This window comes from Bufo gargarizans, chromosome 1, assembly GCF_014858855.1.
Source record: "Bufo gargarizans isolate SCDJY-AF-19 chromosome 1, ASM1485885v1, whole genome shotgun sequence".
In the NCBI taxonomy this organism is placed as follows: Eukaryota; Metazoa; Chordata; class Amphibia; order Anura; family Bufonidae; genus Bufo; species Bufo gargarizans.
Window position 1 is genome coordinate 702,196,958 of NC_058080.1, and position 243,793 is coordinate 702,440,750.

At 44.2% G+C, this 243,793-nt stretch overlaps 2 protein-coding genes across 6 annotated transcripts; both read left to right on the forward strand.

Moving 5' to 3' along the window:
- The first annotated feature begins 45,668 nt into the window (after nt 1-45,668).
- LOC122936785 (mitochondrial amidoxime-reducing component 1-like) lies at nt 45,669-58,538 on the forward strand. Of its 3 annotated transcripts, none has more exons than XM_044292615.1 (2): nt 45,669-45,689; nt 56,131-58,538. In XM_044292615.1, exon 2 carries the CDS (start codon nt 56,210-56,212, stop codon nt 57,239-57,241), a length of 1,032 nt encoding a protein of 343 aa, XP_044148550.1. In that variant the 5' UTR covers nt 45,669-45,689; nt 56,131-56,209; the 3' UTR covers nt 57,242-58,538. The 3 variants fall into 3 exon arrangements, with proteins under 3 accessions (XP_044148550.1, XP_044148548.1, XP_044148549.1); XM_044292613.1 differs by lacking the exon at nt 45,669-45,689 and adding an exon at nt 47,330-47,436; XM_044292614.1 differs by lacking the exon at nt 45,669-45,689 and adding an exon at nt 47,616-47,766.
- A 20,943-nt stretch (nt 58,539-79,481) lies between these two features.
- LOC122924813 (phospholipid-transporting ATPase ID-like) lies at nt 79,482-235,886 on the forward strand. Of its 3 annotated transcripts, none has more exons than XM_044276263.1 (28): nt 79,482-79,514; nt 122,098-122,177; nt 162,242-162,300; nt 189,163-189,276; nt 194,299-194,397; nt 195,529-195,590; nt 196,601-196,673; nt 198,252-198,322; nt 199,322-199,404; nt 199,704-199,862; nt 199,940-200,028; nt 201,267-201,463; nt 202,453-202,661; nt 203,369-203,412; nt 204,136-204,301; nt 219,078-219,266; nt 220,175-220,290; nt 220,756-220,920; nt 222,570-222,681; nt 223,333-223,438; nt 223,519-223,672; nt 227,658-227,841; nt 230,470-230,693; nt 231,250-231,333; nt 231,573-231,818; nt 233,165-233,303; nt 233,450-233,580; nt 235,233-235,886. In XM_044276263.1, exons 2-28 carry the CDS (start codon nt 122,135-122,137, stop codon nt 235,446-235,448), a joined length of 3,534 nt encoding a protein of 1,177 aa, XP_044132198.1. In that variant the 5' UTR covers nt 79,482-79,514; nt 122,098-122,134; the 3' UTR covers nt 235,449-235,886. The 3 variants fall into 3 exon arrangements, with proteins under 3 accessions (XP_044132198.1, XP_044132197.1, XP_044132199.1); XM_044276262.1 differs by lacking the exon at nt 79,482-79,514 and adding an exon at nt 96,762-96,879; XM_044276264.1 differs by lacking the exons at nt 79,482-79,514; nt 122,098-122,177; nt 162,242-162,300; nt 189,163-189,276 and having other exon boundaries at nt 194,319-194,397; nt 198,256-198,322.
- Nucleotides 235,887-243,793: the final 7,907 nt, after the last annotated feature.

The window sequence follows — 243,793 nt, forward strand, 5'->3', positions numbered from 1 at the left end:
TTATTTATTTATTTCTTTCTGTTTTGTGGCCGCATCTGTTCCGTTATGCCACAAAACCTATATCCGTATGGTTTCCGTATGCGATCTCCGATCCGTTTTTGTGCGGATCGCAAACGGAAACAGGAAGGCGTACAATGAAAAACAGAGGTGTTACGCGCAACAATACGCCCCAAAGAAGCTCCTGTACTTCTTGGGGCGTAGGGCGTTTTACAGCGCGTACGAAACGCTCAGGTGAGAACCGTACCCATAGTGAAACATTAACGCTCAGGTGAGAACCGTACCCATAGTGAAACATTGGTTTTTGCTTGTTGAGCGTTTTACAGCGCGTAGGAACGCACTCTAAAACGCTCGGGTGTGAACCTAGCCTAAGCTAGAGAATGACCCCATGATTTACCATATGAACTTATCTCAATGTGGTGAAGCTATAGTACATAGAGTATATGATATGTACAGTACATGCTTGGAACCCTGTCAATCAAGGAGAGGGGGGAGTGTGTAGAGCACAGGGGGTGTTACAAAGCAGTGCTCTAAGGGTTCAGCCCCGCCTCCTGGTGCTCAAACCTGCTCATTTGAATATTAATAAAAATATAGACATCTCTACAGCTGTTTAACATACAGACAAAAAGGTCAGCAGATTTGTACCTATGACACCGGCTGACCTGTTACATGTGCACTTGGCAGCTGAAGGTATCTGTGTTGGTCCCGTGTTCAGATGTGCCCGCATTGCCCAAAAAATAAATAAAGTTTTAATATATGTAAATGAGTCTCTAGGAGCAAAGGGGGCGTTGGTGTTACACCTAGAGGCTCTGCAACTGCCACTCCCTCTGCACTTTGAGTGGGTCAGTTGTGATCACATTTACACTGCCTGGCCCTTGACAGTGACCATAGTCTGATATATTTGCTGTCATGCAGCTGCTGTTCTGTCACACTGTCGCCCACAGCGATCGATTTCTCTCTAATCACACAGAAAATGTCCAGGTAAGAATTCACAGTCACAGGTCTTTATTAATATACATCGGGAAAGGCATTAATGATATAATAGAAGCACAGGGCCTGTGTACAGTAACTGTATAGCGCCTCCTGTGTCTGACAGTAGTAGAGCATTCGGTCTTCATCCTGTACATCTCAGCACAGGATTGGGCACGTCCTGTCAGGTGATTCGTCGCCTGCATTTCTTCCAGTTGTCACCTTAGGCTACTTTCACGCCTGCTTTGTTGTTTTCCGGTATTTGGATCCTTCAGAGGATCTCAATACTGGAAAAAACATTTCCGTTTAGTCCTCATGCATTCTGTACGAAAAGAGATCTGTTCAGGATGCATCAGGAGTCCCTCCGTTCCATCAGCATTCTGTTTTGTGACCGGACACGAAACTGCTGCAAACTGCGGTTTTGTGTCCAGTCATAAAAACAGATCCGGCACTGAAAACGATGAAGGCCTCATGCACACAAACGTATTTTGTTTCCATGTCCGTTCAATTTTTTTTGTGTATACAGAACCTTTAATTTCAATGGGTCCACAAAAAAAAATGGAAGTTACTCCGTGTGCATTCTGTTTCCGTATGTCCGTTCCGCAAAAAAAATAGAACATGTCCTAAAATTGTCCGCATTACGGACAAGGATAGTACTGTTCTATTAGGGGCCAGCCTGTTCCGTTCCACAAAATACGGAATGCACACGGACGTCATATGGTCGCCTGCATGAGCTCTAAGTCAATTGTGACTGATCCGTTTTTTTAGGACCCTAAAAAAACGGATCCGCCACCCATTGACTTTCAATGTATTTAGTGACCGATCCGTTTTTTTTTCTGTTTTGATTTCACACAACCGCATCCTAACGGAACGGATGCATCCTGACGTGCGCGGATCCGTTTAATTTCAGTAGTGAGATCTCAATACCGGAATTAACAACGCAAGTGTGAAAGTAGCCTTAGGCCCCTTTCACACAAGTCTGACGCATTAGGTCCGGATGCGTTCAGTGAAACTCACACCATTTTGCAAGCAAGTTCAGTCAGTTTTGTCTGCGATTGCGTTCAGTTTTTTTCCCCTCGGGTGCAATGCGTTTTTAACACGCGTGATAAAAAACTGAAGGGTTACAAACAACATCTCTTAGCAACCATCAGTGAAAAACACATTGCATCCGCACTTGTTTCCGGATGCAATGCGTTTTTCACTGAAGCCCCATTCACTTCTATGGGGCCAGGGCTGCGTGAAAAAGGCAGAATATAGAACATGCTGCGTGGAAAAAAACGCTCATGTACACAGAGCCATTGAAATAAATGGGTCAGGATTCAGTGCGGATGCTATGCGTTCACATCACACATTGCACCTGCGTGAAAAACTTGCTCGTGTGAAAGGGGCCTTAGAATGCCAGAGCCTGATGCAACAAAAATATGAGACACACAAGAAGATAGATACACATGACATGGTACAGTCCTGATCAAAAGTTTAAGACCACTTGAAAAATGGCAAAAAATCCTATTTAGCATGGCTGGATCTTAACAAGGTTCCAAGTAGAGCTTCAACATGCAACAAGAAGAAATGGGAGTGAGACAAAACATTTTTTGAGCATTAAAAATGTTTTGTCTCGAATAAACTGAAACAGGCTGTTTTTCAGCTGATCAAAAGTTTAGGACCACACCTCCAAAAAAAAAACTAACCCCCCCCCCCCTTCCCAAAACAGAAATCCAACTTCCAAACATGAACTCAGTAATGAGTAGCTCCGCCGTTATTGTTTATCACTTCCAAAATTCGCTTCGGCATGCTTGATGCAAGCGTTTCCATGAGGTGAGTGGGAACATTTATCCAAGAGGTGAAGACGGCTGCACGAAGGCCATCTACTGTCTGGAACTGTTGTCCATTTTTGTAAACGTCCCTTGCCATCCATCCCCAAAGGTTCTCAATTGGATTTAGATCAGGGGAACACGCAGGATGGGCCAAAAGAGTGATGTTATTCTCCTGGAAGAAGTCCCTTGTCCTGCGGGCATTGTGTACTGTAGCGTTGTCCTGTTGAAAAACCCAGTCGTTACCACACAGACGAGGGCCCTCAGTCATGAGGAATGCTCTCTGCAACATCTGGACATAGCCAGCGGCCGTTTGACGCCCCTGCACTTCCTGAAGCTCCATTGTTCCACTGAAGGTAAAAGCACCCCAGACCATTATGTCGCCCCCTCCACTGTGGCGCGTAGAAAACATCTCAGGTGGGATCTGCTTGTCATGCCAGTAACGTTGGAAACCATCAGGACCATCAAGGTTACATTTTTTCTCATTAGTGAATAAAACTTTCTTCCACCTTTGAATGTCCCATGTTTGGTGCTCTCTTGCAAAGTCCAAACGAGCAGTTCTGTGGCGTTCAAGGAGACGAGGTCTTTGAAGACGTTTTTTGTTTTTGAAGCCCTTCAGTCTCAGATGCCAGTCTGATGGTTATGGGGCTGCAGTCAGCACCAGTAAGGGCCTTAATTTGGGTCGAGGATGTCCAGTGTCTTGACGGACAGCCAATTGGATCCTCCGGCTCAGTGCTGATGACATTTTTTTGGGTCTTCCACTTGACTTTTTTGTTCCAAAACCCTCAGGATCATTTAAGAAATTCTCACCTCAGCAGTGATGGAGCACTGGGAGAGACCCTGCTTATGCAGTTCAACAACCCGACCACGTTCAAAAAGGGAGAGTTTTTTTGCCTTTACCATCACAACGTGTGACTACCTGACAGAAAATGACAATGAATCCACATCTTTGCACAGATTTGGCCTTTTAAAGGCATGTGGTCCTAAAATTTGGATCAGCTGAAAAACAGCCTGTTTCAGTTTAATCATTATTTTCAATTAATTGAATGCTCAAAAAATGTTTTGTCTCACTCCCATTTCTTCTTGCTGCATGTTGAAGCTCTACTTGGAACCTTGTTAAGATCCAGCCATGCTAAATATGATTTTTTGCCATTTTTCAAGTGGTCTTAAACTTTTGATCAGGACTGTACATAGGATTAATCAATTTATATGATGGATAGATACCCATGACTGATTATTAGACATAATTGATAGTCATAATTCATAGATACACTTGATTCATATGTACAGTCGTGGTCAAAAGTTTTGAGAATGACACAAATATTAGTTTTCACAAAGTTTGCTGCTAAACTGCTTTTAGATCTTTGTTTCAGTTGTTTCTGTGTTGTAGTGAAATATAATTACACGCACTTCATACGTTTCAAAGGCTTTTATCGACAATTACATGACATTTATGCAAAGAGTCAGTATTTGCAGTGTTGGCCCTTCTTTTTCAGGACCTCTGCAATTCGACTGGGCATGCTCTCAATCAACTTCTGGGCCAATTCCTGACTGATAGCAACCCATTCTTTCATAATCACTTCTTGGAGTTTGTCAAAATTAGTGGGTTTTTGTTTGTCCACCCGCCTCTTAAGGATCGACCACAAGTTCTCAATGGGATTAAGATCTGGGGAGTTTAAAGGGACTCTGTCACCACTTTCTAACCCCCACTTTTAAAACTATAGTTCTGTCCATGGAGCCCCTGTGATTACAATGGTGTTGTTATATGCGAAATCTGCAGGCTCGTTTTGATAAAAAAAAACTTTTATCTAACCTGTCAATCATGAGGATAAGGTGCCCAGGGTGTTTCTCCTGGTCTGAACATGCCAACCGCCGCCGGTGCCCAGCTCCTCCTCTGCCTTGAATTAGCGCCGCCTGAATGTGAAGAAATACGCCTCCGGCTCTCCCTCAGTCCCCCCTCCTTCTTTTCTAAGATCCCGCGCGTGCGGCAGTGTTCGCGTTATCGGGAGGTTGAGCGAAGTGCGCATGCGCACTTCACTCAATGAGGCTGAATCGAAAAGTCCGCACGGGCGCATCAGGCACAGGCCTGTGCGCACGCGCAAAATTTTAGAAAAGGAGGGGGGACTGAAGGAGAGCCGGAGGCGTATTTCTTCACATTCAGGCGGCGCTGAAAGGATCAGAGGAGGAGCTGGGCACCACCAACGGCGGCGGCGGGCGGCATGTTCAGACCCGGAGAAACGCCCTGGGCACCTTATCTACATGACTGACAGGTTAGATAAAAGTTTTTTTTATCAAAACGAGCCTGCAGATTTCGCATATAACAACACCATTGTAATCACAGGGGCTCCATGGACAGAACTATAGTTTTAAAAGTGGGGGTTAGAAAGTGGTGACAGAGTCCCTTTAAAGGCCATGGACCCAAAATGTTAACGTTTTGGTCCCCGAGCCACTTAGTTATCACTTTTGCCTTATGGCACGGAGCTCCATCGTGCTGGAAAATGCATTGTTCTTCACCAAACTGTTGTTGGATTGTTGGAAGAAGTTGCTGTTGGAGGGTGTTTTGGTACCATTCTTTATTTATGGCTATGTTTTTGCGCAAAATTGTGAGTGAGCCCACTCCCTTGGATGAGAAGCAACCCCACACATGAATGGTCTCAGGATGCTTTACTGTTGACATGACACAGGACTGATGGTAGCGCTCACCTTTTCTTCTCCGGACAAGCCTTTTTCCTGATGCCCCAAACAATCGGAAAGAGGCTTCATCGGAGAATATGACTTTGCCCCAGTCCTCGGCAGTCCATTCACCATATTTTCTGCAGAAGATCAATCTGTCCCTGATGTTTTTTTTTTGGAGAAAAGTGGCTTCTTTGCTGCCCTTCTTGACACCAGGCCATCTTCCAAAAGTCTTCGCCTCACTGTGCGTGCAGATGCGTTCACACCTGCCTGCTGCCATTCCTGAGCAAGCTCTGCACTGATGGCACTCCGATCCCGCAGCTGAATCCTCTTTAGGAGACGATCCTGGCGCTTGCTGGACTTTCTTGTACGCCCTGAAGCCTTCTTAGCAAGAATTGAACCTCTTTCCTTGAAGTTCTTGATGATCCTATAAATTGTTGATTGAGGTGCAATCTTAGTAGCCACAATATCCTTGCCTGTGAAGCCATTTTTATGCACCGCAATGATGGCTGCACGCGTTTTTTTGCAGGTCACCATGGTTAACAATGGAAGAACAATGATTTCAAGCATCACCCTCCTTTTAACAGGTCAAGTCTGCCATTTTAACCCAATCAGCCTGACATAATGATCTCCAGCCTTGTGCTCGTCAACATTCTCACCTGAGTTAACAAGACGATTACTGAAATGATCTCAGCAGGTCCTTTAATGACAGCAATGAAATGCAGTGGAAAGGTTTTTTTTGGGGATTAAGTTAATTTTCATGGCAAAGAAGGACTATGCAATTCATCTGATCACTCTTCATAACATTCTGGAGTATATGCAAATTGCTATTATAAAAACTTAAAGGGAACCTGTCACCAGGATTTTGTGTATAGAGCTGAGGACATGGGCTGCTAGATGGCCGCTGGCACATCCGCAATACCCAGTCCCCATAGCTCTGTGTGCTTTTATTGTGTAAAAAAAAATGATTTGATACATATGCAAATTAACCTGAGATGAGCCCTGTATGTGAGATGAGTCAGGGACAGGACTCATCTCAAGTTAATTTGCATATGTATCAAATCGTTTTTTTTTTACCAAATAAAAGCACACAGAGCTATGGGGCCTGGGTATTGCGGATGTGCTAGCGGCCATCTAGCAGCCCATGTCCTCAGCTCTATACACAAAATCCTGGTGACAGGTTCCCTTTAAGCAGCAACTGTTCCAATTTCCAATATTTATGTAATTCTCAAAACTTTTGGCCACGACTGTACACATGATTGATGGGGATGAGCGAATATCATATTTTGAAGTTCGGGTTGTGGTATAATCTGAATTGCGTTATGGATTCCGTTACCACGGACCATAACGCAATTCCATAACGGAACGCCTTTAGGCCGAATGCACATGGCCGGCATGAAGCACACTGCGTCATAGCAACCAATGGCGACGCGCGCTCCTGCTGTCAGCAGGATGCCTAGGCCGGGATACCACGGACCGCTCACGGCCGTGTTCGTTCGGCCTTAGAGGCATTCCGCTATTCATTCCGTCATAATAGAAGTCTGTGCTGCATAACGGATCCGTCCGGTTTACGTTATACAGAAGAGGACTCTATCATAACAGAAATTGGATGGATCCGTTTTGCAGCAGCATAGACTTCTATTCTGGCGGAATGAATAAGGGAATACCTCTAAAGGCGTTCCATCATGGAATTGCGTTATGGTCCGTGGTAACGGAATCCATAATGCAATTCTGATTATACCACAACCCGAACTTCAAAATATGAAATTCGCTCATTCCTAATGATTGATTATTACACATGATTCACAGATGCACTTGATCTAAAGGTACACATGATTTATTATTACAAGATTGATAGTCATGATTCATAAATACACATGATGGACACAGATGACTGATTAATAGATATAGATTGAGAAATAGATAAGATAGACTTGGCAGTTCTTCCCGACCTCCCTGGTCTCGGGCACATAGTTATGTCGCTGCCAGACTTTTCTGCCCACAGCTGCTCTGCCTGGGTCCTGTTGGTTGGACACGTTGAAATCCAGCATGGCCGATCCCTCTGCCACCAGTGGAGATGGGTGACCCCCTATACTTTAGGTTGTTAGGGTACTTTCACACTTACGTTGTTTGATTCTGGCAGTCAGTTCCATTGCCTGAACTGCCTGATCAGGCAAACGCATGTCATCTTTTCTGACTGATCAGGCATTTGGATCAGTCTGAAAAATGCCTGATCAGTCAGAAATATGCATTGCAATACCGGATCCGTTTTTCCGGTGTCATCAGGCAACACGGATCCGGTATTTATTTATTTTTCTCATTTTTAAAGGTCTGCGCATGGAAAAAAATGCCGGATCCAGCATTTAGGCAAGTCTTCAGGTTTTTTCGCCGGAGATAAAACTGTAGCATGCTACGGTTTTCTCTTTTGCCTGATCAGTCAAAATGACTGAACTGAAGACATCCTGATGCATCCTGAACGGATTACTGTCCATTCCGAATGCATGGGGATAGTTATTTTCCGGTATAGAGCCCCGGTGACGGGACTTCACGCCGGAAAAGAAAAAAGCAGAAATCTGCTCATTCAGATGAGGTTTTTTTTATGTGTATGGACATCAGGTAAGTACCAGGTAGAGGCAAAGATTATTAACTGCAATATTATAACAAAAGCAGCCCTATCACCATGTCAGTTCATGGTCAGCCTGTGAATATGGCGCAGGACTGGTAGTGGATTACATCTGATCTGTGTGTGGTTCAGAACGTGCCCCCTACTATGTGAAGTTATCCCACAAATTACACCCCTCCTCTATGATGCCCTAGGCAACTGCCTCTTCTACCTCTAGCCCAACTCTGAAAAAAAAAATGGTTATAATTTTAATTAAACATTTAGGAGAAGGACTCAAGGAATTAGGGGTAAAAGCTACTAAAAATAACGTTTCCATACAACAAATAGACGCTAGAGGTCAGTGTTCCAGGAGCTGACGAGCCATAGGATGCACATCGCTGAGATGAGGGCGGTTAGGAAGCGGTTAAACTGTGGCCAGTTTCGTCCACCGGGCGCTAGATGGCGCCAGACGCCCCCCGCCACCTTGTCTCGCTGACTCTTTGTGTCCCCTGTCGCTATAGAGAGTTCCTGACATGCGCCGTGTGTGCCGGGCAGGAATTAGTGCAGGTAGGTAGGTGAACCCGGTGTGGGGATGATGCCGTGCTCTGTGCCTGCCCGCCGTCACTGCGGAGGAATACTGCTGCCTCATCCTGCGCGGAGGGATTCATGGGACATTCTCACTCCCTGCTCATTATAGCACTTTTTTTCCATGTAATTTTTATATTTTACTGTATGGAAATGAGTTTGTCATCACTTACTGACTATCCAGGATTACCTGCATTTAAAAAATAATTAGACTCATTATTTTAGATTCATTTCAATTTTTTAGATCAATTATTTTCCACATTACATTACCGATGGGTGTACATTTATTTTAATCATTTAGGGGGGAGATTTATCATAGCTGGTGCAAGGGAAAACTGGCTGTTGCCCATAGCAACCAATCAGATTCCACCTTTTATTTTCCAAAGGAGCTGTGAAAGGTGGAATCTGATTGGTTGCTATCGGCAACTGAGCCAGTTTTCCCTTACACCAGTTTTGATAAATCTCCCCCTTAGTTTATAATTTAATATACGTTTCTTGGATTGAATTGGTTTGAATCAAAGTCGACCTGAATTTTCCAAAAAATGCAGGATAAAACCGAATCCAAAATGTTGGCGATTTGATTCAGGAAAATTTCTCAAAATGGCATCATCCATTTTTCAGACCAGAAGATGGGAAAGTTGAAGAAGGAGGATCATATGTGTATGGACACTTTCAGGCATTGGGCGAAAAAAGGGAACATTTTTGGGTTATTCGAGGAAAAAAAAGGCATAAAATATCCTACAGTGCAGTGTGTTATTAAAGGGGTATAATGCCGCCCCCCCCCCCCTCCACCCCAAATGCCCGGGCCCCTCACACACGTTATACTTACCCCGCTCCCCTGTGCCCACGCAGCTTCTGATGCCTGCACGGCCGCCCCCGCATCTCCCGGTCACGCAGAGCAAAACATCAATAGCAGGCCGCGACGAGAACGAGCCTCCCTAGCATACAGGTGTATACACTTGGCAGACTTGGGGTCTTCTTTAGACCGCCAGCTGTCATGGCACCCCACTATATAGTCACTATAGACCACTGCATTAAAGTGGTCACACAGCTGGGATCAGAGTAATCTCTGATCCTGCCCCATACAGCTGACATCCCCGCCGATAGTTTGGCGGCAGCTCTCGTGCCTGCACCATCCCCGCAGCATACACTTGCCATGCTTGGTGCTAACTAAGTAGTGCCGTCCATGAATAGTGCGTGGAGGATTTAGAATTTTTTTCTTCTTTATGTTTTTTTGTTGGAGTTTTCTGAATATTTAATGACATTTTATTTATTTAAAGCCCATCTGTCATCTATGACTGACCTGTTCCATGTGCGCTTGGCAGCTGAAGGCATCTGTGTTGGTCCCATGTTCCTATGTGCCCGCATTGCTGAGAAAAATGTTTTAATATATGCAAATCAACCTTTAGGAGCAATGGGGGCGTTGCCGTTACTCCTAGAGGCTCAGCTCTTTCTGTCCCTGCTGCGCCCTCTGCACTTTGATTGACAGGCCAGGTGGGATCATGTTTACACTACCTGCCAAAATGCAGAGAGCGCGGCAGTTGCAGAGAGAGCGGAGCCTCTAGGTGTAACTATATGAAAATTGGCATATCTTTCCCAAGGCGTTGCCTGGCTTGGCATACTCCACACCTGCTCTCCGTAAAGAGTAAAAGTATCTCCCAGGCCACGCATATATATTGCCCAGAAACGTAGATATACCATACTAGTCTCTCTGTCTCTCATTCAACTGAAACGAATCACATAAAATTCGGCTTAGCTACTGAACTTTTTAGGAAATTCTGAACCGCTAGAATCGATTTGCTCATCCTTAGTGCAGACATGTGCGCCTCATAAGTTTGTCTGCCTATGGTAAAAGAAGAGGACATTTATGGCATTTCCACAGGAGAGGTGCAGAGTCTGCCTCTAGGACCAGCTCCTATCTCCAGAATGGAGCCCCATCACGCCTGGATGGAAATGGGAGAAATGGCTGAGCATGCACAGATGACTCCATTCACTTCAATAGCACTTCAAAATATAGCAGTTAGCATTTATCACTGTGGGATAAATAATGCATGGTCTCTGTAATAGAAATAGTACCCACTCAGAGGTCCCCCAAGGCCTCTCAGCAAAAAAAAAAAAAAAAAAGGCCAATTCTGTCTGCTTTGTTCTGATAAAGGGATTTTGTCCTAAAAGAGCTATTATCCTAGCATAGCTAGGAAGCCTGTTTCTGGAAATAGGGGTGGGTCCCTCAGGTATTTTTGGCATATCTAGGAGCAACAGAGATATTGCCATTACACCTAGAAGCTCTGCTCTCTCTGCAACCGCTGTGCCGTCTGCACTTTGATTGACAGGACCAGGCAGAGTAAATGTCATCACACCTGACCCTGTCAATCAAAGTGGAGAGGAGATGACAGCAGAGCCTCTAGGTGTAACGGCAACGCCCCTGTTGCTCCTAGAGGCTCATTTGCATATTTTAAAACGTCATTATTTCTCAGAAATGCGGGCACATACACTACTCACAAAAAGTTAGGGCTTTTGGGTGAAATTTATGGAAAACGTAAAAGTAATTACACCTGCTCACCGCTGCGCATGCGATGGCGAGCAGGTAAACAATGATGAGGAGCCAGCGCTGGCACGGCGTGCGCCTTCTCTTCGAACAGCTGATCGGCGGAGGTGCCAGACCACTGCTGGTCTGATATTGATGACCTATCGTGAGACAACCCCTTTAAGCGCCTTGTTAGAGAACAGCAAGTTGTGCAAAAAGTACTAAAACATTGAACAGCTGGACATGTGCATTCAAAAGCTTAGAGAAGGTCACATTAAGTTCCCCTGTAAAGGTTAGGCTACTTTCACACTAGCGGCAGGACAGATCCGACAGGCTGTTAACCCTGTCGGATCCGTCCTGCCGCTATTTCACCGGACCACCGCTCCGTCCCCATTGACTATAATAGGGATTGGGGCGGAGCTCCGGCGCAGCGCGGCAGTGCAGAGCGAAAGGCCGCCGGACTAAAAGTACTGCATGTCCGACTTTTTAGTCCGGCGGCCTCTCACCGCGAACTGCCGTGCTGTGCCGGAGCTCCGCCCCCCGTCCCCATTATAGTCAACGGCGAAATAAAGGCAGGACGGATCCGACAGGGTGAACAGCCTGTCGGATCCGTCCTGCCGCTAGTGTGAAAGTAGCCTTAGAGGGCAAATTAGAGTAGTGTATGAACCTGGGACCAACACAGATGCCTTCAGCTGCCAAGTGCACATGTAAGGCTACTTTCACACTAGCGTTCGGGCGGATCCGTTCTGAACGGATCCGCTCATATTAATGCAGACGGAGGCTCCGTTCAGTACGGATCCGTCTGCATTAATAACTTTAAAAAAATTCGCAAGTGCGCAAGTGCGAAAGTAGCCTGCGCGGATCCGTTCAGACTTTCAATGTAAAGTCAATGGGGGACGGATCCGCTTGAAGATTGAGCCACATTGTGGCATCTTCAAACGGATCCGTCCCCATTGACTTACATTGAAAGTCTGGACGGATCCGCACGGATCCGCACGCCTCCGAACGGCCAGGCGGACACCCGAACGCTGCAAGCAGCGTTCAGCTGTCCGCCTTGTCGGGTATATAAAGCAAATGCTTTATATCAATATAAAAAAAAAAAATTATCGGGTCAAAAGAAAAATTATGCAAACTATATTGACCCGTTAGATGGACATAAACATCTTAAAGAGTTCAATCAAGAACCTGATTATTTTGTGCAATCAGTAAAACAGGGTACAAGCGTCTATGCAAAAATATAAATGGTTTATTATACAATAGGTTACAATACAAACGAAAATGAATCAACATAAATTTCAATAATATACAATGATATGCAGTACCCAGAATTCACCACTATATGATACCAACAAAACACTACTCAACCAACACAAGAATAGTATGCAATACAGCTTTAAATCTGTGAGAGATATACAATCAATGGATTATGCGGAAAACTCAATCAAGAAGATGACAGGTACAAGCCCTTGCTCTGCCCAAAAATGATGACCAATCTTTCAGATAATGGTAGTATTGCAACAAAACTTATAAATTATTGGCTTGATATAAAACTAGGGAATTCAAAGATTCCCAACAAAGAGTTTCTCCAATATTATCCCCTTCTTTCAGTTATATGCATCGTAACTGAAATCAGAGAAAATACGGATGTAGCAACTAACGTTACACGTCCGCAAATGAGCGGGTATCTGGCTAAGTATCAAGCCAATTAGTTTAGATCAATACTACATAAAACAAAATATACATTACCCAAGGGTCAAGTGATGTGCAGAGTCTTGGGGCAGCCAGCTCTCAAGAGTTTTTCCCGATAATCCAAATGATTCTCCAGAGATCTATAATCCAAATGTTTGTTTCTTTTTCTTTTTTTTCTCCTCCCTCTTCTTTCTGGTAACTGGTTTCTTAACCCAAAACTTATCAGATGAACACGTCCTCCGAGTTTGGAACTTACCAATCATTGTTGGAGGGGTGTGTGCATTGATAAGGAGCATGGCGTCATAATACTACCCAGAATGCAATTTTGCTACTGATGTAGTATTAACCGCTTATATCTAGATGGCACTGTTGTATAAGCAATAAGCATCATACCATTAAGGGTTAACTCATACATGCCTAATATTTTCACTACTTCACACCTCTGACATCTGGGGCCTTGTCTCAGGGCTGAGGGACAAACTTTGATACATGAATATATACTTTGAGGAACATCTAGACCATTCTCACACTTTGGAATTCATGTTCAGATAGGAAAAACAATAAAGCCTCAGAATCTGCAGGTGCGATGTATCTTCTAACTTTCTAAATGTATAATATATTGTAACAATAACACCAGTTTTGAACAGTACAGTAATCTTCTCATGGACTTACTTCGGCCTACATGAAAATCCATACAAAACAGTGAATATATAAATCAACATTGCTCTTAAAGGCAATGAATACCCATTATAACTAAAATAAGTAAGTATAACTGTTTAAACTTATGAAAAAGCACAACAAAATCCCCCTTCATTACAATGTAATCCAATAGAGAAGTTGGGTTATATTGGAATGTCACAAAGGGCTTTTCATTCAGAGTCTTCAGAAACATTAGTTCTTGTTTAAACTGTTCGTGACTCTCATGAAGATTTATTGAATGAGTCAATAACTTTGAGTGTAAGTCGGCGGTAACGACAGTATCCTCTACAACGGAATATAAGTCCGATAAATGTTTTTTTTCTGATCCTCCATCTCTGCATGAATACTCATTAGGTTCCTTTTCAGTGAACCGATCTCAAGTTCCAATGTCTTAATGGAGATGAAATTAACAGCTGATACACCGGTGGCAATGACAGTGCCCACTACGGCAAAGATTATAGCGGCTGTAATTGCAGAAATAAACCGCTTTGGTCGTCGACTTGTTGAAAACTGTTCTCTGGTCATGGTTTTCCTTGTCTGTTCCAGGATCTGTGTAACTCTTTCTTGGGAATAGCCGATGTGCATTTGATACCAAATCTTTATCTCCGGAGATGAAATCTCAGAAATGTTGAACTGTCTCTCGACGAAGACACGTGGGTCCAAACTGACGTAGATCTTTTGGGATAGAATCCTCTTATTCGTCAAGATGAATCCCGTGGTATCCTGTAGCATGATCCCAGATGAAGGGCCTGGTACAGCAATCGGCTCGGCCTGGAACTCCTTCCCCAAGATCAGGACGATGTAGATAACGGCAACAACCCTCCGTGCCATTTTGCACCTGTAATATATTGTATGACAAATATAAGTACATACATCTTCCACTTTTTATTACTCCTGCAAGAAAAGAGTTAATACTACCATACATCTTTGATTTGGCATCGTTTCTTTTCTTGGACAGAGCAAGTTCTCGATACAAAAGTGAGTCAAGAGATAATTAGTTACAGAGGAAAATACATGAGGATAGGTTAGTTCATTTGTATGTTCATACTATACCAATCCTGGGTTTCCGTCTTTAGCTGGAACCTTGTTATCTCTTTACTCTTCATCATCCGGCAGTCCTTCCATTTGGCGAAGTTGTGACCTAGGATGACAAACACGTAATTGATTAATGTGCACCCATTTCTCTATAAATTCATCCCCCTTTGGAATTTTGATCTTGTAGACCACAGGTGACAATTTGTCAGTGACGACATAGGGTCCCTTCCAGGAAGGCAGGAACTTCCTTTCCTTCACCTGATCCCGGGCGAAGTTATAGAGATAAACCTGATCGGAAATTTGGTACTCCTTTTGAGTAGTCTTCAGATCATAGTAGGTTTTGGCGCTTACTGCTGCTTTCTCCAGATTCTTCTGGGCAAATGCAAAAGCATGTTGAAGGTGCTTACGTAGATTCTCTATGTACTGATGGGCTGTTGAAGCATTTATCAAATTTTGGTCTGTTGTCCGGTAGAGTAAATGCTGGGGTAACACCATCTTCCTTCCTGTGATCATTTCGAAGGGAGAAAGTTTGGTTGCTGTGCTTGGAGTGGCTCTTATGGCCATGAGAACCAGAGGCAACTTTACATCCCAGTCCTTACCGGATTCATTAACAAATTTCTTTAGAATGTTGACAATTGTTTGGTTGTAGCGTTCCACTCCACCACTAGAGGCTGGCCGGTAAGCTATATGTAGCTTCCTTTTTACTCCTAGTATCTCCCACGTTTTTGTCATCACCTCACTAGTGAAATGACTTCCGCGATCGGACTCGATGCATTGGGGAAGACCGAACCTGGAAAACACGTGGTTAATGAGTAGAGACGCACACACACTTGAACTGCAAGTCTTGCAAGGCAAACATTCTACCCATTTTGTGAATAGACAGGTCACGGTTAACATATATCTGTTGCCTTTTGATGAAGTTGTTACTGGTCCAATAAAGTCAATCTGGATATCTGACCATGGCATGGACATCCCCCTTTTCATCAGCGGTGCCCGATGAGTGGGTGCTTGCGGCTGGAATTGAGGGCATATTAAACATCCTTGACAATATGTGCGAACGTCCTGCAACATATGAGGCCAATAAGCGTAATCCCGTAATAATTCATACGTTAACTTCTCACCTCGATGACCAGCCGTTGGGGCGTCATGGGCGTGTTGTAACATCAAACCTCGGTATGTTGTGGGTACTACCCATTGTGAGATACCATTCTTTGAGGTTCTTACCAACAATCCATCCTGTAACGAGAATTGGGACTTACCCTTCATCAAAATTCGTAACTCTTCTTTGCCTGCACAGTCTTCCATAGTGATGGGACAATTCTGTGGATCTTCAATGTGTTTGTAAAACATGCCGATAACTGGATCCCCCTTCTGACTCGCGATAAGGTCCTCACTTGGGGAATCTTGGCTCCATTGGGCCACATTGGCTTCGGTTTCCTTTTGGGCCTGTCTTCTTGTCATTGCATCCACTTGGATAGTTCCCATGAGGTCATCCACGTCCAAAACTTCTCCATTAATGGCTGCTTGTTTAGCGAGGGAATCTGCCAAATCATTCCCCTCCTTATCCATACCTGGAGATTTTGAGTGACCTCTTACCTTTTTCCAATAAATGGTGAGATCATGGGTGGTAACCATCGCGTCGATCTTACAGAACATTTTACCATGCTTGACAGGCTTATTGTTACTTCTTGCCATATTAGACCTTTTCCATCCAGGGAAGTACTCCACGAAGCTACTGTGAACATAATTAGAATCTGTGATTATAACAAACTCTTTAAGACCAGAATCAATAGCCATTTGTACAGCTTTATACACAGCGGTGAGCTCCGCGAACTGGCTACTTTTGGAACCAATTTTATATCCGATGGACATGTCTGGGAATGTGTTATTCCATACGATTCCGATACCTGCAACCAATGTGCGCTCAGTTCCTATATCGGTATGGAAAGAACAGCCGTCAACATATACACATGGTAAGGATTTGCAGTATTCCTCTTCATAAGACTTATATGGAGATGAAGATTGCTCTTCCAGGAAATCATTTTGTGGTAATTCACCTTCATGTCCTGAATTGGAACAATCATGCAGTTCGGCTAATCCTTGAGCAACTGGATTCTTATTATTTTGTTTGTACCTGATTTCCAATGGCCATCCCATTAAGGACATTGTCCAGGCGGTTATCCTGCTGTTTGATAAATTCCCATCCTTGATTCTATCACTCTGCAAATATTGCAGGGGTTGGTGTGCGGTTTCCACAATGATCTTTTCGCCCTGGATAAAACTCCTGAAATATTGCAAAGCCCACACAGTTGACAGTAATGCTTTTTCACAGTCATTGAACTTTACCTCAACCGGTGATAAGGACTTGCTGGCATAGGCAATGATCTTGTTTAGGTTGTCCTGTTTTTGGAAAAGGACTGCACTCACGCTTTTGTTGGTGAAGCCTGTTTCAATGTAAAAGGGTTTTCCACCTTCTGGATAGGCAAGGCATGGGGCCTGGATAAGTCTGGTTTTGAGCTCATTCACAGCTTGCTCGTGACATTCACTCCATTTCCATTCTACTCCTTTCTTCAGCAACTGCAAAAGAGGTTTTGTAATCTCGGCATAATTATCTATGAACTTACGTGAATAGTTCATCATGCCCAGGAAGGATCTCAACTCCTTGGTATTTGTAGGTGACTTTGTGTTGATCACTGCTTCCACTTTCTTCTTCTGTGGGTTAATTCCATCGGCAGTGATTTCGTGACCTAAAAATTTGACTTTGGTACGACACCATTGAGCCTTCTGTAAAGAAAGTTTTACACCAGCGTTTCTTAGTTGGGTTAGTACATGCCTCAGTTCCGCAATATGCTCCTCAAAAGTTGTACTTTTGATTAGGATGTCATCCACATAGGATAAGGTACCCCGTTCAGTGGCATCAGGCATTGCCTTATGCATGAACACAGCAAACTCATGACCCGCATTTATGTACCCGAAAGGTAATCGGGTCCATGCATATTGTTGCTTTCCAAATGTAAAGGCCAGTTTGTATTGATCCCTCTCATCCACTTTAATTGTCCAATATCCTTGCGCACAATCCAGAGCAGTGAAAATTTTGGATCCCTGTATTTGCGCTAAACTCTGGTCAATATATGGTACGGGCCATCCGGACATGTATACACGTTTGTTTAACTGCCTTAGGTCCGAACAGAGCCGGAATTGACCATTGGGTTTGAGAATCCCAAGCACAGGATGGTTGAAGGAGCTGTGCACTGGACGGATGATCCCCCGCTTCTCCAAGTTTTTGACGATTTCCGATAGCGACTCATATGCCGCCAGCGGAAGTCGGTACTGTTTAACATATACAGGGGGTGCATTGGGATCCGTTTGGATTCTTGCAACGTGTAGGTTAGTTTCCCCACAGTCGTAAGAATCCTTAGCAAACATGTCCTGGAATTCGGCGAAGAGCCCCTTTAGCTGTTGACGCTCCGACTCCTCAGAACATGCATCAGCCACAGAGATTTGCTCTTCCACCCGTTCCTGAAATTCTGGAAAGATTTCAGGTTGACTTAACTCGTAAGCTTCTTCAAGCTCACTAGTTAAATCATTGTGAGTATTGCGTACCTTATCCTTTCCTGGTTGGCATGACTCGTACTCCTTCTCATCAATCTCATGGTTGAAAATCAATGATGATTCTTCAATGTGGCATGTACCTTCTTCAGAGCTGAAAGGATAAACAGAGTGGATATTAAATAACCCCTCAGGTGTTGAGGAAAATTGTTGCTCCACTACCTGTTCTTCTGTCAGGTATTCATCAGGAATCAGTCCAATAACATCATTTTGGAAACCAAAAGTGTAATACTCCGAATCCATAGCCAGACCAATGATAGTGTCTTTTTGCAGAGATATACTATGGGGAGCCATGTTATGAATTACCATATGCAATGGATCCTGATGGATGTTTATCATGGGAGTTGGCTTTACCTTCAGGCCGAGTTGCTGCATCCGGTTGGACAAACAGATCAAAGCATCTGCATTCTTCAGTCTTTGTCCCTTCTTTATTTGAATGGGAAGAAGAAATGGTTTACATCCTTCAGGGATTTTAACCTCGTCTGCAACCATGATACTCACGGCATAGGGCATCTGTTGTCCCCATCTCAAGGCTTGCTCCTCATCCTGGAATCCCTCCGGGTTCCCAGGTAATCTGGACCATAGAGTATTGTTGACCAGATCAATCTGCACGGCAAATCGGTGTAGAAGGTCATTACCTATGTACAGCTGGTACCGTGGTTCATTCAACACAATGAATAAATGTTCTGTGGTTTTATCTCCTATGGAAATAGACAAAAGACATCTTGCAAACACATTATGACTCTGGGAATCTCCATCCAGATCATGAACCCATTGATCCTGTGGAGAGGAAACTTTAATCATTTTAGGATTAGCGATCTGTTTCAACAGACTAAGGCTCATGTAACTGGCTTCGGATTTCAGATCCATCTTGGCGTATTTCACCCGGGCCATATTGTTCACCTGTACGGGAATCAATAAGTTATCATTAATCTTCTCAATCCGTACCATGGATTGAGTATGCCTGGTCAGGTCCGCGACTTCGGAACTTCTCCCTTTAAGAGAAATAGTTAATGCATCCCCATCCAGGGTTACCTTTTCAATTCTGTCCTTCTGGATGGTTATGGTATGTGCGGCACTGCTGACGGCTTCCTCGGGTTTACCATTTTTCAGGATTGTGACATCCGGTGTTTGATTGTTCCTAAAATGAACTTCAACAGAGTTAAACCTTTCCTCAATCACATGACAATTACGTTGGGATTGTGCATTGCAAGAGTACTCATAGGCAATGGGTGCCTTCACCTGAGTCCAGACGGCTTCATTGATGAAATCTACTATGGAACTCAATCTTCTCAGGAGGTCAATTCCTATGATCAGCCGATCATAGGGAAGGTCCACGATCAGAGTGGGATGTCTAATTATCTTCTTACCAATTTTGAATTTTAACCATGATGTACCTTTTACCTGCAAAGCGTCTCCGCCGACACTTATCAAAGAGCCATCAAACGATTTCAGTTTCGGCTTCTTTGCTGTCACCTCTAATACTTGTTGGAAGTAACTATATGACAATATAGTGGCTTGTGATCCTGTGTCAAGTAAACCCCTGATTGGTCCGATAAGTTCATCTTGGAGATAGGAATCAAGAAAATATCGGCCTTCTATCTGAAACAAATCACATAAAAAATTAGGGTGATCACTTATTTGACATTTGTTAAGGATTTGACCTTTCTGCAGCGTCGCGACCTCTGATGAATTCTTGGAATTCCTGATGCTCGCGGCGGCGGCAGCAGCCCCCACCTTTGGAGAACACTGGATCACATCACAGCTTACAGACGGCAGCTCGCAGGTGGACGCTGAGATGATAGGATCACTCACTGGAGAAGACACATTAGTGCAGGAATCATCATGATTAGACTGTAATATAGATAACATGTTAGACATCTCCCCCTTGGCCTCAATTTTAGGGACAAGAACACTGCAAGGCAAAGTAGGATTAGAAATCACATTAGATTCTTTTACAACCATCTCAGTAGCCTTGCACCGGCCTGGGCTCTGACCCTGCCCTGCCTGCATTATGGGGCTGAGCTGGGTCCTGCAGTTGCCCCTAAAAAAGACTCAGGCTGTTTTCCAGTTGACACCTGGGACATTTTACTAACGATCTCCTGTAATTTGGCCACTTGATCTGCCAACTGATCCAAACGATTGTTTGGTTTGCGCACAGTTTGGACCTCTGGTGTGCCCTTATTAGAAGTGGGTGACCGACTTCTAGGTGAGGTAGGGGATTCAGGCCTATTTTCCTTCTGTTGTCTGGGCCTGTTGTTCCAGCGCCTGTATCCCCCCTGGGGACCCCTATTGTAATATTGGGGACGGTAGTTAAACCTGCCAGCACTGGAGTTATCCCCCTCTGGCCCATTGGGGCTCTGAGGTCTTGTTTGCTTGGGTCCTACCTGTTGTCGCTGTGTTTGTTGGACAGGTCCTGTAGACTGAGGGTACTTACGTGGCTGCGTTTCAAATTTGAAGCTAGGGTTTACCTTAGCTTCTGCTATGCTTTGTTCTGGGGACTTTTTATATCTCCTCTCACCTGTAGCATGGCATTCACTGATGTTATACAGTGAGGTGGCAGCCGTCACCAACCTGTCCAAGGGAGCTTTGAGATCAAGGTCTCTGGCCAAGCTAAGTTTAATTTGCATGGGCATTGCATCATAAAACAGCTGTTTGAACTCCTCAGACTCCCAGTTTGGGGATCTATACGCCAACCCATAGGCATTTTTAAGGATAGGGAGGAATTCACGGGGACTCTGATTGGGTCTACATGTAAGTTTATAGATATCACGTTTTGCAGCAGTAACAGTACGGTAAGGTCCAAATTCTAATTTGACCTCATGCAAAACATCCTGCCAATCCTGAATTCCCCTCTCCCTAAATGAAATAAAGTAGTGGCGATATTTACCATCAAATGCCCATGGTAGGAATCTGATCCTGTCCGCATCAGAATACAATTTTAAAGAATCCATGGTGGACTGGTACAGTTCTAAGTGATTGGCAATTTCAGGAGAACCCTTTTTAGAGAATTTGGGCACAGTGACATTTAAAAACTTAATAATACTCGAGGAGTTCTGATCCTTTTCTGAACACTGAGTATTTTTCTTTCTAGAGACCACCTCAGTATATGTTGGTCGTCTGAAACTCTCATCCACCTGATGGGCAATCTTATGCCTGCGTGGTAGGGAATGGATCACACGCTTTCCCACATCACTGTCACAATCACTCATGCTCCGCTCACTTCCATCAGACCCACTTGGCACAGGTGACTTAACCCTAACATTCCTCCCCAGAGGAGGACGTGGAGGGGCACTTCTGCGGCCTTTTGCGTCGCTAGCGCCTAGTAAGGCGGTTACAGCTTGACACGCCTGACTGAAATGGGTTAAGACCTCCTGTGTAATCATGCCATCACCCTCAGGGGGCTTAAGGTCTCGGATGGATTGCGCTTTAAGAGCATGTGATGATGACATATCTACATTTTGGGGTGTGAGAATTGGAGGGTCTGGATATCCCTCATGATCAGACATATCACCTTGAACATCAGCTACAGTTTGGCTTAGTTCATTTGTTTGCTGCAGACTGCTATAACGGATGTGCAGCTCCTCTGCCTCACTTTTTAATTTGTGATAGGCAGCATGGCTGTGATCGAGCTCACATTTTAAGTCCTCGATCGATGCATTTGAAGATTCTAATCTTTCTTCCATATGGGATATATATGCTTTCATTTTTGTTATATGCATATGTCTACTCTCTGAGAAAATGCTGACCTCTAATAATGCATACAAAATTGATGGCAACATCTTTAAGAGGTGTTGGTTTTTACCTGCGGTATTTCTAAGCACATCAAGATAAGTTAGTTGTCTCCTGACTGTGCCAAGTGGCGTCCATACATCCACACATTCTCTCTTGGCTTCTGCCTGCAACTCACTTATCCATGCAGCCACATCATGATCCAAATCTAAATGTGAATTTACATATTCAACAACGTTATGGATTAACTGCTCCGGGCTGGATGGACAATCTCCTGTTGCAACATCACAACCGGCTTCACTACCGGCTGCACTCATTTTCTTACAATAAAGTTCTACACAGATCTATGAATAATCTGGTTAGCCAAGAAACGTATGGAACGGTTTACTATTTGCACAAATAATCAAAGAATTAACTCGTTCTCGCTGGGGCCTCCATTTTATGTCGGGTATATAAAGCAAATGCTTTATATCAATATAAAAAAAAAAAATTATCAGTCAAAAGAAAAATTATGCAAACTATATTGACCCGTTAGATGGACATAAACATCTTAAAGAGTTCAATCAAGAACCTGATTATTTTGTGCAATCAGTAAAACAGGGTACAAGCGTCTATGCAAAAATATAAATGGTTTATTATACAATAGGTTACAATACAAACGAAAATGAATCAACATAAATTTCAATAATATACAATGATATGCAGTACCCAGAATTCACCACTATATGATACCAACAAAACACTACTCAACCAACACAAGAATAGTATGCAATACAGCTTTAAATCTGTGAGAGATATACAATCAATGGATTATGCGGAAAACTCAATCAAGAAGATGACAGGTACAAGCCCTTGCTCTGCCCAAAAATGATGACCAATCTTTCAGATAATGGTAGTATTGCAACAAAACTTATAAATTATTGGCTTGATATAAAACTAGGGAATTCAAAGATTCCCAACAAAGAGTTTCTCCAATATTATCCCCTTGTTTCAGTTATATGCATCGTAACTGAAATCAGAGAAAATACGGATGTAGCAACTAACGTTACACGTCCGCAAATGAGCGGGTATCTGGCTAAGTATCAAGCCAATTAGTTTAGATCAATACTACATAAAACAAAATATACATTACCCAAGGGTCAAGTGATGTGCAGAGTCTTGGGGCAGCCAGCTCTCAAGAGTTTTTCCCGATAATCCAAATGATTCTCCAGAGATCTATAATCCAAATGTTTGTTTCTTTTTCTTTTTTTTCTCCTCCCTCTTCTTTCTGGTAACTGGTTTCTTAACCCAAAACTTATCAGATGAACACGTCCTCCGAGTTTGGAACTTACCAATCATTGTTGGAGGGGTGTGTGCATTGATAAGGAGCATGGCGTCATAATACTACCCAGAATGCAATTTTGCTACTGATGTAGTATTAACCGCTTATATCTAGATGGCACTGTTGTATAAGCAATAAGCATCATACCATTAAGGGTTAACTCATACATGCCTAATATTTTCACTACTTCACACCTCTGACATCTGGGGCCTTGTCTCAGGGCTGAGGGACAAACTTTGATACATGAATATATACTTTGAGGAACATCTAGACCATTCTCACACTTTGGAATTCATGTTCAGATAGGAAAAACAATAAAGCCTCAGAATCTGCAGGTGCGATGTATCTTCTAACTTTCTAAATGTATAATATATTGTAACAATAACACCAGTTTTGAACAGTACAGTAATCTTCTCATGGACTTACTTCGGCCTACATGAAAATCCATACAAAACAGTGAATATATAAATCAACATTGCTCTTAAAGGCAATGAATACCCATTATAACTAAAATAAGTAAGTATAACTGTTTAAACTTATGAAAAAGCACAACAGCCTGTCCGTGCGGAGGCGAGCGGAGCGGAGGCTGAACGCCGCCAGACTGATGCAGTCTGAGCGGATCCGCCTCCATTCAGACTGCATCAGGGCTGGACGGCTGCGTTCGGGTCCGCTCGTGAGCTCCTTCAAACGGAGCTCACGAACGGAAACCCGAACGCTAGTGTGAAAGTAGCCTAAGGCTACTTTCACATAACAGAATGATCCAGCAAGGATCAGGGAATCTGCATGCAAACGGACAGCATTTGTAGACGGATGCGGATCAGTCTCACAAATGCATTGCAAGAACGGATCCGTCTCTCCGTTTGTTATACAAACGGATCCGTTTCTATATTTTTTCCAAATTTTTACCGTTCTGCGCATGCGCAGACCGGAAGGACGTATCTGGCATTCCGGTATTTTTAATGCCGGATCCGGCACTAATACATTTCAATGTAACTTTAAATGGATCCGGCAACTGATCCGGAATTGTGGACGGAGAGAATACCGCAGCATGCTGCTGTATTTCCTTTATCCAAAACGCCGTTCAGTGACTGAACTGAAGACATCCTGATGCATCCTGGACGGATTTCTCTCCATTCAGAATGCATTCGGATAAAACTGATCAGTTCTTTTCTGGTATAGAGCCCCTAGGACGGAACTCTGTGCCGGAAAAGAAAAACGCTAGTGTGAAAGTACCCTAACAGGTCAGCCACTTTTAGGGCTCATGCACACAACCGTGCCGTCTTTTGCGGTCCGCAAATTGCGGATGCCGCCCATGTGCCTTCCGCAATTTTCAGAACAGAACAGGAGGCCCATTATAGAGATGCCTATTCTTGTCCACAAAACGGACAAGAATAGGACATATCTCATAATTTTTGCGGGGTCACGGAACGGAGCAACGGATACGGACAGCACACAGAGTGCTGTCCGCATCTTTTGCGGACCCATTGAAATGAATGGTTCCGTATACGGACCTTATACGGAATCAAAATACGGTCCGTATACATTCGTATGCATGAGCCCTTCTAGGCACAAAACTGCTGTCAGATGCCCTTTAAATTAATTCTCTTCAGCTTGAAATATCAGTGATTGTTCCATATGTAATGCAGATTCATCTCCCTCACAGCGCATCAGGGAGCGCTTCGCTGCTTGCGTCCGTCTTGGGATCATTCGCACGTTGGTAAGCTTTGAATTATTTTTCTCCCTTTAGATTATTACAGAAAGACATGAATATGGACAAAATAATCATATTCAGATGGCGCCGCTCTGTACCTATGAATAAATCGGAAAGTGGATGGAAAAGCGATGTATAGACAAATTGTACGGCGCTGTAAACGTATTTAAGTATATAATATTGTAATGATGGCAGAATAAAAAAAGAACAGGAACTATAAGTCTGGTATGTAAACCGAATTATATTTCTCTTGGGTCGTGGTTCTCTGCTTGCATTGTAATGAATGGAGGTTTTCATCCTGGTTGCCTGGTTATGAATGAAAGGAGCACATTTACAGCAGTGAACTAAATCGTATCCATGGCGTCTGAAACCTCCATTGTTTCCACTGCCAGCTGTATTTAGAGAAGTGGGGGGAAAAAAATTATATTAAAGGGCAATCTTTTTTTTTTCTTTATGTAATAATGTTTTAATATATGCAAATGAGCCTCTAGGAGCAACAGGGGCGTTGCCGTTACACCTAGAGGCTCTGCTGTGATGACATTTACTCTGCCTGGTCCTGTCAATCAAAGTGCAGACGGCACAGCAGTTGCAGAGAGAGCAGAGCATCTAGGTGTAATGGCAACATCTCTGTTGCTCCTAGATATGCCACAAATACCTGAGGGACCCACCCCTATTTCCAGAAACAGGCTTCCTAGCATAGCTAGGATAATAGCTCTTTTAGGACAAAATTCCTTTATCAGAACAAAGCAGACAGCATTGGTTTTTTTTTAGCTGAGAGGCCTTGGGGGACCTCTGAGTGGGTACGATTTCTATTTTGGAGACCATGCATTATTTATCCCATAGTGATAAATGCTAACTGCTATATTTTGAAGTAAATGGAGATAGCTGCGCATGCTCAGCCATTTCTCCCATTTCCATCCGGGCATGGGCTGGTGCTAGAGGCAGAATCTGCACCTAGTAGACATTGGCCTCTCCTGTGGAAAAGCCATAAATGTCCTCTCTTTTTACCATAGGCAGACAAACTTATGAGGCGCACATGTCTGCACTAAGTCTGAGCAAATCGATTCTAGCGGTTCAGAATTTGTCCCGAATTTCCCAAAAATTCCAGTAGCTAACCCAAATTTTTTTTTATTTGTTTCAGTTGAATGAGAGACTAGTATGTTATATCTAGGTTTCTGGGCAATATATATGCGTGGCCTGGGGGATACTTTTTCTCTTTACGGAGAGCAAGTTGTACAAGTGTGGAGTATGCTAAGCCAGGCAACGCCTTGGGAAAGATATCAAATTTTCATATAATTTTCCCAGAAACCCAGAGAAGCATTGACTGGCTTACAATACACCTCAAGCATACTCTTTTTTTCCATACTGCATTTGGTTTTTATGGTGTTTTTTTTTTCCTGTAGAACTGTGTGAACACTGACCCAGATTTGCTAATTCTGTAGATAGTGTAAGCTCAGGCCAAGTTCACACTTCCATTATTTGGTCAGTTATTTCCATTAGTTATTGTGAGCCAAAAAAAGGAGTGGAGCCTCCACAGAGATCAGGTGTAATGTAAAGATTTCCTCCTGTTTTTGTTTTTGACCCGCACCTGTTTTTGGCTCACAATAACTGATGGAAATAACTGACCAAATAACAGAAGTGTGGACTCAGCCTTAGGGCTCATGCACACGACGGTATGTATTTTGCAGTCCGCAAAAATACGGATGATGTTCATTCCGTATTTTGCGGACCGGAACAGCTGGTCCCTAATAGAACAGTCCTATCTTTGTCCGTAATGCGGACAATAATAGGACATGTAAATTTTTTTTGCAGAATGGACATACGGAAACAGAATGCACACGGAGTAACTTCCATTTTTATTTGCGGACTTATTGAAATTAATAGTTCCACATACGGAATGGACACTGAAAGAAAATACGTTTGTGTGCATGAGCCCTTAGACGGGCACCAGATTTATCACAGGCTGGATGATTAATGTGGTGCAGGGACAGACAGTTTTCACTGACTCTATACCAATTATTGGTCGGCTGAGGCCTCATGCACATGGCCGTTTGTTTGGGTCTGCATCCGAGCCGCCGTTCACTTCAATGGGTCCACAAAAGATGCGGACAGCACTCCATGTGCTGTCTGCATCCGTTGCTCCGTTCCGTGGCCCCACAAAAAAATATAACATGTCCTATTCTTGTCCGTTTTGCCATTTTTTTTTTACTTATTGAGGAGATGTAAAACCTCCACATGCTGAGTTTTTAAACCAATGCCAAAAAGCGCCACATAGGGAAAAAAACACTTGTGTAGTTGTGCGTCCTGTGTTTGAGATTTTCCATAGACCTATGGTCGCAAAAACCACACCAACATTGCAGGTGCAAAAAAAACATCACTTGAAACACAAAAGTGCAAAATAATTCCATTAAAAACCTATGTGTGAACTGTGAATCTTGATGGTTGTTAATGTTGTTATAATTATTTGTGTACCAGCCCAGCCCATCTCCGTCCTCCCATTGCCACCTATGATCTGTTAGTTTTGGTGATGGGACCCATGGACAGGACTCCCGCATGTTAAAACCAGCCTAAGGCCCCATTCCGTTGGCCACATTCTGAAATCCTAAACGTAGGAAGAGATAAATGAAAGCTACAGAAGGGGTTAAACAACGGATCTTTTCCAGTACAACTGAAGAAATGCAAAAAATTGTCAGTGCTCCGTGCGCACTAATGAGAGTCCTTCATTTATTCACAAATGGAAAGCTTCATCATATCAGCCGACCCACCGATATCGTGAAGGTTCCTCTCTGAAGTGGACGGAAAACCGACAGTGGAGTGTACATATAGGTAAGTAGGAAAAATAAAAAATTTATAAAATTCCTTTTATCCGGCATCTGATAATCTGTCCATTTTTTTTTGTTGTCCCCCAGCAAAGTACTGTGATATAGTTTGTGGAATTATACATACCAGAAGTGGAAGATGGAGCCGAGAACCAGTGAGGAATTTCCTCTGCTTAAAGAAGCACAAAATGTTATTCTCTGACTTGTTAGAAAGGTGCAAGATGTAAACTGTAGTGATTATAGGGCTGTCACGATACCAAAATTTTGATTTGATTTCGATACCATAAAAAAGTATTGCAATACTTGATACCACGCGAAAAAAAGAAAACACCAAAAAAGCCGAGTGCAGCCCATAATAAAACAGTTCTACCCTATTTTTTAGGGGGAGGCGAATCGCGCGGTTTTTATTTTTTTTTCTGCTACAGCGCTCACCGCATAAAAGATATTTTTAAAATATTTAAATAGAATACTCTTTCTCGGGCGTGGCGATATGTAATAGGTTAATTTTTTTATTGTTTATATATTTTATATGTAAAATTGGAAAAGGGGCGATTTAAACTTTTTTTTTTTTTTTTTTACTTTATTTTTTTACTTACTAACTATTAGCCCCCTTAGGGGCTAGATTCTGGGATCTTTTGATCCCTTGTCCTATTTACCCCAATAGAGCTCTATCAGGGTGAATAGGACTTCACACTGTCCCTGCTGTCCTGTGCACACAGCAGCAGGGAGCTTACCATGGCAGCAAGGGCTTCAGTAGCGTCCTGACTGCCATGGTAACCGATCAGAGCCCTGCGATTACACTGCTGGGGCTCTGATCACAACTGTCATTACACCACCAATGAGGAGGAGGGGAGAGGACCCTGTGGCCACTGTGCCACCAATGATTATAATGGTTATAATACTGGGGGGATAGGGGCGCACTGTGCCACCAATGATTATACTTTATAATACTGGGGATGGGGGCGCACTATGCCACCAATGATTATACTTTATAATACTGGGGATGGGGGGGCGCACTGTGCCACCAATGAATATAATTAACACATGAATTGAATTGTAGGCAGTGGGAGCCGGGAGCAGTATCACATACCCGATACCCGCCCGCTATGACATGGCGCTGCGATCCCCAGCAATTAACCCCTCAGGTGCAGCACCTGAGGGGTTAATTGCTGGGGATCGCAGCGCCCTGTCATAGAGGGTGGGTGCTGGGTATGTGATACCGCTGCCTACACTTAAATTAATGTGTTATTTATATTCATTGGTGGCGCAGTGGCCACCGCCCCTCCCCTCCTCCTCCCTGCTGAGGAGAACATGGCGCGCACTGAGAGCAGTCCATGCTATGTTCTCTAACAGATACTAGGCAGCGCAGCCTGGTATCGTTAAATAGTAAGACCCGGTATCGTATCGATACAGGTCTAAAAGTATTGATTGGGTATCGAAACGTCGATACCCGGTGCAACTCTAGTAGTGAAGGTAATTTTCTTATCAGTAACTGTATTTGTGAGTTATAACCTCCCTTCTGATCCTCAGCTGTGTCATGTGTCCAACATTCTGATCTCCAACAGACACAGCATCATGTGTGCGTCAGTTAGAGATCAGAGTGTTGGTCACATGACATAGCTAAGGATCAGAAGGGAGGTTATAACTCACAAACACAGTCACTGATAAGAAAATTACCTTCACTACAGTTTACATCGTGCACCTTCCTAACAGGCCAGAGAATAACATTTTTGTTGGACTGCCTCTTTAACTCCTTAAAAAGAACCTGTCATCAACTTTATGGTGCCCATTCTAATGGCAGAATAAAGTAGAGACAGGTGAGTTCATTTCAGCGGTCTGTCATTTAAAAGTCAAAAGTAAGTGGTTGCCGAGAACCAACATAACAACATAACAATCATTGCAGACTGGGCCTGGAAAAGAGTCCTGGCCACCTGAGAAGAGTCCTGGTTATTCATGAATTCCTGCTCTCCTGCCACCTGCTGATGACTGACAGGCTTCTACCTAGTTTTCTCCCTTTCTCTCTAGGAGACACCTGCCAATCATCAGCAGATGGATGGGAGAGCAGAAGATTAGGAATAACCAGGACTCTTCTCAGGTAGATTTACTTTTAGCTCATGAGGGACACACCGCTGAAATCAGCATTTCCGTCACTAATTTATGCTGCCCTCAGTGAGGTCAGCATAAAGTTGATGACAGGTTCACTTTAATGACCACCCAGCATCTTTTGACAACTGGTTGTGCGTTCACCTAGCCTGCAGTAACCAGGAGCGGGTCGGATGGGTCACTGTCAGAGAAAGCTGGAGACCCAGCGGCAGCCATTTTCCATGCTGTATGCACTCAGTGAGTGCCATGTAGTGAATAGAGGACACAGAAATGCCGCTTCTGCTGGACCTGGTGTCTTCTGGCATAGCAAAGCTGCTGGGTCTAAGCAGAGCTCTGCCAGTGAAAGCAATGAAACGTGTCCAGTCATTAAAGAGGTTGTCCAAGAGCAAAAACTAAATTCTGGGTATAAAATTAAATTAAAATAAAAAACTCACTTCTTCAAAGCACCGAGCCAGTCAGTGGTCTCAGCGGTGATACATCAGAAATCACACATGACTGCTGAGCCTTAGGGCTCATGCACATGAACGTATTTTCTTTCTGTGTCCGTTTTGTTTTTGTGCGAACCAATCGAAATGAATAGTTTAGCATACGGTCTGCAAAAAAAACTGAAGTTACTCCATGTGCATTCCGTTTCCGTATGTCCGTTCCGCAACAAAATAGAACATGGATAGGACTGTTCCATTAGGGGCCAGCTGTTCCCTTCCGCAAAATACGGAATGCACATGGATGTCATCCATATTTTTGGAGGATCCGTATTTTGCAGACCGCAAAATACATACGGTTGTGTGCATGAGCCCTTAGTGCTCAGGTGCCATCCCTGCACAGGTCACTGATTGATTGGGCCGCATCAGTGACGTGAATGTTGACAGTATGTCAGACTTGTGGTCCAGACGTGGTGGAGCGCAGTGTAGGACCTGGAACATTTAGAACAGGTTTTTTTGTTTTCTCATTTTACACTGTGCCTATGGAATTTAACTTCCACTCTTGGACAACTCCTTTAAGGCCTATTCAGACCTGGTCGTTAAAAGGGTTTGTTCACCCCTGGAGACCTTTTATACAGCCCCCAGCATGGCTGTGCCAGCGGGGAATCTTAATTACCTGATAGCCGCCACTGAGTTCCATCTCCATCGCTCCCCCTCAGACACCACAGGTCTCGCGTCTTCTCAAGATCCCATTTGTTACTGGTCATGTGGCGGCTGCAGCCAGTGATTGACTGCAGCAGTGACTGTCAACCATACGTCATGTCACTGAGTCACGTGATGCATGGCTGACAAGTCACTGCGGTGGCCAGACATTGGCTGCAGAAGCCACATGACCTGCATCAAACCAGATGATGATGTGTGGAAGACCCGAGACCTGTGGTGCCCAAGGGGGTGCAATGGAATCGGAGCTCAGCATCAGCGATCAGGTAACTATGATTCCTACTGCTGATCTGCAGAAAAAAACAGGAAATGAGGGACAGACTGGGAACTTAAAGTTGGCTCTGGAAAAAATACTAAAAGTGGCCAGTTTTGTGGTTTGGTCCAAATTGATGGGGGGCAGGGCCAGCAATACCATATTGTGGCACACTATACCACCCCAACAGAGCCAAATACCACAGTCCATCACAAAATACTGCCAGCAGCAAAAAATACATCCCCAAAAACTTCCACTGGCCGGCCCCCTGGGCATCGGCCCACCGGGAAATTTCCCTGTAAGGTCTATGGCCAATCAGCCCCTGAACAACGTCTTTAAGGGTTGAAAGAACAACTTCATTACAGTACAGTCTGCAACTTCCATCACTCCCAGCAAGCACACTTGCTTGGCAGTTCTCAGAACTCCAATAGCAGTGAATGTAGCATGCTGGGAGTCATAGTTTCACAACAGCTGGTGAGACTTGTGAACATTATTTTGTGTTCCTGGTCTTTCTGGAGAGTTTCTGCCCCTACAAGTGAGGTCTGTGTACCTGTCTACAACTGCCCAGTAATTCAGAATCCCTGTTAGTGCAGTTCTTAATTTTTCCATTGATGCCAACTTAAAGGAATTTTATGGTAATTTACGGATACGTGTTGGTGATTGTGTGTACGTACCGCAGTAATCCGTGTTTGCTTCCTTGTTACAATAAATGAATAAATCCTCTTTCTTCTCTTCTTATCTTTCCATAACAGATACCGTGGAGCCGGCCATTGTCGTCTCATTGTCAGAGGCGTCCTCTGACCTGGGATCATCTCCTGGAAAGGTGAGCGTGCTCTGGTACTACATTGTATGTTTGCAGGGCCATGGGCAGGCGGACATAACAGAGGGATTGTGTTTTGAATGCCTGTGTCATTTCCTGCCCTCTCAGAGCATGGTCACACTGCCAACCTGGCCTGGCACTGCTCATTTCAAGAAGCTATTCTAGGAAATGATCCTAAAATTCTTGGTGTAGTAAACCTTATGCCAGAACTATATCATGCTTTGTAATTATCACTTTTAATGCCGCAGTGTTTCTTTCGCAGTGTTTCTTTGATGAACTCAATATGGAGGTACGAGGGTGAGAATTATCCGCACGCTGGCTGTAGAATTTTTTTTAATCAACTTTCAGAAAAGACAAATACATCATTTTTCAACATAATCTCCCTGCTTTTCAATACTTTGTCCATCTGTCAATAAGCTTTTGTACTCCCTCATTAAAGAATGTTTTAGGCTGAGCTGTGAGCCACGAATGCACCGCTGTCTTCACCTCTTCATCAGACGTGAATCTTCGTCCTCGTAGGGCCTCTTTCTGGGGACCAAATAGGTGACAGTCCGATGAGGTGTGCAAGCTCAATGCTGTCATTAGTCATGGAGGGGCGTCCGGCTTCTTCTTCATGGCTGGCACTTGTGCGTCCTTCCTTGAACTTCTCTCTCCATTTACACACTTCTTCACAAGAAAACACCTCCTCCATACTGTGCACAAAGTCTTCGATAAAAATAGGCACCAGACACCCCCCCAGAACCATAAAAAAATGCACGCCATTGTTTCTCAAACCACAGTCACAAATGAACTGATGTAACACATTCAAACCTGCACAGCAGTGATTAAAATAAATTCTGCAGCCACCCTTGTACTTAGTAAAAAAAATCCACAAGGGATAGGTTATGCTGTAAAAACTGAATACTTAGGCTAGGGCTACTTGTTTTTGGCCCAACCTCCGGCATGTCCAGCAACTTGCGGGTTGCAAGGCGACCACATTGTATTTCATTATGCAGTGATGTTCCATCACAGTACTGCGATCTTTGGCCTTGCAGTGCACTGTGTGGCCAGAGTTGCCGTGTAGCCCTAGCCTAAAAGCAGCTTTTATGTTACATACTTTAAAAATTCTGTGCCATTGTCTTGTTATTTAAGGGGTTATCTAACTTTGAGTGCCTTTTGGCCAGATCCCCCGCTTGTATCGCCAGGCCTGCTTGCAGGGTTCAAGCTCCTTTGGTCCCCTGTTGCTGCTGCCACGCTCCACTCCCGGCTTGTAAACATCTGGTTCGACGGGGGCGATGTGTGCTGCTGCAGCCAGTGACTGGCTGCAGTGGGGATTTTTCCTTCATGCGTCACCTAACCCATTGACATGATGTATGGAGGACATGTCACAGCTACAGGCAGTCATTGGCTACAGTGGCACACGTGACTTCTGTCAGACCAGATGTTGACAAACCTGATGGCAGCAGGGGAGTGAATGAACCGAACCCTTTGGAGGAGAGCAGGTAAGTATGCTTCCCCGCAACGAAGGAGGTTCTGGCCAAAAGAGGTATAACCCCTTTAATAACAAGACATTGGCATAGTATTTTGGCAAATTGTATTTTATGTTAACAGAGAAGGATCGGAAGGCAAATGCTTAATTAAGTTACTCATTAATTCTAAAGCAAGCGATTTTCTAAGTGCTTAGAGCGTTGAGAGATGGTCTAGTTCCGGGATGACTTTTTACACTTCTGTCAATTCATTTTTATTTTCTATTTTATAGGTAGCCTCGTCATGCCTTCTTGTGTTGTTAAGGGGTGTGTTTGCACATGGAAGTCCAGAGATTCAGGCATCATCCTTCACGTCTTCCCAAACGACCCAACTATCATAAGATTATGGTTACAGCAAACAGGTCAAGATGGTGAAGACTTGGAAGCATTGGTCAAAAAGGTCATCAGAGGAAAGAAGTCTGATACCTACCGCATGTGCTCCATGCATTTTACTGATGATTGTTACATGTACGATGGCGCTCGTCGTACCCTGAAAAAAAATTCCATACCAACCATATTTCCCCCTCCATCTGTCATCCCTGTGGTAGCGACAGAAGAAGAAGAAGGGCCAAAGAGGAAAAAAAGAAAAATATCACAGACCTCTATGTGTGGCACAAACCAAAGTGAACCTTTGTTATATCATACTGTCCAAATAAGAGAGGATGAAACAATGCTTCTTGATAACCCACCTTCTACCACTCCAGAGCGGTGGATGGTAGTGGTTGATCAAGGTACCAATACAGATTCTGTGAATCATGATAGATTTGGATCAGGGGGGCTGACACCAAAGCCTGGGAGAAAACATGCTCAAACGCAGACATCAGTACTAATGTTCAAACAAAAAACTAAGACTCGTCCAGAAAATGGTCAATCGCCACCAAGGTGCTATAGAAGCCTGAGGGATGAAAGATACTCAAAACATGTTGGTAAAGTCGATTCTATCTTTCATGAATCTGACTACGAGGAGGAGGAAGAGGAATCTTTCTACGTTGAAAGCGACGAAGAAGCAGAGGATCAAGGCCAAAATGGAGACTTCAAATGTGTCTACGAAGGTTCCAAGAGCCCAGTACGTGACAAAAAGTTTATAGTGTTCGAAAGTTGCCTCAATAAACTCCTTGCAATGATCCAATGCCAGGCACAAACTCATTGTGAGGATCGGGTAACACATGTTCGCAAGAGCTTTATGGGCTCCTCCGTAATCGTAGAGGTGAAATGTGCAAGTGGCCACAGCAAAACTATATGGGAGAGCCAGCCGAGACCAGGCAAACAGCCATTAGGAGATGTTTTGGCCTCCGCTGCTATCTTCTACAGTGGATCCAGTTTCCTCAAGATTCTTAAAATGGTGAAATTGTTGAATTTAAAATTCATCGGAAAATCCACCTATTACAAAAACCAGGCCACCTATTTGTTTCCAGCCTTAAATTGTCACTGGCTTCTAGAACAGCAGTCTGTTATTACCCGTCTAAAGGATAAACCTGTGTGCCTGGCAGGGGATTGCCACGCCGAGCGCCCTGGCCCCCTGGCTAAGTATTGTACCTATACCATGATGGACGCTGAGACTAAAAAGGTTATTGGTTTTCACATAGAGCAACTACTCCCCACATTATCTCAAGCTCATACTGAAAATATAGCATTTCAGAAAGCACTGAACTGCATCTTAGTAAAAGGGGTTAACGTGAAAATAGTAACCACCAATCGACACGTCAGAATTCGAAAAATTATAAAGGACAATTATGCCAATATTGTTCACCGTTTTGACCCATGGCACCTGGCGAGATCCATAAGTAATAAAATCCTTGTCCAGTCCAAGAAAAAACACTGTGACATCCTCTCGCATTGGGTGTCGCCAATCAAATCACACTTATGGTGGTGTGTCAAGACCTGCAACGAAAACCGAGAAGAATTATTGGACCGGTGGAATGCATTACAGCACCACGTTCTTAATGTTCACGAATGGTATTCCAGTTCGGATTACTGGAAGTGCCAGCACAATGTACCTCGGTCTGATAACTCCAAACCTACTAGGTGGCTTTCTAAGGGTTCCTTGGCCTACCGTAGACTTAGAGAAATAGTACTTAGCCCTTCTTTGCAGAAAGACTTGAAACGCGTAACGTTCTTCTGCCATGCAGACGCCCTGGAGGTCCTCCACACTTTATGTCACAAATACCGACCTAGGCGGCTTCATTTTTCAATGAACGAAATGGTGGCCAGGACACAACTGGCAGCATTGGACCATAACCGAAATGTACAAAGAGTTCAAGCTGTCCTAAAGAAAGCAACGACCGTTGGCACGCCTGGACATTGTGCCAGATTTTCCCGTAGGACACAGTTAGTGAAAGCACTTTATGAGCCCAAAGGCCAGGACTTCATTTTTGAATTGCTGAGAGACGTCGTCACTTTGGTGCGCAGAAACAATAAGATGGAGCTAAATTCGGTTTGTCCTCCATCGAGAGACCGGAAACCTCCAGACTTAGACAACACTTAAGCAACACGTTGTGTTTCATGGTGAATCATTAATGTCACCTTTTTGTAATGTTTTGTAAGAAGGTTGTTTTTGTACTTGAAGGTCTAAGACTTTCCCATTGCCTCGACCGGATATTTAATACAAAAATTATGAAAAATACTGGTTCATGTTCCTGTCTCAGTCACTCAGTGCTACGTGTATCTGCCCCCTCAGGTGGTGTTTTGCTGTATCGAGGGTTATTTAGCCTTTTTTAAACTGTTTACAAAAAATAAAATAATACTAATAATTTGCACTGCTTCCTATGGTTATGGTTGTGACAGACACCTCTTTTAGCATATCTTCAAAATTCTGCAGCCCACCAGCAAAAACCAGAGCATGGTGTGTATACAAGTCTTTACCTGAGGCGTCCTGATTACTATACTCACCAGTTCTGTCTAAAATTCTGTACTGATTAATTTCATATTCGGAGATTCAGAGCTGAATTTTTCAGATACTTATCCCCTTCTCCCCTCACACACCAACGAGATAATGATAATGTTTTGTGACATATGGGTTTAACTGGTTCTTATGCCATATGGGGGGGGGGGGGACACACACATCAGGACAGCCACAGCCAGGATGAGATCCATACAGTCTGCCATATTGTCCATCAGGAAAGCATACAATGACGTGTGCTTAGATACAGCAATGCAGTATAACATAATACATTTAGATAAGGCAGTGCCGTATAATACACAATAGGTTTAGATACGGTAGTGCAGTAACACATGATAGTCTCAGACGTACCAGATCAGCTGCACAGTATGGCCTCATTCAGACACCCGCAACGTGGGCGTATGTTAGCATGCATATTACAGACTGAAACCCCCTGGCCTGGCTATGGATCTAGTGAACTGTGGAACATCATGGATCCCTGTGATGCTATTAGTTAAGGTCATTAGACCTTAATCCGGGTCAGGATTATGGCTAGTCGGACTGGACTGTAGATACAATGGGGCTCATTTACTTACATTGCTAAGCCAGTTTTTGGTGTTGTGACTTTTTAAATGTCTATGTGACTATTTTGTTGCACAGGAGTTTTTACGCCGTCCTCGCCAACCGGGTGTGACTGGCACCGAGCCACCGGCCCTAGAAAATTTAGGGTCTATTCACACGTCAGTGTGTGTTGTGCTGATCCGCAAAACACGGACACCGGCAATGTGCGTTCCGCATTTTGCGGACCGCATATCGCCAGCACTTAATATAAAATGCCTAATCTTGTCTGCAATTGCGTACGAGAATAGGACATGTTCTATTTTTTTTCGGGAACGGAATTGCGGACCCGGATATGCAGATCCGCAATTCCGAATCCGGGCAACACATCGTGCGGCCCCATAGAAATGAATGGGTCTGCAATTCCGCTAAAAATGCGGAACAGAATTGCGGACGTGTGAATGGACCCTTACTAACATTTACAGCTGTAAGGCCCCTTACACACGAGCGAGTTTTTCGCGTGGGAGACAATGCGTGACGTGAACGCATAGCACCCCCACTGAATCCTGACCCATTCATTTCAATGGGTCTGTGTACACATTTTCACGCATCAGTTCTGCGTTGCGTGGAAAACGCAGCATGTTCTATTTTCTGCGTTTTTCACGCAGCCCTGGCCCCATAGAAGTGAATGGGGCTTCAGTGAAAAACGCATTGCATCCGGAAAGCAGGTGCGGATACAAGGCATTTTTCACTAATGGTTGCTAGGAGATGTTTTTAAACCTTTAGTTTTTTATCACGCGCGTGAAAAACGCATCAAAATGCATTGCACCTGCGCGGAAAAAACAACGCAATCGCAGACAAAACTGACTGAAATTGCTTGCAAAATGGTGCGAGTTTCACCTAACGTATCCGGACCTAATCTGTCACGCTCGTGTGAAAGAGGCCTAAAAAAAGGGGGGGGAGAACTACTCCAGGCGCACAGACTACCTTAGATGTGCCTCATCATAAGGCCTCATGCACACGACCGTATGTATTTTGCGGTCTGCAAAAAACATATCCGCAAAAAGTACGGATGATGTCCGTGTGCATTCCGCATTTTGCAGAACGGAGCAGCTGGCCCCTGATAGAAGAGTCCTATCCTTGTCCGTAATGCGGACAATAATAGGACGTTTTATTTTTTTTGCGGAACGGAAATACGGAAACAGAATGCACACGGAGTAACTTCCGTTTCTTTTTGCGGACCCATTGAAATGAATGGTTCCGTATACGGTCCACAAAAAAAACCAGAACAGACACGGAAAGAATAGACGTTCGTGTGCATGAGGCCTAAATCAGAGACCAGCGTAAAAAGCTGGTCTTTAATAAATGACCCCCAACAGAAGCAACAGCTCTGCATGATATCATATGATCAGATACGCCAATTGAGGCCCATTTACTAAGCTCGCTTTTTTCTCTGTCATTTTCTGTCCTGGAATGATATTTAAATTTTTTGGGGATGTTACAAGGCTTAGAAGTTTAGAAGCAAATCTTGAAATTTTTCAGAAATTTTCAAAAACCAAATTTTTAGGGACCAGTTCAGGTCTGAAGTCACTTTGCGAGGCTTACATAATAGAAACCACCCCATTCTATAAACTACCCCCCTCAAGGTATTCAAAACTGATTTTTACAAATGTTGTTAACCCTTTAGGTGTTCCACAAGAATTAATGGAAAATAGAGATACAATTTAAAAATTTCACTTTTTGGCATATTTTCCATTTTAATATTTTTATTCCAGTTACAAAGCAAGGGTAAACAGCCAAACCAAACTCAATATTTATGGCCCTGATTCTGTAGTTTACAGAAACACCACATATGTGGTCGTAAACCACTGTATGGGCACACGGCAGGGCGCAGAAGGAAAGGAATGCCATACGGTTTTTGGAAGGCAGGTTTTGCTGGACTGTTTTTTTTGACACCATGTCCCATTTGAAGCCCCCCCGATGCACCCCTAGAGTAGAAACTCCATAAAAGTGACCCCATCTAAGAAACTACATCCCTCAAGGTATTCAAAACTGATTTCACAAACGTCGTTAACCCTTTAGGTGTTCCACAAGAGTTATTGGCAAATGGAGATGACATTTCAGAATTTCAATTTTTTGGCAAATTTTCAATTTTAATCAATTTTTTCCAGTAACAAAGCAAGGGTTAACAGCCAAACAAAACTCAATATTTATGGCCCTGATTCTGTAGTTTACAGAAACACCCTATGTGTGGTCGTAAACCGATGTACGGGCACACGGCAGGGCGCAGAACGAAAGGAATGCCATAGGGTTTTTGGAAGGCAGATTTTGCTGGACTGGTTTTTTTTGACACCATGTCCCATTTGAAGCCCCCCTGATGCACCCCTAGAGTAGAAACTCCAAAAAAGTGACCCCATTTTAGAAACTACGGGATACGGTGGCAGTTTTGTTGGTACTAGTTTAGGGTACATATGATTTTTGGTTGCTCTATATTACACTTTTTGTGAGGCAAGGTAACAAGAAATAGCTGTTTTGGCATCGTTTTTATTTTTTGTTATTTACAACAATCATCTGACAGGTTAGATCATGTGATATTTTTATAGACCAGGTTGTCACGGACGCGGCGATACCTAATATGTTATACTTTTTTTATTTATGTAACTTTTACACAATATCATTTTTGAAACAAAAAAAATTATGTTTTAGTGTCTCGATATTCTGAGCCATATTTTCTTTATTTTTTGGGCGATTGTCTCAGGTAGGGGCTCATTTTTTGCGGGATGAGGTGAAGGTGTCTTTCAGAACCTCCTCCTTGAGCTTTCTTTGTTTTGGTTTTCAGTTCCTCATCTCGTTGGCCTCTCTCAGCTGTCATGTAGTTGGACTGATTGCATCCCTTTAAATTCCTCCCCATAATGCATTAGTGTGCGATTTATACAACTTCCTGGAGTGTGTGTGCATGCTGATCCTATTTCCCAGTCTTCTACAAGATAAGTGTTGTACATTCATTTGTGATTTTCTGTTTGCTGGATCCCAGGTGACCCTGACTCCCTCCGTGTCTAGTGTAGGGAGCCGGTGGTCGTGTCCCCTCACTATTGTAGGGTGTTCAGGTGTTATATAGTCGAGGTACGAGGATATGCGATCATCCACTATTGGGGTGTTCGCATAGGCTGAGCAGTCAGGGAGAGTGCCAGGTCTTATGCAGGGGTCTCCCTTTTGTTCCTTAGTTTTGGATCCAGTGAGTCATATATTCATTTTACATTGTCTTGTTTCCTGTACACCTTCCGTGACATTATAAACCGCCAAAACCGTCTCAAGCATGGATCCGGTTTCACTTTTGACTGAACGCTTTCAGGGTCTTTCATTGGAGGTAGCTGATCTCCGTAAGACTCTTTCTCAGTTTCTTGTGACCGGTTCAGCTTGCGTTCATGGAGTTTGTTCTGAGCCTAAGATCTCGCTCCCGGATACGTTCTCCGGGGGTAGTGAGAATTTTGTGCGTTTCAGAGAGGCTTGCAAACTCAATTTTCGCCTTCTTCCCCATTCCTCTGGTGATGAGGAACGGAGGGTGGGGATCATTATATCGCTGCTCAGGGGTAACGCTCAGTCGTGGGCCTTTTCACTGCCGGTGGGGGCACGGCCCCTCCGTTCAGTGGATGAAATCTTTTTAGCCCTGGGTCAGATATATGATGATCCGGATCGTGTTGCTTTGGCTGAGTCTAGACTACGTCTGTTATGCCAGGGTAAACAATCCGCCGAGATATACTGCTCAGAATTTCGGAGATGGGCAGCTGATACTGGTTGGAATGATGCTGCACTCCGAAGTCAATTTTGCCATGGTATTTCAGAGGGATTGAAAGATGCATTTGCCTTTCATGAGAGGCCTATCTCCTTGGACTCTGCTATGTCTCAGGCCGTTCGTATTGACAGGCGTCTTAGAGAGAGAGGAGAGATCTCTCCTTCCTGTCATACTCAGTCCCCGGACAGTGCAGCGGTCTCATTCTGTGCGCAGGGGTCTCAGTCGCTGTCAGCCCCTTCTGAGCAGGAGCCCATGCAGCTGGGGTTGATTGCCTCTGACAATAGAAGTTTCAGCCCGCATGGGAAGGTTTGTTTTTGTTGTGGAGGTATAAATCATTTGGCAAATGTTTGTCCCTCTAGGAGATTCAGGCAGTTTTCTGGGAGTAATAAAGAAACAAAAAGGAAAAAAATCTTTTAAAAATGTTCCATCTGTTACTATTGGCAGGGTTGAGGCGGAAATTGAAGGTTTTCCGTTTGCTTGTAGTTCCCGTTTTGTCCTGCCTGCCAGGGTGGCGCTAGAGAGCAAGAACATTTTTTGTGAGATTTTTGTAGATAGTGGAGCAGCTGTCAATCTCATTGATAATCATTTTGCGATAACTCATGGTTTCCAGGTATGCACTTTGGGAAAGGATATTCCTGTTTTTGCTATTGATTCCGCTCCACTTTCTCAGAAATCATTAAAGGGCATAGTTCACAATATTCGTTTAATTGTGAGTGATGCTCATGTTGAGGATGTATCATTTTTCGTCCTTAGCGGATTACCTACTCCTCTTGTGTTGGGGCTACCCTGGCTCACTAAACATAACCCCACCATTGATTGGCAAGCGAGGCAAATAAATGGTTGGAGTGACTTTTGCAGAGAGAATTGCCTCACGACATCTGTTTCTGAGGTTTCTACTAAGACTGTACCACCTTTTCTCTCTGACTTTTCAGATGTCTTCTCTGAGAGTGGAGTTCAGGATTTGCCCCCGCACAGGGAGTACGATTGCCCTATTAATCTCATCCCAGGCACCAAGCTGCCTAAATCTTGTTTATACAATCTTTCCCTACCTGAAAGGGTCGCTATGCGTGCTTATATCTCTGAGAGTCTGAGAAAAGGACACATACGACCCTCGAAGTCACCTGTTGCCGCTGTTTTTTTCTTTGTTAAGAAAAAAGATGGTTCTTTAAGACCTTGTCTGGATTTCAGGGAGCTGAACAGTATCACTATTCGTGACTCTTATCCGCTTCCTCTGATCCCGGACCTGTTTAACCAGATTGTTGGGGCTAAAGTCTTTTCCAAATTAGATCTAAGAGGGGCATACAACCTGGTCAGGGTCAGAGAAGGAGACGAATGGAAGACGGCCTTCAATACCCCTGAGGGCCATTTTGAGAATTTGGTTATGCCTTTTGGTTTGACGAAAGCCCCAGCCCTTTTTCAGCATTTCGTGAACAGCATTTTTTATCATTTAATGGGAAAATTTGTATTAGTGTATTTGGATGACATTTTGATTTTTTCTCCTGATTTCAAAACTCATAAGGAACACTTACGTCAGGTCTTGCTCATCCTGCGGGAGAATAAATTATACGCGAAACTGGAAAAATGTGTGTTTGCGGTTCCAGAAATTCAATTTCTGGGGTTTCTTCTCTCCGCTTCTGGTTTTCGCATGGACCCGAGAAGGTCCGCGCTGTGCTTGAGTGGGAGCTTCCTGAGAATCAGAAGGCGCTGATGCGTTTTTTGGGCTTTGCCAATTATTACAGGAAGTTTATTTTGAATTATTCCTCTATTGTTAAACCACTCACTGATATGACCAGAAAGGGGGTAGATTTTTCTTCCTGGTCGGTAGAGGCGCGTAAGGCCTTTTCTAATATCAAGGAGAGTTTTGCTTCCGCTCCCATCTTGGTACAACCTGATATTTCTCTACCCTTCATAGTTGAGGTTGATGCTTCTGAGGTGGGTGTGGGTGCGGTCTTGTCTCAGGGTTCCTCTCCTGCCAAATGGCGACCGTGTGCCTTTTTCTCGAAGAAACTCTCCTCCGCAGAGAGAAATTACGATGTGGGAGATAGGGAATTGTTGGCCATCAAGTTGGCTTTTGAGGAATGGCGCCATTGGCTAGAGGGAGCCAGACACCCTATTACCGTGTTTACTGATCATAAAAATCTGGCCTACTTGGAGTCAGCCAAGCGTCTGAACCCGAGACAGGCCAGATGGTCTTTGTTCTTTTCAAGGTTTAATTTTGTTGTCACGTTCCGCCCTGGGGTTAAGAATGTGAAGGGAGGTGGGAATTTTGAAGACCCGGGTCTCATTTTGGCTGAAGGTGTGGTGGTCTCTGTCTTTTTCCTGAATTGGAGGCAGAGGTGCAGGCAGCCCAGTCAGAAGCTCCTGATCTTTGTCCTCCTGGGAGGTTGTTTGTGCCTCTCGCTTTAAGACACAAGATTTTTAAGGAACACCACGATACGGTCCTTGCTGGGCACCCGGGGGCAAGAGCCACAGTGGATCTCACCGCTCGGAGATTCTGGTGGCCTGCGCTTCGTAAGTCGGTTGAGGGTTTTGTGGCAGCCTGCGAGACTTGCAAAGTCCCTCATTCACGGCCTTCAGTTCCTCTCCTTCCCTTACCCATTCCTTCCCGTCCTTAGACACATCTGTCCATGGACTTCATAACGGACCTGCCTCGTTCCTCGGGGAAGACTGTGATTCTGGTGGTGGACCTTTTTAGCAAAATGGTGCATTTCATCCCTTTTCCTGGTTTGCCCAATGCTAAGACGCTGGCGCAGGCATTTATTGATCACATTGTCAAATTGCATGGTATTCCTTCAGACATAGTCTCTGATAGGGGCACGCAGTTTGTTTCCAGATTCTGGAAGGCTTTCTGTTCTCGCTTGGGGGTTTGGTTGTCATTCTCTTCTGCTTTCCACCCGCAGTCGAATGGCCAGACAGAGCGCGTCAATCAGAATCTGGAGACATATCTGCGCTGTTTTGTGGCGGAGAATCAGGAGGATTGGTGTTCTTTTTTGTCCCTTGCTGAGTTTGCTTTAAATAACCGTCGTCAGGAGTCCTCTGATAAGTCACCATTTTTTGGTGCATATGGGTTTCATCCGCAGTTTGGGACTTTCTCGGGAGAGGGGTCTTCTGGTTTACCTGATAGGGACAGATTCTCCTTGTCTTTGTCATCTATTTGGCAAAAGATTCAGGATAATCTAAAGAGCATGAGTGAGAGATATAAGCGTGTGGCAGATAAGAGACGTGTGCCTGGTCCGGACCTGAATGTTGGTGATCTGGTGTGGTTGTCTACCAAGAATATCAAATTGAAGGTTCCCTCCTGGAAGTTGGGTCCTAAGTTTATTGGGCCTTACAAAATCCTGTCTGTCATCAATCCTGTTGCCTACCGTCTTGATCTTCCTCAGACTTGGAAGATCCATAATGTTTTTCATAAGTCCTTATTAAAACCTTATGTTCAACCCATTGTACCCTCGCCTTTGCCTCCTCCTCCGATTATGATTGATGGGAATCTTGAATTTCAGGTCTCTAGGATTGTGGATTCTCGTGTTGTCCGCGGTTCTCTCCAGTACCTCGTTCATTGGGAGGGTTATGGTCCTGAGGAGAGGATGTGGGTCCCAGTGACGGACATTAAGGCCACTCGTCTCATCAGGGCTTTCCATAGGTCCCATCCTGAGAAGGTGGGCTCTGAGTGTCCGGAGTCCACTCGTAGAGGGAGGGGTACTGTCACAACCAGACATCTGAGAAACTCTGACAGATGCCTTTCAGAACCTCCTCCTCGAGCTTTCTTTGTTTTGGTTTTCAGTTCCTCATCTCGTTAGCCTCTCTCAGCTGTCATGTAGTTGGACTGATTGCATCCCTTTAAATTCCTCCCCATAATGCATTAGTGTGCGGTTTATACAACTTCCTGGAGTGTGTGTGCATGCTGATCCTATTTCCCAGTCTTCTACAAGATAAGTGTTGTATATTCATTTTCTGTTTGCTGGATCCCAGGTGACCCTGACTCCCTCCGTGTCTAGTGTAGGGAGCCGGTGGTCGTGTCCCCTCACTATTGTAGGGTGTTCAGGTGTTATATAGTCGAGGTACGAGGATATGCGATCATCCACCATTGGGGTGTTCGCATAGGCTGAGCAGTCAGGGAGAGTGCCAGGTCTTATGCAGGGGTCTCCCTTTTGTTCCTTAGTTTTGGATCCAGTGAGTCATATATTCATTTTATATTGTCTTGTTTCCTGTACACCTTCCGTGACAGAAGGTTAGATTGGTACTATTTTGGTGGGCAAATGCCTTTTTGATCGCTTGCTGTTGTACTTTTTGTGATGTATGGTGACAAAAAAATTGTTTATTTAGCACAGTTTTTATTTTGTATTGTGTTCATCTGAGGGGTTAGGTCATGTGATATATTTATAGAGCCGGTCTTTACGGACGCGGCGATACCTAATATGTATTTTATTTTATTTTTCCCTATTTTTTACTATTTTTTTAACTTTATTTGGGGAAAATGACGTTTTTGTTTATTTTTTATTGAAACTTAAATTTTTTTGGGGGGGGAAAACTTTTGTTTTTCAACTTCTTTTTTTACTTTATTTTTTGTCCCACTTTGGGACTTCAACTTTTGGGGGTTTAATCCCTTTTACAATGCATTCCAATACTTCTGTATTGGAATTCATTGGCTGTATGTGTATGAGTAATACTGTGTGTATTACTCATACAGCTTCCGGCCTGTGAGATCCAGGGGGCTGGATCTCACAGGCTCGTCACCGGAAGGCAGCGCCATGCCTTCCTTAGACATCGCGCTGCCTTCCATGCCATCGGGTCCCCCCTACAGCCGCATGGGGACCCGATGGCACCGCTGCCCGCCGGATAAGGTAAAAGCCGCAAACCGCAGGTATGAATTGCCGATCGCCGACACGGGGGGGGGGGGGGTCCGGCGTTGTGACAGGATGCCCGCTGAATGATTTCAGCGGACATCCTGTTGCGATTAACCCCTGCCCGCGCGATTTAAAGTTAGGACGTACCGGTACGCCCTGAGTCCTTAATGGGTTAAGGCAAGGGCTATACGACGACATTTGTTGTGCAACATATTTTACATATTTTATAATGCTAGTCTATGCTGAGGAAAAAGGTCAAAGATTACAATTTGGAACACATCTGAAAAAGTGCCGCAAAAAATGATACCCATGTGGACGGTGCAGCACTGCAGGGCTCTGGGCACAGTGCACTTTGCTCTACACTACAGCTTAAGGTCTCTTTTACACGACCGTATGGCTTTTTCAGTGTTTTTCGGGCAGTTTTTTCCAGATCCGTTGTTCCGTTTTTTGTTTCCGTTGTATTTCTGTTTCTGTTTCGCTTTTCCGTTCCGGCATATACAGTATGCAGTAATTACATCGAAAAAAATTGGGCTAAGCATAACATTTTCAATAGATGGTTCCGCAAAAACGGAATGCATTTCTGTATGTGTTAAGTTTTTTTTTTGCAGACCCATTGACTTGAATGGAGCCACGGAACGTGATTTGCGGACAATAATAGGACAAGACTCAAAATGTAGCGGAACGGAAATGCAGACATACGGAAACGGAATGCTCACAGAGTATATTCAGGGTTTTTTGCGGACCCATTGAAATGAATGGTTCCGCATACGGACTGTATACAGAACGCAAAAAACGTTTGTGTGAACGAGCCCTCTTTCACAGTAGCGTTTTTTTTTTCGTTTTGCGGACCTCTCCCTGCGTCGGCATCTTCACTGCGGTCCGACAGTCACTGCGCCTGCGCCGAATATAGAAGCGCATGGCGCAGTGCTGGAATTCGAGATGGAGCGAGGTTGGCTGTCAATCAAGAGGAGCTGGCGCGCTGGAGGGACGCGGTGGGCGGCAGAAATAGTGAGTAGACGGAGCCTCTAGGTGCTGAAAAGACGCCCCCATAGCACCTAGAGGCTCATTTGCATATCAATAAAAGTATGTTTTTAAGCTTAACGGCAGCAGACAAAGGTGATACAAGAGCACTGTTAGGTAGTGCAGATCGCTAGTGTCAGTCAGCGAAAAATCTCAAAATCTGGTGGTAGAAACCCTTTAAAGATGTGAAAATGTCACCTGAATTTAACTCTGCATTTCTTTTATTTAAGTATGCCACCGTTTTCGTGTAATTTTAACTTTTATTATATGCAAATGAGCCTCGGGCAGCGTTGCACCTGCACCTAGGGGCTCTGTTCGCCCACCTCATTTCCACACCCTTCAGTCTCAATCGACAGGGCCAGGCAAGCATTGGTTCTCCTGCTGGCCCCGTTTGCCGTGTAAATCTCACGCCTGCGCCGGCCCGTCCCGTTCAGTATCCTGCGCAGGCGCAGTGAGAAAGCCTGTTTAATAGCGAAAATTGGGGTGACTGAAACCCTTTAAAATGGTGCATTAAAAACTATAACTTGCAAAAAATAAGACCTCGTACAAGTACATTGCTCTTGGAATGCATATTTTTTTTTTTTATGTGCGTGATCACTAAGGGGTTAAGAATCCAGACTCTGCCTCCTGGGCAGTGAATAGTTAGAAATCGCAGAGGGGCTGAGCCAAGAGCTTTCCCGTCCCTGGGCCCCAGGAAGGAAGCTTTGCAGAGCAGCGCTTCAGAGTTCTGTGCAGCCGCAGAAGGTGAGTGTTCAGCTGGAAATGCCAGGACTAAGGGCTTCACTGCACATCTAGCTGGAGAACTAGTTTAGGAGTTTCCTACCCCTTTAAAAGAGCAGAGCAGGCCCGAGGCACCCGTTGTGCAAGAGTGAAAGGTCCTATCCAGCTGGGATTGTCAGCAGAGGTGCAGGATCTGGTGCTCCTGGGGGTGCAGCGCGCCCTGGAGGGGATCGGGGATCTTATTGTATTCTGATGTTTGCAGACTGAACACCTGCGCTGCTAATGAAGGGGCTGCAGGCCTCGTCCTTGGAACAGGAACTTTAGGGCTCTTGCACACGAGCGGATCCCGTGCGGGTAAGGCTACTTTCACACTCGCGTTTGGTGCGGATCCGTCACGGATCTGCAAAAACTTATCTGTTACAATAATACAACTGTCTGCATCCGTTCAGAACGGATCCGTTTGTATTATCTTTAACATAGCCAAGGCGGATCCGTTACAATAATACAACCGCATGCATCCGTCATGAACGGATACGTTTATAGGTTGGGGCAAAAAAAGTTGGAAAACTTCCCAATTAGTCCCCAAAAATCTGAATAGTCGAATGAGGTGCAAAAGCCTCCAAAACAGGCCCGATTTCAGTGGTAAATGTGACAAAAAATAATGTCTAGAATGGCATTTTTATTTTATTTTTTTTTTAGACTAAAAACAGGCGCAAACACTACAGTAAATGTGCCGCAGTGAGTTGTTGGAAAAGCCACATGTCTCCCGAACGGCAGCGTATGGCGGGTTATCACCTTGCTTGGTTCATGGTTCACCTCCAGGATTATAGTCGCGTTACACAATCACCGCAGGAGTTTATTACTTAAAGGGACATTGAGCCTAGGAGGAAAAAATGAGCAAAAGGGATCAGAAACCCCGAGCTATGTGTCGGCATAAATAGTCCTGCGTAGGAGCTTCGAAAAATGAAAGGTGGAATCGGATTGGTTGCTATGGGCAACTAAGCCATTTTTTTCCTTTAAGCCAGCTTTGATAAATCTCCCTCTTGTCTTCATATGTTCAAAGTAAAATACAGCATCATGCCAAGGACCAGTGCGTGGGTTCTGCGACGGACGCCTGGAATCCACCTTCCATTCTTCTCAGTGGGACGCTGTGCTGCCGTTCGTGTGGCTGGTGGTTAAAGGCCATGACTGTGCCAAGGAACGACATGTCCTTTCTTGGCACGGTGCCTAGACAGACGCCGCTGGAAGCCACGGAGGATGTCCATTCGCGGTGTAGCTCCATTCACCTGTGAGCTGCCCCACGGCACTAAAATTGAAAAAAAAGATGGCAGAAATCCGGGCAGATTCTGCTGCGGAATACACGGCAGATTTTGGCAGTGTCTAAATCCGCTGTGTGAACGTACGGGTGATTCATCTACTTTGGCAGGAAGGACGTGGATTTCTACAAGTCCCAATAGGACAGTCTCGGAAATGTCTGCACCACAATCTGCTGCGGATATATTTTATTTTACATGTAGTTTCCTATTGGGGATTCACCTGGATTTCCCCATCTGTAGACAGATCTGGCCTCCCTGCCATGTCCACTGTTTCCTAACATGCTTTGTGTTTCAATTCGTCCCCGTTTCTTAAACCATCTGCTTGCTGTCAGTGGATGGAAACAATCTCGTTGACATCTGGAAAAGCAGAACCGCTGCACAGATCTTACACTTCTCACAGATTGTTACTCCGGTGCAGAGACGGCTTGGACCCCAGACTGATACATTTTATCTGCACTGATACATTGTAGCAAACATTCAGACAGGAGCGAAATTTGTGCCGTTTATGTATTTAGCTATAACAATCTATCTGCTATGAGAAGTAATAGATCTATTTTTAGCCTCTAATATATGCCTCTACTCACTGACAGCAAGCAGAAATGTTGAAAATGGTGAGGAACTGAAACGCAAAGTACATGATAAAATTGCAGAACTGTGCATTAGGCCTCATGCACACGACCGTATTTTGTTTCCGTGTTTGATCAGTTTTTTTTTTTTTGCGGATAGGATGCGGACCCATTCATTTCAATAGGTCCGCAAAAACACGGACAGCACACCAGTATGTCCGTTTCGTTGCTTTGCAAAAAAATTGTGTATGTCGTATTTTTTTCTAGTTTGCGGACAAGGATAGGCATTTATTACAATGGATCCGCAAAAAAAACCTGATGCCATACGGTCATGTGCATGTAGCCTAAGGGCTCTTTCACACTTGCGTTGTCCGGATCCGGCGTGTACTCCACTTGCCGGAATTACACGCCGGATCCGGAAAAACGCAAGTGAACAAAGCATTTGAAGACGGATCCGTCTTCAAAATGCGTTCAGTGTTACTATGGCAGCCAGGACGCTATTAAAGTCCTGGTTGCCATAGTAGGAGCGGGGATCGGGGGAGCAGTATACTTACAGTCCGTGCGGCTCCCGGGGCGCTCCAGAATGACGTCAGAGCGCCCCATGCGCATGGATGACGTGCCATGCGATCACGTCATCCATGCGCGTGGGGCGCCCTGATGTCACTCTGAAGCGCCCCGGGAGCCGCACGGACGGTAAGTATGCTGCTCCCCCGCTCCCCACTACACTTTACCATGGCTGCCAGGACTTTAGCATCCCAGCAGCCATGGTAACCATTCAGAAAAAGCTAAACGTCGGATCCGGTAATGCGCCGAAACGACGTTTAGCTTAAGGCCGGATACGGATTAATGCCTTTCAATGGGCATTAATTCCGGATCCGGTCTTGCGGCAAGTCTTCAGGATTTTTGGCCGGACCAAAAAGCGCAGCATGCTGCGGTATTTTCTCCGGCCAAAAAACGTTCCGTTCCTGAACTGAAGACATCCTGATGCATCCTGAACGGATTTCTCTCCATTCAGAATGCATTAGGATAAAACTGATCAGGATTCTTCGACGACGACGGAACTCTATGCCGGAACAAAAGAACACAGGTGTGAAAGAGCCCTAAGGCTACATGCACAACACCGTATGTTTTTTGCAGATGACGTCCCATATGGCATCCGTTTTTTTTTTTGGTTTTTTTTTCGGATCAGTTTCTTTTGCGGATCCATTGTAATAATGCCTATCCTTGTCCGCAAACTAGAAAAAAAATAGGACATGCACAATTTTTTTTGCGGAGCAACGGAACGGACATACTGATGCGGACAGCACACGGTGTGCTGTCCGTGTTTTTTGCGGACCCATTGAAATGAATGGGTCTGCATCCTATCCGCAAAAAAAACGGATCAGACACTGAAACAAAATACGGTCGTGTGCATGAGGCCTTATAGATACACTTCTAGCTATAGGAGTTATCTGGTTTGGACAAATTCTATCTAAAAAGTTCAGTGTGATGGAGGCAGGGGCGGACATATACTCAAGCTGTGCAAAGGGGCCCATAGGTAGGAGGCCTGCTGCCACCTTCAGGCCACATGCACGCCATGCATATTAAGTACTGATTTTTTGCATGGATTTTCGTTAAGGGCTCATGCACACGGCTGTTGGCCGGCCCTGCCCGTTTGGCAGGTCCGCAATCCAGAAGGTCAGTGCGGAATTGGGTGCTTCCATGGGGTTCCTCTCCTTGCCTCCGCACCACGGATGTTGCCCGTGCAATTTGCGGTCCCCAATGCACGGAACGGCCAACCAACGGTACAGTATCTGCTAAGATGACATTTTCAAAATCTCATTTGCACAGTGCGGAAATTTTCAGATCCACAGCATGTCAATTGATCGTGCAGAATGCGCAGTGTGAGACTGCCGTGTGCATGTGCCCTATAGGAGAGTTCACACTTAGGTTTTTAGCGGCTTTTTTGTGTGTATTTTTTATTTATTTTTTTGCAGTAAAAATGCTAGCTCCAGATGTAAGCTCTAAGATGAAAGTCCATAGGAAATATGTAATGCAGGACATGTGTTTTTTTTTTATGGGGCAAAAAACTCCGGTTCAAACAGTTGCTTAGAAAGCTCCACTAAAAAATGCCATAAAAAGCACATGGAAAAAAAAAATCTGCAGTTTCTATGGCTTTTTTTTTTTTTGTGGAAAAAATGCCAGACAGAATTAATGTATATTAATGCTCACGGCTATTCCTCGGCTGTTCCGTGCATTGGGGACTGCAATTTGCGGTCCCCAATGCACAGACAATATCCGTGCTGATTCCGCAGACGGATTCAGACCCATTCAACTTGAATGGGTCTGTGATCCGTCCCCACCGCAAAAAAATAGAATATGGGTCCAAATCTGTGATGCGGGGTGCACAGGGCTGGTGCCCGTAAATTGCAAATCCGCTGTTTGCGGTCCGCAATATGGACACGGCCGGCCAATGGCTGCGTGCATGAGGCCTACGGCAGGGATGTCCAACCTGCAACACTACAACTCCCAGTATGCCTGGACAGCCTACAGTTATTAGGGCATGCTGGGAGTTGTAGTTTTGCACCAGCTGGGGGGCCGCAGGTTGAGCATCCCTGGTATAAGGGATCATCCAGTTTATTAGATTACATGCAATGGGCCAAGGTAATGAATTCCATGTCTCTCTGTTACTGGTGCATTGTAACGGCCCCTTTACACCGGAGAACGCACTGACTGCACCATGTTACCCAATATAGTGCCGCTGCCAAAAGGTGAAGGTCACATGTGGTACGATATCCCTGCACAACAGATACTTTCCAGACATGTGCACCAGGTGCAAGCCAAGAGGAAGGAGGGAAATCAAATCCTGCGTCCTGGCTGATGACTGTCAGATGAATCCCTGCCTTGGTCTGGGACCTTCTCTGGGCGTCCACGTCTCTCATTTGGCACAAACCACCGTCCAAGTCTTGTCTATGGCCGCACTCTGCAACCAGGAGGCTACAACTGATTCTTCCTAGACCTATGACTGGAAAAACTGAAAAGGCACTGGCCAGATTATAGACAAAGATACAGTGCACTCAAAAAGTCTTCAGACCCTTTCACTTTTCTCACATTTTTTGTTGCTTTGTGCCAAAAAGAAAAAAAGTTCAAGTTTTTCCCCATCATAATGAGAAAGTGAGAACAGAACATGAAAACTCTTTTTTTTTAACTAATTTATTGAAAATGAAAAATAAAAATTGACATCAGTATTCAGACCTTTTACTCAGGAGTTGTGGTCCCTTTACACGGGGCGACGATCTAGCAGATTGTTGGAAAGGAAGCGTTCCTTCCCAGCAATCTGCTGATCGCTAGTGGAGGAGACCGCTGCATTTACATGCAGTGATCTCCTCCAGGGTACGGGGAGGAGCAGTGGCGTGCCTAGAGTGTATGGCACCTGGGGCAGGTCCTTTCTCTGGCACCCCCCCCAAATACTTGACCACATACCTGTTACACCCAGGGACATCTCCTGTCATGAAGACCTTCTCTTTCCTCTTCTCCTCCGTTAGCCATGACAAATTCTTTTAGCCGCATCTCGTCTCTACAGAGTTTGTAACACAGACATGTTAGGTTTCTGGATTTCTCAGTTTTTCCATCCACCTCCCCCTCCTGGTGTCCCCACAGTGTCATCCTGCTGCCACCCCCAATACTGTGCCCGTTGTGCCCCCCAATGCCCCAGGTACTATACTGCTGAACAAATAGTGACCCCAGTAGACATAATTGGGGTCATTTATCAAACTGGTGTAACGTAGAACTGGATTTCCAAAAGAGCTGTCAAAAATTAAAGGGTAACTGTCATATTTTCATCCAAAAATCTATTTTAGCATATGTTACTGCTGCAGCAGCATTATGCATAAAGTCGTCTTTAGTTTCTTCACATACCACTGTTTTCCTTGAGTTTCCCCTTAGGCTGTTTTGAATCCTACATTATGAGAATCTTCTCAGTTCTCTGAGGCCAAAACTGCTTTCCCTCAGGTCACATGCACACTTGCTGTAGCCAGCAGCTCCCTGCCAGCCAATCAGATTGGATTACTGAGAAACACACCTCCTCACTCTGAAGCCTAATGCAGGCATGCAGTGTGAAGGACCGCCCCTCAGTCTTCCTATCCGGAGACAGATGAGCCATAGCAACGGTCTTTTAAGGGAGCAGTCGAAAGGGACAGGAGACATTAATGAAAGCTGTTATTATAAGGTAATTACAGATCTTTTGGCAATCATTGACAGACTAACTCAGGTATACATGCCTGCTCTAATAAACTAGCAAATAAATAAAAATATGACAGTTATCCTTTAATGGTAGAATCTGATTGGTTGCTATGGGTAACTAAGCCAGTTCTACTTTACACCAGTTTGATAAATTACCCCAAATGTCCCTATAGTGTCCACAGCAGCTATAATGTCCCCTAGTGTGCCACCAGTAATAACACCCTATATTGTGCTCCAGGTAATAATCCCTGTATAGTGTCCCCAGAAATAATAGAATTGCCCCTACAGTGCCTCCACAATAACAATGCCCCCACACTGCCCCCATAGTAATTTGCCCCCCCCCCCCACACAGTAATTTCCCCCACACTGACCCCATACCGTAACCCCCCCCACACACTGCCCCATACAGTAGTTTCCCCCACATTGCCCCATATAGTAATTTGCCCCCACATAGTAATCCCTCCCATAATTATTTGCCCCACATAGTAATCCCTCCCATAATTATTTGCCCCACATAGTAATCCCTCCCATAATTATTTGCCCCCACACTGTATCCCACCATAATATTCCTCCCTCATGTCGTCCCCCAAAGTTGGCACATAAAATAAAAGCTAAATACTTCCCTGCGCTTGCAGAGGTGAGGAAGGCGCGCACACTTCACTGTGCTGCTGCGTCCCGTCACAGGTGCGCGTGATTACGTCATCGCACACGCCTGCGCCAGGATTTCACTACTGCATAGGCCTCAGGCCTACTAGGCCTAAAGCCTATGGCGGTGATCGGCAGCGGGGCAGGGAACAATGCGCTCCTGTGCCCCCACGCAGTATGTGGGCGTCAGCGCTCAAGCAATGAGCGCTTCCATCTGTATTGATGGAAGCGCTCATTGCTTTTGTCACCCCCCCCTGAGAGCCGGCACCCGGGGAGAACTGCCCCCCCCCCCAAGCACGCCACTGGGGAGGAGTGATTGCTAATGCCATCACTTGTCCCCATACTGTCTCGTAGTGATGGACGAACATCAGCCGGGATGTAACGCATTCGCAGTTGGCCCCATTGACTTTAATGATAAAAAGGGGGATTGCGCTGCAGGAGAAGATTCTTTTCTTTTTCTTTCTCTTATATTCGTAATACTCTTCAGTTAAACGGACCACATACAATCGATCACTCTCAACAATGGCATGGAAACCTGAAATGTAGTAACAAGACGCACTATGGTGTAGTATATTCTGGACACCTATCGCACCAAGTGAGTGCAGTATACTCGCAAGACTCCACTTGCAAAATGCATAGATAGAAACCTTGTGTGTATCTTCAACAGGAGAGCTTTATTCGTGGAGCGGGCGTGGACCAGGAGCCGTAAGTTCACCTTCAGCAGATCTTTATCCAAACCGCGATCCCACCAACAGAGCACCACTTCAAGAAGATATCACCCAACTCACACTGACTTTAATTGACTTTAATGGCAGGCGAACCTGAAAAACCTTCAGGTCATATTTGCAGGCACCAAATACTTACTAGAAGTGCACAAGCACAAAGAGTCCCACAACATGGACAGTGATATACAAGAGGGGGGTCATTGGCAAAAATTCCCACAAAAAATATGTATTTTAATCAGGGGCCATTTTTATGCGTCTTAACCCCTTAAGGACTCAGGGCGTACCGGTACGTCCTAAGTTTAAATCGCAATTGCGGCGGGGGTTAATTGTGACAGGATGCCGGCTGAAATCATTTAGCCGGCATCCTGTCACATTCCTGGGGGGGTATTCGTGAAAACTCATATCCGACTGTATATTCTAACACAGAGGCGTTCCCATAGTGATGGGGACGCTTCAAGTTAGAATATACTGAGAACTGTGTACATCTGTTCCGCGGCACCCACAAAAAAATTGAACATGTCCTATTCTTGTCCGTATTACGGACAAGAATAGGACTGTTCTATTATGGGCTGGACATTCCGTTCTGCAAAATACGTAAAACACACCGCCGGTATTCGTGTTTTGTAGATACGCAATTTGCGGACTGCATAAATGGCTACGACCGTGGGCAAGAGCCCTAAATGTGTCTCTTCAGGAACTTTCATGCTCACTGTGCTGATTGGAGTACTGTATTATTAATTGTATGGTATTTTGTAATCATAATTGTATGGTCATGCTGTGGTCCTATTTTGGCACTATACGGTGGTATTATTTAGGTACTCTTACTAGTTTCACTTGAATGGGCTTGAGCTGCACATAGGACATCTGACAAATGAATGTGACGTCACTGGCCTAGGAAATAGGCAATGGAGCTCCGGTGAACGCTGATTGGTAGAGGTGCCACTGCCAAGTTTTGGAACCCCACCAGTCAGATATTGATGACCTATCCTGAGGATAAGTCATCCAATAAGAGTCCCAGAAATCCCCATTAATTTACAGAAGATTGCTTAAAATTCATATATTGTAACACGCTGTTGGCTAGAAGAGCAGGACTAGGTCAGGAACTCCAGATTGTAAGCAGAAAGTTTCCATTCCAGTATAGAGCTTAGAATTCTTATTCATGACTGCATTTTGATGTTATATTTGGTTTTCTATGGTAGGACACTAACATAAACTTATTTGTATCCCAATATTTTCTTGTTCTAGGTTTTGAGCAGCCACGTGACCCACATCAAGGGGACCTGAACTGTAGACACTTTATTGTCTCCAATAATTAATCAAGAAAATGTCGAGCTCCTCATCTTTGAACATCTCTGGAGCCATACAGTCAGTGGCTGAGATCTTCCAACGCCATCGTTTGCCTCTGCTCTGTGCAGCCGGGGTTGGAGTCACAGCAGTTGCTTCTTGGATGTGGTGGAGACGAAAATGTGGGGAACATGTGGAGCTGAGAAAAGTAGGTACAGTCTCCCAGCTTCTTATACACCCCATCAAGTCATGTCAAGCCATCTCTGTGCAAGAAGCAGAGTGTCTGGAGCTGGGGTTGAGACATGAAGAACTTTGGGATCGGCACTGGCTGGTGGTGACTGAGGAAGGTCAGATGGTGACTGGTCGGCAGGAGCCACGAATTGTGCTTATATCTGTGACTGGCTGTGGAGACTCTCTCTGCCTTGAAGCCCCAGGGATGGAGAAGATAATGGTCCCAGTAGTACAGCCCAAGAGTAACAAAATTTTGGATTGCCGAGTATTTAGCTGTGACATCCAGGGTCGGGACTGTGGAGATGAGGTGTCTCGTTGGCTGACTTCCTATTTTCAGAGTAGTGGACCCTACCGCTTGGTGCATTTTGAGCCTGATATGATGAAGCCACGGAAGTCCAAGAATGCAGAGAGACCTTTCCGGGAGAAAGATATCGTTGCCTATCCCGATGCCAGTCCCATCATGCTGCTGTCTGAAACATCACTGGAAGAACTCAACAGACGACTAGAAGAACCTGTCTCACTGGCAAATTTTCGACCTTGCATTGTTGTGTCTGGGTGTGAGGCGTTTTCAGAGGATGGTTGGGATGATGTAAAGGTGGGCACCGCAAGACTGAAGAGGGTCATGGCATGTGGTCGATGTATCTTGACCACAGTGAATCCAAAAACTGGAGTTTTGACCCGGCAAGAACCACTGGATACACTGAGAACCTTCCGACTGAGTGATGAGTCCTTGAGCCACCTCTACAAAAAAGCACCCCTCTTTGGCCAATATTATGGGGTTGACAAAATTGGAAAGTTAAGAGTTGGAGATCCAGTGTATCAAGTGGTCCGTCAGGGATAGAAACTATTCTGGTATTCCCCGGCTGACAATCCATATGGCCACTGTGACATCTTCAACAGGAGTTGTCACTCAACACTATAGTCCTGAATGGCAAATCTTCCTTGACATGGGAAGAGGGATGCATGACTACACAATTGGGCCTCATGCATACGTCCATATCCATTTTGTGGTCTGTAAATTGCAGATCTGACGTCTTGCATCCACATTTCTTGTGGACCCTTTGACTTTAATGGGGCTGTGGTCTGCATTTTGCAGACCCGTATAGGACATGTTCTATCTTTTTGTTGTATGGACATACGGATGTGGAAAGCAAAATGCGAACCGCTGACCCATTAAAAACAATGGGTCCGCAAATTAAATTGAGGAGGGCACGCGCTAGTGTCCATAGGGCCTTATGCCGGTTTGCCATTCAGGAGTGTTGACCATATTGGTTATTGCCCAGTTTTTGGAAAAACTCGTAGTTAAAAAAAATATATAAAAATGTCCCCTCATGTGCCTGGCGCTCCACATGAAATATACTTACCCCGGGCGCCGCTCCTGGTCCCCGCACTGCCACTGCTGCTTCTCCCTGCACACGGATGAAAACATCCGCTGTCGGGGGGAGCAGCCAATGGGGGACGGGGGAAGAGCCTCCCTAGCAACGCTGGTGACGCTAGGAAGGCTCGTCCCTGCCTGCCATTGGCTCCTTCCCCCCCGACACCGGATGTTTTCATCCGTGTGCAGGGATAAGCAGCAGCGGCGGTGCAGGGACCAGGGTAAGTATATTCCATGTGGGGTGCCTGGCACATGAGGGGACATTTTTATACTCTTGGAGAACCCCTTTAATGACAAGATAATGACTCAAACAGCGCCACATCAATCCGAAGGATATGTCTGGTATTGCACCCCATTGAAGCTGCGACGCCACACACAACCTGTAGACAAGTGTGGCCCAGTTTCAGAAAACAACTGTATTATTATTATTTTTTTCTAATCATTTATAACTTATTTTAATTTGTAGTCTAGTTAATTGTGGTTGATTTAACCCTGCATCTGCCAGGTGTTGGCACTGGTTGTACCCCTCATGTAGCCGGATCCCTATATTGTATGGTCCCTGGGTTATCAGTAACAGTGATTGAAATATTTACTTTCTGATGCTAAACTGGAAATATAGATTAACTGGATTACAATACAATATCTCATGATTTACTGTGATCACATTGCAGAAGACTGCACAGTATCTTCATCATCGTCCACAATCATGGGGGACGGGCCTCTGTACCAATCCTTGGATAATAAATATACATGTGTACACGCATGGCTGTCATGGTCTCCGCTTTCATTTTATCATCATGTATTAGGGCAAGAAACGGCTTGAACATGGGTTACCATTATGTAGCAGCCTGGGGGACAACCTCCACTCCTGGTGAGGTGCAGTGAGTGATCACTATCATCCTTAGGGCTCATGCACACGACCGTATGCATTTTGCAGTCTGCAAAAAATATGGATGACATCCGTGTGCATTCCATATTTTGCGGAACGGAACAGCTGGCCCTTCATAGAACTGTACTATCCTTGTCCGTAATGCGGACAATAATAGGACATGTTCTATTTTTTTTTTTTCTGCGGAACGGAAATACGGACATGCACAGGGAGTAACTTCTGTTTTTTTTTGTGGACCCATTGAATTGAAGTCCGCAAAAAAAACGGAACAGACATGGAAAGAAAATACGTTTGTGTGCGTGAGCCCTTACCAACATTTAGGCCTCATGCACAAGAACGTATATTCTTTCTGTGTCCATTCCGTTTTTTTTGCAGACCGTATACGGAATCATTCATTTCAATAGGTCCGCAAAAAAAAACAGAAGTAACTCAATCAGCATTCCGTTTCCGTATGTCCGTATTTCCGTTCCGCAAAAAAATAGAACATGTCCTATTATTGTCTGCATTACGGACAAGGATATTATTGTTCTATCAGGGGCCAGCTGTTCTGTTCCGCAAAATATGGAATGCACACGGACGTCAGGCGTATTTTTTGCGGATCTGTTTTTTTTGCAGACCGCAAAATACATACGGTTCGTGTGCATGAGGCCTTAGGTTGGTAAAATAGGGGCATCCAAATCCATGCCCCTGCAAACGCCCCCAACGTCACACCGGAGTTATCGTTGGCGCTACTCATTTTTGACCAGGACAACCCGAGTTTGTCGGGACTGTCTCTAAAAACTAAGAACAGTCCCTGCAAATTGAGGACACTTGCAACTATGTCCTACGGGTGGTGTCACATTAGAGTTCCTTGGACCCACCAGAGGACGTGATATTACGGGTCCAGCTTTCATCTATACAGAACATGTGAACATACTATTTTAATTTCCTTGTAATGTTGATTATTATCATGGTAAAAAATTTCAGGTGCAAGGACATTGCACCTTTTTGTGTGGGATAACAATATGGGAGCTTTTGGATAGAATATGGGTTTTCTGATATATGGTTGGTGTTGCTTATATTTTTTTTGCTGCATATTCTGCCAGTTTTAATTTCACTAGGTGGTGGGGGCCTCAACTTATTTTGCTAAGGGACCCTATGAATTATAGTTACCCCCGAACAAACAATAGTATATACATGCATTGAGGGAGAGCTATTAAAACTGGTGTAAAGGAAAATTGGCTTAGTTGCCCGTAGCAACCAATCAGATTTCAGTTTATTTTCCAAAGGAGCTCTGAAAAATGAAAGGTGGCATCTGATTGGTTGCTATGGGCAACTAAGTCAGTTTTCCTTTACACCTTTTTTGATAAATCTCCCCCATTGACTTCACACACACACACACACACACACACACACACACATTGCCACTGTGGGAAGGAAGAAAAAAAAAATTCCATGAGTATTCCATGTAATACTCACCTTTCACCAGTAGATGGCAGACAGCACTACATACAGTCTGTAAATGCAGAGGGAGAAGTTTAGTCCCTTAGATGTCATGGTCACTAGTGACTGTGACACCAGGTCATGGGGTGCCACCGTGCCAAAGGTAAGCTTTAGCCCTTGGGGGTCTAGCAATGATTTGGGGGGGTCCAACAGACTGCAAATAACAATGGTGGAATTGCTGCCCATTCACCTTAAAAATGAATCTCAAACATAAATTGTTTCGCTGACAACTGTGCTAACCGTGACAACCTGTCCTGCGAGAACAAGGTCTTATATGTCTATATTAACAGAAAAGTAAAAAAAAAAAGTCTAGTATTATGGAAAGCAATACGAAATATGATTAAAGTAAAAATACTGGGCACTCACTCTATATGTGAAACCATGCAATTTATTGAACATATAGGTATTGACATATAAAACATATAGAATTAATAATGACCTTGGAGATATTTCCTACCGAAGATAGAAAATAGCAAAGAGCCATAACAACATCCAAACGGTGAAGAGAACGCTCCCCAGGATGAGAGGGGTTAGGACAGAGGGACGGAAGGACAATCTCCTCATTAATGTGGAATGAGGACACCACCTTAGGGAGAAAGGAAGGGACCGGACGAAGAACCACCTTATCCTGATGAAACACCAAGAAAGGGGATCTGCAAGAGAGCGCAGCAAGTTCAGAAACTCTGCGAATAGAAGTAATCGCCACAAGAAAGGCGATCTTAAACGAGACAAAGGAAAGAGAAATATGCTGTAAAGGCTCAAAGGGAGAGGCCTGAAGAGCGTCCAGAACAATGTTCAAGTCCCACGGTTCAACAGGAGGACAAAAAGGCGGAATGCGGTGAGCGACCCCCCTGCAGAAATGTTCTCACTTGGCGGCGAGAAGCCAGGGTTTTTTGGAAAAGAACAGGGCCGAAATCTGACCCTTGAGAGAGGCCAGCCGAAGGACAAGACTCTGGTAATAGAAAGGTAGAGAGGGTGAAGTCTTCCAGGTATGATGATAAATTCTGGAAGACTGGGGCTTGCATGCGTGGAGCATAGTCTGGATAACAGACTCCGAGAGACCACGGAACCTCAGTACCGCGGCCTCAACAGCCATGCCGTTAAACGCAGCTGATGTAAACTCGGGTGGAGTAGCAGACCTTGGGAAAGGAGGTCGGGACTTAGAGGGAGACGCCACGGCGCGTCTGCAAGTAGGAACAGAAGATCCACGTGGCCAGTCCGGGGCCACCAGAATCGCCGGAACCCGGGCCAACTTCAGGAACTTGAGAACCCTGGGAAGGAGCAGAATGGGAGGAAAGAGGTACAAGAGACTGAACTGGGACCAAGGAAGGACCAGAGCATCCGAGGCCAGCGCCTGAGGGTCCCGGGACCTCGCGAAGTAACGCGGTACTTTGTGGTTGAGACGGGAGGCGAAAAGGTCTATGTCTGGCGTGCCCCAACGCTGACAGATTTGAAGAAACACATCTGGGTGAAGGGACCACTCGCCCGGGTCGGGGCTTTGGCGACTGAGTGAGTCTGCTGTCCAATTGTCGACCCCCAGGAATGTGGACTGCGGAGAGGACCGGAACAAAGGACTCGCTGAAGTATGCTTGAAGCCTCTTCCATGACCCTCACACTTCTGGTGCCCCCCTGATGTTTCAGGTACGCCACTGCAGTGGAGTTGTCTGTCTGGATTCGGACCGGAGAGAAGGTGTGTCCAATGAGAGAGAGACAGAAAAATCGCCCTGAGCTCCAAAATATTGATGTGCAGGGAGGATTCCGCTGCTGACCACAGGCCCTGAGCAGAGAGGGACCCAAAGAAGGCTCCCCACCCCGTCAGGCTGGCGTCCATGGAGATCACCCGCCAACGAGGGGGGAGAAAGGACTTGTCCAGCGATAGGGTGCGTGGTAGAAGCCACCAGCACAACTCCTTGCAGATGAGATGGGGAAGACGAACCAGACGGTCAAGGCCCAGCTGGGACTTGTCCCAGCTGAAGAGGCCTGGAATGGAATTGCGCAAAGGGAATTGCCTCAAAAGAGGCAACCATCCGGCCCAAAACCCGCATGCACGTCCGAAGAGGTAGAGGGGACGGCTTGCAAAGGCGAACCACTGCATCTCGGAGAGCCACCACTTTGTCCTGGGGAAGAAACACTTGACAGAGGCGAGTGTCTAAGGTCATGCCCAGGAAATCCATTCTCTGGCAGGGAACCAGGGTGGAGTTGGGATAGTTGACCAACCATCCGAACTGAGACAGGACAGACAGGGTGATACGGAGGCTGGCCAGGTTGTCCTCCAGGGACGGAGCCTTCACCAACAGGTCGTCCAGGTAGGGAATCCCTGCCATCCCCCGAGTGCGGAGGAGAGCGATAGGAGGGGCCAGGACCTTTGTGAAGACCCTCGGGGCGGACGATAAGCCGAAGGGCAGAGCCACAAACTGGAAATGCAGAGAACCCACCGCGAAGCGAAGGAACCGCTGATGGGCCACGACAATGGGAATATAGAGGTATGTGTCCTGTATGTCGATGGACGACAGAAATTCGCCCTCCTCCAGGGAGGCAATCACCGACCTGAGCGACTCCATGTGGAAGTGCCGGGTCCGAACAAGGCGGTTGAGCGCCTTCAGATTCAGGATAGGGCGGGGGGAGCCGTCCTTCTTGAGGACTGTAAAAAGATTTGAATAAAATCCCTGAAAGTGTTCCGAATCGGGGACTGGAACGATCACTCCGAGGGATTGAAGGGAATGAATGGCCTGGAAAAAATCTGCCGCCTTTACGGGAGACTTGGGGGGACGCAACATGAAAAACCGACCCGAAGGATCTGGGGCTTTGAAGGCTTGGGGCAGGAATGCCAGGCAGGCCTGTCCGAGCGGGAGGAAGAGTCCCGAAAGGAGCGAAAATTTTAGGACCTTGAAGCCGCCAAGGGAGGGCGACGGCGACGAGGGTGGTTCTGGGGGAGGGTGAAGCTTTTTCCTCCCGTGGCCTCTGAAATAATTTCCACTAGCTCCCAAACAGCTTTTTACCCTGAAAAGGGAGAGAGATCAGCGCCTTTTTGGAAGCCGCATCTGCCGCCCATGAACGGAGCCAGACAGTACGGCGGATGGCCACAGAGTTAGCAGCCGCCCTGCTAGACCGGCGAGCAGATTCCAGGGAGACATCACATAGGTATCGGGAAGCCTCACCTGGAGCACAATCCAGCAGCAAACGGATGAGCTGCTTGGCCCAGACCACTCAGGCTTTGGCGACCCAGGAGGCGGCAAAAGCAGGCTGAACAGCGGAGCCTGCCGCTACAAAAAAGGCCTTAGCCAAGAAATCAATCTTCTTGTCAGCGGGATCCGACAAGGAAGCCGCATGAGCCAAGAGAAGGGTGGTGGCCTTTGGCCAAACGGACCACCTGAGGATCAACCAGGGGTGGGACTGACCAGAGGTTCACAGACTCTGCACTGAAAGGAAACAGAGCGTCCGAACCCTTAGAGGTCTGCAGGCGCCTATCAGGTTGATGCCACTCCTTGCCCAGGAGTGTGTTGAGGTCCAGGTGGTTAGGAAAACCCAACACGGAACGCTTGGAAAGGCGGAAGGACACAGAATCCTGAGAAGAGGAGGGAGTACCCTCCTGCAGATGGAGAGTGTCTCAAACCACCTTAATGAAGTCCTGCATGGCCTCAGATAAAGTAGAACTCTCTGATACAGAGGTGTCCCCAGGAGCGGCAGAAAACGAAACCTCGTCTGCCTCAGACTTGTCCAGGGAGTGACCAGAGGACGCCGAGGAAGAGCGGGACCCGGCTGAGATCACTCAAGGTCTTTTATGGGACCTGGTGTCAGAGCAGGGGCGAGCCCCTTCAGCAACATGGTAACTGCGAGGGGGAGAGACTGCCGCAATTTGAGCAGGCAAGCGGTCCAGAAATGCACCATGGACTGGGACAGGCTGGCAGGGTCGGCTATGGCCTGGGACAGTGAGGCGGCCCAATCAGGAGGGACCGCCACCGCAGGGGGGGCCAGGGCGTCAGTAGGGGGCATTGGAGCAGAGCACTGCGCGCAGAGCAAGTAAGGTAGCGGGGAAGGAAAAGCCTTATTGCACTTAGAGCAAGCATAAGAAATAGCCACCCCAATAGGCACCCAGGCTTTAGGGTCCGTACTAGTAGAGGACATAATGGCAAAAAGAGACCAACTACAGAAAAGAAGTGTCTAGCCAGAGACCTACCAGGCCCCCAGGTGCTCTGCCCCACGATGCGCAGAAGCAGCGAAGGGAGAACAGGAACACTCCAAATGGCGATCAGCCCCTGAGCTGCAAGATGGAGCCTCTTCTTCTTCTCAGCAGCAGAAGATACCGCCCCTCCACAGGAAAAAAACACGCTTAGCCGTGATAGGAGCTAAGCAGGAGGTCCCTCCCAGTGAGAGGAGGAGTCGGGCTGAAGCCTGGGAATAAAAAAGTGGCGGGGCTAAATTGCGGCCTAGCAGGAGGAAAAGCCTGGGATTAAATAAGTTGAAGCGGCCGGATTGGAGCTCCGGCAGCCGCACACAGGAACGGGAGGGGGCTGGAAAGATGCAGACCCCAGCGGAGGGAGCCCTGACGCCCCATGAGATCACCAGAAAGAGGAGGAACCGACCAGAAGGCAGGATTGCAGGCCCTTATGTGCAGCTACATGCGTCCCTGAATGGAAGAGTCCCCTTCAGTGACTACACCAGGAGCCCCATGAACAGACGCCCTGGCCGAGGTAGTAAGGGATCAGTGGCCCAGAGGGGAGAGAGCTGTACTTACCCTCTGACGTCTTCAGGCGCAGTTGGGTCACCCCATCAGCAGACTCAACACGGGCCCCGTGGGAATGCTGGCAAGCCACTCCGAAGGCAGTAATGGGGACTGGGTGATCAGCGGTACCGAAGTACGCGCCCGCAGGGGGTGCAACTAAAGTGGCAGCCCACGATGGAGCACCCACCTACAGCAGGAGAAAATCCTGCATAAAGAAGAAAAAAACATGAAGATAAAATAAAATAACAAAATAGCAGCAAGACCTGCAGGGGAAAAAAAAGCAGGTCATGTCTGCCTCCTATAGACACTAGAAAAAAAAAAACTGGTTTGCTCCTGCATCTGCAGTGGGTATAGCCCAGATAGTGGCAGCTGGGCAAATACACATGGTGCTGGGTCCCCCAATACATTCAAGAGAAAAAGGAACTTATACTCACCTAACCAATCCCCCAGGTGGTGCAGATCTGACGGTGCCAGTAATTATGCTTTGGGCAGATTTAGAGGCGTGGCCTAGTATAAAAGAAAATGCAGTGTTGTGCGCCGCACATATTGTCCCTCTTTTGCGTTTTTTTTTTTTTTAAGTTGGGAGGTATACGTATAGCCTACAGCAGCTATTTCCGGCGTTCCCATAAAGAATGGATGGAGCAGCAATGCGCATGATCGGCTAGCAGCTCCATTCATTTCAGTGTACAGGGAACCCATTCCCATGATAGATACGGGTCCTAGTGGTCGGACCCACCAATCTAATAGCTATCCCCTATTCTGTGAACTTGTTATAACAGATGTCCTTATTAAGGAAAAGTATGTGAACCCCTATAAGCTCAGTTAATGGAAGGGCTTCACACAGCCCTTTGTCAGGCCCACTAGCAGTCATGAGACTGTACGCAACTTATTGATATATTAGTTATAAAAACCCGAATATTCTACATCAGCTCACATGCAAAAAAAAAGGACGGATTTATTGATCCAGTGATGAACCAATATTTCACATGACATCGAAAACTGAGCTCAAGAATAATATGAATAGAAACCCACAAATTTTGATGCTTGGTGATGTGTATTGTCTGATTATTAGGTTAATTTTTTTTTTTTTGCATAACTATCGGGTGTGCAAAATCTCCTCTTCCACATGGTTGTAACTGCTAATAATGTATTAATACTTTGATCAGACACCATTGCTGACCGCATGGCTGTATCACTTTTATGCAATTGCTATGGAACCATTATCGGTTCCTGAAGTACTGCTAATGGCCACCAGATGTCACTGGATACTAAGGCAGACTGAAAGGTCATATACCAGGCATGCTCAACCTGTGGCCCTCCAGCTGTTGCAAAACTACAACTCCCAGCATTCTCGGACAGCCTACAGCTATCAGCCTACAGCAGGGCATTGTGGGAGTTGTAGTTTTACAACAGCTGGAGGGCCGCAGGTTGAGCATCCCTGTTATATACAGTATTAGGCCTCATGCACACGACCGTATCTTACTGTCCACAAACTACGGATCCGCAAAATATGGATTCTGGCCGTGTGCACCCTGCATTGCACCTATTATACAAGTGACTATTCTTGTCTACAAAATGAACACAAATAGGACATGTTTAATAATTTACAGAACGGCTGCATGGATACGGACAGCACACAGATGTGTCAATTTTGTGCATGGAAGTGAATGCGGTTTCAAAAATCTGCTCCAATTGCAACAGACATTTTCCACATAGAAAAATGAACAGTCTGCGAATTACCAAATCTGCCACATTTTCATTCTGTTGTGGATTTGTTGCAAATATTCACTACAGATTTCATCGCTTCCAGTGCAGCTGGGGTTAAATCGTCAGCAAAATCCACATGTAACACATGCAGATTCACCTCGTATTAATGGCCAGATCCCCTACCCTAGCAGCACATGTTAAAAGGGTTTTCCGACATACAAATACTGATGACCTATCCTCTGGCTACCTGATCAGTAGGGGTCCCTGTAGTACCCCAAAGTGGGCACTACCATTTCAACACCTAGCTACTGTCTTTAATGTCTATCAATGAATGTCATCTTTGTGCATTACATTTCAGGTCTTCTCATTTTAGTGCCTTAATATTATTGTGCAACAGTTAATCTACTGAATTTCATATATGTCCAGCAGGTGGCAGTGTATCTGGCAGAAATCTAAAGTCAGAATGCAACTTATCATTCCATTCTGCCCCCACACACCTTTTGGGGAGAAGTGGGCTAGTCCTGCTTCCCACCAAGGGAAGGGTTGCAGGGAGCAGGTAGTTAGTTGAGAGTTGGAAGGAGACCAGACAACATGGCGCAGTGAGGGTGGATTTAAAGGGATGCAATCATTGCAACTACATGACAGCTGAGAGAGGCTAACGAGATGAGAAAATGAAAGCAAAACAAAAGGAACCTCAAGGAGGAGGTTCTGAAGGACGTCTGTCAGAGCTTCTCAGATGTCTGGTGGTGACAGTACCCCTCCTTCTACGAGTGGACTCCGGACACTCAGCGCCCACCTTCTCAGGATGGGACCTATGGAAAGCCCTGATGAGACGAGTGGCCTTAATGTCCGTCGCTGGGACCCACATCCTCTCCTCAGGACCATAACCTTCCCAATGAACAAGGTACTGGAGAGAACCGCAGACAACACGAGAATCCACAATCCTAGAGACCTGAAATTCAAGATTACCATCAACCACAATCGGAGGAGGAGGCAAAGACGAAGGTACAATGGGTTGGACATAAGGTTTTAATAAGGACTTATGAAAAACATTATGGATCTTCCAAGTCTGAGGAAGATCAAGACGGTAGGCAACAGGATTGATGACGGACAAGATTTTGTAAGGCCCGATAAACTTAGGACCCAACTTCCAGGAGGGAACCTTCAATTTGATATTCTTAGTAGACAACCACCAACCAGATCACCAACATTCAGGTCCGGACCAGGCACACGTCTCTTATCCGCCACACGCTTATATCTCTCACTCATGCTCTTTAGATTATCCTGAATCTTTTGCCAAATAGATGACAAAGACGAGGAGAATCTGTCCTCATCAGGTAAACCAGAAGACCCCTCTCCAGAGAATGTCCCAAACTGCGGATGAAACCCTATGCACCAAAAAATGGTGACTTATCAGAGGACTCCTGACGACGGTTATTTAAAGCAAACTCAGCAAGGGACAAAAAAGAACACCAATCCTCCTGATTCTCCGCCACAAAACAGCGCAGATATGTCTCCAGATTCTAATTGACGCGCTCTGTCTGACCATTCGACTGCGGGTGGAAAGCAGAAGAGAATGACAACCGAACCCCCAAGCGAGAACAGAAAGCCTTCCAGAATCTGAAAACAAACTGTGTGCCCCTATCAGAGACTATGTCTGAAGGGATACCATGCAATTTGACAATGTGATCAATAAATGCCTGCGCCAGCGTCTTAGCATTGGGCAAGCCAGGAAAAGGAATGAAATGCACCATTTTGCTAAAACGGTCCACCACCACCAGAATCACAGTCTTCCCCGAGGAACGAGGCAGGTCCGTAATGAAGTCCATGGACAGATGTGTCCAAGGACGGGAAGGAATGGGTAACGGAAGGAGAGGACCTGATGGCCGTGAATGAGGGACTTTGGCACGAGCGCAGGTCTCGCAGGCTGCCACAAAACCCTCAAGCGACTTACGAAGCGCCGGCCACCAGAATCTCAGAGCGATGAGATCAACTGTGGCTCTTGCCCCCGGGTGCCCAGCAAGGACAGTATTGTGGTGTTCCTTAAAAATCTTGTGTCTTAAAGCGAGAGGCACAAACAACCTCCCAGGAGGACAAAGATCAGGAGCCTCTGACTGGGCTACCTGAACCTCTGCCTCCAATTCAGGATAAAGAGCAGAGACCACCACACCTGTGACAGGGCATGCACCTTCACATTCTTAACCCCAGGGCGGAACGTGACAACAAAATTAAACCTTGAAAAGAACAAAGACCATCTGGCCTGTCTCGGGTTCAGACGCTTGGCTGACTCCAAGTAGGCCAGATTTTTATGGTCGGTAAACACGGTAATAGGGTGTCTGGCTCCCTCTAGCCAATGGCGCCACTCCTGAAAAGCCAACTTGATGGCCAACAACTCCCTATCTCCCACATCGTAATTTCTCTCTGCGGAGGAGAGTTTCTTCGAGAAAAAGGCACACGGTCGCCATTTGGCAGGAGAGGGACCCTGAGACAAGAACGCACCCACACCCACCTCAGAAGCATCAACCTCAACTATGAAGGGTAGAGAAATATCAGGTTGTACCAAGATGGGAGCGGAAGCAAAACTCTCCTTGATATTAGAAAAGGCCTTACGCGCCTCTACCGACCAGGAGGAAAAATCTACCCCCTTTCTAGTCATATCAGTGAGTGGTTTAACAACAGAGGAATAATTCAAAATAAACTTCCTGTAATAATTGGCAAAGCCCAAAAAACGCATCAGCGCCTTCTGATTCTCAGGAAGCTCCCACTCAAGCACTGCGCGGACCTTCTCGAGGTCCATGCGAAAACCAGAAGCGGAGAGAAGAAACCCCAGAAATTGAATTTCTGGAACCGCAAACACACATTTTTCCAGTTTAGTGTACAATTTATTCTCCCGCAGGATGAGCAAGATCTGACGTACGGTAAGTGTTCCTTATGAGTTTTGAAATCAGGAGAAAAAATCAAAATGTCATCTAGATACACTAATACAAATTTCCCGATTAAATGATAAAAAATGCTGTTCACAAAATGCTGAAAGACGGCTGGAGCATTCATCAAACCAAAAGGCATAACCAAATTCTCAAAATGGCCCTCAGGGGTATTGAAGGCCGTCTTCGATTCGTCTCCTTCTCTGACCCTGACCAGGTTGTATGCCCCTCTTAGATCCAACTTGGAAAAAACTTTAGCCCCAACAATCTGGTTAAACAGGTCCTGGATCAGAGGAAGCGGATAAGGGTCACGAATTGTGATACTGTTCAGCTCCCTGAAATCCAGACATGGTCTTAAAGTACCATCTTTTTTCTTAACAAAGAAAAAACCAGCGGCAACAGGTGACTTCGAGGGTCGTATGTGTCCCTTTCTCAGACTCTCAGAGATATAAGCACGCATAGCGACCCTTTCAGGTTGGGAGAGATTGTATAAACGAGATTTAGGCAGCTTGGCGCCTGGGGTGAGATTAATAGGGCAATCGTACTCCCTGTGCGAGGGCAAGTCCTGAACACCACTCTCAGAAAACACATCCGAAAATTCAGAGAGAAAAGATGGTACAGTCTTAGTAGAAACCTCAGAAACAGATGTTGTGAGGCAATTCTCTCTGCAAAAGTCACTCCAACCATTTATTTGCCTCGCTTGCCAATCAATGGTGGGGTTATGTTTAGTGAGCCAGGGTAGCCCCAACACTAGAGGAGTAGGCAACCCGCTTAGGACGAAACATGACACATCCTCAACATGAGTATCACTCACAATCAAATGAATATTGTGAACTATACCCTTTAACGATTTCTGAGAAAGTGGAACGGAATCAATAGCAAAAACAGGTATATCCTTTCCCAAAGTGCATACCTGGAAACCATGTGTTATAGCAAATTGATTATCAATGAGATTGACAGCTGCTCCACTATCTACAAAAATCTCACAAAAAATGTTCTTGCTCTCTAGCACCACCCTGGCAGGTAGGACAAAACGGGAACTACAAGCAAATGGAAAACCTTCAATTTCCGCATCAACCTTGCCAATAGTAACAGATGGAACGTTTTTAGAGGATTTTTTTCTTTTTGTTACTTTATTACTCTAAAAAAACTGCCTGAATCTCCTAGAGGGACAAACATTTGCCAAATGATTTATACCCCCACAACAGAAACAAACCTTCCCATGAGGGCTGAATCTTCTATTGTCAGAGGCAATCAAACCCAGCTGCATGGGCTCCTGCTCAGAAGAGACTGAGAGCGACTGAGACCCCTGTGCACTGAATGAGACCGCCGCACTGTCCTTGGACTGAGTATGACAGGAAGGAGTGATCTCTCCTCTCTCTCTAAGACGCCTGTCAATACAAACGGCCCGAGACATGGCAGAGTCCAAGGAGGTAGGTCTCTCATGAAAGGCAAATGCATCTTTCAATCCCTCTGAAAGACCATGGCAAAATTGACTTCGGAGTGCAGCATCATTCCAACCAGTATCAGCTGCCCATCTCCGAAATTCTGAGCAGTATATCTCTGCAGATTGTTTACCCTGACATAAAAGACGTAGTCTAGACTCAGCCAGAGCAATACGATCCAGATCATCATATATCTGACCCAGGGCTAAAAAGAATTCATCCACTGAACGGAGGGGCCGTGCCCCCACCGGCAGCGGAAAGGCCCAGGACTGAGCATTATCCCTGAGCAGCGATATGATGATCCCCACCCTCCGCTCCTCATCACCAGAGGAATGCGGAAGTAGGCGAAAATAGAGTTTGCAAGCCTCTCTAAAACGAACAAAATTCTCACTACCCCCGGAGAACGTATCCGGAAGCGAGATTTTAGGCTCAGAACAAATTCCATGAACGCAAGCAGAAACGGTCACCTCAAACTGAGAGACAGTTTTCCGGAGATCTTCTACCTCCAGTGATAGACCCTGCATGCGGTCAATCAAGGTTGAAACCGGATTCATGCTTAAGACGGTTTTGGCGGTTTATAATGTCATGGAAGGTGTACAGAAAACTAGAAGACACAAAATGAAGATCCGACTGACTGGATCCAAAACTAAGGAACAAAAGGGAGAGCCCTGCATCAGACCTGGCTCTCTCCCTAACTGCTCAGGCTATGCGAAAATCCCAATGGTAGATGATCGCATATCCTCGTACCTCGACTATATAACACCTGAACACCCTATGATAGTGAGGGGACACGACCACCGGCTCTCTACACTTGATACGGAGGGAGTCAGGGTCATCTGGGATCCAGCAAACAGGAAAACACAAATGAATGAACAAAAACTTATCTGTAGAAGACTCAGTAGTAGCAGTAGCATGCACACACTCCAGGAAGTAATATAAACCGCAAAGTGATGCAGTATGGGAAGGGATTTAAAGGGATGCAATCAGTGCAACTACATGACAGCTGAGAGAGGCTAACGAGATGAGAAAATTAAAGCAAAACAAAAGGAACCTCAAGGAGGAGGTTCTGAAGGACGTCTGTCAGAGCTTCTCAGATGTCTGGTGGTGACAATGACATAAGTTTATTGCAAGTTTATTCAAGTAAAACCATTAAACTTCACCAAGTCTAGACTCTACTTATTCCACCAACTACAACTCCTTTGTTGCTACGGAGCCTAACCCCTGGGAGCGACAGTATCCAGGTAGGAGCACCGTGACATAAACTATTAGGGCCACAACATACCACTCGGCATTCCTAACACTGGGACCCAATCGCCCTGGGGGGCCTCCTCTTGCATACGACCCCGCCGATCAGCTGTTTAGTAAGGGAGCTGCACTCCTTTGAGCCCCGCTGCCTTCTCCATGCTGAGCAAGCACAGCACCGTAAATTGTATAGCGGCTGTGCTTGGTGTTGCACTCAATGGGGCTGAACTGCGCCTAGGCCACGTGATCGATGATTGTTTAGTCATTGGCCTAGGAAAAACTGAGAAGGCTGGGGTGCTACAGTGAGCGCCAGTGCCTCCTTGAACAGCTGATCGGTGGGGGTCCCGGGTGTCGGACCCCCACCAATCAGATACTGACATCCGGGACCCCACCGATCAGCTGCTTTGAGAAGGCACCAGTGCTCCTGTGAGCGTCGCGGCCATCTCTGTGGTCACCAAACACAGCGCCATCCATTGTATAGCGATTGTGCTGGTATCGTAGCTCAGGCCCATTCACTTCTATGGGGCTGATTCGCGCCTAGGCCAAGTGATCGATGAACGCCAGAGGAAAGGTCATCAGTATTAAAGTCCTGGCAAACCCCTTTAATGTAGGCTGCTATTTGTACCACAAGATTTGTGGCCTTTAGGAGAGAAATGTCCGATTTATAGATGATATTTGATTTGAAAGTAGCCTAAAGGAAGTAAGACATAGTCGCCTGCCATTATTATCACTTTTATTGAACTGTCTGTGGATAAAATTACTAAATGGCCAGGTTTTGTAACATTCTTCTTTGTATCTAAGCTGTAGATTTGCATACATGTACAGCAGCACAGAGTATTTCAGGAAGCGCGTGTGCTGTGCTTAGCTTGAGCTATTGTCCTTTACCGCCGCAGATCATTCTAGATACATCAGGCTGCTCGCAGTAATGGATTTCCGGTGAGGACTTTGCCTCATGCACTTTGCCCTCATATTACGTTCTCTTAGCAGCCGACGGTCATTATCAGTTACACATAGCAACACAGCCACCTGTGTGCCAACCTGTTTTGTCTGTGCCAACACTTACTGGAGAATGATGGCACCTTCAGGGAATTAGCTCTCGCTTGTAAATGGACTGACCCAATAATAACTTTGTATTAGGAAATTGCTTAGAGTGCAATTGCATAATATGCCAACATAACGAGAACAAATTACCTTTGATAGTAGATTCACTGTACTGTGCCCTGAGCTCCAGTTTTGGAGGTGGGGTGGCACAGACATTAGGGAGTAGAGGTGTCATGGAGGGGGTACTTGTTTGTACAAGGTTTAGGTAGGTAGTGTAAGAAGGTACAAGGAATCATCGTGGATGATATATTGTGATTGGGTAGGGGAAGGGTAGATTGAAAGAGGTTTATGAGATATTGTATCTTTATAAACCAGAGTGTAGGGTGTTGGAGGGGTGGGGTGGGTGGGATGGCGCTCGTTGCCTCTGGAGCCAGTGGGTATAGAACAGTAAGGATACGTAGGATTATGCGGATGCATAATAGTATATTGAATACAACTGGGTCATGACACCCCGGGTACTAATGTAGAATGTCCGTGGGTTGGCTGATAGAACAAAAAGGAGCATCGTATTCGACTTAGTTTGCAGACATCTGCCAGCAATTGTGGCCCTCTTAGAAACCCACACTACGCTGGAAAAACGGAATGTCATGAGAAAGAAATGGGCGCAATATGAATACCACTCCTGTTTTACAGCCAACTCACGGGGAGTGAGTGTTTATATCCATAGGAAAATGGACTTTACCCCACTTGATTACAGGATAGATAGGGAGGGAGGATATATCTTCTTACACGCCCGATGGAATGAGATTACATGTATTTTAGCCTTTATATACATCCCACCTCCCTTTGCGCTATATGTTATCTCATGTCTAGCTGATTTTGCAAGCTGTAAGAATAAGTGCCCGATCATAGCTATGGGGGACTTTAATAATGTGATGGATCCAGAGCTAGACAGATTTTCTGTATCAGCTGGGGCGAAGATGGGAGAACACACTCTTTTACACAAAGCATCCCAGGAAATGGCATTAATTAATATATGGCGTCATTTATATGGGGAAAGGAGGGTGTTCTCGTGTTATAGCCGCTCAGGTGAAGCAACGTCACGGATTGTCATTGCTTTCGCAAGCCCTGACTTTATAGATAGGATTGAACTAATTAAATATGAACTTTGTGGGATATCGGATCACTCTCCTGTTCTTCTCGTGGTTAGGCCTCATGCAGACGACCGTTATTTTGGTCCGCATCCGAGCCGCAGTTTTTGCGGCTTAGATGCGGACCCATTCACTTCAATGGGGCCGCAAAAGATGTGGACAACACTCCGTGTGCTGTCCGCATCTTAATGGCTGTCAATGCCGTTCCGCAAATTGCGGAAGGCACACGGACACCATCCGTATTTTGCGGATCTGCAATTTGCGGATCGCAAAACACACAACGATCGTGTGCATGTAGCCTCAAGGAGAAGAATTTAGTGCAGAAGATAAGGAGATTCAGGCTGAATCCGCATTGGATAGGCCTGATTGGAGAACAGGAGAGGGTTCGTTATGAGATAATGGGATTCTGGAACTACAGTATAGCACCAATTCAGCACAGATACACTCTGTATGGGATGCACTAAAAGCATTAATACGGGGAGTAAATTTTGGACGAATAAAGAGAAAAAAAGCAATGTTTATTAAAACAGAAAAACTGCTGGAAGATAGGTTAAGAATGCTAGAAGGAGAGGTTTGTCGGAATAGAACTAAAGAAAATCAGCAACAATTAAGTAAAGTTCAGGAGGAATATAAAAACTATTTAATTAATAAAGCCCAACAGAAGAAACCTTTTTGTTGGCCTGAAATATTTTTGCTAATCTGTAAAACCTGGTCAACTGCTGGCATCTATAGCCCAGAATCAAAAAGGTAATAATAAAATGAAAAGTATTAGATTGAGAAATGGCGATATAATAACTGATGTCAAGGGAATAGAGAGAGAATTTGCGGACTATTTTTCAGCATTATGTAGATCTGATTTCCGAGGGAGTCAGGAAGAACTGGATCTATTTATAGCAAAATGAGTCATTCCAGCTTTAACGGAGAAGGAAAAGATTCCCTTGAACGCACCAATTCAGTTGTGCGAATTACATGAGGCCATTAGATCCATCCGTGGAAACTCTTCCCCCGGTTCCGACGGACTTCCCTTTGAGATATACAGGAGATACAGGGAGGTTGTCTTCCCGTGCCTTCTGCAGGTCTTGAATGAATCAGGCAGCCTACCGATGTCATTAGCAGAGGCTATTATCACTCTTATTCCCCCAAAAAGATAAGGATGAAAAGGAGACAAATTCATATCGCCCAATATCACTTTTCAATACAGATTTTAAAATATGTGCAAAATTATTTGCGATTCGTCTTAAAAAAAAGTGATAAAATTATCCACCCAGATCAAACAGGATTTATTCCCAAAAGACACGCCCATACTAATATTCGGAGAGCTATGACTAATATCCAAGTGGGTGAGGACCGCTCCGTCCTGTCATTAGATGCTGCTAAAGTGGAGTGGAATCACCTCTGGAGAGTTATGGCCAAGATGAATCTGGGAGGAAACTTTATCAAATGGATACAGCTATTATATAGTCGCCCGACAGCGAGATTAAGTATTGATGGAGTTTGGTCTGCCCCTTTGGCCCAATGCACACGGCCGTGTTCCGCGGCCGAGAGCGGTCCGTGGTATGCCAGGCTGGCCTCCTGTTCAGAGCAGGAGCGCACGGCGTCATTGGTTGCTATGACGCCGTGCGCTTCATACCGCCGCTGCTGTACAGTAATACACTTGTATAGATCATACGAGTGTATTACTGTAGTGCAGCGGCGGCATGAAGCGCACGGCGTCATAGCAACCAATGACGCCGTGCGCTCCTGCTCTGAACAGGAGGCCAGCCTGGCATACCACGGGCCGCTCTCGGCCGCGGAACACGGCCGTGTGCATTCGGCCTTTTGAATTACATCGGGGCACTAGACAAAGTTGTCCCCTTTCCCCCCTTCTCTTCGCAATTTTCCTGGAACCTGTCGCTTGCAAAATAAGGCAGGATAAGAACATCCTGGGATTTGGGCTTAAGGGCCCCGAGCATAAAACAAGCCTATACGCAGATGATGTCCTGATCTTCTTACGAGATGGAGGAGCAGCTATACCATATGTTATGAAGGTAATTAATGAATTTGGTTATTTTTCAGGTTTTGAAATTAACTGGACAAAATCAGTACTACTTCCTCTAAAACAGCGGAATAATAACATACCAGAAAGCAGCAGAGTATTGACGGCCGCGGTACAGATAGATTACCTGGGGGTAAAGATTACTGATGCATTACAGGATTTCAATAAGCTAAACTTAAAGGGGCTGTCTCATCATGGACAATTAGGGCATATCGCTAGGATATGCCCCCATTGTCTTATAGGTGCGGGTCCCACCGCCGGGACCCGCACCTATATCGAGAACAGAGCCCCGCAAGTAAAGAAGGTCGCAGTGCGCATGCGCAGCCGCCCTCCATTCATTTTCTATAAGCTGGCGAAAATAGCCCAGCACTGGCTTGGCTATTTCTGTCGTCGCTATAGAAATGAATGGGAGCGGGCGCCGCGCATGCGCGGTTTGCTCCCATTCACTTCAATAGGGAGCCGGCTTGGTGGTGGCCGGACCGGAGTCCTCCAGCCACCACCTTGCGGGGCTCCGTTCTTGATGTAGGTGCGGGTACCAGTGGTGGGACCCGCACCTATAAGACAATGGGGGTATATACTAGCGATATGCCCCCATTGCCTATGATGAGACAACCCCTTTAACCCCCCCTGTAAGATAAAATCAAAAGTAAAATCAGAGTCTGGCAGAAGTTTACTCTTGGTCAAACAGAGAGAATAGCGATAAATAAAATGGTCTTACTCCCGCAAATTCCTGTATATTATTACTGCATGCCCGATTTGGTTTAAAGACTCGTTTAACCACGTGGAAAGTTTATTTAACAATCTGATATGGGGAAGAAAAAGAGTCCGGATCAAGTAGAGGTTCCTGTGGCTGTCAGAAGAGATGTGGGGAATATCCCTCCCGTACATACAGGGTTACTATATGGCTGCACAAATCCAATGGTGTCTGGGGTGGGGGGAGGACAACCTCGTTCACTATCTTATAAAGGATTATAGAGGTGTCCAACGATATATTCAGCATATTAGAAACGGGGTACCTTGGTATTGGTGGGAAACAATGCCCTATAAGTAGAATGCTACAGCTGGTATGGTATAAAAAGGTATTAGGGATTTCACATGCTTTACATTATACACCACTTTGGCACAATTGCAATATAAAGGAATTTACGACACTAGATTATTCATTTTCGGAAAATGAATTTGGTTAATTCTGGATATATTAGATCTTTTAAGGAATTATGTCCTGATACACAATTAGACACTTTATCCTGGTATAGATACACACAATTAAAGAATGCTTTTGTAAGTATAAAGAATAAGACACTTACTAGAATAGTAGATCATAATTTTAAGGATTTTTGTTACAATTGTAAGGAAATGAAAGTCACTTTATCACAGGTATATAAAAATATTAAGACTGGATTGGGTAATTTATTGAAATTTAAGAGTGAAAAGAAGTGGGAATCAGAGATTGGGAGCGACGCTATTATTAATTGGGTGGCGGTATATAAAATATAAACCGGGTTATCATTTCCGCTAATTTTAGATTTATTTAAGTTAAAATAGTTCACCGGTTATACTATAGCCCGCTACAGCTTTCAAGGATATATGGGGACACGGATTCTAGGTGCCCCAAGTGTCAAACTGAACAAGCTGATTTTATTCATATCATCTGGAGCTGTTCGAAAATTCAGCAATACTGGGTTAAGATCTTTGAGGTCTTGGCTGGGAAACTAGATTACAAACCCGTAATGGGAACTAAACTCGCTGTATTGGGACATCTCTCTATAGATGACCTAACAAGAAAGATTGCATAACTTGGCTGAAAGCTTTGTTACTCGCTAGAGTGATAATTGCTAGAAAATGGGGGTCTACCGAATCCCCCACTTTGGTAGAGTGGAGAAATTTAATAAACAAGATAAGAAATTATGAAAAGGTGTTATGCTCAACTAAAAAACAGATGTCACAATGGGAAAAGGTATGGGTAAATAGGACGTAATTCCATGGTTTGGTGGACCTAGACGTGAAGGATTCAGATGGCATACCTTGCTAGTTCGTCTGTGATCTTGTAGGGACTCCTGCTGGCTCCGGGGGCAACGAGAGGCAATATGGGACTAGGGTGGGATGGGTGGATAAATGGATTATATGCATACGTATAATTTGTAATGTGCTTTCCCCTGTATGCTAAATTTTAAGATGTTGGAATATGAAGGGATTAATGGGAAAATGATTGTTTATATCATGTTTTGTAAGAAAGAAAGAAAGAAAAAAAAAATATAGTATTACCAGCTTAGGCCTCTTGCACACAAGTGTTCTGTGACCGTGGCCGTATTGCAGCCCGCATATGGCGTGTCCGCAATACACAGGCACTGGCCCGTGTGCACTCCGAGTCACAGATGCAGACCCATTCATGTGAGAGGCGGAACGGAAGCACGGATCGGAACCCCACGGAAGCACTACGGAGTGACTCTGCACCGCAAAAAAATAGAACTTGTTCTATTTTTTTGCCGTGCGGACGGATCACGGACCCTTTCAAGTTGAATGGGTCTCGATCCGGCCCGGCCGCTGCAAATTGCGGTCCCCAATGCACGAAACGGATGCACATCGTTTGTGTGCAAGAGGCCTTAGGATTCAGAAGTTTACCTACAGTATATTGCAGGTAATGATGGGATATCTGATCTTAGTGGACTGAGAACCAGTCTAACGTGTGTATTGTGTTCACCCCAGGCTTGTAGTTACCTGGGAGAGACAACACAAATCTCATAACTGCACAGACATTAGTAAAGTGGTCCATAGCAGGATGTGTTCTGGAGGCGACTGTGTCTCCCCTCTATCTGGCCTGACCCCCCTCCCCAACTACAGGTGTCAGATAACACCTGCTGTAAAAGTCACAGTCCAAAGGGCGACTTCCTTTATTTGCTCAGTCCTACCCTGCCCCATCTCCTGCCTGTCACCTGCTGCTGCTGTCTCCTTGTGTCCCCTGATCTACGGGCAGCCCCCCCAAATTCCTTACCTGTCTACATTCTCCCATACACAGTGACGGAGGGATATTGCTGACCCCCCCCCCCCCCCCCCCTTGAGAGATTTGTGACCCTCTTGGAGCCCAATCTACAAGACAAAGGTAAGCACCTGTTCTCATATAATTCAGCTGCTTTGAGAGTAAACCCTCTGGACTGAAGAGCTTACATTTTACTGACTACCTGTGATTGTGATGTATCGTGAATGGAAGGTGTGCTGTGTTTAAAATTGGATTTGGCATAAGAGGGCTGTGTATGGACGCTGTGGTGGTGTGGGCAGGGACAGCTCAGTAATTTCTTGTCATTAAAGTGCATTTCAATTAATATCAAGAAGGAAAATATAACAGTATGAAATGTGTCTGGTCACTCACGTGGCACGTCATCGAGAGAGGATACAGTACACAAGTATGTACCTGCCATGCATTAGGATTTTTAACTGATGGGCAATTTTGTATTTGATAGAGATGATCGAGTAAATATTTCTGAGTTACATGGGAAAGATATTACCTAAAAATACTACAATAAATCTCTTTGTTTTACTTTGAATGTCCCTCCCATCATGCCTCACGAATGAGCTCAGATTTCATATTTTCTCATTGTCGCCCCCTGATGAGTAATGTATGTTGTATAATCTGCTGAAACAAGTGCAGGAAGGAAAGTTACAGCTGCTCTTTGCACTTCTCCCTCATAAATGTGGTTGTAACTAAGTCCATATAGCCATTGTCCTGAGACAGTAATACTAATAATATAATTACTATAATACTGCCCCCCTATGTACAAGAATATAACTACTATAATACTGCTCCGTATGTACAAGAATATAACTACTATAATACTGCCTCCTATGTACAAGAATATAACTACTATAATACTGCCTCCTATGTACAAGAATATAACTACTATAATACTGCCTCCTATGTACAAGAATATAACTACTATAATACTGCCTCCTAGGTACAAGAATATAACTACTATAATACTGCCTCCTAGGTACAAGAATATAACTACTATAATACTGCCTCCTAGGTACAAGAATTAACTACTATAATTCTGCTCCTATGTACAAGAATATACTACTATATACTGCTCCTATGTACAAGAATATAACTACTATAATACTGCTCCTATGTACAAGAATATAACTACTATAATACTGCCTCCTATGTACAAGAATATATCTACTATAATACTGCTCCTATGTACAAGAATATACTACTATAATACTGCTCCTATGTACAAGAATATAGCTACTATAATACTGCCTCCTATGTACAAGAATATAACTACTATAATACTGCTCCTATGTACAAGAATATAACTACTATAATACTGCTCCTATGTACAAGAATATAGCTACTATAATACTGCTCCTATGTACAAGAATATAACTACTATAATACTGCTCCTATGTACAAGAATATAACTACTATAATACTGCCCCTATGTACAAGAATATAACTACTATAATACTGCTCCTATGTACAAGAATATAACTACTATAATACTGCTCCTATGTACAAGAATATAACTACTATAATACTGCTCCTATGTACAAGAATATAACTACTATAATACTGCTCCTATGTACAAGAATATAACTACTATAATACTGCCTCCTATCTACAAGAATATAACTACTATAATACTGCCTCCTATGTACTAGAAAATAACTACTATAATACTGCTCCTATGTACAAGAATTTACTATAATACTGCTCCTATGTACAAGAATATAACTACTATAATACTGCCTCCTATGTACAAGAATATAACTACTATAATACTGCTCCTATGTACAAGAATATAACTACTATAATACTGCTCCTATGTACAATAATATAACTACTATAATACTGCCTCCTATGTACAAGAAAATAACTACTATAATACTGCTCCTATGTAGAAGAATATAACTACTATAATACTGCCTTCTATGTAGAAGAATATAACTACTATAATACTGCTCCTATATACAATAATATAACTACTATAATACTGCCTCCTATGTACAAGAATATAACTACTATAATACTGCTCCTATGTACAAGAATATAACTACTATAATACTGCTCCTATGTACAATAATATAACTACTATAATACTGCCTCCTATGTACAAGAATATAACTACTATAATACTGCTCCTATGTACAAGAATATAACTACTATAATACTGCTCCTATGTACAAGAATATAACTACTATAATACTGCTCCTATGTACAAGAATATAACTACTATAATACTGCTCCTATGTACAAGAATTTACTATAATACTGCTCCTATGTACAAGAATATAACTACTATAATACTGCCTCCTATGTACAAGAATATAACTACTATAATACTGCCCCCTATGTACAAGAATATAACTACTATAATACTGCTCCCTATGTACAAGAATATAACTACTATAATACTGCTCCTATGTACAAGAATATAACTACTATAATACTGCCTCCTATGTACAAGAATATAACTACTATAATACTGCCTCCTATGTACAAGAATATAACTACTATAATACTGCCTCCTATGTACTAGAATATAACTACTATAATACTGCTCCTATGTACAAGAATTTACTATAATACTGCTCCTATGTACAAGAATATAACTACTATAATACTGCCTCCTATGTACAAGAATATAACTACTATAATACTGCTCCTATGTACAAGAATATAACTACTATAATACTGCTCCTATGTACAAGAATATAACTACTATAATACTGCCTCCTATGTACAAGAATATAACTACTATAATACTGCTCCTATGTACAAGAATATAACTACTATAATACTGCCTCTATGTACAAGAATATAACTACTATAATACTGCCTCCTATGTACAAGAATATAACTACTATAATACTGCCTCCTATGTACAAGAATATAACTACTATAATACTGCCTCCTATGTACAAGAATATAACTACTATAATACTGCCTCCTAGGTACAAGAATATAACTACTATAATACTGCCTCCTATGTACAAGAATATAACTACTATAATACTGCCTCCTATGTACAAGAATATAACTACTATAATACTGCTCCTATGTACAAGAATATAACTACTATAATACTGCTCCTATGTACAAGAATATAACTACTATAATACTGCCTCCTATGTACAAGAATATAACTACTATAATACTGCTCCTATGTACAAGAATATAACTACTATAATACTGCTCCTATGTACAAGAATATAACTACTATAATACTGCCTCCTATGTACAAGAATATAACTACTATAATACTGCTCCTATGTACAAGAATATAACTACTATAATACTGCTCCTATGTACAAGAATATAACTACTATAATACTGCCTCCTATGTACAAGAATATAACTACTATAATACTGCCTCCTAGGTACAAGAATATAACTACTATAATACTGCCTCCTAGGTACAAGAATATAACTACTATAATACTGCCTCCTAGGTACAAGAATATAACTACTATAATTCTGCTCCTATGTACAAGAATATAACTACTATAATCCTGCTCCTATGTACAAGAATATAACTACTATAATACTGCTGCTATGTACAAGAATATAACTACTATAATACTGCCTCCTATGTACAAGAATATAACTACTATAATACTGCTCCTATGTACAAGAATATAACTACTATAATACTGCTCCTATGTACAAGAATATAACTACTATAATACTGCTCCTATGTACAAGAATATAACTACTATAATACTGCCTCCTATGTACAAGAATATAACTACTATAATACTGCTCCTATGTACAAGAATATAACTACTATAATACTGCCTCCTAGGTACAAGAATATAACTACTATAATACTGCTCCTATGTACAAGAATATAACTACTATAATACTGCCTCCTATGTACAAGAATATAACTACTATAATACTGCTCCTATGTACAAGAATATAACTACTATAATACTGCTCCTATGTACAAGAATATACTACTATAATACTGCTCCTATGTACAAGAATATATCTACTATAATACTGCTCCTATGTACAAGAATATACTACTATAATACTGCCTCCTATGTACAAGAATATAGACTACTATAATACTGCTCCTATGTACAAGAATATAACTACTATAATACTGCTCCTATGTACAAGAATATAACTACTATAATACTGCCTCCTATGTACAAGAATATAACTACTATAATACTGCCTTCTATGTACAAGAATATAGCTACTATAATACTGCCTCCTATGTACAAGAATATATCTACTATAATACTGCTCCTATGTACAAGAATATAACTACTATAATACTGCCCCCCTATGTACAAGAATATAACTACTATAATACTGCTCCCTATGTACAAGAATATAACTACTATAATACTGCTCCTATGTACAAGAATATAACTACTATAATACTGCTCCTATGTACAAGAATATAACTACTATAATACTGCCTCCTATGTACAAGAATATAACTACTATAATACTGCCTCCTATCTACAAGAATATAACTACTATAATACTGCCTCCTATGTACTAGAAAATAACTACTATAATACTGCTCCTATGTACAAGAATTTACTATAATACTGCTCCTATGTACAAGAATATAACTACTATAATACTGCCTCCTATGTACAAGAATATAACTACTATAATACTGCTCCTATGTACAAGAATATAACTACTATAATACTGCTCCTATGTACAATAATATAACTACTATAATACTGCCTCCTATGTACAAGAAAATAACTACTATAATACTGCTCCTATGTACAAGAATATAACTACTATAATACTGCCTTCTATGTAGAAGAATATAACTACTATAATACTGCTCCTATATACAATAATATAACTACTATAATACTGCCTCCTATGTACAAGAATATAACTACTATAATCCTGCTCCTATGTACAAGAATATAACTACTATAATACTGCTGCTATGTACAATAATATAACTACTATAATACTGCCTCCTATGTACAAGAATATAACTACTATAATACTGCTCCTATGTACAAGAATATAACTACTATAATACTGCTCCTATGTACAAGAATATAACTACTATAATACTGCTCCTATGTACAAGAATTTACTATAATACTGCTCCTATGTACAAGAATTTAACTACTATAATACTGCCTCCTATGTACAAGAATATAACCATTATAATACTGCTCCTATGTACAAGAATATAATTACTATTCTGAGAGGCCTAAATTTACCCCAGATAACCTCCCAAGAAGGCGATACCTTATTAGAGCCAGTCACTGAACTTGAAGTGAAAACCCTACTAACCTCTATGCCCTCGGGTAAAAGCCCTGGCCCGGATGGATTCCCAGTGGGCTATTATAAAAAATTCCCAGATATACTGATACCCCATCTGGTAACGTGGTGCAATGCACTACTGAATGGGGAAACCCTACATAAGCAATCATTGGAGGCCACGGTTACCATACTCCCAAAACCTGGGAAAGATCCCCTTCTCTGCGGTAGCTATAGGCCAATCTCGTTACTTAACGTAGATATAAAAATATGGGCCAAACTCCTAGCGACGCGGCTGGGTCGCCTGCTCCCCAAACGTATCCACCCCGACCAATCTGGTTTTGTTCCAGGGAGGGAGGGGAACCACAATTCCTGTAGATTGATCACTGCAATACAGTGGGCCAAAAAGAAAAACCTCCCCTTGGCGCTGCTCAGTGTAGATGCGGAGAAGGCCTTCGACCGGGTGAGCTGGGACTTTATGAGGAGGACACTGTTGAGGTTTGGAATCCCGACAAGATTCCAGGAGGCAGTCATGTTGTTATACAAGGGTCCGAGTGCAAGAATTAGGGTCAATGGCACATTGTCCCCATCCTTCCCTATTTGCAACGGGACACGTCAGGGCTGCCCCCTATCTCCTGCCTTATATATACTGGTCATGGAGACCCTCCTTCAGGCCATTAGGGAACACGTAAATATTCGTGGAGTGAAAACTGAAAATAACGGTGCGGAATATATTAATGTGGCTTATGCCGACGATCTACTGATCATGGTCTCCAAACCGGTCGAGGCCTTCCCGCATCTTTTGGAACTGTTTGAAGAGTATGGTAGGCTATCAAACTACAAAATGAACTATACCAAGTCAGAAGCCTTAAATGTTAATGCTCCGGCGAGCTCCATAGCCATTTTGAAAACCACTACGCCCTTTAAATGGCAAACCTCATGTGTCTCCTATCTGGGGGTTAAGATCTCCGCGTCCACTGAAGATCTATTTCGGCTTAACTATACTCCCCTAATAGCAGAGGTCCAAAAACTGCTTCAATCGCTACGCCTCCCTTATTCCTCTTGGATGGGAAGAAAAAACATCCTAAAAGCGTTTGTCCTTCCAAAAATTATGTACGTATTACAGATGTTGCCAATATTTTTACCTAACTCGTACTTTACAAAGATCCGCAGGCTGTTTGCGACTTTCCTGTGGGGTGGTAAGAAGGCTAGGTCCCCTCATCAGAGGTTGATACTGGGGCGTGGTCATGGAGGTATAGCACTGCCAGATGTCCAGACATATTACAGGGCCATACACCTGAAGAGGTGGTTGCAGCTCCACTCCCCTGCCTACCACACATTGGGTACGGAATTGGAACTAGTACAGCTTACCCAACAGCAGAAAGCAGCTCTATGGGGTCAATCAAACGCATCACTCCATTCTCACGTGCTCCTAAAGGGCACCAGTCTGGTCACTAAACAGCTCAACAAGGCTCATGGGCTTCTACAGAACCCTCCCGGTGCGATGCCAGCAGACCTTATACCACACGCTATCCAACCTCCAGGGGCTCAGGCCTCACAGATTTGGCACAGATTAAGAGGTTTCTCCACAGCCGAATTTATAGGGAAAGTAAACGGCACCCTGTCGGAGCAACACCCCCTTAGCCTGGCTTGGAATGCAGCTAACTTCCTAGACCTAATAACTATACAATCTGCTGGGAAACAGCTACTCACTCAGAAACCATGTGTAATGACTTTGACATGGTTTGAGAAGTTAGCAAACCCCCCCTCCCCTCAACGCAAATTGATATCTAACATATATATGGCCTTGACCTCACTTCAACGTCGCATAACTCCACAATATGTACACACCTGGGTCAATGAACTTAAGACTACTTTCTCGGAGACGGATATTCTCCGCATGCACGCGCACTCGCATGGCTTCTCCCGCTGTGTGAAGATCCAAGAGCATTCATATAAGGTTCTCACGCAGTGGTACCTTACCCCCAAACAACTATTTCTTAGTGGCTTGAGTGATCACGACAAGTGTTGGAGATGTGGGGAGGAAGGTGGCACTCTTCTTCACATTTTCTGGTCCTGCCCTAAAATAAGAGGATATTGGGATAACGTCTCTCAGATCATTAACGAAATTCTAAACATTAACCTGACATTAACCCCTCAACTGGTTCTTTTATGGCTCCCAACAAAGGACCTATCGCCGTCAAAGAACAAGCTTAGTACACACCTGCTCCAGGCTGCACGCTTACTTATCCCCCAAAAGTGGCTGAGTTTAAATCCCCCCACTATCTCTCAGTGGTTAAGCAAACTGGACCATATACATCGTATGGAGGAGCTAGCGGGTTGGGAACTTAGGACACACGAGAAGCACAAGCAGTTATGGGCCCCCTGGGTTGCATATAGGCATGCGAATGGTACTTCAGCATCTTAGCGATTTTTGACTGACAACGACCTTGAGAAAGCTCCATAGTTGTGACCGACACATTAGCGAGAACAGAAGAAGCTAACTGTCTTCCTCTCTTTGGAATCATCAAAGGTACCTCAACAGCCTTAGACCGTATCTGTCCAGTTCTAAGGACATATTGCACACCCCCCCTCCCCCCTTCTCCCTCCCCCTACTCCCCCCCTAACCCCCCCCCCTAACCCTCCCTCCTCATCGGTTCGTTTTGACCTTACCTACCTCAGGTTACACTTTAATTGTCAATTGCTGACCTTTACTGACCTAGTTATGTAAAAATGCATATAATGTCTAATGTCTATGCACCTGTCAATTGCGACTTTGATTGCATGTAACAATCCTGACTTATGCACCAATGTATGTTGTGCTCTTTCTTTGCTGCTTTTCAATAAAAAGACAATTGACAAAGAATATAATTACTATAATACTGCTCCTATGTATAAGGATATAACTACTATAATACTGCCTTCTATGTACAAGAATATAACTACTATAATTTTGCTCCTATATACAAGAATTTAACTACTATAATACTACCTCCTATGTACAAGAATATAACTACTATAATACTGCTCCTATGTACAAGAATATAACTACTATAATACTGCTCCTATGTACAAGAATATAACTACTATAATACTGCTCCAATATACAAGAATTTAACTACTATAAAACTACCTCCTATGTACAAGAATATAACTACTATAATACTGCTCCTATGTACAAGAATTTACTATAATACTGCTCCTATGTACAAGAATTTAACTACTATAATACTGCCTCCTATGTACAAGAATATAACTATTATAATACTGCTCCTATGTACAAGAATATAATTACTATAATACTGCTCCTATGTATAAGGATATAACTACTATAATACTGCCTTCTATGTACAAGAACATAACTACTATAATACTGCTCCTATGTACAAGAATATAACTACTATAATACTGCCTTCTATGTACAAGAATATAACTACTATAATACTGCTCCTATGTACAAGAATATAATTAGTATAATACTGCCTCCTATGTACAAGAATATAACTACTATAATACTGCCTCCTATGTACAAGAATATAACTACTATAATACTGCCTCCTATGTACAAGAATATAACTACTATAATACTGCCCCTATGTACAAGAATATAACTACTATAATACTGCTCCTATGTACAAGAATATAACTGCTATAATACTGCTCCTATGTACAAGAATATAACTACTATAATACTGCCCCTATGTACAAGAATATAACTACTATAATACTGCCTCTTATGTACAAGAATATAACTACTATAATACTGCCTTCTATGTACAAGAATATAACTACTATAATACTGCTCCTATGTACAAGAATATAACTACTATAATACTGCCTTCTATGTACAAGAATATAACTAGTATAATACTGCTCCTATGTACAAGAATATAACTAGTATAATACTGCTCCTATGTACAAAAATATAACTAGTATAATATACTAGAATACAGCTACAAATATCTTGATTACAAAGTGGCCGCTATAAGAGAAGTCTTTGTAACTTTATGGGGCTTCCCAGGAAATTGTAGTTGTAAATTTACTATGATTTTATAGGAAGGAAACTTCTCAGCTATAAGTTGTCAGGTGAAATGTAATGAGTGATGCCATCTGAGGTTAAACCTCAATCAGCAGCTGGCTGTGAAATAATGAAATGTTGAGTGGTGTCTGAGTGTATTGCTATAGTGGTCTTATTGACATACCCCTGATGTGCCAACGTACGACATCATGGATAGAGGTTATAGGCCTGGTGTTGGGCAGGGTTAGGGCAACTTACCAAATCATTGCCTCAGGTGATGAAAAGTAAAGCCACAACCCACCATGACATACCTGTGGAGATATACGTCACTATCAACCCATTCAGTTGAGTGATCTCCATTCTCATGGTTGGTGGAGGTCCCAGAGATTGGTCCCTCACTGATCAGATACTTATCGCCAATTCTGTGGATAGGTGATACCTTGTTATGGTTGGACACCCCCTTTGAATTTATGATTAAGAGATTGTTGCTGCTCTTTTTGTATATTTTTGACTCACTCACTGATACACTGAAACAGTTCCCCTGCTTTGTGAGCAGATCTCGGTCAAGGGCGGATTTCAGCTTCTGAATGAAACCAAGAATGCTTGCAGAACTTTTCATCCTACAAACCAGAGACCCCCTTAAAGAGTCATTAAACCTAGAAATTAGAACAAAATTTTGAGAGAAGTCAATATTTCACCGGCTGATGTGGCGGGGCTTTGCCAAAAGTGCAAGGATAAGGCCTCGTTCACATTTCCATTTTTCACTGACGTGTGCTGTATGCATTTTCCACCGATGTACCCTTTGATTTTAATGTGCCGGTTCACATATCAGTATTTTATTTTACTGACGATGGTCAGTTAAAAAAATCACAGAGACGTGCACTACTGGTCCGTGATGCAGACCAAATACATCTTAACCCCTTCAGGACCCTGGGATTTTCCATTTTTGCGTTTTCGTTTTTCACTCCCTGCCTTCCCATAGTCCTAACTTTTTTATTTTTCCATTCACATAGCCTTATGAGGGCTTATTTTTTGCGGGAGAAGTTGTACTTTCTAATGGCACCATTTACGGTTTCATACCATGAAGTAGGGAGCGGTAAAAAAAATTCCAAATGGGGTAGAATTGGGAAATACTGCAATTCTGATAAAGGTTTTTATTTTTATACTTTTACACTGTACAGTATGCGGTAAAATTGACCTGTTATCTTCATTCTTCAGGTCAGTACGGTTCCAACGATACCACACTTGAATATTTTTTTTGGGTGTTTTAATACTGAAAAAAAAATTAAAACCTTTGAGGACATTTTTGTTTTTTATAACCATATTCTGATGCCTATGTGGGGGCTCATTTTTTGCAGGGCGTTCAGTTCTTTTCAGTGATACCAATTTTAAGTGTGTGTGCGATTTTTTAATCACTTTTTATAAAAAAATTATTGGGTAGTTGAAGTGACAAAAAATGGAAAGTTTTTATTTTTTTTCTCGCTACGCCATGTGCCTTAAGCCATTAATATTGTTATATTTTAATAGTATGGGCATTTTTGCACGTGGCGATGCCCATGATGTTTATTTATTTTTTTGTTAAGTATTTTTATTTTAAGGAAAGGGGGGTGATTTGAACTTTTATAAATTTTTTATTTTTTTTATATTTGTAAAAACTTTTTTTATGTCACCTTGGGTGACAATAACTGGCAATCATTCGATTGCCCATAGTATTCAGTGATGGCTAAATAGCCATCATTGAAGACTTCATTTGCACTATATCAATACAAGGCTGCCACCTAGTGGCCTGTATTGATATATACATCTAATTGACTAAAGTCGGCTTGGGGCTTCGCTCAATTAGATCGAGGTAACAGGTCCCCTGCAAATAAAAACACGGGCGCAACACGGATGGCATCCATGTCTAGTCAGTTTTTCACCGTCCATTGATAGGAGATGCTCCAATGCCTGAGCATTGTCTATGGAATACGGATGACACACGGAGGGCAAAAAACGGACACACAGACATCTTCATGCATGTACTGTAACACGGACTGATTTTTTTTCATGGCCGGCCGTCAAACGGACACGGAAATGTGAACAAGGCCTTAGCTTGTCTGATCCTCATTGCAGGCAGAAATGTCGGGGGAGGTTTCTGATACAGCAAACTCCCACCAAGTTAGTGACAAAACAGTTATTGACCGGTGCACCTGAGGGGTCAAATGACCAGGATCAGAGTTATCTGGTATTATAGCGCCATTACCAGCAGTGTATGCGCCTGATCCATACAGCCCTCGGGCACCTCAGGCGTACATTCATGTCATGGTTTGTGAAGGGGTCAATACACGTAGCAGGTTGTGCCAAACTTACCATGCTGTGTGCACCATTTTAAGAAATGTGGCGCACTATTCAGTGTTTTGGCTCACTCATCTGATGACCCTGTATCGCTGAGCAGAAGCACAACTCTCCCCCCACCCAGCAACACAAGTGTGTAAGGAAGACGCCGCTTATAACCTCGTCTTCTCCTTCTCTGGGTTTACATAAGGACCTGCGGCTGAAGAAGAACTTTCCGGTGTTCCTCAGGTCCAGCCGCGTCATAGGCTCATAGGGGTATATTTATCATAACTGGTGTAATGAAAACTAGCTTTGTTGCCGATAGCAACCAATCAGATTCAACCTTTCATTTTTCAGAGCTCCTTTAGAAAATGAAAGGTGGAATCTGATTGGTTGCTATGGGCAACTAAGCCAGTTTTCCTTTACCAGTTTTTATAAATCTCGCACTTTGTGTTTCCATTGAACATTTTCAAGATGTCTGCGAACAAAGACATTTAACTCTATATGTACTGCTGAAAACCCATCTTTGTATAAGAGCTCATGCACACGATTGTATGTATTTTGCGGTCCGCAAAAAACAGATCTGCAAAAAATACAGATGACATCCGTGTGATATTCCATATTTTCCGGAACGGAACAGCTGGCCCTTCATAGAACAGTACTATCCTTGTCTGTAATGCGGACAATAATAGGACATGTTCTATTTGTTTGCGGAACGGAAATACGGACGTAAGGAAACGGAATGTAAACGGAGTAACTTCTTTTTTTTTTTGCGGACCCATTGAAGTGAATGCAGGCTGCAGTAAATACTCAGGTTCTTATCCTGGATCAATCATTATTACTCAGGGTTTCAATTAGGCCTCTTGCACACGATTGTATGTATTTTGAGGTCTGCAAAAACCGAATCCGCAAAAAATACAGAGGACATCCATGTGCATTCCGTATTTTGCTGAACGGAATAGTTGGGCCTTCATAGAAGGCTTCTTGCACACAAACGTTTTTTTCCCTTTTCCGTTCCGTTTTTGCATGTTCTGTTTGCGGTTCGTATGCGGAACCATTCACTTTAATGGGTCTGCAAAAACAACGGAAGGTACTCATTCCGTTTCTATATTTCCGTTCTGTTCAAAGATAGAACATGTCCTATTATTGCCCGCAAACCGCGTTCCGTGGCTCTATTTAAGTCAATGGGTCTGCAAAAAAAAACTGAATGCATACGAAATGCATTGAAAAAGTCGCAAGACATGGCGATTGCGGTGTTTTTTTGTGACATTTGGACAAATTTTGTGACATTTGATATGTAGTGGGGCGTCAGTGATATAGGAGATATGTACAGTCAGGTCCTTAAATATTGGGACACCGACACAATTCTAACATTTTTGGCGCTATACACCACCACAATGGATTTGAAATGAAACAAACAAGATGTGCTTTACCTGCAGACTGTCAGCTTAATTTGAGGGTATTTACATCCAAATCAGGTGAACGGTGTAGGAATTACAACAGTTTGCATATGTGCCTCCCACTTGTTAAGGGACCAAAAGTAATGGGACAATTGGCTTCTCCGCTGTTCCATGGCCGGGTGTGTGTTATTCCCTCATTATCCCAATTACAATGAGCAGATAAAAGGTCCAGGGTTCAAGTGTGCTATTTGCATTTGGAATCTGTTGCTGTCAACTCTCAAGATGAGATCCAAAAAGCTGTCACTATCAGTGAAGCAAGCCATCATTAGGCTGAAAAAACAAAACAAACCCATCAGAGAGATAACAAAAACATTAGGCGCGGCCAAAACAAGATGTAAACCATTGGTGAGCCTCAAAAACAGGAAGGCCAGATTAGAGTTTGCCAAACGACATCTAAAAAAGCCTTCACAGTTCTGGAACAACATCCTATGGACAGATGAGACCAAGATCAACTTGTACCAGAGTGATGGAAAGAGAAGAGTATGGAGAAGGAAAGGAACTGCTCATGATACTAAGCATACCATCTCATCAGTGAAGCATGGTGGTGGTAGTGTCATGGCGTGGGCATGTATGGCTGCCAATGGAACTGGTTCTCTTGTATTTATTGATGATGTGACTGCTGACAAAAGCAGCAGGATGAATTCTGAAGTGTATCGGGCAATATTATCTGCTCATATTCAGCCAAATGCTTCAGAACTCATTGGACGGCGCTTCACAGTGCAGATGGACAATGACCCAAAGCATACTGCAAAAGCAACCAAAGAGTTTTTTAAGGGAAAGAAGTGGAATGTTATGCAATGGCCAAGTCAATCACCTGACCTGAATCCGATTGAGCATTTCACTTGCTGAAGACAAAACTGAAGGGAAAATGCCCCAAGAACAAGCAGGAACTGAAGACAGTTGCAGTAGAGGCTTGGAAGAGCATCACCAAGGATGAAACCCAGCGTCTGGTGATGTCTATGCGTTCCAGACTTCAGGCTGTAATTGACTGCAAAGGATTTGCAACCAAGTATTAAAAAGTGAAAATTTGATTTATGATTATTATGTCCCATTACTTTTGGTCCCTTAACAAGTGGGAGGCACATATGCAAACTGTTGTAATTCCTGCACCGTTCACCTGATTAAAAAAGTTTTTACAAATATAAAAAAAAATAATAATAAAAGTTCAAATCACCCCCCTTTACTTAAAATAAAAATACTTAACAAAAAAAAAAACATCATGGGCCACGTGCAAAAATGCCCATACTATTAAAATATAACAATATTAATATCTCAAATTAAAGCCTACAGTCTGCAGTTAAATCACATCTTGTTTGTTTCATTTCAAATCCATTGTGGTGGTGTATAGAGCCAAAAATGTTAGAATTGTGTCGTTGTCCCAATATTTATGGACCTCACTGTAGTGGGGCGTCAGTGATATAGGAGACATGTAGTGGGGTGTCAGTGATATGGGAGACATGTAGTGGGGCGTCAGTGATATAGGAGATATGTAGTGGGGTGTCAGTGATATAGGAGATATGAAGTGGGGCGTCAGTGATATAGGAGACATGTAGTGGGGCATTAGTGATATGGGAGACATGTAGTGGGGCGTCAGTGATATAGGAGATATGAAGTGGGGCGTCAGTGATATAGGAGACATGTAGTGGGGCATTAGTGATATGGGAGACATGTCGTGGGGTGTCAGTGATATCGGAGACATGTAGTGGGGCGTCAGTGATATAGGAGATATGTAGAGGGGCGTCAGTGATATAGGAGATATGTAGTGGGGCGTCAGTGATATAGGAGATATGTAGAGGGGCGTCAGTGATATAGGAGATATGTAGTGGGGCGTCAGTGATATAGGAGATATGTAGTGGGGTGTCAGTGATATCGGAGACATGTAGTGGGGCGTCAGTGATATAGGAGATATGTAGTGGGGTGTCAGTGATATAGGAGACATGTAGTGGGGCGTCAGTGATATAGGAGACATGTAGTGAGGTGTCAGTGATATAGGAGATATGTAGTGGGGCGTCAGTGATATAGGAGAAATGTAGTGGGGCGTCAGTGATATAGGAGACATGTAGTGGGGCGTCAGTGATATAGGAGATATGTAGTGGGGTGTCAGTGATATAGGAGATATGTAGTGGGGTGTCAGTGATATAGGAGACATGTAGTGGGGCGTCAGTGATATAGGAGACATGTAGTGGGGTGTCAGTGATATAGGAGACATGTAGTGGGGCGTCAGTGATATAGGAGACATGTAGTGGGGTGTCAGTGATATAGGAGACATGTAGTGGGGCGTCAGTGATATAGGAGATATGTAGTGGGGCGTCAGTGATATAGGAGATATGAAGTGGGGCATTAATGATATGGGAGACATGTAGTGGGGCGTCAGTGATATAGGAGATATGTAGTGGGGCGTCAGTGATATAGGAGATATGTAGTGGGGCGTCAGTGATATAGGAGATATGTAGTGGGGCGTCAGTGATATGGGAGATATGTAGTGGGGCGTCAGTGATATAGGAGACATGTAGTGGGGCGTCAGTGATATAGGAGACATGTAGTGGGGCGTCAGTGATATAGGAGACATGTAGTGGGGCGTCAGTGATATAGGAGATATGTAGTGGGGTGTCAGTGGTATAGGAGATATGTAGTGGGGTGTCAGTGATATAAGAGACATGTAGTAGGGTGTCAGTGATATAGGAGACATGTAGTGGGGTGTCAGTGATATAGGAGATAGTAGATATGTAGTGGGGCGTCAGTGATATAGGAGACATATAGTGGGGTGTCAGTGATAGAGGAGACATGTAGTGGGGCGTCAGTGATATAGGAGATATGTAGTGGGGTGTCAGTGATATAGGAGATATGTAGTGGGGCGTCAGTGATATAGGAGACATGTAATGAGGTGTCAGTGATATAGGAGATATATAGTGGGGCGTCAGTGATATAGGAGACATGTAGTGGGGTGTCAGTGACATAGGAGACATGTAGTAGGGTGTCAGTGATATAGGAGACATGTAGTGGGGTGTCAGTGATATAGGAGACATGTAGTAGGGTGTCAGTGATATAGGAGACATGTAGTGGGGTGTCAGTGATATAGGAGACATGTAGTGGGGCGTCAGTGATATAGGAGACATGTAGTGGGGTGTCAGTGATATAGGAGACATGTAGTGGGGCGTCAGTGATATAGGAGACATGTAGTGGGGTGTCAGTGATATAGGAGATATGTAGTGGGGCGTCAGTGATATAGGAGACATGTAGTGGGGTGTCAGTGTAACATTGTCAGGGGTGTAATTTTTGGGGTGCTAGAGATATATGAGGTCTTGTGGTGCTCCTGAGGTAGAATGTGCACATTCTGTTATAAGCAATACACAGGGCTTCAATGTGGCGCTGGGGACTGGGTTGCCAGGTTGTGTCTTTTGGGCATGCTGGGGCACACCCTGCTGTGAGCAGTATTTCTGGGGCTGCTCTCAGTGGGCAGGAGGGGTGCATAGTGAGAGGATGCCAGTAATGCAGGACCTGTGTGTGGTGTGTGTTACACAGAGGATTTACAGTGTTCCCGAGTTGTCAGGACTATGCAGAGTTAGAGGGTGTCAGTGATATAGGAGACATGTAGTAGGGTGTCAGTGATATAGGAGATATGTAGTAGGGTGTCAGTGATATAGGAGATATGTAGTGGGGTGTCAGTGATATAGGAGATATGTAGTGGGGTGTCAGTGATATAGGAGATATGTAGTGGGGTGTCAGTGATATAGGAGATATGTAGTGGGGTGTCAGTGATATAGGAGATATGTAGTGGGGTGTCAGTGATATAGGAGACATGTAGTGGGGTGTCAGTGATATAGGAGACATGTAGTGGGGTGTCAGTGTAACATTGTCAGGGGTGTAATTTTGGGGTGCTAGAGATATATGAGGTCTTGTGGTGCTCCTGAGGTAGAATGTGCACATTCTGTTATTAGCAATACACAGGGCTTCAATGTGGTGCTGGGGTTGCCAGGTTGTGTCTTTTGGGCATGCTGGGGCACACCCTGCTGTGTGCAGTATTTCTGGGGCTGCACTCAGTGGGCAGGAGGGGGGCATAGTGAGAGGGTGCCAGTAATGCAGGACCTGTGTGTGGTGTGTGTTACACAGAGGATTTACAGTGTTCCCGAGTTGTCAGGACTATGCAGAGTTAGAGGGTGTCAGGAAGTGTGTGTCCTTAGGTGGGTGCGTTTGAGGGGTGTCAGGCAGAGGTGTGGGGGCAGGCTTCTTGCTGGGGCTGCTCCCTCAGTGGGAAGGACTGTGTGCAGTGGTGTAACTTCCTCAGCCTGTTTACTGAGAGTGCAGCTCAGCCCTTCACACATCAGCCTGTATCTGCAGGAAGCAGCTCAGCCCGGACTGTCTCCAGCCCTCACTGAGGAGGACCATGGGGTGCCCGGAGACAGCCTGAAGCCCCCAGGTAAGGAGCCTCCCCTGTGGGAGCTCTGCATTTCAGGGGCTCAGTCCCATTCCTGGTGGGGGTGATAATACACGTGTTGCTGTGTACAGCATGGCACAGTGTTCATACATTGTCCTGCTGTGAGGTATGCTTCATGGTATCATCTGTGGTTGTGTGAGGAGGACACCAAGTAGCTGAGCTCAGTTTGTACTAATTCTTTGCCCTAAAAGTTGCATCTTCAGACTTACAGGCTGTTGCTTCATACGTGTGTCACACGTGTAGAAATGTGTCCCTGAGATGAGTATTTAGGGACGGCGTTGGTTTATATGTGAAATACGCCCATAGGCACCTACCTCATCCGTATGAAGGACAGTAAAGGTAGGTTGCCTGAGACATGTGAGCCCGTCTTGTGCCCTGGTATAGGGAAAGGACTGCACCAGTTTTGTTGTGTTTTTTTCCAAGACATTAAAATTTTTATTTTGTTCCAATTTTACATGTGAAACATGAACGCAGCTTACCAAAAATCACTTCTAGGAAAATGTCCTTTACAAAACCGCATGGATTTGGATACAGTTTTGTGGCCAATCCATTACATTCTGCAGGGACCTTTAAACTCACCTTTAAACTGATTGGTGGGTACAGTGCAAAAGTGTCCTCCTGCCTCCTGAATATTGTTCATTATCTTTTATCTTACACTTAAAGGGGTTGTCTGGGTTCAGAGCTGAATCTGACATGAGCATCGGAGCAGTTTCAAGAGTTCTGGTGACGAACCGGGCTCTCCATGGGGCTACCAGGAAGCCCGGTACTGATGACCGGGCTTTAGCGCTGCCCTAGCCAGTAAAACGGCTACGGCAGCGCTAAAACACGCCCATCAGAGCCAGTGATGTCACTGAACACACTGCCGGGCGGAAGCCTCCACCCTGGCAGTGTGTTATTGTAAACAAAAGAGCCCTTGCCCTGCATGATTTAGCGCAGCGCAAAGGGGAGCATCGGAGCATGAACTGCTCCGATACTCAAGTCAGGGGGGATGCCTGGGTGAAAATGGAGGTATGTCCGGGTTCAACTTTGAACCCAGACAACCCCTTTAAAGGCCATCTGTCAGCAGAGTTGTACCTATGAAGTTTTAATACAGGATATGCAGATGAGCATCTAGGAGCAAAGGGGGCGTTACCATTGCTCCTAGAGGCTTAGCTTTCTCTGCAACTGCTGCGTCCTCTGCACTTTGATTGACAGGGCCAAATGTGATCACGTTTACACTGCCTGGCCTTCTCAATTAATGGGGAAAGGACGTGGCCGTTGCAGAGAGACCAGAGCCTCTAGGTCAGGGGTCAGCAAACTTCAGCACTCCAGCTGTTGTGAAACTACAATTCACAGCCACGTCGTGGCCTGCTAGTGGCTGCCACCACCCATCCCACGTTGCCGGATGTTTTGAATTGCGCAACAGGGAGATGCAGCGGCGGCCATGCGGGGTGCAGGAGCTACGCGGGTGCCAGAGAGCGTGGTAAGTATAATCCATATGAGGGCACCGGCATTGGGGGGCTTGTTACACGTTGGATAACCCCTTTAACCGTGATTTCCAAGTAAGAAAAGGTCCATCATATCGGACTGCGCAGTGTGGACTCTTTCAGAGGTCATTATAGAAGAGATCCCATTGATGTCTTATGGAGATTATGGGATTATGGCGATCTGTACTGTATATAACATATAAGATTTACCACATTAAACAGACTCCACTTCATGTTCAGTTCAGCCTTCTTTACATTTTTCTGCCCCTAAAAGAAGCTGATGACTTATCCCTGGTTATAGCAGATGTCCTGGAAGGTGGCTGCTTCATATTTTACCAACACTGCTAGATGATGCCGAAATAGTATCTTCAGACCGATGGTGGAAATGACAACCGCTGTATCTTCAGGCCTCTTGCACACGACCGTATGTATTTTGCAGGCCCAAAAACGGATCTGCACAAAATACGGATTACAGGCAGACGTCTATGTGAAGTGAAGTTTTTCTGCTGTGGTTTTATCTCTGGTGACGTCAATCTTCACTTGACTGTGAATGAAATTCTATATTCCCATTTGACTTTGTCTCCTGTACAGAATACAGACTGCTGCAGCTGTGCCTGTATTCTGCTGGCAGCCACATATAGGGACATGGGAAAATGATCAGCCCTGTTTTATTATCAGATCACTCCTGCTCATACTGTAAGTCCCAATGAGTCTGATAATAGATGTATAATAGGGAATTGCTTTCTAGGCAGTTGTGCAATATAGATGTTATAGACCTTGTGGTTACTTTGTAGCACTGTGTGTCCTGCAGTATATACACATTTCTTATATTCCGCCCTCCGTCCTGTGCTGTGGTGTTAGGTCAGCCCCAGTGACACACGTGGTGTCTTGTGAATGAGTCATTGCACGACATGTCAGTGCAGGATCACTTTGGAGAGTTGAATTCTTGACTTGTGTCCACACCCAATGTCTCGTTTCACTTTTTCATGCCTCTTTGTCCAAGATTTGAATAGTTATTAGTAATGATCACTGCAATTTACCCCATAGGGTCTTTTTATCTGAAGTAAGATTCTCCAAAAATACAAGACCCTCTCATATCACAGCATGGATTTAGTAAGTAGATTTTCCATTCAGGAGTCAGGGACAGCTGAGTGACAATCTCCACCAAAGCCATCATGTTACCCATATTCGTAGCTACTCAGCTTTCCAAGAAATGTATTCTTATCGGTCTAAATACAATTTACCCCTAAGGGTCTTTTTATCTGAAGTAAGATTGTCCAACAATACAAGACCCTCTCATATCACAGCATGGATTTAGTACGTAGATTTTCCATGGTGTCCCAATCGACAACTAACAAACCCTTTATACTAATTCCTATAATAATGACAGACAACCAACTGTGGATAAATAAGGCCGCGGTCTTTATTAAAATCTGGGGGTTAACCAATAAATATTACCACAATAAATTAATCATACTGAGTTTTAAATTAAATAAATAAATAACAATCCCTTAAGTTAATATCCGTCCACCCAAAAGGCTGGGCGACTAACCCCCCCCCCCATATTCCAAAGGCCGCGACACAAAATTGGGAGGGCGGGCGGGGGATGCTTCCTTCTTGCTTGCAGCTTCTAACAGCCCGGACCAGGTGAGTGACCGACCTTAAATACGATTCCCTTCCCGCCACAGCACCTCCTGGCCAATCCTTGCTTCAGGCTAAAAATAGCCTAAGCCCAGCAACCGGACAGCAACCCTTCTCGGCCAATCACCTGCCGTCCAGTTGCCAGCTTACCTGAGGAGAAAAAACAAGGAGAGAAAAGAGAAGGGGGGGGGGGGGGGGGAGAAAAACATGGCCATAATCCTAAAACGTGTCTCAGTGACACCATGAGGGGCAAGCGCCAATTTCCGCCTTGCCCCTATCATTCAGGAGTCAGGGACAGCTGCCAATCTCCATGAAAGCCATCAGGTTACCCATATTGGTAGCTACTCAACTTTCCAAGAAATGCATTCTTATCTGTCTAAATACTTGGGTAGAGAACATTCATTACTGATGGCCTGACCCCACCATGACCGCGAGGATAGCACAGGAAGTGACAGATACATCTAGCTGGCTGCTGATTGGCTGCTCACATTTAACTTCCTGGTAGAGTATTAGAGAACATCCCAGGAGCCTGGAGGAGATCACTTGTATTATAGGCATACTTGCTTGAGGGAATGCACTAGGGTTGGGCCTAACGTATCCTCATGGACACAGCACTGTAAAATAGAATGGAAGTACCACTGCGTAGGTATTATATGGCCCTAGGGTAGTCAAGTTATAACTAGGGTTAGTTTTGAGTGGTTGGTAGAGATGAAAAAATTTCTTGAAATTAGTTTTGGCTCAGATCGATTCGGTCATCAGATTTGTTTTGGGCTGAATAAATTTGACCCAAATTGAAAGTGCCCCAATTTCCCTGAAAATCTGTGTATAACACTCGGACTGTATCCAACCCCTTTTAAGATGTTTAATGCTAAGGCAGCATTAATAATGTCAGAGTGACAGCAACATATATGGCTAGGGGTGAACAAATGGTAGCCGGTGGTAGCAAAAGCCTTTTGTACTTTTTAAAATCATAAATGGTCCAAACATTATTCCTTTTAGGGGAGTAGAAACGGGTTTGGTGTTAATTGAAGAAAATTTATATCATCCTGGAAAGTCAAAAAGCAGTAACATTTTACAAAAACCATCTAAGAATTATCCCTTTTTTGGGAGTAGTTTCAGATTTTTTATACTGTGCAGGGTCAGGTTTCCAGCAGCAGCAGTATAGTATGGAACATAATGAATAAGGCCTCATGCACACAGCCATATCCGTTTTTGAAGTCAGCAAAACATGTATACCAGCCGTGGGCATCCAATATTTTCCCTTCCGCAGGTCCCGCAGTATGTTTCAAATGCTTATTCTTGCCTGCAAAATGGACAAGTATAGGACATGTTCTATTTTCTTTGCAGGGCTGTGGAATGGACGTTTGGATGCGGATAGCACACTATGTGCTGTCCACATCTTTTTCGGCCCCATTGAAATGAATGGGTCCGCAAAGATGCGTATTGCGGACCGAAACTACAGTCATGTGCATGAAGCCTAAGGTAGGAGATATGTAGCTTTGTAGGGGTAGTAGTAGTATCTGGAGCAGCAGCACAGTATGGAACATGATGGACAAAGCAAGAGATGTATGGCTGTGTAGGGTTAGTGGGCTGATACACTTTAATAAAAAAAAAGTGGAGTACTGTAGCAGTGTAGCACTCACTGCAAATGGCTAGCAACCTCCCGTCAATGACACACTCACTACACTGACCCTGTCCTGTCCCTGGGTAAAACCTCTCTCTGTCAGTTAAAGGGGTTATTCCAGAGTATAAACTGCCCCCCTATACGCCCCCACCCTCCCACTGAATATACTTACCTGGCTCCCCGCTTCTTGCGCTGCTCTTGGTCCCCGGACAACCGCTGCTGCTTTTCTCCGCGCGCGGATGAAAAAATCCGGTGTCGGGGGGTGCAGCCAATGGCAGATGGGGACAAGCCTCCCTAGCATTGCGGGTGTCGGGGGCACGGTGTATGGGGGGCAGTTTATACTCTCGGATAACCCCTTTAAGGCTAGTCCTTTTTATTTCTCATTCCTTTTGGATCCACTTCTGGCTTTGACTCCAAAAACCGCATCAAAAACTGCAGTGGCGTTTGTCCGAATCACTGATAATTGGCTATCAGGGGTGGACTGGGAATTTAAAGTGGCTCTGAAAGCTAACTAAAAGTGGCCCGATGTAAGTGGGTCCAAATTGACAGAAGGCAGGGCCAACACAAGTAGGCGGGGCAACACAAGTAGGCGGGGCCAGCACGACCATAGTACAACCCCTGCAGAACCACATATCACAGTTCATCACAAACTAATGCCCCAACAGCGCAAAATACCTCCCCAGAAGCTGCCCCTCTGTGGTCAGGAGGGCATCTGTGGCCGCCAACCAGGTACATAAGTAGTTGACGCTCCCAGCATTAATTAACTTTGGGAGCGTCAGCTCATGACTTACCCGAGGAGGACTCAGGTGGGACCCTGGGCATTGGCCCAGTGCTCATGGCCCGAGCAAGCAAGTTATTTCCTGAAAAAGTGGGGATAAGTGGCCCAGTTAGCTTTAGGAGCGGGGTCCCCTGGAGACTTAGAGCTGGGGCAGACAGATTTTGGTTATAGCTCCAAAGAAAACAAAGTTCATTTATCCAAAAAGTTTCCTTTACGTAAGAGGAGTTCTAGATACAGATAATGTTTTTTTTCTAGACGTCGCGATGCGTGCTGGGAAATGGTACTGATATGGCTGACATGTCTGTGGATGAGCTGCGGACAGCTGCTATCTGTATGGGAGACACAATCAGAGCCTCACGTAATATACGGTATATATATAGCATATCTTCCCGGCTTTTCATAGTGAAATAGAAATCATAGTTTTTTTTGAGCAACTGCTTAAATAAAAACTGCCTAATAAAATAGAATTACGGTAACCAGTCCCATGAGCCCTGGGATTCAGGTTGGGGTGGATTCAGTACGTACAGTATTTGAGTAGTCGGAGGAATCCAACCCAGACAAATGGAGAACATACAAAAGTCCTTGCAGATGTTTCCTCTACTCAGATCTGAACTCAGGACCCCAGTGATCTGTCTGCACACATATGGTACGTTTTCTTATGAGGAAATGTCCTTTAAGCAATTTCACAATCCACTCCGCACGGTCTCCTTTATTGTGCGGTGGCTCGGTAGCTTCCATTGTATATTAGGCTGAACCTGCCAACTCCTCACAGATGTGCCAGCCTGCTCCCTGCCCACGACATGTCACCATTCCTGGGTGTACAGTAAGACGGCAGTCAATCCAGGGCGTAGTTCTCATATTGTCTCATGCTCAGAGACGGAAAGTGCCAAGAGTTTAGTGAAAGCAGACAGATGTTTTCCAGTAAAAACCAGGGAAACAGACACAAAAAGAGACAAAGTAAAAATAGCAGAAGAGTCAGCGAGAGAAGAATTGCGAGCTCGGCTCTGGGGGATGGCGCCGCCGCAGGGAAAGCAAACAATTACAGGGGGGCATTGATACCAGCGGGTGTACTTATAGTGCCTGCGGCCACCCAAGACTGTTCTCATATAGAGTGAAGTGGTGCATGCTGGGAATGTAAGGTGTGACATTGTCATTAGTGTATGTGTGCATGTCTATTACAGTCGGTAGAGGGAAGTAAGCACTGAGACCTGTCATCTTGGGCCTGCGCCGTCTCCCGGTCTCGGCGCTTGCACAGTGAATCTTCTGCTGCTCTCCAAGCAGAGCTGAGACCAGGAGACACAGCAAAGGCACGCGACAACGGGTCTCAGAGCTTGCTAAGTGGGAAACTGCGCTGCTTGGAGAGCAGCAAAAGATGGGACACATGCGCAGGCATAAGAAGACTGAGGTAGACAAGAAGTCTAGACCTGTCAATCCAGGAGAAGGGGAAAGGGACTAAAGCTCAAAGGATGTAACCATCTGGTGATCCAAGAGCTCTTATCAAACTGATAAAAATCCATGGATTACTTAAAGGGGTTGTCTGAGTTAATAAAAAATATATATAGCACTGTAAATCTTATGGGCAGCAATATATATATATATATATATATATATATATATCTGAGCTAATCAAGTTTTAGGCAAACAAAATTCTATTTCCCCATTTCCCTGGTTCTCTTCTGGCCCTTTGTTTACCCGCAATAACAACAATCTCTGCCCCTGCTCTGCAAAGGGAGTGAATAAGTCTGCCCTGGGTGACATGTCTGACTGCTGGGAGACTCAGCAGCATGTTGTATGTGTAGGACTACAAGTCCCAGCTGTACAATGACACTGCTGATGCACGCAGGATCTTCTCTCTACCTGTTCTTGTGCAATGCTCTGCAGAACTCCTTTGTCAGCTTCTGAGCCGCGCATTCGCCTCCTCACTGCTTGCAGCTACTCAGTAAAGCCTTCAGCCCTGAGTCTGTGCTCCTGAAGGGCACAATCTTTCCTGAAGTATCCAGTGGGAGGGAGACACAGGGCAGACAGCAGCAGCTCAGCCAGTGCAGAGGGCGTGGCCAGCACTGTGACGTCTTGTGTACAGACTCATATCTGCTCTCTCAGGCTTGTGCATGAAACATAATCAGAGCAGGGAGAGAAGCTGACATCACAGGTCATGTGACCTTCAGTGAGATCTGAGAAAGAAGCAACTACAGATGCAGTAAGTGCATGGTAAAGCTGTTACATATTTGATTAGTTAGAAACATACAAAGAACAAAAAAATAACTCAGACAACCCCTTTAAATGAGTGTTTATGAGTTCAGGAGATCAGAGATAAGGCTACACATGAGCTGTCAGATGATGGGAGTAAACAGAAAGTTATTTAACCCCTGTAGCTCCAAAAACTGCTGAAAATGTTTAATAAAAAACAGATTGCAAAAAAAATGATTTTAGCCTAAAATGAGTAGAACGCAATAATAATAAAAAAATAGCCCCCGAAGGTGTTCATAGACTGTTGTCTGTTTTTCGGTTTTAGCATGCTACAGTTAAAGAGGACCTGTCACCTCTCCTGACATGCCTGTTTTAGTAGCTACGTGTATTCTGCATGTAATAACACTTCTGGAGCATCTATTATTATGGCTCTATGTTGTGCCTTTCCTTTATTATTTCTACTAGAAGTTATGAATGAATTGCTAGCAGTCTGCAGTAAGGGTACAGAGGGGTGGTAACCAGTTGGGGTGTGTCCCTGAACACTCTGACAATGGCAGCACTGATTGGATAGAGTGAGTCTGTGCAGGTACCCACCCCCCGACTGGTTACCTCCCCTCTGTACCCTTACTGCAGACTGCTAGCAATTTATTTATAACTTCTAGCAGGAGTAATAAAGGTATGGCACAACATAGAGCCATAATAATAGATGCTCCAGAATTGTTATTACATGGGCGATGCATGAAGCTATTAAAGGCATGTCAGGAGAGGTGACAGGTCCTCTTTAACATCCTATTGATTGAAATGCGTAAGTGACTGTATGGTGAATTGAGGTCTTGTTTATTATTGCTACAAGAAAAGCATTGAAGATTTTACACAACCATGTGGCAGATTTCTGTTACTGCCCTATGAGGGAGGTGGGAGAAAAAACTTCAGTCGAATGACTGCTCTGCTGACATGTCAAGTACTGTCCAAGGCTGGCTTAAGGGGTTGTGTCACTTCAGTAAGTTGCATTTATCATGTAGAGAAAGTTAATACAAGGCACTTACTAATGTATTGTGATTGTCCATATTGTCTCCTTTGCTGGCTGGATTCATTTTAACATCACATTATACACTGCTTGTTTCCATGGTTGCAGACCACCCTGGAATCCATCAGTGGTGGTCGCGCTTCCACACTACAGGAAAAAGTGTCAGCCTCTCTGGTGGCCGGGACAGTGGTGGTGTACATAGGCTAGTGCTTTTTCCTATCTTGTGCAAGCACGACCACCACTGATGGATTGCAGGGTGGTCTGTAACCATGGAAACGAGCAGTGTATAATGTTATAGAAAAATGATGCCAGCCAGCAGAGGAAGAAATATGGATACTAACAATACATTAGTAAGCGCCTTGTGTTAACTTTTTCTACATGATAAATGCCACTTACTGAAGTGAGACAACCAGGTAAGTGGCTCTCACCTCTCCTGATATTTCTATTTTAGTAAATAGTTATATTCCCAATGTAATTGGAGCATCTTTTCTGCTGTAGCTCTATTATTCCTACTAGAAGTTTGTAAATGAGTTATAACTGGGTGTTATAATATGAAAATAGAGGAATGGCATCACAGAATTATAAGAATAGTTACTAAATCAGACAAGTCAGGAGAGGTGCAGGTCCTCTTTAAAGGGGTTCTCCACATCAGCCAATCCCAAATGTGGCAGATCACAATGTGTACCCTTATTGGCACTCCTAGCAATCTGTGGGGAAACCTGGCAGTAATTCAATTTTCCTGTAGCGCCACCACAGGGAAGATAAAGCATTACATTCCAATAGGTAATGCGGGTACGGGACAGGTCCAGAGTAAGGCCTCTTGCCCACGACCGTATGGCTTTTTCAGTATTTTGCGGTCCGCAAAAAATACGGATGAGGTCCGTGTGCATTCTGTTTTTTGTGAAACGGCTGGCCCCTGATAGAACAGTCCTATCCTTGTCCGTTATGCAGACAATAATAGGACATGTTTTATCTTTAAACGGAACTGAAATACGGAAACTGGAAAAAAACGCTTGTGTGCATGAGGCCTAAGAGAAATGTTTTGTAACAGGTCCCTGCCCTGGCTAAGAGAGGAGGATCCTGAACAGAGGAACTCTCAAATAGGGTGTATAAATATTGGGTATTCAAACTGGAAAAGCCCTTACAGCCTTGTTCAGAGCATGGACAAGCATGCCTCACATGCCACAGTGTCACGTCACCGGACCACTATCAAGTATCGCTTTGATCTCCACACCTGACCACATCTGTTGTCCATAAGTATGAGCTCCTGCAGGGCTGGAGCTGGGGGTGGGGAAATATTTTCGGAAAAGCCTCTGCATCCTTCCCCCCCACACTCAGTCACCTCTGCTTATCTTTGACATGATACATTTAGGTGGCATTCCCCTTTAAATACATCCAGGAAATATGTTTGTCAACTTGAAGAGGATAACGGGTGAAGCAGTTACCCCGATGTAGTCTATGGTCTGGAGGAAACAATTTGTGAATTTGGTGGAACTGTACTAAATGAGAACGGAACGCATTTTGGAGCGCTCCGTTCTGTTCAGTTACGTTTTGTCCCAATTAACAATGAATGGGGACAAAACTGAAGCGTTTTTTATCCTCTATTGAGACCCTATGACGGATCTCAATACCGGAAAATATTAACGCTAGTGGGAAAGTAGCCTTAGTTCCTGATCCATGTAAAGTTATAGACATCAATTAGGAATAAGTCGCCATTTTGGAGGGTTATATTCTAATATTTTGTAGCAAGGCTGCTTGATTGACTCCAACGTGGCGAGTTTTCCATGGTTGTCTGTCCCTGAAAATAAGCTGACTTCTGGGCGCTCTGTTGGCTATATGGTTCAATAAATTATAGTGATAATATTTTCATGACCATAGTGTGGTAATATTAGTTGTGCACTCTATGGTGGCATTATTTGTGTCCTGTAAGAAGTCTTTATTTGGGCTGTTTTCGGACATATTATTTGGGCGCTGCATGGTAGTATTATTGGACACTCTCTATGGCAGTATTATTTTACCTGCTGTATGAAGGTATTATTGTGACACTATATGCTGTTATTATAGGGCGCTGTATGGTGGTATTAGGGTACTTTCACACTAGCGTTTTTCTTTTCCGGTGTTGAGTTCCATCCTAGGGGCTCAAATCCGGAAAAAAATGATCAGTTTTATCCTAATGCATTCTAAATGGAGAGCATTCCGTTCAGGATGCATCAGTTCAGTCCCTCTTACGTTTTTTGGCCGGAGAAAATACCGCAGCATGCTGCAGTTTTCTCTCTTTATTATTATTCGGCATCCATGATTAGATAGACCATCTCAGCAGACAGAATCACACTTGATAGGCTTAGATACGCCAGCTTATTAGATCGTATCACGCATGATATGTTTAGATACACTAACCCATCAGGCTGTATTACAAGATTCAGGTCTAGGGTCTAAGGCTATCATTTGTTATACTGCCTGATAAGCCAATGTATCTAAGCATTAGCTATTTGATACTTTACATACTGATCAGTTTAGATTTATAATAGCTCATCAACATGTTACTCTTGGATACTGTAACTCATCAGGCAATATCACCCATGATAAGCTTAGATACTCCAAGTCTTTAGACAGTATCACACAGAGGCGGCTCTAGACTTTGTGAGGCCTTAGGCGAAACTCGAACATGAGGCCCCCACGAACACAAGATATGCAAGCGATAATAAAGATCAACTACAAATGAAAACACTTGGTATAGTATCCTTAGACCTCATGCACACGACCGTTGTTTGCTTCCGCGTCCGTTCCGCCGATTTTAGCATTTCAGGTGCGGACCCATTCATTTCTATGGAGCCGTTGAAAATGCGGATAGTGCACCCTTTGCCATCCACGTCCGTGATCTGTGGTTCCAGTCCGTCCCAAAAATATAACCTGTCCTATTATTTCCGCGGAAAACGGTTTGCGGACCCTTTGAAGTCAATTGGACTGCTAAAAAACGCGGAGGCACACAAGATTGTCATCCGCGTCCGCGTCTGTTTTATTCCTATTATTTGCATGGCAAACCTGTCTTAGAATTTTTTTTACATTCCTTTATGTCTGGTGGTCCTCCAAAAATAAAGGAAGACACACGGAAATGGAAACAGATCACGGAACAACGGAACCCCATTTTGCGGAACAGAACACAACAACGGTCGTGTGCATGAGGCCTTAGTCTGTCTATTAAATGTGCAATATATTTGTCAGCTTTGTTTTAAGGGAAAATAAATACTCTCAAAACACATGTTTAATATGGCATTTACTATGTAAACAATTTTAAGAATAAATCACCTTTCTTTGTATAAACATGCAAACAGTAAGGCTGGTTTCACACGGGCGTTGCGGGAAAAAGTGCGGGTGCGTTGTGGGAACATGCGCAATTTTTCCGCGCGAGTGCAAAACATTGTAATGCGTTTTGCACGCGCGTGAGAGAAATAAGCATGTTTGGTACCCAAACCCGAACTTCTTCACAGAAGTTCAGGTTTGGGATCGGGGTTGTGTAGATTGTATTATTTTCCCTTATAACATGGTTATAAGGGAAAATAATAGAATTCTTAATACAGAATGCATAGTACAATAGCGCTGGAGGGGTTAAAAAAAATAAAAAAGAATTTAACTCACCTTAATCCAATTGCTCGCGCAGCCCGGCTTCTCTTCTTTGCTGTGTACAGGAAAAGGACCTGTGGTGATGTCACTCCAGTAACCACATGGTCCATCACATGATCTTTTACCATGGTGATGGATCATGTGATGGACCATGTGATGACCGGAGTGACATCACCACAGGTCCTTTTCCTGTACACAGCAAAGAAGAAGACAGAAGAGATGCCGGCTGTGCGAGCAAGTGGATTAAGGTGAGTTAAAAAAAAAAATTAACCCCTCCAGCGCTATTGTACTATGCATTCCGTATTAAGAATTCTATTATTTTCCCTTATAACCAGGTTATAAGGGAAAATAATAAAGATCGGGTCCCCATCCCGATCGTCTCCTAGCAACCGTGCGTGAAAATCGCACTTGCTTGCGGATGCTTGCAATTTTCACACAGCCCCATTCACTTCTATGGGGCCTGCGTTGCGTGAGAAACGCACAAAATAGAGCTTGCTGCGATTTTCACGCAACGCATGTGAACGCAAGTGATGCGTGAAAATCACTGCTCATGTGAACAGCCCCATAGAAATGAATGGGTCCTGATTCAGTGCGGGTGCAATACGTTCAACTCACGCATTGCACCCGCGCGGAAAACTCGCCCGTGTGAAAGGGGCCTAAAACATAGAAAAATGTAACACAGCATACTGCCTCAACAGTGCATGGAACAGAACAGGTACAAAGTGCAACATTTTTCAAATACCATAAATAAATAACTCAGTTTCTCCCCTACATCTTATCCTCTATCCACAGGATAGGAGATGAGATGTCTGATCGGGGGGGTGGGGGGGGGGGGGGGCACAGCAGCCAGCAGGCAACTGCGCTGTTTTTGACTGTTGTGCTGCTGTGGCCCGACCAGGAGTGGGCACTGGGCAGGGCGGCAGTAGTGAGACACACACACACCTTGGGCTTATATTTACTGGTCGGGCACCACTGTCTGTCTGTGGGTGGCAGTCAGACACGGACTGAGGTGAGGGCCCTGGCTCCTTCTTCTTCTCCCCTGCGTGGCTGCCCAGCGTTGGCAACGTTCAGAAGACGTGCCTGTGTGGCGGCACGCTCCGAGCCCCAGCAGCCACTGCTCTCTTAAAGAGGCAGAGAGGGGCTCAGAGCGGCCGCGGGCCCCGGGCCCCGCTGCAGCTCTTCCATTAGTCCGCTTAGGTCACCCGCCGGCCGCGGAAGCCAAATAATTGTACTTGCGGCGGTGTCGAGTGGGAGCCAGAGCGAGGCCCCCACCAGCACGAGGCCTTAGGTGGCGGCCTATGGCCCCTTTTTACACGGTCGAGTTTTCCGCGCGGGTGCAATGCGTGAGTTGAACGCATTGCACCCGCACTGAATCCGGACCTATTCATTTCTATGAATAAGTGATGCAGTGATTTTCACGCATCACTTGTGCGTTGCGTGAAAATCGCAGCAAGCTCTATTTTGTGCGTTTTTCACACAATGCAGGCCCCATAGAAGTGAATGAATGGGTCTGCGTTAAAATCGCAAGCATCCGCAACCAAGTGCTAGGAGACGATCGGGATGGAGACCCGATCATTATTATTTTCCCTTATAACATGGTTATAAGGGAAAATAATAGCATTCTTAATACAGAATGCATAGTACAATAGGACTGGAGGGGTAAAAAATTTTTTAACTCACCTTAATCCACTTGATCGCGCAGCCCAGCTTCTCTTCTGTCTTCTTTCTTCAGGACCTGGATAAAGGACCTGTGATGACGTCACTGCGCTCATCACATGGTCCGTCACATGATCCATCACCATGGTAAAAGATCATGTGATGGACCATGTGATGAGCGCAGTGACGTCACCACAGGTCCTTTACCCAGGTCCTGAAGAAAGAAGACAGAAGAGAAGCCGGGCTGCGCGATCAAGTGGATTAAGGTGAGTTACATTTTTATTTTATTTTTTTAACCCCTCCAGCCCTATTGTACTATGCATTCTGTATTAAGAATGCTATTATTTTCCCTTATAACCATGTTATAAGGGAAAATAACACAATCTACACAGCACCTAACCCAAACCCGAGCTTCTGTAAAGAAGTTCGGGTTTGGGTACCAAACATGCCGATTTTTCTCACGCGCGTGCAAACGCATTACAATGTTTTGCACTCGTGCGGAAAAATCGCGCATTTTCCCGCAACGCACACGCATCTTATCCGGGCAAAAAACATGACGCCCGTGTGAAAAAGACCTAAGTGGCCTAATGGAAGAGCCGCCTCTGGTATCACACATAACGTGTTAAGGTACACTAGCTCAGCTGATGGTTTAGATACACCTGCCGATCAGACAGCATCCTGTGTGATAAGACCTAGGCTCTGCATAAGGGCCCATTCACACGTCCGCAAAATGGGCCCGCATCCGTTCCTCAATTTTGCGGAATGAGTGCAGACCCATTCATTTTCAATGGGGCCGCAAAAGATGTCCGCATCCGCACTTCCGTAACGCAGCCCTGCAAAAATAATAGAACATGTCCTATTCTTGTCCACAGCCACGGACAAGAAAAGGCATTTCCATTATAGTGCCGGCCATATGCAGTCCACAAAATGCAGAACGCACATGGCCGGTGTCCGTGTTTTGCGCATCCGCTATTTGCGGAGCGCAAAACAGTTGCGGATGTGTGAATGGACCCTTAAAGCAGTATTCCCATCTCAGACAATGGGGGCATATTGCTAGGATATGCCCCATTGTCTGATAGGTGCGGGTCCGCACCGATCTTGTAAGTGCCGGAAAAGTCTCAGAGGGCGTGCCGCGCAAGTCCGGCTGCCCTCCATCCATTTAGCCACTGGCTCAGCTATTTCCGTCGGCCCCATAGAAATGAATGGGAGTGGTGGCCGCGTAAGCGTGTGCTCTCCCATTCACTTCTATGGGGAGAGTGCTTGGTGGTGGTGGCCGGACCCGAGGTCCTCTGGCCACCACCTTTCCCGCTCTGTTCTTGGTGTAGGTGCAGGTCTCAGCGGTGGGACCCGTTCCTATCAGACAATGGGGACATATTCTAGCAATATGGGAGATGGGAATACCCCTTTAAGTATGACCCATTACATACTTTAGATACTCCTGCTTCTCAGACCAGATCACACAGCACACGCTTAGGCCTCATGCACACGACCGTATGTATTTTGCGGTCCGCAAAAAATGGATCCTGAAAAAATACAGATGACGTCCGCGTGCATTCCGTATTTTGCGGAACGGAACAGCCGGCCCCTAATAGAACAGTCCTATCCTTGTCCGTAATGCGGACAAAAATAGAGCATGTTCTATTTTTTTGCAGAATGGACATACGAAAACAGAAAGCACATGCAGTACCTTCCGTTTTTTTTGCGGACTCATTGAAATGAATAGTTCCACAAACGGTTTGCAAAAAAAAAAGGGCCGGACACGGAAACAAAATACGTTTGTGTGCATGAGCCCTTAGATTCAGTATCCCAGCTCAACCGACAGTATCACTCATGATAGGCTTAGATACACTGGCTCTGCAGTATAATGTGTTGTAGTTCATTACCATTACATGATGAGGAGAGTAGTGGTTGAACATTCCTCTAGGAATACATTACTGTCAGGGGTGCACCTAGCCTTTCTGCTGGCTGAGGAGTAAACTGAAACGGCGCCTCTTCCCCCCATGCCAATCTCTTAACCTAACCCTTTTGCCACAATGAAAGCGCTCATTGCCCATGGCCCTTTGGCTGCCCGCCTTTTGCCCCTTCCTGGTGCTACCTGGCCTCATTGGTGGTGCACCCCTGATTACACAGGCTGCCCCCAGAGTTTATGTGCACAGTTCCCACACCACTCGTTTTGTGCCAGGACGGGTTAATCTAGAGTCTGCGTCTGTGTATAATCCAGAAAGTAAACACGTAAGTGGCCTCAGCCATCAGCCAGACTTGCCGCATATGAAGCATGTTCAGTCTTGGCAGCAGTTCAGGGTGATCCCTGCTCACATGGGTTTAGTCTGCTCAAACAGCGGCCATGGGTCCTGCTGGGGGCTGGAGATTATGTAAGTCTTGTAGGTTTTGCTTCTACTTACTGTCTACTATAGCAGGAACAAGCTGTAATGGTCACATATGGTGCAGATTAAAGAGCAGCTCCATTCAGAAGTGAAATTCCTGGATGTTCAGAGCTGCAGGGCAGCAGTAAATAGTAGTTACATGTTATTTACTCACTTATATAGCGCTGACATATTCTGCAGCGCTTTACAGACATTATCATGACTTGCAGTGGAGCTCACAATCTAAGCTTCCTATCAGTATGGCTTTGGAGTGTGGGAGGAAACCCCCGCAACAGAGGAAACCCCCGCAAACAGGGAGAACATACAAACTCCATACAGATGTTGTCTTTGGTTGGATTCCGAATTCAGGACCCCAGTGAAACCACTAAACCACTATGCTGCCATATTATTGTACATACAGTAGGGGACAGTATTATAGCAGTTATATTCTTGTATATAGGAGGCAGTATTATAGTAGTTACAGTATATTCTTGTACATAGGAGCAGTATTATAGTAGTTATATTCTTGTATATAGGAGGCAGTATTATAGTAGTTATATTCTTGTACATAGGAGGCAGTATTATACTAGTTATATTCTCGTACATAGGAGGCAGTATTATAGTAGCTATATTCTTGTACATAGGAGCAGTATTATACTAGTTATATTCTCGTACATAGGAGCAGTATTATAGTAGCTATATTCTTGTACATAGGAGCAGTATTATACTAGTTATATTCTTGTACATAGGAGCAGTATTATAGTAGTTATATTCTTGTACATAGGAGCAGTATTATTATTATTATTAATTATTAAAGCGCCATTCATTCCATAGCACTGCACATAAGATAAGGGGTGCACATACATAATACAGACAATTGCACTAATCATAAACAAGATGAGTTACAAACTGGTACAGAAGGAAAGAGGGCCCTGCCCGTGAGGGCTTACAATCTACATGGTATTATACTAGTTATATTCTCGTACATAGGAGGCAGTATTATAGCAGTTATATTCTTGTACATAGGAGGCAGTATTATAGTAGTTATATTCTTGTACATAGGAGCAGTATTATAGTAGTTACAGTATATTCTTGTACATAGTAGCCGTATTATAGTAGTTATATTCTCCCACATTTGAGCAGTATTATAGTAGTTATATTCTCGTACATAGGAGGCAGTGTTATAGTAGTTATATTCTTGTACATAGGAGGCAGTATTATAGTAGTTATATTCTTGTATATAGGAGCAGTATTATATTAGTTACAGTATATTCTTGTACATAGGAGCAGTATTATACTAGTTATATTCTCGTACATAGGAGGCAGTATTATAGTAGTTATATTCTTGTAAATAGGAGGCAGTATTACAGTAGTTATATTCTTGTACATAGGAGCAGTATTATAGTAGTTACAGTATATTCTTGTACATAGGAGCAGTATTATACTAGATATATTCTCGTACATAGGAGGCAGTGTTATAGTAGTTATATTCTTGTACATAGGAGGCAGTATTACAGTAGTTATGTTCTTGTACATAGGAGCAGTATTATAGTAGTTACAGTATATTCTTGTACATAGGAGGCAGTATTACAGTCGTTATATTCTTGTACATAGGAGCAGTATTATAGTAGTTACAGTATATTCTTGTACATAGGAGCAGTATTATAGTAGTTATATTCTCGTACATAGGAGCAGTATTATAGTAGTTATATTCTTGTACATAGGAGGCAGTATTATAGTAGTTATATTCTTGTACATAGGAGGCAGTATTATAGTAGTTATATCCTTGTACATAGGAGCAGTATTACAGTAGTTATATTCTCGTACATAGGAGCAGTATTATGGTAGTTATGTTCTTGTACATAGGAGCAGTATTATAGTAGTTATATTCTTGTACATAGGAGGCAGTATTATAGTAGTTATATTCTTGTACATAGGAGCAGTATTATGGTAGTTATGTTCTTGTACATAGGAGCAGTATTATAGTAGTTATATTCTTGTACATAGGAGGCAGTATTATAGTAGTTATATTCTTGTACATAGGAGCAGTATTATAGTAGTTATATTCTTGTACATAGGAGCAGTATTATAGTAGTTATATTCTTGTACATAGGAGCAGTATTATAGTAGTTATATTCTTGTACATAGGAGGCAGTATTATAGTAGTTATATTCTTGTACATAGGAGCAGTATTATGGTAGTTATGTTCTTGTACATAGGAGCAGTATTATAGTAGTTATATTCTTGTACATAGGAGGCAGTATTATAGTAGTTATATTCTTGTACATAGGAGCAGTATTATAGTAGTTATATTCTTGTACATAGGAGGCAGTATTATAGTAGTTATATTCTTGTACATAGGAGGCAGTATTATAGTCAGAGGTCGCACTACATTTTTTCCAGAGGAGTAAAAATATTCCTTCGACCATTTTTAAAGATTATTTTTACCCAAGGAGGAGTACGAAATTTGCAGTAATTTAAATACATAATGTAGCGGCCTACACTTGCTCACATCTGCGTTTGGAGCCTCTGTCTAAAGAACGGACAAAAAAGCCTTGTATGCAGCACTTTTTTGGTCTGGTAAAAAGACAGATTTGTGAATGGATACTGAATGGACTCCATCATAGTCGGGGGGGGGGGGGGGGGGTGTCTGTTCAGCTTCTTCCTTGTCAGTTAGGCCGGGTTCACATCACATTTGTGCCATATATTTAATGTACACACAAAAAACGTATATACATTAACAGACGCCTCAGACAGAGGCCATACTGTGGCATCTGTCACCATAGAATTCCATTGTAAAAATAAATAAAAATAAGGTCGAAAAAATACATCTGTCCATCCAGTTCAGCCTGTTATCCTGCAAGCTGATCCAGAGGAAGGCAAAAAACAAAAACATGTGAGGTATAAGCCAATTTTCCCCACTTAAGGGGAAAAAAAATTCTTCCCTACTCCAATCAGGCAATCAGAATAAGGTCTCCTGCACACGAACGTGTTTGTTCCGTTCCAATGCACAGGCATCTGTCCTTTCCGCAAAATCATAGAGCAAGTTCTATCTTTTTGTGGAATGGAGGTATGGAATGGAACCCCACAGAAGCACTCCGTAGTGCTTCTGTAGTGTTCTGTTCCGTGCTTCCGTTCCGCATCTCCGTATTTGCAGACCCATTCGAGTCAATGTGTAATGCACACGGAATGGTGCCCGTGTATTGCGGATCTGCATATGCGGTCCGCAATACTGCAACAGGACACCTACAGTCGTGTGCAGGAGGCCTAACTCCCTGGATCAACGACCCCTCTCTAGTAGCTATATCCTGTAATATTATTACGCTCCAGAAATACATCCAGGCCCCTCTTGAACTCCTTTATTGTACTCACCATCACCACCTCCTCAGGCAGAGAGCTCCATAGTCTCACTGCTCTTACCGTAAAGAATCCTTTTCTATGTTTGTGTACAAACCTTCTTTCCTCCAGACGCAGAGGATGTCCCCTCGTCACAGTCACAGTCCTGGGGATAAATAGATGATGGGAGAGATCTCTGTACTGACCCCTGATATATTTATACATAGTAATTAGATCTCCTCTCAGTCGTCTTTTTTCTAAAGTGAAAAGTGAATAACCCTAATTTTGATAATCTTCCCGGTACTGTAGTCGCCCCATTCCAGTTATTACTTTAGTTGCCCTCCTCTGGACCCTCTCCAGCTCTGCTATGTCTGCCTTGTTCACAGGAGCCCAGAACTCCATGTGTGGTCTGACTAGTGATTTGTAAAGTCGTAGGACTATGTTCTCATCACAGGCATCTATGCCCCTTTTGATGCAACCCATTATTTTATTGGCCTTGGCAGCAGCTGCCTGACACTGGTTTCTACAGCTTGCTGTTAACTAAAATTCCTAGGTCCTTTTCCATGTCAGTGTTACCGAGTGTTTTACCATTTAGTATGTACGGGTGACTTGCATTATTCCTTCCCATGTGCATAACCTTACATTTGTCAGTGTTAAACCTCATCTGCCACTTATCTGCCCAAGCCTCCAATCTATCCAGATCCATCTGTAACAGTATACTGTCCTTTTTCGTGTTAATTACTTTACACAGTTTAGTGTCATCTGCAAGACTGCCGAGAAATGTAAACCTTTGCCCCTAACCTAGCTTTTCGCATCTAACTTAAAAAAACACAAAGACACCTTCTTTTGTTGGGTGAGAGTTGGTCACAGCTTTAGTTAACTATTGATTTTCAACACCAACTTTTCGATCTCCAAAACATATATCAAAAACACGGAGTAACAAGAAGCAGTATGCCCCACGGAATCCCTCCGTGGGCAAGTCCGCCTTCCTCTCCATCTCCTTTTATTTGCACTGACCTCCGCTGGGACTTCTGCTGATAGTGATCTGAAAACAACATGGAAAAACGTAACAATATCCTGAAACCAGGGAGGGTGGGTGGGAAGCTGCTTCAGGTGCCGGAGAAAGAGACAGGGCAAAAGGCTACTGCCCTTTTAATAACACTGGCCAAAACCACTAACTGCGGCCAATCAGAGCTATGGGGGGATACTGGGGGGTGTTATACAGCTCACCCTGTCTTACATAGATAGCTACTCATGCTTAATTAACCTCATACTCCCCATACTTCTTAGCAGTCAAAGACGCCGTCGTTTATCCTTGGCGTCAAATAAAATTGATATTTTACTGTGCAAGCGTTCTACAAGATCATTAATAAATATATTGAAGAGAATAGGGCCCAATACTGACCCTGAGGTACCCCACTAGTGACAGTGACCCAATGGTGATGACAGTACTGGCATCTGTTGTGTATGTTTATCGTATGACAAAAACCCAGCCTTATGTGCCCGATCCAGCACTTCCGTTATTTTCGGAGTTCAGCTCCATTAGATAAGCCGAACAACAGAAATAAATAGTGGTGATGTGAACGGGGCCTAAGAGGTGGGGATCTATGCAGGGACCATTACTGGTCTAAATAACATCAAGCTATTATAGCTGAAGTTATAAAGTCCAGTCCAATATGGCGGATCTTCCCTGTACTTTACCACTTGGCTATAGTAGCCTGTCTGCATTCACTACATACTGCACCATATACATGTGTGTGATGTATGTGGGGCGGCGTGTGATGTGCGTGGGGGAGCATGTGATGTATACATGTGTGTGATGTATGTAGTGCAGGATGTGATGTATACATGTGTGTTGTATACATGTTACGTTACACGCTGCTGTCACCTTGTTCTGTGTCCATCTTCATCTTCCGAGCACAGTCTTTAGCTCCACCGCCGCCAGGGTCCTTGGACAGCGCGCCCGGCACTCCATATTCAAGCATCCCCCTCCTCATTCCAGCTCCCGCCGGCTTCCCCTGATGCAGGACCTGTATCGCTCCTGCGCCCGCCCAAACTAACCAATAGCAAAGCTCCATGCTGTCCGGAGCTTTGCTATTGGTTACTGCAGGCACAGGCAGCATCGCTGCGCTGCCCGTTCACAGCGCACCCTACGCTGATGGAAAGCAGGGAAAAGTCTAAGGCGTATTGGAACGTCTTAGACTTTTTCCAGGGAGTAAAATGGCCTGAACAGGTGTCTATGACGCTTGTACAGTCGTTATTGCGACCTCTGAATATAGTAGATCTATTCTTGTACATAGAAGGCAGTATTGTACTAGGTAAGCAAGATACGCCACCTTCTATAGGGTACAGATCCGACACAGGATGGTGTGGGACTAAAACAAGGCAAGAGCAAAAACAACGGAAGTCCCAGACACGAAAGTAGAATAATTAATGGAACTTTACAACATCTTCACAGTACAGACTGACACACAGGAAAACCACATTTACACGTTTCAGACTCCTGGCGGGTCATTAGTCATAATGCATTGCATCATCATTCTAGTAGTGAACTAGGGAGCATTTCTCAGTGTTCTGTCTATTTTAAGTGTTTGGTCTAATGTATCAATCGTTTGTAACAACCACGGCTTTCTATAGCAGTTCCTATCAGCTTATGCTGTCCTCTCATGACTCTGTCATAAAATATCTTTCTCATTTTGTGGAACTTGCACATTATTTTTTGCAGCATGTTGCCAGTGCCTTAAAGGGAGCCTGTTACCATGAAAATGCAATGTAAGGGTGGGTTCACACCAGCGTTAGGGATTCCGTTATGGCTTTCCGTTATAACATGGATCCGACATAGGATATAACCATGTTATAACGGAAAGCCCTAACGGAATCCCTAACGCTGGTGTGAACCCACCCTTAGCTACAGGCAGTATGTTATAGAGCAGGAGGAGATGAGCAGATTGATGTATAGATTTGTGTGAAAAGGTTCAGTTAGGCCCCTTTCACACGAGCGAGTTTTCTGCGCGAGTGCAATGCGTGAGCGTGAACGCACTTGCACCCGCACTGAATCCTGACCCATTCATTTCAATGGGTCTGTGTACATGAGCGTTTTTTTTTCACGCATCAGTTCTGCGTTGCATAAAAAACGCAGCATGTTCTATATTCTGCATTTCTAATGCAGCCCTGGCCCCATAGAAGTGTAATGGGGCTTCAGTGAAAACCACATTGCATTGCATCCGGAAGTAAGTGCGGGTGCGATGCGTTTTTCACTGATGGTTGCTAGGGGATGTTGTTTGTAAACCTTCAGTTTTTTTATTACGTGCCTTAAAAATGCATCAAAACGCATTGTACCCGCGCGGAAAAAACTGAACACAATCGCAGACAAAACTGAATTGACTGAACTTGCTTGCAAATTGTTGCGAGTTTCACTGTAACGCATCCGGACTTGTGTGAAAGAGGCTTAAAACGTGTATTTCGTTCATTTAAATTCCTGCTCATTCTGGCTGTGAAGTCCAGGAGGCGGTCCTATCAGTGATTGACAGCCTTCCCTCTATGACTGTGAATACACAGATAGCTGTCAATCACTGATAGGACCGCCTCCTGGACTTTACAGGCCAGAATGAGCAGGAATAGTAAATGGATAAAATACAAGTTTTATTAAATCTTTTCCCATGAGACTATATATCAATCATGCTCAGCTCCTCCTGCTCTATAACAGGCCGTCTGCAGCTCAGACACCATGTTCAACATGACAGGTGCCCTTCAAGGCAGGAGTCCGATGTATTCATGAGATGCAGGCTCCATCCACCACTGATTAACAGCTTTCTGCCTGTTGCACTGGGTAGAGAGGAAGCTGTCAATCAGCAGCAGATGTCGGACAGGGCAGCCTGTATCTCATAATACAGCAGATTTCTCCCGCACAGAACTGGCATCACACTGCAAGAAATAGACTGCAAGCTCCTCAACAATAAAAGATATTCACACATAAGGGACGCGGCACATCAGCATCAGTGCGTTGGCAGGCTCCCTTTAAATTGAGTTCTAAATGTTCCTATGATCTCTTAGCAAATGTTATAAATGAGATGAATAATCTGACATTTGCAGACTGATTGGTTTGTGAGATTTGCTGATCAAAGTTGATGTTGTGATATATGGAACAGCACGTCTGGGATCTTGGTCCAGTGGAATACCACCTACTATACTTGTCTTTGTTAGACATCATGTTTTATGGTTCTGAACAGACGTCCTCCCTGTTCTATCGCTCACCATGTTCAAGAACTCTTCTTGCTGTCAGTAAATGGGAACACTTAAAGGGGGTTGTCTCACTTCAGCAAATAGCATTTATCATGTGGAGAAACTTATTACAAGGCACTTACTAATGTATTGTGATTGTCCATATTGCTTCCTTTGCTGGCTGGATTAATTTTTCCATCACATTATACACTGCACGTTTCCATGGTTACGGCCACCCTGCAATCCATCAGCGGTGGCCTGTGCTTGTACACTATAGGAAAAAGCACCAGCCTATGTCAGCTCCCATGGTCCCTGCCACCAGAGAGGCCGGCAATTTTTCCTACAGTGTGCAAACACGACCACCGCTGCTGGATTGCAGGGTGGTCATAACTCCTGGATACGAACTGTGTATAATGTGATGGAAAAATGAATCCAGCCAGCAAAGGAAGCAATATGGACAATCACAATACATTAGTAAGTGGCTTGTTTTAACTTTCTCTACATGATAAATGCTGTTTGCTGAAGTAGTTTTGACTAGGGCTGCACAGAAATTTTATTCAAGAGACATATCACATGAGCAAAGATCACAGCATCACATTCATTTTCATTAGGCTACTATTCACACGACCAAATGAATGAGTCCGCATTGCGGACCCATCCATTTCAAGGCGGCAATAGATGCGGAGAGCATACCGTGTTTTACGGAATGCACGCAGCCGGTATCCGTGTTTTGTAGATCCACAAAACACCACGGCCATGTGAATGTAGCCTTACTTTGAACCAATAATAATCATGACGAGCGTGATGGCATTGGTTACCCACAGGTTGCCCCAGCCCCGGCATGCAAGAAATCCAGCAACTGCGATCTTTGTCATGCGGCCAAAGTCACTGTGCGTCCCTAGCCCCTATGAGCTGAGAACTTCAGCACTGGTTTGTTACAATGTATCATTGCAGGTAAAATGTATCAGTCTGCAGTCCAGGCTGTTTAGCTCCATTCTGTTTGAAAAAAATCCTCAAATTAGCAGCCTAGAGGTGAAGGGCTTTGTAACTCGGTCTGTATTGCAGGTCGTGTGGGGGTAGTTATTGTAAACGCCATGTTTCTTTGTCCCACGCATGTTCGTGGACCTCTCTCTTTTTCCACTGACATTGGCTGTAATGTCGCCCATCGGGGAATTAATGGAATCTGTTGAGCTGTGAGATAATTTATTTTCCGTCAGGCGGTGAGAACGTGTCTTTCACCTGCAGCGCTGGTAACATTGTGTCACTGTGTCTCTCTCTAGGAGTTCCATGGGATTGTAGCCGGAGTCAGAGCCGGGAATGCCTCTGTTCGGGATAAACTGTGGGAGGGAGAAAGAAGAAGGTAAGTACATTGCTGGAAGGCTTCTCATTTCCTGTACAGGAATGTTATCAAAGGGCAAACTCTGGGACGTGGCTGATAACATAGGACAATAGAGTCAGAAATAGCCAGAGGCAACCATTAACTGCAAGAAAGCAGATTACTGTGCTTAGTAGGAACGTCAGGTCACTGTTGAGGACATCGGCTGGCCAGCACTGGTGACCAGTGGCGTAGCGTGGGTTGCCAGCACCCGGGGCAAGCCAAAAATTGCGCCCCCCCCTACCCCGGGCACGCCCCTTTTAACAGATACTGTAGTAGATTACTAGCAGTCCTATGTAACACCACAGATAACAGTGATAACTCTCCGTGTACAGATAATGTAGTAGATTCACCTGCAGTCCTATGTAACACCACCGATAACACAGTGATAACTCTGAGTACAGATAATGTAGTAGATGTTACTTGTAGTCCTATGTAACACCAGAGATAACACAGTGATAACTCTCTGAGTACAGATAATGTAGTGGATGTCACCTGCAGTCCTATGTAACACCACAGATAACACAGTGATAACTCTCTGAGTACAGATAATGTAGTAGATGGGTGTGAGGCCCCAGAATTCAGAACACGCACAGTGTGACCTGAAGTCTGGGGCCAGGATGTGGCAGGGTGGGCCAAATTCTCAATCCACCCCCCAACCCTACCGTGAAACAGATATGTGGATGGACATTATTATTACAGTAGAATAAATACCGCACATACCTGTTACATCCAGTGACGTCTCCTGTGATGTAGACTTTTCTCTACGTCTTCATTCAGAGATAAGACCGCCATGACACCTTCATTCAGCCGCTTCTCGTCTCTGCAGAGTTTCACAGCAAAAAATTTAGGTTCCTCACTTTAACATCATCCTCTCCTTCCTGCCCCCCAATACTGTGCTAGAGCCAGACAGATAGTCCCCCATTCCCCATAATATTATCATAATCATTAATATAATGGCCCCCTCTTTGTTATTAATATAATGGCCCCCTCTTCATCATTAATATAATGGCCCCTCTTTATTATTGAAGAGGGTCCATTATATTAATAATAAAGAGGGGCCATTATATTATTAACAAGGAGGGGGCCAATATGTTGGAATTGGGACCCCCTGTGAAGGTGAATTATTTTTTTAAAAATATATTTTACAGCATATCTGGCCCGTTGTAATTTTTTTCTAGGTCTTGGACAACTCCTTTAAATTAAATTCCTGTAAAGCCAAATTCACAGTGCCAGATAGTGTTCCAGATCGAATAGTTTTAAACAGTGTCCAAAAAAACACCTCTTGCACGTAGCATCCGGATAAATCAGAGAAAGGCCTATTGCCCATGAACGTAAGGGCTCCATGCCCGTGCTGCGAACTGCAAATTGCGGACCTTGCGGCTGCCACATGCCGATCACGACCGCATTTACTTGATTGGGGTCCGCGATCCGTCTGTTCTGCAAAAAGATAGAACAAGTTCTATCTTTTTGCGCAACGGAAGCACGGAACGGAATGCACACGGCTGGTTACCCATGTATTGCGGAACTGCGGTCCGCAGCACGGGCACGAAGCCTTTACGTTCGTGGGCAAGAGGCCCAAGTCATAGGATTTCTGAGACCCGTGACAAAATGTTTCCTCCCTGATGATCAGATTGCTTATCGGTGGTGTAGGATAGTGAAGGGGTTATAAGTAACAGCTCTAGTGGTGGTGATCAGAATGCTCATTGCTAAAAGCAATACACCTATATTAGCAGATTTCTGGTGCAGATTGCAGCGCAAAGGTCTATCACTCAAAGACGGTATAATTTGATAACCTTTTAACTTTTTTTCTGCAACTTTGGTCGTGGTCGTGGGCAGGGAAGGGGATAGGGATGGTCCGCCAGGCCCGTCTCATTTACTATTTTCTATGATTGGTTTATGCGTCTGGAATAGTGAAGGGGTTATAACCAACAGCTCTAGTGTTGGTGATCAGAATGCTCATTGCTAATGTGTCTGGTGGTCCGGGATAGTGGAGGAGTTGTAACCGACATTTCTAGTGAAGGGATTCTTGGTGGACTAAGGTACCCATAGGCCTCTTTCACACGGGCGTCATGTTTTTTGCCTGGATAAGAGGCGGATGCGTTGCGGGAAAATGCTTGATTTTTCCGCGCGAGTGCAAAACATTGTCATGCGTTTTGCACTCGCGTGAGAAAAATCGGCATGTTTAATACCCAAACCCGAACTTCTTCACAGAAGTTCGGGTTTGGGTTAGGTGCTGGGTAGATTGTATTATTTTCCCTTATAACATGGTTATAAGGGAAAATAATAGCATTCTGAATACAGAATGCATAGTACAATAGCGCTGAAGGGGTTAAAAATAAATAATAATTTAACTCACCTTAATCCACTTGCTCGTGCAGCCCGGCATCTCTTCTGTCTGTCTTCTGTGCTGTGTGCAGGAAAAGAACCTGTGGTGACGTCACTCCGGTCATCACATGGTCCGTCACCATGGTAAAAGATCATGTGATGGACCATGTGATGGCCGGAGTGACGTCACCACAGGTCCTTTTCCTGCACACAGCAAAAAAGAAGACAGAAGAGATGACGGCTGCGCGAGCAAGTGGATTAGGGTGAGTTAACATATATATTATTTTTTTTAACCCCTCCAGCGCTATTGTACTATGCATTCTGTATTAAGAATGCTATTATTTTCCATTATAATCATGTTATAAGGGAAAATAATAATGATCAGGTCTCCATCCCGATCGTCTCCTAGCAACCGTGCGTGAAAATCGCACCGCATCCGCACTTGCTTGCGGATGCTTGCAATTTTCACGCAGCCCCATTCACTTCTATGGGGCCTGCGTTGCGTGATAAACGCACAATATAGAGCATGCTGCGATTTTCACGCAAACGCACAAGTGATGCGTGAAAATCACCGCTCATCTGCACAGCCCCATAGAAATGAATGGGTCCGGATTCAGTGCGGGTGCAATGCGTTCACCTCACACATTGCACCCGCGCGGAAAACTCGCCCGTGTGAAAGGGGCCTAAGGGTGCATGCTAACATTGCTTTTGGTCTATGATACTAACACCCATAGTGTCTATAGTAGTGAAATGAATAATGCAAACACTAGTGGTCTAGGGTAATTAAACGGTTATAGTTTACTTCCTTGGTGGTTTAGAGTATTGAAGGGGCAATGCTAATTTCTCTGCTCTTGAATGAAGAGGTTAATGGCAAAGGTCCTAGTGATTTTGTGAAATGAAGGGTTCATTGTCTGGTGGTCTGCAAGGAAGGGGTTAATATTTCTTAGCAGTCTCCATTCTATATCTGTGTATAGACTAGGTTGCTGTCTGTCCTTGGTTTGGTATTGAGGAGTGGCTTGGCAAATATTGGATCTCAGATTATCAACTCCTGTTGGCGCTTACATCATATGTATAATATTACTGTATTTCATCATTCTGTGTCATTATTAATGACATCAACTTTTGGAAACCTGAGCAAAAATCTGCCTAGAGAAGAGCTCTAGGACAACAGCCGTGATTAGCAGACCAGGCAAGGACAGGCAGAATTATATTACTTACTGCATATTCTTGTACATAAGAGGCAGTGTTATAGTAGTTATATTCTTGTACATAGGAGGCAGTATTATAGCAGTTATATTCTTGTACATAGGAGCAGTATGATAGTAGTTACATTCTTGTACAGAGGAGGCAGTATTATAGTAGTTATATTCTTGTACATAGGAGCAGTATTATAGTAGTTATATTCTTGTACATAGGAGGCAGTATTATAGTAGTTATATTCTTGTACATAGGAGGCAGTATTATAGTAGTTATATTCTTGTACATAGGAGCAGTATTATAGTAGTTATATTCTTGTACATAGGAGGCAGTATTATAGTAGTTATATTCTTGTACATAGGAGCCGTATTATAGCAGTTATATTCTTGTACATAGGAGGCAGTATTATAGCAGTTATATTCTTGTACATAGGAGCAGTATTATAGTAGTTATATTCTTGTACATAGGAGGCAGTATTATAGTAGTTATATTCTTGTACATAGGTGCCGTATTATAGTAGTTATATTCTTGTACATAGGAGGCAGTATTATAGTAGTTATATTTTTGTACATAGGGGCAGTATTATAGTAGTTATATTGTTGTACATAGGAGCAGTATTATAGTAGTTATATTGTTGTACATAGGAGGCAGTATTATAGTAGTTATATTCTTAACCAAATCTCTTTTTATTGGTCATGTCATGAAAAAGATACAGGCAAGTTGAATAATGGTACAATTGACAATGCACATCATATAAGGCGTAACATAACAAATGCCGATAATGCACATTACAGTAATCCTGTGCCACGGTCTGTATCCTCGTTAAGAGGTAAGTATGACATCTCTATCCACACAATTAGACATCTGCAACTTGAATCCAATAGAGATCTAATATAACAGTAAAACATATAAAAACAAATAAAAACATGAAGACAAGGGTAAGAAGGGAAAAAAAAAAAAAAAAAAAAAAAAAGGGGGGGGGGGGGGGGGGGACCGCTCTAGCTGTCAGGAAACCTGAATTTCTTCCAAGGAAGCCACACCTTAAGGAACTTTGTTCGAGTGTGGGTCTCCCAGTGTGCCAGCTCTTCAAATCTATAAAGTTGGTCCACTTTTTCCAGCCAACTCGAAATAGTGGGAGGCAGAGTCTGCTTCCACAGCAAGGGGACTAAAAGCCTAGCGGCGGTAAGCAATATAGTAGGTAAATCTGATTTGGTTGGGGTAAATGAAGAGTTGGGGCACCAGAGTAGGATCAGCTTTTGATCCAAAAATACAGAAGTGGAGCAGATTTTGTTAATTAAAATCTCCACTTGGCTCCAGAAGGGACGTATACTAACGCAATCCCACCAAACATGTGAAAGAGAACCGATGCCCGCCCCGCACCTCCAGCAGACCTCAGGGATTTCCGGGTTGAGCCTATGAAGAAACTCAGGAGTCTTGTACCATCTGGTCAGCAACTTGTACGAGTTCTCCTGAATTTTAATGCATCGGCTAAAACCATGAGAGTGGGCCAAAATAAAAGCTCTCTCTGGTTCTGACAATTTGAGGGATAGTTCCTTCTCCCATGAGCTCAGGAAATGAGAGTCAGAGCAAGTAAAGGATAGTAGTTCCTTATACATCGTGGAAAAGGGTCTGCTGGAGGGCCGGGCCGACATCAGCTTCTGCTCCAACCAAGTGGGGGAGGCCAGATGAGACGTTTGTAGTTGCAGGATTCCTATGTCTCTCTTAAAACTATGGAGATGCAAGAAAGCTACTGATTTAACTCTAGGTAATTCAAGGATCCCTTTCCAATCCAACCCACCCTCTGCTGACACCACATCTTGTAGCTTATGATTCTTGAGCAGTGCCCAAACCCCTGTGACCCCAAGTGTTTCGGGGTGAATATAACTTTGTAATAGATATAATGGGAGCTCAGGACTAGGGAAGTGAAGCGTCTTTGAACTGTAAAGCTTAGACCAGGTGAATAGCACCCCTCTCCATAGTAAAGGCAGTTTAGAAGCTGTGGGGGAACATGGGCGGACACCCCACAGAATTAATTTCTCATTATCAGTGAGTAGCTTTCGTTCCAATTGTGAGCAGATGGTCATAGGCTTTCCTGAGAGGAGGCTCACTCCTCTGCACATAAGGTTAGCTTTGTAGTACAAGTGGACATCAGGTAACCCAAACCCTCCAAACCTCTTTTCCCTTGTTAAAATGGCGTAGGCCACCCTGGGGGACCGGCCTCTCCAAAGAAAGAGGGACATCATCCGGCGTACTTCCGTGAAGAATGACTGCGGTACCCAAATCGGTAGAGTCTGCAGAAGGTACAGGAACCTAGGGAGTATATAGGTTTTTAAATAATTCTTCCTCCCAATCCAAGAGATGAAAGGCATTTTTAGTGAATGGAGTTGTGTTTTAACAGTTTGAAGTAAAGAAAGGTAGTTGGAGGGAAATAATTCCTTAGGGTCTGCAGTTACCTTGATACCTAAAAAAGGTATTTCTTTAGAGGCCCACTTAAAAGGAGTAGAATCCTTTAAAAGCTGCACTATGTTTCCAGAACAGGACACATTAAGAGCTATGGATTTGGAATAATTGACTTTAAAATTGGAGATGAACCCAAAATCTTCAAAAATGGTAAGCAGTTTGGGGAAGGATACCCTAGGATTTGAAGTCATCACCAAAAGATCATCAGCAAAAGCCGCCGTAATATGGTCTTGAGACCCAATGGTGATTCCCTCAATCTCAGGTGACTGACGGATTTTACTCAGCAGAGTCTCCATCACCAAAACAAAGAGAGTCGGGGAGAGTGGGCACCCCTGACGTGTACCATTGGAAATGCCGAATGTTGGGGATAAGGTCCCATTGACTTTGACCCTGGCAGAAGGGGCTAGGTATAATGAGAGAATGGCAGAGATGAATTGTTCTGGTATACCAAACTTCGACAATGTCCTGGCCATAAAAGCCCAGCTCACCCTGTCAAACGCTTTTTCTGCGTCGGTGCTCAGTAATGCTACCGGCAGCCCTTTAGTTTGCGCCCAGGACATCAAGTGCAGCAAACGAACTGTATTCTCATTGCCCCGTCTGCCAGGGACAAAGCCAACCTGCTCACCGTGTACTATGTCAGGAAGCAGTAGCTGAAGGCGTTGGGACAATATCTTCGCCCACCACTTAACATCCACATTCAATAGGGAGATGGGACGGTAGCTACCACATTCCAGAGGGTCTTTATTTTCCTTATGAAGGATGGTGACATGGGCCATTAAGGATTGTGGAGGCAAAGACCCCCCGTTTAGTAAATAATTGCAAAGGGATTTAAAATGTGGGAGCAGTATATCCTTAAAAGTTTTATAATACGAGATGTTCAGGCCGTCAGGACCAGGGCTCTTCCCTGAGGGGATGGATGATAGAACTTTAAGTATCTCGTCGTCTGTAATTGGAGAGGTGAGCTGGGAAGCTTGCGTGGGGCTTATGGAGGGGAGATCGAGCGTTTTAAGGAATTGATCAGTCGCAGCCGCTATAGACTCCGGAGTGGCTTGGTTCGGAGGTGGTAGATTATATAGATTAGAGTAGAAGGCGCAAAACGCCTTTGCTATTTCGGGTGTAGTCTTGTGCACTTTACCCGCCGCATCCCTAATTCCCGGGATAAAGGAACTTGCTTGTTGCTGTTTACAGAGCGCCGACATCAGCTTATTTCCCTGATCTCCATGGGCATAGGACCTGAACTTAGACCGAAATAGTAACTTGGCCGAGGTAGCGTTCAATAGGTTTTTAAGGTCATTCCTAGCTTTGTATAATTCCTCTGCCACTTGGGAAGCTTGGGACTGTTTGTGGGTGAGCTCCAGAGCTGTGATACGGGACATTAACAGGTTCTGAGCCTGGGCTCGCTTTTTCTTCACATAAGAGCCAAGAGCAATCAATTCACCCCTAATCACGGCCTTATGTGTCTCCCATACAATGGGGATAGACGGGGGGGATGGGCCAGATGTATTGATCTTGAAAAACTCAGACAGTGAGGCTGAAAGTTTGGATACGTGGTCAGGGTCTTGAATGAGTGTATCATTTAGTCGCCATGTCCAGTCTTTCTTTGGGAGGCCGGTCAACGAGAGGGTTAGGAAGATTGGGGCATGATCTGAGAGTACAATGCTCCCTACTCTAGCACTGGAGACTAATGGGGCGTGGGCGCCTGAAAGGAAAAGATAGTCTATCCTGTGGTAGGAATTTTTTGCATGAGAATAAAATGAGTAATCCCTCCCTGAAGGGTGCAATGTGCGCCACATGTCCAGTACCCCCAGTCTCTTCAAGGAAACCTTAAAGGGGTTGTCCCACTTTGCTTTTTTAATCTTATCAGCAGTAGATGTCCTGATAACTTCCTGGTTCTCAGGCAGTTGAGTGAAGGCCACGCCTCCTCATGACTCACCCTGCGTGCTCGTTCATGTGTATGAGGTCATCCACATGGAGCCGTATGTGAGGTCCCGCCCCCCCCCCAGTATAATAAACATTGAGTGCGGCCCCCCCCCCCCCAGTATAATATACATTTAGTGCGCCCCCCCCCCCCAGTATAATATACATTCAGTGCGGCCGCCCCCCCCCCAGTATAATATACATTCAGTGCGGCCACCCCCCCCCCAGTATAATATACATTCAGTGCGGCCACCCCCCCCCCAGTATAATATACATTCAGTGCGGCCACCCCCCCCCCCAGTATAATATACATTCAGTGCGGCCACCCCCCCCAGTATAATATACATTCAGTGCGGCCACCCCCCCCCCAGTATAATATACATTCAGTGCGGACCCCCCCAGTATAATATACATTGGTGGCGCAGTGGGAAGTGCCAATGAGGGTTAAAAAAATAAATAAAAAATTAACTCACCTCCTCCAATTGTTCGCGCAGCTGCCGGTCTCCTGTTCTATCTTTAGGACCTGTGAAAGGACCTTTGGTGACATCACTGTGGTCATCACATGGTACATCATATGATCCATCACCATGGTAATGGACCATGTGATTAGCTCAGTGACGTCACCAAAGGTCCTTTCACAGGTCCTAAAGATAGAACAGGAGACCGGCAGCTGCGCGAACAATTGGAGGAGGTGAGTTAATTTTTTATTTATTTTTTTAACCCTCATTGGCACTTCCCACTGCGCCACCAATGTATATTATACTGGGGGGGTCCGCACTGAATGTATATTATACTGGGGGGGGGGTGGCCGCACTGAATGTATATTATACTGGGGGGGGTGGCCGCACTGAATGTATATTATACTGGGGGGGGGGGGGGTGGCCGCACTGAATGTATATTATACTGGGGGGGGGGGGGGGGTGGCCGCACTGAATGTATATTATACTGGGGGGGGGGGGGCGCACTGCGCCACCAATGTTAATACAAATGCAGGAGGTGGGTGCCGGAGTGAAATAGCCGGCACCCGACCTCTATGATAGGGGGCTGCGATCAGCGGCAGTTAACCCCTAAGGTCCCGCTCCCTGTCATAGAGGTCGGGTGCCGGCTATTTGATTCCGGCACCCGCCTGCTGTATTTGCGCATGCGCGGGCGTGCGCGTACTTGTAGGAATGGAGAGGCGGCCCGAGTACTTGTTCAGCCGTTGTGCGCAGGCGCGGCACAGCGATGCGGCCGGACGAAAGAGGCCGTATCCATGGGATACAGAAAACAACAAAGGAATCGCTTTACATGATTTTTTGAATGAAAGGTAGCTTTTGGATAATAACATGGATAGGAAGATATGTTGTGTGGGGGTAAATAGATTAGATAAAACCTATTTTATGAAGTGGGACAACCCCTTTAAGGCGCCTCAGAAGCCTGTGAGTAACAGACGACCTGCCTGATGAGGAATCTAAAGAGGGCTCCAAGGCTACATTAAAATCCCCGCCTAGCACCAGCAATCCCTCAGTAAAGGAGCTCAACTGTCTAAGGGTCCGAACGAGCCATGGGACCTGACCCCTATTGGGGGCGTAGATATTCGCCAGTGTGACAGAGGTGTCAGCAATGAGGCCCTTTACAAACAGAAAGCGCCCCTCGGAGTCTGCAGAGGTCGCCTTCTGAGTAAATGGAATGCTTTTGTGTATTGCAATGCTGACCCCTCTGCTGGCTGACGAATGAGTGCTATGGTACCACTGGGAGAATTTAGCGGATGGCAACTTCGGAATCTTCCCTGTTTTAAAGTGCGTTTCCTGAAAATAAGCTATAGAAGTTTTTTCCTTTAGCAGGAGTGATAATACCTGAGATCTCTTACATGGCTCGTTCAGACCCCGGACATTCAGTGATGAGATAACAAAGGAAGTCATGGTGACCTATTACAGAGTGAAGAGAAAAGCATTAACCATTGGAAGCACACAACCAAGATACATGTGATTAAACCTGACTGAGCGAGGAGGGAGAACAAGAGGGAAAGGACAGACAGACAAATACAGTGGGGAGGCAATTGAACAAAAAAGTAAAAGAAAAACACATGCCACATAAAGAGTCCCACGGAACACCTGACATGTAGTGGATCCATTTGCATCGCGGCAACCAGCCGGGATCCATCAGGGGGGGGCTCCCATAGGACAGCTGAGAGCCGCTGAAAGCTTTCAGAGGGGGGTCAACCATCATATGGTGAAGAACCGGAGAACCCCAAGTCTAGACCCAATGGGGTGAGGTAACTATGCGGGTGATAGGATCACATCCAGGACAACCTCAAGGCGATTTGCAAGTGCTAAAGATCACTCTTATAGCATCGGCGTCCTCTGTAGTGAATAAGAACCCCAAAAACTGCAAGGGGTAATAAAAATAAACTCAAAACACAGGAATCTCCTTCTGCTATGCAGATTGAACTCGGAGAAGCAGGGGCACAGCCCTGCAATGTAAGGCACAACTCAGCTACTGTGCAGGACAAGGGAGAGAGTCCTTAAAGAGACAACAAAATATGGCGAAACAGCAACCTCAGGTAATCTGCCGATCTCTCTTGGCCCTTCCAGCTTTTCCAGGGGACACTTCCGTCCAGGCATCCAATTTCGGTGGAACGGGCAAAGGGTTGCCTTGATCCGCGGGCATCCAGGATGGGATCTCTATGGGAGCCAGTCCCAGCGGGCCCCAGATAGATTGCAGGTCGGCCGGCTTGCGTACAGTAAGCTGTTTGCCATTTTTCATTATGGCCAGGCCGAAAGGGTACAGCCACTTAAACTGAGTGGCTGATGCTCTCAAAGCGTCCAGTAATGGCCGGAGGAGGCGCCGCTTCCCCAGCGTTGTAGGCGCAAGGTCCTGGAAGAACATAAGGGGGGCATCGCCATACCTCAGATTTTCGGCCTCTCTACCGCTTCTCAAGATGTCGGCCGTGTCGATAAAGCTGAGCAGGCCGCAGATCACGTCGCGCGGCGGCTCCGTGGGTTTAGGCCTTGGGCGCAGTGCTCGGTGGATGCGCTCCACCACTATGGTCGCTGCTCTTTCCGGGCCCAGCAGCTGCGTGAAGATTTCAACCGCCACCTTGCGGAGGGCCTCTGCTGCAATGGACTCAGGCAGGCCTCTAATCCGTAGGTTCTTGCGTCGGCTCCGATTTTCTTGATCCTCTATACGGAGGTGGGCCTCATTTATTAAGTCTTGATGCCACTGCAGGGCTTGACAGGTCTTGCCTTCATGCTGAAAGATGGCGTCCTGGGCAGTTTCGAGCGCCATTACTCTGTGGCCAAGGCCGCGGAGATCTTCCTTTATGTCGCCTAAATCTCTTTTCAGAGGGGCTAACGCGGCGTCCAGAAGCTCTTTGAGCACTTCATTAGAGAGATGCGTGCGCCGCCGTGGGAGTCGGCACTCCGAGGCCTCCGATGCGCTGCCCGCTTCGGACGGCTCCTCTGCATCTGAGGGCTGAGGCGCTCGCGGCGCCATCTTGGGAGTATCACTGGCGTGCTGCTTCGCCTGCTTTTTTAGATATTTCTCCATGTCCGGCTGCTTGGAGCGAGCAGGAGTCTATTCCAGGAGATCCCTGCTATGATCTCTGCCAAGTTTCCCCATTAGGTGTGCAGTATTATAGCGTCTTAAGGGGTTAATGCTCCAGTGTGTGAGAGGAGCTCAGGAAGCTGCTGCCATTCAGCTTCACATCCAGGCTCCGCCCCATAGTAGTTATATTCTTGTACATAGGAGCAGTATTATAGTAGTTATATTCTTGTACATAGGAGGCAGTATTATAGTAGTTATATTCTTGTACATAGGAGCAGTATTATAGTAGTTATATTCTTTTACAGAAGTGCAGTATTATAGTAGTTATATTCTTTTACAGAAGTGCAGTATTATAGTAGTTATATTCTTGTACATAGGAGCAGTATTATAGTAGTTATATTCTTGTACATAGGAGGCAGTATTATGGGTCCGCGATCCCTCCTTTCCGCAAAAAGATAGAGCATGGTCTATCTTTTTGCGGTGCGGAGGCACGGAACGGAACCCCAGGAAGCACTCCGTAGTGCTTCCGTAGTGTTCCGTTCCGCACCGTTCCGCATCTCCGGATTTGCGGACCCATTGAAGTGAATGGGTCCACATCTGTGATGCGGAATGCACACGGAACGGTGCCTGTGTATTGCGGATCCGCAAATGCGGTCCGCAATACGGCAACAGGCAGCACACGTTCGTGTGAACGAGCCCTAGGGGTGCTAAAGACATGCACCCAAAACACTTCAGAGAGATGTAAGGCCTGGTTTGTACTTACCATTTTGTAACTGCTTTTTAATGGAGAAGAAATAAAACTGAATGGATTTTACCAACACCGGTGGCTGGAAATCGTTTACATTTGTTGCTGTGTGAGTGCAGTGCTGCACTATCTGTGCCCCGGAGGTCCGAGCAGAAGCTGGCGTTTGCAACTACAGCAGTATTATAGTAATTATATTCTTGTACATAGGAGCAGTATTATAGTAGTTATATTCTTGTACATAGGAGGCAGTATTACAGTAGTTATATTCTTGTACATAGGAGGCAGTATTATAGTAATTATAATCTTATACATAGGAGCAGTATTATAGTAGTTATATTCTTGTACATAGGAGGCAGTATTATAGTAGTTATATTCTTGTACATAGGATCAGTATTATAGTAAATTCTTGTACATAGAAGGCAGTATTATAGTAGTTATATTCTTGTACATAGGAGGCAGTATTATGGGTCCGCGATCCCTCCTTTCCGCAAAAAGATAGAGCATGGTCTATCTTTTTGCGGTGCGGAGGCACGGAACGGAACCCCAGGAAGCACTCCTGGCAGCCTGGAGCAGGTGAGTGGTCAAACATCTTTTTGAGGGAGAGAAAGAGGGAGTTGGGAGCCACAGGAGCACAAGAGTAGGGGGTACATCTACGGTGAGATGTGTTATCTTCTGAATAGTGGATAAAACCCCTTCCCAGAATGGACGGATCTTTGGACAAACCCAAAAAATGTGAGACAGAGTGCCTGTGTCTTCCATACACCTCCAGCATTTGGCATCCTGTCTCATACCTCTTATAAACATTTGCTTCGGAGTCAGATACCACTGGGTAAGGACTTTGTATGTGTGTTCCTGTATCCTGGTGCACCTTGAGAAACCATGGGAATGCGTATGGATGCGCATGATGTCGGTTTCATTCAGCTCCACCTCCAGTTCAGCAGCCCAGTGCCTCAGATATTGCTATAATAGTTATATTCTTGTACATAGGAGCAGTATTATAGTAGTTATATTCTTGTACATAGAAGGCAGTATTATAGTAGTTATATTCTTGTACATAGGAGGCAGTACTATAGTAGTTATATTCTTGTACATAGGAGGCAGTATTATAGTAGTTATATTCTTGTACATAGGGGACAGTATTATAGTACTTATATTTTTGTATATAGGAGCAGTATTATAGTAGTTATATTCTTGTATATAGGAGCAGTATTATAGTAGTTATATTCTTGTACATAGGGGACAGTATTATAGTAGTTATATTTTTGTATATAGGAGCAGTATTATAGTAGTTATATTCTTGTATATAGGAGCAGTATTATAGTAGTTATATTATTGTACATAGGGGGCAGTATTATAGTAGTTATATTCTTGTATATAGGAGCCGTATTATAGTAGTTATATTCTTGTACATAGGAGCAGTATTATAGTAGTTATATTCTTGTACATAGGAGCAGTATTATAGTAGTTATATTCTTGTACATAGGAGCAGTATTATAGTAGTTATATTCTTGTACATAGGACAGTATTATAGTAGTTATATTCTTGTACATAGGAGGCAGTATTATAGTAGTTATATTCCTGTACATAGGAGCAGTATTATAGTAGTTATATTCTTGTACATAGGAGCAGTATTATAGTAGTTATATTCTTGTACATAGGAGCAGTATTATAGTAGTTATATTCTTGTACATAGGAGCAGTATTATAGTAGTTATATTCTTTGAAAATTTTATTTTTATTGAAAAGAATATTAAAAGATACATACTACAACATCATGCAGTAACATAGACAAAGTGATTGATAGCGTACATTGTTTAGAATATACATGACAGCATGACAGACTATGGATATGGGCCTGAGCAGAATTCTGTATATAAATAACAGGACAGTAATGATATCCATTGTTCAGATACAGACAAAATAACCATATCTCATTGTACAAGTATTATGTAACAGTTACATATGTACCCTTCAAATGTACAAAGATCTTGTAGCATGACTAGTGAACATAATGTTGCAAAAAATAGAGGAAAAAAGGGAGAGGAAGGATACGGGAAGGAGGACAAGGAATAGGAGGGAGGGAAGGAGGGAAGGAAAATGAGGGAGAACCAAAAACAATAATCCATCCATGACACTTGTTCTTATGCAGCATATCAGAAATATAAAGTGCACAGTGAAATTAATCATAATCACAGGTATTATTTGTCAGAGACTCAAACGTGTTCTAGAATGCATAACAATAATGCGCAAATATACCAAATGTATCACCACTAGAAGGCCCGTGTGCCTCATTCCTAAACAAGAGCCAGGGTGTCCAAAGCTTAACATATTTATTGTGATTTCTGTCCTCCCAGCTCGCCAATTCCTCCATGCGACAGATATGATCTACCTTATTCAGCCATGCCTCCACAGAGGGGGGTTCCGTGCTCAGCCAGTGCTGCGGGATGAGCAATCTCGCGGCCTGGAGTAATTGAGTGGTTAAGCATCTTTTTGAGGGAGAGAAAGAGGGAGTTGAGTATAGTAGTTATATTCTTGTACATAGGAGGCAGTATTATAGTAGTTATATTCTTGTACATAGGAGCAGTATTACAGTAGTTATATTCTTGTACATAGGAGGCAGTATTATAGTAGTTATATTCTTGTACATAGGAGGCAGTATTATAGTAGTTATATTCCTGTACATAGGAGCAGTATTATAGTAGTTATATTCTTGTACATAGGAGGCAGTATTATAGTAGTTATATTCTTGTACATAGGAGCAGTATTATAGTAGTTATTTTCTTGTACATAGGAGCAGTATTATAGTAGTTATTTTCTTGTACATAGGAGGCAGTATTATAGTAGTTATGTTCTTGTACATAGGAGCAGTATTATAGTAGTTATATTCTTGTACATAGGAGCAGTATTATAGTAGTTATATTCTTGTACATAGAGGACAGTATTATAGTAGTTATATTCTTGTACACAGGAGGCAGTATTATTGTAGTAATATTCTTGTACATAGGAGCAGTATTATAGTAGTTATATTCTTGTACATAGGAGCAGTATTATAGTAGCTATATTCTTGTACATAGGAGCAGTATTATAGTAGTTATATTCTTGTACATAGGAGGCAGTATTATAGTAGGTATATTCTTGTACATAGGAGCAGTATTATAGTAGTTATATTCTTGTACATAGGAGCAGTATTATAGTAGGTATATTCTTGTACATAGGACGCAGTATTATAGTAGTTATATTCTTGTACATAGGGGCAGTATTATAGTAGTTATATTCTTGTACATAGGAGCAGTATTATAGTAGTTATATTCTTGTACATAGGAGCAGTATTATAGTAGTTATATTCTTATACATAAGGGCAGTATTGTAGTAGTTATATTCTTATACATAATGTGCAGTGTTATAGTAGTTTTCCCTAGATTACCTTTCTTTAGCTTGGACTGCTGTTGCTTGCAGTTAATAATGCTATATCAGGGCTTGCAGATAATGCATTTTTTAGGATCATCTTCTACTCGGCTCAGTTTCGTCAGACGGACACCAAAGCGGAATGGAGACGGATCGGAGGCAAACTGAGGCATTCTGAGCGGAATCTTTTCCATTCAGAATGCATTAGGGCAAAACTGATCCGTTTTGGACGGCTTGTAAGAGCCCTGAACGGATCTCACAAACGGAAAGCCAAAACGCCAGTGTGGAAGTAGCCTTACTAACTTTCCCCTGCAATAAAATCAAAACCTCTTATCTGGAGCACTTCCTGTTTAAATTGCTTCTGTTTATTCATCTCCATATTACATTTGTATGTGTGTTTCCGGAAAAATTCCCTGCTCTTTTCCCACTGGAGTCACTCCTGGATCTACATTTATAGCCCTGAGACTGAGAATGGAAATATCCCAAAAATAGTGGAGAATTAGAAAGAACAACCTGTCCTGCCAAACCTAACAGTTCATGCAGCCAGCACAAAGGGTTAATGAGGCCAAGCCTCATATGAAATCCCCTTTATTTTCCATCAATATTCCCCCTTGTGGTGCCAGGCTATGTACTGAATACACCTTTAAAGGGGCAGCCACAATGGTACAATAGTTTTACATGATAGTCTCACTTTAGGAGACTTTTTAAGAGCTGTCGCCCCAAAACCAGATATGAGACTACACAGCTCAATACTCTGCATAGTGGCCGTGCCTGGTTACTGCAGCGCTGCTGGTTGTGGCCTACAGCTCGTTAAAGCAGCTGATTGGTGACCAATAGTTAAGTGGGAAATGCCATGACTGATGTGAAAAATCAAAATCAGACATCATATATTCCTAATAAAGCTAGAACCAGCCCTGTACCTCACATGGATCCAGAGATCTCTCCATTCATTGCTTTGCTTGATTTATATCAAGCTGGCAGCTGAGGAAGAGTGTCCTTTCTGCTGTAGCTCAGGGAGTGGGGTGTCCTTTGTGCTCCAGCGCAGGGGGCATGCCATTTCTTATGGGGTGTGCCCTTTATGTTGCAGCTCTCTCCCTATCACAGCCCATAGGAGTGTCTTTTCTGCTGCAGCTCTCTTCCTATTACAGCTCAGGGGGGCATGTCCTTTATGCTGCAGCTCTCTCCCTATCACAGCCAAGGGGTGTGTCCTTTCTGCTGCAGCTCTCTGCCTGTAACTGTCACAGCTTTTTAACAACAGATACAGCTAGTGGCAGTTGATGAATGGTACTGAGCATGTGCAGCCATACTCATCCTGCTCCGTAGGTGGACGTGTGCATTACTATACAGATAGGGGGCACCATTCTAATGACGTAAAGACATTATCTCACTGGAGAATTTTTGTAACTGAAATTAAATTACAGGAGTAACGAGTTCTTCATGCTAAATTAGATCAGAATGACATTTAATGATGCCACAACTCTTTTAGGTCATGTAAAATCCCTTTAATCACTGTGCCTGAATAATGAAAACTTCTTCAACTTCCTTATATTTTGTGTTAAAGTTTGCATTTCTATTCCTCGACAATTTTAAGATCTCTGCTTACTGTCAGTGAACTGGGAACAGTCATTTATTACGCATCCAGAGTCTGAAAACCCTTTCAAATGTAATATTTCTCACTGCTGTAAGTTTGTTGCAATGTACCCAGTGTATACATTTCTTTTCTTATATAAATACTAATACTACAAAATACTGGAGGCACAAATTCCCAACTCAGCTTCAAAATGTATTGATTTGCATGAAAACCCATACGAAACATATCAGTGGAACACTTCAATAAAAGTGGAATATGATACAAAGATAAATAGCAGAAGAACAAGAACTAGTAAACCCGCCAGTGATGCATGCCTTCCTGCCCACATTTGTACCTATAATTGTATATAGTATTATTGACCAGGCTTTATAATAGGTGTAGTTTTTGTCCTCAAACATAAAAATGCAGCCACATGAAAAAGCATCCTAAACTCTAATTGTGAGAGGTACATACCTTATGGAAATAAAAGGGTGAGGAACAAGAAAAAAATCTGTGTGAAAAAATAGAAATGTAAACAAATGACAAAAAGAAAGCATTTAAATTATTTAAAACAGGAGTGTAACGAGGAAGCATTGAAAAACTATAAGGCTGGGTTCACACGGGTGTTGCTGGTGACGTGCGGGAACAGAGGCGGGTGCGTTGCGGGAAAATGCACGATTTTTCCCCGCGCGTGCAAAATGTTTTAATGCGTTTTGCACACGCGTGAGAAAAATCTGCATGTTTGGTACCCAGACCCGGACTTCTTCACAGAAGTTCGGGTTTGGGTTCAGTATTCTGTAAATTTTATTATTTTCCCTTATAACATGGTTATAAGGGAAAATAATAGCATTCTTTAACACAGAATGCTTAGTAGAAGGTCAATTGAGGGTTAAAAAATAAATAAAAAAATTAACTCACCTCCTCCAATTGATCGCGTAGCTTCCAGTCTCTTGTTCTTTCTTCAGGACCTGTCAAAGGATCTGTGGTGACGTCACTGAGCTCATCACATGGTCCATCACCATGGTGATGGATCATGTGATGTATCATGTGTTGAGCACAGTGATGTCACCACAGGTCCTTTGACAGGTCCTGAAGAAAGAACAAGAGACTGGAAGCTACGCGATCAATTGGAGGAGGTGAGTTAATTTTTTATTTTTTTTTTAATCCTCAATTGACCTTCTACTAAGCTCTCTGTATTAAAGAATACTATTATTTTCCTTTATAACCATGTTATAAGGGAAAATAATACAGTGAATAGACCTTCATCCTAGCAACCATGTGTGAAAATCGCACCACATCCGCACTTGCTTGGGTCCGGATTCAGTGCGGGTGCAATGCGTTCACCTCACGCATTGCACCCGCGCGGAAAACTCGCCCGTGTGAAATGGGCCTAAGGGAAAAATAAAATATGTAAAATATGTAAAAGACAGATAAAAGCAGCCAAACTAGAGATAAAAACTTATTGCCAAATGTTCTTCAATTATATGCAGAGTGTAAAATTAAATTCCCTATTAAAAGTGCCCTGTCTGACCCAGATAGAAGTACAGCGGCGTCTTAAAAAGATTAAAATAGACAAATCACCGGGACCAGATGGCATACAACCCCATGTCCTAAGGAAATTAAATAATTTGATAGACAGACTCTTATTTCTGATATTTAAAGATTCTACACTAACAGGGTCTGGTCCACAGGATTGGCGCATAGCAAGTGTGGTGCCAAAATGCAAAAAGGGGTCAGAAACAGAGCCCGTAAACTAAAGGCCGGTAGGTTTAACATCTGTCGTGGGTAAACGATTTGACTTTTTTCTAAGAGATGCTATCTTGGAGTACCTCAATGAAAATAAGCATATAATGCCATATTAGCATGGCTTCATGAGGGATTGCTAATGTCAAACTAATTTAATCAGTTTCTATGAGGAGGTTCTAGACTTGACCGCAGCAAATCAATGGATGTCGTATATCTGGACTTCTCCAAAGCATTTGACACTGTACTGCATAAAACGTTTGTATATAAAATAAGAATGCTTGGACTGGGGGAAAGTGTATGTATGTGGGTAAATAACTGGCTGAGTGATAGAAAACAGAGGGTGGTTATTAATGGTGCACACTCAGATTGGGTCACTGTCACTAGTGGGGTACCTCAGGGGTCAGTTCTGGGCCCTATCCTCTTCAATTTATTTATTAATGATCTTGTAGAAGGCTTGCACAGTAAAATATCAATTTTTGCAGATGACACTAAACTGTGTAAAGTAATTAACACGGAAGAGGACAGTATACTGTGTGTATATACAGTACAGACCAAAAGTTTGGACACACCTTCTCATTCAAAGAGTTTTCTTTATTTTCATGACTAAGAAAATTGTAGATTCACACTGAAGGCATCAAAACTATGAATTAACACATGTGGAATTATATACATAACAAAAAAAGTGTGAAACAACTGAACATATGTCATATTCTAGGTTCTTCAAAGTAGCCACCTTTTGCTTTGATTACTGCTTTGCACACTCTTGGCATTCTCTTGATGAGCTTCAAGAGGTAGTCACCTGAAATGGTCTTCCAACAGTCTTGAAGGAGTTTCCAGAGATGCTTAGCACTTGTTGGCCCTTTTGCCTTCACTCTGCGGTCCAGCTCACCCCAAACCATCTCGATTGGGTTCAGGTCCGGTGACTGTGGAGGCCAGGTCATCTGGCGCAGCACCCCATCACTCTCCTTCATGGTCAAATAGCCCTTACACAGCCTGGAGGTGTGTTTAGGGTCATTGTCCTGTTGAAAAAAAAATGATGGTCCAACTAAACGCAAACCGGATGGAATAGCATGCCGCTGCAAGATGCTGTGGTAGCCATGCTGGTTCAGTATGCCTTCAATTTTGAATAAATCCCCAACAGTGTCACCAGTAAAGCACCCCCACACCATCACACCTCCTCCTCCATGCTTCACGGTGGGAACCAGGCATGTAGAGTCCATCCGTTCACCTTTTCTGCGTCGCACAATGACACGGTGGTTGGAACCAAAGATCTCAAATTTGGACTCATCAGACCAAAGCACAGATTCCCACTGGTCTAATGTCCATTCCTTGTGTTCTTTAGCCCAAACAAGTCTCTTCTGCTTGTTGCCTGTCCTTAGCAGTGGTTTCCTAGCAGATATTCTACCATGAAGGCCTGATTCACACAGTCTCCTCTTAACAGTTGTTCTAGAGATGTGTCTGCTGCTAGAACTCTGTGTGGCATTGACCTGGTCTCTAATCTGAGCTGCTGTTAACCTGCGATTTCTGAGGCTGGTGACTCGGATGAACTTATCCGCAGCAGCAGAGGTGACTCTTGGTCTTCCTTTCCTGGGGCGGTCCGCATGTGAGCCAGTTTCTTTGTAGCGCTTGATGGTTTTTGTGACTGCACGTGGGGACACTTTGAAAGTTTTCCCAATTTTTAGGACTGACTGACCTTCATTTCTTAAAGTAATGATGGCCACTCGTTTTTCTTTACTTATCTGCTTTTTTCTTGCCATAATACAAATTCTAACAGTCTATTCAGTAGGACTATCAGCTGTGTATCCACCTGACTTCTCCACAACGCAACTGATGGACCCAACCCCATTTATAAGGCAAGAAATCCCACTTATTAAACCTGACAGGGCACACCTGTGAAGTGAAAACCATCTCAGGTGACTACCTCTTGAAGCTCATCAAGAGAATGCCAAGAGTGTGCAAAGCAGTAATCAAAGCAAAAGGTGGCTACTTTGAAGAACCTAGAATATGACATATTTTCAGTTGTTTCACAGTTTTTTGTTATGTATATAGTTCCACATGTGTTAATTCATAGTTTTGATGCCTTCAGTGTGAATCTACAATTTTCATAGTCATGATAATAAAGAAAACTCTTTGAATGAGAAGGTGTGTCCAAACTGTTGGTCTGTACTGTGTATATATATGTATATGTATATATATATATATATATATATATATACAGTATATATATGTATTTGTGGTCAGGGCGACGGTCCCTGGACGAAGGAGCTAGCGCCGACCTCTGGCTGGTGAATGCCGGAAGCCTGTAACGAGGATAGGCCTAAAAGGGGGCCTATCCTTAAGGAAGAGCTAAGAAAAGGGGAGGGAGGGGTACCTGGCTGCACGTCCCGTCCCTTGCACTCCGTGGGATTTATAGCCAAGGGGCGGGGCCTATGCCCCTCCCACAAATACAGGCTGCACGGCAGCCTTATCTACATATACACACGACAGAGGACAATATACTGCTACAGATGGATCTAATAGATTAGAGGCTTGGGTAGAGAAGTGGCAGATGAGGTTTAACACTGACAAATGTAAGATTATGCACATGGGAAGGAATAATGCAAGTCACTTGTACATACTAAATGGTAAAACACTGGGTAACACTGACATGGAAAAGGATCTAGGAATTCTAGTTGACAGTAAACTTAACTGTAGAATCCAGTGTCAGGCAGCTGCTGCCAACGCCAGTTACATTATGGGCTGCATCAAAAGAGACTTGTGAGGAGTGCAGTGGTAGTCCCTTATTGTCTACACCAGGTTAAGGGCTCATGCACACGAACATATTTTCTTTCTGTGTCCGTTCCGTTTTCCGCAAGAAAAACTGAAGTTACTCTGTTTGCATTCCGTTTCCGTATGTCAGTTCCACAAAATAATAGAACAGATCCTATTATTGTCCGCATTACAGACAAGGATAGTACAGTTCTATTAGGGGCCAGCTGTTCGGTTCTACAAAATACAGAATGCTAATGGATGTCATCCATATTTTTTGCGGATCCGTTTTTTGTGGACTGCAAAATACCTAAGGTCGTGTGCATGAGCCCTAAGAGAGAGAGAAGCCACACCGGAGTATAACAGAGCTGAAAACTTTACGTGTGAACTTTTTCAGCAAGTAGTAGCGGTACAGATGTCTTAGTATAGTCTTTCTACACAAGTCGAATGTATAGAAACACATGCAAACTGGTAACGCAATGTTGTCAACGGTGACGTCTCTTTCTTGTTTTTGTTAATACTGTATGTCTTGTCCACAATAAAGGCACTTCTTGTTAGGCTACTTTCACACTCGCGTTTTGGCTTTCCGTTTGTGAGATTTGTCATGGGCTCTCACAGGCGGTCCAAAACGGATCAGTTTTGCCGTAATGCATTCTGAATGGAAAAGGATCTGCTCGGAATGCATCAGTTTGCCTCCGATCAGTCACCATTCCGCTCTGTAGGCGTACATCAAAATGCTGCCTGCAGCGTTTTTCTGTCCGCTATGTGGTGCGGAGCAAGACTGATCCGTCCTGGCACACAATGTAAGTCAATGGGGACGGATCCGATTTCTCTGACACAATAGAAAACGGATCCGTCTCCATTGACTTTCAATGGTGTTCATGACGAATCCGTCATGGCTATAGAAAACATAATACAACCGGATCCGTTCATGATGGATGCATGCGGTTGTATTATGGTAATGGAGGAGTTTTTGCAGATCCATGAGATTCGCAAAAAAACGCTAATGTGAAAGTAGCCTTAGCTAGTCCCCTTGTATGCACAGTCACACAGTACTTAACTTTAGGATATCACACTTGAGCTCTCTTGGCAGAGGGTGTCTCTCCTGCAGCGATGCTTGTTAAGTGTGCACTCTTAGGCCGAATGCACACGGCCCTGTTCCGCGGCCGAGAGAGGTCCGTGGTATGCCGGTGTGGATTCCTGTTCAGAGCAGGAGCGCACGGCGTCATTGGTTGCTATGACGCCGTGCGCTTCATGCCGCCGCTGGACTACAGTAATACCCTCGTATAGTGTATTACTGTAGTGCAGCGGCGACATGAAGCGCACGGCGTTATAGCAACCAATGACGCCGTGCGCTCCTGATCTGAACAGGAATCCACACCGGCATACCACGGACCGCTCTCGGCGCGGAACACGGCCGTGTGCATTCGGCCTTATGCCCATGCACGGCCTTCTAGGAAACAAGTCTGCACCTCTGTACGTGCAGGATGCACTCATTTGGATCTCGGGGCCGGATTTTGATCAAATCATGGTTTTTTTCTAAAGATAATATCTACATATGTCCACAAGTATAATTGGACCCTTTCTCAGAAACCGTCAACCAATAAAAACTAAAATAGAAAGTATTGATCCCAAATAAAATATATTACAAATTGTATTCCAGTGAAAATACAAATCCAAATAACCAGTATTGCTGAAAAAAGGAGGAAAAAAAGGAAGGCAAATATGCGGGGTATATGTGACGCCAGGGTGTACTCTGTACGGAGGAATTTTTTTTTTCCTCCTTTTTTTAGCAATACTGATTTTATGTACCGGTATTTTATTTTCATTGGAATCATGTACTAATAAAATGTATTAGATATTTTATCTGGGATCAATACTTTCTATTTTAGTTTTTCTGCTAAAGATGCCTAAGGCTGGACTCACACATATTAGTGGAAAAGTATAAGCAGTGGCAGATAAGTAGATCTTCTCTCCTCCTCCTGCTTTGGCTTCAGATCTTGCACATTTTTGTGCTGTGGAGCGATTCATACAGCAGTTTTGTTATAGTGTTTATTGCACAGTTTTTTCACTGATTTTATTGCAATTTTTGGTGCATTTTTCTTCTTTAAAAAAAAAAAACAATTAAACTCCATGGCTTTGGCGCAATTACGATTCAACACCAGAAAGACGACATAATTTATGAAAAAAAAAAGTATTGGAATTATACAGTAACAAGTGGCACCCCTGTGTCAGTAGGACATGGTCAGGGTGACATTTCAGGCTCTAGATGTAAGCAGAAATGTTCTATTCAATGACAGCAAGTCCCAGTGTGGCAGTGTACAAAGGGTATATTGGAAAATTGCATAAATTTTTTTCATCATATGATTCAACTTTATGTACATAAAAGTATAAATGTTCTGTGTACGAATTTCCAGAAGTCTCAGCAATCCTCTGCCTACACTTATTCCATTTTAAAGGGATATTTTCAAAGTCTGTCGATTGGGTGGGGACAGAGATGTGTAGGTTCAGGATGAGCCGTGTGGGTACAAAAGTGCAAAAAGTTAAGCGTCATATGCATTTTACCCTCCAAAGAGCATGTTTACGATGTTTGCTTTCAGTCAATAGGACTGTAAAATAATGGAGAAAAAATGTTAAGATGTGACACAGGAACCGCGTGTACAGTATGAGTATAAATACAGGCTTATTACACTTCATTCAGTAGGATAGCCCATTAATATAGGATTAGTGGGGGTCTGACTCTGGAATCCTACCGATCAGCAGTTCCAAGGGGCTGCAGTGCTCGTCTCTTCATAGTATTCCAGGCACAGCAGGGTCATCAGAAGTCACGTTTTATTAATTTTTTTGGGGAGGTAAAAAATGCAAAAAACTGTGAATCGCCCATTCAGATTTTTTTTCCCAGTACACTGTTCAGAAAACGTGGTAACTACTTTCATATTTTAATAGTACAGAAATTTTTGGACGTGGCAATGCTAATTATCTTTAAACACTTTTCTTCACTTTTTATTTTTTACACCTATTTTAAGTCCCCTTAGGGGACTAACATGCGATCATCTTATTGCTTCTCCCATATACTTCAGTAGTTTAGCATTGCAGTCTATGGGAGAATCACTGTATTCTGTGTTCCCTATGACAGGTCTTGCTATGACAGGCCTCGGAGCCTTCAGAAGGCCCAAGGCTGCCAAAGCACATGAATAGTTTTTGCAGTCTCAACATCGGGAGCCGTTTGGTCCCTGGGATTACAGTGCTTCCGGGAAGAGACTGCTTAGATGCTGTGGTTGCAATTGTCCATGGCATCTGAGGGGTTAAACGTTTGTGATTGGCGTTATTGCTGATCACGGGTGTCTGCTGTGTCTATGGCGACCGCTTAGCTCCTGAGCAGGTGACAACCTTAAAGCCCTATTATTTGCGACATTTTGAAGCCAGGGTTCTGGAGTGCAGGACCTGATAAATTCCTCCTTTAAATCAGGACAAATTGCAGGGGAAAAAACCAAGTGAAAACTGAACGTCTTCATGAGGAGAATGCCGTGCAGCAGCTGGCTTCTATCTTGTCCCGTATAATAACTGACCCGTGACAACCTTTTATATCTTGTGAGTTATGCTCTGTACAAGGCGCAGGACTCCGCAGTCATCACCAAACATGGTCTTGGGAGAAAAGTCTACGTTGAATGGGACTAAACCAAAAGCCAGTCTGACGTTTAGGTTTAAAAAGAGAAGGCAGAGACCTCTGTGAGTTCTGCCATGGAATACCTGGAGGATTTGACAGTGTCAAACTCCGTTGTGTGAATTCAGCCATAGTGTGTTTCAGTTCCTGGCGTTTTTTTATGGCATTTTTTGTATGCTTGATGGTAGTTGTGGTGTCTTTGATGGTAGGTGCTTGCCAGGGTGCAAATTCAGGAGAACAGATGTAAGGTCTGGCGGAGGGTGGAGACAATGACCAACTCCATTGTTTGCAAAAAATAAAGTCTTTCTTAAATTGATGATAGGAGTAGTAGTATATACAGCAGCAAAAGGCACAGTATATCACAGTATCTCCTCCCAATATATGTGTATAAGCAGCAACAATGATGGTAATAGTAATGCCCCCTGATTCTCATGCACATGAGCGTAGCCTGTTTTGCAGGCTCCGCAAAACATGGATACCGGCCATGCATGTTCCGCATTTTGCGGAATGGAATATCTTGCCCACTATAGAGCAGTCCTATCCTTGTCCGTAACATGGACAAGAATAGGACATGTTATATTTTTTTGCGGATGCAACGTAAAGGACTTACAAATGCAGACAATGAAGTAGAGTGATGCAGAGTTTAGAACAAGTTGGCCAGTGTGTCTCAAATTGTGGTTGGCGCCGGAGGTAATATACCCTCTCCACAGCAGTAAAGTCTTTCTGCCATAAACAAGCTAATACCTTGCTGTTATCTTGCACAACCTTTATGGTCCTGGATCTTATAAGGCAGTGTTCCTCAACTCCAGTCCTGAGGGCCCACCTCTCAGTCATGATTTGAGAATATCCCACAGAACAAATACCTGTGGTATGGCCTGATGCATCAACACTATATATACATAACAAAAAAAGTGTGAAACAACTGAACATATGTCATATTCTAGGTTCTTCAAAGTAGCCACCTTTTGCTTTGATTACTGCTTTGCACACTCTTGGCATTCTCTTGATGAGCTTCAAGAGGTAGTCACCTGAAATGGTCTTCCAACAGTCTTGAAGGAGTTCCCAGAGATGCTTAGCACTTGTTGGCCCTTTTGCCTTCACTCTGCGGTCCAGCTCACCCCAAACCATCTCGATTGGGTTCAGGTCCGGTGACTGTGGAGGCCAGGTCATCTGGCGCAGCACCCCATCACTCTCCTTCATGGTCAAATAGCCCTTACACAGCCTGGAGGTGTGTTTAGGGTCATTGTCCTGTTGAAAAAAAAATGATGGTCCAACTAAACGCAAACCGGATGGAATAGCATGCCGCTGCAAGATGCTGTGGTAGCCATGCTGGTTCAGTATGCCTTCAATTTTGAATAAATCCCCAACAGTGTCACCAGTAAAGCACCCCCACACCATCACACCTCCTCCTCCATGCTTCACGGTGGGAACCAGGCATGTAGAGTCCATCCGTTCACCTTTTCTGCGTCGCACAATGACACGGTGGTTGGAACCAAAGATCTCAAATTTGGACTCATCAGACCAAAGCACAGATTCCCACTGGTCTAATGTCCATTCCTTGTGTTCTTTAGCCCAAACAAGTCTCTTCTGCTTGTTGCCTGTCCTTAGCAGTGGTTTCCTAGCAGATATTCTACCATGAAGGCCTGATTCACACAGTCTCCTCTTAACAGTTGTTCTAGAGATGTGTCTGCTGCTAGAACTCTGTGTGGCATTGACCTGGTCTCTAATCTGAGCTGCTGTTAACCTGCGATTTCTGAGGCTGGTGACTCGGATGAACTTATCCGCAGCAGCAGAGGTGACTCTTGGTCTTCCTTTCCTGGGGCGGTCCGCATGTGAGCCAGTTTCTTTGTAGCGCTTGATGGTTTTTGTGACTGCACGTGGGGACACTTTGAAAGTTTTCCCAATTTTTAGGACTGACTGACCTTCATTTCTTAAAGTAATGATGGCCACTCGTTTTTCTTTACTTATCTGCTTTTTTCTTGCCATAATACAAATTCTAACAGTCTATTCAGTAGGACTATCAGCTGTGTATCCACCTGACTTCTCCACAACGCAACTGATGGACCCAACCCCATTTATAAGGCAAGAAATCCCACTTATTAAACCTGACAGGGCACACCTGTGAAGTGAAAACCATCTCAGGTGACTACCTCTTGAAGCTCATCAAGAGAATGCCAAGAGTGTGCAAAGCAGTAATCAAAGCAAAAGGTGGCTACTTTGAAGAACCTAGAATATGACATATTTTCAGTTGTTTCACAGTTTTTTGTTATGTATATAGTTCCACATGTGTTAATTCATAGTTTTGATGCCTTCAGTGTGAATCTACAATTTTCATAGTCATGATAATAAAGAAAACTCTTTGAATGAGAAGGTGTGTCCAAACTGTTGGTCTGTACTGTGTATATATATGTATATGTATATATATATATATATATATATATATACAGTATATATATGTATTTGTGGTCAGGGCGACGGTCCCTGGACGAAGGAGCTAGCGCCGACCTCTGGCTGGTGAATGCCGGAAGCCTGTAACGAGGATAGGCCTAAAAGGGGGCCTATCCTTAAGGAAGAGCTAAGAAAAGGGGAGGGAGGGGTACCTGGCTGCACGTCCCGTCCCTTGCACTCCGTGGGATTTATAGCCAAGGGGCGGGGCCTATGCCCCTCCCACAAATACAGGCTGCACGGCAGCCTTATCTACATATACACACGACAGAGGACAATATACTGCTACAGATGGATCTAATAGATTAGAGGCTTGGGTAGAGAAGTGGCAGATGAGGTTTAACACTGACAAATGTAAGATTATGCACATGGGAAGGAATAATGCAAGTCACTTGTACATACTAAATGGTAAAACACTGGGTAACACTGACATGGAAAAGGATCTAGGAATTCTAGTTGACAGTAAACTTAACTGTAGAATCCAGTGTCAGGCAGCTGCTGCCAACGCCAGTTACATTATGGGCTGCATCAAAAGAGACTTGTGAGGAGTGCAGTGGTAGTCCCTTATTGTCTACACCAGGTTAAGGGCTCATGCACACGAACATATTTTCTTTCTGTGTCCGTTCCGTTTTCCGCAAGAAAAACTGAAGTTACTCTGTTTGCATTCCGTTTCCGTATGTCAGTTCCACAAAATAATAGAACAGATCCTATTATTGTCCGCATTACAGACAAGGATAGTACAGTTCTATTAGGGGCCAGCTGTTCGGTTCTACAAAATACAGAATGCTAATGGATGTCATCCATATTTTTTGCGGATCCGTTTTTTGTGGACTGCAAAATACCTAAGGTCGTGTGCATGAGCCCTAAGAGAGAGAGAAGCCACACCGGAGTATAACAGAGCTGAAAACTTTACGTGTGAACTTTTTCAGCAAGTAGTAGCGGTACAGATGTCTTAGTATAGTCTTTCTACACAAGTCGAATGTATAGAAACACATGCAAACTGGTAACGCAATGTTGTCAACGGTGACGTCTCTTTCTTGTTTTTGTTAATACTGTATGTCTTGTCCACAATAAAGGCACTTCTTGTTAGGCTACTTTCACACTCGCGTTTTGGCTTTCCGTTTGTGAGATTTGTCATGGGCTCTCACAGGCGGTCCAAAACGGATCAGTTTTGCCGTAATGCATTCTGAATGGAAAAGGATCTGCTCGGAATGCATCAGTTTGCCTCCGATCAGTCACCATTCCGCTCTGTAGGCGTACATCAAAATGCTGCCTGCAGCGTTTTTCTGTCCGCTATGTGGTGCGGAGCAAGACTGATCCGTCCTGGCACACAATGTAAGTCAATGGGGACGGATCCGATTTCTCTGACACAATAGAAAACGGATCCGTCTCCATTGACTTTCAATGGTGTTCATGACGAATCCGTCATGGCTATAGAAAACATAATACAACCGGATCCGTTCATGATGGATGCATGCGGTTGTATTATGGTAATGGAGGAGTTTTTGCAGATCCATGAGATTCGCAAAAAAACGCTAATGTGAAAGTAGCCTTAGCTAGTCCCCTTGTATGCACAGTCACACAGTACTTAACTTTAGGATATCACACTTGAGCTCTCTTGGCAGAGGGTGTCTCTCCTGCAGCGATGCTTGTTAAGTGTGCACTCTTAGGCCGAATGCACACGGCCCTGTTCCGCGGCCGAGAGAGGTCCGTGGTATGCCGGTGTGGATTCCTGTTCAGAGCAGGAGCGCACGGCGTCATTGGTTGCTATGACGCCGTGCGCTTCATGCCGCCGCTGGACTACAGTAATACCCTCGTATAGTGTATTACTGTAGTGCAGCGGCGACATGAAGCGCACGGCGTTATAGCAACCAATGACGCCGTGCGCTCCTGATCTGAACAGGAATCCACACCGGCATACCACGGACCGCTCTCGGCGCGGAACACGGCCGTGTGCATTCGGCCTTATGCCCATGCACGGCCTTCTAGGAAACAAGTCTGCACCTCTGTACGTGCAGGATGCACTCATTTGGATCTCGGGGCCGGATTTTGATCAAATCATGGTTTTTTTCTAAAGATAATATCTACATATGTCCACAAGTATAATTGGACCCTTTCTCAGAAACCGTCAACCAATAAAAACTAAAATAGAAAGTATTGATCCCAAATAAAATATATTACAAATTGTATTCCAGTGAAAATACAAATCCAAATAACCAGTATTGCTGAAAAAAGGAGGAAAAAAAGGAAGGCAAATATGCGGGGTATATGTGACGCCAGGGTGTACTCTGTACGGAGGAATTTTTTTTTTCCTCCTTTTTTTAGCAATACTGATTTTATGTACCGGTATTTTATTTTCATTGGAATCATGTACTAATAAAATGTATTAGATATTTTATCTGGGATCAATACTTTCTATTTTAGTTTTTCTGCTAAAGATGCCTAAGGCTGGACTCACACATATTAGTGGAAAAGTATAAGCAGTGGCAGATAAGTAGATCTTCTCTCCTCCTCCTGCTTTGGCTTCAGATCTTGCACATTTTTGTGCTGTGGAGCGATTCATACAGCAGTTTTGTTATAGTGTTTATTGCACAGTTTTTTCACTGATTTTATTGCAATTTTTGGTGCATTTTTCTTCTTTAAAAAAAAAAAACAATTAAACTCCATGGCTTTGGCGCAATTACGATTCAACACCAGAAAGACGACATAATTTATGAAAAAAAAAAGTATTGGAATTATACAGTAACAAGTGGCACCCCTGTGTCAGTAGGACATGGTCAGGGTGACATTTCAGGCTCTAGATGTAAGCAGAAATGTTCTATTCAATGACAGCAAGTCCCAGTGTGGCAGTGTACAAAGGGTATATTGCATACATTTTTTTCATCATATGATTCAACTTTATGTACATAAAAGTATAAATGTTCTGTGTACGAATTTCCAGAAGTCTCAGCAATCCTCTGCCTACACTTATTTCATTTTAAAAGGATATTTTCAAAGTCTGTCGATTGGGTGGGGACAGAGATGTGTAGGTTCAGGATGAGCCGTGTGGGTACAAAAGTGCAAAAAGTTAAGCGTCATATGCATTTTACCCTCCAAAGAGCATGTTTATGATGTTTGCTTTCAGTCAATAGGACTGTAAGATAATGGAGAAAAAATGTTAAGATGTGACACAGGAACCGCGTGTACAGTAAGAGTATAAATACAGGCTTATTACACTTCATTCAGTAGGATAGCCCATTAATATAGGATTAGTGGGGGTCTGACTCTGGAATCCTACCGATCAGCAGTTCCAAGGGGCTGCAGTGCTCGTCTCTTCATAGTATTCCAGGCACAGCTGATCAGCAGGGTCATCAGAAGTCACTTTTTATTCATTTTTTTGGGGAGGTAAAAAATGCAAAAAAACTGTGAATCGCCCATTCAGATTTTTTTCCCAGTACAATGTTCAGAAAACGTGGTAAATACTTTCATATTTTAATAGTACAGAAATTTTGGGACGTGGCAATGCTAATTATCTTTAAACACTTTTTTCTTCACTTTTTTTTTTTTTACACTTTTTTTAAGTCCCCTTAGGGGACTAACATGCGATCATCTTATTGCTTCTCCCCTATACTTCAGTAGTTTAGCATTGCAGTCTATGGGAGAATCACTGTATTCTGTGTTCCCTATGACAGGTCTTGCTATGACAGGCCTCGGAGCCTTCAGAAGGCCCAAGGCTGCCAAAGCACATGAATAGTTTTTGCAGTCTCAACATCGGGAGCCGTTTGGTCCCTGGGATTACAGTGCTCCCGGGAAGAGACTGCTTAGATGCTGTGGTTGCAATTGTCCATGGCATCTGAGGGGTTAAACGTTTGTGATTGGTGTTATTGCTGATCACGGGTGTCTGCTGTGTCTATGGCGACCGCTCAGCTCCTGAGCAGGTGACAACCTTAAAGCCCTATTATTTGTGACATTTTGAAGCCAGGGTTCTGGAGTGCAGGACCTGATAAATTCCTCCTTTAAATCAGGACAAATTGCAGGAAAAAAAACAAAGTGAAAACTGAACGTCTTCATCTCTAAGCTTAAGCTGAGGAGAATGCCGTGCAGCAGCTGGCTTCTATCTTGTCCTGTATAATAACTGACCCGACAACCTTTTATATCTTGTGAGTTATGCTCTGTACAAGGCGCAGGGCTCCGCAGTCATCACCAAACATGGTCTTGGGAGAAAAGTCTACGTTGAATGGGACTAAACCAAAAGCCAGTCTGACGTTTAGGTTTAAAAAGAGAAGGCAGAGACCTCTGTGAGTTCTGCCATGGAATACCTGGAGGATTTGACAGTGTCAAACTCCGTTGTGTGAATTCAGCCATAGTGTGTTTCAGTTCCTGGCGTTTTTTAATGGCATTTTTTGTATGCTTAGCGTATTTTTTTTCTAGGAACCGTATGTGCCACTCCTGTAATGTCACTTGCTCTGTAGAGCCGTATGTGCATTGACCTAGAGAGGATGGGAGGAGTGGTAGTGGCTATGATGGTGGCAATCTTCACCCTGGCTCTCCCTGGGCCATGTACAGTGAATGAAGGGTGCACCCTTTCTTCCTCTCAGGCACTCCTGACTTTCTGGGATTCCTGCCTGATGGTAGTTGTGGTGTCTTTGATGGTAGGTGCTTGCCAGGGTGCAAATTCAGGAGAACAGATGTAAGGTCTGGCGGAGGGTGGAGACAATGACCAACTCCATTGTTTGCAAAAAATAAAGTCTTTCTTAAATTGATGATAGGAGTAGTAGTATATACAGCAGCAAAAGGCACAGTATATCACAGTATCTCCTCCCAATATATGTGTATGGGGAGCAACAATGATGGTAATAGTAATGCCCCCTGATTCTCATGCACATGAGCGTAGCCTGTTTTGCAGGCTCCGCAAAACATGGATACCGGCCATGCACGTTCCACATTTTGCGGAATGGAATATCCTGCCCACTATAGAGCAGTCCTATCCTTGTCCGTAACATGGACAAGAATAGGACATGTTATATTTTTTTGTGGATGCAACGTAAAGGACATACAAATGCAGACAATGAAGTAGAGTGATGCAGAGTTTAGAACAAGTTGGCCAGTGTGTCTCAAATTGTGGTTGGCGCCGGAGGTAATATACCCTCTCCACAGCAGTAAAGTCTTTCTGCCATAAACAAGCTAATACCTTGCTGTTATCTTGCACAACCTTTATGGTCCTGGATCTTATAAGGCAGTGTTCCTCAACTCCAGTCCTGAGGGCCCACCTCTCAGTCATGATTTGAGAATATCCCACAGAACAAATACCTGTGGTATGTCCTGATGCATCAACACTAATTATATCACCTGCTCAATACTAAGGAAATCCTGAAAACATGACCGTCAGGTGGGCCCTGAGGACTGGAGTTGAGGAACGCTGTTCTAAGATGTCGGGTCTCTTTCATCAGGGATACAAAGGTGCTTCTTTGGCAGTTGTAGTCTCAGAGAGAAAGGTTCCTAGGATTCGGGCCTAGTCTTCAGGAGCCTACACTTGTAGACCTTGTCTGTAGCTCTGCTAAGACTCCACTAACTAACCTGGGGGTGGACATCTGGAGCTGGTATTTTTCACCTAAAAAACACAGAAAAAAAAATGCATCACCGAAAAGCCTGAAAAAACGTATGTTCAAGTGCTTATGCTTCAAAATTGAAAAGTGAAAGCATAAGTGGGTTTGGTCTCCCATTAAACAATAGACTAGGTGGAGGGAGAAGAAATGGTGCAGAACTGTGCTGTAAATCTACATTTGCATAAAGGAATCATAAAAAACAGCAAAAACATTTTTAACCTTTCAGAGTTTTAATAGATTTAGTGCCAATCTTGCCACTACACTTTGGCTGGTGAAAAATATGCCATTATTGGTGTCTGTATATCAATTGGGTCTATACATGGGTTAAAATTTAGGACACATCATATTTCAGCTATAAAGTGGTGTAAACAGTTTAATAAAAGTGGGCTAATATCTCCTAAATTAGAGATATTGGAACAAAACACAAATCCAATGGAGAAAGGCTAGGAGATGGGAGTTGTTAAGGCCTGAGAGGACATTCAGATTTAATGCAGCTTTTGATGTGACTGGAGTATAAGACGTGATGTAATTTTAAGTAATGCAGAAATTGGTATAGAATGCCCTTTATTACTTCAAACGTATTTAAAACTGAAAACACAGTCACATTCCATTGATCCCTATAAGGGGTGTTCAGACGACCACGTCATGTATTGCGGATCCACAAAACATGGATGCCGCCCGCGTGCCTTCCGAAACAGAATAGGCGAGCCATTATAGAAATGCCTATTATTGTCTGTGATTGCGGACAAGAATAGGACATGCTCTATATTTTTTGCGGGGCCACAGAAGGGAACAACAGGCTGTTCTCCGTCTGCAGCACTTATCACAGGTGAGCAGTAATGTCTGGAGATGATGGGTGGCATGTCTTGGTAGGTGGGTAATTTTGTGACCTAGCACACATTCCTGTTTAATGTAATACTGGATATGTCTGCAAAAGCCTTCTTGTTGATCACACCCAATGGTCCTCATTTTATCAAAACTGCCTATGTAAATGATAGTCTTGAAGTCGAGGGGGCATTCATGTGTCCAGTAGTGAAGGAAATCCTCTCAATCAAACGCTAAGCGGAGGTAAAGGGGGCGGTGCGCGCTTGACTTCAGGCGAGAAAGCCGCTGCCCCCTTACATAGCGAGGCCAGTTGAATAAAAGTCTTTTTTTCAGACTTTTGGCGCATTGTACAGAAAAGACACAGACACCTTTATAATCATGCTACAGGCTGCAGTAAGGTACTGCTGGCGGTTTAATATGCATTTTCTAGGTGACAGGTTCCCTTTCAATATATACACAACAAAGACTTCTAAAGGAGCGGTGAATGGATAACGCAGCAAACGGAGAGTGAGATGAATGAAATTGCCTGGAAGTGGAAAAAATGTGTAGAATGGAAGAATGAACGCTGACAGTTATTTCGATCAGTTAGGCCTCATGCACACGACCGTGCTGTTTTTTGCTGAACATAACGGGCAGCCCATTGTAGACATGCCTATTCCTGTCCGCAAAACTGACAAGAATAGGACATGCTATATTTTTTTTGCGGGGCCTCGGAACGGAGCAACGGGTGCAGACAGCACACAGAGTGCTGTCCGCATGTATTGCGGCCCCATTGAAGTGAATGGGTCCGCACCCGAGCCGCAAAAACTGCAGCTCGGATGCGGACCAGAACTACGGTCGTGTGCATGAGGCCTTATTGTGAGCCAAAACCAGGTGCGGGCCAAAAACACAGAACAGGTGCAAATGAAATCATTACATCTGATCTCTGAGGAGGTTTCACCACTGGTTTTGGATCACAATAAGGCCTCATGCACACGACCCTTGTTCTGGTCCGCATCCGAGCCGCCTTTTTTGTGGCTTGGGTGCGGACCAATTAACTTCAATGGGGCCGCAAAAGATGCGGACAGCACTCCGCTGTCCGCATCCGTTGCTCCGTTCCGTAGCCCCGCAAAAAAAATATAACATGTCCTATTCTTGTCCATTTTTCAGACAAGAATAGGCATTTCTACAATGGGCCGCCCGTTCCATTCCGCAAATAGCGGAAGGCACACGGGCGTCTTCCGTGTTTTGCAGACCGCAAAAAACTGAACGGTCGTGTGCATGATGGAAATAACTGACCAAATATCTGAAGTGTGAACTCAGCCTCACCTGTGGATATTGATGTGAGGACATATCCAGACGCTCTGTGACACTGGATAAACGGATCTCAGGGAGGCGGCGCAGGTCTGTGCGCCAACTTCAAATGCCTGGGGCATGTGTGAGGGACAGGGGACAAGCGTGTGAGATGCTGACTCTCTGAGCGCAAGTCGGACCAAGGGATAATAGGAGATGTTTAGGCGATTGGGAGATGAATTGCAGGGAAGGGATTGAGAGGGGAAAATAACAGAATGGGAAATGTGATCAATGGAGCACTATAGTGATAGTAAATGGTAGCTGGGCTTATAGATGGTGTGAGACATGATAAGGATAGGCGACTATGCCTGTGTATGGACACGGGAGTGTATGTGTAATGTACTGTGCATTGTGAGCACACGACAGCACGTGATTCCCGTCAGCCATGGACTAAACACGATTGTGGGCAGCCAGGTATAACCTGGTGAACCGAGATGAGTATCTGGAATTGTCCATATATACAAAAACAAAAATAATAAAAAATGTGATAAAAAGTCTCTTTCTTTTCTCTCTTCCTTCTCTCTCTCTTCCCCTTTCTATTATCGGGGTTGGGTAACTCCCTTAATGACAGTGATATCGATTAGAAGCAGGTATTTTCCAGACTTTCATTGAGTCCATGTGGTTCCAATCTTTGTAATTTGTATATCCAGAACATCTCCCGTTTTCTTAATCTCTAGAATTTATCTGGGAGGGATTCCTGGGTTTTCTCAATTGGTGTCAAGGAGAGAGATGCGCAATTACAGTTGTGGGTTTGCAGGAAATGCCTAGATACTCCGTGCTTCCTGTGTGTTCATTCTTTCTCTTAGAGATAATGTGGTTCGTCCAATATACCGTAAGCCACGCGTACATTCATCGAGATAAATGAGATATGATGATGAACAATTCAGAAAGCATTCGCCGGCGGTGTTACTGATAAACTGTCTTCTTCTAGGGGTGGTATATCGACAGAACTTGCATAAACGTTCTCCACATCGGAAGAGTTATGTTCCCCCTTGGTCTTGTTCTGCAGCTTGCTTGGGGTGATGAGGGTTATAGTATTATAAATCATTATCATGCCATGCGCTCCTGCGAAACCAGCAGTGTCCATAACAGGGAATCATATGCTCATACACGGAGCACGATTCCGGCACAGGACACGCTCGTCTGAAAGAGCTCTAAGCCGGTAACTTAATTTTCATTGGTCACATTGCCTATCTGCAAGTGAATGGGGCTGGGCTGCAGTACCAAGCTTATCCATTATCCAATGTATAGAGCTGTGCTTGTTAAAGGCTATGCACACCTTCGGAGGAATTTTATTTTTTTTAATGATTGCATTTTACTCATTTTGGGCTAAAAATCATTTTTTCAATTGGTCTTTATTAAAAATGTTGAGCTGTTCTGCCTCGAAGGGTTAACTGTTTCTCTAGCTGTGTGAATCTTTTAACCTTCACTTTGTGCTGTCATCTAATAACTCTTATCTATAATTTACTTAAAGGGCATAACCGCTTATTTAAGCCACATTCTTATCAGTAAGATAAGAACTGAGCTATAATGAGTGTTTATAAGGTCATAGAGCAGAGATAAGGAGTCCATCCGATTAGCTGGCTGACGGAGCAGAGAGAAAATTCAGATCCCTCTATTAGAGCATCTCAGCCCTACTACAGAGAAAAGGACTCCATATTTGTACTAAAGACCAAGTTAAAAAATGATTTCTAGCTTAAAGTTAGTACAAAGCAATAATACATTTTTTTTGCCTCAAATAGTGTACATAGCCTTTAAGCTGTGAGGAGGCCTTGGCACTTGTCTGAAGGCCCCTCAAACAGCTGATTGGAGGGGTGACAGTGAGTCGGACCCCCACTGATCTGATATTGGGGATCTATCCTGAGAATAGGCCATCAAGATGGAACTCTCGGAAAACCCCTATAAAAATGTTGCAAATACTGCATTGAAGTGAAGCATTACATTATGGCCATTGAAATCTATGCGCTTACTGTGTAATGTATGGAAACGTGGTGCCCTCAGGACAGAAACAATCTTATGTGTTCTGAATGGGGGACCCCATTCTATTAACTTAGAATTTCCTAATAGGGTACTGTATTTGAAAATAGATTTTCCAAACTAGACAGCCCCTTTAAGAAAATCTCATTTTCTTTTCAGCGGATTATGGTTGATACTCTATTCTAGGCGATCTGTCACTCGCCCTCCGGGCCCCCGATTATTTTTACTAAGTCTCTATTTTTATACCTGTCTGATTATTGTTATTGTAGTGTTGTTATGAGGCCCTGGCGCTCGGCCACCTTTGTTCTAATCTTCGGCCTGAGATGTCTGTATGTCATCATGAGTGCGGTCTATTTATAACGAGTTTATGACATGTACAGATCCCCATCGCATCATCCTCATTAAATGTACTCTCGTTTTTGGTGTAATTTGTCATATTTTGCTTAGTAAAATCCCGCCATTGTGTAGCCCTGCGTTTTATAGAAAATAAGGCCCTCTGCTTGTTTTGTTTTATTTCAGTTCAAAGCTATGGGGCACATTTAGTAAGACCGGCGGCGTTTTAGCGCAAAATCAGTTGGTAAATGAGACTTAAAAAATAAGAGTCTGAATCTACTTTTTTACTCCTGAGAACAGGCGCAGGCACTGTAGTAAATGTGCTCCCCTGCCTTCTAAAGATCAGAGTGTTTGTAATTACAGTCTTGTCTTTCGGACCGGCCCTCAATGCTCCTGTGTCCAGGGGTCTCCTGTGCTTGTGGTTGCCCTCAGTAGGACACAGCGATGGGTCCACGGTCCGGACGGACACATTGTTTGACTGGTTCCCATTGTTCCCTTGTGTTTAGACTTCTGCTTTTTGATGGCTATCGCCGTGAACTTTTTACACTTCCATTTTTGTAATAATTGTTTTGTGTCGAGGGTTGCTTGGCGAAGTTATGAGTTATGTGAGAAGGGAAAAGCGTTCTTCAGAAGAAATGAAAACTACAGCGTAAAGGGAAGAAGTGGCTCCAGACTGTGCGCTGCGTCACGGGGTGAATAGTGCATCACACGTCCTGTGTATCCTCCACACCCCGGGGGTCCCAGCTTAGAGGCTTCACGTCTCATTTTTAAACAAAGTTTAACGTATACATTAGAAGTACATGAAAAAAAAAAACATATAGAAATGTATGCAAATTTATGGTTAACTTTATGGGTTTTTTCATGCATACATTTAACGGATGTGCATATGTTTCAATATGTTTGTTTCCAATAAAAACTAGTGTCAGTTTGGGTGACAAGTGTGCTTACATTGCTTATGGATTACATGTGCCAGTGCCTGAGTTCTGTACTTCTGCTTTGGATGTGACTGGAGCATAATACATAGCTATGTGGGCACCATTGTTACTCCTAACCCTCATGGATGGTAATGTTAGTGTTAGTTATTTTATAGGAAGCTGTTGGGCTGTGATTAAGTTCCGCCAGTAGCTTTTAATTAAAGAAAACAGCCTCATGTTCTGAATTCTTACAGTAGCTAAGCACCAGCTGCGGTATAATCCTCCCCCGGAGAGAGAGACGGGTGGACATCATAGGACACGGTTATAAGCTCGCCACCTCCCAGCCTGATAGTGGAGACAATCACCCAGAGGCCGACCTCTTTACGTATTGAAGAAAACCGTATAATACCACATATAGAAACTCCAGCGAATCTGGCATACCCCACAGGTCTCAACCTCATGATGTGAATCACATCTTTTCCATGCAGTGGCCAAAATGACTATAAAAACAATAGTAAAAACGTATTCTAAATCTGTGCTGTCAGTGACTGGACTGAGACTTAATAAGCCCCTGCGCTTGCAGTGGATCCGCCAAAGTTATGAAAAGGTGCCGGCCTCTACATACCTTCGGTGGATCCGGTGCCGGTCTAAATGTAAGCCAGCTTCCTTGCTGTCTTAGGGTGCTTTCACACTTGCGGCAGAGGATTCCGGCAGGCAGTTCCGTCGCATGTTGCGGTTTTATCTCCGTCCTGAAAAGGCGAAAAAAGACTGAACTGAAGACATCCTGATGCATCCTGAACGGATCGCTCTCCTTTCAGAATGCATTAGGATAAAACCGATCAGTTCTTTTCCGGTATTGAGCCCCTAGGACGGAACTCCATGCCGGAAAAGAATTAACACAAGTGTGAAAGTACCCTTACATTTAGACCATTTTCTACACCTAAAACAGGCGTAGAAAATGGTAAATGAGATTGGCCTCCTGGCCCGCCGTCCCCTTCCCTGCCCACGCCATGCCCACTTTTTTATACCTGGCGTGAGCAAGTAAAAGTCGCAGATTGCGGCACAAATAACCTTTGCGCTGCAATCTGCCCGAGAAATACGCTTAATAGAGGTGTATTTCTGATCGTAAATGACCCCCATTCACTCACAGCAAGCAGAGATTTAAAGAAGATAACTGAAATGTGAATTATATTAAAAAGTTGCAGACCTTTTCTTGTAGAATGATATGAAACTGGAAATTGCTTAGATATTGGTAAAATGGGCGACCATTTCAGATGGTTTTATTGCTATTTAAATAAAAGGGGTTTGTAATAGTTTTGTCTTCCTCAATACAGAGAAAGAGAGGCGACTGCGAGCAAACGACCGCGAATTCAACCTCAAATTCAAGTATGCGGTGAGTTTAAGATCTGAGAATTGTTTTTGGGGGAGCAAAGCACTCAAACATGGTTACAAACTGAGTGCAGTGGGGGTTATTTACTAAAGACTGGCGTTTCATACACTGGCCTTGGTAAAAACCCTGCTGGCGAAAGATCCGACCAATTTATTAAGAGGTGCACGCCTCCTAATGTGCGGCAGAACAGAAATGTAATGCAACCTGCACCACTCTTCTGTCGGGCCGCCTCCTCTCACCTGCACCACTCTTCTGTCGGGCCGCCTCCTCTCACCTGCACCAATCTTCTGTCGGGCCGCCTCCTCTCACCTGCACCAATCTTCTGTCGGGCCGCCTCCTCTCACCTGCACCAATCTTCTGTCGGGCCGCCTCCTCTCACCTGCACCAATCTTCTGTCGGGCCGCCTCCTCTCACCTGCACCACTCTTCTGTCGGGCCGCCTCCTCTCACCTGCACCAATCTTCTGTCGGGCCGCCTCCTCTCACCTGCACCCAGCCTACTTCTTGGAAAAATGGCAAGGTTGTCTGAAAAAGCTTAAGAGTTGCAAATGTTATCTTAAAACAGCACTTCTGGCAAAATTTGGGATATTTCTAACCCAAAATATTGGCATAGAGCGCTAGTACATGACCCCAATTATTTAATCAAATTGTCTAAGTAAGTGCACACCTGGACCAGCCAGTGTAAAACTGCGTCAAATTTATCTCAGTGACCGATGCTGGATGAGAAATCTGGCGCACCTTTAGACTGCCTAGTCTAAGAGGCAATGGTATGAGGATAATATTTGAAGTCACTTTTTTTGAAGTGTCTGCTTTTTTTTTTAAATACAGAACACTGGGCGTGGCGCCAACCTCATAACAAAGGACACAAACAATTAGTTTCAAAGCCTACGCCAGTCAAAACGTTAAAACAGTCAAAATCTCTTCATTTTTCTGGCACAAAGCCTTTCTTACATTACCCCCTAAATCTTTATCACCTATTAGGTGGCTTACTTTGTGCCAGAATCGTATGTCTGAATTTTGGCTCATCTCAAGTCACGCCCCCTTTGTAAGCCACGCCCCTTTGGTTGACGCAAAAAAAAAGCAAATAAAAAACAAAACGGTTTATAAATTCTGTCTCATTTGCAGTACTTAATCTACCCCATTGTTTACGTGTTTTGCACGTTTTACGTCTACTGGGGTTTATTTACTAAAACTGATGTGTCACACACAAGTCTAAGGCTGGTTTCACACGGGCGTTGCGGGAAAAGATGCGGGTGCGTTGCGGGAACATGCACGATTTTTCCGCGCGAGTGGAAAGCGTTTTAATGCGTTTTGCACGCGCGGGAGAAATATCGCCATGTTTGGTACCCAGACCCGAACCCGGACTTTTTCACAGAAGTTCGGGTTTGTGTTCAGTATTCTGTAAATTTTATTATTTTCCCTTATAACATGGTTATAAGGGAAAATAATAGCATTCTTTAAAGGGAACCTGTCACCGGGATTTTGGGTATAGAGCTGAGGACATGGGCTGCTAGATGGCCGCTAGCACATCCGCAATACCCAGGCCCCATAGCTCTGTGTGCTTTAATTGTGTCAAAAAAACGATTTAATACATATGCAAATTAACCTGAGATGAGTCCTGTATGTGAGATGAGTCAGGGACAGGACTCATTTCAGGTTAATTTGCATATGTATAAAATTGTTTTTTTACACAATAAAAGCACACAGAGCTATGGGGACTGGGTATTGCGGATGTGCTAGCGGCCATCTAGCAGCCCATGTCCTCAGCTCTATACCCAAAATCCAGGTGACAGGTTCCCTTTTAATATAGAATGCTTATTAGAAGGTCAATTGAGGGTAAAAAAAAAAAAATTTACTCACCTCCTCCAATTGATCGCGTAGCTACCGGTCTCCTGTTCTTTCTTCAGGACTTGTCAAAGGACCTGTGGTGACATCACTGTGCTCATAACATGATACATCACATGATCAATCACCATGGTGATGGATCATGTGATGAGCACAGTGATGTCACCACAGCTCCTTTGACAGGTCCTGAAGAAAGAACAGGAGACCGGTAGCTACGCGATCAATTGGTTAATTTTTTATTTTTTTTAAACCCTCACTTGACCTTCTACTAAGCATTCTGTATTAAAGAATGATATTATTTTCCATTATAACCATGTTATAAGGGAAAATAATACAGTGAATAGACATTCATCCTAGCAACCATGCGTGAAAATCGCACCGCATCCGCACTTGCTTGCGGATGCTTGCGATTTTCACGCAGCCCCATTTACTTCTATGGGGCCTGCGTTGACGGGAAAAATGCACAAAATAGAACATGCTGCGATTTTCACGCAACGCACAAGTGATGTGTGAAAATCACCGCTCATGTGCACAGCCCTATAGAAATGAATGGGTCCGGATTCAGTGCGGGTGCAATGCGTTCACCTCACGCATTGCACCCGCATGGAAATCTCGCCCGTGTGAAAGAGGCCTAAGGGGTAATATATCAGCATACAACTTTCTGGTCTTTTTTGAGTGTCTGCTTGATTTGAAGGCATTTTTTGCAACAAATTTACAAAGTGTCGCACACCATTTGCTAAATTTGTCGCACAAGATGCCTGTGGCTAGTCATTGACAAAAAAAAATAACTTGCCAAGAAGGAGTGTTTGGAATCAAATGATACTTTCTATGTGTGAACGTAATGATGATATATGTAAGTGATTACATATTAGAGTGAAAGCAAAACTGTACAATTGGAGGCTCCAGGACCCTGTTGGGCCGCCGCTGGCCTGGATACAAGATGAGATACGGTTGGGCATGGAGGCATACGGGTACTGTATGGTATCCTGTGGCACTATTGCCCACAGATATTGCAGCTTTGTATCATGGGGCCAGAGGTCACACTACATTTTTTCCAGAAGAGTAAAAATACTTCTCTTACGCTGGGTTCAGACCTGAGCGTTCGCGATGGAGCGCTCTGTATGCGCGATTCTCTGGGCGTCTCACATACGCGGCTCCGGAACAAGCGAACACCCATTGTCGCGTGTTCCCGCTGAAGTCTATGTACGGGAACGCGCGACAAGACGCCCCAAAGAAGCTCATGTACTTCTTGGGGCGTCGGGCGTTTTACAGCGCAATCGTACGCGCTGTAAAACGCTCAGGTGAGAACCATTCCCATAGGGAATCATTGGTTCTTGCCTGTTGAGCATTTTACAGCGCGTAGGAACGCGCTGTAAAACGCTCAGGTGTGAACCCAGCCTTAGGCCTCTTTCACACGAGCGAGATTTCCGCGCGGGTGCAATGCCTGAGGTTAACGCATTGCACCCGCACTGAATCCGGACCCATTAATTTCTATGGGGCTGTGTACATGAGCGGAGATTTTCACGCAGCATGCTGTATTTTGTGCGTTTGTCACGCAACGCAGGCCCCATAGAAGTGAATGGGGCTGCGTGAAAATCGCAAGCCTCCGCAAGCAAGTGCGGATGCGGTGTGATTTTCACGCATGGTTGCTAGGAGATGATTGGGATGGGGACCCGATCATTATTATTTTCCCTTATAACATGGTTGGGACTGTGGGTTGCAGCCTGGAGTGCCGTGGCCCCTTCATTAACAGAGGGGGTGCTAGAAGTCAGAATCTCGCCAGTCAGATATTGATGGCTTATTCTAAGGATATTATAGATTTGAGAAACCCCTTTAAAGGGGTTATCCAATAGTAGAAATACTCCCCACAATGCCCGGGCCCCTCCTGTAGACTATACTTACCCAGTCCCCCGCACCCGCATCCCTCCAGATTGCTGCATGGCCGCCGCTGCATCTCCCCGTCGCATTGACCAAAACATCCAGCTATGATGCAGCCAATAGCAGGCCACAGGGACCGGGGACCGGGTAAGTAGGAGGGACCCCGGCAGTGTAGGGGGGTATTTCTACTATTCGGTAACCCCTTTAATATTCGTAGGGAGAGTCCCTGGGTAAATGCAAAATAGCATAAACCTGGCAGTGGACGCTGTAATGGTGGCCGCAGTAAGATTTCTGTGTTATTTTTTTATTTTTAGGGGGAGATACTCATTGCTGTTATCACTGATTAACGAGCGACACAAAGTTTGTTTCCATGGACACAGGCGTCGCTTACGTAAATGTATTAAAAAGGCATCAAAAGTGCCCTGCTGGGTTTTAAGCAGTTTATTTCAGGCATCGGGCTGTATGTAAGGATTATTATTTATCCAATTATTTATCTACTTACTGTAATTACACTTCCCCCTAATACATGGAGTCGCAGCGCTAACCGTGCACAGAGGGAGGAGTAATCCGCTAATTCCAGACATACTTGTCCAGGATTGATGACAGGGATTAGACACTGTGAGCCTGCTCGGAGATACCAGGAGAAGGTGATACTATCCAGAGCAGGACAACCCCAGTAATCTCAGATCCCACAGGGGCCGCATGAGAGGAACTTCCAACCATCGTAGATATTTATCTGCTGCATTATGGTGCCTTCTTTTTTCAGGGTGGTCTGAAGGACCAGCAGTATGTTACAGGTGATATGTAAGGTGCAGGCTCCTGCTTCATTCTTAATGTTCACTTTAACATCAGCGTCTTGGAGATGTTTTGATGCCCACTTGACCTGTCACAGATGACCTGATTGTCCAGGATTTTACAAGTGATGGCCTATGTTCAGGATAGGCCATCAATATCTGATCGACATGGGTCAAAAACGCCCCACATCAGCTCCGTCCACTACATAATGGGTGGAGCTGTGTAGTTCTGGTGCCAATTTTAGGTGCCGGAGCTACTCTGACATAGCAGATAGGTGGGAGTGTCGGATGTAGGACCTCCGCCGATCAAATATTGATGGCATATAGTGCCAGCCACATGACGGGGGTATTGTCTATGCATAGTTCGCCCCCTTCTTACCTCATTACACTTTCTTGTATCTCCCCATCACCCCCATTACATCTCTCCGTCACCATCCCCCGAACCCACATAAGACTCGGACCACTGACTGGAAATGTAATGGCCACAGCAGCCGTTTATTAAATAACAAATACATAAATAACCATAATAATAATAATAATAAATAGCCTAATAGCTTAACCCAATGGGGGAAGATCCTTGAAGCCCCAAAAACATTGAGCTGCCGAACCAGGGTGAGCCATTCTTGCCTCCAGCCGTTACCCTCAGCTCAGATGCACCCCCGAATGACCCCCCCCCCCCCTCAATTCACCACAACCGCTCGGTCCACCTGGGAGTCCAGCCCCACCGTGGGGCCCCCCGAAGTCCTCAAATTCCACCATGACCAACTCCAAGGACCCCCCCAACACCCTAGCCGCCGTGACACGATCAAACTCCCCAACATATCTCCTCCCCTTGCTCCAACCAACCCCCAAAAAAGGGGAGGGTGGGTGGGAGCTTCCTTCTCACCTAAAATGACTCCCTGCTTCTTCTTCCCTGCAGTATTTAACCCCTTAACTCCTCCCCCTTAGCTTAAACTGACCTATCCTAACCCTTTGCTCACCCTTTAGCCCCCCCCCCCCCTCTAACCTCGTCCTTCAATCCCAAGAACTCCGGGGCTCCCTAACCAAACCCCCCGTCATGGGGGCCTCCCCTAAAGGGCTTCACCTCCCCCAGTCCGGCCATTGCTTATCAGCTGGTGGTGCTGGTTGTTGTGGCCTGCTGACAAATCTTTTCCACCCTTTAGCCCCCTCCCCCCCCCCTCTAACCTCGTCCTCCAATCCCACGAACTCACGTCACCATCCCCCGAACCCACATAACACTCGGACCACTGACTGGAAATGTAATGGCCACAGCAGCCGTTTATTGAATAACAAATACATAAATAACCACAACAATAACTAATAATAATAATAATAATAAATAGCTTAACCCAATGGGGAAAGGTCCTTGAAGCCCCAAAAACATTGAGCTGCCGAACCAGGGTGAGCCATTCTTGCCTCCAGCCGTTACCCCAAGCTCAGAGGCACCACACCGAATGACCCCCCCTCAATTCACCACAACAGCTCGGTCCACCTGGGAGTCCAGCCCCACCGTGGGGCTCCCCCAATGTCCTCAATTTCCACCATGACCAACTCCAAGGACCCCCCCCACCGCCACGGATGCCCGGATTTGACCCCCTCAACTCCGGGCATTCCTCCACAACCTCAGGGCAACCTCAATGCCTTCCTGCAACGCCAAATTCAACATATCTAGACCTACGACGTTCAAGTACACCCCATCCGACCTCCAAAAGGGCCCCCACTTCACTCTCCAACTCCCTGTGCCTGACCACCACCGCCCCGTTCTGAGCCATAAAGCGCCCTATCGCCCTATTTACCTTCATCCGGGCCTTATTGACCGCCTCCACTGATCGAGCGTCCCTCCAAACCCGCCTCGGGACTATGTCCGACCACACGGTCACCATACCGGGGAACAATGACCATAGCCGCAGAAAATACCACTTGATCTCCTTTATCAACTCCCGAATAGGCCTAGCTGCCAAATCATTGCCTCCCGCATGGACCACTAATACATCAGGCGCCCTGTCCATCCGCGCAAACCAATGTACCTCTGGCGACACCCCCTTCCAGACCATGCCCCTGCGCCCAATCCATCTTACCACCGTGGACTCTCTGCCAAATCCCAACTGCTGGAAGTCCGGCCGAACCGCTGCCCGAACGGCCCCCCAGAAGACTTATGGGTGCCCCAAGATTCACACCAGAGCGGGTGCCGCATCTGCAATGAGAAGATTACAAGAACAATACCACAGCTTTTTACATGCACAAAACACACAATCCCCCCTCCTACAAACTTCCCATTCCCACAAAACTCCTATAAGCGATCTAATCGAATGTAAGACCGAAACCAAGCCGATTCCCAACGCCCAATCCGCTTGATAACCTCTTCTTCCAGGCCCAACTTTGCCGCTTCCGTTGCCGCCCCAATCCTAAAGGAGTGGCTGGAGTACCCCTCCCTTTCCAACCCCACCCTGTTCAAACACTTATCAAATACCGCTGAAAACTGAAAACAGGATAAAATAGTGCTGTCGGCGTGCACCAACAAAAGGGACGACGCCCCAACAATCCCCGCCCCATAGTCCTGGAGACATTGAACAGGGCACATATCACAACCCCCAGTCCTGAAAAGCACCACTCTCCGACCCAGACCCTCCACATCCGTCTTTGACCGATGGATCACAAACTCCACTCTATCTGCAAACAAATCAACATCTTCCCTCAAAAGCCCCCCACCCTGCTGACCGATGGACAAACCAGTTCACCCAACCGCATTGCTCCAAAAAACGCTAAAGAGAATGCCAAACAAAACAACCGGACTTCCCACTCTGAACTACAAACCCCCCGTAATTGACTCCCCAGCTGAACCAATAACGCGAACGACACCGGCCTCCTACCATCCACCCCGTCCCCATTTTTCGCCACCCTTTCAGTGCCTGAACCACCAAAAAGGACTTTGTAATATCAACCATTCGCCGTAACCTAAAACCAAATGCCAACCCTGCCATATAACCGTTAATCTTACTCACCGACCAACCCTCCTCTTTACAGTGGCCCAAAAACATTAACAAAGAAAACTCCAACTCCTCATTCGCCCCTCCCAAACCGGTACACCAATCCTCCCAAGCCCGCCAGGCCCTCAGATACATGGGCCACGTACCCGGCGCCAATGAAGCTTGGATGAGCCCCGTTACGGTTCCTCCAACAAATCCCACAGGCAAGACGGACACTCCAATCCAACCGCATATGCCTCCAGAGCCAACCACCGAAACCGATCCCACTGCGAACGAGAAAGGGCGTCAGTAATACAATTGTCCACCCCGGGCACATGCACCGCTACAACCCAAGCATTCAGCGACAAGCACTCCAACACCAAGCGCTGCAGCAGCAGCACCACTAACGGCGACGATGCTGACAAGCCATTGATTGCTTGAACCACCCCCATATTGTCGCAGTGAAAACGTATCTTCCTATCCCGAAAATGATCCCCCCATAACAAAACTGCCAACACAATAGGAAATAACTCCAATAAGGCCAAATTCCTCACCCAGCCCCGCTCTACCCACACAACCGGCCAGCACCCAGCACACCATTGACCCCCACAGAAGGACCCAAAACCCAAACCCCCTGCCGCGTCAGTAAGCAATTTAAAATCAAATGAATCAACAACTTCACCTATGAAGAGCGAGCGAATGGTGTACTGGTCTAGAAATGAACTCCACACCTGCAAGTCCACTTGCAATTCCCTCCCCAACCGAATGTAATGATGCGGGGCGACCACCCCTGCGGTCGCCTGCGCCAAGCGTCTGCAGAACACCTGGCCTATGGGCATGATCCGACAAACGAAATTGAGCTTCCCCAGCAGCGACTGAAGCTCCCTCAACTGTAACTTCTTCACCTGTCGAGCCCTGGCCACCAGCCCCTTCAAATCCTCCAGCTTATCCCTTGGCAATCTACACTCCATTCTCACCGAATCGAAAAACTATCCCCAGGAAGCTCAATTCTGTTACCGGACCCACCGTCTTTTCCTTGGCCAATGGGACGCCAAACATATCAAAAAGCGAACTCAACGTTTCCAACAATAACGCACAAACCCACGACCCCGGGGGGCCGATACACTGAAAATCGTCCAGATGATGAATCAGCGATTCACAACCTGACGAGTCCACAACTGCCCATTCCAAAAACGAGCTGAACGTTTCGAAGTAGGCACACGACCGCGAACACCCCATAGGTAAACAACAATCTACAAAAAAAAAACATCCCAAAAACACCCCAACAAATGTTGACACTCAGGATGAACCGGCAGCAACCTAAACGCCTCGATGTCCGTTTTTGCCATCAGAGCACCGTTTCCAAAACGCTTTACCCAACCCACTCAAACGACGTATAAACCACTGAACAAACCGCAGGGTCAATACCGTCGTTGACTGAGGAGCCCCTCGGAAACGACAGGTGATGGATAAGGCGAAAATTATTCGCCTCTTTTTTGGGGACAACTCCCAACGGTGATACCCGCAAATTAAAAATGGGCGGCTCCGGAAATGTGCCCGCCATCTGCCCCAGCGACACCCCCTTCCCCAGCTTCTCTCCCACCACTTCCGGATGCTCCCTAGCTAACCACAAATTTCTCCTGAGCAACACAGTCTCCCCTGGCACGAACGGAATCCTAAAACCCTCCGAAAACCCTGACCCCAACAACACCGCTGCTTCTCTATCGACGTACCAATCTAGATAGGACTGCATCTTTACCAGCCGCACCGGAGTCACCCCCTTTTCCATTAATATCCGCCCCTCTTTGCTTTCCGCTTCTAAAACATCTCGCCGCCCCATGATTTCCCCCACAACCCGAACATTCATGTTTAAATTTACATTTAACCCCGAAGCGACAGTTTCCATCGTTAAAGGCGAAACACAAGCCCTTAGCTGAGGCTGCTGCTGTATTGAGCGTCCCCCCGCTGCTCGCCTCCCCTCGAAAGGGCTGCCCAGACCGAACCGGAGCCGCAACTTTCAACCACAGTGCAATATCCTTGTGGTCCCACCGTATTTCCGGACGCATTGCTTTCCGCTGACGGAACTGCTCATCATATCTTAACCAAGCAACTCCCCCGTATACCCGGTAAGCCTCACCAATTGCGTCCAAATAAAAAAGGCCCGAACAAGCCTCCAGCGCCTTTTCCCCAATCACGCTAGGCAATATCGCGAACGCCTGCAACCAATTTGCAAACGTCTGCAGTATCAATCTAAAACTGCGTTTCTCCTCTTCCTCTTTTTTACCCTCGTCCCTGCGTACTCTGTCCAAATTGAAACATTCCAAGGGAAGCAGGGAAAATATCTCAACATATTCTCCCTTCCAAATCCGCTCCCTAACCTCGGGCTTCAAATGCGCCCCCAACGGACCCTTAAAACAGACGTAAACCTCCCCTTTTGCTTTATCGTCCACCCGCACATTACCTTACTCCACATCCGCCCCCGCCTGCCTCTGCACCGACACCCCTATGCCTGGTAACCCCCGCCTCTGCTCCCCTACTGACCGCCCGCCTCCCGCTAAGCCCTGCACACCCCAAGCCTGCAAAGATGCCCCCCCCCGCTCATCCCCCAACTAGCCACCAGCCCCGCCAATCCCCCCAAAAGTTGAACCAGGCCCTTGCTTAAATCTAACTGGGGCCACCCAGCCCCCATACCCTGCACTACCTGCGCAAGTGGTCCCCCAACAATCTCACCTGGCTGCCTGGGTGCTGTGTGCCCATCAGCCACAAGTCCTGAATCCGGATGACCTCTCCTCTGCGCTGCGCCATCCAATCCCGTGACACCGCCATCATCCTGCTGTCCCCTGCGCACGCTGTGACCAGGGATGTCATCTTCTGGCTGGCTGATGGAGCTGTAATTCAGGTCTTCACCTTGCCTCCTGGCAAGGCAGGAACCAAATCCGCAGCATGTCCCCACTGCTGGTCTTGCATCTGGACTCCTGCTGTCTCCTGTCCCCTGGCCCCTAACAGACCAGGAACGCTGGGGTTAACCACTGCCTCACACGTGCTCCTGAGGTCAGAGCTTCTCTTCCTGCTCGGATTCTGGGGCCTGCTGCCACCGGCCGCCATACTTGCACCAGCCCCTCGCTGGAAACGAGTCCTCCCACGCCGAGGGGCCGCCTCCGTGCCCGGAGTTACAGAGGCGCCCGCTGTGCCAGGTCCCGCTCCCCCGATGTCACTGCTCAATGAAGGAGATGGCCGGGCCTGGCCACCCCCGGGGCTCCGCTTACAGGTAGGATTCCTCCCACGTCGGGGCCTGGATGGAGCTGGCACCAGAGGCACCCCGACGTGGAGGGTCCTGCGAGGGGCTCCGGATACGGTGCTGAGCGCGAGGGGGGGAAGAGGATTGGGAAAAGCGCGCTGGCGGCCTGGCCTGCCGCGGCCGTACAACAGGTGGGTGAGGCGGAACGGGATCCTCACCTGCCCCTCTCAGCAGCAGCTGCACTTGCTCCTGGGCCCATGCCGAGCCCCTTACCTCCGCTGCTGCCCACAAGTTGCGAATTGCTGCCTCTAACTGCTCCATGATCGCCACAGGTATTGCCAGCTTCCTTCTCACCTAAAACGGCTCCCTGCTTCTTCTTCCCTGCAGTATTTAACCCCTTAACTCCTCCCCCCTTAGCTTAAACTGACCTATCCTAACGCTTCATCCCCCTCCCCCCCCCAACCTCATCCTCCAATCCCACTAACTCAAGGGCTCCATAACCAAATTCCCCCGTCATGGGGGCCTCCCCTAAAGGGCTTCGCCCCCCAAGTCCGGCCATTGCTTTATGTCTCCATACAGTGCCAGCCACAGTGTTTCTCCATACAGTGCCAGCCACAGTGTGCACCCATACAGTGCCAGCTACAGTGTTTCTCCATCCAGTGCCAGCTACAGTGTTTCTCCATACAGTGCCAGCCACAGTGTGCACCCATACAGTTCCAGCCAGTGTGCACCCATACAGTTCCAGCCAGTGTGCACCCATACAGTTCCAGCCAGTGTGCCTGCATACAGTGCCAGCCACAGCGTCTTGGAGATGTTTTGATGTCCACTTGACCTGTCACAGATGACCCGGTTGTCCAGGATTTTCACAAGTGATGGCCTGTGCTCAGGATATGCCATCAATATCTGATCGACGTGGGTCGAAAACGCCCCACATCAGCTCCTTCAACTACATAATGGGTGAAGTTGTGTAGTTCTGGTGCCAACTTCAGATGCCGGAGCTACTCTGATATAGCAGATACGTGGGAGTGTCAGATGTAGGACCTCTACCGATCAAATATTGATGGCCGATCCCGAGAAGCCTATCCTGCCAACCACAGTGTGCACCCATATACAGGGAGTGCAGAATTATTAGGCAAGTTGTATTTTTGAGGATTAATTTTATTATTGAACAACAACCATGTTCTCAATGAACCCAAAAAACTCATTAATATCAAAGCTGATCATTTTTGGAAGTATTTTTAGTTTGTTTTTAGTTTTAGCTATTTTAGGGGGATATCTGTGTGTGCAGGTGACTATTACTGTGCATAATTATTAGGCAACTTAACAAAAAACAAATATATACCCATTTCAATTATTTATTTTTACCAGTGAAACCAATATAACATCTCAACATTCACAAATATACATTTCTGACATTCAAAAACAAAACAAAAACAAATCAGTGACCAATATAGCCACCTTTCTTTGCAAGGACACTCAAAAGCCTGCCATCCATGGATTCTGTCAGTGTTTTGATCTGTTCACCATCAACATTGCGTGCAGCAGCAACCACAGCCTCCCAGACACTGTTCAGAGAGGTGTACTGTTTTCCCTCCTTGTAAATCTCACATTTGATGATGGACCACAGGTTCTCAATGGGGTTCAGATCAGGTGAACAAGGAGGCCATGTCATTAGATTTTCTTCTTTTATACCCTTTCTTGCCAGCCACGCTGTGGAGTACTTGGACGCGTGTGATGGAGCATTGTCCTGCATGAAAATCATGTTTTTCTTGAAGGATGCAGACTTCTTCCTGTACCACTGCTTGAAGAAGGTGTCTTCCAGAAACTGGCAGTAGGACTGGGAGTTGAGCTTGACTCCATCCTCAACCCGAAAAGGCCCCACAAGCTCATCTTTGATGATACCAGCCCAAACCAGTACTCCACCTTCACCTTGCTGGCGTCTGAGTCGGACTGGAGCTCTCTGCCCTTTACCAATCCAGCCATCTGGCCCATCAAGACTCACTCTCATTTCATCAGTCCATAAAACCTTAGAAAAATCAGTCTTGAGATATTTCTTGGCCCAGTCTTGACGTTTCAGCTTGTGTGTCTTGTTCAGTGGTGGTCGTCTTTCAGCCTTTCTTACCTTGGCCATGTCTCTGAGTATTGCACACCTTGTGCTTTTGGGCACTCCAGTGATGTTGCAGCTCTGAAATATGGCCAAACTGGTGGCAAGTGGCATCTTGGCAGCTGCACGCTTGACTTTTCTCAGTTCATGGGCAGTTATTTTGCGCCTTGGTTTTTCCACACGCTTCTTGCGACCCTGTTGACTATTTTGAATGAAACGCTTGATTGTTCGATGATCACGCTTCAGAAGCTTTGCAATTTTAAGAGTGCTGCATCCCTCTGCAAGATATCTCACTATTTTTGACTTTTCTGAGCCTGTCAAGTCCTTCTTTTAACCCATTTTGCCAAAGGAAAGGAAGTTGCCTAATAATTATGCACACCTGATATAGGGTGTTGATGTCATTAGACCACACCCCTTCTCATTACAGAGATGCACATCACCTAAAATGCTTAATTGGTAGTAGGCTTTCGAGCCTATACAGCTTGGAGTAAGACAACATGCATAAAGAGGATGATGTGGTCAAAATACTCATTTGCCTAATAATTCTGCACTCCCTGTAGTGTCAGGCACAGTGTGCCCCCATACAGTGCCAGCCACAGTGTGCCCCCATACAGTGCCAGCCACAGTGTGCCCCCATACAGTGCCAGTCACAGTGTGCCCCCATACAGTGCCAGCTACAGTGTGCCCCCATACAGTGCCAGCTACAGTGTGCCCCCATACAGTGCCAGCTACAGTTTGCCCCCATACAGTGCCAGCTACAGTGTGCCCCCATACAGTGCCAGCCACAATCTGCACCCATACAGTGCCAGCTACCCTATGCATCTTGTGCTCTCATTTCCAGTCAGAATGCCCCTCAGTGCCAGCTACATCCACAATAGATACCCACCTCCCAGCGCTGCCTATCAGATGTTACATATGATTGTCCTTTCCACTTTTCTCATATATAACTTCCTCCTCCTGCTCCAGGAGGTTTGTGTGCGAGGCTGTGTTCACACTACACATCATTTTTAAGGTGAAATATATGGAACTGATTCCAAGATAAATCAGCTTCTGACATCCGGGCTCTTTTCTAGTTTGTTCCTTTTTTGGCAGCATTTACAACTGTGAAAATTCTTGCAAAATACCTACCAGACTGCAAACAGGCACATTAGAAGTGTATTTTAGAAAGTGTCATGCCACTTATTGAAGTGTATGAACTACAGTGCATATTTACCATTGACAACAATGGAAATTTGCATTTACGCAGTTTAGAAGTGTGTTCTACTTCTCGTCCTTGCCCTTAACAGGGTTACCCGGACTATTGATATTGATGACCTACCCCCAGGATAGTTCATCCGCATCAGATCATTGGGGGTCCGACACCCCATACTCCTACTGATCAGCTATTTCGGCAGCCAGGGGGTCATAAATTATACTGTGTACAGAGTGGAAGCAGAAGGCTCTGTACACTGTGTAGTGGCCGTGCTGGAGTTCTGCAGCTCAGCTTCCTTTAACTTTCTCCTATGTTTGGACTTTTAGCACAGCAAATCGTCTTATTTGACTTTCTCAGTTGGACCATTCAGAGGGAAGGGGATGAGTCACTGAATTAGAGCATCACTCATTACACTCATCAATGCAACGCTCTTCCCTAGACATCTTTATTTAGTCCTATGAAGAGAACAATAGAACAATAGAACTATCATACTATCATCCTAACTTCTACATCTACTATTATACTAGCAGATAACATCTTTCTCTTACAGCAGAAGTAGACTAATGGTAGGTTCTCTATATGTATAGGAGTTTTATCTCTCTCTGTCCTGACTGCTACAGTAGGATAATATTTTGTAGCTAATTTTCTAAGGTATAGTACTGACAAAATAAAATAGAAAAGCAGACCAAAAAAATCTTAAACAATACTTTCTATGGATATTGTATTTTAAAAATATATCCATTTCTGAAGAAAGCGTCCCCTTAATTACTTCTTCTTAGTTAGTATCCTTACAGGATGATGCTCCTGGCTATATTCCCACTTTCTCCAGCTTCTTCTCTGGAAATGGATCCGCTGCCAGGTGCCGAGTGTAACATTTATCTTTCCCACATTAAATATTTCACCAGACATGTGGCGGTCAGTGGTCAGTGGGGATATTTCAGCTTTAATAAACCCTGCATTTCTATTCAGTTAATAGAAGATTGCACATCATGGCGTCTAGTAATTTCCGCCAGTGGAATATACTGAGATCTATTAGATATAAACAGCACCACTGCCATAATACCCAGGACTCTGGATACCACAAAGCTCCTGCTCAAGAGAACAGGGCTCAGCAGCCAGAATTACAGGGCGGTCAATGTGTAAATGTTAGCTGTAACTATAAAAAAATCAGTGCATGGTGACTGGTAGTAAATAGATGAGATGCCGCAAATATTTTTTTATATAAACCTTAAAGCATACCTTAGTTTAAAATGGTTGGGCTTCTTTGTACAGTCAGAACTGTGAAGGAACGTTATGTTTAGGCTTCCCTAAAGTCTCTTTCAGCCATATTATTCCCTGTTTCAGCTGCACAGCTAGATGCATTTCACTCACAAGCAGGAAATGTCTCCCTTCTGCCAGTACTGTATGCAGTGACCTCACTTCTCTTACTTCCCACTATGTTTGTTTTCTTCTAGGGAGCTCATAAAGTACATAAGGAGGGATAAATCACACTTAGGCTTCTTTCACACGGGAGTCGCGTGTGAGGGCCGGATAAGATGCTGGTGCGTCGCGGGAAAATGCACAATTTTTCCACGCGAGTGCAAAGCATTTTAATGCGCTTTGCACGCGCATGAGAGAAATTGGCATGTTTGGTACCCGAACCCAGACTTCGGGTTTGGGGTAGGTGTTGTGTAGATTTTATTATTTTCCCTTATAACATGGTCATAAGGGAAAATAATAGCATTCTTAATACAGAATGCTTAGTAAAATAGGGATGGAGGGGTTAAAAAAAAATAAAAAAAAGATTTAACTCACCTCATCCACTTGTTCGCTCAGCCCGGCTTCTCTTCTGTCTTCTATGATGACCAGGAAGAAAAGTACGCTGGACCTTAGGTAGAGAGTGTGGACTGCAGAGGGCGCACAAAACAACCGATCAAAGGCAATATATTGGTTTCAGCAGTATTCCATTTATTCGTAAGACAACGCGTTTCGGGGTGCAAGAGTCCCCTTTATCAAGTCTGAGCCGGATGAGCTGTAAGAATGCCACGGTTCGTTTGCAGAGGCACGTGTAGAATGCCGTTCTACACGTGGAGCGTTCTACAAGTGCCTCTGCAAACGAGCCGTGGCATTCTTCCAGCTCATCCGGCTCAGACTTGATAAAGGGGACTCTAGCACCCCGAAACGCGTTGTCTTACGAATAAATGGAATACTGCTGAAACCAATATATTGCCTTTGATCGGTTGTTTCGTGCGCCCTCTACAGTCCACACGCTCTACCTAAGGTCCAGCGTACTTTTCTTCATACCATTACCCAAGTGGCAGGGTGGCTCCTGCCCAAGGCAATCGGACGAATCTAGGCTGCACCAACCGTCACTTATATACACTCGATCTCCATTGCAGTTGCATCCAATTGATGCAACCGCAAAGGTGAGCAAACCATTTCTTTTATTAGAAATCTGATTTGCTGAATTTACTTACCCTATGAGCGCCTTCTCTATCCTTTTGGCCATTATCTGATGATGACCAGGAGGAAAAGGACCTGTGGTGACATCACTGCGCTCATCACATGGTTCATCACATGATCCATAACCAGTATCAAAGCAATATCAAAGAAGAAGACAGAAGAGAAGCCGGGCTGCGCGAACAAGTGGATGAGGCGAGTTAAATTATTTTAGGCCTCTTGCACACAAACGTATTTTCTTTTGGGACCGTATGCAGAACCATTCTCTTCAATGGGTCCGAAAAAAAAAACGAAAGTTACTCCATGTGCAATCCGTTCCTGTATGTCCGTATTTCCGTTCCACCTAAAAAATAGAACATGTCCTATTATTGTCCGCATTACGGACAAGGATAGTACTGTTCTATTAGGGGCCAGCTGTTCTGTTCCGCTAAATACGGAATGCACACGGATGTCATCCGTATTTTTCCGGATCCGTTTTTGTGCATGAGGCCTAAGGGAGAGCATCGGATCATGAAATGGGTGAAGAAAGGGATACGTCCTGGTTCAGCTCTGAAAGAACAAGATGCAGGCTCTTGTGTATGCATGATTTATTTATGGTGCCATTTGTGGGTTGTCTGCCATCCTGATTCCTTCTTTCCCTTAGATATGATTTTCCTAATGAATCCTACCTTTCCCATCATGCCTGGCTTTGCAGAGACAGAGGGGCTGGAGTCTCCCCACAATGCACTGCCCTGTGTCCTCTAAGGGCAACCATGACAGATCAGTAACACAGAGCTGCTGTCGTTTCACACAGCAGGGTCTCCATGTTCTCCTATGTGATGTAGCTTGAGCCTGTCTGCCCTCTCTGATCTGTCATCTCTCTTTCCCCTGTCAGCTCTTGCATGAAGGAGGCAGGAAGACCAGTGTGAAGCTACATCCCTTAGATCTACACTGGAGAGTCAGCACACACAGATAGTACAGACAGGTAGAGGTTTATATAACTGCAACTAATCACTGTATACACTCAACTACCATATATCTATACTCCTAGTCCATTAGATAGGGGAGACATTGTATCTTTAACAAAATACAGGGTTATACAGAGGAACAGGAAGGGTCAGAGAGCTGCCAGGAGAGAGATTTGATTGCCGATGATGTCATCCTGTAGTTCACAGGAAGTCAGCCACAGGGGAGAGACGGAGTTCCTGTTTACAAAAGCTCTGGGCTTCTGGTCTGATTTGAGGTCACATGACCAGGTTTCCATAATGAAAAGGTTCAAAATGTATGCATTCAACTAGGGTTTTAGGGTGTGTAAGTTAGGGTGTAACAAATTACACTGCTAGAATATTGATGGTGAGCTAGTAATATATGTAAAATAAAAAAAAACTGCTTCTTTAATTACATTAATAACATCCAGAAAAAACGAAGAAGGTCACGGCACTCCAAAGGCTATGGAGTGCCGTGACCTTCTTAGTTTTTTCTGGTATCTGTGGGGTCTATGAGGCCGGGACCTGACGTCACGAGCACCGCCGCAAAGCCTCTTGAATGAATTCAAGTAAGTGGTGCTGTCCTATTTGTGTAATGTGTAGGGGCAGTGATGCTGACCATTTTTGTAATATACTTTTATTACTGAAATCATACATTTCTATTAGAAAAATAGCTCTAAAGTGGCCCATTTTGAGCTGTACCAACGCTCCTCTGTCTTCTGTTTGCATAACACAGTCAGTGTGGAGCAAGTCTCCACTGTTATGTAAACAGAAGACAGAGTAGCGTTGCTCAGGCTCAAAATGGGCCACTTTAGAGCTATTTTTCTAATAGAAATGTATGATTTCAGTAATTAAAGTATATTACAAAAATGGTCGGTATCACTGCCCCTATACATTACACAAATAAAAAATAGAATGGCAGTAACACTTTAAGAGCCTTCCTTTAATTCTGTAGTGGAACTAGAATGGATAAATCAATAAGAAGCTGCTCAGATAAGAATCTTTTTCTGAAGTTTTCCTATACTATTTAGGTCCCTGCAGCATTGGCTTTAAATCAGTTTTGATCTTATGACCTAGGGCTGTATTACACCAGCAGATTATCTGACCAATCATTGGACAGATGGGCGATTACACACACAGATCTTTTGTTATACACACCAACTATTGGTCTGATTGGACAGAAATTGGTCCGATAATCTGTTGGTGTAATACAGCCCTTAGTATGTCCTTATCCTCTGGTAATTTCTCAGATATTGTTCTCTACTGTTTTATATACAACCTGGGTGTGAGACGAGACGGGGTGTATTATCAGTGCCCTGGCAGTGGGCGAGACGATAGGGAGTGTAGTATCAGTGCCTATTATGTGACCTGTCATTATCTCCGCCCTACATAGGGTGATATGGGAGGGTATCAATAATGATTTTATGGCCTGTGGTTCAGAGCAGGGCTCTCAAGTAATGTTTCATGAGTGACTCTTTGTAAATGGGTGCTACAGTCAAAACGTCTGACTGCCTGGATCCTCACCCATCAAAAAAAAATAAATCCCCTTGCTGCATACTGCTTATGTACAGCTTCTCGCCCCCATTAAAATATAGCGATTCATGGGTGTCCCAATAGTCATATAACCCAATTAGACATTAATGACACATCCTATGTCGAAGCCATGGACAGATTATTGGGTTCACAAGCACAGTAATGTCTGGGGGCCCATCGCACCACTAAGCTCCACCCAGTTATCCCCATCTTGCTGCTAAGCTCCAACCGATTGCACTATTAAGCTCTTCCCCAATGGTCCAATAAGCCCCACTCTTAGCTTCAATATCCGACCAGTAAGGTCCAGACAAACCCAAACCCCCACCAATCAGCTCTTCCCTACAGCCTCTGGTGCTGGAATCTGCAGTAGGAAGGGAAGAGGGAGAACAGCGCCATTCAAAGTGTAGTGGCTGTGCTGTGTTACTGCACCTTATTTTCCATTCACTTCAATAGGAAATGAGCTGCAGTAACCCAGCATGACCACTACACTTTGAACAGAGCTGTTCTTCCTGTTTCATTCCAACTGTTAATTCCAGCATCGGAAGCTGCAGGGAAGAGCTGATCTGTGGGGGTGCGGGTCATCTGACTCCCACTGATAGGATATTGATGGCCTATCCTAAAGCTAGGTCATCAATAGCAGGAGCCTGGAAATTCCTTTAATCTATATTAAACTATAGCAGAGTTCCCCTTTAAAGGGGTTATGCCATGATTGATTTAAAAAATCATATAGTACATGACAATCTCTTTCTAACAAAGCTAGAACCAGCCCTGTGCCTCACATGGGTCCAGAGATCTCCCCATTCATTGCTCCAATTGCTCTACTAGAGTATCTTCAGCCTGGCAGCTCAGGGACGTGTCCTTTCTGCTGCAGCTCTCAGAACATATGGCTGATGGCAGTTGAAAATTTAAACTGAGCATGTTTGACCAGCTCAGTGAGACAGACAAAAAAAAAAAAAAAAGGAAAAGAACAAACAGCAGGTGGCGCTATACAGATACATTTTATTGAATAGCTCGCTGGCTATACAAATATTTTAATTAAAAGCAATTACAAAAGTACTCAGATTCAGGTGCTGGTTTGAAAAATGTAGAATATGTTTTGTGACACATCCCCTTTAAGTTTTAGACATTGATCATTATCCTACAGTAAATTGCAATCCACCAGTCTCCACATTAGGTGACGTAGGGCGCGGATCTGGTTTTCTTTCCTTCGAGTGTATATTGTATTTTGTTGGACGCACTGGCTAATGTTCGTCCCCCCACAAGTATGCTCGGGCTGTAAAATTCTGTACGTGATTTACAGCATTCATAAAATTCTGACACAAAGTTGTATCGTATACGTATACTTGTAATAAACGACATTATGATGGTGAGTCAGGAGAGTCCGCTGAAGGAATCCGTGACCTTGTGGTAGGACACCGGGTAGCATTGTGCCCTGTAACTTTGTGACCTGATATTTCTGGAATGTGAGTAAAGCTGATGTTATATAACTGGGCTATATGTTATAAACCCGACCTATGGCCTGATAGTAGGGAGCGTGACACAGACTCCTTGCCGTGAGGATCGGTTAGAGGTCCTCTGGTTATATGCATGAATTAAATATTGCTTTGAATAGTTAGGGTCTGGCCTCCCGAAGGAATGGGGTGACAGCAGCGTCCCCTTCATTGTTTACACTGGCACAGCGCCATACATTCAGCGGTGGCTGTATCTGGTACTGCAGCTCACGTCCATTCATGGAGTCCATTCATTCTGCTAAATTAGCTGAAGTCCTAACGATAGATCATTAATATTTAAGTCACATAAGATCCCATAGTCAGTGTTTACTAAATATTCTGCAGCCATTCAAGATATCTGCTTGCTGACAGTGAACGGAAACATTACATTTGCCTCAGCTGTGTCCAATTCTGGACAATCTTTGTGAGCTCAATATACCGTAAAACAAAATAAAAATAAAATAAAAAACACACAAAAAAAAACTAAACAGGAATCAGCTGTAATTATTTGATGAATGGTTTTAATTTTATATTTTGTGTTGTGTTCTTCATCCTTGTTCAAGATCTCTGCTTTATATCGGTGCATGGGAATATTTTAGTTAAAGGGTGTTTCCAGGAGTACAATATTAATGACTCTTACTCAGGATAGGTCATCAATATCAGATTCAGATTAGTGGGGCTCTGACTCACGGCACTCCCAACGATCAGGTTTGAGAAGGCAGCCCAGTGAGCGCTGTGGCCTCCTCACAGCATACCAAGCCCAGTGCCCTACAGTGTATAGTGCCTGTGCTTGGTATTGCACCCCAAGCCCATTCACTTGAATGGGACTGAGCTGCACATCGGCCATGTGACCGATGAATGTGACGTCACTGCCCTAAGAAAAGGCCGCAACACTCATGAGTAAGGACCGAAAACCAAAGGTCTGAAACGCGTAGACAAGACTGTCCTGTACAGGAAGTTTTTATCGCTTCAATAAAGTATTGCTCTTTGCTACAAGATTGAGCTGGACTCTACGTTTTGTTTTTGAATATACAAGTCAGCCGTGTTCAGGAGCTGGTTCCGTGCTCACGGCAAAGAGGAGCAGGTGTGAGCTGCCTTTTCTCTTCTATGTGACAATCGATATATTATTACACCACCGCCGTATACTGTACACAATCAATATATTTTTACACCACTGCTGTATACAGTACACTGTCAATATATTACACCAACGCTGTATACTGTACGCTATCCATATATTATTACATCACCTCTGTATACTATCCGTATATTATTACACCACCACTCTACTGTACACTATCCATATATTATTACACCACCGCTGTATACTGTACACTATCCATATATTACACCAACGCTGTATACTGTACACTATTGATATATTATTACACCACCACATACTGTACAACATCAATATATTATTACACCACTGCTGTATACTGTACACTATTCATATATTATTACACCACTGTATACTGTACACTATCCATATATTACACCACTGCATACTGGACACTATATATTATTACACCGCATACTGTACAACATCAATATATTATTACACCACCGCTGTATACTGTACACTATATATTTCACCACCGCTGTATACTGTACAACATCAATATATTATTACACCACCAATGTATAATGTGCACTATCCATATATTACTACACCACCGCTGTATACTGTACAACATCAATATATTATTACACCACCAATGTATAATGTGCACTATCCATATATTATTACACCACCGCTGTATACTGTACACTATTGATATATTATACCACCTCTGTATAATGTGCACTATCCCTATATTATTACACCTTCGCCGTATACTGTACACTATTGATATATTATTACACCACCTCTGTATACTGTACACTATCCATATATGGACCTTGGTCTTTTCAACATGCAACATCTTTCAAGTGCAACTCTTTAAGTGCACATATTGAATTATGCCAGAATGGGCCCAGAAGGGGACCACAGGTAATTCCAGACATAGTTAATGCAAACAATGTTTCTATCTTTCATCTTACTCTTGCCACTTTTCCTAAACCTCCTGAAATACCCCCACATCCATTCACCCAGCAAGGAACTCTTCATCTCTCCCTTGATCTTACCTTCTCATCTGACCGCTTGCGCAAACCTGTTTGGTAATGTAAAACACTTCCTTCCCAAAAACACACCGATACCTCCTGCCTTCTCTTATTCTCACCTACTAACACTTTCTCTGCTTCTCCTTATTGCTGGTGATCTCTCTCCAAATCCATGCCGCCCTCAGCAAATCCCCACTATCACCTCTACCTCCTACCACAAATCTCCTTCTACAAATTTCTGCAACCCCTTAAACCTAAGAACCATTCCTCTGACCCCTGCTCTTTTAGTTCCTCTTGCAGGAGCATTATGGAATGCACACTCTGTCTGTAACAAACTGTCCTACATTCATGACCTCTTCATCTCTCGAAAACTTTCCTTTCTGGGTCTTACAGAAACATGGCTGACACCCTCTAACACCTCCTCCCCTGCTGCACTCTCTTATAGTGGATTTCATTTCACTCAGACACCTATCAGACACCTGCTCCTACAGCCCAACTCCACTGCCACCATCCATTACACTCACTTCATTTGAAGTATACTCTGTTCGCATCTACTCTCCCTCCAAACTCCAAGCAGCTGTCATTTACTGCCCCCCAGGCCCAGCCACCATCTTTCCTAACCACTTTAACATCTGGCTCCTACACTTTCTTTTTGCCGACATCCCCACTATTATCATGGGTAACTTCAACATTTATTCAACTTCAACACTATTGACACCTGCCACTCAGCCGCCTCTAAACTCCTATCACTCTTCCTCCTTTGGCCTCTCACAGTGGTCTTCAGCTCCCACCCAGAGAGATGGTCACACTCTGGATCTTATCTTTACCCGCCTCTGCTCCCTATCTAACCTATTTCGCATCTCCCCCTATCCGACCACAACCTACTCAACTTCTCTTCACTCGTCTCTTCTGCTGCTCCCCCAGTCCACACACTAATCCCATTCTAAGGATCACTTCACCGCATACAAGCAATCTCTCCTCATTTTCAAATCCTCACTCGCTGATGCAAAACAGAACTACTTCTGATTCCTCATATCTTCCCTGGCCCACAGCCCTAAACAAATTTTTAACACTTTTAACTCCCTTCTCCGTCCCCCAGCGCCCCCACCCTCTCTTCTCATCTCAGCTGAGGACTTTGCCACATACTTCAAACATAGGCGTGCGCAGCCTATTGCATTAGGGTGTGCACCCTAAAGCACAAAAACACATGCCCCGCGCACGTGTGTATTTGTGTATTTATGTATGTATGTATATATGTGTGTGTGTGTATATATATATATATATATATATACACACACACACTGTATATATATAATTATATACACACACACATATACACACAGGCTGGGCCTCACCCTAGCATTGCCGTGACTCCGCCTCTGCGCCTAGGAACAATATATAGGGGGGGGGGGAGGGCACATAATATACCACAGTCAAAAATGGGGGCGGGGGGCACTAATAATTTCCACCATATAATCATACTACTGAAAAAAACAAAATAAGTATATATAAATAAGATTACAAAATAGGAGAGTATTGCGGTATGCAGGGGTACCTTTTTATTGTACTATCCTAATACTTAAAAGACAAGCTTTCAAGAGTTTTCCTTTCTTCCTCGGTATTGCTTCATACCTGAGAAAGAGAGAAACACTCTCCAAAACTTTTCTTTAGAGTTTAAAGCAGTTTCAGCACTATAATAAAATAATTTACTTACAAAAGAAGCCATTCAGTCGTCTGCTGTGCGTCCTCTGCTTGCTTCCGCGGATCTTCCCCTCCTTTCAGTCTCTCCATAGTGCGCAGGTGCCCTGTTATGGGGGATATGTGGATGACACAGTGTTATGGGGGATCTGTGTATGACACACTTATGGGGGATCTGTGGATGACACATTGTTTTGGGGGATCTGTGGATGACACTTTTATGGGGGATCTGTGGATGACACTTTTATGGGGGATCTGTGAATGACACATTTTTATGGGAGATCTGTGAATGACACATTTTTATGGGGGACCTATGGATGACACACTGTTATGGGGGACCTGTGGATGACACACTGTTATGGGGGACCTGTGGATGACACACTGTTATGGGGGACCTGTGGATGACACACTGTTATGGGGGACCTGTGGATGACACACTGTTATGGGGGATCTGTGGATGACACACTGTTATGGGGGACCTGTGGATGACACACTGTTATGGGGGACCTGTGGATGACACACTGTTATGGGGTATCTGTGGATGACATATGACTGAGGAGGGCTATCAGGGGACTTTATACAGGGGTAATATAACTGAGGGGTATCAGGGTAAATTATACAGGGGGTAATATAACTAAGGGGTATCAGGGTACACTATACAGGGGTAATATAACTGAGGAGGGCTATCAAGGACATTATACAGGGGTAATATAAGTTATATTTCCTCTGTATAATGTCCCCTGATAGCCCTCCTAAGTTATATTACCCCTGTATAATAATGTCCCCTGATACCCCTTAGTTATATTACCCCTGTATAATAATGTACACTGATACCCCTTAGTTATATTACCCCGCCCTGTATAATTTAACCTGATACCCCTCAGTTATATTATATAACTGAGGGGTATCAGGGTACATTATACAGGGGGTAATATAACTAAGGGGTATCTATCAGGGTACATTATACAGGGGTAATACAAGTGAGCAGGGCTATCAGGGACATAATACAGGGGTGAGGGGTAAGATAAGTTATATTACCCCTGTATAATGTCTGATAGTAGCCTAGCCCTCCTCGGTTATATTTCCCCTCATGTACCCTGATACCCCTAGTTATATTATCCCCTGTATGATTTACCCTGATACCCCTCAGATATATTATATAACTGAGGGGTATCAGGATAATACAGGCGACAACAGAGGATTCGTAGCACTGTGGGACGGGGGGTACATACTACTTTTTTTATATGCCCAGCCCTCACCTCACCAGCTAGCAGACGGCCAGGCGCGCAGGCAGGGTACTACTATTCAGATGCAGCGTGACGTGACGTCAACGTCAACTCAGCCTGCGCCGCACAGCACGCACTCCCTCTCTGCCTCTGCCGGGTCCGGGACTCCGCCCCCTATTTGAATACTAGCCACCGCCCGCCGGCCGCCCACAGCCAGATATTGTAAATGAATTGACAGCGCGGCGGGCGCGGCAGCCAGCAAAACAGACAGGGAAATAGGCTGGGGGGCAGTGCGCATGGAGGTGACGAACCTATTAGAGTGTGCCCAGGCACACCCGGCACGACCCGTGCGCACGCCTATGACTTCAAACAAAAGATAGTCAACATCAGAGAAAGCTTCAGTGCACAGTCCATACAGACCCTCTATACAACTGCTCGGTCCTCTTCTCCCAAAACCCACTTCTCCACCATTACAGAAGAAAAACTCTCCACTCTACTCCACTCAGATCACATCTCACCACCTGTGCACTTGACCCAATCCCGGGTCACTGCTTATCATATGTGCAGCGTAATGGAAAGAATGGCGCTTTAATAATAATAAATAATAATAATACCACCGCTGTATACTGTACACTATTGATATATTATTACACCACCGCTGTATAATGTACACGATTGATATATATTCTGATGGATCAAAACAGGATGGCAATATGAGCTCCACCTAATATAAGTTTACCTGATGTAATTTTGTTTACTATTTTGGAATGTCGTAGCTTGACAAGTACATGACCTGAGTTGGAGAAACTCATGCACAATCTGTCTGGATGAATAAAGTAAATCCTTAATTGTATACTGGAGAGCTGTCTCATCTTGGAGTTGTTCAGTTTGTGAGAGGGGAGGAAAGGATCGGCAATATTAAATTTCAACACGCCTAATCCTTTCTTCTCAAAGGTGTTTGGCAGCTGCTTATTCCCCTCTTCACATTGAAAACACATGCACGCTCAGCTGAACCAAGCATGCAAGTGTATGTTGAGTTAACTAGGAATAGCATTCGTCTGACAGCCATAGTGTATGGTCAGCTTATGCCAGGTCTCAAAACTAATTTCTTGACACTCTACTATATTAACAAGGAAAAAATGGATGTTTCCTGGGACACTTATGGATGATAAGAAAGGTAACATTTGGTGTCTTTTTAACCTTATTATGTAGAGGAAATACAGATGTCTGAATCCAACACTTTCATGTTGCAAGGCCAACTATTGAGCCACTAGTCATGACATTTGTAAATCTGCTCTGATCCAAGGATGAAGTCCTGGAACGTTTATCTATGGAGAGATCACTATATTTGGTGAATTTCAGAATGAGTAACAATTTTCCCTTTTTTTTTTTCCAGACCAATGCAATCAAGACCTCAAAATACAATGTCTTCACCTTCCTTCCTCTCAACCTCTTCGAGCAGTTCCAGCGAGTGGCCAACGCCTACTTCGTCTTTCTTCTGATCCTGCAGGTAAATAGGTCTAGATGTCTATTATATGCTTTTGCCCCAGATCACTGGAACCCAATGTTCTGACATAACATTGTACATAACCACAGTGGGGAAGTTTATTAAAGATCTCGTCAGCAGGATCAGTCCCATGAAAGGCCGAAAAAAGACATCTCTTAATTCAGTTCGGCCTGTTATCCTGCAAGTTGATCCAGAGCAAAAAAAATAAAATGAAAAAACCCTGTGAGGTAGAAGCTAATTTTCCCCACTTAAGGGGAAAGAAATTCCTTCCAGACTCCAATCAGGCAATCAGAAAACTCCATGGATCAACGACCCCTCTCTAGTGGCTATATCCTGTAATATTATTACACTCCAGAAATACATCCAGGCCCCTCTTGAATTCCTTTATTGTACTCACCATCACCACCTCCTCAGGCAGAGAGCTCCATAGTCTCACTGCTCTTACCGTAAAGAATCCTCTTCTATGTTTGTGTACAAACCTTCTTTCCTCCAGACGCAGAGGATGTCCCCTCGTCACAGTCACAGTCCTGGGGATAAATAGATGATGGGATAGATCCCTGTACTGACCACTGATTATATTTATACAATCGTCGTTTTTTTTCTAAAGTGAATAACCCTAATTTTGATAATCTCTCAGGGTACTGTAGTCCCCCCATTCCAGTTATTACTTTAGTTGCCCTCCTCTGGACCCTCTCCAGCTCTGCTATGTCTGCCTTGTTCACTGAAGCCCAGAACTGTACACAGTACTCCATGTGTGGTCTGACAAGTGATTTGTAAAGTGGTAGGACTATGTTCTCATCACGGGCATCTATGCCCCTTCTGATGCAACCCATTATCCTATTGGCCTTGGCAGCAGCTGCCTGACACTGGTTTCTACAGCTTGCTGTTCACTAAAATTCATAGGTCCTTTTAAATGTCAGTGTTACCCAGTGTTTTACCATTTAGTTTGTACGGGTGACTTGCATTATTCCTTCCCATGTGCATAACTTTACATTTGTCAGTGTTAAACCTCATCTGCCATTTATCTGCCCAAGCCTCCAATCTATCCAGATCGCTCTGTAGTAGTATACTGTCCTCTTCAGTGTTTATTACTTTACACAGTTTAGTGTCATCTGCGAAAATTTATATTTTACTATGCAAGCCTTCTACAAGATCATTAATAAATATATTGAAGAGAATAGGGCCCAATACTGACCCCTGAGGTACCCCACTAGTGACAGTGACCCAATCTGAGTGTGTACCATTAATAACCACCCTCTGTTTTCTATCACTCAGTCAGTTACTTACCCACATACAAACATTTTCTCCCAGTCCAAGCATTCTCATTTTATATACTAGCCTTTCATGCAGTACAGTGTCAAATGCTTTGGAGAAGTCCAGATATACGACATCCATTGATTTGCCGCTGTCAAGTCTAGAACTTACCTCCTCATAGAAACTGATTAAGTTATTTTGACATGACCAATCCCTCATGAAGCCATGCTGATATGGCGTTATTTGCTTATATTCATTGAGGTACTCCAAGATAACATCTCTTAGAAAACCTTCAAACAGTTTACCCACGACAGATGTTAAACTTACAGGACTATAATTTCCGGGCTCTGTTTTTGGACCTTTTTTGAATATTGGCACCACATTTGTTATGCGCCAATCCTGTGGGACATTCCCTGTCAGTATATTAAATATCAGAAATAAACGTCTAGCTATGACATTACTTAATTCTCTTAGGATATGTGGGTGTATGCCATCTGGTCCTGGCGATTTGTCTATTTTGATCTTTTTAGGACGCCACTGTACTTCTTCCTGGGTCAGACAGGGCACTTTTAATGGGGAATTTTACATTCTGCATTTCATCTGACAGTTTATTTTGCTCAGTGAATACAGTGGAGAAAAAAATATTTAATAGCTTTGCTTTCACCTCATCGCTCTCTGCAACTCTGCCCTCATTACTCTGTAGATGGCCGTGTTGTTCAGATTTATACTTTTTACCATTTATATAATTGAAGAACATTTTAGGGTTAGTTTGGCTCTCTTTTGCAATTTATCTCTCGATCTCTAGTTTGGCTGTTTTTATTTGTTTTTTACCTATAAAAATTTTTTCCTTATAGTTTTTCAGTTCTTCCTCGCTACCCTCCTGTTTTAGTGATTTAAATGCTTTATTTTTGTCATTTATTGCTTTCTTTACAGTTCTATTAATCCACATTGTTTTTTTCTTGTTCCTTAACATTTTATTCTCATAAGGTATGTACCTCTCACAATTAGATTTTAGGATGCTTTTAAAAATATCCAATTTTGTGGCTGTATTTTTATTTTTGAGGACTTTGTCCCAGTTAGTTAGGCCTATGGCCTCTCTTAGTTGGCAAAATTTTGCTTTTTTGAAGTTTGGTATTTTTGTTCCTCCCTGAAGAAACGCTCTTTTGAATCACAATTGGAAGGTTATTACTTTATGGTCACTATTTCCCAGGTGTCCCCCAACCTGCACATCTGTTGTTCTGTCAGGTCTATTGGTTAACACTAAGTCCAGTATGGCCGTCCCTCTAGTCGGGTCCTGAACCAGTTGGGAAAGGTAATTGTATTTGGTAGTATAGGTTTGTTGCCTGGCATTACAAATCAAGGGGAGAGTAGGAGTAGCTGTAGGTGCAGGGCAGTGAAGATCTGGTGGAGTGAGGGGCCAGGCTACCCCATGGTGCACCGATAAGTTAGTTTGCATACAAAAATGGATGTAACAATGAAATTTCGCAATGAAAGGGGATAAATAAGGCATCCTTTTACCTCAGCAGGATCAAACCTACCAATCAGGATGCCCAATTTCATAGTGTTGAACTTGTTGACAGGTACTTTTTAAGATTGACATTTCAAAGTTAGTCTTAGAAGGGAGCCTCTTAATAAATTTGGCACATCTTCTGGTACCCCATGTGCTATATGCTGGCGTAGATTTGTGCTATCATTTATGTCAGTCTCACTAAGCCATGTCCACTTTTTGAAAATATGTTGATGAGTAGCATTGTAAGCACTTTGCTTTACTGTAGTTGTACTCATCTTAAGTCAGCTCTTGTTACATACTCCAGTCACATCCAGAGCTGCATTATGAATTCTGTAGGATTTCACATATTTCTGCTTACCGGTCTGTATAGGGTAACTCAGTTTTTTTGGCTTCTTTGTTAAATTATTTCATTCTGATAGTCTGCAGCCACCACATGGGGGAGCTTACAGCAACTAATAAACTCCATGTGCAGTGACCCAGTACATCTATGCAAAGGGTTAATTTAATGTGAAACTGTTAACCTTATGCTAAAGAGTCAGATATTGTGATTTGATGTTAAAGTACTCTTTACAATGCACAATGTATATCTGAATGGTTATGTATGGGTAGTAAATAGTTAACAATCACAGGACTAGTTGTCCCCCTTCCCAGCTTGTATAGTAGAGAAAGTCCAGAGCTAGAGGCAACACGTGCATGTGTTTGCTCCTGAGATCTAGGCCTGGAGAGAAGCCTGGTCCAGGGAATCTTCATCCCTGAGTCTGAAAACTGTCAGAGATCCACTTCAAGGAGTTTTCTCATCTAAGAAATTGGTGACATATCGCTAGGATATGCCACCAATGTCAGATAAGTGCAGGTCCTACCTCTGGTTCCCGCATCTATCTAAAGTCAATGAAGAATGCACGTTTGCTTGTCTATTTTTGAAACTCCCATAAAAAAATGACATTCACAGATCGTAGAGAACAACTTCAGAGGCCAAGCCTGGAAAGACAGTAAGGTATCGTCTGTTTATGGCAGAAGACTTTACTGCTGTAGAAAGTGTATATTGCTTCGGTGCCCACCACACTTTGAGACGGATCTGCAGCCAGGGAACTGCTGAAAGAGTTAACGAGAATGGCATTGCATGCCTGTAGTTTTTTGGGAAGATTGCAAAGTGTACTTAGGCCTCATGCACACAACCGTTGTTTCATTCCGTGTCCGTTGTTCCGTTTTTCGTGATTTTCTGCGGACCCATTGACTTTCAATGGGTCAGTTGAAAACTCGGCTAATGCACCGTTTGTCATCCGCGTCCGTGATCCGTGGTTCCAGTCCGTCAAAAAAATATAACCTGTCCTATTTATTTAACGGAAAACGGTTCGCGGACCCATTCAAGTCAATGGGTCCGTGAAAAAACGCGGAGGCACACAAGATTGTCATCCGCGTCCTTGTCCGTATTTTTCCTATCATTTGCATGGCAAACTTGACTTAGACTTTTTTTTACTTTCCTTCATGTCTGGTGATCCTCCAAAAATAAAGGAAGACACACGGAAACAAAAACGGAAACGGATCACGGAACACCGGAACCCCGTTTTGCGGACCGCAAAAAAATACTGTCGTATGCATGAGGCCTTAGAGTGAGACTCAGGGAGGACTACTACTACCATCATTACCGCTGCCTATACACAGTTATTGGGAAATGCAAACTGTAATATACTTTGGAACTGTGCCTATTGCTGCTCTGTGTACTGCAACTCCTATCATCTATTCAGTAAAGACAGACTTTGTTTATTGTAACCAAACAAGCCTGATCATTGACTCCACCACCATCCGCTAGCCCCTACATAAACCCGCCCTCCTGCCTTGCACCCATCTACGTAGCATCAAGGGCACCCCAGCCACCATCAGACAAGAGCCCCAATACCAGGGTGTGCCCAATTAGAATAAGGGTTGTGCTCCTTCATTCACTGTACAGCACCAGGGAGCGTTAGAGTAAGGACAGCCACCATGAACCACCACTACTATCAGTGCCACAACTACCACTGCCCTTCTCCCAGCCCTCCCCTGCAGGTCGTTGAATACATGAGCATGCATATTCAGTTATCTCCCCCTAGTGGTCGTGGCAGATAGTGCTATGACAATGTCAAAGGAAATGGAAAGCAGCTCAGTGTATCTGTGTGTTGAGGGTCTATGGCTGGTATGCCACTGCATATGTCTGGAGTGTAAGACTGAAGTCATAATCTTGATTTTTTTACATATAAAATAAATATGTTGTTTTTCCCCCTCAGCTCATTCCTCAAGTGTCTTCCCTGTCGTGGTTCACTACAGTAGTCCCATTGGTATTGGTGCTGACTGTGTCTGCTGTTAAAGATGCCACCGATGACTATGTAAGATTCCACCATTATCTCAAGTTATAAATGAATGCAAATTCTAATGTGATATGAATGTTTTTTATTTTTTTTATTTAGAATATCTGTCACCATGATCAACCCTATTAATCCAGACATACTGGACGTTAGGATTGATCGTGGTGGATTAAATGACCCCTCTATTGTTGCAGTCTGATGTACTGTTGCAGCAAAATATAAAATGTTATGCAAATTAGGTGCTTGGAACACCAAAGGGCTGGCCTAGCCCCTCGGAGCACCTCTTCACCTTTTCCTCTGCCTCGTCGTCATTCCCCCCCCCATGGTCTGATTTACAGGGCCAGATATCCTGACTATTAAGATGCCTGGCCCTGAAATCTTGTGCTTGCACTGGTTTGATTTCATTGGTACATGCGCAGTTGATCTCAAGTGGCTCTTTCAGGTGAGATCTGCACTGCACAAGTGCCAACGATGTCAGTCTCCTCCTGGAAGAAAGGGATCACTTTCGGTGATCTAGAAGCGAAGCGGAGAGTCTTCTTTTGAGGAGGAGACTGATGTCGGCAGCGCTTCCACAATGCGGATCTCAGTGAAGAGAACCTGATGAGATCAACTGCGCATGCACAGATGAAGTCGTACCGGCACAAGCATGACATTTCAGGACCAGGCATCTGAGCATTGAGTATGCATGTCCCTGTTAATGACCATGAGGGACAGTGGCGATGGGGGAAAGGAGTAGGTGGAGCGGTGCTCCAAGGGGCAAGGCCAGCTCTGAGCACCTCATTTTCATAAGAATAAAAGTAAAAATGTTGCTGCAACTATACATCAGATTGCAGCAATTTATTTTACCATGATGAACCCTACCAGGCAGTGTGCCTGGTTTAATAGGGTTGATTGTGGTGACGGATGCTCTTTAACCTTGGTTAGTGTAATCCCAGTGCCAAGGAATGAATTGTCAGATTTTAGATAATATAACCCCTGGCAGTCAGCCACTGGGAAAATTGTGATGTGTTGCAATCTTTGGTAATTGCTAATAGAGGAGGAGTTGTCAAGGCAGGGTTAATAAAATGTGGATAGGAGAGTTTTTTATTACTTTACTCAACTTGCTTGTGTTTTCCCCCTGTATTTCTGTACAAATCTCCTTTTTTATTTCAGTATCGACACAAAAGTGACAATCAGGTTAATAATCGGACAGTTCAAGTACTTAGTAAAGGAGGGTAAGTGACCAACAGCATTGTAAATGTACTATACACAGCATGCACCTTCTCGTAGTTTACTATCGTTCTGTCCATGCTGAGCTCATGCTTATACACAAGCAAAGCATCAGTATAAAGCATGGGGGAGGAGAGAGCAGCAGTCTAAGGGCTTTTTCACACAAGCGTGTCCCTAGCGGGATCACTGTAAGAGGGGTATCCTGCGTTCTGGACTTACAGAAGCGCAGGGCATTATCATGATTGATAAGGCTGTGTGCCTCTGCATAACCTTTCTTCTGCAGAATCATAGTGACAGCTTTATGTCAGTAAGGTCATGCAGAGGCACACAGCCTTATCAATCATGATAATGCCCTGCGCTTCTGTAAGTCCAGAACGCAGGATACCCCTCTTACACTGAGAGTGATTCCCGCAAGGGACACACTTGTGTGAAAGAGCCCCAAGTCTCTGATAAGAGAGGAGGTGGGTTTCAGACTACCTCATACTCCAATAGACAATGCAGCAGAGCTGTGCAATAATGTGCCCCTGATTAACCCCCTCCCCACCCGTGGGATAAAGTAAAAGTATTATGATTAGCTAGTCCAGGGATGCTCAACCTGCAGCCCTCCAGCTGTTGTAAAACTACAACTCCCACCATGCCCTTCTGTAGGCTGAAAGCTGTAGGCTGTCCGGGAATGATGGGAGTTGTAGTTTTGCAACAGCTGGAGAGCCGCAGGTTGAGCATGCCTGGGCTAGTCAATCCACCTTGTGATGCTGCTAGTCATAGAAGTGAATTATAGCATCCTGCGAAAACCATCGGATGGCAAACGTTTGAACTGAATAAACTGATAATCATCATCAGCTGAACACTGTTCTGCATGTTTCATGTCACTTGAAGGGCTTGTCTAGGATAAAAAAAAACATGGCTGCTTTCTTCCAGAAACAGCACCACCCCTGTCCACTTGTTGTATCTGATATTGCAGCTCAGTCATGTTTTTCTAATCCTGGACAGCCCCTTTAATTAGTTTCTCCTTCAGGTTTACGAATGAAAAATGGATGAAAGTGCAGGTGGGCGACATCATAAAACTGGAAAACAACAACTTTGTTACGGTAAGAATTCATTCTTTACAATCACATAATATATGTTGTAGGATTAAACTCCGGCCCCCCTGATATAAGCATCGGCGCCTGACAAGGGCTGTTTGTTTCTGTTTTTAGCACTGCTAGGCAGAGGCTTAATGTGTCTCAATGAAGCACACATTACACCGGCTTACAGAAATCATAAGTATATATCCTAATAATGGAATGGATTTGTTTTCTACTAACTGGTTAGCACTGGTGCCGTGCAGCACTGGGGTCCCAGGTTTGAATCCGACCAAGGACGACATCTGCATGGAGTTTGTATGTTCTCCCCGTGTTTGCGTGGGTTTCCTCCCACACTCCAAAGACATACTGATAGGGAACTTAGATTGTGAGCCCCACTGGGGACAGCTTGATGATAATAACTGTAAAGTGTTGTGGAATATAGTAGCGCTATATAAGTGCATAAAATAAGTAATAAATAGTGCACTGACCCGGAGAGGAGACAGGAATGGGAGGAGTGGTAGTGATATTGGTAGCACAGATAGGAGTAGTAGTGGTTCATGATAGCTTTCCTAACTCTGGTACTTTCTGGGGCCATGCAGTGAATGGAGGGCACACCCTGGATCTTTCTAGGGCTCCTGCCTGGTGATAGGTGGGGTGGCCTTGATGCTGCAAGGCAAGAGGTCAGGTGGAGCGAGGGCCCAGTGGGTGATGGAGGCAAGTACCAGGTCTAATTTAGTGATAACAAAGAAAAGTCTCTTTACTGAGGATGATGAGAGTTGCAGTGCAGATAGGCACAGTTCTGAGGTTTAACACAAAGCCTTTAACATTAACAATGGGAATTAACTCATTAAGTAGCATTATTAAGGCTACTTTCACACTCACGTTTTGGGCGGATCCGTCGTGGATCTGCAGAAACTGATCCGTTACAATAATACAACCGCTTGCATCCGCCGTATTATCTGTAACATAGCCAAGACGGATCTGTCATGAACTCCATTGAAAGTCAATGGGAGACGGATCCGTTTTCTATTGTGCCAGATTGTGTCAGTGAAAACGGATCCGTCCCCATTGACTTACATTGTGTGCCAGGACGGATCCGTTTGGCTCAGTTTCATCAGGCGGACACCAAAACGCTGCAGGCAGCCTCCAAAGCGGAATGGAGACGGAACGGAGGCAAACTGATGCATTCTGAGCGGATCCTTTTCCATTCAGAATGCATTAGGGCAAAACTGATCCGTTTTGGAGCGCTTGTGAGAGCCCTGAACGGATCTCACAAACGGAAAGCCAAAACGCCAGTGTGAAAGTAGCCTTACCCATTTACAGTAGTCCTGTGGGGTACTGTACTAGTACAGCCTTTGTCTGCAACCCCTTTAGATAACATTTTACAGTTGCAGCCATACAATGATTGAGCTTGGTGCCTCTCCAGGCTCCTTCTGCCCGAGGCATGTCCTGCCTGTCCTTATTTTACATAATAAGTCTTCTGATGGTGACCAGTCCAGTCTGTAAATATAATATAAAGAGATAAGTGGTATAAGTAGTGCCTCTCCTGTATAATATCCCTTGTCCCAGCATGGACAGGCCTCACCGCTCTCTTGTGTTTAGGCAGATCTGCTGTTACTTTCCAGCAGCGAACCCAACAGCCTGGTATACATCGAGACGGCTGAGCTAGATGGGTAAGTGAGTCTCATAAATCACAAGCTGACAATTATAATCGTCGATATTATTATTATTTATTATTATTATTATTTCATTTCTATCCACGGGGCAGCAGTATAACAGCTATAATCATATACATGGGAGCAGTATTATAGTAGTTATATTCTTGTACATAGGAGCAGTATTATAGTAGTTATATTCTTGTACATAGGAGCAGTATTATAGTAGTTATATTCTTGTACATAGGAGGCAGTATTAAGCAGTTATATTCTTGTACATAGGAGCAGTATTATAGTAGTTATATTCTTGTACATAGGAGCAGTATTATAGTAGTTATATTCTTGTACATAGGAGCAGTATTATAGTAGTTATATTCTTGTACATAGGAGCAGTATTATAGCAGTTATATTCTTGTACATAGGAGCAGTATTATAGTAGTTATATTCTTGCACATAGGAGCAGTATTATAGTAGTTATATTCTTGTACATAGGAGGCAGTATTATAGTAGTTATATTCTTGTACATAGGAGCAGTATTATAGTAGTTATATTTTTGTACATAGGAGGCAGTATTATAGTAGTTATATTCTTGTACATAGGAGCAGTATTATAGTAGTTATATTCTTGTACATAGGGGGCAGTATTATAGTAGTTATATTCTTGTACATAGGAGGCAGTATTATAGTAATTATATTCTTCTACTTAGCTCATACTGTAGTACTTATAGTAATGTAATTCTTGTACATAGAGGCCAATATTATGGTACATATCAGCGTGTCCATACGTTACAGTATTACAGTAGTTACATGTATATTTCTGTGCAGTCGAGACAGTATTATACAAAACTATTTTTGCTTATGTGTGGTATTATAGTAGTGCCTAAACTTTCCTAGAACCCCCAAATACAACTCTTTCTAAATCGTTATTCTTTCTTGCTTGCTTGGAGTCACACCTTCATGTTGCAGTAGAAAACCCTTGTTTTATCCTCATATTCCCTTTTAATGTGTCTTCTTTCAGAGAGACTAATCTAAAGGTGAAGCAGGCCCTCACCATAACAGGAGACCTCGGAGAGAAACTGGCAGAACTCTCGCAGTTTGATGGTATGTCAGTTGTGTTCTTATCAAGTTTAAGGGTTGGGCCATGAAATGAATGGCACTTTAATAGTAAATAATAATAATATTCAGTATATAGAGTCATATGGCGACATCCCCCCCTGTCTCCATCTATAGCTATACATGTGTTGCACCCACCTGTAAAAGACCAAGCCAACCAAACTCAAGTTGTGTGAAGCAGCTTTCCTGATGTGTTATACAAGGAATATCCACTCAGCCTAACATCCCATAACTCACTGCATTTATCTCTTGACTGAAAAGTAAGAGTTTTAAACTTGTTCTTCTAGGTGAAATTGCTTGTGAGGCCCCAAATAACAGACTGGACACCTTCACTGGGACCCTAACCTACAAGGGGGACAAATATTCTCTGGACAATGGAAAAATCTTGCTGCGTGGCTGCACTATTAGAAACACAGAATGGTGCTTTGGGATGGTCATATTTGCAGGTCAGTTAATGACCTATAGGCCCTTGGAGCGTTTCCTAGAGGCAGACATGATCATCTGCCCATTTTCCTCATTTTAGGACCTGACACGAAACTGATGCAGAACAGTGGCCGGACCACCCTAAAAAGGACCAGCATTGACCGACTCATGAATATCCTTGTCCTCTGGGTAGGTTTCTTATGATGAGGTGCTAATTTCATTGAAATATGTATTTTGCCATCACATGCAATGGTTCATCTAAGCCTACTGGACCCATTGCAAAAATATTGGCACCCCCTCCCCGTAGTGTGTACGAATGAGTTATGAAGATGGCTGCAGCATACACTATTCAATGATATTGAAGTTTGGGAGCTTGCCCCGGCCGGTGGCGATATACTCCCGTTACCTTTTGCTTGCGCTCACGTCTGAGCGGGTGACGTCACCACATGTACTCGAAACGCGTAGGAGGTTAGACCCTGACGAAGAGTACTGCATGTACTCGAAACACGTAGGAGGTTAGACCCTCACTGCCATCCGTAGTTCACTTGCGGTGACGTCACCCGCTCAGACGTGAGCGCAAGCAAAAGGTAACGGGAGTATATCGCCACCGGCCGGGGCAAACTCCCAAACTTCAATATCATTAAATAGTCTATGCTGCAGCCATCTTCCCTTGGATCCGCTCTCCCTGTTTGCCCCACATACAGAAGAGAAGTGAGGACCGCCGCACGATACATTACCACAGCGCGTACATCTATGTCAAGGTAGGACTGAGATATATATAGATGTCAATGCGGGTTTGTATATCTGTGTGATAAGGAGGAAGGTGGTGACAAGTTGGCTATCTATTTATTGCAGAGTAAGCGCGCAGGGTTGCATTGCATTAAAATATTAGTTTTTTATAAATATATTCCCAAATACCTTTCATAAGTTATAATGGCTCGTTTTGTCTGGGGAGCAATCAGGAGAAATAAAATGTCCGTCCTCCTATTAGTACACACAAAAAAACCTGTCCTAATCACACAGCCACATCCCCACCTCCTCTCTGTACTTCATGTCTCCTCATGAACTCCATTCCTACAGAGATTCAGCTGAAGATCATATTAAACTGTATTCAGGACCTTAACATCTGACAGTTAGAGCAGAGAGGAGGATGAGGCAGCTCTTCAGTGCTCTGAAGTAACTTGTCCTCCTGTGTGATTAGGACAGGTTTTGTGTGCACTAATAGGACGGCAGACATTTTATTTCTCCTCATCATTGCTCCCCAAAGAAAACACGCCATTATAACTAATGAAAGGAATTTGGGAATTTATTTATAATAAAGTAATATTTATGTATTTTCATTTTCTTAATTCCTGGAATTTCCAGGAATGTCCATACATAAAGGGGCTTTTAGGGCCTAATATTTCTTCTCTGGATTGTTTTCACAGATCTTTGGCTTCCTGGCGTTTATGTGCATTATCCAGGCTATTGGGAATGCAATTTGGGAAAGCAAACAGGGCTACTACTTCCAGGTGTATCTTCCATGGGCAGAAGGTGTCAACAACGCAGCCTTCTCCGGGTTCCTCATGTTCTGGTCATATGTCATTATCCTCAATACCGTGGTGCCTATTTCACTCTATGTTAGGTAGGACTTTTATCTACCAATTTTCTATCCATTGCAAACACATACACAGTGGTTTATTCATGTATTGTATTGAGGCCCAGATAGTCTAGTGTTTTTTTTTTACTTAGTGGACAGAGTCATCAAGCACCTTTGAGGGTCAATTTACTCTATCTTGGCTAATTTCTGTTTCTTTTTAATTTTCTTCTTTCTCTGATATATCTACTTGTGGATCTGCAGGTTCGGAGCTCTGTTCTCTTTGAAGCTGATGTCTCTTTTCTCTATGCTACAGCCTGTATCTCCTCCTCTTCCGTCTCATATAGCTGTGCAAGCTGTAAGTTCTTAGAAAATGCAGCTTGTGGTCTCCCATGGACATATAGCATGCTGAGTATGAATAACACTATTTTGCACTGAGCACTCAAGCCTCTTAGTCCTCAGGAGGAGGTTATCAAGGAAGTAACAAATTAGTACAAAGTCAGACTACATACATACGTTGCTTTTTTTTGATGAGCCAACTTTAATGTTTTTCCCTTCTGGACAACCCGCAGTATACTTCAACCACCTGCAAGATGAGTTGAATACCAACTTATTGGTGCCTTCAGCAATTATCTGGCATTGCTGCGGGGAGTTTCTGGCATGACCACATTTCTGAAGTGGCAGCTAAATAGAGAACATGGAGGTTATTTAGTAAAACTGGCCTTCTAGAAGCTGGTCTTAATAAAGCCCCATTGCTGGCAGTGGATCGCCGAATTTATGAAGAGGCGCTGGCTTCTCCATAACTTCGGTGAATCCACCACCGCTTCTAAATGTAAGCCAGCTTCCTTGCTGTCTTACATTTAAACAATTTTTGACACCTAAAACAGGCGTAGAAAATGATGAATGAAACTGTTCTGCCAGCCGGTCCTCTTCCCCGCCCATGCCACAGTTGAATATTGGCAATTTACACTGCGTTGTGGAAGAAATGATGTGGATGTCATCTTGGAAACCGCTCTTAATTGTCTCTTTGTCGTCAGTGTTGAAATCATTCGTCTTGGAAACAGCTTCTATATCAATTGGGACCGTAAGATGTATTACCCAAAAAAGGACACTCCAGCAGAAGCTCGCACCACCACCCTCAATGAAGAGCTGGGCCAGATAAAATACATCTTCTCCGACAAGACTGGGACTCTCACTCAGAACATCATGACCTTCAATAAGTGTTCTATAAACGGCAATTCATATGGTGAGTGGGGCTTCCAGCCGGGTTATCTTATTTTGATACCACCATTTCCTGAGTTTTCAGGTCTTGACATGGTTGTTTGGAAGAAGTATCCTGAACAAAGGTTTTAAAGTTGTGTGTAGCCAATACTAGATACCGATCAAATCAAAACCTAACTATAGTCGGTCTATCCAAAACCTTCTCAGTACACAGACACAAAACTTATAATGTCTTGTGTTCTTTTGCACCTAAGGTGGAAAAGAAGTATCTTGTGCAGCAAATAGAACATGTATCAGCTAGAAGTATCTTGAATTTCCTGGTTCTGGTGTTATACCAAGGCCCCCCATCTGACCTCCTTTGACTAATGCCACCATATCTAATGATGACAGACCATACAGAATTTATATAACCTATTAAATATGTTTATTTGTAAAGCTTAGTCCAGCATGATTGTATTTGTGGGCACTACTGGGCACCAGAACAGATGAGCTGTGACAACCTGGAATTCAACTTCATTAAAATTTGAGGGGTTGTTCATAACCCATTCTGCTTTCATCTTTGAGTACTACGTCCACTTGTAGTTTTTGAACCCCTTCTGTTTTTGTGTTCCCCCCCTCCCAATCTTTACAGTAGGCAACTTTTAGTCCTTCTACCCCCGTGCTCTCCATATTGTTTATTTCAGATTTAACAAATACCTCTATAGTACTAATATTATATTTTTTTACTTGCAGGTGATGTATTTGACTATGCAGGAAATAGACTGGAAATAAATGAGGTACATATAGTTGTTCAGAATTTGCAATTCTTACCAAATGTGGGTAATGTGTCAAAAAACAATAATTACTTTTTAAAAGGGAACATTCTCTGTTGTTGATGAGTATGTCCACCTTTCAACATCGTTTTACACTTTATATACACCGATCAGCCATAGCCTTAAAACCACTGTGGGTGTGGTGCATAACACCCTCATGAAGTGGACGCTAGTTGCCCCATAATAACATAAAAATCCTTCCTGACTGTATTCCTTCCAGACTATTGGTGTTCGATACTACAGGACACCTTCAAAGATCTTGTGGAGTCCGTTCCTCGATGGGTTAAAGAAGTTTTGATGGCACAAGGAGAACCTACACAATAGTATGTGTAATATACAATAATGTTATGGCTGATTAGTGTATATACAGAGCTGCATTCACTATTCTACAGGCTTTAGAGCGGAAATATGAATCTCCTGCTTGCTTAGTGTCTGTATACAGTTTTCCCTGGTGATCTGCATTCCAGGAAGTGTCCTCTTAAGCACTGTACTGTAGGAAAAACAAACTGTTCCCCCTGAATTATAGCTGGGGGTTAACTAATATCTGGTTTAGGTGGACTACCAGCAGACATATTGTCAGAGTTCTTCTCCATTGCTCCTTCTCTGTTACTTTGGTCTTTCTCTTGCCCCAACAGATGCATCTCAGACTCTGAGACCCTTAATTAACCAATCTCTTCTACATCTCAGTACACAGAAAAGGTGGACTTTTCCTTCAACCCTCTGGCCGATCCCAAGTTCTTTTTTCACGATCACAGATTGGTGGAATCAGTGAAGATGGAAGACACGGCCACACACGAGTTCTTCCGGCTTCTGGCATTGTGTCACACTGCGATGTGTGAGGAGAAAAAACAAGGTGAGACAGAGGCACCGGGACCTGGTTCCTCTTCACCACCCCAAGATATCCACAAATTTACACTTTATTATGGAAAGATTTTATAATAACTTACTTGGAGATACCTTGGAGAGTTCTTCCTAGATGTGGATGGGTTGAAACTTTGTTTACCTGCCGCAGCTATGTTAGTCCTGCTAGAGGAGCTCAGAGGGTCAGAAGATTATTCCTACAGCCCTTGTTCTGCAATGGACACTTGTGATGCAGGACCTCCTTCTTCTATTTGTACTCTAGTCCATGGCCTACAGCAGTGTTGCCTGTCTAACATAACCAAGCTCTTAAAAATTTGTTTATCTAGGGGTGTCTGTGGTTTTGCTTGCTGTGCCCCCAGCATGGGGCTGGGGCTGCCCTTGAGCACCACTGTTGATGAGCACTGATCAGTAGAAAGGTGAGGGAGTATTTTGTAACTTTAATGTAGGAGAGGGCTTGTTTTATAGAGCAACAGTAGGGCTCATCGCTTGCCCTTTTTTAGACAGTTATTCTTATAATTTTACCCATTTTAATACCACCATATAGTGACTATATATATATGTGTATACTAGCAGAAGGACCCGGCTTCGCACAGGTATATTTAATCTATTTCATTTGATGTTTGTGTGTGTCGTTAAAAGATATTGACAGTATCCACTATAACAGTGACATCTACAGTAACCCGCCCCCTTAACAGTGACCTCCACAGCCCGCCACCCCTTAACACTGACCCCCCCCCCCAACAGTGCCCCTTCTCCTTAAAAATGGGACCTCCACAGCAGCCCACCCCCTTAACTTTGACCTTCACAGCAGCCTGCCCCTTTAACAGTGAGTTCCATAGCACCCCGCCCCTTTACAGTGACCGCCACAGTAGCATGCCCCCTTAACAGTAACATCCACAGCGCCCTCCCCTTTAACAGTGACCTCCACAACGCAGCGGCCGCCCCTTTATTAGTGACCTCCACAGTACCCCGTCTCGTTAACAGTGATTTCCACAATAAAATTCACAGTGGGCAAAACCTAAAACATAACTTTTATTATTAGATAATATGCTAACAAACGGCTCATTTTAGGGCCACAATATACCACGCATGTGTAACACAATCTGACCCAAAAAAATGAAAAATATAAGAAAAAACTGGTATAAAATTAAGGGCACTACTCCTAATCAGCATACAGGAATACTGAGACTCTGGGAGAGGGGAGGGGGGGAATGTGTCCCTGAACTGTCCCTTGTATAGCCTCAGCCCAGAGGTACGTCTTGATGGTAGAAGCACTCTGTCCCCATACCTAATGCTATTGTGCCCTTTACAAATCCTTATTGTGGGTAGATATATAACAGTCCCGGTTCCCGACGCGTTTCCCCTCCAAATATACAAAGAAGGTTCATCAGGGGACTCAAACCAAATAGATTATGTATATAGATGTATAAAGATAGGGATATAAAGATGTGCTAATATGGAAATCCCTATCAAGATCATCCGCCCTAACACAGATTATGCCAAAAGGTTTATAAAATGTATAATTACATAGTACGTAGATTCAAAGTGATAATTCAGCGTACAACTTAGGAAACAATCCCCAAATAAACGCAAACTACCTATGGCACAGAAGTGAGTCAAACACTGATTAGGCATATAGACCAAGACATGAATTAGATACACTCACATAAGTCATTCAGCCAGGACTAGGGGATCTCCATAGATCGCGATGTTAGTGGCACTAATGGGGAAAAGATCCCAATTTAAATAGATAGATGTAGACTAATCAACCAATGCGGTTGGTTCCAGTCACAATGTGAATCTAAGATACTGCTCACTTATTGGTAACAAGGGGCTCCCCCCATATGTCCAGCGTGCACTCCATCTCCCATGAAGACAGGAGACTGTGGAGCGCAAAGCGTCAAGGCAGATCTCACGCGACTTCCGGTCACGTGGTGCATGTCACCTGACACAAAGCGTTCCACCGATGCGTTCCAGGTCAGACAACCGGAGAATCAGGCCTATAGGGCAAATTAGTTTTTTGGGGATAATTGAATAAACTCTGCATAATAAAAGGATGATGGGGGGGGGGGGGGGGTCCCTAGTCCCTAGTTAAGTCCCTAGTTTTTAAAGTATATAAAAACTATAACAATAAATACCATTTTACGCCAATTCAGCGATAATTTAATGAAGATAACCCCCCCATAATTAATACACCCATATATATAACAGATATAAATTTATACAAAAATTGAAAAATAATCAGAAACAGAACAAAGACACTTTTCGCATCAATGTATGGTTTTTAGTCTAAATACTGATTGAGGGGTGCTATATACCAATTTCCGCCAAATACTGATTGAGGGGTACTATTGCTATATACCTTCTTCCACCAAATACTGATTGAGGGCTGCGATACACCTGCTTCCACAAAATACTGATTGAGGGGTGCCATATACCTGTTTCAGCCAAATACTGATTGAGGGATGCCATATACCTGTTTCTGCCAAATACTGATTGAGGGGTGCCATATACCTGTTTCCGCCAAATACTGATTGAGGGATGCTATATACCTGTTTCCGCAAAATACTGATTGAGGGGTGCCATATATCTTCTTCCACAAAATACTGATTGAGGGGTGCTATTGCTATATACCGTCTTCCACCAAATACTGATTGATGGCTGTGATATACAATCTAGAAAAATCTAGAAGAACATGTAGTGTTGGCAACAGAATCCTTCCATATGCACAAGACGGAGAAGAATAGGGAAAATATGCAAAGAGCCACACAAATATATGCTAAGTTTTTATTGGATAAGGCCCAACAGAACCTTTTTTTTAAGGGGCAAAAATACTTTACAGAGTCAGGGCGACCTGGTAAACTCCTTGCTAGAGTAATCTCCAATCAACAATCTAAAAAACATATAGATAAGGTCCGATTGAGTGATGGTAGGATAGTCACTTCACAGGGCCCGGTGGAGAAGGCCTTTCTTGATTACTTTGTTGATCTGTATAAAGCTGACTCCAACATTACAGATGATAAGATAGATCTTTATTTAGATAGGATCAAGTTTCCAACTATTACTGAGATGCAAAAGAAAGCACTAGAATTGGAGGTCTCAATTCAGGAACTTGAGGGAGCTATTAAACTATGCTCAACTAACTCCACCCCTGGCTCAGATGGGCTTCCATATGAATTCTATAGTAAATATGAGGACTGTATTCTTCCCAGACTATTGGAGGTCTTTGCTGAATCAACAGAGGAGGGGATGCTTCCAGACTCAATGATGGAGGCCATAATAATATTAATTCCAAAAAAAGGCAAGGACCCTTTAGATTTAGAATCCTATAGACCAATCTCACTGCTTAATGCAGATGTAAAGCTTCTTGCGAGGGTCCTGGCTACAAGGCTCTCTGGGGTCATTTCCTCCATTGTCCATCCTGATCAGAGCGGCTTTATACAAAACAAGGGTACACACCATAATCTACACCGACTCTTTTCTAATATCCAGGCCCCGGGGGGGACCGCTCGCTCCATCCTGTCATTGGATGCCTCCAAGGCCTTTGACAGGGTGGAGTGGCGCTTCCTCTGGAAGGTTCTTGTTAAGATGGGCTTTGGGGAAAAATTTATACGTACTCTTAGGTTGCTGTATAGATCCCCAAGGGCAAAACTGAGTCTCAATGGAATTCTGAGTAGTAGTATTGATTTAAACAGAGGCACCCGACAGGGTTGCCCACTATCTCCCCTGTTATTCGATATTTATATCGAGCCCCTTGCGTTGGCCATTAGGCAGGATGACCAGATTAAAGGATTTGGTACCCTAGGAACACAGGACCGCATCTCACTATATGCAGATGATGTCCTGTTTTTTATAGACCATACGGAAACCATTCTTCCTAGGATTATTCAAATGGTTAACGCATTTGGTGAGGTATCTGGTCTCCGAATAAACTGGGCAAAAACTAGTCTGCTCCCAATAGATCCCCTGCCACAAAAGGAGGTTCCTGCTACACAGTTGGATATTGTTGATACTATTCAATACTTGGGTTTGACTATATCGCCTCGGGTTGAAAATTTTGTACAACTCAATCTGATCCCCACAATGGTAAAGATCAGAGCTAAAATAGGAATCTGGCTGAAACTTCCCCTATCCAGAGCTGATCGAGTTTCACTAGTTAAAATGGTGATATTACCACAATTTCTTTACGTGCTCAGGAATACACCAATTTGGATACAAGACAAACACTTTAAACTCATGGAAAGAATAATTAATGATTTAATATGGGGAAGAAAGCGAGTGCGAATTAAGCTTGAATACTTGTATAAATCAGTGGAGTGGGGGGGTTTAAATCTCCCCTACTTTAAAGGGTATTTTATTGCAGCCCAGCTATTGAGGTGTTATGAATCAGAGGACAGTGCACTCCTGGGGAAGTTGGTAACTAGCCACGCTCATAACAATATTTTTACCTTGTTGGAATCCGGCCTTTTGAAGAGCTACGAGCAAGGCTATAAAGAGACTATAAATCTACTCCTGAAAGTGTGGGCTACAACTAGGACATGGTTGAAGGTTAGGGGTTCACTCACATTTACGCCTCTTTGGCACAATTTCTATTTACAAAGGTTAGATGATATTGCAGCTGACACATTTTGGCAGAAGAATAAAATATTATATATTTCACAGGTAGTTAAAGATAGAGAAATTAAATCCTTTATAGAAATGACACATAATATAAGAAATCTCTCATGGTTTAGGTATTTTCAATTGCGATCTGTACTATCCAGTTTGGACGATAAACGTCTGCTGGATATAGATAATTTATCTTTTCTGAATGATTGGGTAGGGGGTACACTTCCTAGAACTAAGATTTCCAATATATATAAGTTATTAATTAAGGCACGGCTTAGTGATACACAATCACCAGGACAAAAAGCATGGGAAGCGGACTGCCCGCATTTGCGAGTAGAAGGGTGGGAGAATATTTTTGGGAATCTGACTTCAGTATCCCAGAACTTTAACCATGTTCTAATACAATTTTACATTTCCCATAGACTATACATTACCCCCCTATGGATGAATAAATGCGGGTTGAGAGCCACGTCCAACTGCCCCAAATGTGATATTGTAGGAGCAGACTTCCTCCACATGATTTGGACTTGTCCAGAACTTGTAAAATACTGGAATAGTATTAATAATTGTATTATCCATAAACTAAAAATTCGAATTCCTTTTGAACCTCATGTATTCGTGCTTAACGACTTTTCCAAATTAAAAAATCACAAGTATCAAAAGATCTTTCTGAGCAGAATATTGTTGTTGGCTAGAGTTCTGATCAGTCGGACCTGGTTTGCCCGATCCACTCCAGACATAAATATATGGATAAATTTAACTGATAAGGTAAAAAATTACGAGAAAATTATATATAAACGGAGGGAAGTTGAGGACCAGTGGAATAGGATATGGGGTGGCTGGAAGATTGATTGACTAACTGAGGTCACGTGGGTTTGTTTATGGGGGTCCTACCTTGACGCACCACAGACTAGGGGGGAGGGAGGGGTGGGTTTTTTCTAAATGCAACCAAAAGAGGAACTGACTACATTTAAATTTATCTATATTTGGTTGGGTTATTAATAATTGAGGGGTTGCAAAAAATTTTGCTGTTAATGCTTTGTAATTTTCCCAATAAATTCTTTTAAAAGAAAAAAAAAAAAAAAAAATATACCTGTTTCTGCCAAATACTGATTGAGGGGTGCCATATACCTGTTTCCGCCAAATACTGATTGAGGGATGCTATATACCTGTTTCTGCCAAATACTGATTGAGGGGTGCCATATACCTGTTTCCGCCAAATACTGATTGAGGGATGCTATATACCTGTTTCCGCAAAATACTGATTGAGGGGTGCCATATATCTTCTTCCACAAAATACTGATTGAGGGGTGCTATTGCTATATACCGTCTTCCACCAAATACTGATTGATGGCTGTGATATACATTCCACAAATACTGCTCTTCTCTACGGACTTAGGCAGAGGAAGAGGCAGACCGTTCCGCAGGGATGGTAGGGGTCGGGCAGGTGCACCAGGCCGGAGCCTAAGTGAGAAGTTGGAGAAGGCGCATGCGATAACTTCAAAGGGCGCACCAGAATTGGTTGAGTGGCTCACTCAGCCTTCAGCTTCTGCACCTCCTCATCCTCTGTATCTGCACCCTCCTCACTGCTGTGTGCACCCCCAAAGATAGGCTTCCGTGGCCCAAATGTTAGAGCGTAAAAAAATGATGATGCCAGATAATCCTCTTGCCCAACGGCTAACCGCTGGCTTGTCGGAACTGCTAGCCCGCCAACTACTGCCATATAAATTGGTGGACTCGGAGGCCCTTACAAAATTTGTGGCCGATGGCCACCGCAATGGAAGGTCCCCGGAAGGAAATATTTTTCCCAGAAAGGCATCCCTGAACTATATGGCCACGTTCAGCAGCAATTTAATATATGTCTGGCACACAGTGTCGGTGTCAAGATACATCTGACCACAGACACATGGTCTAGCAAACACGGGCAGGGAAGGTACATAACTTTTACTGCCCACTGGGTGAACCTTCTGACGGCCGTCAAGCATGTAACCCGTGGCACCCTTGTGGATTTGGTGTTATCGCCACGGATTGCATGCAGGCCTGCCTCTTCTTCTCCTCCTACTCCATCCTCCATCTCCTCCTCGGCTGACTCCTCCTTTTCCACTGCTACCGCCTCTTCCACTGTGCCCCCCCAAGCTCCCCAGAACCTATTCGACATCCCAGGTAAGACGTTGCCATGCTGTGCTGTGGCTGTTGTGCCTGGAAGCCAAGAACCACACCGATCCTGCACTGCTTTCAGCTCTGCGGTCACAGGCCGATCAGTGGCTAACCTCACTCAATTTGACAGTTGGTAAAGGGGTGTGTGACAATGGTGCCAATCTGCTGAGCGCGCTGAAACAAGGCAAAATGACACACGTGCCGTGCATGGCACACGTCATGAACTTAGTCGTGCAGCGATTCGTTGCCAAATACCCCGGGGTCCAGGACGTCTTGCGGCAGGCCAGGAAAATCTCTGGCCATTTTAGAAGGTCTTACACGGCCATGGCTCGTCTTGCTGACGTTCAGCAGCAACATCACTTGCCCGTCAGACGTCTGATTTGTGACTGCCCGACGCACTGGAACTCCACCTTCTATATGCTTGATAGTCTGCTCCAGCAGAAACGTGCCGTTAACGACTACCTGTACGAACTCTGCGGCAGCACAGGTTCTGGGGAGCTTGGTTTCTTTTCACCGCGCCAGTGGCAAGCTGTCGAGGAGAAGGAGCTGGAAGATGAGGAAGTCGCAATACTGAATGAATTCCCAGGGAGGCTACTCCATCTGAGACAAGTCAGCAGGAGTCTGAAGAGGAGTCAGAGGAGGATGGTGGCTGGGGGGGGGGGGGGGGAGGAGCAAAAAGAGCAGACTTTAAAATTAGCAGGGATCCCTGGTGTTGTCCGTGGCTGGGGGGAGGAGACCGAGGACGACATTCTCCTGGGCGATAAGCAGGAGCCAGGAAGCTCCACCACTTCCAATTTAGTGCAAATGGGGGCCTTAATGCTCCAGTGTTTGAAGAGGGACCCCCGTATGAAAAGCATAAAGGTCAAGGACCTGTACTGGGTGGCAATGTACTTAGACCTCCGGTACAAACACAAAATGGCAGACATGTTACCAGCATCACAGAGGGCTGTCAGAATGCAGCATTTCCAGGCCTTGCTGCGAAAGATGCTGCATTCTGCTGTTGCGGGCACTGGCAGCGGAATTTCCACCCACAGAGAAACAGGTGCGGGTACCAATCTTACCGCCTGCAAAAAGAGGGTGGTTTGAAGATGTGTTGGTCACTTCAGATATGAGATCATTCTTGCAGCCAACCCATCGACAGCCGCCCTCCGGATCCAGCCTCAGGGAACGCCCAGACCGTCAGGTGTCCAACTACATCGGGTTAACGGCTGATCTGGATGCTCTGAGAAGCGAGGAACCCCTTGATTACTGGGTGTGCAGGCTTGACCTGTGGCCAGAGCTGGCACAATTTTCCCCTCGTTGAGTGTCCTGTCCAAAAGGACGTTCAGCGCAGCAGGGGGAATCGTGACCTATAAGCGCACTCGCCTAGCTTACGACAGTGTGGACTATCTCACATTAAAAACAATTAATGAGGCATGGATCTCGGAGGAATTCAACACCTTTGATGACCACGTGTAATTGAATTTCCTCATGCCAGCCCACACATATTCGCCACCACCCAGAACAAAGAATGGTCCTATGTACCGTATTTTTCGCCGTATAAGACGCACTTTTTCTTCCCCCAAAATGGGGGAGAAATGCCCCTGCGTCTTATACGGCGAATGCAGTCAGTTTTACATCGCTGGATGCGATGTAAAGCGAGCGGGGACTCGGGGAGGGACTGGGAGGAGGAGCTGGGGCCGGCAATAGCGGCGGGGCGGTGCAGTCACTGTACTAAAGGCCCGCCCCGCCGCTCCGGTGTACTAATAAAATGTCATATTCAATTAATGGTTACTAAATATGCCCCTTTATGCCTAATGGTACCTTAAATCCTAAGCGCATCCGTACAATGCAGGCCGGGCGGGCGGCAGCGTAACTCCCTGATGTCACGTGCCTGCACCGCCTACTTTATGAATGAAGCAGGCGGCGCAGGCAAGTGACGTCAGTGAGTGACGCGCCGCGCCGGCTGCCCGGCCTGCCGGCATTGTACTGAAGCGCTTCGGATTTAAGGTACTTTTAGGAATAAAGAGGCATATTTAAAAACTATTAATTGAATAAGACATATGATATTAGTATACAGGAGCGGCGGGGGATCTGTGGATGGCACAGTTATGGGCTGGGAGGGTCTGTGGATGACACATGTCTAACAGTGCCATCCACAGATCCCCCCCTGTAACAGTGCCAGCCACAGATCCCCCTGTCATCCACAGTTCCCCCCTAACAGTGTCCGTCATCCACAGTTCCCCCCTAACAGTGTCCGTCATCCACAGTTCCCCCCATAACAGTGTCCGTCATCCACAGTTCCCCCCATAACAGTGTCCGTCATCCACAGATCCCCCCATAAGTGTCCGTCATCCACAGATCCCCCCATAACAGTGTCAGTCATCCACAGATCCCCCCATAACAGTGTCCGTCATCTACAGATCCCCCCATAACAGTGTCCGTCATCCACAGATCCCCCCATAACAGTGTCCGTCATCCACAGATCCCCAGTAATAGTGCCATCCACAGACCACCTAGTTCCAAACCCACAGCACACCTTTTGGTTAAAAATATTTTTTTTCTTATTTTCCTCCCCAAAAACCTAGGTGCGTCTTATACGCCGGTGCGTCTTATACGGCGAAAAATACGGTATATACAGCGGGCATAAAAGGCCTTTTATGTCAGGTGAATGCCTAATTTTTGGGGCCTATACTGGCTGACAGTTACATATTTATCCTGTGACCGCCTAATGCACCTCCAGCCACAGAATCCAAAGTTTTTTGCTGTCAAGTGAATGCCTATTGCCTAATTTTTGGGGCCTATACTGACCGACAGTTAAATTTTTATTATCTATAGCAACATAATCACACCCCGATCTCACTCCTCTGCCTCTCATTATGGTGGAGTATGAACCGCATTCACCATAAGGACCTTCTAATGTCACAGGGTCATGTTACTGTGCCCCCCCACCCCGTACTGCGCCCCTCACCCTGTACTGTGCCCCCTTATACTGTGCATTGTGCTCTCTTACCACACCCTGTGCAGTGCCCCTAGTCATTCCCTGTACTGTGCCCTCTTATACCCTTTTATCCGGTCACGGTATGGCGGTGTTATTCGGTCACTGTACAGAGGTGTTATCCGTTCAATGTATGGCGGTGGTATCCAATAACTGGATGGCCATAACTGTATCCCTTTCCCTGCCCACGCCATCCTTTTTTAGACCTGGCATGAGTGGGAAAAATATGCAGATTGTGGTGCTAAGGACCTTTGCGCCACAATCTGTGCCAGAAATACGCCTAACACAGACGTATTTCTATATAATAAATGACCACCAAATTGTATTATTATTCGGGGGTAGGGCTAATATCTTTATATTATATAGATTCTAGTCTATTATACTGGGCCCTGTATTTCGCAGTAGAAAACGATTCTTGGGAAACACGGTCCTCATCCCTGACCACCAGGACCAGGTAGCGCTCTGTCAGTACATGGCGGCCTCCCCTCTCTGCCACACTGCTCCACTGTGTACTGGTGCTTATTCTGACACTAGGGATGGGTTCACATCCTATTTTTGCCATCCATTTAATGCAAACCAAAAATGGATGCGTTAACAGATGCCTCAGACTGATGCCGTACAGGGGCGTCCGTTCACCTTACAGTTCCATGGTAGAAACATGTTTTACGTTAACGTATGCATTTTTTTAATGGACACTGCCGGATACAAAAACGTGGAGTGCTGCACATTTGTATACATCAAACCGAAATAACATTTTTCTAGGCTCCAGCAGGGCACATTTTTGAGAGTTCCCCTGATTAAAATACATATTTTTTGTGGGAATTTGTGCCGACGATCCCCCTCTGGTATGTCACTGTCCATGTTGTGGGACTATTTCTGTACTTTTAGTAAGTGTTTGCTGGCTGCAAATATCGCCTGCCATTAAAGTGGGCAAAATAGCATTAGGTACAGGGAAAGAGTGCTTTTACCACCAAGACGTACCTCTGGACTGAGGCTATACATGGGAGAGTTCAGGGACAGATTTCCCCTCTCTCAGAGTCTCAGTATCCCTGTATGCTGATTAGGAGTAGTGCCCTTATTTTATACTAGTTTTTTTCTTATTATTTTCATTTTTTTTTGGTCAGGTGGTGTTACACATGCGTGGTATATTGTGGCCCTAAAAGGAGCCGTTTTTTTGCATAATATCTAATATTAAAAGTTATGTTTTAGGTTTTGCCCACTATGAATTCTATGTAATACTAGCATTACCTACCTAGGAGACCTACTGTATATCACAGTTCTTCTTTGTTATGTTTTTCCACAATATCCCGCCCCTTTAACTGTGACCTCCACAGAGCTCCGCTTCCTTAAAATGAGACCTCCACAACACCCCGCCCCCTTAACAGTGACCTCTACAGCACCCCACCCCTTTAACAGTGACCTCCACAGTTTCTCACCCCCTTAACAGTGACCTCCACAGCGGCCCAACCCTTTAATAGTGAACTCCACAGCGGCCCCCCTTTATTAGTGACCTCCACAGTACCCCATCTCCTTAACAGTGATTTCCACAACACCCCGTCCCCTTAACTGTGGCCTCTACAGCAATCTTCCTCGTAACACTGTCCTCTATAGCGGACCATCCCCTTAACTGTGACTTCCACAGCACTCCGCTCCCGTAACCGTGTCATCCACAGCGCCCTGCCCCTTTAAAGCTGACCTACAGCAGTGAAGAAAAATGGCTGGGTTGTTATGGAAACCTATTTTTGCCATCCATTTAATGCATACCAAAAATGTATGCGTTAACAGATGCCTCAGACTGATGCCGTACAGTGGCGTCCGTTCACCTTACAGTTCCATGGTAGAAACATGTTTTACGGTTGTTATGGAAACCTGGAGTAAAATTGTGTTCATGTGGAGACTAAGGGCCTGCGAGCTTCTATTGACTGATAAGGGTCATGTGACCGTGTGTATGGCAGTTGGGATATGAGGAGAAAGACCTCCAGGCTTCTATTGGCTAATGTAGGTCATGTGATGGTGCCATATTAGAATTTTTTGGGGGAATATCTCAGGAACGGTACGTCTTAGAGAGCTGTGACCTAGTCTAAAACCTTCCCGGACACCTGATGTACCTGTGTGCCAAATTTCGCGATTGTAAATGCAACGGTCCGGATTCCTGTAACAGACATACATACACACACACACACAGCTTTATATAATAAATAGTGTTCAGAAAAGGGCCCACATAATACTGCCATATAGTTCCCATTAGGGCTGCAACGATTAATCAACTTTATCGATAATATTCAATAACGGGATTCGTTGTCGACGTATCCAGTTATCGAATAATCGCACATTCGTTGCTATGCGGGCGGGCGGTTTACTTTAAATCACTGCATCTTTATTTTACCTTACAATGAAGCTCCAGTAACAGGCAGAGCGGACGGCGGCGTAACGTCACTTACTCACGTGACGCTTCTGCTCCGCCTCCTTCATTCATAAAGTGGGCGGAGCAGGTGCGTGAGTGAGTGATGTTACGCTGCCGCCCTCTCTGCCTGTTACTGGAGCTTCATTTAAAGGTAATAAAGATGCCCTGATGCTGAGTAAAAGTTACTGCCGGAATAGTCTGCTGTAAGCAGCGGGGCCGGGGCTGTTATGGGGAGGGGGATCTGTGTATGGCACTGCTATGGGGAGGGGGATCTGTGTATGGCACTGTTATGGGGAGGGGGGATCTGTGTATGGCACTGTTATGGGGAGGGGGGATCTGTGTATGGCACTGTTATGGGGAGGGGGATCTGTGTATGGCACTGTTATGGGGAGGGGGATCTATGGATGACACATATAGCATAAGATGCTATATAGTGTCATCCACACATCCCCCCTCCCCATAACAGTGCACAAATCCCCCTCCCCATAACAGTGCCACCCACAGATCCCCTCCATAACACTGCCACCCACAGATCCCCTCCATAACAGTGCCATCCACAGATCCCCCATAACAGTGCCATCCACAGACCCCCCCATAGCAGTGCCATCCACAGACCCCCCCATAGCAGTGCCATCCACAGATCCCCCCCATAACAGTGCCATCCACAGATCCCCTCCATAACAGTGCCATCCACAGATCCCCTCCATAACAGCGCCATCCACAGATCCCCTCCATAACAGTGCCATCCACAGATCCCCTCCATAACAGTGCCATCCACAGATCCCCTCCATAACAGTGCCATCCACAGATCCCAGGGGTCAAGTCCTGGGAAAAAAAGTGTGGGAACTCACCCAAGATCCACTGCAACCCCCCCCCCCCTCCAAAAAAAAAAAAAAAAGCACAGAAAATCTAGCACGCTGTAATTTGTGTAGCTGCGGACTGAGCCAAATGTACACATTGTGATCAAAACACAATATCATAGTGCCATCCTCTCCCCCTGTCCCCTAATGTGCCAGTATCAAGTTCCTCTCTCCTACCCCCTTCATGTGCCAGTATCATGGCGCCAATAGCCCGCCTCCCCCGTGGCAGTAAAGTAACAGTCCGGTATTAAAAAAAAAAAAAAAAAAAAACACTTTTAGAAAAGTTTGTCATGGGATTCGAACTCATGACCCCTACACATCAGAGGCAAGGCATATGCCCTCACAGCTATGAAAGCTGTATAGCTAATAACTTAAAAAAAAATATATAAGACTTCTACTGTAGGTAACTTTGCCCACTGTGTATGGATGTAGCAGAGCTGGGTGTGTTGGGGCAGCTGTCATGTGTATGGTTGTACACTAGGTATCAGTACACTAGGTATAAGTAGAAGTCTTATATTTTTTTTTTTAAGCAACTACCTAGACAGCATTCATGGCTGTGAGGGTAAATGCCTTGCCTCTGATGTGTAGAGGTCGTGAGTTCGAATCCCAGGGACAAACTTTTCTTAATGATGAACTTCTAAATGATCTCCTATGTGTCAGCTGCGAAGTGACTGAACATACTCGCAGCGTATTAGGCCGACAGAAGAGATGATGTCAGTAGGGGGCGGGGCGCCATGAGAGGAGTCACAGACAGCTGTGAAGCTGGGGTGAAGCAGTGCGCTTCACCCCCTGATTTCAGCCGCGTTCTCCTGGCTTGAGGCTTGAAAGGGAACGGCGTTCCTGCCATGAAAAAAGTGCAGGAACGCCGTTCCCCCTCCACTCGACCCCTGACAGATCCCCTCCATAACAGTGCCATCCACAGATCCCCTCCATAACAGTGCCATCCACAGATCCCCCCCATAATAGTGTCATCCACAGATCCCCCCCATAACAGCGCCATCCACAGATTCCCCATAACAGTGCCACCCACAATTTGTTTTAATATGGCCTTTAAACGTAATTTTTCAAGTAAAATCATATAAACCCCTTTGTTTTGTAATTTTTGTGTTTTTTCCCGATTAATCAATTAAATTATCGACAACTAATCGATTATTCAAATAATCGTTAGCCACAGCCCTAGTTCCCATATAATACTGTAACTCTGTATCCAAATAAGATTACAATAAATGATTTGGGCCTTTTAATAAATTGAGGCCCTGGGAAATTGACAAGTTTGCCACCCTTTAAAACCAGGCGTACTATCAGGGGTGCACCACCAATGAGGCCAGGTGAGGCGATCGCCTCAGGCAGCACCAGGAAGGGGCAAGAGGGGGGCAGCAGAAGGGCCATGGGCAATGAGCGCTTTCATTGTGGTAAAGAGGTTAGGTTAAGGAATTGGCATGGGGGGAGGCGCCGTTTCAGTTTTCGCCTCAGGTATCAGAAAGGCTAAGTGCACCCCTGCCTACTATGGGACTCATATGATGGAATATCATGAAAACAAGCCCAACTAAACCATTCGCTCAGCCTTTTCCCCTAATTACCCAGCACATCCTTTTCACCCATTGTTCTATATATAACATTTGACTGCTACGTGCAAAGTGAAGACCGCCGTCCTGTGCATTGCATATTGAAGTACTGGACACTATGGACAATCCGCACTCTCCTGTATATGTGTCCAGTGGAGGGAACATCTTGCTGACATCTCATTCTGTGTCCATCTTAGGTGAACTGGTCTATCAGGCACAGTCGCCGGATGAGGGGGCGCTGGTCACTGCCGCCAGGAACTTTGGCTTTGTGTTTTACTCTCGTACCCCAGAAACCATCACAGTGGTGGAAATGGGGAAAACCAAGTTGTACGATTTATTGGCCATATTGGACTTCAACAATGAACGCAAAAGGATGTCAGTGATTGGTGAGTTCTGTGGTCAGAAGGATGGAGGGGTAACTTTTGAATATATTCTTTATTTTAAACCTTTTTTTTTATTCTAAGAGGGATTTTAAATGATGACCTTTGCTTTTTATTACAGTGTACTGGCATAAATACCTCAATCTTGGTACACATCTAAGGAGATCTTTTAGTTTTCTACTAAATTGGTGAAAAGATGTTACCCATCTAATCACCCCCTTCAGCTAATCACACCATTGGTCCGCTATGAGACTGATTTTCTGTTACAAAAATTTAATTGTGAGACATTCACATCTACTTCATTCTAATGGTGCCCCTGGTGTTTAACGTTTATAGTAAAGTCCATGTCCACCTCACTGAGGTGGACGCACATGCTTAGCTGCATCCTTCCACTTCCACCAGCTGTATCTATTGTTGGAAGCTGTGACCGTTAGAGAGAGAGCTGTGGCAAAAAGGGCATGCCTTGTGATAAAAAACATGCCCCCAAGCTATAGCAGAAAGGTCATGCCCCAGAGCTGTAGCAGAAAGGACACACCTCCTGAGATGCCAGCCTGAAGGGAATCTAGCTAAGCATTTGGAGCAATGAATGAGGAGATCTCTGGACCCATGTGAGGCACAGGGCTGGTTATAGCTTTGTTAGAAAGAGATCGTCACGTACTATATGATGTCTCAGTTTTATTTTTTAAATCGGTCATGGCATAAACCCTTTAAATCCTAAGGCATGTATATTGGTCATCCCTGTGTGGTCATCTTATTTTACAGTATATAATAAAGATGAGTAATAAGTGTTATATACTGGTATATGTAATATGTATGGTAGCGTGGAGATGTGTGATTTGAGTGACATATGAGTTGTATGCTTGTATGGACTTGATATTGGAAAAGTTGGAAAATAATCTCTCCTCTGCTTGCAGTACGAAGCCCGGAGGGCCGCCTGACCTTGTACTGTAAGGGAGCTGACACCATTGTGTATGAACTTCTTGACCGTTCCAGTGAAGACTTGAAGGAAGTAACCACTGATCATCTGAATGTGAGTTGTTATCAGTTTATGTTACACCCAACAGTTATGATCCCCGCTGATCCTACACTGGTCTATTCCATCCGAATCCATAATCATGTGCAGTAATTTTACTGCAAAAACTTCAAGTCATTCAGACGCCAAAATTCTCTATTTTGCTCTTCATATATGCTAGATGTCCATTGTCCAGAACTCTTCTTCCAAAGAAATACTATCCATTGGTTGTGTCTGGTATTACGGCAGAAAGCTGCCGCGTTTCTAATCCTGAATCTTTTTAAGTTGTAGATGGGAAAGGTCTAAAAAATGATCACCTCTGCCCGACGACACTGAGCTGTACCTCTCTTCTCATGACCTCTCTCCTAAAAAGCACATCAGACGTCTACCTGCTGTTTCCTCCATGATACTTTAATTTATAAGAAGAGCAGACATGTCGTCTTTAACTATCCTTCATCTTTTTTCTTTGTGTTTGTGTGGCAGGAGTTTGCTGGCGAAGGTTTGCGCACCTTGGTTCTAGCCTACAAGGATTTGGATAAGGTCTACTTTAACGACTGGAAAAAGCGGCACCATGAAGCGAGTACATCTCTGGAGGATCGGGAGGAGAAGTTGTGTGCGCTGTATGAGGAGATTGAGAAAGACTTGAAGGTTCGTGTACCAACATATAAATCTAGATTATTTTCTTGGCTTCATGATTGATCCTGAAATAGCTCTGGAGATCATGAAATCAGCCCAGAACCAGTCTTGCTGCTGCATTACTGGATAATCACTGACCAGCCAGATCCTACATAGGTTATGGGATCTTTGCTGGAATAAACACATTTCTTCAGTGTCATATTAAGGGGTATGTGGACTTTGCACCTTTTATTTCCTTTTATTGTCTCAATGCATCTAAAATAAAAGTTCAAATTGTTCTGATTAAAAATGTCTTACCATTTTAGGTCTACAGCTGCCATGCAGACCTATGTGTCCCCATAAGTACAGACTACAAACAAACTTTGTGCAGTCTAATCCAGTAGTCATGTGTTTGTCCTCTTGCTCTGACCCTTCTTTTTGATAACCTACAAACAGTAGAAAGAGGCACACGGAAGAGAAAAACCCAACTACATGATCAGACTACACACAGGTTGTAGTCTGTAACCATGGATACAACTAATTCTGAGTATGAACTGTTGATATAAAACAGGACCAGATTTTTAAACAAGACTTTTTCCAAAGTTTTAAAGTTTTTTTTTCTTTTCTTTTAGGCCCCTTTTTACACGGGCGAGATTTCCACGTAGGTGCAATGCGTGAGGTGAACGCATTGCACCCGCACTGAATCCGGACTCATTAATTTCTATGGGGCTGTTCACATGAGCGGTGATTTTCACGCATCACTTGTGCGTTGCGTGAAAATCGCAGCATGTTCTATATTGTGCGTTTTTCACACAACGTAGGCTCCATAGAAGTGAATGGGGCTGTGTGAAAATCGCAAGCATCCGCAAGCAAGTGCGGATGCGGTGTGATTTTCACACACGGTTGCTAGGAGATTATCCGGATGGGGACCCGACACTTGTTTGCGCAGCCCGTCTTCTCTTCTGTCTTCTTCTTTGCTGTGCAGGAGGAAAAGGACCTTTGATGACATCACTGCACTCATCACATGGTCTATCACGTGGTGATGAATCATGTGATGGACCATGTGATGAGCACGGTGACGTCACCACAGGTCCCTTTCCTCCTGCACAGCAAAGAAGACAGAAGAGAAGCCGGGCTGCGCAAACAAGTGGATTAAGGTGAGTTAAATTTTTTTTTTTTTTTTTAACCCCTCCAGCCCTATTTTACTAAGCATTCTGTATTAAGAATGCTACTATTTTCCCTTATAACCATGTTATAAGGGAAAATAATAAAATCTACACAACACCGAACCCAAACCCGAACTTCTGTGAAGAAGTTCGGGTTTGGGTACCAAACATGCCGATTTTTCTCACGCACGTGCAAAACGCATTAAAATGTTTTGCACTCGTGCAGAAAAATCGCGCATTTTCCCGCGACGCACCCGCATCTTATCCGGCCCAAATACATGACGCCCGTGTGAAAGAGGCCTTAGAGTTTTAGATGCTTTGGATCAATCAAATGAAAACTTGGCAAAGTAGATAAACCCATAAAGGCACTCACTGCTCTGTTGTGTTGCCCTTTAAGTTTTTACATGCAATGTAGTCAAAACTAAATTGAAACTTTAATGAATCTCATTGATTTAATTGGGATTGGAATACGGTATGTGTAATGATGAAGCTTTATTGAGACTTTCTTTATTGTAGTTAATAGGAGCTTCTGCTATAGAAGATAAACTACAAGATGGCGTCCCCCAGACCATTGAGATTCTCACAAAAGCCAACATTAAAATATGGGTGCTCACCGGAGACAAGCAAGGTACAGATAAGATGATGGGAGTAAATGTTGTTCTATGTGGAAGGTCACATATGAGGTTTAAAGGCACTGTCCTATACGAGGCTTAAAGGTACTGTAGCTAACCCCTCCACTCCACAGTCAGGCTTGTCTAGTGGTCTCTATAGACATGACAAGTGTTATCTGGATCTAGTGATATTCTTGTAATATATATGTGGCTTACAGATAAATTACTTCTAGAGGTTGGACCATTCTTGTTCACATATTGCCTCAATACATGAGTGGACTTACCATAGAGGCAGCCCAGGAGTTTGTTGTGGGGCTCCTCTAGAGAAGAGACCCCATTTCAGGCTGGCTCAATTTTCTTCTGCAACTCGTGATGATCTTCACAGGATGTCTCCCTTGGGTGATGGAAATGTATTGGGTACACAGAGAGCGCTAGACCCTCCAGTTCTGGTAAGGGATAGTCTTATTCTTGTGTGAACCAAACCAGAAGGGGAACTGACTTGCTTTCTTCTGTGTACTGTACCTATTGGCAGCACTAGCGGGATAGATGTCCATGAAACACGTTAGTATCAGTCGCCTTCCTATAAACTTGAACTTTGAACGTAAGAGTCACTTGAGAAGTAATGTTTTTACCTTTATCGTAATCTTATCTTCTACTATTTTCCACAGAAACTGCTGAGAACATCGGATACTCATGCAACATGCTCCAAGATGAGATGAAGGAGATTTTTATCGTTAAAGGCACCAGTCCCCAGGAGGTTCTGGAGGAGCTAAGGTACCCTTCCAGGACAGTATAAGTCTCCTATCATCTGTTCACATGACCAAAAATAGCAGATTTCATCTTTTTGTGCACAGGACGGCACGGAGGAAGATGAATCCTGATTCCTTTATGGGCAATTGCGATGTGAATGTGCAGATAAAGAAAGGTTTAAAGAAGTCTCAAGTGATTCCAGACGACGAGCTGAAAGGAGAAGACACATACGGAATTCTCATCAATGGCCACAGTCTGGTGTGTGAGCGTTGTTTTCTCATTTGGGGCAGAATGCTCCAGTTTTTGGGCCCTGTAAAAAAAAACAAAAAAAAACAAAAAAAAAAACACTGATCCTGAATACCGTAAAAATTATGGGATCCACTAACAGGTCTGCAGATGTCATAAATAAGATTATGACCAGCAAAATGGAGCGCTGCTCAAAATTAAGGAGTCCATATCACAGAGGCAGCTTCTATGTGGACTCTTTACCTTTTTATAGGTGCCACAACTTAAAGGGGTTGGCCACTTTCTGGATACTTTGGCCAATGTGTATGTAAGTTGACTATATGACAATTACTAATATAACCTTTGTTGATTTTCCTTGCCGTTTTCTTTATGTCCCCTTGTTGGGCAAATATTCTGTTCTGTCCACACCTGACACCTGTCCATAAGATGGCCGCTGATGGAGGGTCATATGACCAGGCAAAAATAACTCCAGACACGTCACTCAGCCTTCGCCACACAAATACACAACATCTGCTATCTGCACTTGCAATGTTGATAGTTTCGTGCAGATTTATTGTATTTTAACAAAGGAGTCGGAATGATTTGTCTGGTCACATGACCCTTAATCAGCAGCCATTTTATGGACAGGACAGTGTGGACAGCACAAAAGACTTGGCCAAAAAGGGAGAATACTTTTGGAAATATAGGAATTGGTGCAAAATATCAACAAAGATTATATTAGTGAGTGCCATAAAGTCATCTTACAAACACACTGGTCAACAGTAGCCAAAAAATCGCCAACCCCTCTAAGCAAAGGCACAAGGCCAAAACAGCCTAAGGCTCAGAGGACTCTTCTTGTTGTAAACAGGGCTCTCTGTAACGAGAAGGACGGTATATAGCGGCATGAACATGTGGATATTTTATCAATATGTGTTATGTGTGGGTCTAACTGATCTGAAATACAAATGGGTAGAATGCCAGGGGTGGACTGGCCATAGACCCTACAGAGAAATTTCCTGATGGGCCAAGACCCATGGGACCCACCTGAGCCTTCCTCACCGCCGCCAGCTGGGTAAGAGACAATCTGATGGTTTCAGCACTAATTAATGCCAGGAGCACCAGGTACATATACACCTGGCTGGCGGCCTCAGGTGCCCTCCTGAATTCAACTGTATCGTTGTCCTCAGGAAGGTGATATAGTTGAATACTGTGGCGCATGGTGGCAGTATTATTTGGTTCTGCTGGGGCTGTATTTGCACTGCACTAAGGTATTGCTGGCCCCTGCCTACTTGTGTTTCCCTGTCCTACAACATGGGGCCACTTTTAGTTTTTTTCCAGGGCTACTTTAAGTTTCCAGTCCACCCCTGTCGAATGCCATGCACCCTTTGACTTTTACCAGAAACAGCGCCCCTCGTCCTACTTGCTCTGTGCCTGGTATGGCAGCTTAGTCCTATTCATGTGAATTCGGCTGCACAGCAACTTGAGATTCTAGTCCAGGGGTCAGCACTGGACTCCAGCTATTGTGAAACTACAATTCCCAGCATGCTCCATTCATTTCTATGGGAGTTCTAAGAAGAGCAGGGCAAATATGCATGTTGGGAGTTGTAGTTTCCCAAAAGCTGGAGTGTCGGAAGTTGCCTACCCCCCTGTTCTAGTCCTTACTTAGGTATTTTATTTAGTCTATTAAATAGCTGACTATTGCACACAGGATGGGTTCACTTGAATATTTAAAGGGATAGGTCACCAGAAATTGACCCATAGTTTTTATTTGAAACATTTTTTTAAAGAATTTTGTGGTAATTTTCCTTGTCCCCATCTATATTAAAATGCCTAAAATCCTGCGGGTTTCACACTGGTCACTAAGCCTAATAATATGTCAGGACTTCCTGTTTTTTTTTTTTAACAGCCACATGGGCTGTTAAACCCCACTGACTTCTATGGAAGAGTTTCCTAGGCATGCTCTGTGACATGTGCAGAGGTCAGGAGGGAGTAGATAAGCTGCAATATCACCTATTGTGCATGGTGGATCCTGTGTTATCTGATATCTGCCATTGTAATCCTGCCTGTGATGATGAGATGACTATTGTCAAGTTACTTGTATAGAACAGGAAATCATGACCTATTGTTTGACCTAGTGGTCAGTGCAAACATGTAGGATTAGATCATTTATTTTTTTATGCAGATGGTAACTTGAAAAATAAAAAATAAAAATCACCAAAAATTCTAATAAAAATGTTTAACATTTAAACATGATCTAAACAATAGGTGAGTTTCAGTGCCTTTACCAAACCACTAGATGGCAGTGGTGTTCTGTAGGCCACTAGATGGCGCTGCTTTCCCACAGCCTAATGTTGTAATTAGCACTGAATCGAACTGAGAATGTTAAAGATCTTATTAAAAGGAAACTCTGCCTCCAGTAATACCTTTTATCAATAAGGGGCACAACCCCCATCAGGCACCTTACAGTGGGGGAGATGCCCATATAAAGATGGAAAATTACTAACTGCATTAGTAACCAGTTTGGGACAAAATACGATCAAATACGCATTCGGAGGTATTCTATCTAAATGTGAGGTCCTCATTAGTAATAGCTACAAAGTTCTCTGAGTAATATAATGAATTGTGTTTAAAGAAGGGAATGGAAACTTGGTTTACAACCAGGAGAAATATTTACTTTACTATATCTGCTCTCTAGAAAATGATTTCATGGTTTACATTAGGATATAACGTTGAGTAACATTGTAAACAATTTGCTTTGATTATCTTGCCCTGATCTTGAGTCTCATGATTGACTTATACTCCAGTCACCTTCAAAGCTGCACACACAAATCTGCTGGTACCTGTACAGAACATATTCTGCCCTGGTGCATTGTGGGAGGTGTGTTTAAACCTGACCCTGTACTGATATAATGATAGAAGTGTCTGATATGGAAACCCCACAGATCACAGCACCGGATGTGACTGGAGTACAGGATGTAACTCAAGAAAAGTGTTTGCAAACAAAATATTACAAGTAGATTTAAAGGCTATGTATACCTTCACATTGCATTTCACTCATTTTGGGCTAAAACTGATTTTTTCAATTGGTCTTTATTAAAAATTGTTTCAAGCATTTCTGTGAAATAAGGGTTAAAAATCAGTCTGTTTGCATGCTTGACAAAGACTTCCTGAAGCCGAAACGTTGCATCTGGATTAAATTCCACAAGTTTGGATGTGCTGTCTCCGTTTTTTTATTTTTTTTTATCTTTATTGTTTGCAAGCTGTCACAGTCTGTTTTCTTTGACTCCTGTCGTCTGACGGCTCATGTGTAGCTCTGATCTCCTGACTTCATAAATATTTATTAATTAGTCATATTCCTATTAGTTTGATTTAAACTGAGCTGTAGTGAGTGTTTATGAGGTCAGGAGATCATAGATAAGAGCTACACTTGAGCCGTCAGGTGACGGGATTCAAAGAAAAAAGACTGTGACAGCTTGCAAACAGACAGATTTTTTTTTTAAGCCTTGTATCTCAAACAGTTGACCATTTTTAATAAAGACCAATTGAAAAAATTATTTTTAGCCCAAAATAAGTTAGACTGGGTTCACATCTGCGTTGTGAACTCCAGCAGTCTGTTCTGGCGGAGGAGCAGAGTGCCAGAGTTCACCGTATCTCGCATAGCTGGATATCACTGCGCACTACCGAATCCCCATTCACTGCAATGGGATCCTGCAGTAATCCGGCTCATCTCCGGCACAGTGACCACACAGTGACTGGATACAGTGACCAGATTACTGTATCCGGCCTACATGCCGGCTTTCGCAACATTTTTTGTCCTGCTGAAAGCTGGCATATATGCCAGAAAGCGGTCGTATTACCACCAGATCCCATTGCAGTAAATCGGGATCTGGCTATGCCAGATACGATGAACTCCAGCAGTCTATTCCGGCGGAGGTGAACCCGTCCTAACCTGTAAAATGAGGTTCAAAAGCACTGACGGTTTATGTGATATATGGCTGACTGCTGTCTGGTCTCGCAGGCTTATGCCCTGGAGGACAATATGGAGGTGGAGCTTCTGAGGACGGCCTGCATGTGTCAGGCGGTCATATGTTGTCGTGTGACTCCTCTGCAGAAGGCTCAAGTGGTGCAGCTGGTGAAGAAGTATAAAAAGGCGGTGACATTGGCCATAGGAGACGGAGCTAACGATGTCAGTATGATCAAGAGTAAGTCCTGGTGGATGCTGGGAGTCATTGTGCCAGTATAATAGTTCAGTCACTGCAAACTGCGGATCCGCAAAAAAAACGGAAGCCGTCCGTGTGCCTTCCGCAATTTGCGGAAAGGAACGGGCGGCCCATTGTAGAAATGCCTATTCTTGTCCGCAAAACAGACAAGAATAGGACGTGCTATATTTTATTTGTGGGGCCACGGAACGGTGTCCGCATCTTTTGCGGTCCCATTGAAGTGCATGGATCCGCAAAAACTGCGGCTCGGATGCGAACCAAAACAACGGCCGTGTGCATGAGGCCTTACCGAGTTATTTCTGGTCTAATTATTTCCTGCTTGGAAATCGCTGAAGTTCCATCTGGAGGAGATTACCGGAGTGTCCCCCATTCATCCTGCGTTCTCTGCCCTACTGGAGCTGGCTATGTAATCACATTCCCATACAGCCGTCAGCTTCGTCCCATCCTAATGGAAAAAAGTCATCAAATAAACCGGAAAATCATTTTTTCTCGCTGATGTAAATGTTTCCACCTTGGGCAAAATATATAGGCGAATGAGAAAAATCTGAGCTTGTCCTTAAAGGGACACTTCCATCAGACAGAGGTATTTTTTTAACCCCTGAGTGACCAGCCTGTTTTGGGCCTTAATGACCACGTGATTTTTTCTTTTCATTTTCTCATTGTTGCATTCCATGAGTTAATCATTTTTCCGTCCACATAGTTGTATGAAGACTTGTTTTTTGAGGGACAAGTTGTGTTTTTTTATGGCTCCATTTTAGGTAGACATAACTTAGTTATTAACTTCTATTAACTCTTTCTGTGGCAGTATCGCCACTGAGTTTTTACATGATACATTTTGTGGTGTTCATTTTTCCATAGGAGACCCAGCCTATGGGTGGTCACTAAGGGGTTAAACACACTGAGTCAGATTATTCAAAATGCAGCAGAATTCAGGTGCGGTTTGTACCAAAAGAAATTGGCGTACATGCCTAGTCCCGCATTTATAAATCATTTTACATACGTTTTACGTTTCGACTGACAAGGGGTGCAGCTTAACAAAAGAGGGGGTGGCTTCCTAGGAAGGGACATAGCTTAGGATGCACCATTGTGTACCAAAAAAATCACACATTTTTGGGTGTGAACTAAGGCAACAAATAGGTGGTGTAAAGTTAAAGTAGACAGGATAACGGTGTCTCGGATTTGTCATCCGGCACCTGCCACTGTGATAAATCTGGCAAAATATAAGACTGTCTTGTCTAACTATAAGGCAGAATTACTAAATCAGCCCCAATACCCATAGAAAACATTTATTTATTTTTAGAATTTTTGACTTTTGTTCTTTTTAGGGTACTTTCACACTAGCGTTTTTCTTTTCCGGCATAGAGTTCCGTCACAGGGGCTCTATACCGGAAAAGAACTGATCAGGCGTATCCCCATGCATTCTGATTGGAGAGTAATCCGTTCAGTTTGCATCAGGATGTCTTCAGTTCAGTCGTTTTGACTGATCAGGCAAAAGAGAAAACCGTAGCATGCTACGGTTTTCTCTCCGGCGAAAAAAACTGAAGACATGCCTGAACGCCGGATCCGGCATTTTTTCCCAGAGGAATGTATTAGCGCCGGATCCGGCATTCAGAATACCGGAATGCCGGATCCGTCGTTCCGGCATGCGCAGATCGGTAAAAATGAGAAAAATGTACAAGACGGATCCGTCGGTCCGCATGACAAGCAGAGAGACGGATCTGTCCTTGCAATGCATTTGTGAGACGGATCCGCATCCGGATCCGTCTCACAAATGCTTTCAGTCAGCAGCAGATCGGCGGATCCGGCGGCCAGTTCCGACGACGGAACTGCCCGCCGGATCAAACTGCCGCAAGTGTGAAAGTAGCCTTACTTTGTCAGTGCTATGCCATGAAAACTCAAATACCAAATATTACCCTTCTGTAGCAGTAATCTCAGAGACATAAAGGTTTTTCAGGGAAAGAAAACTAATCACAGTTCACTACACTGCTGCACAGAGAAGGGTAATATTTGGTATTTGTTTGGTAATATTTGGTATTTATCTGCAAGGTAATCCTCATTAGAATAGTACATAGAGGACTGCAATGGTCCTGGAATCCTTGCGGTCTAATGGTTTGGTACACAAGTTGAGGATGTCTAACAGTTCAGATCTCCAGTTTAAGATGTCCAGGGGTCTTGACCCTGTTGTTTAATATTTTTGTGCTATGGAGTATGGACCCTGTTCCCCAGCCCAGTATGTCTAGAGTTTTTATCCCTCAGTCCTTTGTGTTTTTTCATGTCCCAGTCAAAAATGTCCAGTAGTTTGATGTCCCAGTTTCAGGTACCAGTGGCCCAGTTCAGTTTTGTGGCCCATTCTTTGATGTTCTTACATTTCATGCCATAATCACGTTAGCCTCTCCATTCTCTGGGATCAGACAGACACCTCCTGTGGTCAGCACTGGTACTGCAGCAGCTGGAGCTGATTTATGGTTATCAGGGTACTGAAGGACCCTCCCATGGACATATCCAGCTTCTGGACTCTCTGTAAAGATAATGATCTGCCCCACTGGTATTACAGTATGAATGGATATATCCACTGACCACAGAGCTAATGATTTTCATGTCTTCCGCCAGCGGCTCACATCGGAGTGGGAATCAGTGGGCAAGAGGGGATGCAAGCCGTGCTGTCCAGTGACTTCTCCTTTGCCCAATTTCGATACCTGCAGCGCCTCCTCCTGGTGCACGGCCGCTGGTCCTATAACCGCATGTGCCAGTTCCTGAGATACTTTTTCTACAAAAATTTCACCTTCACCCTTGTTCATTTCTGGTATGGATTCTTTTGTGGCTTCTCTGCTCAGGTGAGACAATACGCTTCTTGGCACAGAGTCCATTTATGTCATCATTTTCTGGAGGATATAAGGGAGATGGGGTTAGGCATGGTTCTCGTCTGCCCATCACATAATCGTACTACTGACTACATATGATTATACATAATCCCACGACTTAGGCCTCATTCACACATCCGTGTCCATGATGACATCCGTGACAAGATGGTCAGTGGTTCATCCGTGAAGATGTCCATGAAGAATCCATGTTTGGTCCGTGTGTCTGTTTTTTGCCCTCCATGTGTCATTCATATTCCATGCACTAGGCTGAAAATTAATTTCCAGAGCATCTCCTACCAATGGTCCATGAAGACGACAGACCAAACACGGATGGCATCCGTCTTGGGTTTGTGGTTTCCACACGCCCATGAACTAGGAAACGACTGATGTGTGAATACATGCATTAAAGTCAGTGGGTATATGTGAAAGAGGCCTAATGCTCCTACAGAGGTTCAGTGCTGCCATCTTGTGGCCATTACATTGTACTGCAGCTCAGCCATGACCCATCTTGTGCTTTGTGTATTCACAGACTGTATACGATCAGTGGTTCATCACCATGTACAATCTGGTGTACACCTCACTGCCGGTGCTGGGGATGAGTCTATTTGATCAGGTAATGTACTACAATTTGTATTGCATTAGGTTGAAGCAGTAAATGAATGTTGTTGAGTCTTTCTCCTCGAACCACGAGGTTAACATTTCTATTTGTCCATGAAAGCTTCATGCTAAGCAGCGTCGCCACCATTACTCCCCGGGGGATTGTAACCCAGACTCCTGACTGGTAAATCTGTGGGTGGTGTGTCATGGGAGAAGCAGATTTCAGTTTAATTCTCTGCTGCATTGTGTTCCCAGGATGTGGACGACCGCTGGAGCATGGAGTATCCGCAGCTGTATGAGCCCGGCCAGCTAAACCGTTACTTTAATATAAAGGAGTTTGTGAAGTGTGTGATCCACGGCATCTACAGCTCCCTCGTTCTGTTCTTTGTGCCTTATGGAGCCTTGTACGACACAGTGCGAGATGACGGCAAAGCCATATCTGACTACCAGTCCTTTGCCTTGATGGCTCAGACCTGCCTGCTGCTTGTGGTGTCTGCACAGGTGAGTCCGCTGCCTCCTGCCATGTTTATGCTGCCCATTGTGCTGTCAGTGCAAGTGTCAGTGTGTCACTGTCCTGTACCCCAAGTGTCAGCGTGTCACTGTCCTGTACCCCAAGTGTCAGCGTGTCACTGTCCTGTACCCCAAGTGTCAGCGTGTCACTGTCCTGTACCCCAAGTGTCAGCGTGTCACTGTCCTGTACCCCAAGTGTCAGCGTGTCACTGTCCTGTACCCCAAGTGTCAGCGTGTCACTGTCCTGTACCCCAAGTGTCAGCGTGTCACTGTCCTGTACCCCAAGTGTCAGCGTGTCATTGTCCTGTACCCCAAGTGTCAGCGTGTCACTGTCCTGTACCCCAAGTGTCAGCGTGTCATTGTCCTGTACCCCAAGTGTCAGCGTGTCACTGTCCTGTACCCCAAGTGTCAGTGTGTCACTGTCCTGTACCCCAAGTGTCAACGTGTCACTGTCCTGTACCCCAAGTGTCAGCGTGTCACTGTCCTGTACCCCAAGTGTCAACGTGTCACTGTCCTGTACCCCAGTGTCAGCGTGTCACTGTCCTGTACCCCAAGTGTCAGCGTGTCACTGTCCTGTACCACAAGTGTCAGCGTTTCACTGTCCTGTACCCCAAGTGTCAGCGTTTCACTCTCCTGTACCCCAAGTGTCAGCGTGTCACTGTCCTGTACCCCAAGTGTCAGCGTTTCACTCTCCTGTACCCCAAGTATCAGCGTGTCACTGTCCTGTACCCCAAGTATCAGCGTGTCACTGTCCTGTACCCCAAGTGTCAGCTTGTCACTGTCCTGTACCCCAAGTGTCAGCGTGTCACTGTCCTGTACCCCAAGTGTCAGCGTGTCACTGTCCTGTACCCCAAGTGTCAGCGTGTCACTGTCCTGTACCCCAAGTATCAGCGTGTCATTGTCCTGTACCCCAAGTATCAGCGTGTCACTGTCCTGTACCCCAAGTGTCAGCGTGTCATTGTCATGTACCCCAAGTATCAGCGTGTCATTGTCCTGTACCCCAAGTGTCAGCGTGTCACTGTCCTGTACCCCAAGTGTCAGCGTGTCACTGTCCTGTACCCCAAGTGTCAGTGTGTCACTGTCTTGTACCCCAAGTATCAGCGTGTCACTGTCCTGTACCCCAAGTATCAGCGTGTCACTGTCCTGTTCCCCAAGTATCAGCGTGTCACTGTCCTGTACCCCAAGTGTCAGCGTGTCACTGTCCTGTACCCCAAATATCAGCGTGTCATTGTCCTGTACCCCAAGTGTCAGTGTTATTATCCTGTAGCCCAAGTGTCAGTCATTGTCTTGTCATTTTAACTGTGACACTCTTACCATCCTTTATCTTGCCTCCTTAGATTGCTCTGGACACAACTTACTGGACAGCAGTCAACCAGTTCTTCATCTGGGGCAGTTTGGCCGTGTTCTTTGCCATCAGTTTCACCATGTATAGTGACGGCATGTACCTGATCTTCACAGGCTCATTCCCCTTCATTGGTAAGTGACTTGTGCACAAATTTACATCAGTCTTATGATATACAGAGAAATTATGTGTCATATCCAAGGGCAGGCAGACTAAGGGTAATTCCACCAGTGTAGTATTTATACATAGATACAATGTGCCATGTTTTCTTCTCCTCCAGGCACGGCTCGTAATACTCTAAACCAGCCCAGCATCTGGCTTGCCATCTTCCTGACCATGGTGCTCTGTGTCCTGCCAGTGGTGGCCTACAGATTCCTGAGGTCACAGCTGAAACCAACATTCAATGACAGGGTAAGAAGCAGCTGCCGTCAGCTTTGTTTGAATCTGAGCCTTTGTGAACTAGGGTTGCCACCTGGCTAATAGGCCACTGACCGCTGCTGGTATTTAATTTTTATCAGCACATAAAAGTGCCAATAATTTTCAGTAGCCAAGAAGGTATGATATAACTCCTTGCTATTGAAATCTATATATCAGGCCCTATACCACCTAGAGATATGAGCCAGGTCTTATTTTAAAGCTAAGATTCTTTAAAACAAGACTTGGCTCATATCTCCAGGTGCTATACAGCCTGAGATAGTCAAGGCTGAAGCAGCCGGTTAGTGGGGAAGTGCTGACAGGGTGCTGGGACAGGAGGAGAGGTATGTACAGTGTCTCACAAAAGTGAGTACACCCGTAACTTTTTGGTAAATATTTTATTATACCTTTTTCATGGGACAACACTGAAGATCAGACACTTTGATACAATGTAAAGTAGTCAGTGTACAGGTTGTATAACAGTGTAAATTTGGTGTGCCCTCAAAATAACTCGTGGTGGTGGGAGTGTCATGGTTTGGGGCTGCATGAGTGCTGCATGAGTGCTGCCGGCTGTGGGGAGCTACAGTTTATTGAGGGAACCATGAAAGCCAACATGTACTGTGACATACTGAAGCAGAGCATGATCCTCTCCCCTCGGAAACTGGGCCGCAAAGCAGTAAACAACATGATAACGACCCCAAACACACCTCCAAGACAACCACTGCCATGCTAAAGAAACTGAGGGTAAAGGCGCTGGACTGGCCAAGCATGTCTCCAGACCTAAACCCTATTGAGCATCTGTGGGGCATCCTCAAACAGAAGGAGGAGGAAAACAAGGTCTCTTAACATCCATCAGCTCCGTGATGTCGTCATGGAGGAGTGTAAGAGGATTCCAGTGGAAACCTGTGGGGCTCTAGTGAACTCCATGCCCAAGAGAGTTAGGGCAGTGCTGGAAAATAATGGTGGCCACACAAAATATTGACACTTTGGACACAATGTGGCCATTTTCACTTAGGGGTGTACTCACTTTTGTTGCCAGCGGTTTAGACATTAATGGCTGTGTGTTGAGTTATTTTGAGGGCACACCAGATTTACAGTTATACAAGCTGTACACTGACTACTTTACATTGTATCAGATCTTCAGTGTTGTCCCAGGAAAAGATATAATAAAATATTTACAAACATGTGAGGGGTGTACTCACTTTTGTGAGATACTGTATATTGTACATGACCCCAGGGAGGGGCAAGGCTGCCATCAGGTCAACATTTTTATTTTGGTTGCTCTGATCAATTCTAGGAGCAGAATAATGAAAATATAGAAACAGGCATTGCAGGGAAATGATGGAAACAAACACCACCTGACAGACCTTTTGACTATGATGGGGTTTGGTTTCCATTAGAAAACCTGGCCTTTTACCGGCCAAAAAACCCCAGAGTGCTGAGCTATTCTTTCTGGTATTTTTGACAGAATCTGCAATGGAGGCTGTTAATGGACCCTGCAATACTGATGTGAATGAGGCCTAACATGGGCTTCTGTGGCTATGTTCACATCCGCGCTAATACCTTCTGTCTATCATCTATCTATCTCATATTGATAAACAGATTTATTTTGTTTCAATAAATATAACAATGATTTCTTTACCTCACAGATTCAGAAAAAGATCAGGGAAGCAAAAAAGCGCCCAATTCCGCCACCACGCAGAGCCCGGATACGCCGCACCAGCTCCCGCCGGTCTGGTTACGCCTTCTCCCATACACAGGGTTACGGAGACCTCATTACTTCAGGCAAAACCTTCCGTTCCAAGATACCTTTCCACCAAACAGGGAAATTCTCCCCCAATGAGAGAAGTCGGAATTACAACTGAGGGCAGAATAACGCCAATCCGTGGCTATGAATGTCACCACGCCCCGAGAAAGGAAGGGACAAAACATCAGGGCTGGTTTTCGACTTTTCTTATCATGCAGCTAGTTGTGGGTGAACAAGACTGGATAAAAAGTCATATATGCCAGTGGCCTCCATGTTTACGTCATGCAGTGGCCATCTTGGATCTGGGATTTTAAAGGGACAGCAGCTGTTTACTAAAGATTTGTATTATTTAAATGTAACATTTCCGAGCATCAGTGCCAAGCATCTGACCACACAGGGATCTACACATTGCCAAAGGACGATAAAGCCTATTTTTGTAACGCGTTCTATGGACCTCAGCATCCTCGTGGCCTTCTTCTCTTACCGAAAACCGTTTAACTTGCCTTAATTTTTCTTTTCAGCCTAAGGCCTCATGCACACGATCGTATGTCTTTTATGGCCAGCAAAAAACGGATCCTCAGAAAATACGGATGACGTCCATGTGCATTCAGTATTTAGCAGCCGGCCCCTAATAGAACAGTACTATCCTTGTCCGTAATGCGGACAATAATAGGACATGTTCTATTTTTTTGCAGAAACGGAATGCACACGGAGTACCTTCTGTTTTTTTTTTTTTTGCGGACCTATTGAAATTAATGGTTCCATATACGGAACGGACGCGGAAAGAAAATGCGTTCGCGTGCATGAGCCCTAAGTGGAAGATGAAATATAAAAATATCCGTCCCTTTTATTGCACAGTAATTTTTTAAAATTTTTATACCTTTTTTACAAGGATTTGTAAATTCCTGGCAGGATTAGGATTAAATGCTGCCTCTGACGCTCACCCATTATTTACATATCCATGGAGATCTGATTTCAGAAGTTCGCAGCCCTTTATTTGACCCAGTACTGTTGTAGTTTAAGCCTCTTTATGTAAATCAGCAGTAAACGCAGCGAGACGGAGCGGCGCGGAGGTGACGAAGGGCCCGACCGGTGTCCTGTAAATAAAGCTCAGTCATCGTCTAATAAGAACTTCTGCAACTTTCTAATATACTTTGGCGCTTATTTACTAACAGAAATATGTCTATATTAGGCGTATTTCTGGCGCAGATTGCGGCGCAAAGGTTTTTAATAAATTACCCCCTCTGTGTTTCTATCCCTCCCTATTTTCAAGAACTCCGATTCCCGCCAGTAAATAAAAAGATTCCATCTACATCAGGGCTGAAACATTGTAGCTCTGTGACCAGGACCAAGTAAGGACAGGTTCCCTGCTTGTAGATGTCAACGAAAAACATTCGATTTGCTGACAGCAAACAGTGTTCTTGAAATTGGTGAGAAATTATTGCCCAGAGTTGTAGAACTTTTATTATACAATGAATGATATTTAATTATGTAACACTACACAAGCCGTTTTAAGGGCATTTGTCGGCAGATTTGTACCTATGACACTGGCTGATCTGTTACATGTGCTCTTGGCAGCTGAAGGCATCTGTGTTGGCCCCATGTCCATATGTGTCCACATTGCTGAGAAAAACGATGATGTAATATATACAAATGAGCCTCTAGGAGCAACGGGGGCGTTTCTGTTGCACCTAGATGCTCTGCTCTCTCTGCTATTGCCACACCTTCTGTACTTTGATTGATAGGATCAGGTGTGATGACGTTTTCACTGCCTGGTCCTGTCAATCAAAGTACAGAGGGTGAGGCAGTTGCAGAGAGAGCAGAGCCTCTAGGTGTAATGGCAACGCCCCTGTTGCTCCTAGTAAAGCATAATTTTTCTCAGCAATGTGTGCACATACGAACAAGTGCACATGCAACAGGTCAGCCAGTGTCATGGGTACAAAACTGCTGACAGATGCCCTTTAAGGAACTGGTTTGGCATCACCACTAAGTCCTAAATATTCCAATTTTTTATGATAATATTTAACCATTTGCTCATCATCAAATTATAATGACCAAATAAGGTAGGAAGGAAGGGGGGGGGGGGCTTGTTAAAAAAGAAATTACAAGGGGAACCTGCCACCTTATCGAAATAGACAGAATTGTATCTTACAGTATATGTTGTCCCCTAAAGGGGTTTTCCACCTTTTAGATATCAATCACCTATCTGACGGAAAAGGTGGAAAACCCCTTTAAAGAGTTAATCCGAGGCCAGAACCAGTGAGCCCTACCCTATAGACAACCTACTGCTGTCTGAGTTTGCAGGGGAGTGTCACCCGGGCGCCCTTGGTTCTGCTGACTGGCTGCGCAGGCTCACACCGGGGAATAGATGAAGCTATTACTCAAACCTGTTCTCGGGGTATTTAACCCTCTAGTCCTGAGAAATGAGGGCGTTTGGGGAATGGTTCCCTTTTAATATATTGTTATAGGATACGAGTATTAACCTCTGGATTACTGGAGGGAGCCATTACTAAGGGCTCATTCAGATGGCCGTATGCTGTCTGCAAAAATGCGGATCCGTTTTTTTGCAGATTAGATGCCGTCCCATTCATTTCTACGGGGCCCTTTTCTTCCATTGCACGGCTCAGCAAAAAAATGAAACATGTCCTATACTTGTCAGTGAAAATCAGGACATGGCCCTATTGAAGTCTATGGATCAGCAAAAAAAACTGAATGCAATCCGTTTTTTTTGCGGACATGCTAAACTGTCTGCAAAAAAAACTGATCCACATTTTTGCGGATAGCATAAGGCCGTCTGAATGAGTCTTAAGTAAAATCTCCATATATGTGAAAATATTTATTAAAGAAGCCGTACTTAGCCGCAGCCTTGGTGGCTCATCTGGGGCATTTCAGCCCCTTTCCCAGGAGCAACCACTTCTGGTTGGTGCTTACACAAGCCTCACCCATTTTCGGCCCAAATTTGCCATAGTTTTCTCAGAAAATTAGTGTCAATCCCTGCAAATTCAGGAATTTTGGCAGCTAGGCGAAATCCCCTAAATAGATGCATTTGCCTAAATGAACGATGGAAACTTAATACTTACCCGTTAATCCGTAAAGGCTTTAATTGTATCATTTATTCGGTTAACACTTGCAACGACTGTAAAGATTTTCTATGTTGAAGTGTAATCTTACCAGGGCATAAATATTGCCATGTATGGCCCTTTAAGGACCTGCTGGTAAGGGCTCATGCACACGACTGTACGTATTTTGCGGTCTGCAAAACACAGATCCGCAAAAAATACGGATGACGTCCATGTACATTCCGTATTTTGCGGAACAGAACAGCCGGCCCCTAATAGAACAGCCCTATCCTTGTCCGTAATGCGGACAATAGTAAGACATGTTCTATCCTTTTGTGGAACGGACATACGGAAACGGAACGCACACAGAATCATTTCAGTTTTTCTGCGGCCTCATTGAATTGAATGGTTCCGCATACGGGCGGCAAAAAATAACGAACAGACGTTCGTGTACATGAGCCCTAATATTAGGGGCAGATTGACAACGGATACTTTGTTGCTGCTGGTATAGTTTCATGTCCTGTATCCAATTACTTATTTTTACTGTTAAATGTAAAGACCACCCTGTACTAATAACGACGGGGCTGTTTTATGGCTACATCAAAGGTGAATTGAAAGTATGCACGCCCCGGGAGTTGGGCACCCAGGGTGCTTGAATATGCCTCATACACCACTTAAAAGAGCTCGCCAGGATTACCAATGCATGGCTTCTGATTTCCCAAAACAGCGCAACATCTGTCCACAGGCAGTGTCTGGTATTGCAGCTCCGCTCCTCCGAAGTGTGGACGGGTGCGGCACAGTTTTTAGAAGAGAAGGCAGTGACTGTTTTCACATTTTGGAAGGGAGCCCCCCACCCCAACCCCACACACACTGTATGGCCTCATGCACACGACAGTATTTTTTTGCAGTCCGCAAAAAGGGGTTCCGTTGTTCCGTGATCCGTGTCCGTTTTTGTTTCCGTGTGTCTTCCTTTATTTTTGGAGGATCTCCAGACATGAAGGAAAGTAAAAAAAAAAATCTAAGTCAAGTTTGCCATGCAAATGATAGGAAAAAAACGGACGCGGATGACAATCTTGTGTGCCTCCGTGTTTTTTCACGGACCCATTGACTTGAATGGGTCAGTGAACTGTTGTCCATGAAAAAAATAGGACAGGTCATATTTTTTACACGGACTGGAAACACGGATCACGGACGCGGATGACAAACGGTGAAAGTCAATGGGTCCGCAGAAAATCGCGGAAAATGGAACAACGGACACGGGACACAGGAACGGTCGTGTGCATGAGGCCTTATGCACACAGTTCATTTGCTCTTAAAGGGTAACTCCATCTCAGTACATCATCCCCATATTTTCGTGTTATTTAACCCCTGGTGTTACCTGTGCCGCAGTGTTATATTTTAATCCAACACAGAGGGATCCGCACAACTTACAGAACAGTGAGTGGCCGTTCCAGCAATCAATAGTGACCACCGGCCTTTTTATCCTTCCAGGTAGTCACAGCCCCTCCCCTCTTCTTGCTAACATCAATTTGGGTATAATTAGAACATAGAACACTACGCTGAAAAAACATAGTTTGCTAATACTATCAAGAATATTCCTAAAGTGCCGTTCTTAAAGGGCAACTCCACAATTATACAGTTCTTATGGTCTTCACTACAGTGGAATAAGCTCCTTGTTTTTACGCTGGTTTCTATCTGAAATAATGTGTTGAAGTCTCAGAAACCACCTACCTCTGCCACGTAACTACAGGTTCCTCATTCCTGACTTCCTTAGCAGTTCCTGGAACCGTGGGAACAAGCCGCGGACTTTTCTGTCTCCGTGGTTACATGCAGTGCTAATAATTATATAATGTCCAGTGTGATGTCCTGCAGGTAATTTCATGGGGGTCTTACAAGTTATAACAGTACAGTTCGATCCGGCGTCTGATAATCCGGCACAGAACTGGAAAATAACTTTGAATGTATTAAAGTGGAACCCCAATGGTTGAAATTTAGTTTTGTATATTCTATCTACTCTTCAGTATACATTTTATAGATTTCTCTGTAACCTCCCGATAATCCAGCATTTCTTATGTCTCAGGTTTTCCCCCTAGAAGTCGTCATCAGCCCAAATAAATATGGTCACCTCGGCTGCCGGACCCCCACCCACGTGGTCCCTGGGAGTAGTTTGCTATCCTATAATTGTGTTATGTTTATGATATTTCTCTACTAGGTGCCTTATAAATTCTCCAAAAAGAGAGTCTCAGGGACTGAATCCTCGTAATAAACATTTAATGGCTCTGAGCTTGTGTGGGGGAGGGGCAGTGACAACCACCATGAACGCATAGCTGGCTCAGGAAACCAGTTGTCAGAGTACTTTCAGCAGAATTCCTTAGTCTATTACATATATTGACATATTACTAAATAACGCTAAAGGCAAATGGGTTTGTCCATCAAAGAGGTTCTACCAAGATAAAAAAAAAACATGTCTGCTTTCTTCCAAAACAGCTCCACCCCTGTTCATAGGCTGTGTCTGGTATTGCAGCTCGTCCTCATTGGAGTCAGAGCTGCAATACCGCACTTAACCTGTGGACAAGGGTGGCGCTGTTTTTGGAAGAAAGGAGCCATGTTTTTTTAATCCTGGACAATCCCTTTAAGGGTTGAATCTTTTCCATCTGCTGGCCCATGTCATCCTCTGGATCTGCAGGGGGACAGCTGTGGGGGAAGTGAGAGAATTCAAAAATGTGACAACCACTGGTGCTGGCATGAAATACCCTCCCTCTGTGGTTGTCATTTCCCTTCCCCATGCTACGGTAGGAGGGAAATTATATTCTCCTAGATCAAACTGATATTTCAATGAGCTTCTCCATCACGGTCTAAGAATACAATAAAGTCCTGTGACACGGCATCCAATAATCCAGAAGTCCTGATAGTCTGGCACTTTTTTTCAAGTAGAGTGCTGCAAGATCATCTGAAATGTGAGACTGAGCAGAGACAGCACAAAGTCAATAAATAAGATATTCAGCGTCTTCTTCCTGGAGATTCTGTCCCTAAATTTGATATATCTTTCTATTTGTGTCCGCTAATCCCAAAAATGTTATAATCCAGTATTTGGCGGTTTTCTTAAAGGGGCATTCCAGTTGTAACAAGTTTTTGTAGGGGATAGCTATTAAATCAGTGGGGGATCCTACCGCTGGGACCCTCACCGATCACAATACAGCTTGCTAGGACCGGAGTACCCCTTCAAATGCCAGATTACAAGAATTTTACTGTCATGATTGTACAGAATGTGGGATAATTCAGGGATATCAGATGGACCAAACCAAGTAATGTGGCAGAGGACATTAGGACAGCAGGACTGATCGTTTGCTGAATGTTTAGTGTTTTATAGCATAATTTATAAAACATGGTCACTGCCAAAAATCATCAGAAACCATGAATGCTGCCCGGTCATGTGTCGCCTCCATTTCTGGGTTGGAGACATTGCACTACGATAAACTGCGCCTCCGTTTTGTGCAGACGCCTCGTTATCTTCGTATACACTTTTAGTCCTGTCACATATTTGTTTTCTGTCTCTGTAACAATTGTACTATTTTTCACAGATGAATAAATGACTCTTTATGTACCGAGTCGCCATCTTGCTTGTCCCAGATAAATACTGTGCAGGATTTATCAAAGTGTCGCAAGTTAAACGCTGGCCAGTGTTGACGCCATTGTTGTTAAGCATTTGCAATATAAAAGGAGTTTTCCATTGACAACGTTTATCATCTGTCAACAGAAGAGGTGATGAATGTATGACCCCTGGGACCGCTGTAGATCACGACAGCAGTGGTGCACAGGAATAACGACCTCTCTATTCACTTCTATAGAATTGCCTACATAACAGTGTGGCATCCACATAGGGCCACCATCATGGCAGTGCTGCAGTAACTGGGGCCGGGCCCAACCAATTCGGGTCTGTGACTTCCTCAGCCGCATTAGTATTCGCTTCTGTGAATACTAATAAAGCTGTGGGGCCCTTCCATTTAGAATGGTGAGGGGCCCTCTTCTAGCCATTTACTAAAGAAATGATCTTATGGGTTTCTGTTTAGGATTGTAACCCCAGATCTTCTACATAACCGGCAGCTAGTTTACCACTACACTATAGACCTATACCTTATAGAACCTTTCTACACAGGCATGATATTAAATAAATGTTATTACTGTAGTATTTTGTACACTTTTACAGTAAAAGAAAAGTTAAATTTTTAATCTTTATTGAGAATTGAGCCCCAAATCTTCTGTATGGGAGGCAGCAACATTACCACTACTCTATAGAACCACCCTGCTATGAGAGTATTTTTTTGTGTGCCAAAAACGCTACTTAATAGTATCACAGTTTGCTACACCAGCATAATATTGACCAGCTGCTTACCGCCGCACGGCGTTATACACCATGGCGTTTGACTGTTAACTGTAACTTGACATATAAAACTATTGGGCAAGGCTAGGTCTACACGACGAAATGTAGTTTGAAATCAAAATGTGTAAAAAATGCCCTGTGAACTCCTAAAGGTGCTCTTTGGAATTTGGGCCCCTTTGCCCACCTAGGCTGCAAAAAAGTGTCACAAATGTGGTATCGCTGTACTCAGGAGAAGTTGGGCAATGTGTTTTGGGGTGTCTTTTTACATATACCCATGCTGGGTGAGAGAAATATCTCTCTAAAAGACAACTTTTCCCATTTTTTTTATACAAAGTTGTAATTTGACAGAGATATTTATCTCACCCAGCATGGGCATGTGTAAAAAGACACTCCAAAACACATTGCCCAACTTCTCCTGAGTACGGCGATACCACATGTGTGACACTGTTTTGCAGCCAAGGTGGGCAAAGGGGCCCACATTCCAAAGAGCACCTTTAGGATTTCACAGGGCATTTTTTACACATTTTGATTTCAAACTACTTCTCACGCATTAGGGCCCCTAAAATGCCAGGGCAGTATAACTACCCCACAAGTGACCCCATTTTGTAAAGAAGATACCCCAAGGTATTTCGTGATGGGCATAGTGAGTTCATGGAAGTTTTTATTTTTTGTCACAAGTTAGTGGAATATGAGACTTTGTAAGGAAAAATAAATAAATGAAAAAAATCATCATTTTCCGCTAACTTGTGACAAAAAATAAAAAGTTCTATGAACTCACTATGCCCATCAGCGAATACCTTAGGGTGTCTACTTTCCGAAATGGGGTCATTTGTGGGGGTTTTCTACTGTCTGGGCATTGTAGAACCTCAGGAAACATGACAGGTGCTCAGAAAGTCAGAGCTGCTTCAAAATGCGGAAATGCAAATTTTTGTACCATAGTTTGTAAACGCTATAACTTTTACCCAAACCATTTTTTTTTTTACCCAAACATTTTTATTTATCAAAGACATGTAGAACAATAAA

Bases quoted from the DNA above. Each gene is read 5' to 3' on its own strand.
- LOC122924813 (XM_044276263.1), top strand. From the start codon at position 122,135: ATGCCTCTGTTCGGGATAAACTGTGGGAGGGAGAAAGAAGAAG. The intron at 194,398-195,528 runs GTAAGATTCCAC...TTTTTATTTCAG, and splicing joins AAGATGCCACCGATGACTAT to TATCGACACAAAAGTGACAA. The intron at 231,334-231,572 runs GTAATGTACTAC...TTGTGTTCCCAG, and splicing joins GGATGAGTCTATTTGATCAG to GATGTGGACGACCGCTGGAG.
- LOC122936785 (XM_044292615.1), top strand. From the start codon at position 56,210: ATGTCGAGCTCCTCATCTTTGAACATCTCTGGAGCCATACAGTCAGTG.